Source organism: Amblyomma mixtum, chromosome 8, assembly GCF_055824585.1.
Source record: "Amblyomma mixtum isolate Tamu chromosome 8, ASM5582458v1, whole genome shotgun sequence".
In the NCBI taxonomy this organism is placed as follows: Eukaryota; Metazoa; Arthropoda; class Arachnida; order Ixodida; family Ixodidae; genus Amblyomma; species Amblyomma mixtum.
This window is the reverse complement of record NC_143019.1, coordinates 85,577,119-85,865,476: the sequence shown is the minus strand read 5'-3', so window position 1 is coordinate 85,865,476 and position 288,358 is coordinate 85,577,119. Positions and strand designations below refer to the sequence as shown.

The 288,358-nt window shown below is 47.3% G+C and overlaps 3 protein-coding genes and 1 pseudogene across 7 annotated transcripts; 1 reads left to right on the top strand and 3 right to left on the bottom strand.

The window, feature by feature from the left end:
• Positions 1–51,941: 51,941 nt before the first annotated feature.
• Positions 51,942–87,545, top strand: LOC149333283 (cytochrome P450 2A4-like). Its single transcript, XM_089556029.1, has 8 exons — positions 51,942–52,156; positions 58,610–58,734; positions 60,159–60,262; positions 65,473–65,777; positions 69,080–69,195; positions 72,505–72,763; positions 79,159–79,349; positions 87,364–87,545. The coding sequence occupies exons 1-8, from the start codon at positions 51,942–51,944 to the stop codon at positions 87,543–87,545; spliced, it is 1,497 nt and encodes a 498-aa protein (XP_089412155.1).
• A 2,319-nt stretch (positions 87,546–89,864) lies between these two features.
• On the bottom strand, positions 89,865–182,850 carry LOC149333281 (cytochrome P450 2U1-like). Of its 5 annotated transcripts, XM_089558630.1 has the most exons (11): positions 182,751–182,850; positions 182,634–182,675; positions 182,421–182,555; positions 179,214–179,488; positions 165,521–165,645; positions 162,776–162,879; positions 153,379–153,683; positions 150,919–151,034; positions 146,021–146,279; positions 142,025–142,215; positions 130,236–132,013 (listed from the first exon to the last, which is right to left on the bottom strand). In XM_089558630.1, the coding sequence occupies exons 4-11, from the start codon at positions 179,426–179,428 to the stop codon at positions 131,823–131,825; spliced, it is 1,506 nt and encodes a 501-aa protein (XP_089414756.1). In that variant the 5' UTR covers positions 179,429–179,488; positions 182,421–182,555; positions 182,634–182,675; positions 182,751–182,850; the 3' UTR covers positions 130,236–131,822. The 5 variants fall into 5 exon arrangements, with proteins under 5 accessions (XP_089414757.1, XP_089414759.1, XP_089414756.1 ...); XM_089558631.1 differs by lacking the exon at positions 130,236–132,013 and adding an exon at positions 89,865–91,346 and having other exon boundaries at positions 182,634–182,795; XM_089558629.1 differs by having other exon boundaries at positions 182,634–182,794.
• Positions 172,282–172,863, bottom strand: LOC149333282 (uncharacterized). Its single transcript, XM_089555798.1, has one exon. The coding sequence runs from the start codon at positions 172,861–172,863 to the stop codon at positions 172,282–172,284; it is 582 nt and encodes a 193-aa protein (XP_089411924.1).
• A 23,167-nt stretch (positions 182,851–206,017) lies between the features above and the next one.
• LOC149333280 (cytochrome P450 2A9-like) lies at positions 206,018–267,173 on the bottom strand (annotated as a pseudogene).
• Positions 267,174–288,358: the final 21,185 nt, after the last annotated feature.

The window sequence follows — 288,358 nt, the reverse complement described above, 5'->3', positions numbered from 1 at the left end:
ATTCTTGTTCTGAGAAAACTGAGTTTAAAGTAAACAAAACCTTCTATCCCTAGATTTCGACTTAGCCAATTCATTTTGACCAATTTATTCAGTAGGCACCGGCTGCATAGTCATCATCTAGGTCAGCTTGACGCCTCTTTTTCTGCCGTTTAGCTTCTCGTGCCTGTTTTGTCACTTGCTGCGTAGCTCGATCAGCAAAGTAAACTCAATGCCGATCGACTTGCTTCAGTAAGCGGACAGTGTTGCTGCCCGGACTTAAATCGCATGCCTCAAGAACTCTAGTTCTTGCGATGGCGCCATCATTGAAGGTCAGAACAGCATCTAATGTAGCAATCTTCAATGTCTGTAGGCCCGCGAAAACATTTTTTTAGCACACCATACGACATTGTTGAAGGACTCGTTTGGGTTCTGGATGGCTCCCAGAGAACTTGGATGGTTGCCAGAGAGCTTGGATGGTTGCCGGAGAGCTTTCTCTTGCAGCTAAATTCAGTAAAATTTCGAGTTTTTTTTTTAGTTTTCAGTAAAAACGGAGAAAACACACCGCTCGTAAAGGGGGTGTGTCGCTGAACGCTTTGCTTTCAGATAGCTTTTCCAGGTTGATATAAATTGCACAGAATGAAGTGTGATACATCAAACGATGCAGAAAAGAATGTACGTTCATATTTAGCAAAAACTAAAAATTGATATTTTTCAGATTTCTTGCTTACCCTGTCCCCTTAAAGGAAATGCGCAATTTAATTCAAGTGTTGTAACAAGAGTTGATGTTGTTTGGAGCGAAGCGGTGCGCACAAGTGACAAGCGGTCGGTCGTTGCCTCACACTGCGCTCTCAACACTACCTGGTGCAGTAATTCTTTATCGCTGTTCTTGGTGGAAACATGAAACCACGTAGGGGTCGCCCAAGTCACATGACCGTGTGACGTGTGATTACAACTTGCCCAGCGGATTGTGAGAAAGCTGTCGAGCGGGGCAGGGGAAGTTCAGTTAATGATCCTTCGCGTAAAGTTCCTCGGGGAGAGCAACCTGCTCTCATAAATCCCACCTATGGTAGCAGCTGCCATCTCAGGGTAGTGGCGCATCGCTTAACCGCTGCACCACTCAGCCAGAAGTAGTATGAGAATACCCCCCCCCCCCCTCCAGGGAACTATGTATGTGGATAGAGATCAGTTTTGCTGTAGTACACATATAAAATGATCACATATCACGCAAACTCACACATTATGATATATCCAAAAAGTTAGAGAGTTAAAATCAACCACAGTTATACGAAATCATGGTAAACCACGTAATACCATGTCTGACTGACCGCACTAGCGCACGATATGTCGTGATTATACCCAGGATAAACCACCCGTGATTCTCTTGTTGTCCATTTAAATTGACTCCATGTTAAATATTATTGCCTGTTGCTTGCAACCACGGCCCAATGCGCCGCCGTGGCGGCTACCGTGCGTTTTTTCACGCCGGCGCTACAAGTAAAAGAGGCGGCGAGCTTTGCTGCGGGCGCTGCTCCTGTTTCGATGTTGTCTTTTCTCAGCGGCTTCGGAAATCGGTTTCCTATTTTGTCCAGCGAGAGTTCTGGAAACTGTTTTCATTGGCTGCTACGATTCCTACACTCGTCTTTGAAACATTAATTCGTGATTGCTATCGCAAGGAAAAGCGTTAGGAGGGAGAATTACAAAAATTGTAGTGTGTCATGAAATTTTATTGAAGGAAGTTGATCAAAAATCACGAGCGGTTGGCACGTAGCTCTTCATAGTGCGGATGGCGCAGGCAGACAAAGAGACAACGGCCTCTCGGCAGCGTGGAAGCCCTTGTGGTACCGGACTAAACAATTTCATTTGCTGGCTTGAGAGTATCCATAGCGTCAAGAAAAATTGCCATAAACAGAGATGACTTGGTTTACTCCTCCTGGAATCGAGTGGTAGAGCACTGACACTAATTGCTGTCATCCGCGCAGGGCATCCCGTTCTTATTTGATGGCATGACACTGCTGATCCGCTGTAACACCGCAAATGCGCCCTGAGGCAGCTCCTTGTCCAAGACTCCGCAGGTGCTCTCGATGGGGCTAAGTTCAGACCTGTTAGGTGGCCGCGGCGGCCCCTGATGAATTGTGCAGCGCTCCAGAAGGGTACTCACAGTGTGCTTTGTGCACGGGGCTGCGGTCCTGCTGGAAGATGTGGCAGGTATTCGGAAATAGTCCGTCCTGGATGTGCAAAACGAAATGCTCGGTGAATATTTTGCAGTACTGCGACCGGGTGAGCTACCCCTTCCCCTACGAATCTTGAAGAAGGAGCTTTCCTCGTGGCACATCTGCGATGTTACAGCGGATCAGCTGTGACATTCCTGTCAAGAAAGAATGGGAAGCCTTGCGCGGATGGCAGGAATTAGTGGCTGTGCTCCACCACTCGATACCATGAGGAGTAAGTGAAGTCCTCGCAGGTCACTTTCAAGCCAGCGAAAGCAATTTTTCTATCGATTTCTGTGATTAAACGATCATGAAAGACTATAACTTTATGGTTGCGGCATAAGCTCACATCGGGATGTGCTCAACCACTGGCGATGCGTGCTGCCCTTTGTCACGACCGTCTGCAGCAGAGCAGCCGAACGCCACACTAGGAATTTATCAAGTGTGAAAACACGACCGCGGGGGCTACGATGAAGTTCGCAGTCACCGAGGGTGCCCTGGCAGCAAGCGAGCGGCTTGAGACAACAGCTCCGCGGCGCGGCTCCGCAGCCGCTTGGACGGTCTTAGCGGCAGCCCATTTATTTTTCCAGCCGATATAGCACAATCATTTTTTCCATCTGATACAGCACTTTCTGAAGGACTTAATATAGTGCATGAGCGCTAAGGCTTCCAATCTAGAAAAAATTCGTTTTCTGCACAAAGAAAAATACCCACACAAGTCCTACACAAATCAAAAGAATAAAGCCACGTCTAGGTATCAAATCCGCGCTAGCACGAACAGTTCAGCTTTGCTAGCCACTGCACGAGATCACTATGCTATAACCGTAATAGATCACTCCACGTGTTTACTCCACAGTCTCTCGCGATGTGCATTGCATGTCTTCGGCGCGCAGCGGATCCAGAACACACTTCAGTAACGTTAAGTGGTCCAAAAATTTCACAGCGCGCTACCATTGAACCGCCGAACCTTTGGGCACCTTTGCGGGGCGTCGGCGCCCGCGCTCAAACAAAGAACATCCTCTTTGGGTGAGCGGGGAAAGCTCCTAATTGATTTCTTCCGAAGACCAGAGCGCGAGCCTCCAAACACCCCCCCCCCCCCCCCCCGCCCCCCCCCCCCCTTCCCGGCGCTCTCCGTGGGAGGCATGGCCAGAAGGTCATCTGTCGGAAAGCGACAAGTGGAAGACATATTCATGGATGAGAAAAAAAACACACACTAATGGGCGGTAGGCTGCGCCCATCCTTGACCGTCGCGCTGGAAGGTCCCAACCGCATATTCATGTATGTGCGTCTAAGAAGTGCATGGAGGAAGGAAAGAAGTAAGGAGAGGCCCTGACGTCACTTTTTGTGAAGCCGCCCCGCAACCGGAAGTTGGAACCTCTCTCCTCCTCAGTTGTTTCTCTCTCCTCGCTTTCTTCCTTCTCCGCCAAACACCGGTAGCGCCGTGTCGCTCGAAAGAGAAACTTGTGAAAGTGCAATGCGTAGTTGCGTTCGCTGCGTCTTTAGAGTGTTCTTGAGACGGCCGTGACATGGCACTGGAGTGTCATAACCTAGCTTTTGTGTTTCATGCTGCAAATCGCGTACACGACGTTTGAGTTCCTGAAGGGAGCATTTAATCGAATCATCCGCTTGCGCCAAGCGAAACGACCTGCGCAGTGTTCACTTGCGCACTTTGTTAAAAAGTAAGCTCCGTCGAAGGAAATGGTCTGAGACCGCGCACCTAGTATGACTTACGAGCAGTGCAATGCTTACGCTCTTGGTGACAGACAAGCGTGACATCGAACTGAAGTGCGGCATGAGTGTACTGAGTCAGTCATTAAGCGCAGCATTAAGAAGGCTATTAGTACGAAATCTGTGTGCTTATAGTGCAATATATAACATCGCGATGCAAATACATGCATTATACTTCGTATAATGCCCTACTTTGCTAGCGCTAGATATTGATTGAGCAGTGGTTGATAGGGGCAGCTCCAGGAGTACATGCACCATAGTAAAAACTGGATTGCAAATTGTTTATGGAAGATTTTCATGAAGCTTACTCAGTTAAAGAATTGTATACTTGTGTTATGCATAAATCTCCAGGCTGTCTCTATAGTATGTTATTTTTTCAATTAAATTCATCTGTCTGCCTTCAAATTATTCAGGTTCTTCATTGAAACCTGCAGATGGGTATCATGAAATTTGCACATGTTGCTATTACATTACAGATATCTTGCTTTCTTCATATGTTTGCATGTGTGCTTTGTGTATTGTTCTGGGGATTGCTTGAAGAACATTCGTACATTCTTTTTAGCAAGCATGTCATGACTGATCATCACAAAGTGTACACAGGAGGAAAGAGCCTTATGGTTCGTCGGAATGCCAATGTTTCTTCACGAGCACCAACAAGCTACGCATCATTCCGGCCCATTGCCCTACTGAGCTGTGTAGGCAAGCTCATGGAGCGCATGATCTGCAAACGCATAACTTGGTTCCTAGAGAGCCGAAATGAGTTCCCCCAAGAAATGAACGGGTTCCGTCAAAACAGGTCTGCGACTGACAATATCATCGCCCTCGTCTCATCAATTGAGGAGTACCTTCATGCTGGGTACATCCCGACGGCCGTTTTCCTAGACATCAAGGCCGCCTTTGACTCTGTCTTTCACCATGCAATTCTCGCCGCCTTTGCCAGTCTTGGCCTTGGAGGAAAGCTATACAAATGGATTGGGCATTATTTGAAAGAACGGCAAATTTTTATGACCACTCCAAATGGTCCAACACGCTTTCACGCAGTGGAGAGGGGCGTACCACAGGGAGCGGTGCTCAGCCCGCTTCTGTTCAATATTGCCCTTATACACATAAGAAGAAACCTTCCGCGAGGGGTCCGCATAACAATTTACGCTGATGATATCTGCATCTGGACCGCATCACGCTCGCGCTATATCACGCAGCAACGTCTACAGAGAGCGCTATTGCACATATCGATGTACCTGGCTTCCAGAGGTCTTCGTCTCTCGCCAGAAAAGAGTGTTGCAATGGCGTTTACAAGAAAAACGATGACCCGATATCCGCTGCTCCTAGGAGGACGATCGCTACCATATGTACGATCTCGGCGATTCCTGGGTGTTGTAATCGACTATAATCTGTCATGGACACCTCAGATCAAAAAACTCCGCGAGAGGATCACTGCAGCATCGCAAGCGCTTAGGTTCATGGCGGGAACAAGGTGGGGTAGCAACTGCCGATCAATGCTTCTGCTTGAAAAAGCCTACGTTGAAGGAACCTTGCGCTACTGTCTACCAGTGTTTCAAAGATTGTCTACATCAAGCAATACGTCTCTCGGTGCCGCACGGAACAACTGCCTGCGAATATGCCTTGGCCTCCCAAAGGATTCCTCTGCATCAGGAACAGTAGCGGAGGCAGGATGTCTCCCACTAGAGGTGATTGCCGCCCAGGAAACTATGCGTACCCATCTCCGCCATGTTCTTCAAGGGAAGAAGCACTTCCTGCACCGTGTCCACCTAACTCACAGCAACTCTAGCTTTGGCCAGGCAGTGCAGCTCCTGCCCATCCCTACTATTAATCAGCCACAGAAACTACTACCTCTGGCCTTTCCTCCATGGACACTCTCTCCTCTAAAGGCGAAGAAGTTTGTTCCAGGTGTGAATGCAAAGAGCCGCACGCCACAGGCATCGCTTCTGCAAACTACTCTCGCCTACTTAACGGAGGAATATAGGCAGCACATCCATATCTTCACCGATGGTTCAACTACTAAAGAAACCTCTTCATGTGGCCTTTATGTGCCCTCAACAGGCCATGCCCTTTCTTACCGGCTGCAGCGGAGGACATCCTCTACGACAGCTGAGCTTCACGGCATTAAGGAAGCTGTTTCTTACATCCTGCGCCGAACCGCCGGCCGTTGGGTTATCTTCACCGATTCGAGAGCATCTCTGCAGATCCTGGCCAACCTGCTGAAGAAAACGAATCACCAGCCAGTTTCCCTGGACATCGGATATCTACATCATTTAGCCATTGCCGCAGGCCACTGCATAACATTTCAATGGGTACCTGCTCACTGTGGCATTCAGGCTAATCAAAAAGCAGATGAAGCGGCCCGTAAGGGCCATCAACATCGGAGATACATTAGAACTTTTTTCACGAAATCTGATGCGTCCCAGATGGCTAAAAGTTTTGCTTCCGAAGAAACGTATCGGCTTTGGAGTTTGCCGACACATCAGTACCAATTTCTTCACTCAATCGACCCACATCTTAGATCAAGACTCTCACCCAGAATTTCTCGACATCTGGAAAGACTTTATCATCGACTTCGTCTGAATGCTGCATATACAAACGGCCTACGATACCGTTTTAGACAAATGAACAGTCCGCACCGTGACAACTGTGGCGCGATAGAAACTGTGGATCATATCTTGCTTGAGTGCCCTGCGTATGCTAACGAGCGTGCGTACTATGAACATTGCATGCAGAAGCTCTGCTCAGTGCCCCTAACAATGGACAAAGTTTTAGGTCCCTTAGCCTGCCTTAGGCAACAGAGACTTGCAATGAACTTTCTATTCACATATTTAAGACATTGGACATCTCGATAAGCTTTAAATTCACTTGCACGTTACCTTCATGCATTCTTCATGCAGTGAACTTCGTCAGCCCATTTGACGGACTATGCACTCCATCATTCCCTAGCTTACATCATTACTCGCCATTCCATCCTTAGTACCCATTTCATGGCCGCATTTTATCTTCGTTTTTTTTTTTTACCTTTTCCACTCTGCTCTCCTTCTGTCTTTATCTCCCAAATTCCCCTCCCTACGCGGAGTAGCATGCCAGCGATTTTTAAACGCCGGCTAAATTCTCTGCCCTTCGTTAAAGAGTCTCTCTCTCTCTCTCAAGAGCACTTGCCTTCGTGTGGGTGAGGACAAGCCCTCTTCTCTAAATGCTGGCAAGAACCTTGAGGCTGCAGCCTCCCTTATTCACATGGTGTTTTCAAGAAATATATTTGATCTATGCGCAGTTGTGTAAGCTGATATAATTAATAAATAATGTTTTTTGTGGAGTTCATATCCTGAAGCTGTGTTGTAGCTATAATAGATGCCGCACTGAACACCTGTCGCCAATTGATGTTACCCATCTGGGGTCTTTAACACTGTCGCTCAGCACACGGACATTTTCGCTTTTTTGTCCCCAATGAAATGTGAATGCTGTAGCTGAGACAACACTTGCAACTGCTGCTAAGCAGCTGAATGCTGCAGCCTCTGCACCACCATACCCAGTGAGGAAGCATTGGGCTTTCTTTAACAGTCTTTTGCAGCATTTCCAGCAATTAAGATGAATATACCAGGCTCGTGCACTATATTGCTTTGCTCATGTCTGAGAACTTCCACATATTTTATCACAGTGCTAATTCTTTCCCTTTCTGTGTATACACGGGCTTCGTTTCTGTCTCGCATTAGTAGCAGGGAATCGTGTGTTTGCTGGTGGCAGCAAGATTTATTCTCTCAATGTCGAGGACATGCCCACACTCCCTATTTTCATGTAGAGTAATACGTTCATGTATACGCGTTTTGAGAGATTTTTTTCTATACATATTTTCACTCTGCACTATCATTTCGTTTAATATGATGACTGTACACTGCATATTTATCTTTAGTGCATATTATGGCCTCTCTGCATCAAACAAACATGGTCTAGATTTTGAACTGCGTTAGCAGCAGGGCATCCTGTGTTTGGAGATGGTAGCAAGTTTGTCCTTCAAATTATGAAATGTCTGCAGGCCACTCTTATGAATACTTTCCTGCCACAACAGAATATCTACAGATGACAACCAACAATTAACATTCATACTTGCACATTTTACCCGCAAAATGTGTTCTACTTTCAGTGTGGGGTGACAATATTTATAGCGACATACCGATATTGTAGCTATACATTCCGTATGTGTTCAGTCGCTCCTTATGATGGTCGCGGGAGCCTTAATGTTTTTGACCAATATGCATTTGTGCTCTTAATGCATTACTTTAACAATTGAAGATATAAAACAACCACTTTATTGAAAGGCAAAGAGTTTCCATATTATGGCGGCCACACTAGTTAGACTATAGCCAGCAGGAAATAGGGTATTATGCTTGCAACAAGGGGAAAAATAACCTACATTGGATGTGCGCTGCATATTATGAAGACGCATGAATCAAATAGCCCATATGTGCGCTCAGCAGCACTATCCCAAGACGTCCCTTGTTACACAAGGCTTCGAATATTGGTGTGTTCTGCAGTGGTTGCACGTGCGCACAATGCTCAAAGATTTTATGCAAACAAATTCACGTGATGAGCTGGAAAGTCCTCGAGTTAGATTTTCATTGCGGTCTTGTTTTAAATGTGCTACACAAGACGCACGTATCAAAAGAAATTCTGTTGCAGTGGAGCTGTACGACTCAGCGTTAATTTTAAAGGTGTATATATGGTTTAGCACATGCATGAGTTGCTTACTAATTGTTTTCGTACCTGCACTTGGAGCAAATCTGTCCTTGTCAACCAAAACTTCCGCATGAATAGCATACTGGAATTGCTAAACACGCAATTTGTTACTTTTTACATAATCAGATGTGACCCACATCAGTAGTGGAAAATGTCGACGCACAAATCGGCCGCAAAATATCAGCTAGGATGAAATGCGCCGTTGTGTTCCGATGCCAGCACCAGGAGCAAACAACGAACAGGGACCCCGGCGACGCTACGTTGTTCCAGCGCTTCGTAAAAGAAGGTATCTGAAAACCGCGCCGCTAGCTGCAACACTCCTACACCTCCCTTCCCGCAAACACGCGCCTAGACACAGACCGGCGCACAGGTGCGATGAACCTTTTTCGACGCCAGGCGAAGAAAGACGACATTGCTCGCCGCTTAGCGCAGCGCACCATCTCCCTCGGGGCTACTGTACGCACGTCGCGTGGCCTTCGAAACGCAGCTCAGCATCACCGAGAGCGGCTTGATGTTTCTGTGCTGTTAGGCGAGTTGCAGAAGTTCGCTGATCGAAGCAATAAACGCTTCTTCGCGTGTCGAAGCGTGGTTCCGGATTGCCACCTTTTCGCGAGATACATTTCAATGTATCGATCGCTACGCGTAACGACACCAAGTTTGAGGAAGAAAATATCAAATCAGCGGTTATTCGCCGCACTTAAAAATAGTCCTAGATGCACACGTAACGTTACGACGCGAGGCGAGTAGACTTAAGCCCGCAAGTCCGAACGCAGCATGCCGAAAGCCCGTCCTCCCCACCGAGAAACACTCGGGCACTCGGGCCCCTAGCAAAACCGACGCTGTACGCTGTTGCTAGTGGCCCGACTTTTTAAGCCTAAATTTTGACGTCACTTCCGCCACATTTTCGCCAATGCATTGGGAATACGAAGGCCCTCTCCTGAGTTTTCCTTCCTCTATGAAGAAGTGCTTTGCTTGATAAGTGTTATTGTTTGCTGTAGAAACTGCCCTTGTGCAGTGAAAGGGTACTTGCGAGAAGTGGTAAGTTCTTTGTCTGTTTCTCTTTAGTCGAAATTACTTAAGTAGCGGGAAAATAAACAGTACGGGACCTGGTTCATGTTATCACGTGGGTGCCTCTGTACAGGCTGACATACGGGGCAGGATCAGGTCAAAATGTTCTAAAATGGCCGCAGATAATGCCGTTCAAATCGTCCATAAAATCTCTTTTTTTATGCTTCACACAAAAACGTTCCCAGGAAAAACATGTCGTGCGACCGCCGCGGTGGCTCAGTGGTTATAGTGTCGGTGACCTGTATAGTTTTATCAGCGCTTAGAGTAAGCTATATAACGCTAAGAGGCGGCTAGGATATCTCGCTGTAAGGTTGCTAACGCCTCTTCATCTCTCAAACGCCGGGTGTACAAAATATCCCTGTTGCTTATAACATTCATTGGGAGAATTATGGAAGTTTTGCGAGCACTACTTAGCGCACTGACTGGAATGAGCTACAAATAGTTGCGCTCGAATATTTTTATTTTCAACTACAATACACGGGCAAGTATGATCGCCATGAAAGCTAGCGTTGCCCTGCCATGTTTGCATGTCCTCGTAGAACACTTCGAATTAGTTTTTTTTCATAAAGTTTTTTAGCACACGTGCCTCCATAAGCAATTGATTTCCCTTCACACTTCGGGCCATGTCGAATGAATGCCTAAATTAATTGCTTTCTATCGAAGACATTCTTTATCTCTTATCACCGTTGACTGATGTTCGCGTTTATTCTAGAATGAATTAGTACGTTACATAATCAGCGTTTTCTTACTTTTATAGTCTTTTTTATTATTTTATCGGTTTTGTATAACTTCTTCCTTGTCGAATGTTTTGAGACTATCAGGGTGTTGCCGTCAGCAACCACCTGAGAGTGTTGCTGACTACAATAGCAGATTGTTATGGAACGTGGCAGGACTCCATTCCTCTTTGTCCGCGTTCACAACAGACCCTCGGACGCCCCGCGTGAGAGGCATAAAAGTTAATGTTTAAGGAGAGATTTGTGACCTCCATCGTTCTGAATAAACAGCTCTTACAGCAACTCAATAGAGTGGATGAACACGCAGTCTTCGGCAGGGTTAGAACCTTATAATAGGAAGTATTTATATAGGTTTACCAAAGTTAAAGGAGTAACAATACCCAGTGAGGTTTTGTAAATTATGAGACCAGATATATTTGCAGCTCCAGTAAGATATTAAGATGGAAGATATATGCGGCTCAAGAGAAAACTTCACGCCTCTTTATGTAAACGTGAAAAGAGCCATATAAGCTAAAACGATAGCTTTAAGGTTCTTGTTCAATAGAAAAGACGGCGCGGGTGTGCCGGCCAGAAACCCGCGTAATACATGGGTATCTGGACTCAAAAAACAATTGAAAAATGTTGGTGGATATCTCAAACAACGCAGCTCGGCCAAGCAATTCGCTTTACGTAAAGGAAAAAAACTGATGCAGATTCGTCACAGTTGTGCTGAGCCTGAATGCAGAGCAAAAGCTGCTTTTCTGAAATTTTTTCTTCAGTTTACACATTTCTTTCTGGAACTCTTGTGCAATTCTTCACACATTTCTTTACTTTTAATGATGGTGTCTAAATTTCTTTATATTTCATTTAATTTTTTATTTTGTGTTTTCTCACTCAATTTATCTTTTATTTTTCTATTTTAACTCTCTTTTCTTTATTTTTATTTTTGGTTTATTTTACTTTATTATTTATTTTTACTATTATTTACATTTTTAAATTTGTAATTCTTTTCTCGGGCTCCTTTGCCTCCCAGTGTCGTTTTGCATGCACACATGACCTTGAAGAACTGGAGTAGTAGAGGTCTCGCTCTAAAGTTTGATAATTTCCCGTCCGGATTCAAACCCACGGCAGTTGGGTCGCCCGGCAGGCACGGTAACGAATAGGCCACGGTGCCCCTTTTTTCTTTATTGTCGACTTCGATGTTCCACAAATCAAACTATACGAATGATTAAACGTGCGAGGCACACATTGGCTAACAGAGTACTAAAAATTTGGCAACATCACCAACCCATCCAATGCAGGCATCCATTGTGGTGGATCAGGCAGTGTTCAGTTTGCGCTTTGACACGCACAACACTCTCAATGATGTGTTTCCGAGTGGAGCAAACAACAATGTCAGCGTGTTCAAATTCTATCCTTGTTTTCCAGGTAGCTTGTAGGCTCAGGACCATGACAAGATCGTACAATACGTCTTCCAAGGTGTCGACTGGCAGATAACGTATCCCATAAGGATCGAGGGGCAGCTGTTTCTAGTGTTCGCTGTAGAACTCCCAGTGGAAAATGGGATGCCATCAATCTAGGAATACATGTGCACTCGTTTCCGTTTTTTTACACAAATAACAGTTGGTATTCGAGAAAATAAAGCGGCCATTGGTAGTTTACCATGTCTTAACGGTAATTGTGTTTCTGTTCCGTTTAAATAAGGACTTTGTTGTGGTTAGTGTGGGCATTTCTTAACTCTTTTTAAAATGTCTTCTACGGGGCCTCCACGATATACGGAACCATAGAGAGGCACACGAAACACCACCACACCAATATCCTTGTACAGTTTTTCTTTGTGACATAAGAGAGATAATGCACAGAGAAACACACATTCAGCAACCTATACGGGAGCAGAGCCTTACCAGGTATCCAGTCACTGCACCGTCAATGTCTTTAACCGTCGAAGCCACAAATCCTGGCAGAGGTTTGCATAGCTTCACTGCACGACTGTGCGTAGAAAGGTATCGCTTTCGTCCCGCAGAAAAACAAAGCGACACACAACCTCTCGGAAAAACAAACGAGACAGGACAGGCGATGCTGGAACCCTTCTACAGTCGTGCGCAAAAGCGGAAGCAACATGCGAATGGCGGAGATTGCGATTTTTCTGCTTATAAGAGCAGGCCTGGCAGAATTAAGTGTGTGCGCAGACAGGCTAACATATTCGGCCAGGCACTCTATGGATATTTTGAAACCAGGCGCTGAACCTTGAGAAATCGCCCGCGCGCAGTTCTGGGAATTTGCGCACTCTTAACTTTTGTTGAAGTATGCATGTTTCAAGAAAAAGGAGGGCTTTTTATCCAAGCTCTGCCGTCTTTCAAGTAAAGTGGTATGCTGTGAGTGTATGTGAATAAGCATGCGTATGGTTTATGGTTTATGGTTGATGGCGGTTTAACGTCCCTAAGCGACTCTGGCTATGAGGTACGCCGTACTGAAGGGCTCCGAAAACTACGACGACCTGGGTTTCTGTAACGTGCAGTGACATCGCACAGTGCACGCGCCTCTAGAATTTCGCCACCGTCGAAATTCGGCCGTTGCGGCCGACATCGAACCCACGTCTTTCGGGTCAGTAACCTCGCGCAATATCCACTTAACCACCTCGGCGGCTTTAAGAGCGAAGAGAAAACACAGTACGTTGTGCTGATGAATGCCTCCAATGCCGAGGGAGGCAGAGCAGGTTGGAGACCAGGCAGTGGGTGACTATAGCATTGGTTAGGAATGCCAGGGGGAGTTATCACTAGCTTTCGCAGAGAGAAACAATGTGTGGATCATGACTACCTTCTTTCGTAAACGACAGAATAGGAAGTGGGTGTGGAAGAGCCCCAGTGGTGAGCCCAAAAATGTAATGTACATTATACTGTGTGCTAACTGTTTCATCGTGCAGACTGTTGAGGTACTCGGAAAGATGCGTCGCAGGGAACACACGATGGTAAGGTCTCTAATTAGCCCAGACTTGAAGAGGGAACGAAGAAACTAGTGAAGCGAAAGTTCAGAACAGATATTCGGCTTTATCTGAAGACGACGACCTTAATGTTAAAGCAATGAAGTATAGTCTCACAACTATCATTACGGCGTCCGCAGTACAAACTCCTGTTAAGAAGGTTAAACAGGATACCATCAAGCTTTTCCCCAATACGAAAGATACGATTTAGGAGCACGAAAGCGTGAAATCCTCTAACCCCACAGATAGAATAGAACTGGTAGAGCTGTAAAAGAGAATCAATAAGTGGGAGTTAGCTGACATAAAGAAGTTTAATACAAAAAGAATCAGGGTAGTGTTGTCATTGCGATCACTTTGTGTTCGTGTACGTTATCGAGGCTATTTTTCGGTTTGAGTAAGTTTTATGAGCACAAGTAATAAATACATTGCTGGCTGATGATACCCCGAGGACTTCCTAGGTTGACAAGCCAACCAATTAGGTTACAGTTACGCTGTATAACGTCCTTTACTTCACATATTAAGGAACACTGGTAAGGTTTTTAGGCTGTCTAAAGGTGTGCGCGGACCTCAAAAAGTCTGTCTTCATGGGGATCGATACACCGCACTGCCCCCAAAGCTGTTACGTGCTAAGCGCGCACGGGGGTTTATTTACAAAGGGGATTGATAGAAGCAGGACGGCGAGGAAGCCGACGATGATGATGATGATGATGTCCTCAGGCTGAATAAGCGTCCCCCAGCTCTTTCTCTTCCTTTTCCTCTACCGGTCAGTCCTACCGTTGATCTTCTGCATCTTCCTTCGATGTTCTGTGAAAGCGCGTGACAATATTATTTACATAGTTTTTTTTTTATTCGAGCTGTTTGCCATCAGGCATAATGAAAAAGGAAAGAAACTTATAAAAAGGAGTGCAAACAAGCCTCGCTTAAAAAGCGGCACAAGTTCGTGATATAGCGATTATCTAGAGTCCACTTGGTATAGTCGTCGGCAACGTCCCATCGCAGGCCAACCTTTCTTAGTAAACGTCGTCTCACGGAAGCTGTAGCCGGGCAAGTCCACAGCAAGTGTTTTTCATCACACTGGTCGGGCGCAGCACCACAATGGGGACACTTGTCTGTCACTTCGTAACGTTTGTCACGCCACCGATGACGCACACAAGGAGTCAGATTCATCTTAATACAGCGCGATACACAGGACGAGATAAAGAAACAAGAGACGACACGAGCGCTGTATTAAGATGAATCCGTTCCAACTTGCCCAGTTTTCTGTTCTAGTTAAGGAGTCAGAGCCGCTCCTGCCCGAATCCGGCGCACAGATACCTCCTCCTCCCGAGTGAGACTCCGGGGGAGAGGGTACGAACACGGAGGAATTAGAGCGCGTGTTTGCTGACGCAAAGACTGTTTCTCGGAAACATGGGACAGGAACGGATCTGCGGGAAGAGGGGAAGGTGGCGGGATATCGGATGTGTCAAGGTGTAAATTTTAGGCAAGGTTTATCAGTAGAAAAGAAACTTCACTCCACATCGGCAATTAAATTTCCAAGGACCTCCATAAGGACCTCAACTCTTCCTTTTAAATAATACTGTAAACTGCCATTGTCGTGCCGAACTCTGACGGGTTATTACAGCTTTGTCTAGCGGCGTGAGCGTCTTTACCGTGTCTGCTTTCTTAACAAAATTTGAGGTTTTATTGAATTGTGAAAAGCAATTTTCTTTCATATTTGCTTGGGAAAATTTCTCCTTTCATTTGACAGCCCTTTAATTTTTCATACGTGTGCAAAACTACGCCTGCGTAAACATTTCTGAAACTTGTTTAATTTCCTTTCCGCTGTCAGCAATTTTTATGCATCTATACATGTACTTTTTATGACTCATCAAGAGATTGATAGTGCCAAGGTTTTTGTGTTTCTTTCGTATGTCTTTTCAGGTCTAAACGCATCTTTTTTTAACTTTTTTTTGAAAGATCGCGGAAAAATCTTGAACATTATAAAACATTTAAACAGCTCGCAATAACATCTACTACTTAAAAAAAGTGTTTAAACAAAACTGGAACTGAATAACCTTAAGCAAAAAGTACCAAATGATCAAAATGGCTCGTTGTGTCGCGTATTCGGCCGAAAATTTCTATTTAGATGCTTGTCGAAGAAAACCATGTCCAGCTCAGCTTGTAGACCGTTTCGTTGTTATCTCGTGATTTTTATGGAGGTTCCTTTTGTTTCAGCAGGGAAAAAGTTTTTGATGTTTTGCGCTGCTGCCCTGGTTGTAGTCGGCGTTTATTTTCACTTCACTGCAGAATACAGCGACGGCGCTGTGCAGACTGCTGCCCTTCCGTGCACCCACCTGTTCAGGGGTTTAATTAATGTCGGAATCATCGTTTGTCGCGTGCTGTGTTTATAAGAGCAGTGACATTGAAAGGCCTCGGTCGTTCCTCGTCGGCTTAAAGCGGACGAGCGACGTCCTGAACACATGAGTGCGCGAGAGGAGAGCAGTTTGAACCGCCCCGTGTTTCCGTCAGCAGTGAAGTGACAGTACGGGGCAAACATGATCAGTGTTCCGGAGCACTTGTCAAATTTTTTTTCTCGATAAAAATGACTGAGTGAAATTACATTGAAGCATACTATCAGTTGAAATGTATTTTTGTATTTTTTCAGTGAGCACCTTAGTATAAATTTTGCGGCGCAATACACACCACCACGCAGTTTTTTTAAAACTGTTACTTTTTTATGAACATTATTCAGCGTTTTGGTTGAAAGATTTTTCGCATGTACTACGTGTTATAAAGAGCCGAATAAACGTTTTGTAGTGCTCCTGAATTTCGCCTGCAGCTTTCAGAAATATTGAAAAATGAAGCGTCCTAAGCTAAACAAACTAATTAAAAGCACAAAAACTCGGCTCCAACTGTTAAACTCCTGTACATCATTCACAAAAATAATTCTGTGCAAAAAAGTAATTATTTTTTGCCAGGAAACCTAGTTTTGCACTAGTCTGAAAATTCAGAGCTGTCACATGAAAGCAAAATTTACCCGCAAAAATAATGAGAGAAATTCCTTTTTACAGTTCGATGGAAAGCCGAAGAACTTTTACGAAGAAATCAGAGTGCAAACTCTCAAACTTTCAAAAGTTTGGAAACCCAAATTCTCGTGCGTTTACCATGGAGTTACCCTGATGATGATTTGATAGAATGTTATTTGGCTCAAGATATTCCATGTTTGGACATTACATGTTCCACCATTTTACATGAATATGTAATAACTTTTACATGAAACTTTTGAGGCGGGACCACAATGACCACCTTCTGCATTGAAGGCACTGTGCCGCAGCCAAGTTATTTGCAAAAAAAAAAGTAGGAGGGAGGTAATCTGACGAGTAAATCACGTTGTGGGGCTGATTGGTTAGCGCCCGTCCTGTCATGCCCTCTGTGTATTCGTCCTAAAAGTTAGCGCTTCCCAAAAGTGAACAAAAGAAAAGTAACCTGACGACTACAACGAATACCGGGCAGGGAACGATTTCGCAATGCTGTCAGGTTGGTCAAAACGTTTGGCAGTTTAAATTGTATCGCCAGGCCGCTTTCCCTTCTCCAATCTGCTGATTTATTGGTTTTTCGGGGTTTAATGTCCCAAAGCGTCTGAGGTTATGAGAGACGTCGTAGTGAAGGGCTCCGGAAATTTCGACCCCCTGGGGTTCTTTAACGTGCACTGACATCTCACAGTACACGGGCCTCTAGAATTTCGCCTTCATAGCAATTCAGCCACCGCAGCCTGGATCAAACCCTCGTCTTTCGGGCCAGTAGCCGAGCGCCGCAACCACTGAGCCACCGCTGTGGGGTATCTGCTGATTTATGTTCGACACCTCCTTCCACTGAAACTGCGGCTTAATCAGTGTGTGAAAAACAAAGATGACCAGCAAGACCGATCGTGTGGCTCAAACTCGGATGGATGTAATTTGGCTATATTACTGAAGCGGATGTAGATGGAAAAGAATTAATGAATGCCGCTAACCATTATTCAGGCAGCGACCCTAGGTCTTAGCTCAAGGATGATTTATCATTTATATCAGCAAATGATGTATAACTAGGAGCGTTCAGAGTGATGATTTGTGCAGCATTATTTTATGAGACGACAGTCAGCCCTCGTTGTCTACCCCAGAAAGTCGGCGAAAGCAACCATAAAAGTAACTGACTTTGCTTTTAATTTTAGTTGCCATCTTTGATGCTCCCACACGTTCTTGGCGGTCCCCAAGTGGTATTAAAAACTTTTAGTAAGTTTTTAGGAATTCCTTCGCATATTTGTTATCACCAGCAGAAAATCTGATGATTAGAACAAATGCATCTCCTGTTCGCGTTCATTTACCCATTCTTCATTCGCGCCGGCGGCCATTCATCCCCTCAAAAAACCAATGTCATCCACTCATCTGACTGGCTGCTTGCACCAGCTACTCCGCCATCTGTCGCTACTCTGCCGACTATCTGCTGTTCCTGGTAATCTTGTGACGCCTCCGACCCACCCTGGGAAGTATTAGTTTTTCTAATTCAGTGCCTTAATAGGTATCATCAGCGGCAGTCAAGCACTACTAGCCCTCGACGACTGATTCAAACAGTTCTTGAGACCTGTTTGTACTTCATGAGGAATGAGATAAAATTTAATTCAAATGTACCTTGCTGTTAACCACTAGTGGTGTTAAAACTCCAGAGGGATGGCGGGTCCAGAGGACGTGGTCGAGGTCATCACGCCGAGTGGTTTTGAAGCATTTCATTTTCTTGTGTTTCCCTGCGGTTACAAAAAAACTATACGCAAAAAGTCGTTTTCCTCAAGTCCATGACTTGTTAGCTCAATAGCGTGTGACCTCAAATCTGCTACATTTCCGCAGAATATATAGCGTTCACGAAAGGCCAGTACTCGCGCCCAGAGTGTCCATGATGTTCTTCAAACAGATATCATGAGCACCTACAAGCGACACTGACTGTAACCTGGACCAAAGGTTCTTTGGAAAACGTGGTGGCTAACACAAATCCAATTGAATTGTGACCAAGAGCCTCTCAGACGCCTACTGCTATCATCGGGCGACACTCAGTAGGCGCTCCAGCTTATCTCCTATTTGCAAACTCCCTGTGCTACGTTTACATAGGTGTTCTTTTCCTCTTCACTCGAGTAGCCAGCGTATTCAGATTGTTTTCTTCCACTTTTGTTCAGGGACATCCTCTTAGATGCGCTTTTTATATAACGGGACGTGGAACAGGCGTAAGAGGGCAGAGACTCCTACCTATGTAGACGTATAGCTGATTACCGGATGCCAGCTGCGTGCTCACAATGGTATTTCCGCGGCGCGTGTAGTAGACATTCGTTATACCGGTACACATAAACACCTTTGCTAAAACTGACCACGGAATCGGATTTGCTTCTCGACATTATGGTAGAGACCTTAAGGCACCCTAAAACAGATAAGTTGGAACGCTGAGGTCAAGTGTTCCTTTTACCTTACACACATTTAGAGCTCCAGGGGAGCCCCAAGTGCACCGCTGCACTGCTAAGAAGCAAATTCCGTTGCTTGGTTACCTTTTCCAAAGTGTCTACTTGATTAATTGCACGTTGGCAAACTATCAGTTATTTATTCTAGATTTATACTGCTGTAGTAAACACTACTTTAGTGCGTATGCCGCGTGCGAACTGCATCACATCATCCTCAGACTAGAATACGTGAGCTGAGGAAGTCTGTCATAGGGAGTACCTATGATTCTTGAGCCCGCGAAGCGCTTTCGTCTCAAAACAAGTACATATTAATTTCCGAGGAAGCTTAATACTGTTTGAAGTAGCAGGCCTAATGCGAATAGAAAATTAAATGAGGAGATGCAAACAGAAAGGTTTTCTAGAAAGAAAAAAATGCAGGGGGCACTTTGGCTCTCTAAAGTGCTGCAAGGCAAAAGCGTTTCCTGGCGCACTGTTTGTTTTTATGTCCTGTTTCTATTTTTTTCATATTTTGTGTTTCTATTTTTGCTCGTTTTCTGATTTTTATTGTTTTTTTATTTTTATTTCCATGTTAATTTCATTTTGTTTCTATTTTTGTTTATTTCCTTATTCTTATTTTTTATTTTTGCTTGTCCTGACTTTATTCTTTTATTTTATTTATGAAACCCATGCATTCACTAGATGCGCCTTTCTTCACACTCAGACCCTGAGCCTTCGTGGCGGAGTGGTAGCGTGTCCGCTTCAAATGCCAAAGGCCCTGGTTCGATTCCCACCTTCGGCGCAGTTTAATTTTAAGTAGTGACGCCGAAAGGCGGACAAATCTGCCGACACGGCTGTCGACACGGCTGCCGACACGTCTGCTAACGACAGTATGAGGCATTAAAGGCTTTCGCCTTAAAAACTTTATTGAGAAATGATCCATGATTGTTGCTGCATAAATGACGTGATCCGTATTCGTTTGTTGTGTGTGAGAGAGAAATAGAATTTCTTTAATTGAAAAGCAGATAATTCAGTCGGCGTTTAATTTCTCTGATTTGCTACTCTGCGTGGGGAAGTGATTCGGTAAGAGAAATATGAAATAAGATAGGTGTAGGAAATGGGATGAGCAATTTCTGTGGATTGGTATTGCGCAATGAGATTGCAGAAAAAGATTCGAACTTATCTACAAGTCCAATATCATTTAAGCAATCAAACAAAAAGTTCGTATCGTCTCTTTGCTGCCTAAGGTAGGCGGAGGGTCTTAACACACAGTGGAGCGTTGGAGTGAGTGATTTCATGAGATGTTCATAATGCGCCCGCTTATCAGCATACGCTGGGCATTCTAACAAAATATGTTCCACTGTCTCTACTAAGCCTTAGTTGTCGCAACTTGGATTGTTCTCTTAGCATGAACGGAACTGTAAGGCGTTTGCTAATGCAGTGTTTAGACATTGCTGATGATAAAGAGCTTCCAGGTGGTTGGGAAGTCTGGGTGACAACCTTGAGTTATGAGTCGATAGAGTGCAGAAATTGATGTGTCGGGAATCTCCCCACTCGGTTGTTTTCCTTGTAAACACTTTTTCAGCTAGTCGGGCGCGTCATACGTGAAGTAAATGAACTTGTAATTCCAGTGTTGATGATTTCTTCAGGCTGCTTCACCTATGTTCTCTTTACCTGCGATTCCACAGTGAGCTGAAATCCACTGAAATGTAATAAGTGGCCTCTGGCAGTAGTTTGGTGGTTTAGGTAACTATTGCCGAAAAAAACTAGTTGGTAATAATTTTTCTTCAGTAGGTGGAAGGAAGATTGTCGCGCCGTGTTGGAGTACGTGAAAAAAACCCAATCGCCAGGGCTCCAGCGCGATACATAAGAGACGGCTTTTTTGATCGCCCTGAGCCTCTTCCGCCGTGGACGATGTATTCCACTGCAGGGGACGGCAAAAGGTTTCGCCTGTCGAGAGCACCTAGATACCACAAGAAAAACACTCCTGTGAAGTCGAGTCATCTGTGAAGATGTGTATGTGCCCAGAGTATTGCTCAGCGAAGGAAGTGAGAGCAGCTTGCAGTAGTGCAGCTTGTGGCAAGTGTTTCTTCGTATTTACTGCTACTATAATAAGGAAGTAATTACTCATTGCATCCACCCAAGCGCAGCCATACGGCTACAAAGGAAAGCTATACAGCTTTCTCAGAAACTTCGTAGTTAAAAAAAAATTCGTCCTGGTCCAGGTACCCCGGACCAGGACAAATTTTTTTTTAACTACGAAGTTTCTGAGAAAGCTGTATAGCTTTCCTTTGTAGCCGTATGGCTGCGCTTGGGTGGATGCCAATGAGTAATTACTTCCTTATTACTTCCTTAAAGACTCGAACGAATTACGGTCGCCAAATGCTTTGCTATACTCTTCCGTACTCATTAAATAAGGCATCTAAATTGCTGTAACCCTAGGTACCGTCAGCACTTCGTGTCACGGAGATTTTTTCTCATGATTTGTATTTTATTATTTTTTTTTTCCTGTGTGCTCACTTGCCGAGGACTGTACATCATTCTGGTGCTGCTGTCAAGTTATTGTAGGGTGCGTCGACCTCTGTCAAGCCTTCTCTCTGGCTTTTTGTCGGCGCACCCAACATCCTCAAGATGTTGAATAAAATTGAATTGAATTGAATTGAATTGAATTATTACAAATCTACTCCACCTTGGGGGATTCCCCTAAACATTTGACCTTGCTACTATGTAGTTGTTTATCTTGACAGACGAGAATGTCCAAGGTGGGAAGGCTGGAGGCAGGAATTTCTTTGGCTCAACAAATTAGGGAGGTTGAGCAGGTTAACAGTTTGACCAAAGCCAGTGTTACTGTGAATCTTGGGATCACGGTGCAGGAAGTGTTTTCCTTTCCCTGAAACACACACCGGAGGCTTATTCGCATAGTTTCCTGAGAGGTAATAACGTCGAGCGCAAGGAATTCTACTTCCGCTACTGTTCCCGATGATGGTGAACCCTTTGAGAGGCCACGACAGATTCCCAGGCAGTTGTTCCGCACGGGCTCTAGTGACATTTTATTTGTTTGCGATATTCTTTGAAGAAATGGCAAGAACCAACAGAATATTCCTTCAACGCAGGCATTTTGAAGAAGACCTTTGGAGTGACAGTTGCAGCCCCATCGTGTTCCTGCCATGAAGCTCAAAATTTCAGATGCTGCGGCAACTCTCTCCTGGAGAGAGAGAGAAAAAAAAACTTTATTGAGGCAAGTGTGTTAGACCCCCTTGGGTCCCTGGACCACCGCACGGTCCCACTCTACGTCTAAACGTTCATTTGGTGTTTGTTCATGACGTCGGCACCCCGAATAAGCGCAGCAAGCTGCGATGTCGGGTCCAGAGACGAGAGGACGACTTGCCCGTCCTCGCAACTTGATAACGCGGGCTGTTCCTGCGGGGGAGGATCAGCAGGGGAGCCGGAAAGCATGTTGCAGAGTGCGGCGTGAGAGTCGCCGCATAGAGACCATGAAGGGGAGGTGCCATAGTAGTGAGATAGCAGCAGAGGGGATGAGAGAGAGGGGGTATGGAGGCGCCTCCAGAGGATCTGTTGTGAGTGGGTAAGGGAGGGGTGTGGAGGAGGGTAAGTCGAACGGTCCAAGCGGGTCATTTGCGTGAGCTCTGAAAAGGTGTGAAAAGGTGAGGCTGTACTGAGCCCGGTAAATCAAACCTCGGACCAATTTATGGCGGCCTCGTTTCCTGGATTCCCAGAGTAAGCCGGCACTGACTGGAGCTCTACCCTGTGTGGTAAGTTTATGGTGGGGGTGTTCAGCAACTCCCAAACAGGGGCGTGAATCCCGTTTCTCGCGAAGTTGAACAGAGCCGTTTTGGAGTCGCCAGAGATGTAGTTTGCATTGGAATGTACAAGGCCTGGGGCGATGGCGGTTTCCTCTGCCTCCTCAGACGCAGAGCCCGAGGGAAGTCGGTGTGTGAGGGGCTGTGCTAGGGCTCGGCTCGATGATAACCAACTGCTACAGCTTCATGCATTGTGCACGCGGTGTTTACCCAAATGGCGTCCTGCGCTTGTCCGCAATACTTGTGAAGGGCCTTAGCGCGAGCAGTGCGGCGAGAGATGTGGTACTGGTTATCAATATTCCGAGGAAGGGGTTTGACAAACGAGGGATGAATGTGTAGAGGAATGACTATAAGGGGTGACTGATTAGCGGGAATGTTGATGCGAAGGGAAGCGAGGATGTGCCGACCAATTGCGCTCGCGGCAAGTATTAGATACTGGCTCTGAAGGTGCGCGTCTACTAGTTCCTGAAAGATGTTATGCATACCTAGTTCAAGGCTGGCTGTGCTAGTGATGCGAGGTAGGTTTAAGGCTGCCTTGGTTGCAAGACGAATCATGGCGTTCACTCGCTTCTTCCCATGCGGTTCAGCTAGAAGATATGGAGTGGTGTATAAATTGCGGCTAAGTGTAAAAGCATCCACTCCTTTCATGCTGTCCGCTTCGTCTAAACCTTTGTGCAGGGAGGATACGCGGCGTAGAAGTTGCAACACGGATTGCGTGGAGGCCTTGAGTGTTTTAAGGGTATGATCGTTGCATCCGGAATCCTGCAAGTAAAGCCCAAGGATACGGAGGGTGGGGGTGACGGGGATAGCGGTTGCTTGTAAAGCGATTTGAATGGGCGAGTGAGCGGCAGATTTCGGTCTTATAAGGAGAAGCGAGGATTTAGAGGGGGAGCATTCGAGCCCGATAGATGGCCCGTGAGCGCAGGTGGTGTCAGCTGCTAACTGAAGAGTTTCCTCAATTTCTCCATCAGATCTATGAGTGGTCCATGCGGTAATATCATCAGCGTACAAGGTATGCCTTAGGTGTGGGATGAGAGCGAGTTTATGAGCTAGGCGGATGAAAGCAATGTTAAAGAGAAGGGGGGAGAGGACCCCGCCTTGAGGGGTTCCTAGCTCGCCGAGTGTATAAGGTGGTGTGCTCAGCTCAGCTATGTGCAGATAGGCAGTGCGGCCCGAGAGAAAGGCGCGAACGTAGTTGTAGGTATTAGAGCCTACCTGTAGAGCCTGCAGTTCTTGCAAAACGGCATCTTGTCCAATCCTGTCAAATGCCTTTGTGAGGTCAACTGCCAGAATAGCTTTAGTGAGGTGGGGGATCGTGTCACCAAGCACGTCATTTGTAATTAGTAGTAAGGCATCCTGATCAGATAGATGCGTAGGAAAGTCTACTATGCTGTGCGGGAAAAAGTGATTGTCTTCGATGTACGTGGTTAGTCGGGAAAAAATTACGTTTTCGAAGGCCTCGCCGAGGCAAGATGTGAGAGAAATTTTAAACTGCTCGTTTAAACGTGCGAATTGCCCATCAATAACTCCTTTAGATTTTTAGATATTAACTTCACCTTTCACGCTTATCACATATGCTGGGCCTACGAGCCGCGTAGCAACAAGCCGATGTTGCCATATCACTCCGCTCATTCAAAACTTGTGAACAGAGGTATTTTCAATATATGTTTTAAAAATGCTCTCCAGAAATCTTGTCCGCACATGATGAGCAATAGTTTTCAGGAGCAGTCCAAGAGGCTGACTAATGCCGGGTACCCCGCCCATGTTCAAGTTTCTGTTGCTGAAAAACTTGTTAAGAAAATTAAACAAGAAAAGCAATGTCACCCAAATCCGGCTCCTCGTGAGTGGAAAAACCTTGTTGTATTACCATATCTACACAAGATTTCCCACAATTTGAAAAGAATTGGTCAACGAGCGAATGCGACCGTCCGGTTCTCGGCGCCGAAAAAACTTGCAACGTTATGCAAACTGGGAAAGACCAACACCAACAAAGCGCGCGGATGCGCAACAAGGCACCAGAAGTCCTACATCACGTGCGATGAAGGTGTTGTGTATCAAATTCCCTTCTCATGTGGGAAACACTATATCGGCCAGACGGGGAGATGTCTGAACGAGCGCCTAATGGAACACGCTCGCAACGTCAGAAACGAGCAAGGCGGATCGCTGGTTGACCACATTCTCTCATGCAAGTCAAAAACCTGTAAGCCTTTCTTGATAAAAGTCTGGCAATCGGAAAAAGCAGAGAAAGGGCAACGCGCGAAATCATTGAAGCCGAAAAGCTAAATAGGTCAGGATGCTCGTGTGTAAGCACACCTTCCATTCTCCTCTCAGATAAAGAGCTCGTTTTTCTAAGGAATTGATACTGTTCGCACGTGTGATTACGGTTTTCTCGCGTATAAATGTGATGCTTCAGAAGAGTAAAATTTGTTGGAAGTTTGCGCTCGTGGTGTTCGTCTCTCGTCTCTTGTGTCCTCGTCTTTTGCAGCGCTACAGTGTATTGAGAGCAATTGGTCAGATATTGTCTATGTTTATGGGTTTGTGGGGTTTAGGAACAAAGATGATTTTTTCCATGCTTCCAGGTGGCAGGGAGGGTACCTGATTTCCAGCTCTCGTTAAAGTGGGTGACTAGATGAGATATGGAGGGATCACCAATATTTCGGATGGCAGTATTGGCAATTTGATCTTCCCCGGGTGCATTATTGCGTAATTTCGAAACGGCTGTCCGAAATTCCGACTCTGTAATAGGGGCGTCAAGCTGGGGTTCAGGTGGACCCGTGAACTCGGGGTACTTGAAAGGGTGATTTGGGGTGGTATATGAGGATTTCACCTGCGCGAGGAAAGCGTTCGTGTCCTGCCTGTGGTTATGAGCAAGGCGGCGAATGCTAAGGCGTGTCTGAGTTTTAGATTTCGTGGGGTCTAGCATGCGGCGTAAGAGGTACCAAGCACAGGGTGTGGAGAGATTGCCGCGGAGGCGGTCACAAATCTGATTCCACTTAGCTTTGCAAAGAGTGGCACTGTGGTGTTTTATTTTGGTCTGAAGCTGTGCGAGTTTCAGTTTTAGTTTCCGATTATGTTTCTGAGTTTTCCACCTTTCTGTTATGCGTTCTGGAGCTTGAAGGAGGTGCGCGAGCTTACTGTCAATTACGGGGATGTCTGGGGTAGTGTCAAGGCGAATGTTGGCGAATGTCCTCCTGTGACTGAGTAGTCCAGGTGTCAAGGTCGAAGGGCGCCTGTGTTGATTGTACACGTTATTGGCGAAATTATCGGAGCTGGTCCCCATTAGTTTCTGTAAAGGTAAATTTGCGCTTATGGCGGCGATAGTTTAATGTTATGCGAAATAGGTTGTGGTCGCTACCTAGTGTGGTTTGCGTTCTTTCCCACTGGAAGTGGGCCAGTATCGGTAGTAACACTGTTACCAACCCGCGTAGGCAGGCTAAAATGAATAAAGATGATCAAGTGGAGCACCACCATTTCATTGCATAGAGCTGTGCCTCTGTGGTTGGTGCGCCGATAGCCCCAGTCTACGTGGGCGCAGTTTGATTTCAAGTTGTGATTTCAAGTTCCGAGTTGATGACTGTTGCAAGTGCTTTTTGTCTGTCTACGCATACCACATCTTACTTGTTTTCCAGCTTTCTTTGCGATGCTTTCGCCCTGGCTTTTCTTCTTTCGGCGTGTGGTCGAGGGTCCATGTTTCTTTGCATTGGGGCTACACTTATCATTCACGTTGCGGTGCCTTAGTCTGTGGGTGAGAGTGGTTATTTCTCGGAGCTTCTGCTGAATGCTCCAATAGCTTTTATGTAGGTGGTGACCTCGCGTGCTTGCCACATGTCTTTTTTCCTGCTGCTGCACATATGTTTCCAGCTCTCTTGTCTCATTGCGTTGATGTATCTTGGTTAATGTCTGGCGTATTTGTGAAAACCACCTTAGGGTTAGCGGATGGTTTATACCACTTGGGCGATTTCTCTTGAACTTGCGCCATAGTGCGTGCAAGTTAGCAGTTTTCTGTTTTATGCGCCCTCCGTATGAACCAAGGTTTGGGCCATTGCAGTTCGAGCACTTAGTTTCCGACCTCGATGTGCATTCCTTTTGCGAATGGGGGCCAGCACAGAACTTCCAGCGCACAGAGCCTGTGCTATGTCTCGAGATACGGTGGTTCCTCTTACATTGGTAGCTTTATGTTGCTGGCCCAGCATATTCAGCTACAAGGTAACTGTAGAATCCAAGTATAGCGCTTTTAGGCACTGGCAGATCCTTGCCGAAATCCAAGATAACTGGTCTACAACGTACCGCTCTTACCTCGCCATCGTCTTCAGGAACATGAGCCGTGAGCCCCCTTGCTGACACGACGCCTTCGTCTAGAAGGTACGCTTGCAGTTCTTCGTTCGAGTACGTGGCAGCATCATCTCGAATTTTTCCATAAGTAGCAATGTATGAGTAACAAACGTGGGTCTCCACAGCAACTCCAGCCAGTTTACTAGGGCGAGCATGCGGTTCGCGGCATGTAGTGTTGAAACTTTAATGATGAGGCTTTCATCTTTGTTCAATCGATCCCTGAGAAACTTTTCTTGAGCCGACGTTACAACAGCCGACGCCACGACGTTGGGGTACACTTTCCAAAAGTTTCCTCCTTCCATGGTAGGCCTGGAGACTACACAAACACCAGCAGCTCTTTTTTCTTGTAGGATACAACTGTGAAGGATAATAACGTGAATTGGAGACGCCGACCAAAAGCAAAACCAAAAGACAAGACGTTTCAGATTGTGAACAAGGCACCCGGGGAGGAGCCAAAGCATGTTTTTTTTTTGTTTTTGGTCGGCGCCTACAATTTCACGTTTTTAAGGAACGAAACAGCGCAACTAAAACGAAGGACCAAGAAAAAGAGAGACACGAACACGCGCTGACTTACAACTGACTGTTTTAATTGGAAAACCACATGTTGACACAAGTAATTTCACGTTGTTATGATTTCCCCCGACCAGACGAGTTTTAGTTCAAGTCTAGACTTCAGCTGTAAAAGATATTGGTCCTTCTTTGTTTTATGGCCCAAGGGCTCGCAGGTAGCTTCTTCCAGTATTCTCTTGTTTCCTGGGCCTTCGTCTGTGGCCGGAGATACAGTGGACTCCGTAGCAGTAGTTCCCACTGCTTCCATGAGTGCCGCATGGAGCGCAGCCGGAAGGGGTGTTCTGCGTCGTGGCGGGTACGGCACTGAGTGTCCAGAGGAACGCTTGGAGTGCTTATCTCTGTGGGCGGGGACCCCCAGGTTGTTGCACGGCGAATACATAAACCAGAAAAGGCAGAACAATACTCAGGCTGAGAAGAAACATTGAAAATGAGTGACTTTGCTCTGACAGCCAGTCCGCTAATTCTCATTATAATCCCATGTGTCTGTTCAGTTTTATGGTGCCTAAATTATTAATGTCACCGTCGGCCAGAGGGTTGAGTGTTTGTTTTATTGCGAAAGCAATACTACTTGCACTTTCACGCCTTTGCCGTGCCGCGGCGGTGACCACCATTGACCTTCATTTGACCTTGATTGCATTAGATTGGATTAGATTGGATTGGACTAGATTGGACTGGACTGGATTAGATTAGATTACATTAGATTAGATTACATTGGATTGGATAGGAGTGGATTGGACTGGAATGGAACGGACTGGATTGGATTTGTTTGAATTGTATAACCGATGCATCACCACAAGTCTAACCACAAGCACCACCACCAGCTACACTACCGGCTGTACCATGGCGTAGGTACGGATATTGCTTTCGCAATTACCGGGCTTAACCAAGCTAAGCCACAGCGAATTTTTTAGATTGATAAACTAATATACTCTTTCGGAAAGTTATAGTTCATTTAAAGGTTTTCCTAGTTTCAAAAATAAAAAAAACAAATTCAACAAGGGAATTTTCTTTTAGCAGCAGGTTAGGGTAGAATGAGGTGTGTTCATAGTATATAAGGTCAAATTCTTTAGAAGCTTCTCTAATTTGTACATGACAGTCGGTTGTGGTTGATAGTAAACTCACCTTTTCATGCTTCTCAAGGACTTAAATTTGTCTTTTTTTCACAAGCATAAACTTTTGTGCAAAATGTTCGTGTCCAATGTGAAGGTGAAGTGAAATGACTTCCAAAAGAATTCTTGATGGGCACATAAACTGGCATACCTTATATGTCATTTGTTGTTTGCTTTGTTATCCAAGTCTGACATTCAGTCCTCAGGCTACTATACACACGGTCGTCCACATCCAGCCTGAACGCGCTACCGCGCCGCACGAGCTCAGCCGAACGCCTCTAATGGGCGGCTGTAAAACTATTGTCCAGACGTGTTGACAGCTATAGGTGAATGCTTCATCCTTGTAGTCTGCTGCAGCTTCTTCCTGTGCTTGCCTCGGCCTGTAGGAGATAGGCGAGAACACAAAACTGCTTCCAAAGATGAAATTGCGCCTCACGATTTCACTACGCCTGAGCAATAGATCCCCATGCGCCTGCGGCGCGGGATCCGCGGAGCGACGTCGGCGACAAGAAATCTCATTCGAACGGGAAGTAGATGACCTTGTAAAAACTTACGTGTATTGTTCGCCCTTATTTTGTCGATACAGATTGTACTGCGTTATGGCTTTTTTCATGCACAGAACGCAATGAAAAACAGCATAAGGGAACAATACAGGCAAAGTGAACGTATTGCGGTGACGGCTTCCAATTCTTGTCCATGCTCAAAGAAGCCAGCTCGTGGCTTTATCGCTGCGCTTGTGATGCAAGATGCGACCACATTCATCTCTAATGATGTTTGTCGAACTATTTTCTCTGCTTTAAACCAAGGGTGACGAAGAGCAGCGGCGATTTTGATCTCCGACGACCACCGAGTACACTTGGTGGTATCACGATGACCAGTGGCTCAGTTCCTTTTAGGCGCAAGTCGGCCCCAATACAAAATTCGGTGGAGAGTTGCATCACCCTCCCCGTCCCCTGTGCAGGCACTGTCTCCACTAGGTGACAGTGTCATACAAAGATATGTTCCTTGAAACAAAAATAGTTCCTTCCAGGGCACTTTGAGCATAGCGACTCCATGCAATACAGAAAAGCGGGTCACTGAGTGTTATCAGTAACGTCGCCCATCATATTATCAGACACTTTGCAAGAAAAAGAACGAAAAAGAGGCACAGGTGTGATGTGGGAATTAATTTCTGATATGTCACACGCTAATGAGTTCTTATGTTCAATTGTTATTTGAAAAAAAGTGAATGCTCAAACCTGTCTTCTCTTCCACGTGGAGAAGGAACTGCTGAGAGTGACCACCTTGTGCAGGACGTGAATATTGTCACTTTGTAGTAACGGCAGTCCAGCGGTCAGGAAGACACCAACAAGACTCGGAAACGAAGCTCTTTATTTGGGCTGACTTGCGCCCGCAAAAAAAGTGAATCACTCGGCGGCGGCTTAAGCAACAAACTTGATCGTCAGTCGTCGAACTACGAATGCCCGCCGCTCGCGGCATCACTCAAATTAAAGCCGGCAAGGAAACTTCGAGATAACAGGACAAGATCGTGTACAGCAATCTGGAAAAACGCAGATGCAGCTATTGATGGCTGCAATCAATCGAGATTAGTCCGGTCACTTCTCGCGTCATGAACAAAAATGTTAACAACACTTTCCTACGGCCTTGAGTGCGAACGAAAGGACACCACAATGATACGTGGCAATATCATTTTTGAAGACACTACTTTTTGTCGACGTTACATTCGTCTTGGTTAATCAATTTATTGAATTTTAGCCTAGGTATTTTCTGTTTCCATGAAAGTTGCAGCACATTTACTTACGCAAGAAACTGTGTTACCGAGTGAACCGGCATTTCTTGCGGTGAAATTAAGTTCTACACACATCAAATACTTACAAAGTCTTTACTAAAAGGTATGATGTGCCTTTGAAAACAAGACATACCGCGGAAATTAATTTCTGGGATTATGAGTAGCTTAACCATTCGCCAAGTTTTTAGGAAGCAATATCAAATCCATCTAAAGATCAGACATGCCAAGATAAAAATCCCTAATCTGGATGCAAGACTTTGCCCATCCCAAGTAAGGAGTACAACCTCGGTTTGAAGTGTGTGTGGGCATATACTCCCCTTTATGAAATCAATGAGCTGAATGTAGATTGAGAAACCCACCGATATGCCACTCCATCATCTGATTAAATGGCACAGCCAATTAAATGGCAGGGCACATAGAAACAGGGCACAGAGAATAAATTATGCCGGGTTGCAAAAAACGTAGGGCTGTGACCTAGTCTCGAACCAGTTCGGAGCGGTCCCTTTGAGTCGTTTCAGTTCTGGTTAAGTTCCAAGACAGCGAAAAAATTAGGGTTCTATTCGGTTCTGGTTGCGGCAAAAATAGGGGTTTACCTCCGGTTTCGGGCTCCGGTTCGGTTCTATAGTTCGGCACACTGGATAGCACAGACGCGCGCTGCAGCCGTTTCCCTTGCGTCCACCCCACAGAAACGCAGGGATGCCAGAATTGCGATGCATATTCCGCCGGTGCCGAACCCCAGACGTGTGGTGTTTTTTCAAAGCCAGGTCGGCATCAATTATAGACCACAGCTTAAAGTGTGGCTGCCCTCGTGCCGTTCGAACTCTTTCATCACCGTGCCACGTCAGCACACGGTCTTTTATGTGTGAAGCCCTACCGTTTTCTTTTTTTTTCTACAATGTTATGCTGACGTTCGTTTTTCCTTCTTTTTCGGAGTATTTATTTCCTACCCTCTAGAAATATCACAGTGCGGCGATACTGAAATCATTTTAATCACTTGGGTTAGGTATACTTTTGAAATCTATACACTTTATCAATTTGGTATTCTCTATTGAAGGAAGAAATGAGCAGTGACTCTTATTGATATGTGAATCTTATATTCTTTCGTATCTGCTTGCTGTGATCACTCGAATAATATAGATGAACTTACGGTAGTGATAAGGCAGGAAGATGAGATTTTCAACAGCGAAAAAGCGAAGAAGCAAGCGCCGAGAAGGAAGCCTCAGTCCACCAGCCAACGTTTCGGAAAGTTGGCATGTCTTTTCCAGGCACTTTTGCCAGGCACTGCCAGGGTTGTCTTCATCTGGCACTAAACTTCGTGGGGTACTCACATCGAACTCTTGTTCATTTGGTTTGCAAACACTTAGCCTTCGTCTCGGACTATCTTCGAATATATCTGGGACCATGGATCGCCGTGTGGTCGCTTCATCGTTTTGTTTTATGAATAGTGTGCGTTAGATGTGTTTATCAGAATGGGCAGTTATATCATCTCTAGATCAGGGGGTACGTAATATTCGCGCTCACTACTTAAAGATCTATGCAGCAAAAACTCTCATATATATTGTTACGTGACGGCAAGCGATGAAGAAAGGACTGCATGACCGATGGCGATGATATGATTTAATGTCTGCGAGCCTAGCACGAGCGCTCCTGCCCATGCCACTGCCCGCTTCGTCGTCTTCTAGTCCGTCACATGACTGGGGGCCACGAAGCGATCGTCCCGATCGCGCGAACTAGAAGAATGCCTCAGACGATGACAAGCAGGACGGGACGATGGGCGTGGCAGAGCACAGTAACAGAGAAGAGAAGATGAAGGGCTTGCCGTCACGATGAAAGAGATTATGAGCGGGTGAAGCCAGGTCTACGAAGACTGAGGAGCCACCGGTTTCTGGAAGTCAACGTCGAGGCCCGTGGACACACCCAACTGTAGGGGCTGGGGTACTTGTTTGTCGTGTGAGTGTCGGTGGTCAATGGGTTCTCTGGTCAGTGGCGGCGGTCTCGGTTCAGTGGGGTCGTAGGTCGTTGGGTCTTCTAGGTTCTCAGGTGGGCGGTGAGTGGGGTCACAGGGCAGTGGCGGCGGTCGTTGTGTGGTCGTTGTGTAGTCGTGTCTTCTGGTCGGGGCTTGGGGCGGGGCGGTGAAGAGCGGCGGCGTCGGGGCATACCTGGCAGGCTGGGGAAGCGCCGGGAGGTGCGAAGCCGTGAGCTCTCCACAGAAGACCTCGGTGTACAGCAGGCTCCTAAGCTCCGGGACCGGGATGAAGAAGGTACCCAGCACCTTGCACCAAATGTTACGTGACGGCAAGCGATGAAGAAAGGACTGCATGACCGATGGCGATGATATGATTTAATGTCTGCGAGCCTAGCACGAGCGCTCCTGCCCATGCCACTGCCCGCTTCGTCGTCTTCTAGTCCGTCACAATATTTTGCACCAAAACTACCACTACAGTGATATAATTAGCAACCTGCTTGACGGTTTGTTTGAAGATTCAGCTTGAATTCAATTGAAACTGAGTTTATTATCTTAGTGTCCCTTGAGGAGGGTCGAGGATGAAAGCTGCGGGAGCGGCTTAACGATGCTATCGACCTATACAGCGCGTGACAGCAGCCAGCATAGCAGGTAAATAAGTACTCTGATACAAAGCATACAAAGATCGAAACACGTCACTCACCCCTACAGTGTGGGGCAGCAGATGATAATGAAAAAAAGAACAAGAAATGTCGATACATATGTACACCCAAAAAACAATTGACTGATGGAGCTTTTTCAGTGTAGTTGGAGCAGTGAGATGAATTTTAAAAGTGGTTTGCGCGAAATTTCAGCAGTGTTCACATCAACAGCACTGAGTGCGTTCAAACTTCGTGACAATGTGTTTTAAATACTTTGTGTTCCATATGTAGTACGACATGTTTCAACTTACCAGTGTTCAGGGCGTTTGATGTGAAACTGACCAGTGTTAGAGCGAAGATCTGCTATGTGGCGGAGGTGGTTGGTATTTTGAAATATATCAGTTCTTTAGGCGTCAAGCGCTCTAAAGTGGTAAAGAGTCCATGGGTAGACTCTTCAAGCAGGTCATGCTCTTCTTTTCGTTGAGGCAAGTCAGCAGACAAGGCGGAATCACACGCCAATATTAGCCTTCAAAAAGTAGTACTTTGAAAAAGTACTGACAAACTATCGCTGAATGTTAAAACAACAAATTTCGTTGCTTTTTCCACGAGGCGAAAATCGACCCCCGTAACATGCTACCTCTATCTAGACTGAATACCTTTCAGGAAGGGTTCAAAGGCACAAATATTCAGGAATAACTCTCGATGAGAATCTACACTGGGTGCCTCACATAAACGACCTATGCAAAAACTTATCATATGGTTGCTATGAATTAATTAAAGCACAAAAAATTCATCGAGCACACATTATGATTGATATATTTCAGCATTTTTCGCAATCATTTCAGATACTGCACTGAATCTCGCGGTTTCAGCTTCGCGTTATAACTAAGGAATGTTAGCTTCCCCTAGAAAAGCACCATCAGAATAATATCATCTGCCCCGAGGGCCAAACCGTCCAAACCTCTTTTTAACGATTTAAGCAAAATGTATCTCAACACTCTGCACGGTTACTGAACGGCCATTTTATTATCGCGGACACTCCGCATCCCTATACCGTAATCATCTCTCCCAAACCTAACACTAGGCAGGCACAACATAATTGTAATTTACACATAGCTCATAACCTTTACGGGCAGCGCTCAATATCTTTCATCGTGTCTAAATTACGAAATAACGTACAGTGTAACCTGCAAAAAAAACGTCGAGCTTTCTGTGCACACTAAAACGATACCATGTTAACAAGCAATTAAGCTCACCAAACTAAACAAATGTGTTTGTAGCATTGGTCCATAAAGTGATTGTTTTATATTTTTAAAATATCTTTATTGGACACATCGCTAGCCTTAGCGGCTTAGCATCTCGATGACTGTAGAGTACTTCTGTAATATTTTTTCTCTAAATAAAGGTTCTGATTCTGATTCTCAATCCATGCCCATCTCTATTGTTCTATGAACATCTAACAAGCAGTTGCCTTATCCCCGACTTTCTTTGGGACGGAAGTAATCGTTTCTTTACACAGGTAGCATTGCGAGGACGATTCTTAGAAGCGACATCGTCACAACCGTTGCCTTCGTAACAGATCCTAAGCTAAAATTTCCGCATTAACCTGAAGCATATTTTAGATCTTTTCCGCGCTTGTACTGCAGTATATGTCCATATAAATGCGCTTATTAGGCCCAATGATCTGTGTGGACTTGCTCAATGTGGATGAAGGACTAGGTACTCTCGGTTTCATGGAGCACGTGAAGTGAAGACAAGAAAATTGGCTTCGCGCATACAATACTGTTACGTGACAGCGAGCCGATGAAGCCAGGACTACATGACCTGTGGGAATGGAGTGATTTCAATGTCGGTGAGCACAGCGCAAGCGCCCCGTGTTGCGCCACTACCCACTTTGCCGCCTTCGTGTCCGTGCCACTATCGGGGTCAACCCAGCGATCGTCCCGATTGTGCCAATTCAAAGAGAAGTGGAAATGAAACGTACGGCGATGCGATGGGCGTGACAGGAGGAATGAACAAAGGTTGGTTGGTTGGTTTATGGGGTGTAACGTCCCAAAGCGACTAAGGCTATGAGAGACGCCGTAGTGGAGGGCCCCGGAAATTTCGACCACCTGGGGTTCTTTAACGTGCACTGACATCGCACAGTACAGTGGTGAGCAGCCTTGTCTAGAGCGCTCGGGCGGTGCACTTCCTTGCAAACAAATCCAGATTTTGTGGCAGCCTCTAGGGTCCAGCTGCAACGCTTCCACGGAAGTAGCGCCAGATAGCCTCGTAAACAAAGCAGGCACGAAAACTTTGCCCTGTAATGAGGGGCTGCTCTCTAATTTCGGTTTTTGTTACCAAGTGCGCACTGCTCAAGCGCTCTAGACAAGGCTCCTCACCACTTTACACGGGCCTCTAGAATTTCTCCTCCAAAGTAATTCAACCGCTGCGCCGGGATCGAACCCGCGTCTTTCGGGTCAGCAGCCGAGCACCATAACCACTGAGCCACCGCGGTGGCTCAGTGGTTATGATGGCTCAGTGATGGAGTGATGGCTCAGTGATGGAGTTATGGCTCAATGATGAACAAAGGATGGAAGATCTATGGCTTGCCATCATGATGAAAAAGGTGACGAGATGATCGAATGAGCACTGGTCCCCAAAGCTTTCAGCACACAGGTTATCTTGAGCCAACGGCCGAGGTTTATGGGCGCACCAAACGGCATGGGCACGGGCTCTGTGTGCTCACGTGTCTCGGATCGGGCAGGTCGCTTAGGGGATGGTCATAAGAGCAATTAGTCGTGTCTTATGGTCGGAGCGGGGGACTGGGCAGGGGCGAACGGAGAGGTCGGTTCTGGTCAGACGGGTCGGGGCACAGCCGGGCGGCGCGAACCAGGAACACGAGGCCGACGACCACACCAGATGCAACACGCCAAAGCTCCAGGAACAGCATGGCGAGGATCACCCCGGTCCTCCCACAAAATGTTACGTGACGGCAAGCCGATGAACACAGGACTACATGGCCGATGGTGATGGAATGATTTTAATGGTGGCGAGCCTACCGCGGGCGCTCTGTTCGGCGTCACTGCCCAATTCATCGTCTCCTATACTCCGTTTCATACATAGCAGTCAACGCAGCGAAGGCTGCGGCGCCTGTTCGCGATCTTCGTCCGGCATCGTAACGTAGTGCGTCGAAAGTGAAAAGAGTAATGAACTTAAAATTAAAGTAAATGTTGTCGATATTGTATTGTAATAATAAAAGTGTTTTATTTTGCAAAAATATTGCTTTTCTTTTATCTTCTTCAAAACAGAGTGCCTTAGTTTCCTGGTTTTTTCCGGCTCCTCCTGTATCAGGTTTTCGCACCTAGGCCGGCCGGTGATGTTGTCTGCTTTCGTCTCTCGGTTTCTTAGTCTGCGCAAATGGCACCCCTACCTGCTACTCGCTTGTTTTCTTCGCCCACTGAGGCTTCAAAAACATCTCCTGCTCACCTATTCTCCAAGCTGAAGTCTCCGAAAATTTCGAAAGACTGCAATCAGGTGATTGTCAACGTTTACTCTAGCGTAAAGAAGCGCTTCCTGGAGAATACTGTGCGTGAAGTTCTCGAAACTGTGGGTGAGATGACCGGGGTGAGCCCTCGGACAGTTGCGAGGTTCAAGAAAGAAGGTCCCTCCACTGGAATAAGATCACCGCAAAAACGACCGAGCAAGGTCACAATATCTAGCTCTCGCCGTGTTAAATATGACAGCTTTGCACTCAACGCCATCCGATTGAAGTTACATCGTACGTATGCCGTACACTACACTACCTTTTTCCCTTGGAAACATGTAAACAGCGCTGTGTTTTTCAGAGTAGGTATTCGAGTTTGACAGTATCGAGTTTCCAGAATATTTTAAGAAAAATAAAAAAAATAAAAACTAGCCAAGCCGGAAGTCGAACATTGACTCCTTATAAACCGAATAGACAGGCGCGCGCTTCGTACCCCTCAGCCACGACGCGAGGCGAGCCACGACGCGAGGCGGACAGGATACACTTTGCTTGTTATTTTGCAGCGGACTACTTCCGTACCTTTGGCAGCGTTGACTGCTATGTATGAAACGGAGTATAGTCCGGAGCGCGACCTATGTCGCCTCATTCATGCCTTTGTCCTCAGCCGTGTACTGTACACTACCCCATACTTACAACTATCCAAACATGACATAAACGCTTTGGATGCTTTGATTCGCAAGGCATTCAAGGTAGCACTTCATCTTCCCCTCAACACACCCACAGACAGATTACTAGGCCTGGGCCTCCACAACACGATCGGCGAACTGGTGGAGGCCCACCGACAGGCCCAATACATCAGGCTCACAAAAACTTCCACAGGTCGGTATATCCTGGACTCCCTGGGAATCAAAATACCGGCCAACGACCCAACCCTTCTCGCCATCCCACGATCCCTTCACCGAGAGCTTCTCATCAGGCCGCTCCCGAGGAATATGCACCCGTCCCACCATGAGCAGCGCCGCAGAGCCCGTGCGAAGGCACTCCATCGAGCGTACGGCCCCCAGCCGGACGCCGTATGGGTGGACGCTGCCTGCACGGGTGATGAAGCGACAGCAGCTGCGGTGGACTCCTCTTCATCCACCCTCCTCACACTACCTCTCCCTCCAGATACGTCCCCAGAGGCTGCAGAGGAAGCCGCCATTGCACTTGCTATAACCCGCACGGAAGCCCGGTATATTTTAACTGACTCTAAAACTGCGATTCTAAATTTTGCTCGAGGCCGAGTTCATGTCCCTGCTTTTGGCATACTGGACTCGCCCGATGCACCCCCGCCCCGCCAAGTGGAGTTGATATGGGTGCCTGCGCACTCCGGGAATCCCGGAAACGAGGCCGCCAACCTTTTAGCCCGAGGTTCTTTAAACCGGGCTCAGGTGGCCTCGGATATGGGATTCACGAAGGATCGCATGCACTCATTCAGTGAGCTGACCCAGGCATACAGAGCCTCTCGCCAGCTCTACCCCCCCGCCCCACCCCTCCCTAGATAACAGACACGCAACACTCTGGCGCAGATTACAAACACATACTCTCCCCTCGCCCCTTACCCTAACCCACTATCATCCCTCCTTCCCCACTCCTGCTTGCGCCCTATGCCCAGAACCCTTCGCTTCTTCCCTCCACATCCTTTCCCTCTGCCCGGCGGACCCTCCCCCGCGGGACCTAGAGAACCTCAAGACCTGGGAGGACTGGGAGACCCTGCTGCATTCGGAGGACCCGGCCGTGCAGACCATCGCCACCGGCCGTGCTGCCAGTGTTATGGACCTCAGGAACATAAACACTTGAGTGCAGTGGGGTCGTGTGGGGACCCTGGGGCGTGCCCCGAATTCCTTTGTAAATAAAGTTTTCTCTCTCTCTCTCTCTCCGTGTCAATATCACTTTACGTACAGCGCGAAAAAAAGGACAGGGGACGAAACCCGCAAACAAACAAGCACTGACTATCAATTGAAATTTTATTCGGAAATACTCGTGCTTATAAAGGCTTCAACCCCGCACGCGCAGGCGCACAAAGCATGAAACACAAGAAAAACAATACAAACAGAAAACCAAACCACCCGTGCGCATTAGCCTTATTGCACGGCAGCAGTACTGTCAAGATAGCTCAGTTCTACCTAGTGTAACGACACCGAAGGTTTTGCAACGCACGGGACGCGCGATGTGGAGATCAGATGCGCCTCTAGTATTTCCCGGCACTACTGATTCCTGTGCCTGAAGACAACGTCCGCACTTCCCCAATCAGGAACACACCAGCTATCATTTTCTTTACTGCAGTCACGGCAATGTAGACCAAGATGTGATGAAGCGGCAGATGTCCCCAGCGACCTCTCGTGCTCTCTCAGTAGGACGTAGAGGCACCTTCCAGTCTATCCCTAATAAATTTTCCCACACGATACGGGTATTTTGAACACAACGCCCGTGTTGCACGGCGCGTATCTGTTGGCGTGTCTCACAGAGCACGCTCCTGCAATGAGCCTCAACTCATCCAATCTTTTCCTGACCGCGGCACAAACCTTGCTAACATTATTCTCAGCAGTAATAACCACCTGTATGCCGAACCTTTTTCCTCTGTCTTCGTTTCTCGCGCTGTACATAATGTTCAACGTTCACCAACTCGCCCAGTTTTCGGTTCAATATAACTGATGCATAAAATAATTTGTCGCGTGAACTATTCTTACCTCTCAAGGCCGCCTCCATAGCTTTCCATAAATTATTTTAAGTAACTCACTTTCCGGGAGGTGCAAGCGGAATATGCAGCCAGAGCTGCATTTGTGCACCTCGGATGTCTTTTGTTTGCGCTGTGTGCAGCGCATCAGGGTGTTGTCTCTACTCCCCACAATGCCCTTACAGCGCAGTACGCATGGTGCGGTAACGTTTGCTGTGCCTATAGCACAGCGATAACGCAGATTAACAAAGGCAGTGAATGGCTTTCAGGAGAACGCACAGTACATGGCAGGCTCCACGTGCAATCCCACGTCCTGAGGCAGAAGAGTCAGTGACCTCGGACACCGGATGCATCGTTAAGCTATGATCATTCCTTTCCGTTTTTGTCAACAAACGCGCAGGTACGGGCAGCAACTTAGAGGCTAGCAGCTGAGGGGCTGCAGCGCCGGCAGGATGTTGGACACTGCTTTATGACAAAAGCTCCGATCACGGAAACAAAGCTTCCTGCTTTCCAAAACGTATTGGTGGTCATAAAAGAACAATTTTCGCGCTGATAATAGCCTCTGTATCCTTTACTGGTTTACGAAGAATTGAAGTGCAGCAGGGTTTCGTAGCTGCAGCCAGCACTGCAGGAACTAGAGGAAAACGCTCTTCATGCTATTGAGGGTTCTTTGAGTTTTCATCGAACCATGTAAACCTTCTCCAGGATTGGGAAGAAGCTGTGCCTAACGCATGAGTAGTCGACTGGAAGTTAACCGCCGGCAAGTCGAAAATTTTGTACATATGCACCCTTTGCAAGCATGGCCGAATAGGTTTCGCAATTTGAGAGTGCCTGTCTCTTTTTTCAAAAATGGTTACCTGCTGTCCTAGCCAGGTAAACTACTTACTGCAGAAAAAACGGCGCCATAACTCTAGTGTAATTGGATTACCATTATTAACATATCGTAATAGGAGACGGCTGCACTGAACTCGCTGTCCGTCACTCGCTGTCCGTCACCCGCTGTGTACTCGAAGCGAAAACATAAAACAAGCAGAAGAGAGTTCAGTAGAACGAATGGAAAGTGTGCTTACCCATATATTCGCGAGGTTTGCGTTCAGAACTTCGCAATATTTGATTCTGGTTCGACTCATTTAAAAATTTGGCAGGATTTTCTCATCGTGATATCTTGCCGGATGCAAACCGGCATTGCTTCAAAAAATATATATTAGAATTAGCTTGTGAACTATTCATGATTGCAAGCAAATTTGTATTTCGTGTCGGACTGGCCAAACTGGTAAAGCATTTCCCGTGATGTCACAAGTTACCGTGCTAGAACAGTACCGCACATTTTTCGGGATTCATACCTCACAGGAAAAGAGCAATGCCGTGGAGCAGAATTTTTTTTTCTTTTATTATCTGAGTCTCTTTGCACACAATCTACGATACGCAGCCAATAAGCATTTTCGACTAGCGGAACTCCTAAGTTGGTACTTTTTATTGACCATACGTAAAGCACCGACCAATTTGTTTATAGATATGTGCAATTCACTTCTGTGATTGCTTATTAGGTATTCTGCCGAGCATAGGCCATTTTAGTGTCTCCATTGCAGTAATCCTGAATCATCCGCGCCCCTTTATGGCTGTAAAAGTATGGTGCATGATTTAAAAAATATTACCCGCCGATTCAAAATTAACGTGTTATGCTCGGTAGCCTTAAAGCTGCTGCGTCTTTGTCGAATGATAGATGCACATATCGATGATATGAGAAAAGCGCACCCTGTTATATGCTCGGTGTGGCATAGGTCAATATTAGTGGAATATGAGCGGTCTTTCGTCATTAAATTAAATTCGTGCATTAAATTAACATTCAGATGTCAGAAAGTATACATCAGAGAGACTGGACTGCGTTGGAATATCCACCTGAAAGAGCACGAATAAAGCATCGTCAGACGTGCCAAGACACTGCGCTGAGTGATAACAAAAAAATGTAAACCGAAATTCGAAGAAACCGGTCTACTATACCGCCATCGTGACCAATGCGCAAGAGAAATTGTGGAAGCTTTCTTCATCAGAAAGAAAAAAGGCACGTGTATCAATACACCACCTATCACATTAAATGGTACAGAAGCACGTTTTCTCGGTAGCCCCTGTTGTGTCATAGATCTTTTCAAAAAGCATCATGGTTGAATCCTTAGTTGATTTCCAATTGATTGCTCGACATGTGCCGTATTCCTAGGTGATATATGTTTACTCCTTCCGAATAAAATTTTAGTTGCAAGACAGCGCTCATGCTGTGCCCTTTTCTTTGTCTTGGGACCTTGTTCGCGCTGTATTTTTTCCTTCATAATGAGCGCCATCCAGCTCGCCCAACTTGCCTTGATACTGTAGCTGTGAAATGGCGAATCTGTATAATTGTGAGCAGACAGGAAACAAAGCTTCAACCAGCAGTCACGGAAACCAAGGAGCATAGGGGATGCTTTTTTTTTTTGGTGTTCATCTATCGGAGATTAATAAGTAATTATTTTTAAAGATTACTGATTAGAAAGCAGAAGAAAAAACAACCAGATTCCACCTGGGGGACTGTTGGCTTTCGTCACGTATGTCATAATGAGTCATTCGTTTCCCTTCCGTTCTCCGGTCACCCCGCCGTGGTGGCTCAGTTGTTACGGCGCTCGGCTGCTGGCCCGAAAGGCGCGCGTTCGATCCCGGCCGCGGCGGCTGAATTCGATGGAGGCGACATTCTAGACACCCGTGTACTTTGCAATGTCAGTGCACGTTAAAGAACCCCAGGTGGTCGAAATTTCCGGAGCCCTTCACTACGGCGTCCCTCATAGCCTGAGTCGATTTGGGACGTTAAACCCCAATAAACCAAACCAAACCTTCCCCGGTCAATAGCTAACATGGGCCTCGAGTCTAGATGTTCTGATGCCGTAGGTAGCATAAGAGGGTTCTTGCACAGCTTCCGCCTCCCCGTTCGAACGTGTTCCTACGTGGAACTCCGAGTAAATCGGGAGGTACTACTTCCGCCGCTATGGAAATGGCTGCGCGCTGGTTTCTTCTTAATAATATGTACAGTTAAACCTGGAAAGCGCAATAAAAACAACGGACAACAGAAAGAGACAGACACACGAGCGCTTTTAACATGTCTAACCAACTCGCCCAAACGCAGCCATTATTGAATATGTACAGGCTGGGCTGGTGTAATGTTCGAATATTTACTTTTATATTCAATAAGGCATGTTAAGAAGGCATTGTAAATAGCCATTTGTGTGCTGTATGCTTTGGTTGGGACAAAAATTAGTTTTCCGATGAAATCAAATGTTCCTGAACTACTTGAACGTGAAGGCGGTGACACAAAGTGATCAAAAGAGGTGAAACCCCCCGGGAGCTTGGGAACGTTTCGGCAGGAAGACTTGTCTTCGGCTGGGCAAAGCGTACATTACAGGCGGGGTTTAATGATTCCTTCATGGTGAAGACGAGGGCCCTGTTGGGGGAGGGGGCGGAGGGGGGGGGGGGGGGCAGGATGTGATGCCGAAATAGTGTTAGGGTTGGGAGCATGAACTTGAAAACCTTGCTCATGCAGAATGGCTGCTAGAGGGATTGACCCCTTGACCCCACAACTGCGACTAAGAACAGATGCCAGCTCAGAAAGAAAGGAACCTTGGGATGGACAGCATGGAGATATAACGAACGTGGACTTGAAAGGCTCTCTGTCTAGACGCGACGGGTGTCATGATATGACTTCCTTGCTTAGCCTGAGAAATTAGGATGCAGGAATCAAGCAGCTTGGCAGAATGAAATAGAGCGTGACAAAAAAAAAGAATTCCAAAAAAACAGAAAATGGGGGTGATTGCGGAGAAAGCGCGAATGGAAAAGGGGAAAAAGTGTTTAAGCGAAGGTCCTGGGAAATCATAGCAGGTGGTGTAGGGCAGTACATAGAAGTAGAACGCTAACTAAAGCAGAAAAAAAGAACTGAGAAAAAAAGGAAATTTGGGAAGGGGAAAGGATAGCTCAGGGCGGGATGGGATATAAAGTACGGAAAAAACCAGTCTAACGTTAATAAAGGCTCTTCATAACTATGATTGAGTACAAAAAATAAGAAATGGCGAACATTCTTCGTCAACAATACTAGCAAAAATAACCTCTATAACCGAGACTTTGTAGAATACGAATTGTGGCGCATTAAACAAATCGATTACTTACAAACAGTTTCTCTAGGTAGAGAAGGATTGCAAAGAATTGAACAGGACCAACGCACTGCAGCAAAATAGTGAAACGACTGTGCTCTGTTTGTGCAGTTATGTGAGGGTAAATCAGAACAATGCCTTGTGTGTACGTGGAGGTTCCACCTTTGCGTTTTGCACAGTAACAGTTTTTGTGGCGTTTTAGTGCGAAATCACTACTTAACGCAGTCCCAGCCAAGAATCTTGTGTGAAGCTCGGAGTAACTATGGTAACCTCGAGTTCTTTCGGAGTATCGTCGCGCAAGCTGCAGCGAATAGGAGGAAGGACCGTCGCGCCAGCTGTAGCCACTGGGAGGAGGGCGTTGCGCTCGCTGCAGCCAAGTGGAGAGAGGGTAGGAGATGAAGAGCGAGACATTTTGTTGCATGCACATGCAGATGCCAGAAAAAAAAAAACCAAGAATGAACACATGCTTTAGCATGTCTGCTCAATTCAGCTTCGTTAAGACTTTAGTAGCTCGTTCTTGCGGGCTTGTTGGTTCGTAGCTCTAGAAAGGTTAAAACTGCGCAAAATACGAGGACATGACAACGAGGAACACACAAAACACCACGTGCGCAGTTTTTCTCACAGGCCACTTTTTTCTCCCAGGCTAACACCGTCAGTGTTGAAATGTGCTCCCGCCTGTCATTCATATTTCAGTATGTGCATGTGACGGCACAATTCATCAGTGCTCTCACGTACGTAAGAAGGAATCCAGCAGACTCTGGAGCGAATGAAAGCATATAGGAATTTGTTCCCCATATTGACGAATGAAAAATTATAGTGCAATATTTATTCATTTATTCTACCCTCACGGACAATGAATTATTACTTGGCGGAGAATTAGAAAGAGAAAAAAAACAGTACCATGGCGTAGGTGGAATCCAACCCCGCGAACTTCGCATGTCGCCTACGGTGTTCTAACAACTCAGCTACTGCTACTCCTCCTCCTTCTCCTGCAGCTACTGCGGAGGCTTTTCAGTCTTATACCTTCGAGAGCAGTTTTCTTTCATGCGGCCTAAACTTGGGAGTTGTGCCCAAACTTGGTAAACTGTAAAAGCACAAGTTTCACGTGCAAAATGGTCGAATGATGAGGGTGGCACCTCAGCGAGAATCATATGTCACCTATGGCATCAAGGCTGGGCAAGCAGAGGTACTGGTTATGCTCGTCAGCCGACAAAGTTTGGGAAACGAAGGAGAAAACCTTTGTTTCAAAAACTATTGGCTTCCTCGATGTGTACAGTCTTGAAATGTTTTCTTCCGCCTTCGTCAAGATTAACCCTGCAGCGGGATTTACTTCTCAGCCCTACAGTGGCACCTTTACGGCGCCGCTAAAGACTAAAAGGTCTCTCCTATACGTTATCCAGCATTAGAACTTAAAGAGCGTCATAAACTCTTCAGTACAGGGCTAAGACCTTCTTATACTACTGTCAAATACAGAGGTCTCTATTATACTGGCCGAGGTCTGAGTTATACTGGCCAATACAGAGGTCTTAGAAGCCTCCTTTTCCCCACCCTTACCTGGTCGACACGATACGGCACTCTTTCTGCCGTATCTGTATCAGCGGAGAATTATATTTATAAAAAATGAGGACGCACAAACAGGAGGGTGCCTGCGCGTCGGGGTTATTAGAGAGGCAGCAAGTTATAACAAGCAGATATTTCATGCAGAGGCACTAGGACAGCACGTAAAGAAGGAGTGGGAGAAATGTATAGTGCAAGCGAAGTTGCGAGAGGGAGAAAGTAAGCTGGCCAATGTCATCACAGAAACACAGAACAGTGAACAAATTGGCGCTAGCCACAAAGAAATGTCGCCTATTCACGTGGGTGAGGAGAAAAAAATGGCTGAGGCTTAGCTTAGGTTAAGCCTAGTCAGATGCGAAGCATATTGTCGCCGAGTTGCATATCGAGCACGCCGCTTGGCTAGACGTTCTTCACGCTCTTCATCAGTCTCTGTAGCACGCCGCAACTTTTGCTTCTCATTCCAACGAGCAGCCCTGTCTCCAGGAGGCATCTCTATCCAGTGTACGCCTAGCAGAGGCAGGCGCACCGCCTCGTATACCGCCGCTCCAGCATCCCGTGTTCACTACAGCGCACCTAGCGGCAGAAGCAGGAAACACATTGGTCGCGACGCCTCACGCGACGGCGCGAGCTGGGGCTGGGCCCCCGTTTCTCATCTGCTGTGACGTCACGCACCACGTGGTCATCCTCGGTCACGACGCCTCGCGCGACGGCCCGAGTTGGGCCTCCGGTTTTCATCTGCTGTGACGTCACGCATCACGTGGTATGACGTGGAGGTCACGAAAGGTCAATGGTAACGACACCGCCGCGCTCGAGGAGCTGGGTTGGGCTATTTTAGTATGCTTCGCATAAAAAGCGCTAGCGCCGTCAACTCGCAGACAGGAAGAAAGAGCAGAGGCAGTGATTAAGGAATATAAAGCTTTCAAGACCAAATTAGTAACAGCTTGGGATTCAAGCTTAGGCAGATGCAGAGCGGCTCTCTTTGAGAGGGTGAAGCTTGAGAGAAGAGTAGAGGTGGGAACTTTACAGGGACCGGACACTGAATTATATACTTAGCAATGTGAAGCAGAAGCTGAAGGAGACGAACTTCGCGAACTGTTCATGCTATTTTACACGCCATTGACTTTAACGTTGCTGCTGAGATTACATATATTCCAGAGAGGTTGGTTTCGGGGCAGTGTGTGCGAGTAACACATTAACCAAAGCTGAGAGCAATTATAGCGTAGATGAAGTTGAAAAGTGGAACGCCTAGCCGTTGTTTTCTCTGTTCATAAGTTCGGAACGTACCTGCACAGGCATCAATTGAACGTCGTGACTCATCGTCCTCTCCTCTTCTGAATCATCAATCAGCGTAATTCGTCTGGTCGCCTGGCGTGTTTTTTCTTGAACTTGCAAGAATATGACTCTTTTGTCTGCTACAACAGCGGTCGTCACCATAGTGATGCAGTTTGCTTGTGGTGCCGTCCCTTGCGAACGACAGCTGTCTTTTAGGCCAACTTCGAAGAGTGTATTTTTCGCTCTTCACTGGGCTTTGAATATGGCGACGTTCAGAGAGGAGAAAAAACTATCCTCATTTTGAAGCATCGTATTCAACTGCTCACAAGGCCTTGAGTTTCACGCCATTTGCAATTAGAGAGGGGTTGCTTCCCAAAGAAGAAACTGCTCGGTTGATGGCGCTCGCCAGCACATCACATCGGGTCCGCTTGGCTTCTCACATACGCTGTATAAAGCCCGGCAGTGCATCAACTAGTCAAAGATGTACATAGAACGACAACATATCGTCGCTAGCTGCGACCAATATCAATGCGTGAAGCTGCAAACCACTTCTGTAGCAGGTCCTATGGAGTCTATTCAACCACCTTCGCCGCCTTCGGCAAAAGTCGGAACCAATCTTCTGAACATTTCTTGTCCTCGGATGGCGACCGCTGGATTATTGCGCTCTTCGGCTACCCGACGGTATACGTGAAAACGAACGCTGTCGTTTCCGCATGAGCAGGTGATGTCTCGTTCTTCAAGCTCAATTGCATTATTCTTCTACATGGCGCTTCACTGACTATAATTACTGACCGCGACCAGGAGTCTTGGAAGAATTAGTTCGCTTGCGCGGAGCAGACAACTAGCGTTCTAGGCGTACACCCAAAGACCATGGACTCACGGTGCGCAAACCACATCCTCACTAACCTGCTCTCGACGTATGTTGCATCGTACCACAGGAAATGGGACCCTGTGAAGCCTATCGTAACCTGCGCCTGTATGACTGCGAAGCATCAGGTTACCTTTTTACCCCTTTTTATTAAGGCAACATCCTTTAATGGCTCATTCTTCCGTCCATCCATCCGGTGTTGCATTCAGCGTCTGGGGTGACTCATCGACAAGCGCGGCTGCCAAAAGGTGACGTCATCTTCGGCGACAGGTGGAGCTGACGGCGCGGCGGCGTCGAGCGCTGCTCCGTCGTCAGTCAGGTGCGGCCGCTAGTGGAGGAGGATGGCTCCCAAGCGGTGCAGGTATTCCGCATCATGTGGTTCGACTCATCAGGGGAAGGGCGACTCTCCGAACAAGAAAAGGCGAAAGATCAATGAACGCATGCGTTAGCGGCGGCTGAATGCGTCGCCGGGCAGCAAAGCCAGGGAGGCTGAACGAAGACGTGAACAGCGTCAAGCCGAGGCTTTTGCCTAGCGCACTCTAGGCTGCGAAAGTGCCCCTATCATTTTTTTATACGCTCACATGCCCCGTGCTTACCTGGACCCAATTCTCCCATTATCGTTTCATAGAGACTCACGAATAGATTTGAATCGCGAGGCATTATGTCGCACTAAGGAAGTTCGTCGAGTGGCCCGCCTACGCACCTTGAGCTCTCAGCTTCGCTCTAAAGAACAAAACGACCAAGCTCAAGGTGACCTCTTTTGGCTTCGAAAGCTCTTGCGCAAGGGTGATTTTACCGCAAGTTGTTTGTTCGCATACTCAAGCACTATATTCGTCCTAGCCCACATAAGTGACGTGACTTACGTGCTTCCAAACTCGCTGGGCACAACCGTCTCACCTGCAAGGTGCACTTCGCCCATCTGGCTCACCTCTAGCGCTGTCATAGGCAGTCACCACGATTAACTAGAGCTTGAGCTTCGCCTGCGAGCGCAGAACTTGACAGGCCATGCAGGCGGCTGTGTCGAACGAAGAAGTGCAAGTCGCACGAGGAACATTCGGCTGGTCTCGTACGGCCGTGCTCCTAAGCCTAATCTGTTTTGCAGTTGTAAACAATCGTGTTAGATCCATAAACAGTATTTAAAGACCCATGAAGAATATCTCAATATGAAATGAAAGAGGAACACGGCTACTATGAAGCGTTCAGCCACATTGCTGACGGCAGATATGGAGTAATCCAAGCACTGTGGAAGGGAATAACGGTTCGGGTGCTGATATTTGCGAACACATTGTTGTGCACAGAATCCGATATGCTACAAAGAAAAGGTTTTAATCAAACAGCGGTGGGAAGATTAATTCTAGGGGCTCATGAAATGCAACAAGCGAAGCATTACAGACATATATGAACTGGTCACCCTTTGAGGCACGGGAAGCAGAGCATGAAATATCGTTGGAGGCGTGTCTAAGAACAATGAGTGAGATGAAGTGGCAAACCAAAATCTTCGGGTAGAATTTAGAACAATTTCAAGGTTATCACGTTCGTTCTGGCCATAAAGGACCCTGGAGTTTTTCCTTGCGTGCCGGGCATTTTGTCCGAAACAAACACGAAGGTGCAAGATAGAGGAAACCATCCGCAGCCCAAGTTTATGTATTCGCGGTAGCGTTCTTGCGGAAATCAACCGTGTTAGAGCATTTTAATCCGGCTCGGTTAAGCCTGAATTGATTATCTTCAAATGGCGTTAGTCTGTACCTGTACGGAATAAATTCGGACAAGCGACGGTGGAAACTCGGAAGGTAACCACAGGGTACTCAGTCAATAATAGGAGGGAAAAGAAAGTTGTCACGAACATCAAAAAGAAATTGTAATAAAAGGAGACCACTAACTGAACCAAAAATGAGAAGAAACTAATCATTGGGAAAAGCGGTGCTGGAAAGACCTAAATCCGGAAGGAAGCGCTATAATGCTACGTAACGGCTATATCACGTTGCCATATAACCAGGCAATGTATATGCAGGTATGAAAAGAAACATATATTTGTGTAGCATATGGGACCAGCACATAAAAAAATACCAAACTGTTCCAGGTACACAACAAAGCTATGCAGTCAGATATTAAACAGGACATTGTGAGCCGTCTGCTTTTCTATGTATTAGGGACAGCTAAATAAACACTTCGCCAGTTAAGATAAGGAAGTCAAGGCTACAGCATGAGTGGAGTAAAAAAAAGAATGAATGGATTTCTCGGATGGTCAGGGATATGAAAGTTATATTGCTTAGAAGTAAAAAGGTCTCGCTGAGAAGTAAAAAAAGGAAGAAAGTAAATGCCCAATAAAATAACAACCGCCATAATTTACTAAGCAAGATGGCACCGACCGCTGCCCTGATTGAAAGGGGATGGCAGTAATATCTATAAATGTCTGGCTATACGCAAGACCAAGAGCCTCGACAGTGCAAGATGGATGGCCAACACCAGGGGTCCTTTGGCAGAGCGCGGTACACAGCATACGAAGGTCCTTGGTTTGGGGCCCGACGGTGGTATCAGGATTTCTTTTTTTTTCGCTTTCTGAGCAATTGCCCTTCAAGCAATAATATTTATAGCCCTCATTTTTGCAATGGCAAATCCTGTAAAAGCAAAAATTCTGCCTATTCTTTCGCCCGTTCCAATGACTATTGTCTTCCGTCATGTGCACTATGGCATTCGATGTTAGTTGTACCGCATCGCAAACGAACGAAGTGATCTTTCCGCTTTATAGGAAATCAACGCAACTTCCTACTGAACACGAAAAATGCACAAAACATCGACTGTGATTAGAAGCTGCATCTACCATATCAGCTTGCAGCCCTACTAGACTCGCAATCCTTCGAGAACGGAGATGCTAGCACACCTTCCAAATTACAGCTAAGATTGAGCCAAATAGCGCGATATAACAAGCCGCTCATTTCATAACACTAGCCTGCTCAAACCTCACATGTAGAGTAAAGTCGAAATTCATTGCAGTAAAACTATTCTCACTCGCTTTAATTCCACAGAATTTATGGCAGGATATTGAAAGGCACTAGTTTGTTAGACCTTGCCGAAATTGAGTGAAGTATCCGTGTTCAGTTAGCGCATATCCTAGCCTGTGTTGCAGTGTGCACAGGGTGAGTGGGACATGGCTCGTTTTTTGCATCTTTCCGGTTTTCACATATAGTATGAAGGCCTCGTTGGGCGAGCTGAAGAATTCTTAAGGTCTGTAGTAAAATGGCAGTTTGGGCGAGTTGGTTAAGCATCTTGTAATAAAAACAGCGCAAGGACACAGGACGAGAACGGAGAGTAGACACACACGGCGCTGATGTGTGTGTCTACTCTCCGTTCTCGTCCTGTGTCCTTGCGCTGTTTTTATTACAAGATTCTTAAGGTCTTAAGCGCTCTTCTAAAAATATTTCTTGGTCTCTGTTGTTGCGCAAAACAATACTACTGGAGCCCAGCTCGGCTTGTCGCGTATGCTCGTGGCGGTGCGGCTACCAAACAACCTTGAGTCGCCGTCGCCTAGCAACCGCTTCAGATATGCCCCAACAGATGGCGCCGCGCCTAGCAAACCGACTTACACGAGCTTACCCGAGTTACTCGGGTGAGCTCGGGTAAGTTCGGAAGAGCGCCGCGCCAGCTGCGCGAGAGGTTTCTCCGGAAGAGCAACATGGGTCGCACAAAGCCCACGTGTGGCTGTGATAGAAACAGCGACCTGCCAATACAGTGGAACATACATTAACCGCTACGCCACTGCGCTGGTAGTGGTATATGAGGACTCGCGGCCAACTTGAATGTTAAATAGAGAATGAAAAATTCTACATACATGTGCATTAACCCTCTACTGGTATCGCGCCGTGCTCTTAAGGCAGAGCTTAATTGCCCCCTGCAATTGAAGAATGAACACCTGCTTGCGCACGTCTTCTCGGTTTAACTACGTTAAATCCCACCAAATTTTTACTCTTTGCACATTTCATAGCTTCTGCCTGAAGGTAAAAGAAGTAAAGGAAATATTAAAGGCATTAGTAAGGCAGATGAGAGCCATTGTTTCCCGATGGGATAGTACATACGCAAGTGAGGCCCTCACTCCAAAATCTACGGATGATATTTGCTACATTCGAATCAGTGTGAACGCACGGATTAGGGCTACTTAGAAAACGATGATAAACAGGCAGTGGCACGGGACAAAGCGCTCGCGCTAGCCAAGCACGAACACACATGGGTTGAGAAAACGGACGATTTTGATCGGGGTTGTTATCGATTAGTGCTTACGCACTGAAATTTCTGTTGAGGGCGTACCTAGAAATTCTGGACGAAAGCCTTTTTCATCCAAAAATAGTTTATGAATGCAGTTTTCTTTATTGTTGTATTTTTGTCGCTTAAGCAATCAATATTTCCGCAAGACCCCTTGTGCAGGTTTAATTTTGTTTGCTATTAACTTTTTGCTGTCAAGAAAAACGTGATTCATTGGATTTCTATTTCTGTCTTATAACTCAGTGCGAATGATAAAATAACTTTAAACAAACATTTTGCTACGAATCAGAAGAACAAACAATTACTTTCAATACTTCTATAGCTGTACCTTACAACATCACAATTTCCAAAATTTCAGTTCAACAATCCTGGACGCGTCTTACATGCTTTCATAGCTTTTTGGACACTAAGGTGCGCCTTTTGGATAAGATATCTCCCAGCGTAGAGTGCACCTCTATCTGCTTCTAACAAATATCTGTACAATGATACTTGCAGCACTTTTTTTCCAGGATTGACAACGCAACACTAAGTCGAGTGGAAGCCAAGAAATCTTCCAGTTCTTCGGGCCATGGAATTCAGTACACTTCTGGCAGTTTCTACCATTTATTTGCTAGTTTGGTTCTTGGTGCGGAAATGGCTGCGCCATCGAAAGCTCCCGCCGGGCGCTAAGCTCCCTCCTATGCCACCGAAAAGTTCTTTTCTTGGACATGTGGAGCTGCATCAGCACGATTTTCACCGCAAGAAAGCACTGGAATGGGCATCGCAGTATGGACCTGTTTTCAGGTAAGCCTTACAGGAAAAGCTGAAAGGTGGACATTTTCTTTTCTCCGGTAGAAGCAGGACCTACTTTCGTATTCATGACCGTTCTTGTGGAAAGCATAGTTTATGAAAGCGAAATGCTGGCTGGCTGCGAATTATTAGAGTTCTTGGCAGGCGGGTTGCTGGTGATAGCTCCTTGTCCTCAGACAGCTGGATAATAGCTTTTGAGCAGGCTTCAGAGCCAAGATAGAAGTAGCTGGATATGGCATTTCTTTTCAGAAGGAGCAGTGCAAGGCAGCTTGTCTGGCAACAGTGAGGACCACTGCCCAACGTATATTCACATGGCATGCTATATAGCCAGGCAGAGCGTTAAAACTGTGCGACGAAAATTGAGAACCTGTAACCCGACCACTTCCAAAACTAGAATTGTCTTCTGCATGACAGTGACGACACTGATGTTCTATATTAGCCCTCTCGTTTTACTAAAAGATAGGCATGAATTACCTGCGGGAACAGAAAAATAAATAAATATATTGTCACCTTACAAGCACTGCCCATGAAACAGTTCTCAAAAAAGCCTGCCTTCAGCGACATCACGTTCCTACCCGTATCAGAGTCGCCATGATTAACGCTTTCAGAAGCCATTTTTCGCCACTGAAAAGATATTTTGTCGAATGAATACGTATGTTCAGAGAAAAAGAAAAATAAGTTTTCCAGCGCAAATATCAGCGGGTAATATTTTGCGGGGACGTGTAAAGTTTCTTGAAAAGTGCAATAATTAATGTAAATGTTAATATATAAATGTGAAAACTCGTCAGGTGTAAACCCGAAGGATCGTAGAACCAGTTTATGTTTTACCTATGCAGATTACACATGTGATTGTGAAAACGTTTGATGTTTTGAGCGGTTGCAAAATTTGTCTGCAGGAGAATTCCGGATGAAAGGTTGCCCCATATAGTTCCCTCGAAATATCATTATTTGTACTCGCTATACGGCAATCCAACTGTCTTGTTTGCGGCATGAAGGATGCTAAATCACCTGGAAGAAAGAAATCATTCCTAGCTGCATTAAACGCTCACATAAAGCTTTGAGTTCGCTTTGTGCCGAATTGGGTAGAAACCGCTCAAAACAGTTAGTCGAAGCTCATAAACAACTCAAATATTCTCTGATTCGATTTCATTGCTTCGCTTCGGCTTATCTTCCTCACAATAGAAATATTTTGACATGCAAAACGCCTTGTAAATTAGAGCGAGTGGTTAGGAAGAAATGCTTGCGCATAGAAATTTCGCAGCTGCATATTATGGTAGCATATTATTAGGTGAACCACTGCAGTACGGACAGAGCAAACTTTCAGCTCTTAAGCTGGAAGTTTCATTTCTAGAGTGGAGTATACATCAGTGTATACGTAAAGTGTAAAGCTCAGAAAATAGCTGTTCTCTTGTTGTTGCCACAAGTTTGTTGTTAGCTACCTAGGCCGTCGGCAACGAGTCTGATCGCGTCTCCGGAATCGGCTGTGGTATGACAGGGAACTATCTTGACGTAAAGAGATTCACTGAGTGCGAAGTGCATCGGTAACTCTCCCTCACATTACCACTTCTGCAGTAAATGTTCTACTTTAAATGAAGCGCACATCTCAGCTGCCGTGTAGAGTAAGCACAATGACAGTCACTTCATCCGTTGAACAAACTCTTCAGAGCCGGTAATGTGGTCTTTGCAGTGCTACATTTTATCAGTGCCGCTACTGTTTCGCAAGTCCAAGTACGAATTAGCAAAATTGAGTCAGGAAAGTGCGCTTTAGAAATGCCGCGTGATGGAAATTTTATTCAGAACACAATTTTTTAGAGAAGTTTGTATCTTACTCGTCATATTTATAGGGGTATCGCAGAGCAAGTTGAAAAGAGCATTAACGCGGTTAAAAAGAAAGCGAATTGAGTTTTAGGCTTTAAACACGAATTGCCCATGACAACTAGCTATGCCTCCTGCCGGACAAAGTGACGGACATCGCTGACAGGGATTGCGCTTGAGTGTTTATTACTCTATCGTTTTCTTAAGTCGTAAATGTCTCGAGCGTCTGCGAAATTTTATGCTTGATGCACTGCTCCAGGATGACGCCTGTGTTAAAGTTTTGCCCAAACCAGATAAAGATAAATGCACGGCGAGATTTGTGGAAGGTCACCCTTTTTAAAAGTACGCGCTCTACTATGACGGAGCTTTAAGAAAAGCGCCTTTGCACATCGAGCTAATGGCAGCACAATAGAGTACTGTAGTTTGCAAGGAACGAGTTTGCAGTTTCAAAGATATAGTTTTACGAGTTATTGAATGCTTACTCTTTTAATGGCTAATATGTAAAGTATATTCTGTATGGTAGACTCACCATAATTCCTAACGATTCTCGCTTACCTGGTTTTCAATAAGAATTTTTGCCATGTACTGCTCCGAGGAAAGTGAGCACAGCAGTAAGGACAAAAAAGTTTTTTAGAGGTTTCATTCTTCTACACCAGCAAAAATATGCTGCATCTTTCATGCGCTGATTAGTATTCTTGCAATGCGCAATGTCTTTCTAGAGAAAAAAAAATTACTCGGCATCCAAAGTTGTTGCAGTTATGTGATTGCTTGGTATTTTCGTGCTGTAATTTTTCTGTCCGTAAAATATATGTATGTGATTTTATAGCGTTAGTATAAATGATAGCTTGAAATGCAACGTGAAATGTTTGCGGTTATGGCTTGCGCCTGCTTTTCAAAAACGACGTTGGAAATTAGTCATAAATCTTCTGAGGACGATTACGATCCTCCCTAATGCCAAATTTCTGCACATTTCAGCGAACATTTTCAGTGCGCATGTTTACGAATTTGGCTATATACTGAGGAAAATAATTTGAGATATACTTGAATGTATGTAGAGTCGCAAGCTGTTCTCTATTTTCCACACGCACTCCTTTTTTGAAGTAAAACCCGTGCTTTGTGCTCAGAGGAATAAATGTAGATATGTTCACTTTCAGCTTGAATGACTGGTTCTTGAAGACGAGATCGATACAAATGTTTCGCGAGGCCGTAAGAGTAGTGGGAGGAGTTATGAGGGAGAGGCCGGGATATTATCGCTCATTTAAGGAGGCGATTTACGCTACATAGGCAATGCTGTGTTTGGCGTGGTTGACGCTGAAAATGTATCGAGTGCAGCACATTTCACAGCACTCGACAACAGATAGAGGCGCAACTTGACGAGGCAGTGCGTGGGTGCGCGCCGACGCAGACTGACCTCCTCTGTTCTAGCCGCCCAACCTCCGCTCATGCAGTGATAGATGACGGCGCGCAACACACTGACGCCGTCTATGAGCAAGTGGCGCTACTCTCGTTCATTCGGTTACACCGACGGCAGCGACAGCGATGTGGCTCAACCCAAGAACGGGTGCTGAAGAGCTGCGCTCTAAAAACCTTTCTGTGCTTTTAGGCTACGGAAATTAAAAAAGTGTAGAGTTTTCGTTTTGTTAAACCGAGTAGACATGCGAAAATATCTGCTTCTCTTGGTTTCCTTATGGCTTTCTTCGCTGGGTCGTCGGCACATCTGGTGATGATATTAGTTATATAGTAATACTGGTTGATGAACGCAACTATGTGCAATGTACAGTGCGTGAGTGTGTTGCAGTTTAACACGAGGACTAATCTGTGCGGCAATAGCATAGTCCTCACGTGCAGTGGCCATCACAGCTGATCTGTAGTGCCGCCGCGACTTCGACACCCAGTCGCGGCACTATTTATTTTATTTCTGTATGGGCTGTTGCTATGCTAGGTTTGGTCAAGCTCATCCTCAAGGTGAAGCTACACACAAACTCGGTGAGCTGGGTAGACCTTCCTTGAAAGCGATTTAAATACGTCATCGTAATCTGTGGTAGCCAATGTGTTCCTCTCAGTTTTCATGGCATTTACTGGTTTTTTCGAGGCGGCATTTGTCTAGTTATTCGTAATTAAATTTGATGAAAACGGCAGTACACGCAAGCGGGGGAGATTACAAAGTCATGCACAGACAACTTTCGTTTTAAGTAATATTACACACCGAAGATTTTAGCCACTCACCCGTGCATGACCTTAGATGAAATATGTAACTGTGCAATTGCGATTGCGCAGATACTACAGACCGAGAATTCTCCATTAGATAGTGGACGTGAGACCAGAACTGTTTCAGCCTCTGTAAAGCATCGCGAAGGGTGGAGTATAGATGCTTTAAAAAAGTAAACTGATAAACATTCTATGAAGGTCCATCTTGGAGTCCTAGGATAATTTCTTTCAGACTTCATTAAAAAGCTCTTTTTGTTAGAACAGCTTGTTAGGCCATTGAGTGTTCTTATGTGGCCATTGAGCGTTATATATTTAGAGCTTCCGGTTCGCATATCCTTGTCCTTTGAGACGTATTCTTGATTTTTCCCGCGGCCACCGGTGCCGGCAACCCGCGGCAACCGCGGCAGCCTCGCCAACTGGCGTCGTCTCCACTTAAAGGCACTCCTTTCCTGCAGCCACGACGCATGCTGTGGCGGTTTAGTGAGATGCGAGCTTGGTTCCGAATAAAGGTTGTGAGTTCGAATCTTGCGGCTTGTGTGCTTACTTCTGTTTCGTTTATTTATCTTCCATCGCTCCTCGGCGGCCTCAGCCGATGGACGCTTTTGCTGAGATGACCAATCTAATGATCAAGCATCAAAAGAGAATTGAATGTGACGCTGTGGGGAAAGCGGCAACTATGTTCTCGGATGAAGTTCATGCTAGAAAGGCCTTGCGCCAGCGAAATGTTGGAAGCGTCAGTGCTAAGGAAGCGCCGCCACCACCGCCACCACCGCCATAGCGTCAGGTTAAGCTCTCGCCGGTTTTTTTTCCACTAATCAGTAGCCTAGTTTTCGAGTAATTTAATGTGAAAGCAGTACTTCACGATGCCGAACCGGCTTATCATCAGAATCTTGACCTTGAGGGTGACCTTGGCGCATGCAGAAATAAAACAGACATTGCGGTGACCGAGAGTCGAACCAGTGGTGGCGCGAAACGACCAGCTTTGCAAGGCAGTGAACTAGAGCACTATGCTAACGTCGGAGCCGATCATGCCTCGTGTCAACCTGCAACACACTAGCGCGCTGTGCACTGCAGAACGTCGTCTTCTTCATATTCCATCTGGGCCGCGAACACACATAATCAGCTCAACCTCGATCACGGCCTAACCTCAGTCTAATACCACGGTAGACGTGCCACAACCCAGCAAAGTAGGATATGATTGAAAGCCAGCTGCGTATGTGTAACGTATCGGAGGTGGAGTTGCGCCGACTACGCCGCATTGATGCACACTGGGAACGAAGGCGGCGTCAAAGTGAGTCTATAGATCCAGAGAACGTGGCTAAATGCAATGAATAAGCTAGCGAATAACTGACGGAAGCGTCGGGCTGCGTTAGAGGCCCAGAAACCCGAACAGCGAGCCGTTCGTTTTGAGGAGCAGCGAAATCGAAACTGGGCAACACAAGATGTACCGTGTGCATAGTACCACTAGCATCTTACCTCGGAACTAAACGAACTCAAGTTAAATCTGAAATTTGGTTCGGAAATGAGGCCTCTGCTACCTCCAGGTTTCAGCGAGAGTGTGTGCAAAATCCGTTCAGCTATCCGTGCCACGTATGCGATCGATTGTAGCATCTTAAAGCCCTGGACATGGTCTGCAAGGATATCCATCCGAAATGCATGCATGACATAAACTAGGATAAGCCGCTCTTTCGCCGTCTAACACGCTCAACCTTAGTTGAAGCCCATATTTTTTTTATTATCAAGGATTTATTAGTGGGCTTCGCGCTGGTGCGGTAAATGGTACATCATGAAATACTACACAGAGTTAGCAACGAAAATATAATACGTACCTGGGTGCGTTTCGTTAGGTGAATACCGGAGGGAGGAGATCATGGTCATACACCTAGTAACGCAAACAGGGAATATGAGAACAGATGACCGATGCCGACGAAAGAGTCATTTGACCATGAAAAGAGAACAACAAGGGAAGGTACGGACTGAAAACATAGATTTCGTATATGGTGATGAGGTGCACTCTGCCAACTAATCTACCACAGCTATTATTCTATCTTTGATTTCAGCAGAGAGAAAAATGAGATGCATTGCTTCTCGCACAACGTTGCAGGTGGTGTACGGGTTTAGTAAAGCTAATTTACGCAGACATGCCTTAGTTGCTCATTCGTACCTTCGCTGTGTTCAGCAATGCTATATATTCAGAGCATACTTGCCTATTTCTGTGTCATAATTTTTTTCATGTACACAGGCTTCGGCAATCGTTCAGGCCAATTACTTTCCGCTTCCAGTGGTGTATATTTTTTTTTTCAAATACACAGAACGGCAGCAATAAATACATCAGCTAAAAAACCTCGCCGGTAGCTAAGCTAAGCTCTGTAAGCAACTCCCAGACAATTCTTCAGCGCAGTAAAAGCCTTCCTTTCTTTGCAGACTAAGAGAGTTATTTACAGATGTGGTGGTGATTAACGACCTGGAAAGCATGAAAAAGTTTTGCTGTAAAAACCAGCTATTAGAACGGCCAAAAATAATGACCTTCGGCAGCGACCACTATGAAGGTAAGTGAGGAAGAGGATCAATGAATGTCACATTCGGTGTAGTTAGGTAATGTGCGTCGCGTGGAAAAAATTCAGGGCGGCACTTTGTTGAGCTAAAGCGCGGTGTAGGCGAAAGCCTTTAGCGCGGTGTTGCTGCTTGTGTCAATGATGTGTGGTCAAGATGTTACATAAGTAAAAAATTGTTTCTGAAGCTTAAATGGTGGGCGTTTGGGAGGCATCCGTCTGATTCGACGCCTTTCTGCAAACACTCTCCAGCGTCCTAGACAACGAGAACTACTTATGCGTTGGCAGGAAGTAGCGTAGCCTGGACGAAACAACAGGCCACGCTACTTCTTGCTAACGCACATGTAGTTCAGAATTCATTTTAGCCGAATGTTGCTGCAGGTAGCGTACAATTAAAAAGAATTCCACTTATTATCGGACTTACCTCCTCTCCTGATGCACTGTATATCCTTACCGGACTTTTAGTTCTAATATGTTTACTATCATGTTTGTGCCACGTAGCGCCTACCTAGGTGGTAGGCGCCTACCTAGTATATTACTTCAGGGGTAAATGTCCGACGAATTTGTTCTCAATACGTGAAGAATGTTTCTAGGGAATTCTTTTCACGCGCACCGGCGATGGTGTCGGTTGGAGTTTCATTTGGCGCGACTCTCTGGACGCACTGAATTAAGCCTATAGGCTTTCGCTGCCATTAGGCATCTGATTTTCCGACTCTGCACGCTGAATGCGAACTGTTGGTCAGTAAACTCAGGCGCTTGTAAAGCCGACAGAAAGCCTGTCGGATTTTCGCACCAATGCCCGCCGAATTCAACCGAGTCGTAAAAGCATCACAATTTAACTACGCTTGTAACAGCGTTCAAGTCTCTCCTATAGGTAAGGAGTAGTTGCAACTGCAAAAGTGATAGTGTAAAAAGTAAAACAATTGGTAGGGGTTTCATGTCGTTAAACCACGTGGGCATGCCAAAGCAGCTATTCAGTCTTGAAATGGATGGGGCACTTGAACTCTGGCTTAAGTGTATGACGTGATATCTACAGTTGCTTAATACCCATATATGCAGAATCAGTCGTTCTCTACTTAACTTTTCAAAATCGCGGCGAGTTTTCGTACCACTACCAACACAGAGGCGCTGTGGTGAAGAGATGCGCCATTGCACTGACAGGTATCTGTTTCTATCACAGCCACCGGTAGAGATTCTGCGACCATGTCACTCTTCCCGAGAGACCACTTCGCACCTGGTGCGGTGCTACTTGTAACTTACCCGAGCTTAGCCGAGCAACTGGCGTAAGCTAGTGCTGTAACTCGTCTTGTTAAGCAATGGCACAAGATCGAACCTACGTACGCACAGTGACTATATTCGAAGTTTGTGTTGGTATGAGTGCTTTCTCACTAATAAGCAATGACATGCGTCCAATTTTGCAGGGTTGGCCAGACAATCAGGTGATGTATGGATGGCAAACAAGAGATTTTTCTTGAGAATGCGACGTGACCTTGGATTTGGCACACCGATGGAGAAGCGCATTGAGGTGAGATATGCATACACTGTGTAAATTAAGACATTTTTAAACTGCGATCAAGGATATTTCGAGAGATTTGGGAAGGATGGTTCGCACCTGCAAGCTTGAACGCACTAAAAGAATGTCAAGCGTTTATACTCTGCTACGTAAAGCGCAGAGATATTTGGAGAGTGAGCGAAACCTTTCGCCTTGCTGCTTCTTGCCTTTCCGTAATGTGTGACATCTATAGTGCCGGCATTACCGTCACGTTGGCTAGCCGGTCGCAACGGATACGCAGTCAGGTGCTTAGCGCTGGTCGTGTGACGTCACTTGACCACACTCGACTGTCTGTTAACACTTGTAAACACCCCATCACGTGACCATAACATAACCGTATGTTCACGGTCTCTACTCTGATTCCGCCGCATGGGGCTTTGTACGATAACTTTCGCTGTAAAATTTGATGGATTGCGTTCTCTTGTGTGCCTTGCCGAAACAGTACAAATACAGTACAAATAAAATGGTACAGAATAAATGAAATGGTGGAGGGATGCGTGTGTACCTTAAAAGAACGTCATATTAATGAAGGGTGAAACGTGTTAAACTGGCTTAAATCCAGCTGCTGTAACATTTGCTTTCTACTCGGAGTTATCAAAGGCGAATAAGATAGCATTTCAGTTCCACTCAGCAACCTATTGCAATTCTATTCCTGTTGCGATTCTTTCTTTATTGCATTAATTTTAGTTGTGTCGTTCTTAGTATGCCTCTTCATCTTCTGCACGAGAAGTGGAGAGCAGGACTTCCTTTTTTCCACCTGACTCTGCTTGAGGGTGCAGAGAGAGAAGGCTACCTAAACGCCTACTGCCGTGGTTGGCAGGTGGAGGTTTTACACATACGCCTATGTCACATTTTCCGCCTACATGGCCCTCCGACTGCAGTCACATTGAAACAATCTTGTGTCGCGTGATGTCGGCGCATGTCAACGAAGCTAAGGTAGCCTTAATTAATCCGCAGCTCATAGGTCGCAGTTCGTAGACCATAGGTTGCTTGAGACGTTAATCCCATTTAAAAATACCCGTACACCATCCAGTATTTGCGCACTATTAATACCACCCTGTCGGTTATAATATAAACAAGGCGGCAAAACGGGCGCTTGAGGCCTAATTGCGGAGAACTTTGCCAGCTGCAGAAAGAGAAATAAAAGTGGTGACATTAAGAGAAGCAAAGATAATTCAGTGGCTTACAGAACAAATGCTGCCTAGTATAGATAGGTGCATGCGGGCAAGGGTTGGGCGTATAATGCGGAGGAAGATAACGCGCGGTTTCTTAGGGTAACGCAAATTATTCGAAGAGAGGGTAGACGTAGCTGGGAACGGCAGAGAATGTAGTGGCCAGGTGAGATCAGGATTTTTTCGAGGAGAAAGCGGGTTCAGCAGGCGGAGGACAAGATTAATAAGAATACAGCACGTAGTTAAGCTAATTATGTTGTTCATGATTATAATGAACTGCTTCCCGATGAATAGGCCGAAAATTAAGAGTAGTTTGCAATTAAATTCCTAAAAGGTGCTGCTTTGACTCCACCGTCGACCACAGGCCCTTTTACCCTTTTATTGGTCCTCTCAAAAAAGAGCTAAAAAACATAAAAGAAAGAAAGAGGATGCCTGGACCAGCAATGCTTTGCCACGCTTAACGCCAATTCAAAATAAATGAAAAATAATTAATGTTCTAAAGAAGAAAAAAATAAAGTTAAGCGAAAAACAGAGCATTAAAAAAAACTAAAAAGCAAAGAAAACAAAAGTCTCGTCACAATAAAAGTTAGACGCAGGCAGATAGCCAAAGCACAGCGTGCAGTTCGCGGAATAAATAATAGTAATAAAAAAAAGAGAAAACCCAAGTCACTGCAAAGTCATTGTCACCGTAACAGTCGAAGAAAGCACTGAGCGCCGGCCACAAAATAAAAATCAGAAAAATAAAAACATAATCAAGACAAAAGAAAAAAACCGAAGTCACACAGTCAAGGACACAGTCACAGTCACGCAGTCAAGACAGAGTCACAGTCACACAGTCAAGGACGCAGTCACAGTCACAGTCACGCCACGACAAAGCCACCTATGCTCAAGAAAGGAGCACGGGGCGCTCCTTAGCGTAACAAAACGCTATAGCCCTGGATGGTGTTTTGAGGGGCATAGGAAAGGTGCGAATACAGGAGTGCATTCAACGAGTGCGATTGAAGTAACGTAACACTCAGCAGCGTTGAATGCGTGCTTTTCAAAGAATTGAGAATTGCTACAAGTAACATGATTCTCGTTGCTCTGACCGGTTTCTGCGGCAGAACGTTGGACACCAAGAAGTGGAGAAACTGAAGGATAGATTACGAGGCCGTCGCAGTGGTCAATCCCTCGAGAAGTCATCATATTGAAGAACGAAATACATATTTAGAACTAAAATGCCATTCATGCTGGTCTTGCTGCTATGACGAGCATTTTGCCATAAAATCAACTGGAGTAGTTCTGCGACACGATTCGCGAGGACATCCCCTCAACAAATCTGCTTTTCTGTATCGTGAATGAGAGCCTAAAACTGCTTACTCTTCCATTCAACCTTCAGAAATAGTAAAGGGCAGAGCCTGGAGGCATAATGTTGACTGGTCTTTGGAATTCACGATAGCCTCTGCAGGACTGACCGTGTCGAAATTTGAGGGAGAAGTTGATTTTGCTTGTTATTCAACTGCATATACTCAGATCTGCACCAGCAGGTGCCTGTTGTGGCAATATACTGGTTCAGCCTACACATACGATGTGGAACTATAGCCCCGTTGGCATCGAAGGGGCAGGCGGTTGCCTGTTTTCCGAGTCATCATAGGGGTTTTACTCGTGTGTGACACTTGAAAAAACACTACTTAATTCATAATTTCTCTTCCAATTTCATCCGGTGTTCCCCAAGGAAGTGTTTTGGGTCCTCTGCTTTTCCTTTTGTATGTCAATGATATTGTTCAAGTTGTTAACCCACCAGTGCATATTCGATAGTTTGTTGACGATTGCATTCTATACCGAGAAGTTACAAATAAGGAGGATCAAAGTGACCTTGACAGTGCCTTGAACAATGTTTTTGAATGGTGCGACCGATGGGGCATGGTTCTGAATGCTGACAAAAGTGTATATATGCCGATAGCCCGAAAAACCATACTTCATAGCTACACATATAAATTAGGCTCTCTCCCTCTTCAACAAGTATCCAACTACAAATACCTAGGAGTAACAATAAGTAGCAATCTATCGTGGAACTTGCACATAAACAATATCTGCTCTGCTGCATTTAGGAAATTGTGCTGCTTAAGACATAAACTAAAAAATGCTCTTTCTAAGATTAAGCTACTTTGTTATTCTTCAATAATTAGACCTAAACTCGAAAATACATGCATAGTGTGGGACCCGTATACTAAATCTAAAGTAAAAAATCTGGAGAGACTACAGAGAAGAGCTGTCAGGTTTATCTTTAATAAATATGCAAGGTCTGACTCCCCCACCACTTTAATGGAGATTAATAAAATTGAACTACTTGAACATCGGCGAAGAAAGCTTAGGTTAGAATTTATTTCTCTCTTATTACATAACAAACTTGGTTTGGATCCCTCATCATACTTAACGCCGGCACCAACCAGACAAACTCGTCACACCATCCCAGTTCTCTAACCCCTATATTCGCTAGAATAGACACTTACAAGTTTTCGTTTTTTTCCACGCACAATAACAGATTGGAATCAGCTAGTTAAACCAGTATCCCAAGAGTTTTAAACAATTTTTTTTTCTATATTGTGTTGTTCTTTTTTGAAATGTTGCGTTTTTTTGTCTCTTGATTGACTTGTTCGCCCACCCTGCTTGGACTCAGTGTCCGCAGTATTTTGTAAATAAAATAAAAATAATCTGTCCGATGAAGACCAGCTCAACTACTAAGGCAGGTTGTACGGTTGCTAGCAGGGCTTTTATGTATTTTGGTTTCAACATTCACAGGGTTCCAAATCAGCAGTTAGAGGGCGTTGATTCGCACCTCACTGGTGAGGACAGAATTAGAACCATATTTCCATCCAGACATTTTTGCTTTGTATTACAGCTCAGCGAGCGCCCCTTTTATACTGAAGTTACTGTGCACTGCATGTCTCATTGTGCATCACCTCCTTTCTCATCATTCTGCAATTTCGTCGAGCTTTCTTGTAAACTCACTTTATTTCAACCACTTCCGGCAAAAAAACGCTTTAAACCATTACCGAGTGATACCCTCCCCAGCTACGTTTTATACTATGGCGCTCCAAATATAAAAGTCTAGTGGTTTTTAACCTTTGCCCATATTTATTTCAAGAACCCTGAGGGACATGTCGGAGCGGTATGTACATGTGAAGACTACCGGCTGTTTTACACTATACGGGGAAATGGGAGTGCGTGGTGGCCTTGGTTTGAGGTGGGCTGCCGCCGAGAGACGGAGAGAATGGGGAGCAATAGGCGCATGCACACAAAGAGCAACTGTTCGTGCTTATTTCACATGCTTCTTTGCAGCCAATTTTCCCCGGCTGTCGGCGCAAGTGCTTCATGAAGCGCGGCGGCTATGCGCTCCCAGTTGCCCTTTAAGTGTGAAGCAGTCTGTACTGCTAGGGGCTAGGGGGACATTGGGCACCTGATATGGACAAATAATTACACGACTAACTAGTAAAAGTTAACCAATAATCTTTTTATTTCTAATTTTATGAGCAGGGTGATATTGAGAAATTGAAGGACGTCAATACCTTCATAAAGCCGTGAAAGTAAGCCGTGTTTTTTTTTTAATTTCCGTGTTTGGCAATGTAGCTCGAAATATCTAACGTCAAACAAAAACAACGCACTTCCATACTAATGCCATATAGTAGCTGCGGGTGCTATAGTCGCCAAAATCAATTCAACTTCTACATCATCACATGATGTACAAACGGCGTTAGCATTTGATCCATAAAAAAGACGAACTACACCATTCTATAAATGTACAAATGAGGGAATGGCAACTCAACGAGGTTTGAAATACGTATTTGACCTCCTATATTTGGAGTCCCATTGGCGGTTAATTAAATTTAAAAACAGGGCTCACATTGCGTGTTGTTTATGTAGGAACACACGTTGTGAACACCACTGTCAGCCATCATCATCAAGTGAGGATTTGAGGATTCATGTCATGTCTCAGATTAACTGTTTTCTACCTGCTATCCTATTCGCCAGGACGTGTTCCATCACCTCTCAATGCGTATTGACGCAGCGAAGGAAGCACCGCTCTTGGTGCAAGATTACGTTTTGGACAGCTTGGTGAACATCACGGCCTCACTTGTTTATGGCGCACGAATGATGAGTGACACCAAATTGAGCTATCAGCTGAGCAGCCTATACAAGAGAGTGCGTCAAGTTCTCCAAAAAGGGCAGCCCTACCGGTTCTGGCCACGCCTGCTACTGAAACTGACCATGCACTTGCCGTTTACATGGATCCGTGAAATGAGAGCTGCTGTGGACGCGGTTGAAGACTTCACTGAGTAAGCAAACAATCTTTCTCTGTCTGGCTTTTGCTAATAGCTTGATATTTAAAAAAGCTTACGTATTGTGGATGCGAACATATACGAAGCCTGTAAATCCACAAAAATGTTTCTTGTTTTGCACGGGTCTATCCTATCCCGCGAGGTGCTGAACGCTCAAAATCATCCCGGGCATTTCAATTTTTGGTACTTCCCAGTGATTAAAGATGGCTGTCGGAAATAGTAGGTGTGATCATGGCAATCATTTTATAGGTCATAATTTCCATTTAGGAGGAAGAGATGCCCTTAACAACCACAGAGCTAGTGCAAAATCTCTCGGTCTCTTTAAATTTTAGTAAATTTACACGTTCAAAATATCCCCGTTGAGATAGGTGGCATTCGCTACCGCCGGCAAAACGTCAGCCCTAATTGCTAATATCACGAAAAGGTGGGACCTATACGCTGTATGGTTTTTAATAACTGAGTAGTGTCAAAAATTAAAAGAGCCGGGATGGTTGGTGCTGTGTCCACCCGAGGAACAGAGCTCCAACGATCCGTCACTGCGCTCCACTGGATTTGGTATTCGCATCTGATTCCGAGGTCTCGCATCCAGCCGCAGTGACTGCTCCTCCATGGAGGGGAAAAGTAAAAATATCCGTGTGTTGTGGGATGTGAGTGCGCAATAGAGAACCCAAGGCGAATTTAACTGTCCTTCACTGCGGCATCCATTATAACCCATGTTCACCCTCGGGGCATTAAACTCTATAAACCATACCAGTAAACCAGCCGAAATCAATTGATGGAGCAAGAAACATTAAGACAGCACTTAACTCCCCACTCAACTTATAGTTGCCCCAAGCAGCAACAATGCGTAGACAATTGCCACGTACACAAAAACGGAAAACCTCACCAAGGATGCTCGTGTCCACAGAGCCCACAGAGCTGCTTCAGTTAATCGAAACCTATATAAGGTGAAAAAAACATTCATTTCTAGGGCTCCCCCCATGTCGAAGGATATGAAAAACCTGAATATCTATATCAGGGACATGAAGATAGCATGGCAAATGAAGTGTGTTAGCAAAAAAAAAGCAGCTCGCTTAGCATGATCGGTAATACATTATTACAACGCAGCAGTGCAGGGTCATTTCTGTGATTGAAATAGAAAGTTTTCATCTTAATAATGGATCAGCTGCTTGATTTGAACTTTTAAAACGGCTTTCGCATATCGATTTTCTCAACGTCTGCGTTGCGCTTATGCGTCGGCAGCTTTCACATTTGTACATTGGAGAGATTCGTGTTCTCCTTTTGCCACGAGTCGCTAGTTTGGACTATTAAAGATAAAAAAGTATCACGGTCGTCTCGTGAGCTCTTCTACAGCTGCGTTGTATAAACGATTACTCAATATCTGAATAGTCACCCTTCCTTCCTTTCTTCGATTTCTATAGTACGGTACTATCCAGGTGTCAACCCCGCTTTATGGATGCTCCCATGCTATTAGGTTTTGCAGCGCTTTTGTTTACAAATACTCCCACACTGATGCCCATAGACCTTCCGAGATGCTTTTTGACATATCTTGAGAAGCCGTAAAACCGCGCACATGCTGATGAAAACGAAGTTGTGCTCGAGGTACGGCGCGGCAACGCTTCGGAGGTAACAACAACGTCCTCCTTGCACGGTGTGTACACCCGATCGTAAGGAAGAATTACGCTTGTTCACGTGATCATGGGTGAGCGCGCAGCCACGCAGAATACGATAATGGTAGCACCAGAGTCAAGAAGACGGTCCTCACGTGGTATGTTTCCTCTGAACAGGGACAAGCGGTATTCAACCAGCATACGGTGCATAATAACTATGCTGTGAGTCTTGGCGGTAACCGCATTTTAGATAATTTAATAGTTCGTTTAACCACTGCCCACATCGATCCTTTGTGTTCCCGAAGATGCTCCCCAGAACAACCTCGGCCAGACTGGCCGGTATTTTATTGTCCGGTGGCGTTTTGCGTTACAGCAATAGGTGTAATTCTGAGCTTCGCCACCTGATACCTTAACATGCCAGAAGGTTCGGACTGTAAACAACAATTTTTAGACCGTTTCAATACTGGTGCAGTTTTTCTTTTGTGCACCGGTAGTTTCAGCATGTAGGTGGTGCTTGGCGAAACTTTATGGTTGTGAGATTAGGACTCGTACCGCTTCTTTATTTAAACCTGCACCTTTTGGGGTCCGCATGTATCCAAATAAATAAACCCGCAGAAATAAAAATACGCGCGGACTATTTGCTTCTACGGACTACTACGCATTACTCCTCCGATGGCTGAGCGGCAAGCCGCCACGGGACTGGGTGAAAGGCACTCCACGCGTTGGTCGACTCCACCCACCTTACGGGGGCGAATTAAAAAAAAAAAAGGCGGGAGCCGGACGTTAATTCCATTTAGTTAGGGATATCCGCCACAAAGGGCAGTAAATCGAACTTTCTAAGAATGCTCGGAACGTGCAGATCGAGTTCCCGCGTCAAAATAAAGAGTTCATTTTCCTCTTCACTGCACCTTTAAGGCCACATCATTTACAAATTTTCTGAAGCCCCATTTTAGTGGGAGATATGTTGTGAGGTCGCGTGATCACCGCAAGGCTCAATAGAGTGACATTTCAAATGCTCATGTCCTTGAACATTACTGCCAAGGTCTATGCGCTCTACATTAGACAATGGGCAGTACCTGTTGGCTTCTAATAGGTAAGTCAGCTGCTTTTCATTCCATCTAGGCGCTGCAAGCTCAGAATGTGAGCCTGGAGGCTGACAGGCTATAATGATCAATAAGGCTATGACCACTTCAGTGTAGTCTGTCGGACAGAGCCAGGGAATCGCCGCAGCGCACCTCTGTCAGCCTTCTAGGCTTGATAAAGCCTTTAATAATTAGAAAGGTTGGATGTCCCGATTAAACTTCTTTGATGCACTCCTTTTATGATATTACGAAGAGGCTGTTCTGAACGCTCGAATAATTTATTAAATATGATCAAATATCACTTTGCAGATTTCAGGCGCACCTGCCAGAAGTAAAATTGTCTTATCAGGCGAATATATAAGCATTCCTGTATTTGGGTGGAAAGAGCAGTTCTGTCTACTGAATCATTTTTAATGGGCATGACTTTCCGCTCCACAACAAATACATTAGTTATAAAAATTACACTCATGGTACAGTGCCTTGTGGAAGGTTGCAACGTTTTTTTACTGTCCTAACTAATCGTATACCTCTGTGATTGTACCAAAACATCGGGCAGAGGGATCATCATGGCTCAATCGCTTTATATGTACAAATGTTTCATTTACAGAAAACAGATCAAGAAATACTTGGCGGCCACATCTGAAAAGCAGGACCGCGATTTTATCCGAACTTATTTGAAGAAGATTGAGGAATCGAAAGGCGATCCCAACACTGCGTTTGAATGTAAGATTTATGTTTGTTTGCGGCACAACTCAATTGAATTCCTACAAGTGGTGGTGGTGTAAACGTACAGGTAGGACTAGCCTTACAGAGGCATGTCGCAGTAGATCAGCCTGAGTCACTGATTTAAGATAATGCGTCTCTACCACTGTTCGTTAACGCCAGTGTGGTCTAAAATGTTTAATAACGATCTTGACAGTAACCGCTGTTCCCTTCTGGATTCCTAAGTGCACGATGTGCCAGATGTCATCCTTGGGAACGCCTAGGTTTTCCAGGAGTTTCTCACGCTCGGTACAAAAACGCGGGCACGCTAAAACGCAATGTAACACATCACCCACAGCATCACAGAGTACCCATGTAGATGAGGTGGAGCGGTGAGTCTTGTGTAGGCAACCTACGTTTAGGCAGAGTTCATGCTCGGTAGGTACATGAGAGTGTCTCTGTCGCACGACAAGGCTTGCGTAACTCAAGGTGGGCGCAAAGACGGGCGAAGTGAAGAAGTGTCGCACCAAAAGCTGCGCAACGGAGTTCTTGTCCTTTGGGAGAGCCACTGAATATGGATAAGACGGGGATTCTTGAGCAAGAAGCTCTGCCACCGTGTCACCCGCGGCTCCAACGTGAGATGATAGCCACTGGAAGCAATCTGTAAATCCTCTCAACTGTAGCTTCTTCAGCCAAGTGAGAGCTCAGAGGCTAAATCTATCACCTGCAGTTTGGTCATTGTAGGCGCTGCAGCGGAGACAACGAGTCAGAATGAAGGCTATCTAACGTATGCAGAAAGACAGATGTTTAAGCGACCTCAAAAGCACCAGCAATTCGGCCGAAGTATACGGCACTACTATTTTTGAGCGCCCAACCCAAGATACTTAAAGGTCAGGCAATAAAAATACAGCTGAGCTGGACTTCATGGCGGCACACAGAGCAGTCATTGCAAACTTGTACGTGGCCATCGTAGACGGTGTTCTGATGCTGAAGAACCAAGGACCTTACCTCCGCCAGAGGAAGCCATTGTTTTGTTATAACCCTGGGATGTCTAGGCGGCAGCGGGTGTCATCCAAAAACCATGAAGGGTTTTGTTGACACCTGCGCCTCGTGGGTGACAGGATAACTGTGGTTAGCGTCTGAAAGGCTGCAGAGGAATGACATTGGGTCCTAGCTTGTAGTCGACGAAGAAGCACCTGACTTGTCCGGATGTCTGCAAGGCGAACTAATTTTAGAAGCAGTTTCTTGGAGGCCTGCAGCCGTAACGGAAGGCAACTGGCTTCTTCTAAGACCTTGCTAGACGCCGGGCATCGAACTGCCAGTGCAACTTAGGCCTTTCCTGTCAGTGATCTGAAGGCGTTTTTACTGGCTGCCTAATGGCGACAGAAAAGACAGGGAGTAAAACTTCTGCTGATGCCATCGGGTGAGTGGAGTTTTAACAATGTTGAAGCACTGTTGCCGCAAGTAAATCACACCTGCGAAACTTTTGAGTACGTTTAGCCTTGGCAGTGAGCAGGAAACAGTACCATCAACAGCTTCCTCCCACGTCAAACGTGAGTTTAAGGTGACGCTCAGGAACCTGGCATGACAAACGTGACGTAACTCGGTTTTGTATTCATAGGTCTAATCACGTGCAGCTATGTCGTTAGCCCGGGAACAGGACGAAGCAGAACTTCTCTGCCGACAGGTAGATCCCTAACGCGGCGAGAGCAGAAAGAGCCCGCTGCGGCATCACCGCTGTACGCTTGTGCTGGTAGCCGGCGGATACCCACACGTAGATGTCGTCAGCGTAGAGGAATAATCGCAGCGGTGTACGGCCGCATGGTAGGGCGTCATGCAGAGCCGCCATAACATTGTTAAACAACATCGGCCATAGCACGCTTCCTTGCGGCACTCCTCGAGACGCATTTCAGGTAGTTTATTGAACAGTTTTCTAATTGGGATGTTCTCATTCCATCAGCTGCGGTGGTTCAGTGGCTTTAGCATTCGGCTGCTGTTTCCAAGGCAGTGGGTTTGATGCCCGCCGCTGCGGTGGCATTTGGATGGAAGTGACATGCTAGAGGCGCGTGTACTCTGCGGTGTCCGCGCAAGTTAAAGAGCCCGGAGTGGTTGAAATTATAAAGGGCACTGCACTACGGCGTTCAGAATTGCCTGAGTCATTTTGGGACGTTAAACCCATAATCTATACACCAAACATTTACACGGTTGTCGCCGGTTAGATCACAACCGTTACATGGTTACACGAAGGACCAACCTTGGATCCTTTACTGTGTTCCATAGATTTTAGGACGCACCTAAAGATGCACCCCCGGAGAGTTCTCTGGCCCCCTCCGGGTACGAAAACAGCCTCCTCCCGAGCACCCTCACCTAAAGGCACCAGAGGGCTAGTTCCGGTCATCCTACTGGTAGGGATGTTGCCCCTGCTCGCCGAAATCGCCCAGGCGCGCTAACGTGCTGCCGACCCATCCACTCACCGTGCTCTCTCCCAGAGGCGCCAGCCACCCATTTGTGACATCCTCGCCTTCACCGGCCTGCCCGCTTGGATCGTTGCCTAAATCGGCATGCATACACAGGCAGAACACAGATTCTTCACAGAAGGGCGCGAACCGGTACAGTTGTCGGTGTACAGGGCCTCTACCACAATTCACTCTCATTATGGCGTTTAACAAGATATGCTGTTCATGCTTTTCCGATGTGAACTTTTGCTAATTGCATTCAGATTAAGAGACTCTACCCACTCTTCTCCTGAGCGCGCTCTGAAGGCTCGTATTTGAAGCAGCGTATGAACGATCAACTACTTTCACGTGATGTCGCGTGAGATATTATGTGACGTTGATGTCTTGGCCAAACGATGTCACGTGACGCCGCGTGACCATGCACGCGACGATGATGTTAAGGTCAACTCATTTGACGTAAGCACAAGATCTGTTACGCCAACAGTGCCTCTAATGTTCTAGGTGAGCAGATAAGAGCTTAATTGCCAAAGCTCTAGATCCTGGGCTCGCTGAAAAAAACGAAAAAAAATATAAGGGACCGACATTTATGGTGTTTACAAAAGTATAGATCATTCTGTATCATTCTTTAGATCGATCTCACCAAACTAGGCTGTTGAATAATAGGCGATCACGGCCAGAGCGAGGCTAAATCTAGGCTACAAACACACAGCAGGAAAGAAGGCAAGGACTCGATTGATAGTACTGCGGAAAACGTTACCTTCCGACCAGCTTCGAGCATTCATAAAGTACGACAGCTGCTGCCACCGTAGCTGCAAAGATTTACGTGCTAAAGCAGTTATGGATAGTGAGAGTATGAATTCCCATTTCCTTGCAGATAGGTATTTGGTGGGCAACGCCAATAGCGTAATTCTTGGCGGCATATTCAACCCGACCCGGGCCATAGTAGCGCACATGGTGATGTGTGCGGCTCGCCGACACGACATTCAAGACCGAATGCAGCAAGAAATCGACCAAGTAATAGGTGCCACCAGAGCACCCACATGGGAAGACCGAAAGAAAATGCCGTTCACAATGGCCTGCATCTGGGAGATGGAGCGATGGAATGTAGAGTCCGGTTTTAACCTGCCACGAACGTGAGTATAGTGCGAAGTTTACCCTAGCATTTAGGAGTACTGCCCTTGCCATGAGCAGGAACGTAGAGAAAATACTAGAAATAAATTGTGGGGAGCGCGGCGAGCTATGGGAGTCAAATGCTTGGTGCGGCATTTAAAAGATCGACTTGTATTGCATCGTAGATTTCAGTGCAAAGCCTTAACTAAAGCACAACTATTGGCCAAGAAATCAAGAGAAACGCAGTGAGCGAGCGATATAAATAAATCCGGCTTTGGTAAGCAAAGTACCAAAGATGATAGCGAGATAAGGGAAACGTAGAAAGCAGCGGAAGAATGTCAGGTCGCGATATGTGAGCAAAATATTGTTTTAGAGCGCGTGGTTAGACCTGGCGCAAGACTATTCTATTTGTAGATTAGTAATTTACTCTTTCTTTCCAGCAGCCGGCCCTGTCAGGGACTTGTAGCAGTCAAGTAAAACCAGGCACAAACTGGGAAAATCGCCCCTGCGGCAACAGGGTATTGCTGCGTTGAAACCCTTTTTCAGCAGGCAGTGGCTGCATAATGTAGTTCTAGTGTTGCAAAAGCTATGTTGCTTATAGATGAGCGCTGAGTTTTTATTCCAAAAACGACTTTCACCTACCGGTTTTTTAGCCATTACCGTGGCTTGAATATTTCCTGCGAGAGAGCCTTCTGCTATGGTACTTTTGTTATGATGTGGTGATGATGGATTTTTATGTCCCAAAGGCATCTGTAGCCAAAGAGCGCCATGGGACAAGGTATTTTTGTCTTCTCAAGGTGGGGTCTGAGACCCATTGCCCAAGCATTTCACCCTACAGAAGACGGGCTCCAGGCAAGAGAGAGTTTGTATCTGTTGTATCACCGGTGGCTACCCGACGGCACTGGGGATCGAACCCGCACCTCCCTCATGCGAGGCGGGTGCTCAAACAGCTAGGCCACTGCTTCGGTCTTTTATTACAATGTACTTTACAGCGTACAGTCGACTGGCGCTCATTCAAGGAGTGCTTTTGTTCACTAGAAGCTATTAAAACTTACGTAAAAATTCCAAGGCACATAGAAAAATATTCTCTTAGACATATTGTTACGTAACGGCAAGCAGGATGGTAGAATGCTGCCATTGGAATGTTCGCGGCTTCCACATGGCTTAAATACGCAAAATGTATGTATAGTTGCGTGTGCAGGAATTACGTGGCGAAGTATTCGTTTTAATCACGTCGCTTTGCCTACCTTCCGTGGTGGCAAATGTAAAGGCGACTATTTGGTCTCCTTGAAATCATCACACATTTGAAATAATTTCGCACATTACACCAAGCGACGCGTGCCGCTGCTGCGGTGGCGTCGAAACTGACCACTTCTTTAATTTTACACTTTTTCCCACCAGCATTGGGACTAGTCCAGCACAGTGGGACGACATAGCCTTGGAGGCGGTGGGCTGCGCGCACTAACCACGGGGCATCGACGGTCAAGTAGAATTTCGCTTATCAATGAAGCGCAGTTTCACAGCTGCTCTTTGCATTGTGAGTCCATAGTGCAAACACAGATGGTACTCAAAAGACAAGCGGTTGTCCGGTTTCCGTCTAGGTCCAGTCTGTGTGCTTTTGACACAATATGCATATTTATCTACTCCCTCTAAATTCCAGCTCTGGCGTTTGCTACGCCAAGTTCGGCTTTCTTGGGCATCACTTTTAATTGTGAGGCAACGGTGGAATATTGTCAGATAACTCTATGAATGTATTAATGGGAACTGTCTAACAATCCAATGCGTTGCAAAGTGTCGCTTTGGAGGTTTGTACTCAGCTCAACCGGAGTTGTAAAAACTGCCGTATGAAACCAACGGGGTACAGTTTTGACAATAAATGGGAGAAAACTACAAGTGACCCGAATCTGCGGATAATGGCTGTTATGGTGCAATCTTGTAATATTTGAAAACCTGCGTTTACCAGCAACTTCCTGTTTAAAATATGCTCTTCTCCAGGTTTTCTGGATATCTAAGAAGCCGGCCACCACACCCAGACCGGTTCAGAACCTTGAACCACGTCGTGTTCATTCTAACCGCACACATCGCAGGCGTGTGGCTTGTGACATGGGTATAAGGGATATGACCGCAACAATCTCCCGCGCACAAGACATTACGAAGCTGTACAAGGACAAAGCGCGAGAGCTATTTTTTTAACGCGCTATAATTACTGGCCGCGGGGAGAGATTTCAGAGGTATGTGCGTGATTCTAGTGCGTCGTGCAAACTAAAAAACGTCCCAGAAAAAAGTTCCACGGGTCGGATTCGAACCCACAAATATCGGTGTGTAGCGAGTACGGAGCCCCATAGCAGTGACGAGTGGCGTGTAACTCAGCAGCAGTCGGGGTGGAACTTTCCATTACATCATCGTAGGTGGCATGACCGAAAAGAAGGTGCATTAGTGTATAAACTTTACCTTATTTTATGTCATCAAAAGCTACCGCACGCTCGCAGGACATGTACGGCGAGGTCAAGATAACCGCTGGACCCTATGGGTAACGGAGTGGATTCCAAGAAAAGGCAAGCGTAGCAGTGGGCGGCAGAAAGTTGGGCGGATGGGCGGATGAGATTAAGAAATTTGCGGGAATACGGTGGCCGCAACTGGCAAAGGACAGGGCTAATTGGAGAGACAAGGGAGAGACCTTTGCCGTGCAGTGGGCGTAGTCAGGCTGATGATGATTATGATGATGACGACGGCTGACAAGGTGCGCAGGAACCAGCCGTGTTCCATCTCCCTTTGGAAACGTCTTTTATATTCATTCCTTTTATTTTTCTCCATTTACTAAAACACTGCGAATGCCTAATTCTTCATATTAATTTCGAACCAGATATTTTTGGCGAGCAGTTCTCCGATGAGGACACTGACGAGAAAGGTACAAGTTCTCGTATAGCACATACCTAAATACAATCGGCGAATTTTACCCATGAGTCCAGTGCCTCGATAGAACCTCCATATTATTTACAAAAAAGCCTTTCAAAGCGAGTTCGCCCAGATTTTAGATCAGCTAAATGACTCCACCGCGGCCCCCACCACTGTCACAGTCAACACGAAGGAAAACAAACGTAATGAAAAAGGCAAAGTGTAAATCAAACCAAGTGAGAAGAAATGATTGCGTTTCTTTTCGTGAAGGTGCTGGAATATCTGAATAGTCGCCATAAATAAAATGATCAACCAGCAAATTTATGGAGGTCCGCCATTCAATGTATTTGGAAGTGGTGAACGCAGTTTTCACTATCGAGAAGCAATGAAATTACACGCCCGACAAATCAAATTAAAAGCCCCTGTTCAATGAAGTACGATTTCCTTCACCAGAAAATCGACCGCCCATGTTATATGTCTCGCAATAAAAACTTTTCCACATTAATAAATTAAGCCACTAATGAAGCCATGTTAATAGTAGATCACATCACATCACTTTATTTTCCTTAAAGACCCTTTGCGGGGTGTTACATAAGGGGTGGGCTTTTAAGAAGTACAGGTGTTCAATGCAGTCATGAATGTTCCAGGGCAGGTGATGGCAGCGATATCGTGGGGAAGGCCGTTCCAGTCAACTGCTACTCGGCAAAAAAAATGAATTAGAGAAAACAGTAGTACGGGCACGTGGGCGCAAAACTTGAAGAGGATGATTGATGCGATGGGATCTGCGCGGCGGAGGGGCGCAGATGTAGGGTTCTTGTCTGAGTGGCGAATAAAAAAACTTGTGGAATAAGACGAGACTGGCAGATAATACATTACGATTCATATTCTACGTGATTATAAGCATCGTGCATCAGTTTGACAGATGCTAGAAAGTACTGTTTATTTTTTGCCTTCAGGTAGAATTGTTTTATATTATTTGCAAGTAGTTCCGGCAAATTATATTTTGTCTAATTAAGCTTGCATGCGGCGCGAAATTATAAAATTACACAAAACAAAGGGCTCGTGACGAACTTACTTGCTTTCCGCTGCTCTAAATATAGAACATGTTTTATAAAATTTCAGGATTATGCGGGAAAAAGAACCAGGTTAACAAGAGATATTCGTGAGAGTGTGCTGTTCAGATTGTGACATATTTTTAAATCAAATTTGTTGTGGTTGCTTTGACATCAGTGCCTTACACATAGCCCCCTAATTCATTTTTGGTTTGGTTTGGTTCATGGGGTTTAGCGTCTAAAAGCGACTCAGGCTATGAGGGACACTGTAGTGAAGGGCTCCGGAAATTTCGACCACCTGGGGTTCTTAACATGCACTGACATCGCACAGTACATGGGCCTCTAGAATTTCGCCTTAATCGAAATTCGACCGCCGTGGCCGAGATCGAACCCGCGTCTTTCGGGTCAGCAGCCGAGCGCCGTAAGCACTGAGCCACCACGCCATTTTTGTATATTACGGTCGCCAGGAAACAAACCACACTGTCTAATCAAGCAAGAGCTCCATACCTCTGCCCAAAAATGAATTATACACATCATGTTAGCTGTACGCGACCTGGATACTATGCCAAGCAGGTTGTCCGACCCCTTCACCCCCCCTACCCGCCCCCTTGCGAAAAAAAGGGGAAAAATGTCACAGATGTGAGTTGAAATTTTTTGTCTCCTAAGAAATTAACGAAAACGAGGAATAGGTGTTAGCGTTTCGTCCTTTGTGTCCGTAAGTTACAACGCGTGTTGTTCTCCTTAAGATTTAGGGTGAAATGATTACTGTGGTCCCGAAATCAAGGTACCCACGCATTTTTGTTAAGTGTCAGTCAGCGGATAATACGCTCGTTTTTCCGAACAATAATATCCATGTCGCGTTTGAGCTCAAGTGCCGCCGGCTAACCACTGGTGATACAATGGTTGGAAGCTTTCCCCTGGCGTGGTGACCAGTTTTTCGGGGCGAAATGTTTGGAAAATTGGTCTATTACCCCGCCTTGTATACGCGATAAACACCTTCCACCATGGTGGCCTTTACCCAATGCTGTCTTTGCGCTAATAAAACTCAGCAAAGCCGTCATTATTATCAGTAAAACAGCGAGTTGAGCGAGGTGGTACATACCTGTAGAACAAAACAGCGCAGCAACAGGGACAAGAGAGAAGACGGGACAGCCGCTAACTAGCAAGTGAAAGTTTACTGAAAAGGAAGAAATAAAATGTCAGCTTTTGCAACCAAGACGGAGCTTGAGTTCCACCAGCCACACTGATAGGCTGTGAACTTCAGTAATGGTGGTCAAGATAAAATAGTTCACAGTCATTAATGGGGATTAATGGGGTGCTTAACCATGCGTCACGATTTTTGTAAAATGAAATGCTTCGCCGATTTCTCTAGTTAGTTTATCTTTGTGGTTGTACAAGATCTTAATATCGTTGAAAAGTGGAGTACAGGCGGTCAAATCTTCAGCTGGCGTGCGTGACGCCCGCGTTTTCCATGCTCCTGCAGCTTATGACGGAGCACATTTGCGAAAATATCAAATCTAAGCAAGGGCTTACTAAGGCCATGCTTAGTGTTGAGCTTTCCGCAAGTTTGTTTTGTAGTAAAGCGCAGGAGCGCAGCAAAAGCGGCCGTCACGCATGCCAGCTAAAGATTTCGCCGGCTGTACATGGTTCTGCAGTAGGCCTTGAGGTGTTACGACGGCATTCTATGTAGTGCGAGGCTAGGTTTGAGGAAGGGGCCCTTTCCGAAGGAAGGTGCCTGAAAACCCGCTTCCGTGCACACTATACTCCTTTGGAAGGGGCGCCTTTCTCAAAGCTCGCCTTGCACAACAAAGAATGTCGTCTTAACGCCTCAAGACCTACTGCAGAACCATGTACTCCACTTTTTAACGATACTAAGATCTTGTAGAATCAATTAGATGAACTAACTAGAGAAATCAGCGAAGCATTTCACATTAACAAAAACCGCGACACATAAGAACCCGATTCTTCCACGATTAAGATTGTGAACTCTTCTATCTTGACCACCATGACTGAAGTTGACAGCTTATAGGCGTTGTTGGTGCAGCTCAGGAGCGCTCAAGGTTGTAAAAGAGCATATTATACGTGTTCCTTTTCAATAAATTGTTAGTTTCTGGTTAGCGCCTGTCCCGTCTTCTCTCTTGTCCCTGTTGTTGCGCTGTGTTCTTCAAGTATCATCATTATCAGTATTCTTGTAACTATAGGACGTTCTTATCTTTCTTCCCATCAAAATTCTTCAGAGTAAATTCCGTAAATTAAATTTGTGGAAGCAAAGCAGTGGTGCTCCATTTTGTTCAGTTAATATACTTAAAGATATTAATGCGCCACATCTTCCGATTGCTAGCATTATACAAAATGCAAGGGTCTTACATAATCGTTTTCTGGATGTCTGAAATAGCGCCGAGTTCTTCAAAGCTCATTCTATCTCACGTGTATCTCATGTGTTTCTTGTGTTTTCATTTTTTCGGCTACAGGAGTGCCCATGATCTTATGGTGGACGACTTATTCATACCGAAAGGCACCGTGGCCTTTTTGAACCTTTGGGCCGTCAGCAACAATCCCTCAGTGTGGAAAAACCCTTATTTTTTTGACCCATCTCGATTCTTGATGGAAGACGGGACCCTCATGTCGAAAAAGCCAGAGGACCATGTGGCATTTTCCGTAGGTGAGTAAAGTATTGGAGCGAGAGTTCTGACACAACAATGCGCAGTGAGTTGCATTATAAGCAGAGATCAGCCAAGTCGAAAACGTGGGCAGAAGTATATGCTGGCAGATCTGCATATTATAAAAAAAAGCGAATGAAAGATGACCCCTCCAACAGCACAACTGAATTGTAGGAGGTGATATATTAATATAGTTTCTCAGGTGTAAGATGGGTACTGGGATGGTTAGAGTACTGTGCGCCGGCGGTAGACACAGAGACACAGGCCTCGTAGCCACAGAGGTCGAGCACCACGAGCACACACCCAAAGTGATGGCAATGCCGCTCAACACGACGGTCAGAAGTTCGTCGTCGTCTTCGCTTCAACAGGAACTTCTTCGTGTTTCCACACCTTGAGCCATGAGCCTCTCCTCGCTGCAGCGGATTTTCAACACCTGGCATTTCCTTGGAGTGTGCGGATGTGCAGTTCGAGGCAATGTGAGGTGTCCATGACCCTTTTGCGCTGCAGGATACCGCGGCTAAATCTTTATTTATGCCGATCGGGGCTTTCGATATCCAACCTTTGTGAGTCTTGTGGCGAAATTGAGTCTATAGAACAGTTTTTCCTCTCCTGCCGGCGGCTCGCTGCTCTCCGTAGAATTTTCTTGGAGATCCCCCTCGCTCGGCTTGGGCTTCCTCTATCTATTCCGATTCTCTTATCCTTCGGGGCAAGCGCCAAGGGATATGCCCTGAAACCAGTGTTCGATTCTATTCACAATTATATAATTTCATCTGGTAGATTCCTCTGCTAGAATGTGAATTCACAACTTTTCTTTCTCCGTATTTTTTGTATTGTACAAATTCTAGCTCTGTGTCCCAAATTTTAGATTTAATTATACTCCATTCCCTGTACATGAGTGCGTTTGTATCCGCTATGCACCCTGGCCAATCCCCCGCCGTGGGTATGTGCCATTCAGCCCGAGGACATCATCATCATCATCATCAAGAGGAGCCATCCTGGCGACTTACGGCGTAGGTGGGATGGCCGGGTCATAATACGGCTTTAGGCGCTGGACGTGAACAGTCTCGCGTCCGCGCCGGCGAAGATCAGGAGACGGCATCAGCGGTTCCACCTCGTAATTAACAGGCGAGGTGCGTTCCACAACTCGGTATGGGCCGTGAAACTTTGAAAGAAGTTTCGAGGAGAGGCCCGGAGTACTGGATTGAATCCAGAGCCACACGAGGCTACCAGAAGAAAAGTGCGGGGACGTGTGATGGCTGTCGTGGCGGGATTTCCGACGGTATTGGGCCTCAGTTGTGAGAGAACGGGCGATTTGGCGACACTCTTCTGCGTGTCGTGCAGCTTGCGAAATAGGAGTACACTCAGATGCGTCAGGCTGGTATGGGAGAATGGTATCGAGTGGAGCAGAAGGATGACGGCCGTAAAGAAGATAGAACGGTGAGAAGCCGGTAGTCGACCGCGTTGCGTTGTTGTAGGCGTACGTCACATACGGAAGGACGAGATCCCAATTGGAATGGTCTGATGAGACGTATATAGAGAGCATATCGCCGAGGGTACGGTTAAATCTTTCTGTAAGGCCGTTAGTTTGCGGGTGATAGGCAGAGCTTGTTCGGTGAATGATGTTGCACTGGCGGAGCAAGGCTTTGACAACTTCCGATAAGAAAACGCGGCCTCTGTCACTCAGCAGTTCGCGCGGTGCGCCGTGGCGAAGAATGAACCGTCGCAAAATGAAGGAGGCTACGTCAGACGCTGAGGCGGATGGAAGGGTGGCGGTTTCTGCATACCTCGTCAAGTGGTCAACGGCGACGATAGCCCAACGGTTACCGGCTGCAGTGTAGGGAAGAGGTCCATACAAATCAATGCCTACGCGGTCAAATGGGCGCGGTGGGCAAGGTAGCGGCTGCAACTCGCCTGCAGAACGGTGAGCAGGGGGCTTGCGACGTTGGCAGGGCAGGCATGAGGGAATGTGCTTAAGGATGAAGTTATACATTCCGCGCCAGTAGTAACGCAGCCGGATCCGATTGTATGTTTTGAAGACTCCTGCGTGTCCGTATTGTGGGTCAGCGTGGAAATAATCACAGACTGGCGAGCGGAGATGGCGAGCAACAACTAATAACCACTTGCGACCATCTGCGCTGTAGTTGCGGCGGTAAAGGAGATTGTCAAGGATGGCGAAGTGAGGAGGTTCGCGACGGAGAGCGCGTGATGGAGAAGCCGCCGTAGGGTTAGAGAGGAAATCAAGCAGAGACGCAATCCAAGGGTCCATGCGCTGCGGTGAAGGCATGTCGTCGATGTGAAGCAACGGAGGGGAGTCTTCGAGTGTTGAGAGGCCGGCGAGCTCAACCGGAAGGGGGCAGCGAGAAAGGGCGTCAGCATCTTGATGCTGGCGCCCGGTGCGATAAACTACGCGGGCGTCGTATTCCTGCATACGAAGAGCCCATCTTGCGAGGAGGCCGGAGGGGTCTTTCAGTGAGGATAACCAGCAAAGCCCATGGTTTCCGTCACGACGTCAAAGGGACGACCATAGAGATAAGGGCGGAATTTGGTAAGAGCCCAAACGATAGCCAAACACTCTTTTTCCGTTACTGAGTAATTGGACTCTGCCTTCGTCAGGGTGCGGCTTGCATAGGCGACAACGTACTCAGCAAAGCTAGGTTTGCGCTGCGCGAGTACAGCCCCGAGACCAACACCACTGGCGTCGGTGTGGTCCTCGGTAGGGGCCGTCGGGTCGAAATGGCGCAGGATAGGTGGTGCGGTCAGGATGCGGCGTAAGGTATAAAACGCGTTGTCGCATGCGGGTGACCACTGTGAAAAGTCGGAGCTCCTGGATACGAGTTGTGTTAAAGGGGCAGCAATCGATGCAAAGTTTCGAATAAACCTACGAAAGTAGGAACACAGGCCAAGGAAGCTGCGCAGTTCTTTGACAGATGTAGGCTTGGGAAAAGCAGCGACCGCACGAAGTTTGGCTTGGTCTGGAGAAACGCCTTCCTTGGAGACAACGTGCCCTAAGATAGTGAGTTTACGAGCGGCAAAACGGCATTTCTTCAACTTTAGCTGCAAACCGGCCTCAGAAAGGCAGTTCAAGACGTGCCTCAGGCGATGAAGGTGGGTGTCAGAATCCGCAGAAAAGACGACAATGTCGTCGAGGTAGCAGAGGCATACCTTCCATTTTAATCCCCGCAAAATGGTGCACATCATCCTCTCAAATGTTGCACGCGCATTGCAAAGGCCGAATGGCATAACAGTAAATTCGTATAAGCCGTCGGGGGTTACAAAAGCGGTTTTGGGGCGATCGGCCGCTTCCATGGGGACCTGCCAATATCCGGAACGAAGATCGAGGGAAGAAAATAGTTCGGCCCCTTGCAAACAGTCCAAAGCGTCATCGATGCGCGGAAGAGGGTAGACATCCTTCCGTGTAATCTTATTAAGGCGGTGGTAGTCGACAAAAAATCGGATGGAGCCGTCTTTCTTCTTGACCAGCACAACAGGCGAAGCCCAAGGGCTACTGGAGGGCTGGATCACGCCGTCTTGGAGCATTTTATCAACTTGCTTTTCGATAGCATGGCGCTCGGTGGCAGATACACGATAGGGGCGCTGCCGCACTGGTGCGTGGTTGCCGGTGTCGATACGATGGGTGACCGTTGAAGTTTGGCCCATGGAACTCCGATGACAGTCGAAGGAGGAGCGGAACTGGTGAAGGAGGTTAAGAAGCTGCGTCCGTTGCGGGGAAGGAAGATCGGTGGCGATAGAGCGAAGGAAGAGGTCTGTAGCGGAGGAATCAGGCGCAGAAGATGGAGGGCTGAGCGCAGTCATGGCTAGATGAGGCGAATCGGCGGGGTCCTAAAAGGGAGAATGGACGCAATAGATTGTACACTGCCGAGACATTCGCCATGGCGCAAAGCAGTAGGGAAGGAAAACGGGTTAGAGACCCATAGCACGGAGAGGCCAGCAGAAATAGTGAGCAAAGCTTAGGGCAGCGGGAGGGACTTGCGGCGCAGGAAAGTGCAGGCCGGCGTGAAGAGAACAACGTCATCACAAACAGAGTCACAAGAGAAGCTTACAAGCGCAGTGGAGCTGGGAGGAAGGACGATGTCTTCGGTGACGACGGCTTTAGCGCAGGGAACAGAAGGAGCAGCGTCTGGCGAGGCATTAGGCAAAGCGGAGAACCCAACTTCTGCGCGAGCGCAGTCGATGACAGCTTCGTGACGCGACAGGAAATCCCACCCTAAAATTAAATAATGTGAGCAAGAAGGCAGCACGACGAACTTGATGTAGTATAGCAAACAAGGTAAGGGGAATGAGGGGCTCGTTATAAATATGAGAGAAGCCAACAGCCACAGAAACCAAGGGGCACAGGGGATTTTTTTAATTAATTTATTTATTTCGCGGTGTTGATTAGTTTAGAATATTACTGAATATGTTATCGCTTAAAGCTAATTGATTAGAAAAGCAGAAGAAAAAACAACCACATGCCGCCAGTGGGATCCGAACCCACGACCTCCGAATTACGTGTCCGGTGCTCTACCTCTGAGCTACGGCGACGGCTGTCAATTCTTCTGCTTTCGGGGGTATTTATGTTTACAAATAACCTAACCTTGAGAGTGTTCATCAGCGCCACCCACGTACGTAAGCGGCGGACGTAAAACGTCCCGAGTTACCGCTGGTGTGACGTAGAACGTCATCGAACGGCGAGGGTGGAAGCTGTGTGAGAACCCTCTTATGCTTCCTATGGCATCAAGGCTGCCAGAACCGAGGCCCTCGCTAAGCAATTAAGCAAACAAGGTAAGGGGAATGAGGGGCTCGTTATAAATATGAGAGAAGCCAACAGCCACAGAAACCAAGGGGCTCAGGGGATTTTTTTAATTAGTTTATTTATTTCGCGGTGTTCATTAGTTTAGAATATTACTGAATATGTTATCGCTTAAAGCTAATTGATTAGAAAAGCAGAAGAAAAACAACCACATGCCGCCGGTGGGATCCGAACCCTCGACCTCCGAATTACGCGTCCGGTGCTCTACCTCTCAGATACGGCGACGGCTGTCAATTCTTCTGCTTTCGGGGGTATTTATGTTTACAAATAACCTAACCTTGAGAGTGTTCATCAGCGCCACCCATGCACGTAAGCGGCGGACGTAGAACGTCCTGAGTTACCGCTGGTGTGACGTAGAACGTCATCGAACGGCGAGGGTGGAAGCTGTGTGAGAACCCTCTTATGCTTCCTATGGCATCAAGGCTGCCAGAATCGAGGCCCTCGCTAAGCAATTAAGCAAACAAGGTAAGGGAAATGAGGGGCTCGTTATAAATATGAGAGAAGCCAACAGCCACAGAAACCAAGGGGCACAGGGGATTTTTTAAATTAATTTATTTATTTCGCGGTGTTGATTAGTTTAGAATATTACTGAATATGTTACCGCTTAAAGCCAATTGATTAGAAAAGCAGAAGAAAAAACAACCACATGCCGCCGGTGGGATCCGAACCCACGACCTCCGAATTACGCGTCCGGTGCTCTACCTCTGAGCTACGGCGACGGCTGTCAATTCTTCTGCTTTCGGGGGTATTTATGTTTACAAATAACCTAGCCTTGAGAGTGTTCATCAGCGCCACCCACGTACGTAAGCGGCGGACGTAGAACGTCCTGAGTTACCGCTGGTGTGACATAGAACGTCATCGAACGGCGAGGGTGGAAGCTGTGTGAGAACTTTCTTATGCTTCCTATGGCATCAAGGCTGCCAGAACCGAGGCCCTCGCTAAGCAATTAAGCAAACAAGGTAAGGGGAATGAGGGGCTCGTTATAAATATGAGAGAAGCCAACAGCCACAGAAACCAAGGGGCACAGGGTATTTTTTTAATTAATTTATTTATTTCGCGGTGTTGATTAGTTTAGAATATTACTTCATATGTTATCGCTTAAAGCTAATTGATTAGAAAAGGAGAAGAAAAAACAACCACATGCCGCCGGTGGGATCCGAACCCACGACCTCCGAATTACGCGTCCGGTGCTCTACCTCTGAGCTACGGCGACGGCTGTCAATTCTTCTGCTTTCGGGGGTATTTATGTTTGCAAATAACCTAACCTTGAGAGTGTTCATCAGCGCCACCCACGTACGTAAGCGGCGGACGTAGAACGTCCTGAGTTACCGCTGGTGTGACGTAGAACGTCATCGAACGGCGAGGGTGGAAGCTGTGTGAGAACCCTCTTATGCTTCCTATGGCATCAAGGCTGCCAGAACCGAGGCCCTCGCTAAGCAATTAAGCAAACAAGGTAAGGGGAATGAGGTGCTCGTTATAAATATGAGAGAAGCCAACAGCCACAGAAACCAAGGGGCACAGGGGATTTTTTTAATTAATTTATTAAATTGTAGTATAGTGTGTCCTGGATTCGAACTCGAGCGGTGCATGCTGCTAACGGCGTAATCGGCTGTGCGCTGGCCGTGCGCAGCGTTAGTCCCGAAACTGGCGTCTTAACTTTCTTTAAAGAAGTAGATAACTTTTCGTCCATTACCGAATTCGCTGCACCGGTGTCTATCAGAGGTGTTTAATCACAAACAGTTCTGTATCTAGGCAATAGTGATATTCATTGCACTTTTTTAGTATGAATTAAGCATTCTTTGTCGCTTGTTGCGTCATCGTGTTTCTTCTAAATTTCGCCCGTACCCTCTGGCGTGCACGCTTACAATTTTTGTTTGTTAATTTAGAGCTCTAGTGAGTTTGCATTACAGCAGCGCAGTGAGGCCTTCGTAGACCCGGTTAAAGTCCTAATCTTAAGAGGAGCAATGAGTTGAGTGTCTCACTTTGAACGGCCATGAATGTAAAAAAGAGGATGACCAATTCGGCACATTGTAATTAAGCCATTATCCTATCCAAGGAATCTCTCTCCGTGAACAATGAATCTCAACACTGCAACATCATCTGGGCTCCCGGCCATTAGGGACTCCATAGCAATGAGTTATCCGATCAGGCGGCCCCACCACTGCCTCTCCGGGCACTCACAATTGCTTTGCAAGCCTACACCAAGCCTACCCAATTTCTGATTACACTCAAAGGCATCACTACATTTTAGAAGGACCGTCACCGTCGCTTTCCTCAACCCTGTAAGGCTCTGCGGAGAGCAGACGAACGGCTCCTTCTCAAAGTTTTAATGCGAAAGCTTTTATGGCTTATACTCGCAGTGTCCGTCCGTGCGCTGGAATCGTGTCAACTGTGGCCTCTCCTCCGCTTAGCTGCCAACCTCCTCCCCTCCTTAGCAACCGGCAAGCCAGTGGGGGGCGCAGCTGTGCATACCAACCGTGACGTCGCACAGTAGCGGTAGAATGAACGCGCGCGTGTCGGCGGTCGCAGCTGCACCGCCGCTCCTTCGCTGCAATCGCCAGACGTCTCGTTAGTGAGTGAGACGCATGGCTCCGAAGCGGCCCAGTGATACCGTGCCAAGCTTTTCGGTAAAGTGGTAGCGGGCGCCGGATTCCCGCAACACCAAACGCCAGAAAAACAAGCAGCGAATGCGCATGCGCCGACTGAACGTCACCAGATGCGAAAGCAAGGGAGGCAGAACGCACGGGGCTTTTTCCAAGCACACTTTCGAATTTCCAAGGTGTCTTTGGTAATTTTTTAAAAATACAATGCTGTGCGCGGCAGTATTCAAATACTTAAATTCAGAAATTCTGGGACGTTTTCCACATGGTCTGGGCCTGCCCTTCCAATCTCCACCCTTCCCAGCCGTTCATCTGCCAACCTTCTCTGGAGGCTTGGGAGGGGGCGCTGCTCAGCTGCCATGACCTACAGTCCCAACGGATCTTGGTCGCCAGGGCACGAGCATTGGGGCTCCAGAATAGGAGTTCCGCCTCGATATTTGAGGATCTGGGCCATTAGAGCTTGGGTCCAAACACCTCCTTGCATACGGTCAATAAATGTTTGCCACCGCCACTACCAAAGTGTAAACCAATGATCTAGCGCACCTAATTCGCCTTTGGCCGTAGTACGCAAATGTACGTTCTATTTTTTTTTTTTGTATAACGCAGGGAAGAGGTCTTGCCCGGGAGAGCCGTTTGCCCTCATGGAGATCTTCTTGCTACTCACCTTGCTTCTGCAAAAATATCACGTCCTGCTTGGTCAGACGCTCGACTTCGACGTTGAAGACAATAATTTTATTCATAACAAGCTTGAGCGTGTGAAGCTCCGGTTTGTGCTCCGTCGTGCCTGAAAAATTGGATCTGGGCAACGCTGTGCCAGTGATTATAGCGTCCCTAATAGCTTCTACTTCGGAACGACTGACTGCTTTGGCCAAACTGTGAAAGCATGATAAGTGAATACATCGGGAAAACAGGATTATTTGGTTCCTTATTGAGCTAACTAACGTCCTTTTAAGGTTTTTGTAGCTCTCTAGTATTAGTATCTCTGCGCCGTCCCATCTCGTGTGTCAGAGACGCCACGTGTGATGTTTTGCTTTTGTATTTACGGTTTATAATTTGATTTTGGGATATATGGATTTTTTAAATAGGCTATATAAACAGTACAATCGAAGAATGTGGGAATGTAAGGTGTAAAAGATAAGTTTTCCTCATGAAGCTAGTTCTAGACAACCATATTTTGTTAGTGAGCTACGAGGAAATAAATATGAGCATCTAAGCTATTTCGCACTTTATTCTTGTTTATTTGTTCTTTTTTTCGTGTATCCCCGTGAGCTTAGGTATCTTCTCAGCTCCACTTGCATCTTTCCAAACCGTTGTTGCTCCAGTACTCATGCTGCTGCTTTTTTCAAGAGTCTGCTGGTAAGAGACTGGCTTGCAAGATTGGTTTAGAGGATTTCCGACAAATTAAAGATTCTACGGCAGGATGAAAAGTCAGTGATTGGATTATTCCTCGCTTTAAATCCGTTCATAAACGTAACATTCTTTGATCCTCTGAGGTATAAGGTTGGCTTGATACAGTTGATATTTTCATTATCGCATGTCGCAAAGCTGAGTGAACCGCGTGTCACTCGTGCGTAAAACGTTGCGGTCGAGAATAGAAAGTATAGGCAATGAGGAAAACGCAAGCGGTTGAAACATTCTTGTAAAGGTATGTGTGCAAATCCTCCTAGCCTCAAAGCTTATCTTCAGTTGAAAATATTTGAAAGTAAATGTGGGGCAGACGTGTTTCGAAACTATTTTTTTCGAAGGACGATCAATGAGTGGAGCAGCTTAATTGCAGGCGTTGGTTAATGCTCCACTTAGGACCGGTTGTGCGCATTCTTTTTGGACTTATCACACTATGAGATATTCATGTCACTGATTGAAATATTTTCTTCTGGTGCAGGAGAATTTTCAATAAAACAATATTGTGAATAAATGTACTGTGAAATATCTGATTTTCAGCATTTCTCGCCATCGAGGGCTATGGTAACCTTGAAGTTACTGAATTAGGTGTGTAGAGCATTCCAAGGTCGATGAAAATGGTGATAGTTAAACTATTTTAGTGGCTGTCAGCCAGATGATTACACAGTTGAAAGGGCATACTGTCTGCCGCGTTTGCTATTTGACCTCTTCCGAAAGCTTGGTATCCATGGCTGCTTTATCGACACGAGGAGCCGCCGCCTTAACCTGTTTCTTCTATAGCTTCGCAGCGCGCTGATCACCCCTCGGCTCACTTGGTTCATTAGACGTCGCACCATTTGGGCGACCATGTACAGTTTTCTCTGGCAAAAATTTTCAACATAGGAAAACTGTAAGACACTGCTGTGAAAATACTGAAAGGGTAAATGGTCCATATGCTGATATGTAGCGAAATTTTTTTTTTAAAGCGTTTCTATCGATCTCATCGAACAGTTAAGCCTACCGTTAAAAATCAATGCCCTGCGCTTTTGACGACAGCGAAAACGTGAATACAAAATGAAATGCAAGACTGCAGTCAGGTGATAGGTGATCTGCGGGGAAGGACGTGCACTGGGGTGCTGTTTGGGGCCCTGGGCGCTCGGAAGAGGCCTCCTTTCAGCGCGAGACATAAAACATTTTCGTAGCCAGAGGACCAAAGGTGTTTGCGTGTTACAAATTCTAAAACTATGGTTTATGGGCGTTAAACGACCCAAAGCAACTCAGGCTAGGAGGGACGCCGTAGTGAAGGGCTCCGGAAATTTGGACCCCCTGGGGCTCTGTAACGTGCACTGACATCGCACAGTACATGGGCTTCAAGAATTTTGCCTCCATCGAAATTCGACCACCGCGGCCGGGATCAAACCTGCGCCTTTGGGGTCAGCAGCTGAGCGCCGTAGCCACAGAGCCATCGCAGCAGCGCTGTAAATTCTAAAAGCTGGTATGCGTATTACTACCAGCCGTCTAAAAATGCAACCAGGCACCTAAGAGGAAAAGTTAAAACTTAATTATGATGAATTAGCCAGTTTTATTGTAACAGAATTCACCTGCTTTCTGATTTCGGCCAACACAACAATACTCTGCGTTATAAGCCGTCTTCATGGCTCGAAAAATGTATTTTTAAAAATTAGTGGCACGCTTCTCTGAAACATTTTTGTATGTGTGCCTTTGTGTATGTGTGTATGCGCGTGAAGTTTCAAAATAGAACAAATTTTGTTAGAAAGGATTGCAAATAAACTATTCCTTTGTGCCAGCTTCTATCCTAAGAAAAAATTGAGCTTGAGTGCAAAATGCGTGGCGTCATCCTCTGTACTCTGTGGGCAAAGATGACAATGTTGGTTGCTCTCATTCGAGCTCAGTTTACAGCTAACAGCGAACTTTCAAGTTGCAAAGCAAGATGCAGCTAAAACTTCCGCACGCAGCCGCAATTGTTTTAAAGTGCTCTGGTTGCCTCTTTCGTTGTAAACGTAAAGGTTAAGACAGCGTGGCAGGAGACTTAACTGAAAGACAGGAAGGTAAGAAAACTGCTTATAAATATAACTGTGGGCATATACATTTTTTCTAATTTCTTGCTTTCCTTCGCTTCTTTTCATCTGTTCTCAGGATGCTGGACGGAACACGAAACATCAAATTACCCAATTAGTTTGGGAAAACTTGTAGATGGGCTAGATGATGCATAAATTTTTGTAATAAAATATTAGCGCAGAAAGAGGCACTCACGAAAGAGCCTAGATAGACAACGACACTCGCCAGCCATACCATTGTCAAATGTTTCTTCTGGCCATGCTCTGCTTAACAGCTCTCGAGCGCAAAGCGCGGTTTATAGTCTGTGTCCACAGGGATTGCGTCAAGTTAGCCGCAAGGCGGTTACTGGCACGCAGCTTCTTAGCCAGCCATCCAGGATGCAACGCGTAACACTGAACACGCAAATGGTCCTGGCACCTTTTCACTTGTCGCCACAGCTCTGACCTTAAAATCTAGAAGTTTTGCAGAACTATCTTTCGAAGAAGAAGGGTTCTATTATATGTGTAATTCTCCGATTTCATGGTCTTAAGCCAACATGTATGCTTCCATCATTCTTGGCGTAACTTGCCGTGCAAGACACGAAATATCTGCCTTATAAAGGGTATAGTGACAGTGTATTTGAGGGCCCTTTGGGGAGTGTTGGGACCGCCTTCGGGTGTTTTTAAACGCTTTTTGAAGCTTTGGAGCTCAGAGCTGGGTCAACAAGTGCAAATGTGGCAAGACCAATTGGGTGTTCTGTGTCACGCATCGGATCCCGAATAGATGGCTGAGATCACGGTACCAGCGATTAACAGCCTTGAGGCTAACTTCATAAAATCCCTGTATGCAGAGACTAAAGATAGGCTTGCGCTCGACAGTGGTTAAGCAAAGCAGGATACAACAAGAGAAAGATTTGACATTCGTTGCCGATGTGGGGGTGCTAGTGCACGTGCTTGCCTTTTTCGGCCTGTTCCTGAGCGCCTCTTTGTGCGCTATTATTTTATTCTAAAGATGTTGCCAGACTAGATCAGAACCCAGCCTGGAATTGGAGGAATGCTATCTTTCAGGCACATCCCCACGTGAGGCAGTCTTGTATAACGGTGGCACCTGCATCCAGGTTCGCATTGTAGTCCAAACCCATGTACATTGCACTGTAAAAAAAAAGAAAGGAAGAAATCCTTCACGCGAGCTCAGCAGACAATTATTACAGAAATGGGCATCACTGAGCAAACAGTTATACTCCGCGTCTTTAAGGTTCCCATACGGCGAAAGTGACCTTAGATTACAAAAACAATATATAATCAGCAATAATGAAAGATGAGTATCCTAGTCCTAAAGGGTACCAGAGGATAAAGTTTATTTGTGTTGAATATAATGGCGACGTGACGAGCGTTGTTCAGCAAAGATATTAGAATCGCTCTGGTTTCCTCAGCGAGCACTCGAAATAATTGTAACCAAATTGAAAAAGATGCACGTGAGGGGAGAACATTTTAAAACTATGTATTGTCAAGTACTTAACAGTCAGCATTTGGGATTATATATAAATGTAAGAAAAGAAGGTTGAATAGTCCGTGCCTCTCGTGCTGGTTGCAGCAACGCATACTTGGCAACGCGCGTTCTCAGAGCTTACTTGTTCAGCAAATTAGGTTTACATCATGAAAGAATAAATCAGCGCAAATTAAACGGAGGATCAGGGCAAGCAAGGACTCGTGCAATCTTTTACCTTAGAACTAGTTTTTTAATCGAAAAAAGGCAGTTAAAGATCTATCAGCGTTGGAACAAACCGACGTCATCATAAAAAAATGGCAAAACTGCCAATGCACTCTGTATTCCGAAAAGTGTGTTGTGCGGTATAGCCACAACGACCAATTTTTGCGGGCTTATTATATAGTCGAGGCTCATGACACCTTCTAAGAAGCAGACTTCTGTGTGAGCAGCACTTCCCTGGCCATGATTAAGCGAGAGATGGACTTATTGGAACGAGATGGGCGCCTGTAGGTGTTTTCTAATCAGCAAATAAGTTAATTTATTGATTTTATTTTTTAAATATGACAGAACCTTGTTCCGCGGCAGTTAGGTATTTAACTGCGCTTTTTCCGACTAAACAGCCAGCGCTTTTACGTGTGTCCTCTTTCCCTGGTCCTTCGTTTTAGTTTCGATGTTCTCTGCTTACAAGATACAATACGAACTCGCCCACTATGCTATGTTGCTACAATCATGGGTTGGCATTTTATAAAGTCCGTGAAATGTCCTGTCATGTACTAAGAAGCAGCTATCTAGAAAAGGAGAGGTTTCGTTTCGCGGTAATTTAATATGTGGTGACATAGGCGAAGGACAGACCACCTCCCTGAACCCAGAAGAAAATACCCTTTCACGCCAAGAGAACTTAAACCCCTCTACACAGTGTGTGAGGGAGGGGGGGGGGGGTGAGAAGGGTGAACTGGAGCAATCTCATTATCAGAGTGCTGATTGAGATGTAGGAGCTTCAAGTATTTGTCGGGTGCAACGTGTTGTATGTTGTTCCGTTAAACACGAAAACCAGTGGAAGTATGACTACCTTGTGCTAGAGAGTACAGTTGGGCGCGTCGGAATTCTTTTTTTTATTTTCCACTCTAGTAATCACGAATAAAGCGACAGTTGCGCGCCTTCATTACGCTAGACGCGGACCATTTCCTGCATTTCGACAATTGCGGGGCTCGGCACCCCGGCTTTTCCATCTCATACAAGGTGTCGCTCCCGTCGCCCTCGCAATATATCTTTTATACTAAGGGAGATAAAACCGCAATGTCATAAGGATTAACTTGACTGATACGTAAAGGACACCAATGCCAAACCATGGTCATGACATCGCCTTATATCAATAACAACTTACAAAATTCACGTGATGACAGCGTTTCTTTCATTTTGTAATTGACATCCGGGAGCATTGTCACTTCATTGATACTATCTGCAGACAGAGCACCTTTTGAGGTTCTTTGGGAATTTCCATAGCTCTTGTTTGTCACGTAATCAGGCGGGATGAGTGCGTTTAGTAGGCTTGGTGCCGCTGGAAGTAGTAAGGGAATGCATCTACTCAGGGCAGGTAGCGACCGCAAATCCGGATCACGAGTGTGAAATAACTAGAAGAATAACAATGAGGTGAAGCGCGTTTGGCATGTTTTCTCAGATCAATAATCGCAGTTTGCCAATATCCCTAACCTAAGAGGTAGAAACATGGATGCTAACGAACAGAGATAAGCTTAAATTAAGGACAACTAAGCGAACTTTAAAGAAAAAAATAATAGGCGTAACATTAAGAAACAGGAAGAGGGCAGAGCGGGTAAGGAAATGACAGCGGGTTAATGACATCCTAATCTAAATCAAGGGGAGGGTATGGACTTGGGTGGGGCATGTAATGCGTGGGCAAAAAAAATGGTACTAAGAGTAGCGGACTGGATTTCCAGAAAAGGCAAGCTTAGCAGGGGGCGGCCGAAATTTAGTTGGCGAATGAGGTTAAGTTTGTGGGAATACGATGGCCGCTACTGGCCCAGGACAAAGTTAATTGGACAGACATGGGAGACACGTTTGCCCCACAGAGGGCGTAATCAGGCTACTGATGATGATGGTGGGCTACATTTCCGTATCAAATCACCGACAACCACAAGAAGGCAGGACGTTACTGCCACACAATTTCAGTAAGTCGACTACCAATTCTTCTTGACCAAAAGCGAGGGTATAGGGCGCAGTGCTCAGAACACCGTCATGAAATAGATTCAAGGATGGGTACCGAGAGGTTAGCGGTTTAGTTGCTTGATATTGCGAACACAGGCATGCAGTTGATTTTGCTAAGTTACGGAAACAGACACATGGCATACAGTAAAAATTAATATCTGGATCAATTAAAGCAAGCTCTTTATACTGATATAGACCAGCGCTAGCTGTTTTTGCAACATAGAGCTGAACTCACTTAAAGTCTCTTGAGTAAAAAAGTTGCCAGGCATAATTTCAGGCGCAAAAATTGGAGAGCATTGCAGTCTGCAGCATTTGCGTTTGAATGTCAATTTTTTTTGCAATTCATTGGTGCCACGTGGCACTTATCTTCTGACTCTGCAAGCCATTGCTGTCAGGTGACACTTATCACGTGTGCCTTGGATGACGTCAGCAACTTTTTGTGGAAGTCAGTGTCTGGCATCAGTACACACCACCAGCACACTTTACTGTCGTACCCACCACAACGAGTTCACTTCGTTCCCCTCTAAAACGCTTGAACCAACGAATATTCGAGGCGTATGCGTTGCGCACGCGCCTCGCATAGTGTGCTTCTGGGTTTGAACCGCAATGCAGGCGAATTTCTTTTTCGAATGGTCATTTTCATGCGCATATGCTTTGCCGAGAGGTCCTGTACACGCCACTTATGAGACAAGGATTGCTTTCGCATTAATAATGCATATTTGCCTCTCTTATGCACTGATTGTGCGTTTTGATCTTGTAGATTGGATTCCGAGCCATTGATGCGAAATGCTTTGTTGGGTGCCGAGTCGTCGCTCTGAAAGGAAACATGTCCACAGGGGCATTATAACTCCTCCTCGAAAGCGGACGATTCGGGCTTACACGATAGGTAAACAAACGCATATTTCACGCCCAGGCAGTAGAGCAAAGCATTCGGTAAACAGTATACTTTCCGATGAAATAACGACATTGCGTTTATTGCGGGAGAAAGCACCTTCGATTGCTGCGCAACCGTTGTCAAATTCATCGATGCTCTAACTAAACAGTATTCAAGAATGACAGCTGGGCTTCCTTTCGTCAGCGAGTGTGTCATGTACGAGATTTCTTTAACTGAACGATGATTTCCCGTCATGTAAATGAAGAACACCCCATTGCACGTGTTTGTGCTCACCTGATCATCATCAGCAGCAACCTTATTACGCCCACTGCAGGACAGAGCAGTCTCGCATTTCCCTCTAATCAGTCCTTACCTGCACCGGATGTGGTTATAGCTAATTTCCAGAGACTTCAAATCTTATCGGCCATCTGAATTTCTTCTGACCTCCCAGCTACAACAATTGCCATCTCTTGGAATCCACCCCATAACCCCCAAATACTCTCGGTTATCTTGCTTTGGCAACACATGCCTCGGCCCTGCCGATAACTGTTTCTTTATTTCGACTAGACTATTACTAACCAACGTTTGTTCTCTGAAGCACGATGCTCTCTGCCTTTCAGTTAAAACCCCATCATTTTCCTCTTCATAGCTCCCTGCGTTCTCTCTAGTTTAGGCTTAGACATTGTAACAAGAGAGCATTAGAGGTCCTGTTCAAGATAAAAGGCGCCGTGTGTCCGCCCGTGTTACAAAAAAGCAGGTGGCAACATGCCCACAGGGCTGTTGGGAACCATGGCAGGGAGCCAAAAAATTACTTTTAAATAAAATCAATGAAATTGCCAGCTGGCCACCCTGGCACTGTGCAACAGGTCATTGGTGCAGAGATAGACAACTTCTCGTAGAAAATTCTCTAAAAAATGGGCCGTACAGGAGCTCGGTACAAGCAACCTGGGTCTCACAGTTTCCCGGTGGCTCTGTTTAAAACAGGTAATTGCCGCTGCAGTGATCCATCGCTTAACCGCTGCAAGTTGTTTTAGTATTCGTGTAAGGGATACTTTCCCGCGACCTATGAATTTGCGCCGAAGGGATCTCTTATGCAATCGCCTTGTTCTCTCGAGAGAAGGTAAAGCGTTGTCCTTATTTTTTAGCAATCACGCTCCTTTCCCGTACCTGAGCATCGATGCAATATAGTTATTACATATTATACCACTAAGTTATACTGGCAAACTGCCACTAATCATCTGAGATTACATGAAAATTGCACTCCATGCCGTTCTCATTCTTCTAGTTATTTCAATGTCGTGTTCTGTATCTACGGTTACTACTTGAACTAGGTAGATGCAGTCTCATAAGATTTAAAACCTTCTGCGGCTTGTAATAGCCTGCTGCTCCTTTCCAATATTTTGAATAGTTCAGTAAGTGTAGCTTTCACGTCAACTTCGTAGTTGAAAAAGTGTGTCAAGCTATGCGGGTCAAAACTGAGACACACAACAGGCAACGACATATAGCTTTCCTTCGTAGCTGTATTGCTACACGTGGATGACTGCTAATCAGTGATTACTTCTTTATTATAAATGTATTCCATCTTGGAAGATTCCTCATAAACATTACACTAACACCGTTGGCACATCGAGTTACTGATCAATTCGCTTCCGATCTACCATCTGGTAGTCGTCGTGGTCAACTTAGTAGATCAACTTCCGCCAACAGGTGGTGATCCAGGTTTCAAATCCCAAACTCAAATGAATTTTTCTTTAACTATCGTGGTGTGCTTCAGTGTCATAGCGAAATTTAAAAACTTTCCCGCCTCAACTGCTGGTGCGTTTGAAATGAAACTAGGGACGCAGTTTGCACATTGCTGTAACGTACGTGTGCCACCTGGCATGTTTCCAAATGGTACTTGCCTGGTTGGGCTGTGCACTGTGGAAGCCCTGAATCGCATGCTCTGAGGTACAGGGATCGAAAATCGCCAGCGCTGCGTTTGAGCCTTAAGGAGGCGGCAGCGCCATTCGTCTTCTGCAGAGGCACAAATGATTACAGACTTGCATCATGCACGGACGATTCAGGCAAGTTCTCGTGTCAAACTTTCTACGAAGCATAGTAAAACATCATGGAAGACGAGGAAAAACAAAAAAGCAGGCAACACGAGCGAGGTATTGGTTTGTCCTCGTTTTCCGGGCTGTTATAATATGGATGGCAACCAATTTGGCCATCTTTCTGTACTTCTACGCATCATTCTTGCGAGACATACTTTACAGCAATATGCAAGCTCCGTACACAATTTCACCACAGACTACCTCAGTTTACGCGCGGAAGTTCTTAAATGTCGCTAAAGTAAAAATGCACGCCGCGCTAGTTAGAGTAGCGCTCCTCTGAAGCCTCATGGCTGAAATTGGGTGCATGCTAATGAATAATAAATACTTCATTATAAATCAATTCCATACTGGAGTATTCTCAATAAACATTTGACTAACATCAAGAATAGCTTCCTCTGCAAACGGGGGAACCAGAAGTGCTTTCCTTAGAGCCCAGACCGCAGGATTGAAGTCAAAGAGGCGTCATATCGTGCCCGCATTCTGGCATCGCGAATTAAGTGGGGGGTTTCATGGTGATATGTTGTTAACAAAAGAAGGTGAGGTCTCAAATTAGTCCACTTTAAAAAAAAAAACCAGGAAACAATTAGGGAGAAACACATTTGTGGGTTACCAGCGAAAGGTTGTAGCCGTGCCGCTTTTTCGCCATGGACATGGCGTCAGTGGCGAAGGGGAGAGTTAAGGGGCGCAAGCCGCGCGACTTGGAACTCGGGCTCTAGGATTCCAAAGGGGATTAGAGTTAGCCTTGCTGTTCAATTTTTGAAGACTGCTCGTTACCAGTCCTCTTTCTGCCTAGGCTCCACATCGAGTGATTCTGACGCAACCAACCAGACCAGGGCTCTCGGCGACGAGCGGTGCAGGCCTGGAACCCTGTTACGTTTTATACATCACCGACAAGACGACCGGCACCAAGTTCCTCATCGGCACTGCTGCCAGGATCGCATTTCCATGATCGTGCTTCCATGAGGAGCCATGATCGCACTTCCAGTCCGCTTACCTACCTGCTCGCCGTAAGCAGTACGTGCACTGTCGTCTACCGGAATCGGTTTGAGCCACTTAACTTGGTATTGAGTCAAGTTTTTGACTAGCTTTCCACAGTTGTCGGCATTTGTGCATCTAGTATTGGCACCGACGTCCTCACCAAACACGCTCTCGTCGACATCACGCATTGCAGTCATCTGGAATATCCGCGCATCTATCATAGGTCTTGTGAGTAAGCAGTCACGGATATGGCTCTGTGTGGCTCCTTGCTGTGCCAAAGTTACCCAGTTGACCGTTTGGCTTCCTTATTTATTAATTTATACAACACCGCAGGCCTTGGTGCGGCCTAAGCAGGCGGGGCATAGAAATATTATTGCATCATATCGGAGTAACACAAGTACTTGTTCATCACGCCGACGACAGTGGTTTACGACCATTCATTTGCACGGTGAAATCGATTGTTCATTTTCCGCCACATCTGTTACCATGCTACGCCAGTTTCTCTGCGTAGTTAAATTCTATCTGCTTTTTCGCGAATTGAGCTTATGTGCATAAAACACCAGCTCGCGTACTATCAGCGAAACCCATGACGCATTCATTCGAATGGGGTGAAGGGGTTCATAATGCGCCTATCCCTCTCAAATAATCTGTACCCTACACCACCTTGTTTGCGCTGCCTAAGCCAGACAGTTCTCTCTATCTCATGAGAGATGCTTGCAGTGATGCCACCGAGCCCTCCTTCAACAGTACACTGATGGTGCACGGCAACCTCTCCCATTTCTAGGCGCCTTAATCACGGGTTTGATCTGCGGCCAGAGTCGAATCCGCGTCTTTCGGGTCTCCAGCCAAGCACCGTAATCACTGAGACACCGCTGTGGGAGATGTGTACTACGTTGATGTTGAAGGCAATTGCGATTCGATGCCCCGTTTTCGTTGTTAGCAATTTTCCTTTATATAATCCTTATATTTATTCCAGGATTATATAAAAAAAGTGCTCACAACGGAAACGGGGCATCGAATCGCAATTGCCTTCAACATTGACGTAGTGTAATTTTCTTTTATATAATCCCTATACTTATTCCTAGCCGCCGCGGTGGGTCAGTGGTTATGGCACTCGGCTGCTGACCCGAAAGGCGCGGTTTCGATCCCAGCCCCGGCGATCGAACTTCGATTGAGGCGAAATTTTAGAGGCCCGTATACTGTGCGATGTCAGTGCACGTTAAATAACCCCAGGTGGTGGAAATTTCCGGAGCCCTTCACTACGGCGCCTCCCATAACCTGAGTCGCTTTAACCATAAACCAAACCAAACCTATATTTATTCTATTGAATGGAACACAAGACTTCTCTACGTAACTGCTTTTTGGAGCACGATTAATCTCTACACAAGATCACGCTGAATTTGAGTCAAAATATATCGCCATGTTTGATGCCTACTAGGAGAGTTCTACTCACTGGACTGCGCCGATAAATAGTCACCCAAGAAGCACATAAAAACAGGCAACTTTCATTTTTGATAGCGGTGAAGATTAGCTACAAAAAAAAGTCAGCCTGCAGAGATGCCTTACAATACAGCAAGGGCACGGTGATAATTCAAGATGACACGACGCAGTATAAAAATATTTAGTATATACGCTGACTCTATTTCTTGACATTTCCTACTCGAAATGTCAAGTCGTTGTTTAGTGAATCCAATTATCTGTACTCATCAATTCATCATAAATAACATGCACGTGTTTCGGCGAAGAATATATGCGGAGACCCCAATGCCATGAACAGAAGAGGCAGTTGGTCTAAAGGCCGCCCGCGAAGTATATCATAAAATGATTTCAAGCTGCTCTCGATGTGCATATACATTTAAAAATAAATGCTTCAGAATAGGGCCATAAGCGACATTCCAGTTTTGCAAAGTATAGAGGGGCTTTAAAAAAGCAGACGCCTCGTGCATTGAAAGCTTCATGCTAATAATGGGATCCTGCCTTCCGGGCGCGAGTGCACTGACTGCAGCTGCGCGCTTGCTGGCCATGACGTCACTTAAACCGCTCTGCGAAAAATATGTGTCACTGATTAAGCAGAGTAATTGGACGGCCGGAGAGAGGACCGTGCCTTGCGGCCTCAGGTACTTAAATCAATGTGGTCGAATTCTGTGTTGTCAAGGGTTAGTCGCACTTGTCTATGTGACACGATTTGTGGAATGTAGTTGTAAATCTGCTTCCAAATTTTGTTCAGCTACGAGTTTTGTTCAGCTACGAGTTTTGTTTAGCACCGCTTCATGTGGGGCGTTGTCAAAAAGCGTCACTGGGATCAATTGCAAGGAAGACTGGTTTGACACCATCTCGGGCGAGCTTTGTCTTCCTAAATTTGGATGAGGACGCCTTGAAGACAGAGGTTGGGTACAAAGTCGAACGTGGTGTCCGGCAACCGCCGTTTCTAAACAGCAGCGATGTCTCAGTGGCTACGGCGCTGCATAACCATTTAAAAGCAGATAAAAGAACACAGAAAATGCAGCTAAATGACAAAACCAAGAAAACAAAAAAGCAGTAAAGTCATCTACAAAATAACAGAAAGGAACAGCAAACATCGACGAAGTAGACATCTACCACCGCGGTGTCTAAGTGGTTACGCGCTCGGCTCCTGACCAGAAAGACGCTGGTTGGATCACTGCTGTGGAAGTCGAATGTTGATGGAGACGAAATTCTAGAAGCTCGTGTACTGTGCACTGTCAGTTCACGCTGAAGAACCCCCGGTGGTAGAAATTTCCGGAGCCGTTCACTACAACGTCCCTCATAGCCTGAGTCGCTTTGGGACGTTAGCTCCGGTAACCTTAACCAGTGGGCCACTTTTGTTAAGGTATTTGTGGAGTCTCTTGTGAATTAATATCATCGTTAATTTCGCGCTGCACAAAGTGAGTGGGATTGGATACAGGTTTGTGATGTTGGTTTCTTTGCCAGGTTTGGGGATGAGTGGCAATTCTGCCATTTTCCAGTGTGCTTGTAGCCACCCTTCTTACAACACTGGTTGAAAAATCTTCTAATGTGTCGAAGCGGAGCCCCGTTAAGGTTTTTTTTTAGCATTGTGGCGTTGAGTTCCACCCCGCCTGGGCACGCATCTATTTTTATGTCGGACAGAGTTGTCTGCAATTCCAAGATGGTAATTTCTTTGTTGCAATCTGCCTTTGCTTCCGCAGATTATGTTGGTAGCTCAAAGAGGTAATTGAGTGTCATTTCCTGTTAGTACCTCTTACTGAGCATCTCGATCAGTTCAGCTTCATAATTTTGTACGGTGTAGATAGCTCCGCCGAGGTTCAATAGTTGCTGCAACTTAATTTTCTTGCTGTCAGTGAGTCTGTATAGACTCACCCAATTTATGTTCAAGTGCTGTTGGTATTGAAGGAGTATCATGGTTCGGGCCAAGCTACATAAGTATTGTTCAGCCTGCTGTGGAAAGCCCCTGATTTTCTGCATTAGATTCTTGTTTAGTTTTTGCAGCATCTAGCATTTGGTGAACCTCTGTCTCGCTTCCCATAGGCGGAATAGGTGTGGGTCTTCCCTTGAATAGCCTTGTGAAGTTTGTAAGCATTTAGAGCGGTTATGTACAATGGCAGATAAGTCTTCTTTAGCTCTAACTTGTGTTGATTTCTTCCATTTTCTGTCTGCCTCTTAGGTCATGTAATTTCTTACAGTGAGAAATGCAACTTGCGGATTCCTACCGCCCATTTCAGACACCTCCGGTTGTATTATAGCGTGGTCTGGCTGATGAAGTGAACCTCTCCTAAGTTTTCGCACAAGCTTTTCCAGAAGGCTTGTCTTAGGTTACGCTGTTGCCTGTTTTAGTCAGACTGGTGTGGCTCGCTAAAGTCGCGAGGAAATCTTTTGAGATAGATTTGCCCAGAAGTATCCCTATGCGCAACTCCCTATGGGGCTACGCACATAGGGCTACGAAAGTACCCCGCTGTAGGAAATGGGTCCGCTGAGTACCGGAAGCAAGAGGAGTAGCGGGAGACATGGCTCACTTTCACGGGCAGTGCTACATCGCAGTCAGTTAATGTAAGACTGATGATGCAAAAAATGTCCTTCTTTTGTTAGCGGTGTTACGACTCGCCTTCGTCCTGGGGAAGACGACGACATGGCAGCAGCGAAACGCCGACAAACCCCGAGACGCGCGTTGGGTGAACGCCTGGATGGCCACGGAAGCCGCGTCCGTCTGCCCGGTTGAGCGAGCGTTTCCCGTACACCGAGTGGGAACGCGCGTTCGAAATGCGCGCGAACGCCGCTCATGGACATTTCGGCGTCTGCGCTACGTGGTTGGCATCGTTCCCCTCTCCCAGCGCGTGACGACGGCGTGATCTCTCGGGAGTGAGTGAGTGCGTGCGTGTCGGTGATTGGTGCCAGTGAAACCCGGCCCCCATCTAGGGACCCTAGGGAAGAGAACTCTTAAAAAGCCGGCAGCGGCACGGCCGAAGAGCTCTTTGTCATCATGCTCTCCTGTTGAGCTGTCGTGATGCAGCGTTCCTGCAGCTCACTTGTAAATATTGTATAAATTCCTCTTCTTTGTCTTTTCCCAGCAGCCTCGTCTCAGGCGTCCCTCATTCGCTCTCCGGGGCACGTCCATGCTACCTCGACCGTAACAAACTGGTGGCAGCGGTGGGGTGCTGCTACCTCGTCCCTAACAAACTGGTTGGCAGCGGTGGGACGCGAATCGTCGGACGCCGGCGGAGAGTTGCGGACAACGGGACGCTGAGCAGCAGAACGGCGAGTCGGGGGCAGTGCAACGAGCCCTGTGTGTTGACTGGTTGCCTGCAGCGGACCGACTGCGCTGGATTCTTGGCTGCGAGGTTTGGTGAGTGCGGAACTTTCTTCTGCTGAGTTTTGCCAGGCTTTTGTTAGTGTCGGGAACAGAGCTGGTGATTGGGTTGTCGTTGCTGCTGGGTTAGTTGCAGCAAGACAATAGCGGGCAGTAGAGAAGCAGCACTCGGAGCAGCCATGGATTTGAAGACGCTGCGCAAACCAAAGTTACTGGAGCTTGCGAAAGAGTTGGGTCTGGAGGTATCAGACAAACTCAGAAAACCAGAACTGCTGAAGGCTATTCTTGCGTTGGAGGCTGAAGATGACGAGCTTGCGGAATGCCTTGAGACCATTGAGGAGAGGGAATTGGCAAAAAGAGAAAAAGAGGAACGCGAACGTAAAGAAAAGCAAGAGGAACGCGAACAGGAACGCGAAAGAGAGCTGCGCGAACAGGAACGCGAAAGAGAGCAGCGGCAACAGGAATACGAAAGAGAGATGCGGGAACTCACGCGTGAACTTAACACGCTCAGAAGTATTAGAACGCGATCTCGCTTAAGTGTTTTCAGAAAAGGCGAAAATTTCAGAACTTTTCTGGAAAATTTTGAAAGAATTTGCATGGAGGAGCAGCTAGACGAGGATTATTGGCCACTTGTGTTGATGGGATTCCTCCCATGTGAACCTTGTAATGTCTGGGCGAGGTTGTCTGACGAGGATGCCCACAACTATGCGATAACCAAAAGTGCGCTCCTCCGATACTTTCGAATTCCCGCGGAGGCAGATTTGGAAGGCCACATTGACGGTGGTAAGTTACACCGCAATAGTGTCAGGGACAGAGTTAGAAGCTCTGCTCAGTCGCCGGATGACACGAGTGCTGTGCAGAAGTGGCGGCATAGGACAGGTTTGGTCCAGGAAAGAAAGGCCACTTCGGCAGCGAGGACCGATGAGTTCGGTCGAAAAGCTAGCGAAGAGTGCAGATCTGCCAGCCATGAGGGCTCGGGGGATAATGTAGGCACTAAGGCTAGCAACGAGGAAGAGTGCAGATCCGCCAGCTGTGAGGGCTCGGGCGATAATGTAGGCACTGCTAAAAATAAGGAAAGGGGCGATGCGTTGGTTTTGAGCCCAGAGAAGCATGCACTTTCCGGGACGGAGGCGGATTCCTGCGGTTGGGAGGATAATACCCAGGAGAAAGACGCCGAAGGTCTCCGTGACCAGGGAAAAGTAGTCCTTGGGTTATTTGAGGAAAATCATGATGAAAGTTCTGTGAAGGCCGAGTTTAATGGGAATGCAGAGCGAACTGTGAGTTGCAGGATTCCCACCGAAAACAAAGCCGAGCGATCTGCTTCGTTAGTGAGCACAGACAACGCTAATAAGGGAGAAGCGACCGTCTCTAGCCCTGAGGCAAAACCTGCTTTGACAAGCGAGATTGATGCTTCTGCTCAGGAAGAGACTAGTGAGCTTGCGGGCCAGAGCAGTCAAGGAATCAAGGGAGACCCTCCTTCGATGCGACTGGCGAACCTTAGTAGCCAAGATTTGGACACAGCGCTTTGCTGTAAGGAGAGCGGCTGCGAGTCACCCGAGTGCACCGCTGAAACCCAAGGGCAGATCGCAACGTTAGCCATCGAGTGTGGTTTAGATCAAGTTGCAGGCCAGGTAGTTAGGGTCGCAGGGTCGATTAGCAAGCCTCAGGAGAGCAAGTTATGCTCAGCAGGAGATAAAGTGCTGTCGGAACAGCTGGCTATTGCGACCTGCGGTGACTCACCGAAAGCACGAGCCGATAATTCGAACTTAAGGGGGAAATACGGCTCGGTGCTGCGTCAGCGAGAAGATGCGGAGGGTGAGGACACAGCGAGAAAGGGAGGCGCGCAGGGCCGTTCTGCGAAGGCAGTTTTTGGAAGGCGACCACGCGCAAGGAGAGCCAAGACGAGGGGTGCTCTCGAGAGAACGGACGAAGTACGGGCCGAGGACATTGTAAAGTTAAAGGCCGGCCAGCAGCGTAATCGTCCGAGGCTATCATCACGGCACTCCATATGCGTCAGGCACCGCGCTAAGGCCAGACTAGCTCGGCGTTTACAGACAGCGCGAAAGCCACCTTACCCATTGGGGGGACGCTACGGTAGCAGGACGCGTAAAACTCGCAGCGGGCCGAAGAGGACGCCCAGCTACCGCATGGAAGAACGCCGCAGAACGCGTTCCAGTCGAAGGACACTGTTGAATCGAGAAAGGAGTTCTCGTAGGCGTTTCTTTCATGCGCGTCCGTCAACCCCTCGCATTCAAATGTTCAGACGCTACTTGGGTGTTGGAGACACGCGGCCGGTGTGCGAAACAAATCAATGTCGCGTGGCGTCTAAGGCTCGCAGGTGTCGAAGCGCAGTTAAGCCCTTCGAATTTTGTGAATTGTCGGCTGCTAAAGCCACTGTTGGTGTGCGTCCACGCAGGGCGCGGTTGAAGAATAGGCGACCCCTTTGAGCCGCCGCGCGGCTCGTTAGCAGCAGATTCCGAGGAGGTCTCTGCTGTTTTAAACCATTCCTGCAGAAAAAGCGTTTTGCAGAAAAAGCGTTTTGCAGAATAAAAAAGTGAAAAAAAAAGAAGTTTTGAGCAGGAATAGGTTTCGGACGCGTTGTTTGCATTGAAAGCGTTTCTTTTGACAAAGATTTTGAAAAATGCACTAGTGGTGCCCATGTGTAGCAGCGTCCGCTAAAACGCGAAGTGCAAGCCAGACGGGCCATTTAGGCAACTAGCATAAGCGCCTGGAGTCGCTTGATTTTATGGCATTAGGAAAATTACTGTGACTTTGGCTTGGATGTTGAGCTAAGCTTGGCATGGTTATGCAACGTCACGGCAGTATCCTCCCATGCAGAATGGAGTGGAAACAAGTGCGTTCGTAATTGTTGTGGTCATTACTAATCGGAATACATCACAAAAAGGGGAGTCTCAAAGGTAATGCCGATAGCTTAAATTGAGGTCCCTAGCGCAAGAGTCAGCATCATAGTTGCAGTTTACTGGTGGTTTTTCTTCCTGATGTAGGATTTTGAACCGATTGATTTTGTTTGTTTTAAAATTGAGATGCGCTTTGTGGTGTAATGTGCCGATCTGTGGGAGTTTTGTGAGTGCTGCTGGACTACTCCCAGTGATTAATTAATTGACTTTGTTTGAGGGAAAGAGCCTGGCATAGCTTAGTGGGGATTGTGTCGTGCTTGCGGACTGAGCGGTTGGGTTTTCGGCGTGGTTCTAACGCTAGCGGAGCACGAGTCACTTTGCAGTGCCCTTTGGGAACCTGCACCTGCAAAGGAAGACTTCGGGGTGCGCTGAGCTCCAGAACCGCCGAGAGAGAACCGACTGCAGTTGAGACCAGCCTCAAGCGACATCCCTCCGGACAGCGGATGCTGTCCCCTGTCCATCGGGATCTCCTTCCCCCGGCGGGGCAGTCTGTTACGACTCGCCTTCGTCCTGGGGAAGACGACGACATGGCAGCAGCGAAACGCCGACAAACCCCGAGACGCGCGTTGGGTGAACGCCTGGATGGCCACGGAAGCCGCGTCCGTCTGCCCGGTTGAGCGAGCGTTTCCCGTACACCGAGTGGGAACGCGCGTTCGAAATGCGCGCGAACGCCGCTCATGGACATTTCGGCGTCTGCGCTACGTGGTTGGCATCGTTCCCCTCTCCCAGCGCGTGACGACGGCGTGATCTCTCGGGAGTGAGTGAGTGCGTGCGTGTCGGTGATTGGTGCCAGTGAAACCCGGCCCCCATCTAGGGACCCTAGGGAAGAGAACTCTTAAAAAGCCGGCAGCGGCACGGCCGAAGAGCTCTTTGTCATCATGCTCTCCTGTTGAGCTGTCGTGATGCAGCGTTCCTGCAGCTCACTTGTATATATTGTATAAATTCCTCTTCTTTGTCTTTTCCCAGCAGCCTCGTCTCAGGCGTCCCTCATTCGCTCTCCGGGGCACGTCCATGCTACCTCGACCGTAACAAACTGGTGGCAGCGGTGGGGTGCTGCTACCTCGTCCCTAACAGCGGTGACGTTCGATACGCAGCTTCTGATATTGCGCAGGAAGAGCACTGAGGGCTTATTATTAAAGCAAGAAGCGGCCGAGGAGCTGACGAGAGTAGGTAACGACATTATTTGCTTGTTGTTGCACTTGCATCTAGGTCATGTAGTAGATATCGTCTCTGAGAGCGCCAGCTGATTTCTGCCACGACAAGGCAGCCATCCGCGAAGTTGTTAGTGCCAGTCATACCGTACCGTGCTCGCGCTAATTCGCTCAGCAGGCACGAGGCAATTCTTACATCGACAATATTTCGTGCTAAGCGTACACAAACTAGGGCGGGCAGGTTCAAAAAAAAATGAAAGCAATGTTGCCCAGACGGCATCCCCTAGGGCACAACAGGAATTGGGTTGGGCGAGTAAAATAAATATTAATAATGTTGCCCGGCCCGAACCGCTTAAAGCACAACGGGCTTAAGAGGGTTGCGAAAGTTACATTTTTTACCTTTGGAGAAGAATAGATGTTACGCATATGTAAGAGTGCCTTTTTTTCTTAAACGAAAGAAGAGGGACCATCACATAGGAATATGCAGTATTGAGGTCCAAATCAACCAAGTTAGCAATTAGCCTGATTAACCTTTCTAGTCAGAGCAACGAATAACACCATCTGCCAGGCTAGTTGGTTGCGATCCCTATGTATCAGCAGCGCGAACAGAAAACAGGAAGGAGGAGAAGATAGTACATAGCGCTGAACTACGTAGCAGGTATCAGCTTGAGCTTGAGAAGAAAAGAAAGGGCCCGTAGAACAAGATATGTACTTGAATAACCCCACCTGTCGGGCTAGTTGGTTGTGATCCGTATGTATCACAACCAACCTCTTTTTCTCAAGACCAACGAGAAGGAGATTGGTCGAGTTGGGGAATCGAACGAAGGTCTGCGGTGTGCGAGACGAGCACGGATAACCACTCCGCCATGCCAGCTCGATGGCTTAGAATGAACAAAGGTGCGTCTATTGAATACGGTGTCTTAGTTCACTCTCATCTTCCTCCCTTCCCGTTAAAGGGAAAGTAGCGACTACAACGAAGGAAGCACACAGCAAACGTATGAGAGCACACATGAGCAATAGGCCCATCCATTCCGACGAACAGGAAGCAAGAACACAAAACGTCTAACGGCAAGCACACAAGGCTAATCAAGAAAGGAAGCTTGAAAATTTCGGAATTGGAACTGTAGAGGAATAAAGGAAAAACAAACTCAGTTCATCCATCTCAAAAAGAACCAAGAAAATCAGCTGGACATCATTGCCATTCAATAATACGGGGCCAGGGCTAAAACAAGCATACCAGGATATGAGATGTATGGCGGAGACGGTACTGGCCAGGCGGTCACCTTAGTACATAAGTCAATTACGACAATCTGCAACACCAACATAACGGATACCCCAAAAACCAGCGCATGACAGCGCTTTCATCATAAACGTGTACAGCCCCCCAAAACAAAAGAACCCAAAAATACACGAACTGTTCAAAAAAAGCCAGCGATATGGCAGGCCAGAACCCACTGTTGATCCTAGGAGACTTTAATGCGGCAAACCCCAGTTGAAGGTACAAAGGACTAACTGCCAAAGGTAAAAGCATAGCAAAAAGCGCAGAGAAATACTGCATGGAGATAGCAAACGAACCCACAATTACGACGAGGATAGGAAACAGCGTCTGCAAAGAAGGCATCAGAGCACGCAAACAACATCGCCACGCAAAACTGGCCACAGTTCAGGGAAACACTGAGAGGAACACTAGGCATGCCCCGAACTTAGAATACACTAAGAGCTTTGATAGACCCAACAAAAACCGAAACGGAAAGCGGCAAGACCATGAAAAGACTAATCCACACCTTCCCTGGAATGGAAGACCAACTAACACAGGCACTGCAACCAACTAACACAGGGTTGTTGCGGTTTCCCTCAGTTAGATAAAAAAGCGTTGAATCTAATTTCAAGGCAGCTCATGATAACAACTAAGGTAATGATGAGAAGGTTTCTCCTATGCGCTACCAACACCAACTAACATCTTAAAGGAAGGGGCCCACCGTTATGGGGTTAAAGTTCTGTTTTCTGCACCTTTGAATTGGCCATATTTTTTCCCTGCGCACCGCGAGAAATTGATTTGTCACCTAGTATTAGCTCGCACAAACGTCATACTAATCACAAGTCATGATATGTGCCCAGTACATGTTCTCTTCCCTTATCTGGGAAGATTTACGTTCGAAAGATTGGCTGGTCTATGAATGTCCGTCTGAAGGAGCATTCAGTGCCCCTATCGTCCGTCCCATATTCATATGTGGCGGCATACTGCAGGAAGTTCCGAGAAGAGAAAAAGAAAGACAAATAACAAGCGTGTCGTACGCTGTTTTCGGTTGCAGACATACTTTTCCACCATAAGTTTCTCGTAACACTAAACTCAAAGAAGCTTTATTTAACCAAAAAACAGAGGTAATGCGTGTATCCTACGCCTTGCGTTTCGCTTGGAGACTGTGAATTTTAAATTGATGACAAGTGATTTGTCATGGCAGTATAACAGTTTTGGTTGCTCTTCGTGCAGCTGTTTTTTTTTCTGAGTGGTTATCAATGTTTTTTGTATATATTTATCATGTAAAGGCCAATAAAATGCCTGCGCATGTCTGGCCTTTTGCGTGGTTTTCTATGTCTTTCTGACTGAATTTTTGAATTTCTTTCCTCCAAGACTCATCATCTAGTGACACGAAGTTTGGAGTTCATGAATTGCTTGAGAACATTTGCATTTACCGCGAGATTGAAGCCTACCAGAAGAAAAAACAACCTGGTCGAAAAGTCAGGCCAGCGTCTCTAGCCCGAACTTTGCGAGCTCGGCCCGACCGTTTCTGCAAAGATCGATCCAAACTTCAACATCAAAATGATTTACGTGGGCCAACACAGGCAGTTCGACAAACTTGTGTCTTTTGTTGTCCATGATAGAGCGAGGTGGGTCTGATGGTTATTGATAAAAACAAAATGAACTAGTGATGGAAACCCTAAGGGTGCTTGCCAATGCTATTATTTGTTTTATTTTTATGGCGCTTCTGTTGGGATTTTGTTGCATGTGCATTTGCAGTCTCCTAATTCTTCTATTTCCTTTGAGAAAATTTTCATTCCTTGAGTTAAATTTTACGTCCCTGATTGATTCTGATGCGTTCGGTGGCGTTTGGTCATTGTAGTTAGGACTCAATACGAAAGAGCCCAGCTCCCGTATTGACGATGAAAAGTGAGGGTCTTTCCCGGGAGGTTTGTCCTGTGCGCCTGCTATTGCTTTTGTTCTCGGTGTTGGATAAACATTCGAAATTTCAGTAGTTTCAAGAACTGCTTACTATGACTGCGACGATGAGAGGGACTGTCTTAGTCGGGCACATTACGGGCAAATTTTCTTAACTCGGCCGCGTTCATCGTAAACCCGGTAGTATTTACCGCCTTTAGACGTGCTTCATGAAATGCCTCTTTTTTTTACATTATTTATTTTATTTCTGATTATTATCTCAACTGCCGAAGCCGGAAACTTCCTTCGGCGATTCGGCGAAAACCTTTCAGTGCGTGCTCTATTGCAGTAGCTCAAGTGCTTGCATAGCGCGACGTTCTATTGAAATCGATTCTGGGCCTCCTATCTTTCGGCCCGATAAGGAATGTTGACAGTGTGTTGGAGGCGCTCAATATTTTCGAAATAGCGGTTGCCCCCAATAGAAGGCATCTTTTTATTTTATGTTTCTGCAATAACTTTTGTTGTTTTTATTGGCGAGTATTAGTACTTATCTTCTCGGAGATGCCGGCCGAATGTTTTGCTATACACCTTCTTCTTCCAGCGTGCATGTAGTTCTTTCGAAAATGAGGTAAACACAACTTGCGGCCTGCTTTATCTTGGAAAAACTTTTTGAAATAACAGGCCCCTGCAATGCCACTGGGAAAGGCCGATATATCTTGGGGTCTAAAGCAAGCGCAGCTCAAAGGTCTTTTAGGTGAATGTATATTTTTAATTGAAGTGATCCATTTCGCATGCAAAAGGATGTTGCTCTTCAGCATAACGTTCTTTTTGAAACGAAGCTTTTTTTTCTAGATTACTGCAAAAAATCATGTGCCATGCGTCATTTCTTTCGTTGTTTTTTAGACTTTATACTTTAAGACTAATTTAAGAAGCGATCAAAGCATAAAAGGACCGCTATTTAGAATAATGCTTATGAACACATCCCTGGACACTTTAACCATAGAAAATAAGCCCTTGCGAGCATTTTCTTTCACACGATATGGTGACAGTGTGTGATGTGATGGGATTTTAAAAGATGGATTTATAGGCTGAAGGATAGGTTGACCGAGAATATGTTAATAAATTGATGGATAAGCCACAGACCTTGTCATCGCATTTCACTTCGCATGCGTTTGAAATACTTCGTCGCTTACGAGCTTCCAGCACAATCTTCAACACCATTTATGTTCTCAGAGGTTGTCTCGCTTAGTCAATCAAGAATTTCGGACGAATTATTACGTTTTGTTTTGTTCGCTGCGGCAGCATTTCGATGCAACCAAAATGTCCTCCGCGACAGCTCTATGGGGTGTAAACCAAAGAGCTGTCAATGCCACCTTATTCAAAGGACAAAGGCGACACTGGTCCTTGCTTGTGGCTAGTGTGCGAAATATAGTCTAGCAATGTAGTGTATTTGCAGAGGTCATTGGACGACCTATACTTTATCTGGTAGGGCTGAAACCTAACCTACAAGCTTCCACTGTTCAACAACAAACTTGAAGGCGCATGTCAACCCCACCTGAATCACCCAGAACCCATTGCGTCACTGCACGTAAAACTGCAATTAAATATGCCTGGATCTTTGAGTCGGATCGCTGAGGCAATTCCCGTTCGATATTTGCGTGCATAGACAAAGTGCTTGGCAAACTCATTTGTTCCCACTTTCTGCTCTCCAACCTGCTTTGTTTGCCTGGAAAAGAACCGCTGCTTTCTTTCCGTGACTCAGCTCGGTTTCGTATTTTTTTTTGTACTTCTCTCTTTCGTGCTTCGTCTTTCCTACACGAAAACACAAGAGAGGTCGTTTCAATGCGTATCATTGCTAAGGCTTCTGAACGACAGCTCGCTGGCTCTCCGTGAATGAGGCCCGCTTCTCACGCTAGTGGCTTTTCTATATAGCCTTATATAGTCGCTAAAAAGTCTTTAGTGTAGCGTATTTATTTTCAACTGAAATCAGCATCATTAAAATCCATTACCAGAACTGTCAGCCGGATTAAGTACCTCTATTAAGTGAGCTCCCATTCTCCAAAATTCGCCAGAAGCATTATCAGTGCACATCGAGCGCCATCTGCTAACTAAGCCAGTTAACTTTCTGCGATGTACCAAGGCCGCATTCTTTGTCATTCACGACTTTCCTTTTAAGAATTGGAAAAACAGCGCAATCATAGACGAGACACAAGAGAAGGACAAAACACTAGCGCTGTCTCGTCTTTGATTGCGCTGTTTTTTCAATTCGTAAAACATGTACCAACCAGTCCGTATTTGCCCTCTTCTGGAACGACTTTCCTTCCTCCTATCACTTTTCAGCTCTTTCCTACTTCCTACGTCCGGTTCGCCTTACATCTCCATGCTTCGAGTCCTTGAAGCTACAAAATGCGTCCCTGCCCGTCCAGTAGTTGTTTTTCCTCTCAGTGAGAGTGAAGCTCTTGGAAAACTTCTCGAAAAAATACCACTTCCCATCAAGCTGTTGCCCGAAACCACCGACCATTTTATATGTATGCGAACTGAGAATTATCTTGAAACAAGATCCTTCATATTGCGGTGTAAGCAGAGAGAATGCAATGAGGTTCTTGTTTCAGCGCAGGTATTTATTTGTTGAGTGGCATGCAAGCTCACCTTACACAGCACGTACCAGCACTGGTTAGTCATCTCTCAATGCTCTAGCACCCATATTTGTGGTACCATCCGACGACCATAAAAAACTGTTCAACACTTCCAAGACGTGCTTTGTAATCTGATCATCGCTACTCCTAATCATGTCAGTGTTCCCTAAGATTAGAACAAAAATTGCAAAATTCCAGTCCAAATTTCCCCTAGTCAGATGTGTTTCCGTCACAACGATAATAGTTTTCCTCGAAGAGGCGAATACTTCTCTCTGGTGGGCTGGTATGGCGAATCCGTGGCTGATATTACCACTATGACAGACGCAGTGGCACTGCTAGACGCCTACAGGTCCCTGAACAACACAGTACATTTAATCGAAGGCAAGTCTGGGGAAGCTTTCCTCAGAAGGGAAGTTGACTGTGTTTTTCCCCATGCTCGCTGTTTTCATAGAGGCCGACTTCTTTTTTCGAGAAGCTCAGTACCCACCAGCCCCTCTTTGTTTCTTCAGTCGCCGTGTTCCTTCAGCTGAAATTTCCTTCATTGATTCGTGGTTTTCGTTTCTGTGGCTCCTGTTGTCTCTGACATCTTTGGGAGGATTAGTCATTCTTGTTTCATGGTTACGTCTCAGGTTTTTGGATTTACAACGGTGCACTTCAGTATCAGCCACGCTACCTTTTCTTTTCTGTGTGTTTCTGGGCAGGAGCCCGCATGAAACATCGGGTTCTCGTAGTCTCGTCACGGTTTGTTGGGCGCTGGGCATGTTTTTCCTGGGAAACTACATACAGAGTACAACAACAGCCATTCGCAGCTTACCACGTGCCTCAAGAAGTATAACTAATGCAGAAGAATTGATTTTCCAGCTTGATAATGGTTTTCTCCTTCCATGCATGAGCAGCCATTGGCCTCCTAGGAATACAGGGAAGTTATCTGATGCTAAAGCTAGAGTTTCCTGCGCTTGCCAGCATCATGAGGTCCAGCAAAAGATGCGGACTCGACTGCCTCCTTCACCATAGAGCATCGGAATGCTATAAGAAGGCAGAGGATGGCACTCACGTTGCGCTATCTGTATGTACCAACGAAGAAGTGCCCAACGCGTCACAGTATAACCTATTGCCAGGAGACCATGTGTTGCTGCTGCCGCAAGATTCAGCCACTCATGAACAGAACCCATTCAGGTACGCAAAGTACTTATTTTTCTCCTGCATTAGTATTTTGCTACTTGAAAATTGATATGTCCAGGACCAGCAATAAACACCTGCAATGTTTCTTGCACAATTGCATTTCAACCCACGAAGTGTGCATCCCGGAGAGCCACATAAAAGAAGCGTGGTTTTTGGCATTTTCCTCCTTCGTCTTAACATTCCTAGCTTCCTGGAGAACATTTCATTCCTTCACTTTGCCGTAAATGAAAGTATTAACAAGTCCCACTCCTAACTGCTCTCAGTCTTCATTAGAGATACAAGCACAGCCGCGTTTCAGTTTTACTTGTCAGAAGAAAAATGCTCAACATTTTGCTTCAGCGGTAGAATAGGAAAGAAAGGTGGCTATGCGATCTGCATTGCTGTTTAAACGAAACTTTAAATGTCGAGATTTTAAAAACACTCCCTAACAAAAGTGTTATTTAGAAGACAAATGCAGAGCAGAGATAGACTGGCTGTTTCTTTTATACTATCTGTCGATAAATTTTGTATATTGGTGTTCTGTATCACTTGCCAAAAATTGAAGTACCTGAGTATGAAAATACCAGATGTTTAAAACAGATGTGTGCCGCAGATTTCGGGGCTGCTGTGAGTGTGACTTTGGCGCAGCGGCGTTCGTCAGGCGATAACGCTCTGAAAAAAAGGGAAGAATTATCAAAACAGAGCGCCAGTGCCGTTGGCCTTGTCGGCCATCTTTCTTCTTACTTCGTTGTTCGGCAGACAAATGGCAGATACATTGCTCTTCTGCTCACACGACACAAAAGGAGCAAAGAGAAGGTTCATCGTTGGGATAGAAACAATACCTTTCATGGCTGTTTCAAATAGCGGTTGTTGCTCGCAGAAATGGAACACTTTGAAATGGAATGGCTCAGGAGGTTGCTGAACACTGATGTTTATTCTGACATCACAATCAAGGTCACGCTCTCTTCCACACAGGTCAATGTGGTCATCAGTGCCGACAACGTTAAATGCATCAGCTGAAGCATTTCTTTCGTTTCCAGGAGGAACATTACCAGACACCGTAGTTCTCAAGATGTCTTTGTGAAACTTGAATTTCTTAACGATACCTTGAGGATCCTCTAGTCTACGTGGCTATGCTTCCCTCTTATCCGTTTATAAAAAATCTGATCTTCCGCCTTAACGGTATCACGAGGTATCGTCAGCGAGTCGCTTCAGTTTCTTCGGGTCCTCTGTGCAAATCGCTTCGTAGAAACGGGCACTGTTCTTTCTTTCATTTTTATTTTATTAAGGCAAAGGCCTTTCTTGGATTTGTCGACAATTTCGCGTCCGAAAAGCATGTTGACAGCAGCTGCGGGGAACTGCAAAGACATATGGTTAAAAAAGCGGTTATACTCGAATGGGTGATGTGAGGATGCCAGGCAAAAAGCTTGGTGCCAATAGGATATTTAGTTGATTAATTAGAGCCATAAATGCGAGAAAAAGTGGGCATGGTCTGGGCGCGAGTCGCACGAAATTTGAATCACCGGAAGTGCCGTACCCCGTGTCGCCCTCACGTGACCTACCATGTGATTGGCCCACGTGACCGGAAAAGTGGGCAGAGCCAACGCGCCCCGCGAAATTTCAATGTGCGAAGTGAATAACGACGCGAAAGGATGCGGGCGTTGGAGTTAATCGAAATCTAATCAATAATAGCAAATTATACAAACGCCAGTAGTAAATGAAGCCGTATTTAGCCGCATTACAGTTAATTGAGGTGAATTAATTATACATTAAGGTAGATTAATGTAGGTATAATGCTACTTAATGATACACTGGATTGATTTGAATGTGAGTTAGGGTGAATCAATAGAGAATTAATTGTGAATTAAATGATTGAATTCCGAAATAAGAAAATTACGCGTGAATTAGATGGGTTGATTGTGGAATAATTGTGCCAAAATTGTGAATTGAGTGAACTAAGTGTGAATGAAATGAATAAATTGTGAATGAGATGCGAAATAATTATACAGTAAGGTGCAATAACTGTAGTTTCAAGTGATTAAAACAGTTTTGATTGTCAGACGGAAGAATGGGTAATTACCTTCAGTGTTTACACAAAAGGTCCTTATAATATTCAAATACTAAAAATTTTTGTCCAAGAATGCTGGACACGATTTCCTTCTAAGTCAGTTTCATTTTTGGTCAATAAATCTTCTTCTGGCATCTTTCTCTTCCTCATTGCAAGCAGTAAGAAAGAGAAAAAGGGAAAGGGGAAGGTTGACAGGTGGCAGGGGCAGACAGGCAAATCTCCCAAAGACCACCCTGCATGTGGCGGTTTCGGACACACAGCGATATCTGTCGAACTCTTTACAGCTTCATAGCCCTGCTTATGCTGTCGCATTTAAAAAATTGGCAGAGGCTTAGCTTGGTTAAGCCTAGTGGATTGCGAAAGCAAGGACGCTGAACTTTTAGATGCACCCCGATCAAGAGACGTTGAACGCATTCGTCTGGCTGCATAATATGCACGCCGTTATGCTAAACGTTGTTCCTGCTCTTCATCCGTTTCTTCCGCACGCCGCCGCTTCTCAGCTGCAGCACATCGCTGCAGCTTAACCTTATACACATCATCCGACATATCGTGTAGGATTCGCTGGGACGACTGCGACGAGCCGAGTTGGGGGGCCGCTTTTCAACAGCTGGCATGACGTCACGTAGACCAAGCGCCTCCCCCACGGCAGCGGCGCGTGGAGGATTCGCTGGGACGGTTCGCAGGCCCGAGTTGGGGCCCCGCTTTTTCACAACTGGCGTGAAGTCACACATAGGTCACGCTAAAGGGCAATGGTGGATTCTCCGGGACGACGGCCAAGAGCGGAAACCTCGAGCAGTATTGCTTTCGCAATAAAAATTTTCTGTCGTCAACGGTTACCGCACCCTGTTCACGCATCAAGGGGCATTGGTTCGAGTCCCGGTTCGACCGTTTCTAACATGATAGCGTTAGGGAGCTCGCGTCACCAAAATCTGGTGTCGTCGTCGGAGTTGTCGGCGTCTTCGGCCTCTTCCTCGTTAACTGTGTGCGAAAACTGACCTAAAAATCTCGAGTGAAGCAACCTAGGAGGTAGGTGGACCACCTTGGTCAAGTGACCTTGTAGATTCGTCACAAACTGCGCAACAGACTGTGATCAAACTGCCCACTGTGGCAGGTGGCAGTTAAAATAGTGATTTGTCGTGAGAGGTTGCTGGATCGCAGAAGTTCCACTGGTTGCGACGCCTGCCATCGTACGACAGAGGCTCATCGCTTAATCGCTGCACCACTGCACCACTAATGGTATGAAGACTGCTAGAGATATTTGAATATTAAATACAGGTTTCCCAATTCGGCTTCGATGGGCATTAGCCCGTCAGCTATCGCTCAATAACCTTAAGGCACAGATTACTGACCCCTCCAATTTTTATTTTCAGCGTAATTCCTTTATCTCTTCTCAGACACTCCGTAATGGTGGTGGATGACGTCACGGTCCTGCAGACCAATGATAAATTATGCACTGATGCTATGGTTCTTGCACTGTGTGATCGTTGTGGGGTGTTTTGATTACTTCTGTTGCTTCAATACTAGTACATTCAAGAAAAATGACAGCCTTTCTGCTCCTATGTTACAGGTACAAGCACCGCCGGATTCTTCGCGCTGTCTTGGAAGGTGGACTGGCCGTTCCACACCGAAAACACACATCGCCGCCGACAGAATAGCGGCGGTCATCAGAGCCTTTCCACCTTTACGTTGTTGTGTGGGCTCTGGGCTGTGCCACCTCGACCTTAGCACTAATGACAGAGTGCACATTTCATGCTTGTGGGAAAACATTTTTGCGTGCAATTATTTTACCAGCACGCAGAAGATGGCGTTCAGTTGTCAACGGGCGCCCCTAGGCTTTGCCACACACACCTTTGTACTCGAATAGTAGCACTGCACTGCATGAATAGAACAGTTTAGTCACCTACATAGCATGGAAACAGTGCCGCACAGTGAAGTGTAGTACGTAGCACATAACAAGTGTTTTATTGCATGCTGCTACTATGAACGCATGCGTTAAACCACTTCTTCGCTCGATAAAATGAGTTTTCAAGATATTGGTACTGGGAAACCTCCTTTTCCTAGGGCAACTGTTTCATTATTTTTCAATTAATCTCATGAGTTGGTGCAAAACAACTGAATGCCACATAACAGTTATGTTAATATTCTAGGCAGAGGTAATGTTTTCTACAATTTGCTGTTGTACGAGCGGGCGCAAGTTTGCGTTTCTTTCGTCGATTCCGGTAGTGCTAACGGTGTGTTGCATTTCGTGGCGTAAGCACATCGTAAATTGGGCGCCGTTCTACGGCCGTGGATAGAACACGTGTCCTGGGTGATTTTGGAGAAATAAAAAATATTCTGGAGCACAATACATATTGTTACGTGGCGGCCAGCCGAAGAATGAGACGTGGTGAACCATGACCGAGAGATGATTTAAAGGCCGCTAGCCTAGCGCGAGCGCTCCGTCCCGCGCCACTGCCAGCTTCGTCTTCGTCACACTACCCGGGGCCTCCGAGCGATCGTGCCGATCGGTGACAAACAGACGGCGAAATGGCGATGGTCTTGAGTGGGGGGTTGAACAGGATGTAGAAGATGGTGCAGTGCTGGCCGCCACGATGAGAAAGATGAGTCCCGGTCCACGAAGCATCCGGGCCGTTGGGTGCCAGGAGCTGACGGCCGAGGCCCTTGGACGCACCGAACGGCGGGGGCAGGGGGACGGTGTCCTCAAGTGTGGGCAGAGTCTTGGGTCGGTCGGATCCTGGGTCGGTCGGGTCTTGGGTCGGTCGGGTCTCGGGTCGGTCGGGTCTCGGGTCGGTCGGGTCTCGGGTCGGTCGGGTCTCGGGTCGGTCGGGTCTCGGGTTGTCGTGTCTTGTGGTCCGGGCGGGGGACGGGGCTGGGGTGAGCGGCGAGGTCGGTTCAGGTCGGGCGGGCTGGGGCATGGCCGGTCGGCGCGGACCAGGCACTCACGGCAGACTTCCACGGTAGGCGCAGGACACCGAAGCTCCGGGACCAGGATGGCGATGAAGGGACCCCAGCACCTCACACCAAATGTTACGTGGCGGCCAGCCGAAGAATGAGACGTGGTGAACCATGACCGAGAGATGATTTAAAGGCCGCTGGCCTAGCGAGAGCGCTCCGTCCCGCGCCACTGCCAGCTTCGTCTTCGTCGCAATATAGACAACATCGAACATGCTAGCCCCTGTAGGTTGTCAGTGAGATTAGTTTTTATTTGGTGACGTGATTAAGTAAACAAAAAAATTATTTCAAGCAATAAGAATTCCGGTGAATGAAATTGCAGAGTGTGCAAAAAAATGTGTCATTTTTAACATTTGTTCGTGCTCACTTTAGATTAGTTTTGTCAAGCTGCAAAAATGCGAAATGACGGGTTCAGTGATCATCAGCTTCTTCAGTTATCGATTAATGCCCCTTATTACTCACGCCGCACCCAACCAAAACAGATACTAAATTACAGGAAGGCTGACTTTGACGAATTTTTTGTTCATGATTTTTCATCCCGGTCTGTTAACGAAAACTGGACTTTGTTCAAAGAGAAAATAGCGAAACTGGTGCACAAACACATTTCGAAAATAACATTACGGGTCAACATATCTAAACCTTGGTATAACAATTCCTTACGAGCATTGATAAACAAGAAAAAACGTTTTTTCAGAGCCGCGAAACGATTGCGCACTGATTCTGCGCATGCTGAGCACAGACTGTATGAAGTATTATACTGGCATGCCATTCGGAAGGCCAAACATAAATTTTTATCAAAGGACCTTCAATCGCTCATAAAAAATAACGCCGCAAAGTTTTGGAAAACAATTTCCCTGCCACGCACATCGGACACCATTTCATTGCTTGATGAAAACAAATGTCCAATACACCAAGAGAACTGTCCAGCCACGTTTAATGACTACTTCACATCAGTATTCACTACCAAAGACTATTCCAACCTACGTCAACCCCAAGAACTCAATTACCCATTCATGACTACAATAGATATAACAGCAGAAGGCGTAGCATCTTTAAAAGTCTTAAGGTATCAACTTCCTCAGGGGTAGACGGAATAAATACAAAAATTCTCAAACACACCATACATACCTCTAGTATCAATCTCTGTCATATTTTCAAGCAATCTTTAGCAACTGGCGAAATTCCTTATGACTGGAAGATTGGCAAAATAATCCCTGTTTACAAATCTGGCGACAAAAATACAGTAACTACCGCCCCACATCACTAAAGAGTATTCCATGTAAGTTACTTGAACACATCGTTGCATCTAACATAGCGAGCCATCTTGAGAACAACGATTTCTTTTTCCCACGCCAGCACGGATTCAGAAAAGGGTTTTCCTGTGATACACAACTAATTGATCTTACTAGTGGTTTATTCAAGAACATGAATGAAAACTATCAGACTGACTGCATATTCATTGACTTTTCCAGAGCGTTTGACCGTGTTGCCCATTGTCGCTTTATAGCTAAAATATCGTCGCTTAATTTAGACTCGCTAACTGTGTCCTGGATCCGGAACTTCATACCTTTTCGAAAGCAGTTCACGGTAACAAACAACTTTTAATCACCCCTTAGTGACGTCACTTCTGGCGTCCCTTAGGGAAGTGTTCTCGGTCCCTTATTATTTTCAATTTTCATAAATGACCTGCCATCGCATCTTACATCATCAGTCCGACTGTTCGCCGATGACTGCATAATTTATCGCCAAATCCGCTCAACCACTGACCATGCAATTCTTCAGCAGGGCCTTCAATGCGTAACTAACTGGTGCAAATCATTAAAATGACACTTAATACTGACAAATGTAAAATCATAACAGTGAGCCGGTAGCATTCAAACTCGCTATTCACTTATTCCCTTAAAAGTGTCACGCTATCCCGCACGTCTTCCGATAAATACCTTGGCGTTTATCTGACTTCTAATCTTTCTTGGGCGGAACATATTCAATACATAACTGCCAAAGCATCGCGCACGCTTGGCTACCTGAAAAGAAATCTTCATAGCGCACTTGTTTCTACCCGCAAGCTATAGCATACTAAACATTTGTCCATCCCCAACTAGAATATGCATCAGCTATCTGGTCACCACACCAGGCTTAATTCATTCCCTCAAAGGAATTCAGAACCGTGCAACGCGTTTTAGTTCTCACGACTACAGCCGTCATTACAGCGTACCAAGCATCAAGTTATCTTTATCCCTAACAGGTTTACAGACACGTAGGGATATCGCACTTCTTTGCTTACTACAGAAACTAATATACAGTCGTCACGCGTCCACATTGCCACTTACACGCCCAATGCGCACTTCACGTCGCCTACATAATAATCTTAGCTTCCAACGCCTATTCGGCCGAACACTCGCGTTTAATTCTTCTGCTTTGCCACGTGCTATCAAGTGTTCGAATGGCCTTCCGGATTGCATTGCTACCATACGTGACCCATTAATGTTCAAAAACGAATTGACCATCTTCATGCATCCATAATATTGTACATAAATTGTTTGGTTTCGATTGGTTTATGGGGTTTAACGTCCCAAAGCGACTGAGGCTATGAGAGACGCCGTAGTGAAGGGCTCCGGAAATTTCGACCACCTGAGGTTCTTTAACGTGCACTGACATCGTACAGTACACGGGCCTCTAGAATTTCTCCTCCAAAGAAATTCCAGCCGCCGCGGCCGGGATCGAACCCGCGTCTTTCGGGTCACCAGCCGAGCACCATAACCGCTGAGCCACCGCGGCGGCGTACATAAATTGTGTTGGTATGTGTAGTCAAATCCATGCAGTGCCGCTATTTGTTTTGCTCTTTTTTCCTCTGTGTCAATATATTACGGTTTTCAAGTACGGTGTAATAATTGTTTGCAGTCGAATGTATTTAATATTGTTTACTTTTGTTCTTTCCACTTTGTACCATCTTTTGACTGCTAAATATTGTAACATCTTGAAAACGTAGCAGCACGAAAAAACGAGGACAAAATAGACAGAGGTACGACAGGGGATATGCTACACTTCCAACTGAATTTTATTGCGGAAACCAAAGCTTAAGTACAGCGCTACTATGGTCCCCGTGGAAATCAATCAAGAAGAGACAAGGAAGCGGTGCTAACACACTGACCGCCTGCTTTTCTAATCTGATACGCCTCAATAATCTCTCTTTCCATCCGATACTTTTCATGCCCAAGAAACTTAGTTTTCCGAAAAATGGGTTTACACTCGCAGTCCCGGCAGTGGATAGCAAGATGACCGCTCTTCCCTTCTTTTACCAGATTGTAATGCTCCCTAGCTCTCTCATTAAAACAACATCCAGTCTGACCTGTGTACACTCTGTTGCAAGTGAGCGGAATGCTGTACACTACCTTAGTGGTGCAAAGGGTGAAACCTAGTTGGTGGTTGATAGTACAAATCGGCTTTTTCTTTTTAACTATCATAGGACAAACTTTTGATAGCTTGCTTGGGGCGGAGAAGAGCACGTTTACATCGTATCATCTTGATATTTTCTTAAGTTTATGAGACACTCTGTGAAGGTATGGAATTACTTGAGTTGCCATCCGGTCATCATGCTTATCTGTCTCTTTGGTGCGCTTTTTCTTTTCTAGCAACGTCTCTGCAACAGCTGACAATTAATCTGGAGGAAAGCCTGACATGCGCAGTCGGTCAGTTTGCAATTGAACACTTTCTAACATTTTATGTGGGCATGACTTTTCCAAAGCGGAAATGAGGCCGTTCATGGCTATTGCTCTTTTGATTCTCTTAAAATGAGCACTACTGTAAGGGAGGAGTGCCTTTTGTGACCTAGGATTGTACAATCAACATATATGCCCATCCAAGAAAAGAATTCTTAGGTCAAGAAACTGTATACAATTTTCACTAGGGAGCTGAAAGGTGAAATTTAAGCCTTTTGCTACCGTTTTTGAACCATGCGAGAACATCAGCAACAGCTTCTTCAATAGATAAAACATGCGGCTTGTCAATTATCACTGAATAATCGTCAACATATCTAAAAATGCGAAGATTAGGGAGTAAGCTGCGCAAGCTTCTGTCAATGCAGGAAAGGAAAATGTCAGAAAGAACAGGCGGCACACACGACCCAATGCAGATTCCTGCTTTTTGCGTGCAAAACCGGTGGTTAAAATTAATGGCAGTTGACTCTAGACAAAATTCTAAAAGGGCTAAAAAACGGTCACTGTTCACACTCGCCCTATTCTGAAACGGCACTTCTCCAGAATCCTCAATTACCTACCTAACAGCCTTAAGCAGTTCATTGTGGGGTATGGAGTAGTAAAGATCTTCTATGTCAATGGAGAACCCGATGGTGGCTGGTAAAGTCATGTTGAGCCCTTGCTCCAGTTCTTCTGCTATCTTGTGAGAGCTTCTGATAAGAAAGGGTTCTTCAATCGTCAAAGTCGTCAGCTTATTCTGGAGGTACTTTCCTACAGCTGACTGCCAGCTACCCTTTTCGGACACTATAGCTCTCAACGGGAAATTAGGCTTGTGCGTTCTGCATGAGAAAAATGCTTCCAGGGTGCACATATCCGATTTCTTGACACTACTCGCAAGTGAATCCAGGTGAAGATCCTGCAACAACTTGATCGCTGCAGCCTTCTGTAATATCTTCTTAAAGTTAGTTTTCTTGAAATTTTTCTCGATGGCTTGTATAGCTTTCTGTTCGTACGTTCCTTTGGGAAGCACCACAAAACCACCCTCTTTGTCGGACTGTACTATCATTAATCCGTGCTGTTTTAAGTAGCCGACCACCTTTTTCTGCTGAGGCCCGCGCTTCGAAGTTCGATTCACGTTGTTTGCCACGGATTCAGCTCCATCAGATATGGCTTTCCCTCTGTCTCGCTCCTTTGCTCTTGCGGCTATATGCCGCACCATGGTCAGTAGTTCCGGCTTCCTGGCAACGGGATCAAAGCAGAATTTTGGACCTTTCTCAAGGATTCCGCGAACTTCATCCGAGAGCTCCACATCACAAACGACGTCGACCTTCCTAGGTACCGTCTGGTTTCTTCTCCTTGCCAGAAGGGAAAGACGAACCCGATGCCACAAGAACTCCGTACAAGCTGCATGTTTTATCTATTGACGAAGCTGTTGCTGATGTTCTCGCATAGCTCAAAACGGTAGCAAAAGGCTTAAATTTTACCTTTGAACTCCCTAGTGAAATTTGTATACAGTTTCTTGACCTAAAATTCTTTTCTTGCATGGGCATATATGCTGGATGTACAATCCTAGGTCACAAAAGGTACTCCTCCCTTACAGTAGCGCTCATTCGAAGATAATCAAAAGAGCAATAGCCATGAACTGCCTCAATTCCGCATTGGAAAGGCCAGGTCCACATAAAATGTTAGAAAGTGTTCAATTGGAAACCGACCGACTGCGCATGTCAGGCTTTCCTCCAGATTAATTGCCAGCTGTTGCAGAGACGTTGCTACAAAAGAAAAAGCGCACCTAAGAGACAGATAAGCATGATGACCGGATGGCAACTCAAGTAATTCCATACCTTCACAGAGTGTCTCATAATCTTAAGAAAATATCAAGATGATACGATGTAAACGTGCTCTTCTCCGCCGCAAGCAAGCTATCAAAAGTCTGTCCTATGATAGTTAAAAAGAAAAAGCTGATTTGTACTATCAACCACCAACTAGGTTTCACCCGTTGCACCACTAAGGTACTGTACAGCATTCTGCTCACTTGCAGCAGAGTGTGCATAGGTCAGACTGGACGTTGTTTTAATGAGAGAGCTAGGGAGCATTACAATCTGATAAATGAAGAGAAGAGTGGTCATCTTGCTATCCACTGCCGGGACTGTAAGTGTAAACCCATTTTTCGGAAAACTAAGTTTCTTGGGCATGGAAAGGATCGGATGGAAAGAGAGATTATTGAGGCATATCACATTAGTAAAGCAGGTGGTCAGTGGTTTAGCACCGCTTCCTTGTCTCTTCTTGATAATGAACTGGCGTTCTTGGACCTTTGCGATTGATTTCCACGGGGACGATAGTAGCGCTGTACTTAAGCTTTGGTTTGCGCAATAAAATTCAGTTGGAAGTGCAGCATATGTCCTGTCGTACCTGTGTCTATTTTGTCCTCGTTTTTTCGTGGTGCTACGTTTTCAAGATGGATCAACACCAACTGGCCCAAACTTCGGTGCTTTTAAATATTGTAACCCCTCCCCTCGCACAATGTTCCAAGTGTGGAACCTGTGAGGTATTTGTATAAATATAAAAGAAAGGCGGCGAAATTTGAAGAGATCAATCACACATGAGCAAATGCTCAGGCATCGCAAGAGCAGAGCTCTCAAACATAACTCGTGAGCATAGCCACGCTTGATGGTGTCGCGAATGTGATATTGTAAAATAAATTAAGTTGGACTGGCGGCCGAGTTTAAGGTATGACCTGCGAACTGGCTACGTTCAGTGCCGACAACAACGGGCAGGCTGGTTCCCGGTAGCGATACGCACGTCCAAACACTAAGCCTCGTTCCTAGTCGCACGACCGCGTTGCGTGCATTGCGCCTCGCGTGTGTTGTTTTCCATTTCCCAACTCATTTCTTTCTTTCTGATACCGGTAATTTTTCTCTGGTCGTACAGACAAAACGTCCGATTGAAAACTGGGAGTGCTGTTTAGTGTTTCTGTGCAGCTAACTAGCAAGCCCACTGTTTTCCAGATCGAAGAAAGCCAGCTCACAGGTGTTCTAATTTTTCAGCCAGCGCACGCTTCATTATTTTTGCCTCGTCGCCACTGAGCTCGGCCTCTTTTCGGAATTCTACGGTTGACACACCGCTGCCGCAATGCGAGAGTCCGCGGTAACGAGAGATTTTTTTCAAGCGAAAGCTTCAGTGCGGGACCTCGTGCTTCGATCATCGAGTGCCTAGTTTTAACCTTCAAGTGACCTTGAGCTTCGAAAGCAAAGGAAAGGCGCAGAACTGGCCCGCTGCGGCAGCGTACACTTTAGTTGCGCTTTAAGCTACGTGGCGATAGTGACAGATGTGCGCTGCATGAGAGTGAGAGACAGAGAAACAACTTATTAAGGCGGAAGCCTTTAATGCCTCATCGTTGTAAGCAGAAGTTGTCGACAGAAAATGTCACGCTTTTCAATTGGTCGAAATGCTCGTGACCTCACAGTGCGCGAATTTCAAATGGGGCCAATTGTACTTTGGCTAGTAACCATGCAACCAATCAAAGGGATCGTATAGTGATGCTCCAACTAAGTGGGACTGCGTTTAGTTAATTGCTTAATTAATCAATTAGCCTAATTAAGATAGAGGAGAATGAAGTGGTCAGAAGAAAGAGAAAAAGAAAAGAAAGACGCGCGCCGCAGCGTCCGCGGAAGGAGACGCTGCGGAAAAAACAGATAAGTACGAAGCCGGGTTCGCTCCACCACCACGTACTTCCCCACTCAGTTGTTGTTGTTGTTGTTGTGACTGAGAGAAGGATGAAGAGGAAATTGCACGGGCCTGCTACTGGCTCGAGCCAAGTCACCACCGCTGCCACGTGCAGATAGAGGAGAGTTAAAAGATCAGAGGAAAGAGAAAAAGGAAAGAAAAGACGCGCGTCGCAGCAACAACTGCGTCCGCCGGAGCGGACGCTGCTCAAAAAGAAGCGGCCGAAGCCGCGCTCGCCGCCGCGAGAACAGATACTCCAGTTTTCCACTCTACTCAGTTCGACGTTGCTCGTTTCATATACGTTCTGTCGAACATCCTAGACAGTTCCAACATTTGACAGGTGAACGACAGAACACGATGGATAGAAATTCAATAATATAAATATGAAATAGCCTAATTAAATTCCTAGTTAGACCGCATAAATCAATAAAACCGAGAACGAAATTGGTCGAGTTGGGGAATCGAACCAGGGTCTCCGGAGTGCGATACGAGCACGCTAGCCACTCCGTAATGCAAGCTGAATGATCGCGCTCGCCAAAGCGAGAACAGATACTCCAATTTTCCACTCCGCTCAGTTCGACGTTGCTCGTTTCATATACGTTGTGTCGAACATCCTAGACAGTTCCAACATTTGACAGGTGAACGACAGAACACGATGGATAGAAATTCAATAATATAAATATGAAATAGCCTAATTAACCTTTCTAGTTAGACCGCATAAATCAATAAAACCGAGAACGAAATTGGTCGAGTTGGGGAATCGAACCAGGGTCTCCGGAGTGCGATACGAGCACGCTAGCCACTCCGTAATGCCAGCTGAATGATTTTGGAATGAACAAAGGCGCATCTAGCTAATACGGCGTCTTCGTTCACTCCTATCTTCCCCCTTTCCCTTACGGCGAGGTGCAGGTGTCCACCCAGATATGCGAGAGAGATACATTTCCTTTCCTCAAAAAATAAATTTACCGTCCAGCAAGGCGTACAGCCGAACTGGCGATGGCGTTCTGTGGACTCAATGGCAGCGTTGCAAGACGCTGTCGCGTTCCACTCTTACAGGCGAAGCTTAACATGTTAACCACACATCAGTAACACACGCAGATAGCCAATAGACGCGTCATTCGCTGGAAGCACTTGAATCATCATTCACAACCACATTCGTGGCAGAATGCTGTACTCAGGCTTTCGCCTAGCACCACTTTAGTCGCCAAAGTGACTCCTAATTTTTTGCTGTAGAATGGTGGGTCTTAGGGCAGATGGGCTTGATGTGGCCCCCAGGTGGGTTCGACTTCATGGGCCCACGAAACGAGTGCCTGTTGGATCCTCTTGTGTGGCCTCCTGAGGAGTTGGTTGCATCCCTCCTCGGACGGAGCTGGCAGTAAGAATCAGGGGGGCGGATTTCCAGCGCAACCCCAGACACTGCATGCGTTGGCATTGACAATGTTGTGCCAGAAACGCGGTACTGAAGCCATAAGCCGTCAGCGTTCATTATGTTCATTGGCGTTGGCGTTGTCAATGTTTTACACTCCGATGATTTGAAGGAAAGGAAGTGCGCATAACTGGCTGCCTGGGTCAGTGGACGCCTGAATCGCGCATATAGGTGTGTGGGGTGATGAGAGATAGATGTGGGCTGCATGCGTTAGCGCTAACAGCTCTGTGGCAGACCATGGCACTGCTGCAATAGGCCACAGCGTTCATTGGAAGAGCAAACTCTCGAGATCAACCATTAACTGCCACCTGCCAGGGTGGCAGGGTACGTGGGCTGTATAACCAGTGTCCGGAGCGCACTGAACGCCACAGACGCCAAGCCGCTTATAGTTGCCCGATCCCCCATAGCTTTCGCTCTCTAACCAGGTTCAGCAGTAGTTGAACTGCAGCTAACTTCTAATATTTTATGGGCTTTTTTTCATACGGCAGCCTGTAGCGATATCAAAGTAGGCAACTTATTATTTAAAACCTTCGTTAGTAGTGCAGAAATATAACAATTATTGCGCTACTGATCTTTAACCTCGACGGCGGCGCGAACTTATAAGCTTCGCTAGGTACTGCACGTGAGCCCTACGCTATTAGGGACCTTTAGCATACCGTGTACCGTGTTAGCGTTACCGGTACATTTACCCGGTTAACCGCGTTGGAATTCTAAGATATTTTTGGATTTTCTAAAATGTGGAACCGATACTTTCGCAAAATTTGTCAAATTTATTAGACTAAACAAAACAAAAAAAAATTATCTGACACTACATATCGTGGTACATCATATGGTTAAACGTGTCTATTTTCTGAGCTCTGGTATACTTTAATCTTTTGTTAAAATTAATTGGGCATCGGGTAGAGACTTCCAAAGACCAAGCTTCATTTCTGCGCACGGCTCAGCAACGCTGTCTGCGGTAAATGTTAAACGTTACACGCGTGAAATAAAGTTTTTTTAAGTGTGTGAAAACCTTTGTCCCTACTTCTAGCTCACGAAAATATTACTACTAATAAAACTAACCACACCGGATGCCTCTCTTTGGCTACTTCAGCAGGTCGTAATTCGTGCACGGCCCAGTTTAACTGGCACCTGCCACGGTGGGCAGTTTACTTACAATCCGTTGGGCAGGTTATCGTGACATCACATGGCCACATGACATAGGTGGCCCATCTGCTTGCTAGATTGCTTCTCTAGGGATTTTGCCTAGATTTTTCGCCCACGGTCAACGGCGCCAGATTTTCCGCGACACGAGCTCTTCATCTCTCTCACGTTAAAACGGGGCCTCGTTCATTCACACTGCAGTGGTGTGAAGCCCTGCGGTCATCCCCTTGCTCCGCTACTGTTCGGCAGCGTCATCTGCCGGCTACCGGTGATGCACGCTCTCCTCCATCGCGGTCGTCGATAGCACAGGAGCCGAACACAACACTGGAATTCTATCAAGCGTGAAAAGCAGCTGCTTGAGAGCGAGGGCAAAATTAGTCGTCACTCGGGGCGCTCTGGCCGCATGCGAGCGCAGCTTAACGGTATTGTGACTTTTGCCTCATTGCTTATCCAACACTTTTATATCACCTTCCCGTTGTTTAGCGACCATGGCTTAAGCTTGATGAATATCTCTTCGTGATTTTGAGTTTTATGATCTTATTTTGCTAATTTGACAGCTAAACAACAGTTTCCGGTGAAATCTATACCATATTCAATATTCCCTTGTAAATCCACACTGCAGAATACCTCAACTCTTGAGAAATTCTAGAGGCCCGTGTACTGTGCGATGTCCGTGCACGTTAAAGAACCCCAGGTGGTCGAAATGTCCGGAGCCCTCCACTACGGCGTCTTTCATAGCCTTAGTCGCTTTGGGACGTTAAAACCCCATAAACCAAACTATCTTTTGATAACCCACAGTAAAGCACTTTTCACTTAATGAGGTTCCTGTTGTAACCATTGCAGCTTCCGCTTTTTATTGCCGGCTGTGAATTTCAAGTGATACTTAGCCCCATCTGGCGCTTCACAGGACTCACCTACACATTTACACTTGCTTCGCATGTGGAGTTTTAAGTTCACGGTTTTAAGATTCTGATGTCTAGGAGTTTACGTTTAAGAGCTTAGGATTCAAGTTTAGTGTTTAAGAAGTTTGAAGCTAAGAAATTAGGCTAAAAATTTGTTTATATTTTACATGACGTTTGAGAGGTGCGTACTATTCGGAAGGACAATTCGCAATGTTTAAAAAGGGTCAGATTCGTGCTCAGCTTCCTGCTCGCCGCGATACAAAGTTTATCTTATCTTCGCCTTGGTTTACTGAGAAGGAAAATTCCACACATTACAAAAAAGTTCTCCAAGCGACCGTGCCCGACTACAATTAAAATAACGCCAGTTCGCAGCTTCTTTCCTGGCACTTCAGGCAGCTTGGTCATCACCTCAATGTCCTACGCTGCGCTGTAAGGGGCACCGATAATTTAAACAGAGTGCCGTCCTAGTCATATCTGATCAGTTCATTCACCGCTTTAAAATGCTTGGCATATATACTGAAACAGCCGTGGGAGTGAACTGTAGCCGAATGCAGTAAGGTATACTAATACCAATATAAGGCATACCAATGGCAGTATACCAATATCCCTCAAGAGAAAAGTATACAACAGCCTTATCTCACCGGTACCTAACACAGTTAATTGGAGAGACATGGGAGAGGCCTTCGCCCTGCACTGGGAGTAGTCAGGCTGATGATGATGACTGGTACTCACCTATAGGGTAGAAACATAGAGTCTAACGAAGAGGGTTCAGCTTAAGTTGAGGACAACGCAGCTAGATATGGAAAGAAAAATGATAGATGTAACGTTGAACCGGGCGTTGTCGGTGAGGGAACAGGCGCCGGTTACTGACATCGTACTTGAAATCTAGAGGAAAAAATGGGCTTAGGGCAGGGCATTTAATGCGTAGGCAAGATAACCGCTGGTCCTTAAGGGTAACGGAGTGCATTCCACGAAAAGGCAAGCGTAGCAGGGGGCGGCAGAAAGTTGGTTGAGCGAATGTGATGAAGAAGTATGCTGACATACGGAGGCCGCAGCTGGCAAAACACTGGGTTAGTTGCATAGACACGGGAGGGGCCTTTGTCCTGCAGTGGGCGTAGTTAGGGTGATGATGATGTTAATGATGATGATGACGATGATGATGAAATAAAAGCGCGGCTAAGCAAACATGACCAACTTTATCTCTGTAGACGAAGCTATGAAAGCGTACAAGAAGAGCCCAAGGTTTCAGTAAGGCCGAAGAAGAACTCACGGGGACTGCGGCGCGTCATGGAGCGAAAACAGAGAAGTCCACTAAACCCACTGCCCCGCACATAAAAGAGAACCGACGGAATGAGGCGACGCGCTGTGAACCCGAGGTTACTGACGGACAGCGCGCTGTCATGCTGGGAAAGAAGCGGTTGAAAGTGGTGGGTCCGGGTGTCTCGAAAGCAGCAAGGGATACTGAGCTTGCTGCCGATTGAAATCACAATCGAAAGAACGAGATGCCGTTCGAGCAGTCTAACTGCCTGACTGATACCCACTGGAAGACTTCAGCTATCATCGAGTAGAGGTTATCTTAGCATATCCTGTATACTTAGCTAATTACGTTTCAAGAGTGTAACAATCGATCGCGAGAAAACTGTATGTCTTTTCGTTTGCTCTACATGCATTTATTTTGTTTATTCAATACACAGACCTGCAACGCCCGAAGGCTTTATTGCAAAGGAAATGACATTACGTTTCATACGCTGCTCTGGTCGCAAAAAAGGATAAGCACAATACGAAGAAATTCGTAGAAAGAAAAAACACTCACCCAAAACAGGACAACAGCGCGCAATTTCAAAAATAAGATATAAATGCGCGGAACCAATTCTCAATGAAGCATTAAGCGACATAATAAAGTAACCTCTTCTAGTCAATAATAGTCAGTACAAAAAAAATGTCTTCTAAAACGCGGCTGCTCGGCATTTACCTTCGCTGATTCTCCGCGGCAACAAAGCTGTTTCCGTAATACGAAGAAGTGCCCATACAAATTTGGGGGAACATTTTAAGTTCCTTGCGTGTTCTAGACAGCCAGTACCACATAATTTCGAGCATAATTCTTGAACGAATGACCCATGGTTCACTTAACACTGCTACATGCAAGACTAAATAAAAAAGGCTGCGGCGTGCCGACCTCACATCACAGGAATAGAAGCAAATGGAGAAGCTATAATCAGAAACATGGCGTTGCCTAGTTCAATTCTTGATGGCACAGCGTGGCATGAACCTGAGCTTCACATCCTGAAGTCTGCTAAAAGCAGCTATATTGTCGCCCACGTCGAAATCCAGTGGCTGACCAAGGATAACATCATATCTCTGAAGAAGGAAGGTTATCATCAAGAAGATCTCCATGAGGGCGAATGGTTCTCCGGGGCAAGACCTCTTCCCTGCGTAAAACAAAATTTATCATGAGCCTGGCGTGTTCGTGTCCCTAGATAATAAAGCAATCGGTTTCGTCTGGTCTAAAAACAGCATTTCCACAAAGCGCCATTCTAACGTACTAGAACATACACTACGTTACTTTTGTTTCCAATTGACAGGGCCGCTGTTTTGATAGTGCGCGGCCCTTGCAAGAGGGCCCAATAACGTTGACTGTCCTCAAAGACAATACGTTCTCGAGAGTAGTCGTCATTAGGAGTCTTGCGCCACAACGCGTAATGAAATTCGATCACTTTTTACACGTCATCTTCAGAAACTAGGGTCAGCCCGTTTGGCAGGATACAATTTAATAGTAAAAGAGCTTGGAAAAACGACCAGAACACTACGAAGAGAAAGAGCTTTGATCATTGGAGGTGAAACGTTATGTTTAGGTCGTTTTGTCTCTCTTTCGCCATGTAGGCGTTGTTACTGCGTTGCGTTGCTGTTAAAGTCATCTGCTAGTCAATTAAAACAGTAAACAGGAGTTTGTTAATTTTACTCGCTGGGGAAACATTAGTTCTTGCCCCCCACACGAATTCCTAAAAGCCCAGAGGCCCTCTGGCTTCTGCTTTTCGCCTCGCCCGGGTGCCAAGTCTTCGCTATTTCTTTAGGCTGGTGGAGAACAAGGACTCTCAATACAAAGATCGAGATGCATGGCTTCAGGATGACGTCTACAGTGGAATATGCAGGATAACTTGAGGGTGAAAGTTAAAACATTAAATTGATAAATTGAGCCCAAAAAGTGCATTCTTGCTAGCGGTCAGTCATTGTGCACACAAACTGTGATCTTGCCAGTGTGATGGCGTCAAGTGCATGACGCGTCACTTTGCCATGACGCGCACTGATAGCAGCAGCGGATAAGCAACCGCTGCCTATAAAAGAAGCGTCAGACAAATAAACGCTGATTCCTTGTCCTGCACCGGATTTCGCTGGTTCTCTGCTGCGGCCGCTCGGCTGCCGCACGCTACTACATTACACTGGCGACGAGGATGGGATCGAGGCGGCTGGCTGCTTCCTTCGGTTGCTGCTGAAGACTACTGCCTGGCGGATGCTGCAATGGCGAAGGTGGGAAAAATTGATACTTTTGACGAAAGGAGCGACAGCTTCGAGTCCTACTTGGAAAGATTTGAGCTTTACGTCTTGGCAAATGATGTGGCTGAAGGCAAGAAGCTAGCCGTATTCCTGACTGTAGTAGGACCTCGAGTGTATGAAGTATTGAAGAACCTGCTAGTTCCGAATTCCCGTGCCAGCAAAACGTATGACGAGGTCACGGCGCTACTGAAAACACACTACAGTCCCCGAAAGTCGTGATTGCGGAAAGGTGCCGATTTAACCGAAGATTGCAACTTGAGCAAGAGACTGTAGCCGAATTCATTGTGCAGCTGAAGCACCTGGCCAGAACTTGCGAGTTTGGCAAGTTTCTCGACGAAGCGCTTAGAGACAGGCTAGTCGCCGGGCTACGCTGCGTCGACACTCAGCGTGAGCTGTATGCCGCTGAAAAGTTGACGTTCGAAGAGGCGTGCAAAATTGCGTTAAATCGTGAACTAGCCACCACCCAGACTCAACAAGTAAAGCTAGAAGAGCTGAGAAGTATACCACAAAGGCGCTCAGGACTAGAAGTTGATGTTCTGTGTCAAGGCTACCGTGCTAAGGACCACTATCGAAGCAAGACTGAGCCCGTAGAGTGCTTCCGTTGCGGTAAACGCCATGCGGCCAATAATTGCCGATATCGCAAGTACAAGTGTCATAACTGCGGAGAGCAAGGTCACTTGAAATCAAAGTGCAGGCAGCGCACAGGCAACCCGAACGCGCTGAACGCGATCGGTAGCTCGGCCGATGAGTCTGACGAAGCGCAAGAAATGTACAGTATGACAACAAATAAGTCTGCATATTATGTCACAGTTCTGGTGGAAGGACAGGCCTTAAGGATGCAAATAGCCACAGGGGCGTCCGTCACCGTCATGCCGAAGTCAGTTTTTCTTCGTGTCCGGCTGAACTGTTTCTGAAACGAACTCCACGCACTAAACTGTCATTACTAAGGCCATCATTTCGGGATGGCATGCAGAGTAGGCAAGAAGGGCTAAAACAGCAGCATGACCAACGGAGATCAACTTTCCGTTCGTGTAAGGAAGGAGACTGGGTGTACGTCAAGACTGTCCGGCAAGAGAAGGTGTCATGGACGGAAGGGCGTATAGTGCGGCTAGTCAGCCCTGTGTCCTATCTCGTAGAGACTCAGAACACAGTTCGGCACATTCATGTTGATTATTTGCAATCGCGCAGCTCTTTCCAGTATGCAGGACTGGACACCGGGGCGGAAGCCCCGAGACGACCCGACACCGACGACTTTGAGCGTCATCAGGAGACGCTCCCCTCCCCACCACCAGAGGCGCAGCATGACGCGGACGCGGCAGTACCCCCTCTTCGCGATGCTGCACCAACCCCGACCCCGCCACCACAAGACGGGCTAGAATTGCAGCTGCCAGCTGCTCACAACGCACATCCTGAGGCGCAAGCTGAAGCGCCTTCCGACTCTCCACCAACACTGCGCAGAAGCCAGCGCGCCCGGAAACCACCAGACCGATATACCTCCCACGATTTCCGCCACTGCAGCTAATGAGTGGAGGCGAAGATCTTGGAGGGAAGAAATGTGATAGCGTCAAGTGCATGACGCGTCACTTTGCCAAGACGCGCACTGATAGCAGCAGCGGATAAGCAACCGCTGCGTATAAAAGAAGCGTCAGACAAATAAACGCTGATTCCTTGTCCTGCACCGGTTTTCGCTGGTTCTCTGCTGCGGCCGCTCGGCTGCCGCACGCTACTACATTACAGCCAGGCCAGGCAGTCAAAGCGAGGAATTACTATCGACCCTACTACAATCAATCAATCAATTTTATTTCCTTAAAGACCCCTTTCAGAGGCATTACATAAGGGGTGGGTACAACGTTTGGTCAGACAAAGTAATCATGCGTTATGATGATGACAAAAAGCTGTTAGCTCTGCGTGCGAAGTTCGCGGGACAGGTTATTGTTGCAATGTCAGCGGGAAGGCCATTCCAGTCCGCGGCGGTGCGTGAAAAAAAGTAAGCTGCGAAGGTGGCTGCCTGCACGTGGACGGCTGATCTGGAGTTGATAGAGAGTGAGGTGAGATATGCGTGCCAGAGGGACCATGTAGGGTGCAGTTCGTAGATGGCTGTAAAATAAGTTCTGAAATAATAAAAGACTGGCTGTGCGGCGGCGCAGCTCGAGTGGCTGTATGCCTGAAAGCGATTTCAGATACGTAACACTCGTGCTGTAATGATATGAAGAATGAATAAATCTGACGGCGCGGTGTTGCAAAACTTCTAATGCGTTGGTTAGATAAGCTTGATGTGGATGCCAAATGGGTTGATGTGGATGCCAAGTGCAATCACACTGATGCTGCCTACACTTAATGCAGGCCTGTCTGTCTTATTGCTCCATTGTGGAATTGCGTATTTGCACTATGGATATCTGGACACTTTTCTAGTTACGCGTCCCTACAGGGACTGTTATGCTATGCCAGATTCCACAGGAGTTCCAGGTGAAAGTCTCTCTTCACAGCGCTCCGCCTGACCTTAGGACTTGCACCGGGGCGGCGAGAGCCTCGCTGTATGAATTTGGAGCAAACCCCTAGAGCTAAAGATTTTTGAAAAAGAATGAACGCGCACATGGCGAAGGGGGTGGGGAAAACTTACAACAAATATGATTACACTAGAACGGACAAGCAATTGCTTCATTCATACTAAAAAATTCCAATGAAAAATAATGAATTTGGAACTCAGAAACCAAAACTTAAGTATAGCATAGAGAACACAGTAGCGTGTTAGTCGTCACACTTTTAAAATCGAGTGGGCATTCTGTGCATGTGCGTGGTGAAGGCAGGTTATACTAGATTTTACTGGCATGACTGAAAAAGGAGCACGAAAGTGTTGTTTTTCAAGCACAGGGCAGATTCATGCAAGGTGTTTAGTAACGTACTATATATTAAAACCTGGGCCGGGTTAAGGCTTAAACTGCTTGCATAGAACGTTTTTTTTTCAGAAAGGGGTTTATGACGGAAGATCTCAATCATGACATCACAGAAGTTCAAAACAAACCAATATACAGAGCCTCATTTTGCCTCATTGGAATAATAAAGCAGCCATTCTTTCTGGCATAAATAGTAGTGACGTGGCCATACAAGTAACGCGACGTGATGGCTATGAGGGACCACTCGTAAGCCTGATGGGAACATCTAACACCATTTAGCTGGCTGATAAGCCCATGGGAACAACGGCGATGTGTTCTCTCTTCTGCAGGGTAGCGGCGCTAAAGACCCAAACACTCAATCCCATCTTTCTCTGTAAACTTGGCACTCGTTTGAGAGACGGGTTTAGCATGCCCCGTTAAGTTTTCACTCAGCTGAAATTAAGATCTAAAAATTGTAGTGACCAGCGCAAGGGGTGTGTTCATTGTCCACCGCATCTCTTAAAATTAAAACGATAAATATGAAACATGGCGTAAAGAAATCTCAAGTAGTATATTATTTTTACACCACAATACTTTGGGGATGTGCTCGTACAGATTCTGAATTATGCTTAGGCGTAAGCATTAGATAGCAATATCTCAATGACTTCCAAATCGCTGCGAATGTTGATCCGTGAACAATACAGTAAATAATTAATTACTTTTTATTGGCGTAGAAAATTGCGATATAGATTGATTTAGCCATTTATGGCGCTTTATACACAACTGTGTAAAGAGCGAATGCAGAACTGTCCCTTAAAGTACGCTGCGCCTAGAAGTGATTTCTTGGTTTTGGTTTTGATTTTTTGGTTTTGGTTTTGGTTTTGGTTTTGGAGAGGAGGAGATATCAAAATCGCTGTAGCGGCGGTGGTCGATTCGTCTTTACGCGAAATGACCAGCGCGTCTCTCCGAGGCTGCACAGCTGCCGAGTCCGAGGAAGTAGCCGTTGCTCTAGCGGTGGCGCAGGGCTATAGAACTGGGCGGTCACTAACAATACTCACGGACTCTCAAACAGCCTGCCGAAATTATATGAATGGCAGGATAGGTCGTCACGCGCTCCGTATACTCCTCGCAGCGAGCGACAGAATTAAAAACCAGGAAGAACAAAACGACAAGATCCGACACAAAATTGTGTGGGTACCGGGGCACACGGGGGTGGCAGGGAACCGAGAGGCCGACAGGATAGCTCGAGGATACATTACTTTCCGAGCATCCGACGAGACCGCGGAACTCGCGCCAGCACCCAGGGAATACTCGGCCATACTACAAAACTGTAGAGGCACAAGAATGCGATATCCCCCACCGCACAAATCTCTCAGCAGAGAGGAAGCTGTCACTTGGAGACAATTACAAACAGGCTCTTTCCCAAACCTAGATATACTAAACAAAATGCACCCTACGATATACACGAACAAATGTCCCTGGTGCGACGAAAAACCTACTCTATACCACATAACATGGGTCTGCCAAAACATAGACGTGGTCCCCGAAATACAAAACCCGAGTGCGGAGCAGTGGGAGACTGCTGTTCAGCGACCGCTGTGAAGACCAACAAGGTCTGGTACAGCGAGCTCAACGGGCAGCAGTGGCCAGCGGAGCCCTGGACTGAGGGCAACCGACCACTGATTAGAGGCGGACGACTTCGACAGAGAAGGCTCCTGGGGGTAGAACCAAGACGTCTCTGAAGATGCCCCCAAACCGCAGAAAAAACCATTGGTGTAAATCAAGTTTTCCCTTCCTTCCTTGGTCGATAAAAAGCAGTAGATAATCATAACTGAATCAACGAGCGGCGCAGCACGTCGCATGTCGTTTTTAAGAACACAGCTTTCGGCACAGTTGGAACATTACTTTTTCTGCAGTTTCAAGCGTAATGTGCATTTTCCAAATAAAAACCAATTCCATGATACTTCGGAAGTTCAGGTGACAAGTCCTTGCATTTCGATCTTGCTATTTAGAACAGATAAGAACCCCTCCTTGATTTCTTTCACATTCCTGTACATGATTACTCAACGGTATCTTGAGTTCGAAAACTAATATATTGTTTTCCTTGAGCTATGATTGTGCAATATCTTCAGTGATTCTGCAAGCACAGCAGTGATTGTGCAAGCACAAGAATATCTTCTTCGACGGTAACGAAAAATCGCACATGAAAGGGTTTAGCAAAGCAGAAACATTTCGAGCATTTTACTTAGATACCAATATAATAGGTAATACACCTCGGGCCATACGAGTTGACAGGAAAACGTAAGCTGCTGCTGTCGTGCGTATGTTTCGCGACAACAAATACTACGGAACGCAAAAATACAGCTTTGCCAGCGAAAAAGTAACTCCCGTTTTCGGATGGCTAGAGTTCGAATATTGCACATAGACGTTAAAAAAGCTGTGATTCCTTTCTACGCAAACTTTCTCTGGCATATCTGAACCATAAAGCAGGCACGAATAACTTTGATCTTTCAGTCAAGGTTCCGAGACGTAATTCGATGTTACCTGCTGTTCAGCTGAATTTCAACGATAACGAGGGCTACAATAAAGGCAGTATTTCTGTAATCCAAAGTTATAAGACCCAAAAACTACAAGGGAAGAAAGTATATCATATAGCACCAGTTTCGATATAAAGACTAGTTTTGACTGCACATCGTCCAATATTATCTACATGCTCCAGTGCACCTTCTGCCAGAAACAATATATCGGGGAAACCGGGCAAACAATGAGTGCCAGATTAAACGGGCACCGGGCTGACACAACACGGAATGAACAGAAGGCAGTGTCGACCCATTTTAATCAACGCCATCACAAATTCGACGAACTCAAATTGTTCATTCTTCAGTCAGGCTTCAAATCTATTAGGGACAGAAAATACAGAGAAGCATTCCTAATCCACAAATTTAAAACTCTGCAACCAACAGGCATTAACATGTCTAGAGGAAACCTGGAATCTCTCAGGTACATTCCAGGGTTAGCATAATTTTAACTTAACAAATGTCTTGCACGTGCTCAGACCATTTCCTAGAACCTCGCATAAGTATATTATCTTTTCAGAAGGACACAGGGGCGGGATGGGGGGCACGGGCGTGGAAGTAGACAGGGACAAGGGCTTGCCCCTGACTGCTTCTATGTCCGTGTCTTTTGTTGCGCCCCTGTGTCCTCCGGAAGAGTTATGAACCAACACGCCCAAATACAAGTACTTCTGAGTACACTATCGCTCTTTGCACCCTTCCCAGGTCATATCTTCCACCATATTTCCGGCCTTCTCACCCGCTCCCTTTGTTCACCCCCTCCTTTTTTTTCTTTTTCTTTTTTTTTCCTTTCTCCTAATCCTCTACTACCAGTTCTCGGAATTCATGACATTCCTGTTACTCCCTCCGCCCCCACCTTTTGGCTTTCTCTGAACTCGGGCCATTCCCCCCGCCACCCCCCCCCCCCCGCCTTCTCCTTCCTTGGAAATACCCCTCCCCCCCCTTTTTCTTTCTCCTTCCTGCGTCAGCCTATTTTGTTTTCCTTGTTCTCATTTCCCTGTACCACGCTGACTGATCCTCTTATCTGAGTTTTTCAGGTCCATCCACGCCAACCCCCCGTCGCAGCCCCTTCAAAGCCTTTGTTCATTACACAACCCCTGGATATAAGTTTTTCCACTATTGCAGCTTAAAGAATCAAGATTCACCTCCCTCCCCTTCCTGACACATATCCCCTGTCACACCACTTTCCTTCCCCACCCCCGGGGCCTTCCTCCTCGGAGCGAAGGCCCTATTTAATCCCTGCCAATGATGAACGCTTTGCCCAGACGAAGACAAGTCCCCTTGTCGAAACGTTGGCTCACGCAACCTGAGGTTTTCCCCTCCCTTGTTCATTTTTGTGATCATAGAGCACCAGGTAAGATGTTGAGGGACGTCAATTAATTGTGAAAACTGTGTGTTACACGGGTTCCACAGGCATAGTATTTTGAAGCGAAAGATCTAGACCGCCGCTGCCAATGCCAATAGTAAAGACCTTGACCTCAAAACTTCTTCCTCAAAAACAGTTTAGGGAAAAAACACAGTCAAAGACCGCGTTCTTTGCATTCCTGAGAAACCTTTACAAAATTCGATGAAATCCGGGCTATTCTTTGACCTACAGATGGTGACTGAAGGAAAGCAAACAATTAATGGTGTCCATGAGTCAGTAGAATGATAGTAGTGCAGCGCCTCTAACGAACTACAACGAACAGCTTCTGTTAAATTACCGCATGTTAAGGCCACATGTCTCCCATTAGCAAAGGGGCGGTGACTGTAGAAGTGCATATTCCCCAACTCATACTGTTGCTATTTTACAAGATACCGGATAACATCCGATAATTTCGAAACCTTTATTGCCACGAATTGAGCGGCACGCCAGTGGAAAGACCACGGAGAAAGTAAAGGTACTCGCCCTTTCCTTTGGGCAGTGCTGGTGTTTGAGGAGCCACATAGTTGTAGTACCACGGTCTCCCTGCGCGCGTTCGCTTGTAATTATATGCGTACGCTTCAAGTGCGATTTGGTCGACTTTTGCTGCGGCGTATAAACGGGAATTTTTAGAGAAATGCGGAAAACCAGTAAGACGCGCACGTTCTACTTGTGCACGTCAAAGTACCGGAGTGATGACGGGGTGTGACGACCCTACTTTCTTCACCATGGCCGTCCATGTAAGGTGCATACGAGTAGGTTTGCTGGGAAACCGAAAATAAACTGACTGGCTACACCGGCTTAGCATTGCTATGGACGAAATATTATGGGAAATTACTTTTTTTTGTAGGTGGACACACCACCGCCGCATACCTAAAAGCGTGATTAAGGCGTCCACTGACCCAGCGGGCCAGTTATGCGCAGTTATATTCTTGAAAATTAATGGTCTAAACCTTCCACTCGCCTTGAAAAAAGGAAAGGCGTATATCTGCCTAAAATTGCAGGTGGACGCTCTCGCCGTCTCACGGCGTGAGTGAAGTGCTCACTAGCCCCGTGAGCCGTTTACACTTACTATTCAAAGGGGACTCACAGACACACACCACTCAGACCCCGGGAGTACGGATACACCATACAAGTGCCCTCAAAACAAATAAGCCTGCAGGCGCCCCGCCAAGCCACTGGGCTGAAGCAATGCAGGATAACGTTCAGTGCGCCGCAGTGCGCGTCCAAAATGCGTACGATGCACATGTCAGGCACGCCCAGCTCACTCGAGACAAAAGATTAGCTTCGATTTGGGATTCTTCAGCGACTGTGGCTTGTAAAGACAGCCACAAGTGTTTCCAAATACTTCCTTTGCCACAAGTATGCTATTCCTATTAATGTTTTAGCGTCAATGTGTAGAGTCACGAACAGCAAATGTTGTTGTCCTTTGTTCTTAGATGGGCTCACCATTGTTACCCGATTGTCGCATGTGTAAGTTGAATAGCTTGCTATTTCTTTCCGAAATGTTGTCTGCAAAGAGCCTTCTCTTCAACTTTTCCCATTGTCCGGCCTGAATCACGACCAGCCACTACATTTGCGTCAGCTTAAGAACAGATATGATTTCATACCGAAAGCTCAGGATTGGTCTTAAAAATATTACAACATACTAGTCCGTAAATTAGCCCTGCTTAACTCAAGAAGTTTCATTTTCTCACCGCAGTTTCTGCGGAGATTAAATATTTCTGACAATGCCTTAATGTGCACGATCTTTTTATAAGTACCTAACTGTTTGGGTCATATTTGACTACTTACGCGTATATGATCATCCTAGGTTCTGATCTTTTCGCTATTGACTGGGGTTGTTTATCCATGCTTCAACTACAATACAAGAGGTGCTGCAGCGGTCATCTTTTCTGCTTATTTTTCCTTTTGTATATGGTATATATCTGCGAACACAACCTTCAAGCTCGCCGCGATTTCTTCATGGCTGCTCTAAGCTTATGATGAAGGACTCTACACAGTGCTGTGCCTTAACTGTCGCACCAATACTTTACTCACCTACGGAAAATGCGACATGGTCCTCTGGCTTCTTGCGGATGAGAGTCCCGTCCTCCGTCAGATATCGAGTTGGGTCAAAAAGGTGGGGGTTTTTCCACACTGAAGGATTGTTGTTCACGGCCCAAAGGTTGAAAAACACCACAGTGCCTTTCGGTATGAAGAAGTTGTCCACTGACAGATCATGGCTACTTCTGCCACCGAAGAAATGGAATTCCGAAAAACTTGTAAGATACGTAGAAGAATGAGCACTGAAGAACTCTGCGCTATTTTAGACATCCAAAAAATGGTTTAGGAAGCCCCACGCTATTTATACATTGCCACCAAACTCAAGACGTAAAGCAATGGTTACTTTATTTACGCATTTAAAACAGAGAATGCCATTACAATGTTTTTACGAATATAATTTGTATTTTACTGTAAGCGACTTTGTTCAAATCAAATGAAAATTCAAATGCACCCTAGAATGACTACTCCGAGAATGAGTAACCTGTCCACGTGACAGGTTACTCATAATGATGATGATTATGCGGGGTTAAATGGCGAAAGAAGAGCACTGTGTAAAGAACGCCAAGGGACAAGGTGTTTTTTTACACGCGCCTATATTTCAAGCAGTTCGCCCCGAATGACCACGCACCAGGCCAGGGGAAAGCTTACAACCACCTCAACGCCGGTGGTTACCCGGCGGCACCGGGGCTCCAACGCAACTTGCATATTGCACCGTGGAATAAAAATTATATCCGCCGGTCACTGAAGCTTCAAAGACAAAATAAGCAGGTGCCACAATTTCGGGACAGCAGTGGTTACTTCCCTCCGATATTAGTGGGAACAATACATGTTTTAACGAAATATTCGGATGACGAAACGTTTTCACGTGCTCCTCGTTTGAAGTTCATTACGAGACTCATTTGCATATCAACTTACTTTTGTAACGTTTTTCTTGGGGGATGGCATGCCTCACATAGTATTCAAGGTGTGCAGCGCTACTATGACATCTTTTTAGGTATGCTGCGCTCAATACTTGTGCGCAGCATACCGAAAAAGTCTGTTTTGATTCCTAGCGTCCGTAATACAAAAAAAAATAAATTACCGTATGTATTGAACGCTGGTGCTACAGCAATCACAACAATTACAGTTTGAAAATAGGGGGTAATTCAAACTGCACATTACCCCTTGTTAAACTGGCACTCCTTTGTGCCTCATACTCTATAGCCGAAACTCTCTTATCATAGCAAAGAAAAGCAAGTTAGTTCGTCAGGAGCCATTCGTTATGTTTATTTCAAAATTTCCGCTCCAAGTACAAGCTTGAATTAAGGAATACAGTTCGCCGACACTAGTCAATAAATATGATAAAACAACTCTGCCTGATGCAGAGAATTGCACACTATTTTCTAGCGTGTTCTGAACTGATGCAGGGTGCTCGTAGGTGTAGAATGTGCATCGTGATGCGTTATGGGCTATTACCTTGGCTTGGTTCTTCAAATGTATTGAGATAGTTGGGTATTATATTGCGCGATTATTTGGTCCAATTGGGAAATTTTGAGTTCTAGAGATTTAACTTTGTTGGTAGAGTTTCGGATGGATAGTGAACATGTGCAGTAAACACGTGCCGCAAACATCTATAGTGAGCATGTGCAGCGAACCGGTGGTTTCATTATTATCTGTTAAGCGTGTAATTTTTACACTTTCTGAGTATTGAAAACTGTGTTGCCCACTTTCATGTACATTTTGCTGCGGACCTTCATAAATTTCTGAGCGATTATTTTATTTCTGGGGAGTATTCAGAGTTTACCGGTACCTACAAAGAAAATGAAATCGTATGATCTCAGTTGTTATCATTTGCTGAAAGGCATCACTTTGCCTTTTACCTCAACTATGTTTTTCTTCGTAATCACAGCGGCGCTGGAGCGGAGACTGGAGAGAGAAATAGTTATATCTTCATGCGCCTATTTTCAAAGGATTTTTGGGGATGATTATAGAGTGCCTATTGAGGTATTGAAGTCACCTGTAAGCTGCCATGATTGGTTTTCACTTCTTCAGTAACGTATGTTGCCGTGCTGGTTGCTTCTGAATTTTTGAAGAAGACCTGGCGCTACAAGTAGACGCACAAAAAGACGAGGAGACGAAGGACTGGCGACAATGTGATGTAGTGTCTACTATTTAGTATGTACACATGAACTTATGCCTATCTCGTCCTCGTACTCGTGCGAGAACTATATTTTAAATATTATCTAGTTAGCAAAGCCAATCTCCAATTGAAAGTAGAATGTACACCATAAAGCGTCCTTTGCTAGAAGTATACTTATTACTTAGTCGCGAGGAATAATCAAGCCACGGTAATAGCTAAGAACCCGTTTTTTTTTAGATTATTTCGTGACAAAGTCTCACCTCGCCCATAAGTAATGGGCTTCCGCTCCACTCCTTCAAACTTATGCAGCCACATCGCGCTGAGAGGTGTTTAAAAATAGTTATATTCTTATCCTGAATCGGTAATTGCGCCTTCAAGTACCGCCCTACAGTTTTAACGAAGAGCACAACAGAACTAGGACACATCACAGAGCGCTAACAGAGAAATGATTTTTAACAGAGAAAGATCCATTTTTCTGACACAGGCTGCACATGTGTCACCGGCAGGTCCCAAAAATGATCAAGGAAAGATAAAACAGAACCAAAAAATTGAGTTACAAAGCCAGAAGGTCTACACAACGAAACTCATCTCGATAGCCTAAACAATTCCATTCCTTTGGCTTACGGCGACAACGGCACAATGCTGGTGCACTTGTCAGCCCCTGCTGATTTTATTTCAAGGCCTTCGACTATTTTCATTCTAGTTTTAGTGTTTGAATACGATAAGAGAGAGGTTCTTTCCGACAGTCGCATGCATTTGTCTCAGCGATTGCCGTAAACCTCTACCGTAAAAAATGCAGAGCAAGAATGCTGAATGTGACACAGCTGTTGTATCCTGCATAGCGCTGTCTTGAGAAATTAAGTACGTTGAACAATACTACCGCTCCATAAACAAAAGGCTTCGTTAGCATGCCAATAACTATCCATCCGTCACTCATCCAGGAGAGTTGGCCTCTTCTTGTCACGTTCTAACCGATGCGAAAAATGCATGCCACTGTTTGAAAGAACAGTTTTTCCTTCCATTCAAGCAAGAAAACAGAAATGGAAATAGCCGAAGCCTTCGAAATCAAATCACTAGGCGCAGCCACGTGCATCAGCGACGTCTCGTCGTGGCTGACAGCAAAAGAAGTGGAATTGCTTAGGCTACCGAGATATTTGTTCCGCTTTGTAGACCTGCCTGCATTGTTTCTCGTTTCCATTTCTTCTGCTGTTTTTTTCCTTTGATCTTTTGTGTCCGACAAGAGGCACATAGGTGCCACCTGCAAAAAAAAAAGAATCCTGCTTCATTAAAAATCAATTGCCAGTTCGCGCTGTACTTTGCGCACTCATTCGGTTTTGGTGTTCCTCAAAAGTGCACCACTGTTCTTCAGGATGTATAACCAATGAAACCTAATTCTCGCGCTTCTGGCAATTACCCGTGTTTATGCCGTGCTTGATTTTTTCATTACAACCATCGTATGGAGCTGGCTGCAGGAGTAAAAAGCTAAATCACTGATCTTCAAATGAACCAGCCTTGCGCCAGGTCTGACCGCTTTCTACGAGTATTTCACTAACATGTCGCGAGTTTAAAACCTTCTGCCATCTACTCTCATGCAGACTTAATTATTACTATGTCTGCTCAATTCTTCATGCAATTACATCACTTGCTTGATCTTTGTTTTTCTCTTGATTTGTTGGCAAATCGTTATCCTGTTCCTAAGGCTTTGCACTCCAATCTACGCTGCAATATATGCAGATATTCGAAATGTCACACCAAGCATATCATTGCTCGCAATGCTTCACACAATTTCTTTCGTGGTCTTTTCTCTAGGTTCCTACTCGTGCACAGCGAGGTACTCCTAAGAGTCAGGATAGAACTTGGGCTATACTCACGTGCGTGGCATGCCAACACCGGCGATCTTATTCCATCGTTCCATCTCCCATATGCAGGCCATTGTGAACGGCATTCTTTTCTGGTCTTCCCACCTCGGTGTTCTGCTGGGACCTATTACTTCGTCAATTTCTCGATGCACTCTGTCTTGAATTCCATATCGGTGGGCCGCGCACATAACCATGTGCGCCACCATAGAGCGGGTCGTGCCGAAAATGCCGCCAAGAATTAAGCCATCGATAATCCCCACCAGATACCGGTCTGCAAAGAGGTGAGACACCACATTATACCAACCAAAACTAGTTTAGCGGAGTCGTCTAGTGAACCATCTGCAAACGCGACCTCGGAGTTGAAGGTGTCTTGCATTCAAAAGCAATCTCGACTCATTCTGGAAAATTCAAAGGAGAAAAAGTGATTTTTTTCGGAAGCTGGGTAAAACCTTAATAACAGGTACCAACGATTAGGTTTGGCATTACTTTACAGAGTTTAACGTTCAAAAGCGACTCGGGCTATGAAAGACTGTGTAGTGAATGGCTCCGGAAATTAGGACTTCCTGGATTATTTGACAAGCACTGAATCGCACAGTACATGGGCCTCTAGCATTTCGCCTCCATCGAAATGCTACCGCCGAGCCGGAATCGAACCGGCGTCTTTCGGGCCAGCAGGCGAACACGATAACCACGGGGCCACGGCGGCGGCTAACAACGATTAGGCCTTTGTTTTATTAACTCTCGCCGTGAACATGTAGGTGCAGAAACGTTAAGCATCAGTCGTACATGTTGATAATAAAATTTATTACTCTTGTTTGGCACGCCAAAAATTCTTACACATTGTTTAGTTTGCCCCCGTTGCGCTGAACTGCTATTTCTGACGAATCATCTACTTTAGCAATGAAGCTTTGGCTGAAGAGTGTAATATTCGAGCGTAGAAGGACGTAGTTCTAGACCAGTTGGTGGTACACCGTAAGGAGCAAAACTTAAAAACAGGACGGTGCAGAGGCAGGCGTCAACCCTAGGCGGTACTTCAACCAAGTGGTTAGGTCCGACAATTTTGAAAGGGTCTTCTGGCTTTATGTTTTTCACATGGGTTCGCAGAAACCTGCTGACTTGGCCCTGCCAACTTCCCCTCTCTGTTAAAATCGCCCTCAACGGACAGGCAATACTATGGCTCCTTGGCGCAAAGACGATGTTGAGTGCATCACATTTGCTTCCTTACTCCTGTTTTTTCAGCGTCTGCAAGCTTAGTTCCTTTTAAAGAGCAATTGCCTTGCTCTTAAACTTAGAAGGCGCCTGAGTGACGGCCTGGAAGTTCTTTCCCACCACGTTTGTTGTATTTTCCTCGGAAAGGTCGTACTGGACAAGAGCAAGATCGTGTTCCCGAAAATGACTGGCCTATTCATCTAGGTCTTTGGAGCTGCCAGACTTCTTAGTGATATTCTTTTGCAGGCTTCCAGCATTCTCAAGAAGGCAGCAATATCTCCAACTAGTGCCTTGCCAATCATCGTGTGTACAGGCGCTAGAAGGTCGCACTTGTCTAGCATAGGGTCAAAGCTGCACTTGGGACCATATTGAAAAACACTTTACACTCTTTCATGGACGGAGGCGCGCCGACGTAGGTAACCGGAACAATGTCCCTTTTTTTTTCTTTCTGTTTGGGAGTTGACGCCAAAAACCTTCCCAAAGAAATTGAGTAGACTGCTGAGTATTGCGTTGGAGTTCGAGCCATCACCTCTATCGTGCTGATCCAAGACCACACTGCTGTAAACAGAAGTTTTGAAGCCAAGCATTGAAGAATCCAACTTGTCTCCAGCACTCAGCTTCGAGGATCTTGGCAACCCTTTTGTAATGGCCGTCGTAGGGCTCAAGCGTGCCAAACATGGATGTAACATCATGGGAACAAGTGTCATTACGCAGGCAGAAGGCATAAGCCCTGGCTTTGCCCGTCGAGGATGCAATAATGGCAGAACACAAACCCCACTGATCCTCAAGCGCTAGAGAAAGCAAAACATAGTAGTCGAGGTTTTGCAGAGTAGCTTTCGGGCTGGGGTCGTTTTCCCCGTCTTCATGTTGAAGAAAAGCAACATCCTCCTAAAGGGGCATCATAGAATAAAGAGTACAATACTACTACTACTAATAATAATAATAATAATAATAATAATGGTTTATTTGCGCCTAATGAATACATGGCGCGGGAGCCCCGCAGTAAAAGCTGTCACAAGCGACAGCTTGACAAAGCCGGAGGCCCCCCTATACACTTGACAGCATCATAGGCGCAATGAAACGGCATGTCTCATCCAAAAACAAATAGAACAAAACATGAAAACATTTCCAATTACAATCAACCATAAGAACTACATAAAATAATACAGAAAATGTGTTAGAATGAAGCTAAAAAGCACTTACAAAAGCAATGGAACATTCATGTGCGATGGTGTGTATCTCATAAGGCTTGCAAGATAAGCTGATCAATAGCAGCGCTGCTATTTTAATAACATTTTATCGATGCTCAATAGCAGCGCTATGATAACAAGATGAATAGCGGTTACTATTGCAAAATAATTGGCAGTGGTCTAGCTATGGTTAAACCTGGAGGATTGCGAGAGCAACGAGGAAAGAGACAGAGGCGATGGAGATCGCCCGGCAGCGGGGGCGGCCCCGGCACGCTAGCCTTGCGCCTCTACTGCGCATGCGCAACTGGCTAGTGCGTCGACGGCACTTCTGAGTCACCCGCGAAGCGACGGCGGCGGCGCGCCAAGCGATGATGATGACGACATCAACTTGATTTTCAGCCAGAAAAGGAGGCCCGCTGCTCCCTGTCGCTGGCACGCAGGCCTTGGTGACGGGGGCCTGGACCTCCGCGATTCGATGCACGCAAAGAGGTCTTGACTGCTCGCAGCTTCTTCCGCCAGGGTCTCCTGGTTTGCGCCGTGTGATGACACTGCTCATCGCGCGTGCAAAATATGGCTATGCCTCAGCTCCGCCAAATGTCTCAGCGACTCACGTAGTGTTGCTTTCGCAAGAAAATAACCTCACGAATGGTTTAGTGCTATGGAGGCCAGCAATAACTGCTATGTTTCATGAATCACACCAGTCTCCAATAACATGATGCGCTACGACGAGGCAGTCATAAATGTGGTAGAAATTTCGGTGCTATTACGTGGAGACCATAAACCTGCAACGGTCTCCTTTCCCACATTGGCTGCGAGGTTATAGTATCTTCCCAAACATTAACAGAGCTCGAGATGCGCTCTTCCAGCTATCTCGCTGACAGAGTAATCAACCACCGCAGTGGCTCACTGGTTATGACCTGAAAGAGGTGGGTTCGATCCCGGCCGCGTCGGCCGCATTTCCATGGTGGCGAAATGCTAGAGGCCCGTGCATAGTCTGCGATGTTAGTGAACATTAAAGAACCACAGTTGGTCAAATTCACCGGAGCCCTTCACTACGGCGTTCCTCATAGCCTGAGTCACTATGGGACGTTAAACTGCCTTAAACAAAAAAAAAAACAAACAAGAATTTTGTAATCGTACATGGTCTCTCCGCAGAACGCTGTAACTCTCCAGTAAAAATATTCATGAGTATATACTTGGAATATGATCGAAATAGATACAACAAAGTGTACGGCAAGAACAAAATCTAAAAAAAATCATAAATCAAGAATATGTATGCCCGCCAGGAAGAGGGAATATCATTTCGCTCGGGTGAAACCTGATTTCAAAAAGCTGTCTTCCATTCCGCCAAGAAATCGTCAAGTGGAAATAAGTGAACACTAACTATGAGTGAAAACAAATTAAGTATGACCCGAAAATAAATGAGAACATCAGCCCTATTTCGTAGTGCCCTTTTGTTGCAGCTTAAGCTGTGTATTTTGCTAGTGGGCAAATATAGAATGCTAAATAAAAAGCACACCACACATTGCGGACACGAACGCGTGTACCCTGTCGTTATGCTGCTTGACGTAATGCTGGCAATGTGTTTGTGGACGATATGTGACGCCTCCCTAAGAATCCCACGTCTCTCAAGCGAAGAGATGCATGCTCTCTCGTCCACACCTGCCTAGGCTGCCCAGCGTCAGCTATTGCAAACTGGCAGCACTCAGGTTATGGTGCAACGGCTACCCTAGCGAATAAGCAACATAAAATTATCCTACCGTTATATCAAAGCCTTCGGCGATCGTAGCCATTAATTGCAACCCACACCCAGAGGCGGCATTTCCATAGCGCTGATTCTTTCCACACTCTGACTACTGCACCGAATGCTTAGCGCGGACCTCGTCTGCGATGGCAGTTCCAGGTACCCACCTTCTGCGAAGAAGCTGGGGTGTGCGCCTGCATGAGTGTAGAATCGCGGTAGATAGCAGCGGATCAGCAGACTTGCGGGCCTGGAGGGTAGCCGGTACAGGTCCGGGAGTACAGTTACGTGGGGGTGCTCCGAAAGGGTACACATTCCGGACCTGGAGGATGCCAGAGTGCTCTCCGGAGGGTGCACCTTTGGGCACCTGGCAATTTTCACGCACCACGGTTACACGACGCCGGGGTAGGACTTTGTGTGACGGCTATAGGTTAACTGCAGTTTAACGTCCCAAAGTGACTCAGACCATGTAATATGCCGTAATGGAGAGCTCGGGAAAATTTCCACCACCTCAGGTTCTTTAACCTACACTGAAATCGCACAGTACACGGGCCTATAGCATTTCCCTTTCACTGAAATGCGACCAGTGCGGGGACACCAGCCTGCTCGGGGACAGCAGGCGGACGACAAAGCCACTGACCCACCGCAGCTGGCAGAATAAGAACACTTCAACTGCAGAAATTCTCATTATTTTGTCTCGAAAGCGTATCGCTCCTGTAGGAATTGAATTAAGTTGTGGGCCACAAACAAACACGAATAAGAAAGCTTACATTGAAACGCCGTGTTCGGATCACCTTTTTCTTCCTCTGCCTTGTTCAAGTAAGTTTCAATAAATTCACGATCCGGCTTTTCAGATGTGGATTTCAGGTGATCTTTGATCTGCTTCCTGCGAACACAACATTCATACGTATGGAAATCGATCGAGCCAAACCAGTAATTTGTCCCACTACCCGAATTGTTTGGAAATTAAAACTACTAATAAAATTAGTCGTAGGATTCAAAACACAGAAAGCGCTATGGCATCGACAGAACGTTTCTGTTACTAATTCATGCATAAGTGACAAATCCACGCGATTTAAAAGCATGCAGTGAAGAAAAAACGGTTGCTTCGAGCAAATTAAAAGGAATGCTTAGATGCTCGCCCTTTAAAGAATGGAACTTTAGGAAGATGCATCAGAATTCTGCAGGGTTCCATGGAACGTATTTATGGAATTATGTTAGTATTCAAGCCGCTCTATTTGATACATTATAAAGGCAGTGTCTATACAAACATAATCATCTCGACATTTAGCTATTTTAATTAATAAACAACTTCTCAAGCGCATAAGGCCCACAAAGGTCCGCTAGTGCAATTCACTGGCACTACCTGGTGAATATCACTGTTCATCAGCCTTGCAGATTGTTTCATTGTGTTAGCCTTGAAGTTATCACTCGCAGTTTGGTGCGATGGATTGAATAAAAAACTGCTATCCTGCTTATTCAAATTATTTATTTATTTAAATACCTTCAGGAACAGGAGGGCATTACAAAGGGGATGCGAATGGTTAAAGTACAAAAATATAACGAAAGAAATAGGCAAATCTAGAGGACCAGCAGACTAATCCGTACGCAGTAGATTCCGCATTACTAAGCCTAAACGTATACTTTAATGAGAAATTTGAACAACAGGAGGATGGTAATTGTGGAAATTGATGTTGGCGGGAGGTAAACAGGTAATGCACTTGCATAGTATAGTGCATGGTGCCGCAGCCGCTAGTATGCAAGCGTATACGGCTGTTTAGAAATGTTGCTCCAAAGTCGGGAAACTGTACAGGTATTGGTAAGCGCTTCGAAGGCTAATAACCCGTGCTGCCGCTGCATATCATACGAGTTTTTTTAGACACAGCGGCACATCTCTTCTTTATTACCGTATTAGAGTTGCCTTTCCTGCTGCTTATTGAGCCTTACGATGAAAAAGTGATCTCTCAAAAAATTGTCCATGAAATCCATGAATGGAGAACCTTTTGTACTATTTTTTTTTCTAGGATGACACAATACCAACTATCCCATCTCTCTTAATTATTAACGCTAGTCAAGCATTATAAACTCTACATTTCACAGATTCTAAGCTTTTCTGCAAATCAGCAAATGGCATTATCTTTGGACGTTATGAGCTAGGGCCACCTAATTATATGGGCATATTTTATACTTGTAATTTGTAAAGTATCTGCGCCAGAGGGGCGATTATCATGGCGGGCTCTTCCTCCTAGCTCCGGTTACCACGGTAGCACTGTCGTCATGGTGCTCGGCTGCTGATCCAGAAGAGGCCAGTTCTATCCCAGCTGCGGCACTCCCATTTTTATGGAGTAGAAATTCTGGAAGCTCGTGCACTTTGCGATTGCAGTTCATGTTAAAGACTCCTAGCGGAAGAAAAAACCTAGAGCACCTCACTACTTCTTTCCCCATAACCTTTTTCGTTTCGGGACGTTAAAGTCTGTTACCTATACGCCATTCTTCCCTCCAGGTGAAAGCTTCTATCTATGACATGCTTCTTTACTTCAGACCATACACGACGACCCTATTTAATCAGTAGTATGTATCGAAAATGCTGGATTCGAGCAGTTTTTTTTTTGTTTCCAGCGCTACGCAGCACGGGGTAGAAGTAGTGATGCAAAACTATCGAAAAATTGACTATCGATAGTATCGATAGCATTTTTGAAACTATCGATAGTGTAAAAAAACTGTTGATATTGCTACTATCGATAGACTATCGATAGTCAAACTGTCGATGGTAAGGCTATTGCGTTGGGCGCGAAAAGGGGCGAGTCCTGTCGTTGCTCAGACCATCACCTCCATACCACACACACAGGAAGCCAAGTTTAGGATGCAGTGAGTGCGCGTGGTTGATTTTATAGACACGATAGTACTATAAATAAGTAGCAGTATTGACACGGCTATCCATAGTACTATCAACAGAATTATCAATAGTACTATCGATAGCAATAACTATCGATAGTACTATCGATAGTAATATCGATGGTAAAAAAGACTATCGATATTTCGATAGTGACTCAACTATCGATAGTATCGATAGTACTATCGATAGCTTTGCATCACTAGGTAGAAGCCGTGCAAAACTGCAGACGCTTCTCTAGGTTTTCCGGGGTACTTATATATTTGCGTCCACAGCGTCTAGATTTTCCTAAACTTCAAACTCTTACTAGAGCGAACAGAAAAATTCGTTTGCTTACACTGTGAAGTCTTCTAGCTCCTTCATCGCCACTCTCATTTTACCGTTCCATGTAAACGGCAAGATCGTGCACAGTTTCACCAACAGGCGCGGCCAGAACTGGTATTGCAGCCCATTTTGAATAACTTGGTGTACTCTCCTGATAACGCTTCTCAGCTGCCAGCTCTCGGTGCTGTCTCTGGTCATATGTGCACCGTACAAGAGCGCGGCCGTGGTGTTCACGAAGCTGTCCAAGAAGTATTGATCCATCAAGAGCGGCGCTTCCTTGCTTGCTGCGATTCGCTGTGACAGATGACGCAACTCATCCTGGGGTATGGGCAGCAAATATAATAGAATCCATGTCATAAATAATATAAAGTGCACCCCCGCGTGATGACTCTTCTACGGCCTCATTGGCAGTGGTTTTCCCAACGTCTATCCCCACACAATTTCAATGAGACACTATTCAATGTGGTCGCAATCTAGTTGCGGCGAATTAGTGGCGCGCGTACTTTGCCATCAACCTCGCTTTAGCTCTTTATGCTCAGTGCGACGTGGGACAAATTGCAAGACTCCGTGCGAAGTACCACGTGATAATCGCTTCACTGCCCACATCATGCAGCCAAGTGGTTAATAGAGGGGAGCAAAGCAGCACCGTCTGGAGAGAGGTTTAGCGCGGTTTTCTATCGGCGCGTGCAACGACTCAAATTTCCTGAGCCGCTGCGGTGAAGGCAATCGCGATTTCGAAGTTCTAAAAACAGATATGGCTGGTACTAACTGCCCGCTACCAATCTCTAATTTCATACACAGTTCTATCACTAACACTTCGATGAAACAATATTATAATTTAGTCAATGACACTATTAGTAACATGATGTTAACATGACGTCTCGCAATCCTAATACTACAATGCCGCAAAAAAGCTTTTGATCTGAAAAATGCAATGATCAAAAATCGTTTAGGTGTGCGTGCGCGCGCGTGCGTGCGTGCGTGCGTGTGTGTGTGTGTGTGTGTGTGTGTGTGTGTGTGTGTGTGTGTGTGTGTGTGTGTGTGTGTGTGTGCGCGCGTGCGTGCGTGCGTGCGTGCGTGCGTGTGTGTGTGTGTCACGTATGTTTCCGCCCTTTTTGCGGCTGTGTGCGTTCGTGTGCATTTGCAATCCACATAAAATTTAGAATGGCGCAAAAGAACAAACACAGGAAGACACGTAGACAGAGAGAGTGCCTACTACTACCAATTGAGGTTACTGCGGAAAACACCACCTTTATACGCGAGTACATTATCACCATCAGTGCGTTATCATAGCAAGTACTAGCTAAGAAGAAATAAAAAATATATGTACAGAGCAAGATTATATTTATGCATAAAAGAAAGTGAATTGCTACTCACATGACAACGCATGAAAAATTTTATGAAGACGATAACAAGATGAAATGGCATGATCTACACATGCCCATCTAAAAAATCCAGTGCCCGGTCGCAAAGTTGAACTGACAAAGTGCTTATCCACCTGAGCCCACCTTTCTGTATGTAAAATGTTTCGATAACTTCCCTTTCAAATCGCTCTCCGCCTTTGCCGAAAAACTTTGCCTCCTCTAGCACCGGTCCGCAGACTTTCCAATCTCTGCATTGATAAGGGAGGTTCAGTCTTTCGTTGCTTTTATTGTCCGTTTGTGCTCGCTCACTCTCTCATTAAAACAACGGCAAATCTTCCCAATGTTGACACGCCCACACCGGAGCTTTATCTTGAAGATAATCTGAAACCTACATTTCGTATAACGCTGCATATGCTTGATAGCGCACCTTGAAGGGTCGTTTGCTCATGGTGAAGCAAATCTTTCCAAGATTACATGGCGCTGCAAACACCACATTCAATCCATAACGGCCCCTTATTTTCTTTATGTTGTGCGCTATTTTGTGCATGTACGGAATTACCGCCAGGGGCTTTTTATCTCACTGCCTGCTTGGTAGATCGCCGCGCGAAGCCAGTTTAATCTTCTGCAGCAAAGCTTCACAAGCAGCGGTCATCACGAGGCAGGAATAGCCAGCGTTCAATCACTGAAGCTACTTGTCAAAGCCAACCTGCACACAGTGATCGCATTATTTTGAGAGAGCGGTGTGTAAGCACGTCATGGCAATACTTCGTTTCACCCATTTAGCAGCTGTTGTGCGCATTTAAACCGGACACCTGTTAAACGGGATTTCCACTTTTTGATGAATATTTTGTCATTTTTAACCCACTACCTCTTTTAACTTTGACGAAGCTGTTGTTGATGCTATTACCGTTTTAGAGACAATTCGCAAGGTCATACCTTCACATGCGTTCTGCTACAAGGGGGCAAGATCCAGGTTCTCGACGTTGTTTGATTTCACTGGTGTAGATCATGTGTGTTGGGTGTATAACCCCCGCCCCTATGAGCTTCATGCCATTCAGCAATGCCCAAACTAAACTGGTGAATCGAAGTATTCCCATGACGCGCCTACACGCCGCTCTCTCAAAATCATGTGATCACCACCGCACGCTTAGCGGACACGCGTAGGGGGCTCCGACAGTCCTAGAACGTACAACTTCCCTGTGCATGTGTCGCGTTTAAAGAAGGGACTCATCGGGGACAACCGACAACGTGCTGTGTGGCGCTGCTTGTGTTTTTTAAGGTCCGCAGTCATGGTCGAGTGTAAAACGGTAGCGACGATGAGGAGGAAGTGAGTAATGCAGCTGGTGAAGACGACGATGAAGACTGAAAAAGCCTAGGCGTTCGAATGAAGGGCTACATTTGAGCCTCAGTCCTTTACATGACACTGTATATAACGAAAGCTGTTCAGTCGGATGTTTTTCGGAGCGTTCTATAACCTCCTCATAGTAATTCTTCGATTATCTTCGCTGCTTGTGTATTTGATTCATTAATCTTGACTAATAATACAATTAACCACAATAAAAAATGAGAATTACTCCATACAAATACAAAAAACTCCATACAAGCGGGCCACATGAACGACTTTTATCTTGCGGGAACGGCGTTCATCCTTCGTCGCCTTGGCGATGACGCAATTTGCGTCATTGAGTCGGTTTAACACAACGAAGGGGTTATCGTAGTTACACAGAAAGTTCTGATATAATCCTCTCCTGCGGGACTGTGTCGAAAGCCAGACAATGTTTCCTGGAGAATAAGTTACTCCTGGAAAGTTACTGGAGAATAAGCACCGCCGACGGAGTACCTCTTCTTGAACAGAGTACTGTCTTGGATAATAAATGACATTGAATCTAATTGTCCTACTGACTCTTTTATAATGGGCTGCAATGAGAGGCCGCTATGTTTCTCTCGCTTAAAGGTCGCCATGCTGGGGAATGACGGCTGGGACGAGGCTAAACACCCTTCGAAAGCGTTTCATCTTTCACCAAGGCCGGCAATAGGTGGCGCGCCAAGCAGTCTGCATCACTATGACGGCGCCCACTTTCCTAGGAAATGGCAAAGTTCTATTCTTGTAGGCGCAGTGCCCAGCGCGCCAGACGACCAGATGGATCGAGAAGTCCGATTAGCCAGCATAGAGATTGACGGTCTGTGAAAATAGTGAAGTGGCATCCATGCAGGTATGGTCGGAACATGTGCACAGCGAACACAACGGTGATGCACTTCAAATCGCTGACAGTGCAGTTGCGCTCACATTTTGGCAAGGTGCGGCTGACATAGGCAGCAACGTACTCAGCCCCACTGTGCAGCTGGACAAGCGCTGCCCTAAGACCAACGCCACTGGCGTCAGTGTGAATCTGCGTCTGAGCAGAAGGGTTGAAGTACCACAAGAGCGGTGCTGAAGTGTGAGAAGATTTTAGCAGATCGAATAAGGATTCACACTCGGTTGCCCACGCAGATTGCGAATCCTTATGCAAAATCTGCGCAGAGCCAGCAATGAAGCGACGAAAATAAAAGAGTCCGAGGAAGCTCCGAAGGCTTTTCAGGGTGCGTGGAGTTTCGAAATTCCTTGCTGCGGCGATCCCCTGCGGGCCCGCCGTGATACTATCCTCGTTGACGAGGAAGCCAAGACTAGAGTTTCGCGGTCCTCAAAATGGCTGATCATTGAGTTAAAATGCAGTCCCGCTGTGCTGATGCATTTGAGAACAATAAAGATTCTTTCTTTGTGCTCTTGAAAGGTCTTTCCGAAAATGATGACATCATGCATGTAACCCATGCAGATTTCCCAATTTAACCCATGAAGGACAGGGTCCATAAATCTCTTGAACTTTGTGGGAGCATCGCATAATCCAAATGGCATCACATTAAATCGTACAAACCACCTGAGATACAAAGACTCTCTTCTCACTGTGGGAACGATGCAGAGGAATTTGCCAATAACCATATCGAAAATCAGCACAGGAGAAATATGATATGGTCACTCCGGACTTAGCATTTTCTTTCTCTGCTTCCGCCCTGCGCTTGCATCAGGCGCTTCACTAAGCCTACCACCGCTCAGAGCTCGAGACCCCGCCTACCTTCCATCGTGAAAGCCATGGCGATGGATCCCTCCGCTCATGTTCTGTCTAAGTCGCCTCTCACGCCGCCACCTCATCAGTCCACGGTCTCCGCCCTGAAGCTCCCTGACTTCTGGTCATCGGTCTCGGAACGTTCCTCACCGCCGAGGCCTTGTTCCGCCGTCACCACGTAACTTCGCAGGCGACCATGTTCTTCTACGTCATTGATGCTCTCATGCCCACTACTGCTGCGGTTGTTCGCAACCTCCTCCGCTCTCCGCCAGCCGATCGTCCTTACGATCATCACAAAGCGACGCTCATCCGGCGAACTTCTGAAACGGAGCCACGTCATCTTCAGCAGCTCCTTACTTCAGAAAAGCTCGCAGATCGCAAGCCTACCGAGCTATTGCGTCGAATGACCGCCCTGGCTGGAGACTTGGCTAATTCGCACGACAGCACTCGCCTGCGGGAACTCTTCCTGCAGCGCTTCCCCCGCATGTGCGCATGATCCTGAGCGTGTCTTCGTCTATGACCCTGGAATCCCTGGCTACGCTGGCAGATAAGATCATGGACGTCGGTCTTCTCTCCGTTGCAACAATTCATCACCCTCTTGCTCCTCAGCTACCCAGCGCTGCTACTGAAGATTGCTATGCCCGCCTAACTGCGGCTAATGAGAGGCTAACCCAGCAGGTGCCGCGGCTTACAGCTGAGATTGCAGCCTTTCGTACTCGCCGGCCAAATTCCTCTTCTCCACCCCGTAGTATCAGCCCCAGTACTCCTTAGAAGCGTTCCCCGCCCTCCTTTACTATTCGCTGGTTCCACCGCCGCTACGGCTCTCGCACACGCCACTGCCGCTAGCCCTGTTCCTTCGCGGGGAACGGTCCGGCCAGACACTGAAGACGACCGGTGTTCTCGGCCCGCGATCCCGCCACCTCTTCCATGTCACTGGCCGTGTAACGAAAGTTCGCTACCTCATCGACACTGGTGCCGAGATCTGCGTTCTTCAGCCGCCGTTGGCTGAGCGACGCCGTCCGTCAGACTCTGCTCCCCTGACCGCACTCAACAGATCCACACATACGGACATACGGCCTGAAGTCGGTGACCCTTTACCTCGGGCTCCACCGTACCTTTCGCTTGGTATATGTCATCGCGGACTTGCGCTCGCCAATCATCGGTGCCGACTTTCTATGCCACTACAATCTCCTAGTTGACATGTGGCAAAACCGCATCCTAGATTCTGAAACGAGCCTAGTCGTCCAAGGCGTCTCTTGCCGCGATCCACCACTCTTGTTCCTCCTGGCTCACAGCTCCGTTCCTGACCCTTGGTCCAGCGTACTTGCCGAGTATCCGTCAAGCACCGGGCGCTCACAGTGTGACTCATCATACTATGACCACTGGACCTCCCGTGTTTGCTCGCACTCATCGTTTCACACCAGATCGCCTCGTTGTTGCCAAACAAGAATTTGAGCATATGCTCGAGCTTGGCTTCACACGTCCCTCCTCGAATCCTTGGGCCTCGCCCTTCCACATGGGGCCCAAAAAGTCCGGCCAGTCCACAACAAGGCCGTTCAACGGTCAACAAGGTCGCTCAACAAGGCTCGGAGCAAGGCCACAGTCCCCGACCCCTACCCGATTCGCCCCATCCAGGATTTTACATCGGCCCTTCATGCCTGCACGATCTTCAGCAAGGTCGATATTGTGAAAGCTTATGAGCACATTCCTGTCGAGCCCTCGGATAACCCGAAGGCCGTTATTATTACGCCTTTTGGCATGTTTTAATATCTCAGGATGCCTTCATGTCTTCGCAATGCGGCCAAGACTTTTCAGCGCTTTGTTGACCAAGTCCTACGCGGTTTGACGTGCTGCTTTGCCTATCTTGACGACATTCTTGTCTTCAGCCCTACGTCAGAGGCCCACAAGCTCCGCCTGTGTCAAATGCTCACAAGACTCTGCCGCTATAGTCCTGTGGTCAACGGACCGAAAATCGAGTTCGGCATTGCAGAGTTGGACTTTCTCGGCCATGAAGTCAACACCTTTGGCATTCGCCCGTTACCGGCGCGTGTCACCGCTATCAGTCAGTTTCCTCGGCCCACGACCACCAGGCAACTGCGCGAATTTCTTGGCCTCGCTACCTATTACAGGCGCCTCAGTCCTCGCTGTGCCGCAATACTGCAGCCTCTCCATGACCTTCTCTCGAGTGACAACAAGCCGACGGCTCTTGTTGCTTGGACCGATACCGCTGACCGCGCGTTCAGCTGCATCAAATCAGCCATTGCCGGCGCGACGCGCCTGGTTCATCCCAAATGTGACGCGCACACGTCCGTCATTGTCGACGCATCAGACACTGCTGTGCGCACGGTCTTGCGACAGTTCGTCGCCAGTGTTTGCCAGCCAATCGCCTTCTTGTCCAAGAAGCTTGCGCCCTCTGAGCACCGCTACAGCACCTTCGGTCGAGAGCTGCTAGGAATATATTGAGCAGTGAAGCACTTCCGTCATTTTCTCTGGGGATGCACCTTTCATATCCTTACTGACCACTAACTTCTGGCGTCCGCCCTGGTATCAAGCAGTATCTCCTATGCTCCTCGCGAAATCAGGAAGTTCGCCTACATCTCCGATTTTAGCTGCTACATTGGTCACGTCAGCGGCAAGTCCAAGATAGTGGCGGACGCTCTTTCTAATGTTGAATTAAATGCGACGGACAATGGACGGCCACTCATCGACTTCACGGCGTATGATCTGTGCCAGCAGTATCCGCTTTTCCTCATTCACAATTCGCTGATGGCTTCAACGCTAGAGAGGGGGGGGGGGGGGGGGGCTATAACGTGCCATCATGGTCCGGCCGCAGAAGACGACGACGGCCCCAGCACGCCTGCCAAGCACGCGCAGACTCGATTTCCTGGCAGCTCAACGGAAGGCGGGCGGCGCGCTGTCCCATTCCCGCCTGGCTAAGCGGGTCCTGCCAAACCCATTTTTGACGACACAACAACGACTATAGTGTCTGCGAATCATCTATACAAGTGTATGCTCACGAAATTTTCGGTTGAGTTCCCAGGCACAAGTGCTGCCGTCATTGCAGGCAGCAACACCTCTTCCTTCAAGGAGAAGAGAACTCCTTCCTAATACTGGGACATATTATCCACTAGCGCGGGGATAATGTTTGGCCTCAAACCAATTTCACCGGCACTTATGTCTAGTGTTCCACCGCACAGCGCAAATACCGTCATGCGCGGCATTCTGTACTGTGCCACTCGTCACCAAGAACAACTGAATCTGAGCACAGGCCAACGGGAACTAAAGTTTCAGTCCCAATTCCACAAATCGTACCAATTCTGTCCCACAAAAACATAATTTTCGGTCGAATGCTGTCTTTTTTAGAACATTTGTACGTGGCATCTGAGCAGCCAACTCGTCGCGTAAATCCTCCTGACTATAGAAGGGATCTCTTCTGTATCGGGGGTGTTTTTGCTGGCGACGGACGTCACATTGGAAACGCGGCCCAATATGGGCGCTATCCGGCGTGCTTTAAGCGCCTCAAATGCAAGGCATTGCTTGCTGACATCTGCAACCGTAGCAAGGGTGTCTCGTTAAATAAGGAAGTCATACACGTCCTCAGCAATCCCTTTGAGAAGGTACTCTACCTCGTCTTCTTCTAGCATCAGCCGGTTGCCAATGCCGCAAAGTTTCAATACTTCCTCGGTGTATCGCGCGCGCGTTTCAGCGGCTACTTGGGCTCTTTGGATAAGTTGCTCCGGTTTTTGCCCTCACTGAACTCCTAGCGGCGCTTCCTGGGAGGCGTGGTCAAGATATGAAGCCTTGAAAGAGCGTTACTGAGTCGTTTCATGACTATAGAAACATTGAAAAATTATGACCGGATCTAGGTGGCCTGCCTAGGTTGCCAGAGCGGCTGGTTGCTCCGGCCGCTCCCGCTGTGACGCTTCAAACGGTCGACGCTGCAGCTGATGCTGGATAATTTTAGTGCGAGAGCACTGTATCACGACGTCCAACCGGTTCACCGAGTTTGTGGGAAGGTTGACTTTGTGGGTGACCTTGGCAAACCCTAGGTTAGTAACAGCCCATGCAGAAATAAATATCAATTTTGCCGTGACTGGTGTCGAACCCAGGACGGCGCGAACAGATCAGCTTCGCTGGCCACTGCACGAGAGCACTGTGTTATCGCCGCAGCCGATCATGCCTCGTGTTAAACTGCAAAGCACAGACGCGCTGTGCAGTGCACATCTTCTTCAAATCATCCTACTATCGAGCTAATATTGTTGTCAGACGTGCCGACGACCCACGAATGCAAAACCATGAGCCGACCAGGCTAAACAAAGCGTTTTGAACCTTACCACTCTTTCCCGACATAGGGGTACTAACGCGCTCACATTAAAAGGGGTGCCTCAAGAACTTGTACCAGGAATGCGGCATTCAGGGACGAAAAAGTTAATCAAAAACAGCATAATCACCATCGCTACGTGCAACTCCAGATCAAATGCACACGTGCTGAACTCTAGTAATTTTTGGCCTATACCAACTGCGTCCATCTTTCACTCGCAGTCTTTCTCATTCAACAAGGCCAAAATATTTTCTGCCGTTCCGTCCAACGTTTGCCTCCTCTTGGAATCTACTTCGTTACCCTAAGGAGCCATGATTACCGTCAATTATCCCGTACACACATGTATAATTCAGATTGCATACAACTCGCTTTCATTTCTTCCATATGCTGTCCACTCGTTATTGTCTCTTGACGTTACCTGTTATTTTTTCTCCGCAGTTGTCTGTGATCTCGACATCAATTCTCAAACCCTCCCTTTCTGGCCTGTACATCTAACCCACAGGTTTGGACTGACAATATACCACTACTGATTAGTATCTGGGTATTGATCGCATTGGCCTCATTTATATAACATTGAACGCATTTTAAAACTGTTTCAGTCTCCACAGTATATACACAACTTACCGCAATACGTGTCTCCATCAGTGTGCTGAACCCAATGCTATGTTGCATTCTCAAGAAAAATCTTCTATTCGTCGTCCATACATCGACGGATTGTGACGACAACCCTGAAATATTTCATGCATGTCACTGCTTATTTTACACTCCAAGTTTTGCAACTGCACAGTACCTCTAGGCCATATTTTAACGCACTTACAAAAATTCCTAAACTGTGGAGTCTTTAGCACTTGGTGGGATTCGGCGCTCATCGGCGCAAAAATATTCCACAATTTTTATCGACTGCGATGAACAACATTCACTGCCAACCCATGACCAGCGCAATAACCAACAGCTTGCATGGTGCGCGCATGGCTCGAAGATCAATCACTTCAAAAGCGGCGAAATTCTTCAAGCTTAACTTGGCAACCACCTTCAGTTACGCCGAATGAACCTCAACCGAAACCATCACCGACGGTCATGAAAACAATGATTCACCATTTATTGCCAACAAATGAACCGAACTTTTTTCCCAGTGGTAACGTTATTTGCTGGTACAGTTGCCAGTGAAATCATCACACTAAAGTTAAGGCGGGTGATACCAGTCCCAGTTTATGTCATGGTGAACAACGCCGATACGCTGAACGCGAGTGTTCTGGCCGCAGTTTCATATACACACCCGATAAAGTACAGCGCAAAGCGCTTCTGCCTTTCGGCTCCCAGGTCTCTCTCTCGCCCATGCCAATCGGCGCAGGTGCCGCCAGATCCGGTCTACCTCCTTCTGGTCCCTCCTACGCTCTGCCTTGCTGCCACTACACTCCTCTTTTCTGATCGCCCATTATCCATACTCCTGTTGAATCCTGTCATCATCGTTGTTGCTTTCTAACTACTTTTAATATTTGCGTATAGTATCAAAAAGGTCATTTTAAACTTGAATAGGGACCCAATCAAAGAATCACTCATTGTGTGCGAACTGCTTCTTTTCTTTAATAATGTGGAAGGAGGTGGGGGGGGGAGGGGGGGGGCTCGGCGTTGGCACGGCCGCCTCATCTGTTAACCATCCATATCATATCATCCGAAAATGGAAACTTCAAGCCTTTCACAGCCCTTCTGTCCTGCCCTTTGCCGCTTAACAGCTTTTCTCGCATCGCAACTTAGGCTTGGCATGGAGAAAGTGGGCACCGTCGTGCTGCGCCGCTGCACTGAGGCTGTGAAGAACGCCGCGTGGCGTCTCAATTCGGGTGGCCTAAAATTGGGCTCCCTTGAGTGTGCCACAGCGTATTTGCATGAGGTGTACGAGGTGTCCACACTTCTATCAGTGGCAAGTGAATGATATGCCAAGCAGCTACCATGCTGCACTGTGGCTGCGCAATTCCTGCGATAGAAAGTAAAGTTAAGCAACCTTAAGCCGGCAAAAAACATTAACTTGATCGTGCAGCCCCAGCTGCGCTGATGCAGGAGTACTTATCTAGACGCTTCGATTCGTCAAGCTGCGTTTTTTTGCCGGTTCTGGAGCGCGAAAATAACCCTAATGTGGCACGTACCTATACTGGAGCCGAGCTGAGTCTAACTAACCGACAAACCGACAACAGTCGCCGTGTGCCTTCTGGCAAAATGTTGTAATCAAACCGCGGTCCCAGATTATTGTTATCGTTGCTACTCTAGTTTCGTAGGCTGATAAAAAATGCATTCCAATGACAGGACATTAATTTCTATGCCGCAAGTGCATCTAAAATTTTGCCAAATACCGCCATGGCAAACGTTTGCCTCTACTTCAGGTGAGGTGAGAAACCCTCTTCTCATGCATTTCACCCAAGATGAGCCGAGCGCCAGGCGTGGGGACTGTAATCGAACCTCACCACGCTGGCACGGGGGATCGAACCAGCCGCCCCTATCACTCTAGCTGCATGCGAGGCGGATGAAATAGATGTTAATCAAATTTAGCTACCCTATCATATTTTGCTTTAAATACACTCAAAGGGGGCCATACGAACCCTGGATAGGAGTCGACTGATGGAAATAGGTAAAAATTAATATAGGTCGCCCAACACTAGCCGCTCTCTTCCACTCAAAGCCGAAGCACAAAAAAACAGCAAGTCTCAAGATAGATTCATTTGCAGGCGTTGCAGGCATGCAGAACATTCGGATGGCAGACAGGTGGCACGCGGCCAGTTTCACCATTCTGCTAGTCAGGGTGGGGGGCGCTGAGCAGCACAACGCACAGGACTTACGTGCCCGTTCAAACCTGTTGACACTTGTAGACTGCAGGAGAGTATAGCTATTTTGTTGCAGCATTCATTTCCACATTTAGCAGCTCCAAGCCGACTGATGTGAAAGAGGCGGACACGTGGATACATGAATACCGCAGCCTTATTACAATGAACTTGCAGTTCGAGTGGAGAGTAGGAGTGTAAATTAGCCCCATTCATACTATGGGGACCCCAAGCTATAAGGTGAACTTGAGGCGATAGCACCTCTTGACACTGCTGTATAAGCAGTGCAATTAGCTCTCAATACGCTCGGTTCTGAAACCACTTTTGGTAACCATGATTTGGCAACACTCGCGACATTTAATTGGAAAATGTAAAAACGGTGAATAAATGCCCGCATTATCCCTCTTGACGACAAACTCGCACACATGTTTTAAAACGCCCATGCACTCGCAATGGTACATTTGTTGATTTTATAGTGTTTTTCGAACTCTACATTTTCGCTTAACATTCATACAACTGCGCGAAATGGCGCCTAATTTTGATCCTTGGCCAGACTTGCCCAGAGAGTAGTCGCTGCCCGAGGGCAGTATATTTGGACGCTCTGTGAACTGCTTTCCGCGGCAAAACTTTTTCATGCTTTCCAGGTCGTTAACGAGCACCACGTCTGTAAAGTACTGCCTTAGTCTGCAAAAACATGAAAAAGAAAAGAAAACGTTAATCCAAACTTTTTCACCGCGCTAAAGCATTGTGTTGTAATTGTCGGCGTCCACTGTCAGAACAGAATCTTACAGCGGTTTCATATTTACCTACTAGTTAGATTCATTAACGGCTATACTTATCAATGCCGTGTCCATTTTGGAAAAATAATTACCAGTAGGAGCCGAAACTAAACCGCTTGGAGAAGTGGAAAAAACTGTATACATGATAGGAATGACAACAATGTCTAGGTGAGAAACATCTACTGCCTTAATCCGGACGTACATGTGGTGGGACGGGGATTACAGCCCTCACTCCACGACACCAAGGGCGCCAAGATGCCGCGAAGCTGGTTCAGCCCGGCGAACCCGAGGCGCTACCTCTCCAGGCCGGGAACGGAAAAGGTGCTCTCCCAGAACGGTTCAGTTGCCACGGGTGTACGAGGTGCCGCTTGAATAGCACGGCAGCCCCGATAGTGCGATACAGTGCTGCTAGAGCCTCAGAGAGCGAACATTCAGGGCTGGGTGGATTGTCTGGAGGTGAGCGAGGCAGGGGAAAGTCCAAGCCTGGTTCATTCGAAGACAGACCGCATCGGCATTTGAGAGGCGGATTTGAGGAGAAAGAAGGGGACAGGCAGTCGCGTGGCGAAAATCCATCGTATCCCGGATCAGAGAAGGAACGGAGATCGCGGTCGTCGGAGGCGGTCTCTGTGAACCCCGGTGTCGAATTAGCTGAGTTGAAAGAAGAATAGCGGTCGTCTAGGCAAAACTGGGTCGCAGTAACCGAGCTCGCGCGCGTGCGTGCGTGTGTGTGCGCGCGCGCGCTCAGTCACTCGCGTGGGCCCTTAGCGGAGCACATTCCTGTTCCCCTCCGCGCAAATTTCATCTTAAAAGTAGATCCTTCATTCATGAGCCTGCACCAGCAACCTAAAGCCACATTCCACTCGCATCATCAATGCGAATGCCCAGGTTAGTCTCCATATCACGTGCCACGGCGTTAAGGCCCGTATAATTTCACTGCATTGTGTTAAAGTGCTCAGGCCCCATCTCGCATTCAGAAACGTCCGATGTGGTATCTGTTATGTATTATAACTTTTGCAACAGAGTTACCTTAGGTCTCTTGCAAAAGGAGAGTTTCAACCCTGGGCTTCATTGAGTAGGTACTGCTGTCTATTCGCAGATTTACAGTGAGCTGCAGCAGCCGTGAGGACATGGCGTGGCTGGTAGCTGTGAGAATTGAAGAAAGATACGCAAGAGTGCCCTGGCCGAGTGTGAGCACTCGGTCGTGACAGATATCACTGCAGGAAACACTGAGGGACCACCTGAGTGCCCAAGCCAGTACGTTCCCTCCGACGAGTAAGTGCCGCTGCCACCTAATTAGTGCTCTCGAATGCTACTGCAAGTTTTGAGAACATAGGCACTCAATTTTCTAATCACAAAAAAGATTTCGATGCTGCGAAGCAAACTCGTTTGACGTTACCGTTCTCTAACCTCGCTTACGAGCAGGAATATAACAATACTTTTCAAAGGAGATTAATACAAAAACCGAACGCTTTTTTCTCTCTAGACGCGCAAACAAGATAAAAGGATGCAAACCGTTCAATATTTGGAATATTCTTCGTCACCACATATGCATTTCGCCACTATAAGGGCACTCAACGGACTAACCAGAAGCACCATTTAAAAACTGAATGAATATTTTCTGAGGCTGCAGGTTAGAGTTATATACAATGTTTTCCCGGTGTATTGTCGGGAGGGCCATTACCGTACGCTTTGCAGAAATTTTAAAGACGCTAAGTCAGTGTGCGTCTTTTGCCCACTGTGGATTGAAGAATGGCCGAATTTACCTGCCGCTATATAATTACGTGTTACTAAACTGAAATGGTCGCCTCAAACACAAGTGATATCACATGGTCTTAAGGCACCTAAGCAATGCTCACATGAATGCCTCATTGGAGCGAAATTCCAGTATTTAAGCTAGAGAGATTTCAGATGGGACCACGCATGTGTGGCAGGTCTACATCTTTGATTTGTATAAGGTGTCACTTTCTGACCAGAGGAACGAAAAAGTGTGGAGTTATCTTTGTGCAAAAAAAAAACTTCTCGCAAAGAGCAGGACACCTGTGCTTGCCCTGATTACTGCATTTGAGAAATTTAGTGTCAAATAACGACAAATAAGTTCCCAATAAATACTTCAAAATTTAAACAGGATGATTAAGGATACCGTACATCACTGGTACGCGCAAGGAATTTTGCGCAATAGACCAGTTTAATCATTTTTCGATTTTGGGCCAACTCATCAGCCTGAAAGCTTTTTACTAATGTTGAAGATCATTCTTTAAAACAAAAAAAATGTTATAAGGGCCAAGATTTCGCCCTGCATAGCGCAGACCTTTCAACTAACACTTTAAAATTCTGTTCCTAGGAAAAGCGCTAAAGGCTGACATAAAATACCCTGCGTGTCTTTTGGAGACAGCAAAACAACAGTGTGGAAACACTAAAAAATCCCCTGATTAAAATACGGTCGGTGGCAAATTTTTGTATTTTGTCGAGGTGTTGAACACTATATGAACATTCATAAGCACGTAAAGCATGCTACATATTTTCGCTGGTGTTCCAGATTAAACACCCCAAAAAAGTCTTTTTTTTTTCAACATTGCGCTGCAATCTTTCCTTGGAACAGAACGCGGCGAATTTTCTTTCTGAAGATGAGGTGAGGCCATGGTTGTTACGAAATATGCTGAGTGTTTCATGGATGATATATTCATGATAACTATTCCCTCAAGTTTGTGCTTGCAAAATCCGTCAAGAATTTTGTTTAACACTCCATTGTTCGTAAATTCTTTGCTGGTAAATGACTCTGCCATAGTTTGCAGCCATTCGATCGATGCGCAAAGCCGGGTGTTTTGAAGCTCACCAAAGAAGTTCGCACATCTTTCAAAACAGCTGTCGTCACTGATTTTGCCGTGCATTGCTGCTAATGTGGTTTTGACAATGTAGGAGAAAACTTAGAGAATTCTAACTAGTAAAACAAATTGTACTAACGACTTTAGCGAAATGCTTGAGAAGGATGTCCGTCACATCGTACATTGCCAGAGGCATAATTGGTTGCCACGGACACTTGTTTAGAGCTTCAAACGATCATCGCTTATTTTGAAATGTGATAAAACAATCTATGCAACAAAACTCAGTAGGAACACAGGCCAAGGATGCTGCGCAGTTCTGTGACGAATGTAGGCTTGGGAAAAGCAGCGACCGTACGAAGTTTGGCTGGCTCTGGAGAAACGCCTGCCTTGGAGACAACATGCCCTAAGATGGTGAGTTTACGAGCGAAAGAACGAAATTTCTTTGTGTTTAGCTGCAAACCGGCATCAGAAAGGCAGTTCAAGACGTGCCTCAGGTGGTGGAGGTGGGTGTCAAAATCCGCAGAAAAGACGACGATGTCGCCGAGGTAGCAGAGGCATACCTTCCATTTTAATCACCGCAAAATGGTGTCCATCATCCTCTCAAATGTTGCCGGTGCATTACAAAGGCCGAATGGTATTACTGTAAATTCGTATAAGCCGTCCGGATATACAAAAGTGGTTTTGTGGCGATCGGCCACTTCAGTGGGGATCTGCTAATATCCGGAAAGAAGATCGAGGGAAGAAAATAGTTCGGCTCCTTGCAAACAGTCCAAAGCGTCATCGTTGTGCGGAAGAGGGTAGACATCCTTCCGTGTAATCTTATTAAGGCGGTGGTAGTCGACAAAAAATCGGATGGAGCCGTCTTTCTTCTTGACCAGCACAACAGGCGAAGCCCAAGGGCTACTGGAGGGCTGGATCACGCCGTCTTGGAGCATTTTAGCAACTTGCTCTTTGATAGCATGGCGCTCGGTGGCAGATACACGATAGTAGCGCTGCCGCGCTGGTGCGTGGTTGCCGGTGTCGACACGACGGGGGACCGTGGAAGTTTGGCCCAAGGAAGTCCGATGGCAGTCGAAGGAAGAGCGGAACTGGAGAAGGAGGTTAAGAAGCTGCGTCCGTTGCGGGGAAGGAAGATCGGTGTCGGTAGAGCGAAGGAAGAGCTCTGTAGAGGAGGAATCAGGCGCAGAAGATGAAGGGCTGAGCGCAGTCACGGCTAGATGAGGCGAATCGGCGGGGTCTTCGCAGGTGAGAATAGACGCAACAGGTCCCTACTGAAAAATCCGGTATGAATTTTAAACCGGAACCGCATACCGGGTTATTGTACAGGATTTGCGATACCGGATTACCGGAATATCCTGTATAAAACAGGACAGTCCTGTATAACACAGGACTCTCCTGTTTTGTACAGGATACTCCGGTAATCCGGTATCGCAAATCCTGTACAATAACCCGGTACGCGGTTCCGGTTTAAAATTTGTACCGGATTGCAGGACAGTCCTGTATTCTACAGGCTAGGCCCGTATTATACAGGAGGGCCCTGTATCACAGGACAAAGGCAGGAATAAAATGCTTCAAATATATTCCACTTGGACTAAATCTGCCCAAAAACTGGGGTCATAAGTGTACATGCCAAATGCTGCAATATACAGAGCCTCAGAAACTGGTAATCTGCGATTATCAGCGACTCGTATTGCAGTCGATGTGCAATTGTGTTATTTGCTCCCAGCTTTTACCTAGTATTCTTAGCTTGGTGAGTGTTATAATGCATCAAAAACACCAAAAGATGTTTATTTTTTTCGCATGTCTTGAACCAGCTCACTGAGGTAATAATTTAACTCTTTGCGACGATCTACCGGCGCTGGGGTCTCTACAGGGTGCTGGCCAATGAAGTAGTGAAAAGCACCTGCAGAAAAGAAAATATGATTGGTAGTACATAATGCCCCCACCTTATCATTTAATTGGGCACTGACACACAACATAATGCATTGAGCACTGTGACATGCAACTTACGACCAATGACTTGTAGCTTTTCAGGGGTCATTGGCTTCCTGCCCACTGTCGAGGCTTCTGACTTCAGGTTCCGATGGCAAGCTTGCCCTGTAACGCTCCTTTCCAGGTGTTGTGGAGTCGTCCAAAGGCTGCATCCTTGCAGAAACGCGAATCTTTGGGTGCCACCATAACTGCTGCCCACGTTGCCGAAGGAATAAAGATTCCATTCCCGAGGTGGACCTGTATGCAATAATTACAAATGCATACCACAGTAGCACAAGCGGGGCTCTGAATTGCGGGCCCTCGTGGGCCCAGACCAGCCACAGACAAGCAAGGTGTCTCAAGACGCCAGGCCCTGAGCATTAGCAATGCTCAGTATCGTGAATGCACCTTACGCCTTCCATATTTGAATCAATAATGTATTGAAAATCTGCGTCGTAACATTGTTGGTGTGTAAACAGGTTGCTCGGACGATTCCGATGCTTGCGTGGTCATCCTCCATTATTTACGGCACATACCGCAGCATCGATGCGATGCTTGATGTTTGTTCAAGGGCTTGAGCCGCTCCCCCTCAGGACGCTTATCGATGATTGCTCTCGCACGTGTACACCACATGCCTCTGTAAAGAAAGAATACAAACTATAAAACTAATTTTAGTCGTGTTATCATGAAGGACAAGCAATTTCGGTATGTAACCGAAAGAAAATTTTGCGCTATTTCGTCCCTCTACGCTGTGCAATCTACAAAGTTTTAGTTAAAAAGACACTGGACAGTTAGAACGTTTCTGTTGACGCCGAGCATATACCCGAGACGGAGGCAGTACTTAAAGAACAGAGTGATTTAAAATGCGTACTTACGTCCTAGCAGCACGACGTCGCCGTCATGAAATCCGCCTTCACCGCCGTGGCCTCCACCGGTCAAATGTTCACCACTCACGTCTTTCGGAGCGAAGTCATTCATCACTGAGACAAGGATGATAGGGTTCCATCATATTTGCACTGGACGTACGCATGAAAGGCGATGTCATCTTTGATCATGGATTGATCAAGGCAACACGAAGAAAGGCGCAAAAAATTGTATAACACAAATTCAACGCCAACGAGCGAGTGCCAGCGTGTTTTCGCAGCTACCTTCATCGCTTGACACTCGATTTCCCAGCCGCAGGAGAGAAAAACCTGTTCCAAACAAACGCAGGAAAGGCGGGGGAGGACTTCTGCATAAAGTCACCGCGCTGCGACCGGGCACAGTGAAAAAGTAGAATCGGAACCTCCTCGCCACTTCATGGAAGCCTCGCGGGTAGCGTGGTCGGGAGGGCGGCTTAAAATGCTCGGTCGTGGGTTGTAGAGTGAGCGCCTCCGCGCCGCTTCGGGGAACGGCACTGGAAGGGACAGGACAGACACATAGGAGCCCAAGGGGAAGGAACAAAGGCCGATAGAAAAGCCAGGAATGCGCAGGTTTTTTGGTGCGACCGGACCAAAAGCCTCCTAGAATACTTTCAGGCCTGCGCACTCGCTCCGTGACGTCACGCACCTTGACCGAGCAGTGCGGGAAAGTATCTGCCGGCGTCGCGCGCAGTGCATGCGGCACGCATGAGCTCCAAACATCGGACAATTAAAATTTAGCTCCTTCGCGAGTGAGTAAGAAAAAAGAAAATGGAGGCAAAAAAATCACCATATTACATTCTTGATGCCTTTATTTCAGTCATATAACTAATATGTCCCGGTCACGGTTCATTTGCACTTTTTTAATTTTCTCTCTTGAGCTGCGGCCTTCTTAGCCGTTAGCAGGTCCGTCTTCATCTGGACGTAATTTTTCATGTAGGTGTTCGTGGCAGCCCACAAAATGTTGGAAATCACTTTGTCCGGGTGATGTTCGTTGCAGCAAACATCCAACTCTTCGTCATCGCTCAACAAGTGCTTCAGCAAGCAAAGGAGCAGCTCTCTCTGATGGCGTGTGGAATGGAACTGCGCGGCGTTTTCTTTTGTCGTCAATTTTTCAAGCACAATTTCTGTGTGCAGAACAGCGTTCACAACGACAGGCTGTGGAAATTTGAGCGCTCCTCTAGTGAGCCCTTGAATTAGACAGTTCTCGTCCGGTGGAATGTCCCTGTCCTCTCTTGTAAGGTTTCTTGCATAAGCTTCGCAAGGAAGCTTGTTCAAGGCGGCGTGGGCGCAGAAACCAGCTATGTAAATTACTGCGGGCAAACTTTGTTTCTTTGAATTGATGTCATCCCATGTAACCGTGATGTTGTATTGGTCTTGCAATTTCCTGCCGTCAAATGTGATGGTGCTGGACTCTGAGAGTTCTTTCATATCTGGAAATACCAATGAGTCTTGAAGACGCAGTTTGGTTTCCGACTCAAATATTTGCTGAACAGAAATATGATAATTGGATCCAGCAAGCCGGCGGTAACGTCCAAACCTGCTCTCCAAACTATCTTAAGGGAACATCCCAAGCTGCCGGCTCCGTTGAATTAACCTTTTCTTGTTCGTCGATAGAAATGTTCTGGGCGATTTGTGACTAGTATGTGTTCCTGATAGAGTGAAGGGTGGGGCCGCTCGCGATGACGCTTGGACAAGTTGCGTTATCAATGGGCGATCACTTGAAAAAGAAGTGGAAAGAATTCCTGCACGAAAACCAAGAATTTTCTTTCTTCATCGATGCGTCGCTAGAGGCTGCCGCTAGCGAACATTTAAGAAAGCTGCTGCAATGAACGCGACAGTAACAAACCTTTTTGAGCCTCTGGCGCAGTCACCGGAGGCTCGCCATGTTTATCAGCCAGTCTTGAAGTTGTGCACTGTGAAATCCAGAGTAATCTTCGAAGGACTTACGAAGGCTGCTAGCGGATATATACTAGCCGTTTGCCCGCACACAGCCGCCCTGGCTTTGTCAGGGTGCTGCACGGGAAGGCAATATGGCGGTTGCCCGCAATTCACCTTCATGCAGCCCCCGCCTTTCATGCACAAACTGCATGTTTTGCCACTGCGAAGCTCACGCTAGCCCTTTTCTTTTCCTAGCCCTTTCAACAAAACCGTGTATGTGTTGATTATCGCACTTATGCGCACGCTGCCCCCCCCCCCCTTCCCCTAAAATATATCTGCTGGCGTACAACAGTCAATCTGCAGACCAAGCACCAAAACCGCAGCACATATCGCTCTGAATACAGGCTGTATGTCCGGTTTGAGCTCCGTACCGGACATATCGCTCTGAATACAGGCTGGTATGTCCGGTTTGAGCTCCGTACCGGACTAGTCTGTCCGGTTTGAGCTCCGTACCGGACTGGTCTGTCCGATTTGAGCTTCGAACCGGGAATGGACTGCCCGGTATGAGCTCCGTACCGGAGCGGTCTGTCCGATTTGGGATCGATACCGGACCGGTATGAACCGGTATAGCCAACAAACCGGACGGGTCTCGCCGGTATGAGAGTGATACCGGACCGGTATGAAACCGATATGTTCCGGTAAAATCCGGTTTGCCGCGATACCGGATTTTTCAATAGGGGTTGTATACTGACGAGCCATTCGCCATGGCGCAAAGGAGTAGGGAAGGAAAACGGGTTAGAGACCCATAGCACGGAAAGGCCAGTGAGCAGGCATTCGAGCAGAACCGGAGTAAATCAAGGGTGCGGTGACAGGTGGCGCAGGATGGAAGTACTGAAGCGCCTCAGTGACCTGCTCTTGTATAGCCTGTCGAAGAGCCGGGGCGAAATAAGGCGGCGCCTGTTGAGGGCTAGGCAGAAGTGAGAGTTGCCAAGCTACCTCTTCACGGACGAAATCTTTGATTTGCTGCAGCATAGAGGTGCTTTCAGCGTCAGGCGCCAGACCAGAAAGTGATTAAACGTGGGCTTGGTGTTGCCGAGTCAATAACCGCTGTTTGCGCAGCTGCTCGAAGCTCTGGCAGAGCGTGAACACCTCCCTAACGATGCGCAAGTTGTGGGCTAATAGCATCTGAAAGGCATCATCGTCGATACCTTTCAAGATGTGTTTTATCTTGTCGGCTTCGGACATGTTCGCATTGACACGTTTGCATAAGTAAATGACTTCTTTTATATAGCTGGTGAAGCTCTCGCCGACGCGCTGCGAGCGTTCACGCAAACGTTCAGCACGAAGTTCCCGGACAGAGGGGCGACCAAAGACTTCGGCGAGCTTCGTTTTAAAGGCTGCCCAAGTTCCGATGTCTCCCTCATGGTTCCGATACCAGAGGTTAGAGACCCCCGTTAGATAAAAAACTGCGTGGTTCAGCTTCGTATCGCCGCCCCATCTATTGTACAGGCTCACCCGTTCGTATGACGCGAGCTAATCTTTCACGTCATCCTCATCGGCTCCGCTGAAGATAGCCGGACAGCGCTGGCGAAGGGAGCCGCCACAGATGAGAGATGGACCCGCTTGCAGAGATTGATGTTGGACGTCTTCTGGCATTCCAAGCGTAGGAAGAGTGCGGCTACGCAGCTCCGCGATGGATATTTTTACCCGGCGACTCCACCAAATGCAAGATGGGTACTGAGATGGTTAGAGGCACTGAGCGCCGGCGGTCCGTAGACAGTGAGGTCGAGCACCGAGAGCACACACACAAAGCGATGGCAATGCCGCTGATGATGATTATGATGATGATGATGATGTACTCAGGCTCAATACAACGGTCAGAAGTTCGTCGTCGTCTTCGTCTGAAGAGGAACTTCTTCGTCGTTACAATATATTCGTTGTCCTTATATTTGTAATTCCCGATAGTGGGGCAAAATGACTAAATTGCTCTCGTGAACCGCATTTACAGGAGCTAACTCCTAATATCCTGCTCGGAACCAAGCTCCAAATTATGCCGCCGAATTTAAGTGCGTTGGCTCTTAGCTCGCTGCTTAGTTTTGGGCTGGCGGCTCCTGTGGCCTTCCAACCGCACGCTGTACTGAAGAGGTGAATTCGCTGGCTGTTCCTCTCTGATCTCCCTTAGCTGGTCCGTGAGCTCGTGGTCTTGTCAGCGCCAGTACATCTCCTCTTCAAATAGAATAAGCTTTTCGGTGTCATAGCTCTTCTTATCTCATTCCTGAATTGCAGCAGCTTCGGCGTCAGAACCATCCAAAACACAGACCTTGTAATCTTAACAAATGCTGCGCGCGATTAACTTCTCGGAGTGTTATTCGTGTTATGACGGGAACATCGACGGCAATGGCTCACTCCAGGAACTTAACATCCTTCCGACTGTTGTACCGTGTGTTAAGAAAAATAGCGAGCTTCTGCAGAAGGCGCGCGGTGCGCAAGGCGGCGCTAGTTTTTCTATATGCACTCGAGCATGGATAGTGATCTTAGACGTTTCATCCACACTACTATAACAGTTTTTTCACTCAAAACCATCACTAACGCTAAACATTCTCGTACATGAAATACATGTCATGTGAATTTTCTCGAAGTGCTTAGGATATAAAATCTGTTTCATAAAACATGTGTATACTATGTTTCTTTGTATTTAAATCTGGGCTCTGTGGGAAAAAATATTCAAAGCAGAAAAAATATGAAATTTCCAAGCTCAAAGTCAAGTTACACATTTCGTCTATAAAATAAAATCCTATTTGTGTGACTTGCATTGATATGTGTTGCATTCGGCACCTAAAATTGATTTGTCGCCTTTTTAGATGCTCGCAAATGCGGCCGCTCTTTCAGACCGCCACATAAAAATGACACTCATAGTTATGAGAGCTCTTGAGGAAAAGAAAAGATCAATTACCTTGAACGTATCCACTACGTCTATATGAGAAATTTACAAAACCGGGAGAGGAATAACTTTATACTACAGTAACCTTTGTTTTCAATAGATTCGCCGCTCGTGATTTCGTTTTCAAGGTGGACAAACTTTCTATTGCCAGTGTCTCAAGAGGATATTGCGCGCACTTCATTCAATACTCGCGTGCAAATCCTACCGATTACGTTGACATGGGCAACAGTACTTCACTCTTGGAGACGTCGACTCAAACACAAAACGATTATACTGATGCATAAAAGTAAGACCAAAGGAGAGACGTTAGCAACAAGTTTCGTCTTTGTACTAAGTCAACCACCGAAACGCCTCGACCGGAAGAATCCGTTATGGAGGTTTTCAACCAATACAAGCATGAATCTAAGTGCGCAATTGACAGCTTCAAAAATATATGATTACATGTATTTAAAAAAGAGAAGGGCTGAATAATTTCGTCGGTCAGATGGGGTAGTTCTATTGAACTGGTGGTGTCTCACTCAAATCTACAACAAAGCAAAGTCGAAAATAAAAACCACTCTCTTCCTTGAGCAATAGGTAAGAGTGTTAACATGATCTTCTCTGGAAGAGCCTTTTCTGTGTGTTCGTGTGGCTGTGTCGACGCCTATAATGGACGATAAGAAGCAACATCGAAAATAATTCGAGTGGGATGCAGTTAGCATTACTTTCGCCACAAAAGCTACTCGTAGATAAAAACAATGTGGGCGTAAAGTCGCATGCGTTGCCGCCAAATTGCGGTGAGCTAAACCGTGGTGTTACAAGTTTTCAGTGAGCTCTATGCAGCGCTGAACACATAAGTCTAATAGGATGTTGTCTTCAACTAGATGTAATGGCCGAAACGACGCACCCTTGTATTTTAAAAAATTCATTATACATATGTCGGCACATTTTTGTACATGTGCAACACTGTATGTATGCTGAGGATGATACTAACTAGGCCGCATAAAAACTAGTCTTTGAATGAAATTTTAGCCCACGGCATTTCGGCAAGCAGCAGGCAATGCGCTTACCACACTTCGTTTCGCTAATTAGTACTGGTACTTGCTAAATATTAGCAGCATTATTAAAATGCAGTACTACAAGCGCCAAATTACTGGTTCTTTACAGTATGTTTCCCATAATGACAGGACTATGTGTTTCTCTTTGCTGTACACGGCAGCAGAACTGTGCGCTTGATTTATTGTAGCAGTGTTAATAGCAGAAGTTGCTATGTAAGGGCGAGGCAGCAATACAGTTCTAACTCAGTGTGTCTTAAACATGATTACTGTTCACAGTAATACCACAGCGCGGATTCGACTGGCTCCGCTGCCCAAGGGAGAGTTGCCAGACAATAGTCTTACAGAGCACTCAGCAACGTGGGTCTTCGCAATCACCGAGCGAGAGTGCCAGCCGAGGAAGGGCAGCGAGAACAGAAACGCTTCCGCAAGGAGGAAAGGGAAGTAGAAGCACAGCCAAATGGCAGAATAAAGGTGCGTGTCGGTGACTGTCATTGCGTATATATGTATGAAAGTACACATCGCAGCATGGACTCATTAGTGCAGAAAGAAAGCACTGGCGCAGCATTGATTAGCCTGCCAAGTATTCTCTAAGCGTCCCATTCTTATTTAAGTATACTCCGCACAGGAATGATAATTTTGAGCTTTTAGTGCCCGCTTACGGAATTGCTGTGTCCATCGTCTTTATTCTTTGGTTCATCTTGAAAATCGCGCCCAACTGGCCGCTCTAGCATTTCCATGCGCTAGTGTTCCTCTCTCAGCATTCGCTGAAACGACAAGATGCTGCACGTGTCAGAGAGATAGAATTGTGAGCATGATAAACAAAAAGAAAGCACCGAAGTCGGATCCGAAAGTATTTCTGGTGTTTATAAGGCATGGCTAAGGTAAGGTGCCTGGTATACAGTTGTGCGAAAAGTGAACTCGAAGCTTTCTCATAGAGTTGTCAGCATCTTGCTTTCTTTCAAGTGAATTAGCACCCTTTATTTCACAAATAGATTGGCTGTGTGTGTACGGTAGCACGTCGTCCGCCATGTTTTTTGCTGGCAAATTTTATTACCTCCAGGAATACCAAAATTTTTCCCAAGCTTGAACTGCTCTGTGATCCTTTGGGCGTTTACATGGAATGTCCTCAGATGTCACTTTTGCGATGTGCGTCAGTTATGACACTTCGCGCGAACCTATGAATATCCCAGTAAAGAATCCATCTGCTTTTCCTGGTGGAGAACTTATTTTCCTTTTGTCCTAAAGCCTCATACTAGAGCGAAAAAATTTGTTTTTGGTGGCAAAATATGTCCCCGAAAGGGCTCATGATTGCGATTATGACTACGGGGCGGACAGTGACGGCGCTGAGTGCATCGATTTTTTGAGCACTGTTTCTTAGGCGGAGCTTGCAGGGTTACAATATGTTTATTTGCTTTTCCTTCGCCCAACCTAATTCGTGCCGGCCTTTCAATTAAAAGAAACGATTAACATAGAGCGTAAATGTCGTGTCTCACATGCTCCAAAAAACACTAGTTTCGGAAGCACCTGGATTGCAGCTTCATACTTAGTTTTCGTCGCACATTCGCAACTTTGTGCCCATTCAGATAACATGCGAGGTAACCATGTCTTTTGAAGTAGTCCTTACTGTTGGCAGACCAGTACTCTTCAGTTGTTCGTTGTCAGAAGAAATGGGACGTCAAGCAATTTCATTCGTGCCTCCCAAGCCTCCTCAGAAGCTATTATCAATCTCTCCAGGACAAGGAACGGTCGACAACACTCCGCCAGCCACGAACTCCAATAATTCGTAGCCAGCCAACATTTCCCTTTTTAAACTACGTTTTCCATTTGGTTGGCGGTGAATGGACACGGAGGCTTTGTTTCCACGGAATAAAACAAATTGACAGAGATTATGACTAGTTCCCAGCTTTCCCTGGAAAACTTGCCTGTAAATAGGTCCATAGAGCGACGCCCATTCCAGTGCCTTCTTGCGGCAAAAATCCGGATGGTTTATCTCCACATGTCCCACGAATGATGTTGTCGGTGGCATAGGAGGGAGCTTAGCGCCCGGAGGAAGCCTTCGATGGCGCGGCCATTTTCGCACCAAGAGCCAAACTAGCAGATAAGTAGTTGCAGCTACCAGAAGTGTACCGAAATCCATGGTCTGAAGAACTAAAGGATTTCTTGCCTTCCGTTGAACTTAGGTGCTGCGTTGTAATCTCTGAAAAGCACATCCTGCAGTCATTGTGGAGATACTTGGCAGGAGATACAGTTGCACACTAGGTACGCCTAGACGGTATGGAGGAAAATGCATATATTTTCATTCAAATGCTGTAAGGTGCATACTAGATGCCTACAACTGGAGATTTGCGAATCAACGCATCACACGTGTAGACAATAAGCTAAGAAGGAACACTGACTTTCAACAACCTTAGTGATGCCTTTACCCTTTCACTTCCCCCTTTTACCGGCCGAACGAGCTAATCCAACGTGCAAAGAAGAAAAAGTGTCCAACGGCTATGTCGAGCACTGCTTTAAGGACATTAAAATTTCTTTAGGACCCCCACAGGTCCCATAAATGCGACAAGCGTAAAGAGGGACAAAAGAATCTATATCAAACTCACTCTGAGCTTTCTGCATTGCTGGGTGGCATGTACGCTAATTTCACTCTAATATTTTATTCTCTGCCTCAGTCCATGACCTAACAAGAGTTTATGAGCTCAACTTCGGTCTCCTTACTCGCGGGAATACGAAAGCTGTGCGCGGCTCGTCACCTGCGCCATCTACTGGACCAGCACCGTACATTGGGAGGGAGCTTTTAAGCCGGTGCTGCATGATGGCGCTACATCTGCACGCCAAGCACGGAGAATATTTACCGGAAATAGAGGAGGTTGGGAAATTGTTTGCCAAATAACCAATGAAAGACTTTATTTCGCTCCTTAGGCTATAATTCTGAATACGGTAAAGAGAAATCTTATGCTCAATTTTAGACACCTTTTGGTCTCAATGTGAGCCCTAAGGGACAAACTAACCGCTGAGAAGTAAATACTGCTGCTTGTTAGCTTTGAGAACCAGCCGTCTTTGAAAAAAGGGTAGCAGCTACACGCAGCATTCTTTGAAATGCAGGAAAGGATTATTAAATGTGTTTTTGGCTGATTGTTTTGCTTTTCTCTGCTGAAGGGCTCTGTTCTGGCAGCATTAATGCCACAGAAAGCATAAAACAGTTCTCGCATTGCTGCCCCCAACCGTCGATAATGTTTAACGGGGCACCAGAGGTACAACCGGTCGCTCAACATCTATTCCCGTCCTCAAGGATTGCGTTGTTCGCGTTTGCTCTCTTCCTGTGTATTCGCTTTTTTGTGCGTTTGGCTTCGTGGATCCTTATATCAAAAGTGCGATCTTTTCAAGGAATATTTTGCTCATGCCTTTCGCCTGACCGGGCTCAGCTGGAGTTCGTGACATTCCCGGAATTTCGGGCCAAGCACAAGTTGGCATCATTCATGATGTAAGACAAAAAAGAGATTAACCGAATGGCTGCACAACAGAAAGTGATAGGCCGCAATGTCTATCGGCACTGGCTGGGAGCGGTCGCGAAATTCTGTAGCGCACGTGCGAAAATTCTATTATTTCAGGAATCGAACGGAAGAGCTATGTGGGCCTTATGCTAGAAGAAACAAGTACCACTATTTCAAGTACCGTCTCTATTGAAAGCGCTCCTTTCGGGGGCTCCCGAGTTTCTACACGGCTGCCCTGGATGGTTGTACCGAACAGGATACAGCCCGCTCTATCGCAGCACGCGGCAGCGAGACGATACGCACAGGACAGCAGGCCTTAGTGGTTCCACTGGAAATGTAAGATTTCCGACACACCCTCCACATGCCTTTAACTTACGTCATGGGGAGGAGCGGCGTCCGCAAGGGCCTCGTGGCGCAATGCGTAACTCGCTAGTAAGACGTGCCGGGCGTCTGTCCAAATGCGAAGTTCGAGTGAACAAAGCTCTCTTTTGAGTTGAACGTATTGCTCATTTCATATGAGGTTACAAAATAGGTGGGTATCAACTTTCCCCCCTCTTAACACAATGGTCCGGTGGTCGAGTCTCCTCTGTTGTGGTGCAGGTGAATCAGAAAAGCTTTATATCTTAATAGCGCGCTGACAACACTCATGAAAAAAACAAGAGCCAGAAACCAGTTACGAGCGCGCAGCCGCGAGGAGACATCAGCGCTGTAATGTCGTCCGACTGCGCTCATTGCATGAAGCAGCTTCTGAGCGGTCGGCGCCCACTGTATCGGACGGTGTCTGAGCGCCCGGTGCAGAACAGCAATAGCAGCCAGTTCGTTGCGCCGCCCACCAGGCCACCCGGCTCCCGCAGCCGCGACTCCGAGAATCGGAACAAAGGGTAAATAAAAATATGCATAGAACACTCCGACCACCCACGTGGTTTCCGTATTCATTCGTTTCGGGCTCGGCAACTACGCGGGCGCTAGGCCTCACGCTCCCTGGATGCGGACCAAGTGTGTCTCTCAAGAAGATACTCCAGAGAAAACTTGACGAAAAATCTGCTGAGCACGTAGAAAAGTTGGAACATGCTGCAGCGCAATATACTTCGCTCGCAAGAAAGCATGCCGCAGTTCTTAGCGATCAAAATTCAAGCTAGACCCAGCACTTGCCTTCTGCGGTCAAAGAGCGTTCCTCTAACCGAATAGACAGTCGTCCAATGTTCCATGAGCAAGCATCACGCTGGGGGCCAGGGGAGATAAATTCTTTCTCCCCGTTTAACCACGGCTGACAAAATTCAATACCACCGGACCCCACACAGTGATCGGGTACGCTGTCGAGAGCGCCCCTTTCATCTAGGGCGAGAATGGCACGCTGAGCACTGCCAGGACTGAATGTTCTGTTTTTTTAGTCGCCGCTTCTGTCACTCCTGAACATTTTCCAAGGTAAAAAATGAGGAAGGACTTGTCGAGCACTGCATAAAGCAACCTTGAGAATACATGAGCATGCTGCATACATATTGTTAGAGCCATTCAAAGCGAGATAAAAGAATACCTCGAAAATGGCGTACAGCGACAGGTACACTGAGGGCTGCACGCTCGGGAGCGGCAGGAGGAGAATAGAATCGAACGCTCGCTGAACGAAAAAGCAATACTTACCTGCAATAGACGATAGAACAGACTTGAGCAGAAACCTCTCTGCGTTCCCGCCGCTGCCGATATAAGGTGGGCGTGTCGGCCACAATACGGTAACTTGCAGTTCTCACAGCACCAGCTGTCAACAGGGAGGTTCAACTGAAACAAAGGTTTATTTTATTCCTGATACAGTATCATGAGCTAAGAATAACTGTTTAGAATGGTTCGGCTGCTTACCTAGACCAAGTCAGACGTGGCTGCGCACAAGCATTTGAATAACTGTAACGCAACGAAACAAAGATGAAAGGCTGGAAAATTAAACAGTAAATAAAACATAACCAAAGCATATCTCACGCAAGGGAACGCTCACGGCCAGAGCGTGTCTCTAGTCATAGTAAAAAGCGCTCGTGCATTCCAGCTGACGAGGAGGAGAGTGCAACCCCCCCCCCCCCCCCCCCCCAGGACTTTCTCACTTTCTCACGCAACCATACACACTCTATATTGGGACTAAAATTAAAACAATCAAGAAAGTGTGTCTCAGCCCGCACCACGTGATCATACAGTACATGCGTTGCGCGGCTTGTGCAAACTTTAGCAATCCAAACACAGCGGGAGTTTCACGTGAAAGGAATGTTCATAGCAATTTGCCGCCAGCGCAGCCAAGAGTAGCGGCGGAAGAGGGACAGCCGATAGGGACGCCGAACGCTAGTCAGGCGCTGGTGCGCAGCTTTCGCCTCTAAATCATTGTCGCTTGACACTACGCGCTCATATGAGGTATTATCAGTTTCCTTGTTTTCGCTTACATGTCCCTATGACACGCTTATCGGATGTTTATTCGTGGGGTTCCAACACGAGAGTTTCCGTCCGCAACCGTATTGTCGTTAAAATAAAGAATATAAAACGGGCTCCATTCCAACATCCTATGCAGCTGCAGGTTTCCATCTGCTCCAGTATTGGCGAACGGCCTGAATCCCGCTCCGATATTTTTACCTTTTTATCAAAACACGGCGCACATGCTTGCTGTCACATTACATACCCGACTAAGCAGCGCGCCTTTCCCCCTGCAGCTGTGCATTTTTTCGGTTCAATTATTTATTATTATCGTTTGTTCAGCACAATAGTTAACATCACCGTCTGGATCCTTAGCCAAAAGTTGGTTATCGATCCATGCAATAAAAGCAAGGAGATTATTGAGGACAAATGCTTTTTCTACTGCATGCCAAAATAATACACATATGAATGGCGGAAAAATGCGAAGTATTTGGTGGTTCAAATTACAGAAATACATAAGAGCTAATGACAAAAAAAATGGAACAGGGCAAAAAATCAAAGATATGAGAGCAGGAGAAGCATTCTTTATACAAAATAAACGCCGTTGCTTTAGAAGTGATTATTCGCTGATAAATATGGATAGCAAACCCAACATCGACAATACAGCGAATAATAAGAGACAAGCACTAAGCGATTTGAATTGTAAATCAGGCAATTATTTGAGACAGAAAAAAGGTCTTCAGTGAAATATAAGGATCAAACGTTTCCTGGGCTTTTTTCAGGCACACAACATTTTCTTTTCATTGCATTTGAAAATCTTGCCTTCTGCGGCGGTTTCCACGAAGCACATCGCCACACTTTCCAACGCCGCCCATTCCAGTCCTGTTCACAAGGTGTGGCTTGTAAGCGAGCGCCCCAAAAAGAAGTTGCCACAAGCAAGCCAATGTTGGATTTGTACAGGGTGACACGACGCGGTACTGCCGCGCAAGCTACCAGCCGACGAGATTGCCAGGAGGGTACCACCATAATAGCACAGTGAATGTCGTTAGAAAGCAGGGAGTTGTTCACTTGAATTTTTACTATACCCATTACTCGGTACTGGAGTTTTGCCAGCCATACGGGATTTACTAAAGAGTAAAAGGATTGATTGATTGATTGATTGATTGATTGATTGATTGATTGATTGATTGATTGATTGATTGATTGATTGATTGCGTATAAGGCACAGAACTAGCGAGTCTAATACGAGGCAAAGTCCGCCTCGGGGATAACAAGAATACCAGGAACAGCAGACCATCAGCATAGCAATAACAGATCGTATAGCAGCCGGGGGTTTCCGGCAGTGAGGTGGCGGATGACATCAGGAAGTTTGTGGGGATGACTGGCCGCAGCCGCTAATAGAGAGGGGGTAATTGAACTAAATTGGGAAGAGCATCTGTTTCGAACGATGACGCAATTTTCATGCCGTTGACAATTATACGAACAAATTACTAAATAATTGTTAAAAGCTTTCACTAACACGTGTGTACCGAGAGGCAGTAAACGTTGCGGACACACGCAGAAAAAACACATGACATGTGGGAACAATCACGAAGGCGACCAAAAGTAAACTGAGGAAGTTTTCTTCGACTCTATAGCGTACAGCGCGAAAAATGACTCCCTTTCCATCAAACAATGGGCTCTCAGTGGTCATTTTGGCTATTCGTAGGGTTAAGTTATTTTTTAACCTAAGTAATGAATCGCACTGGAAATAACAACTACAGCCGTTGCCTAAATCAGTGCCGGCTTAATCCAAAATTGTGTGCTCCTGTTGCGTGCACTCAATGACAACCAAATTACTTTCGTGAGAGTTCGAGCCACAAGGTAGATCTTGTGTCTAAGGCTTGTTTTTACACACATCCGTCTTTTTTTAATAAGCCCCACTATAGTAAAACAAAAAAAAACACACTGACCGAGCCACAGTTCCCAAAGAAACCTGCGACTAGTATAAATCCGGTGATCTGAGAGGAAAAAAAATGTCGCTGAGACGTTCAGAAGATGCCTTCTTCATAGAGTGGGACAGGATTCGAAATCTGTAGGGAGGACAGTTCTTTTCCTTCATGATAAAACGTGTCGTTCAGCGCTGCGCTAGTTAACAGCCCGTCTGAGGAATTTTACCTGACCTTTACTTTCTATTGGTGAAAAAATAGCGCCAAACCATACAAACCACAAGAAAGAACGGAGACGAGACACAGGCGCTAACTCACAACTGAACTCCACCATTCCTTCCCCTTGAACCTTCACCTCATATAAGGTGCCTAATGGGTTCAATAAATTTTAGTTCTTAGCGCTAATGTCTTGTCTTCATTCTTTCTAGCGGTTCACATGGTTTGGCGCTATTTTTTCTCGAATTCAAGTATCACCAATTAGCCCAAAAGGAGGTGTTAATGCAGTATTTGCGTTGTCTAATATGCAACGTCTATTGACTTACTGCACGGCCTCTAGTTATAGGGGACCCGTAATCGGGTTCGGAGAAGCATTGTGTGTTCAATGCAGCCCATTTTATGCTCCAAATTTCTCTTGTAGAGTAAGCCTGTCGTAAGATAGGGTTTATTTAGAAAAGCTTCGCAACATTATCAGGGCCAGCAGCACTCCAACATCAGCCAGTCGAGCCAGGAAAGCACACCAGGCGATGGCTATGCGGCTAACGCGTATGTCCGTCTTCTTCTTTACATCAACTCCCGTGCAGACGGGGAGCCATCGTGGTGACTTAACGGGCGGGTAAGACAGTTGGGTCATAGTAGGGCTTGAGGTGCTGGATATTTACAGTCCCGCGGCCGCTGCATGGGAGATCGGGAAGCGGCATAAATGGCTCCGGAATCAGTAGCACCTTGATTGTCTCCTTTGTCTTTTGCGTTTTTGCATGTGGGGCATATTCATATTTGCTAAGCTTATTCCGATTTACATTTGTACTGTTTTACGGTCAGCCCAACACAGGTTCCGGCATGGTACAATTGGTTGCATTCAGCACACGTGACAGAAATCATATCGGGCGTAAATTATTCATTGCATGAGGAACAAAAATATGTGCACATCGTTCGCTGCAGGAAAAAAAGAACGAAAAAGCGAAAGCAGGATATCAGGGTGGTGGCAGCGGCATCAAGCAGTCCTTATTTATAAACGCCAGCACAAGAAACGACACCAACCTGCTAAAAAGCAGCGCAGCATTCAAATGGTGGTATTCTGTGCTGCCGCTACCGCCGAGTGCCGGGCGGACCGTGGAGTCCGTCCTTTATCTTCACAGCTAGCCGCTTGCCGCGCCAGCTGTGACTTCAGGCAGTTCGCTGGTTTTGGCAGATCTACCGCACTTGCGTAGTCGGGTTCCTTCCCCACTTTCAGCGTGGGCAACGAAACCGCGATGGAGGCTAACTGCGAGAAAGCAGAGCAGCGTTCAAAAAGGATTCTTTCGTTCTGCCGCTGCCCCCGAGAGCCCAAATCGATATATGCACTTGTATACGGCGAAGTAAGCATGGGTTAGCAGAGTAAGAAATTGGTTGCCTCTCGATCGCGCACTCGGACAACATTGCGACCACCACAGCTCTTTTGGAAATGTTTCGGTACTGTACGTTACAATCGTGGAGATACTGGTTACGCTTCTCAACCTGCGCAAGTTTTCCACCGTCAATACGGAAGTTACAGCTGTTCACTAGTGACCTAGCCGCCGTCTACGCACAAAGTAGCCTAAGATCGGATCCCTTCCCACCCCCCCAAAGAAGACGCAACGCAGACCGTCGAGTGCAGCTGACACGGCCATCGACACCAATCCTCCGGCGCCTATACAACCGATACCGTCGAGTAGCATTGTCATAGTAACTGACACTAGGCCACCGCCACTGATGATTTGCCACCCGCTGCAACACGACCACCTTTTTAAAATGACGTGATTTAACGCTAAATATTGGCTGTAGACCCTCGAGCCTGTCGCCCTCTGTAATGGCTGGAGCAACGTGCGTAAGCTAAGTAACGTGTACTTTGCCCTTGAAGAGTCTGCCCAGACGCGTTTCGCAAAGCACGAGGGTATCCTTCCCAGCTGAGAGACGTTTTGCCGCAACTTCCTGGCCACCTTCCTCAACGCCGACAGCCGACAGAAAGCTGGAGCTGCGCTGCACCCCACAAACCGGCGCACGAACGAAAGCGTGGGCTTGTAATTTGAAGGCTTGGCCCGTCTTTTCATGGACGCCTACTCTAACATGGCATAGGAGAAGAAGCTTCGCCACCTCATGCGTGGGATAAGCAAGTGTTGTTCCCGGGTATAGTAGCAGCTCATCCCAAAGTTGAATTTCTCCTCGAGGAGACCACCATGGAGACGATTCTAACAATGGGCCCGGGAACACAATCGAGACATCAACGGAATGGCGCCCGAAGCATTTTCGTCACACCTCGGTGGAAGTCCAGACGATTTGCGCGAACTCATTCGGTCTGTTTTCCGGAAGGAACTCCAAAGGTCCAGTCTGCCCCAGGTTCGCCGCTGGAAGCGCTGAGCGTCATCAGGGTCGAGAATTCCCAACGCGCCACATTTTTCGATGATAGACCCAAGTACGCATCCGTTGTACGCTGCACGCCTGGCCACGGTTCCATTACTGCGACACCTGCCGCGAGCAACATCGGCCCATATCATAACTGCACGTGCTCCGTGTGTGTCACGCCTTCGAAAGTCAGATTAAGGGCGTACGCGGGACTGCGGGCCTTTCTGCTACCACTGCAAGGAGCATGGTGGCCCCTACTGAGCATGTCCGTACCGTCAACTGGGTTTTCGCGGTTTCCGAACCTACGTGGCGTGTCCTCGAAACAGCGAAAGACCATGTGAGATTGAACACCACCTCAGGACGCGCCATAAGCATATCTACTCCGGAAGGTGCGTGTGCCGTTTTCATTCACCTCTGCGCTACTGCACTCCGCTACCGCCTAGTGGTTGAGCATCCGCCTCGCATGCGGCAGGTGCGGGGTTCCATCCCCAGTGCCGGCGGGTACCCGGTTCAATGCAGCTCGAGATAACAACTCAGGTAATGATAAGAAGGTTTTTTTATCACCTATCAACTCCAATTAACGACTTAAAGACGTGGTTCACAGTTATGAAGTTAAAGTTGTGTTTTCTGCACCTTTGAACCCGCTATATTTTGTCCCTGCGCACAACGAGAAATTGATTTCTCACCCAGTATTAGCGACCACAAATGTCATGCATCACGAGTCACGGTATGCGCCCTGTACTTATTCAGTTACCTTATGTGGGAAGGTTTCTGTTCGAAAGACTGGCTGGTCTATGAATGTCCGTCTGAAGAAGCATTCAGTGCCCTCATCATCCGACCCATATGTGGCGGCCTATTGTAGGAAGTTCCGAGAAGGGAAAAAGAAAGACAAAAATAAGGGTGTCGTCCGCTGTTTTCGCAACACTAAGGACGAAGGATCCTGATTTAATCAAGAAACACAGGTAATACGTGTACCACGCAGCCTTCTTGTTCCCTTGCAGACTGTTAATGTGAATGTGATGGCAACACGTGATTTATCACGGCAGCGTCCCAGTTTTGGTTGCTCGTCGCGTAGCTGCTGTAGTTTTTTAGTGGTGATCGATATATATTTCTCATGTAGATGCCAATAAAATCAGTTGAGATCCTTCGCATATCCGGCCTTTTACGCGGTTCTCTGTCTTTTTAGCGCGCTGAATTTCTTTCCGCCATGACACATCTCTTGGTTACACGAAGTTTGAACGCATTAATGACCTAAGAACATTTGCATTTACCACGAGATGTAAGCCTACCAGGAGACAGAACAATAAACCCAAACTTCGTCCTCAAAATGCTGTTTAGGTGGGCCAACGTATGCAGTTCGATAGAACATGTGCCTTTTGTAGTGCCTGCTAGAGCGAGGTTCATCACATGGTTCTTGATAACCACAAAGTGAACAAGGGATGGAAACCCTAAGAGTGCTTTCCAATGCTATTGTTTATTTTATAGTTTTAGCGCTTATGTTTGAATTTTGTTGTGTCTGCAACTGCAGCCTTGTATTTCTTCCATTTCCTTTGAGAAAACTTTTATTCCATAAGCTAAATAAGAGGTCCTTGATTGATTGTCATACGTTAGGTGGCGTTTGGTCCACGCAGTTTTAAATATTAACAAAATATCCCAGCTTCCCGTCTTGTTTATGGAAAGTGAGGGAAATTCCGGCTTCTTCTCTTAATCTGCCATCACTCTGGTACTGGGCGGTGGATAAACACTCGAAACTTCTGTCATTTCAAGAACTACTTTCTATGACTAGGACGATAAAAGGGACCGGCCGAGTCGGTCACTGATGTACAGTCTTTGTCAAAAGTAACCAGGCTACATGGTTTGCTTCTAGCCCGTACAGTGGAGCCCTTACAGCTTCCAAGAGTCTGAAATGGTCGTTAAAGGTAAGGACTGGAGGTCTTCTTACCTTCCAAGAACTTTCGGTCTTTAGGAAAGTCGCAAGGGCTCCGCTATGCAAGCTAGAAGCAAACCGTGCAGCCTGGTTACTTTTGACAAAGACTGTACCTGCACATTTCCGGCACGTTTTCTTAACTCTGCCGCGTTCATCGTAAAACCAAGCAGTATTTGCCGCCTGTAGCCGCGCTTCATCAAATGCCTCTTTTCTCGTCATTATTTCTTTTATTTTTGATCATTATCTCTACTTCCAAAGCCGGAAACTTCTTTCGGCAAAAACATTGCGGTGCGTGCTCTATTGCTGTCGCTCATGTCCTGCTGTAACGTGGCGTTGTATTCAAATCGATGTTGCGCCTCCTGCCTTCGGGCCCGATAAGCAATGTTGACAGTGTGTTGGGGGCACTCAATATTTTCTAAACAACGGTTGCCTCAGATGGAAGACATCTTTTTATTTTATAACACTGGAACATATTTTTTTTCTTTTTATTTAAGAATATTAGAAATTATATTCCCGGAGGTGCCTGCTGCACGTTTTGTTATGCACCTTCCTCTCCTGCGCGCATGTAGCTCTTTCGAAAATGAGGTAAACACAACTTGCGGCCTGCTTTATCTTGGAATAAGTTTTTTTCAAATAACGGGCGCCTACAATGCCACTCGGAAGCGCCGATATATCTTGGGGACCAAAGCGAGCGCCCCTAAAAGGTCATTAGGAAGAATATTTCTTTTTAATTTAAGCGATCAAGTTCGCATGCAATAAGATGCTGGGCTTAACAATGATCGTCATGTTGAAACGAAGCATTTTTTTCTAGATTGCTGCAAAAAATCACCTGTCATTCGTCATTTCTTTCGTTGTTTTTGTACTTTGTATTTTGCAACTAATTTAAGATGAGCGAAAAGCTTAAAAAAACGCGGTTTCAATGAGGCTGACGAATACATTCCTGGTAACCATGAAAATAAACTCTTCCGTATATCTTCTTTCACACGATATGGTCACAATGTGTGATGTGGTGAAATTTGAAAGGATGAACTTTTAGGATGAATGATAGGTTGATTGAGAATAAGATAATAAGTTAAAGGATAAGCCAAAAAACTTCACATCGCATTTTACTTCGCATACGTTTGAAATACTTCGACGCCTACGAGCTTCATGTAAACTCTGCAACGTCATTTATGCTCTCAGAGCTTGTCTCGCTTAGGCAATCAAGGGTTTGGGACAAATTATTACGGTTAGTTCCGGTCGCTGCGACAGCACTTCGTTGAAACCGAAATGTCGTCCGCGACAGTTCTAAGGGGGGGTACACCAAAGAGCTGTCAATGCCATCTCATTCGCAGGACAAAAGGCGACACGGGTCCTGGCTTGTGGCCAGTGTGCCAAATATACTCCAGCAGTCTAGTGCCCATGCAGAGGTCAATGGACGGCGCATACGTTCTCTGGTATGCCTCAAACCTAACCTACAAGTTTCCACTATTCAACAACTAACTTGAAAGTGCATGTCAACCGCACCTGAATCAGCGAGAACCCATGACGTCACTGCGCGTAAAACTGCAATGAAATATGCCTTAATCCTTGTGCCGGATCGCTCAGACAATTCCCGTTCGATGTTTGCGTGCATCGACAAAGTGCTTGGTAAACTCATTTGTTCCCACTTTGAGCTATCCAGCCTGCTTTGTTTGCCTGCAAAAGAACTGCTGTCTTCTTTCCCTGACTCAGCGTGGTTTGGTATTTTTTTGTACTTCTCTCTTTCATGCTTCGTCTTTCCTACACGAAAACACAAGTGAGGTACTTTCAGTGCGTACCATTGCTAAGGCCTTGGGACGACAGCTCGCTGGCTCTCCATGAATCAGACCCGCTTCCGACGTTAGCAGCCTTTCTATACAGCTTTATATTGTCGCTAAAAAAGACTCTAGTATCGTGTTTTTGTTTTCAACCGAAATAAGCACCGTTAGAATCCATTGCCGGAACTGTCAGCCGGATAAAGTACCTCCATTAAGTGAGCTCCCAATCCCCAAAATTCGCCACAAGCATTCTCAGCGCACATCGAGCGCCATTTCGTAACTAAGCCGGACGATCCGTTTCACTTTCTGCGATGTACCAATGCAGCACGTTTTGTCATTCACGACTTTCCTTCCTTTTATCACTTTTCAGCTCTTTCCTACTTCCTACGTCCGTTTCGCCTCACATCTCTATGCTTCGAGTCCTTGAAGCTACAAAATGCGGCCCTGCTCGTCCAGTAGTTATTTTTCCTCTCAGTGAGAGTGAAGCTCTTGGAAACCTTTTCTAAAAAATACCCCTTCCCATCAAGTTTTTGCCCGAAACCAGCGGCCATTTTATATGCGAACTGATAATTATCTTTAAACAAGATCCTTCATATTGCGGTGTAAGCAAAGATGATCTGTTCAGGTTCTACTTTCAGCACAGGTATTTATTTGTTGAGTGGCTTGCAAGCTCACCTTATACAGCACATATCAACAATACTTTTTCATTGCTCGACGCTTTACCATCCACATTTGTGGTACCAACGAACGATCATAAAAAAACTGTTCAACACTTCCGTGACGTGATTTGTATTCTTATCATCGCTACTCCTAATCATGTCAGTGTCCCCAAGGACTATAACAAAAATTGCGAAAATCGCGTGCACATTTCCCCTAGTCAGCTCTGTTTCCCTTACAACGATAACAGTTTTCCCCGAGGAGGCGAATACTTCGCTTAAGTGGGTTGGTATGGAGAATCCGCTGCTGCTATTACCACTATGATAGATGTAGTGGCTGTGCTAGACGCCTACAGGGCCCTGAACAACACAATACATTTAATCGAAGGCAAGATCGGGGCAGATTTCTTCACAAGAGATCCTGACTTCGTGCTCTTGCCCATGCTCATTACTTTCGCACAGGTAATTTTTTTCTTTCGCGACGCTCAGTTCCCACCAGCCCCTCTGTGTTTCTTTAGCCGCCGAGTTCTTTCAGCTGAAATTTCCTTCATTGACTCTTGGTTTTCGTTCCTTTGGCTCCTGTTGTCTCTGACATCTTTGGGAGGATTAGTTGTTCTTGTTTCATGGTTACGTCTCCGGTTTTTGGATTTGCAACGGCCCACTTCAGTGTCAGCCACTCTCCTTTTTCTTTTCTGCGTGTTCTGGGGTAGAAGCTCCCATGAAACTTCCAGTTCCCGTAGTTTCGTCATTGCTTGCTGGGCGCTGGGCATGTTTTTCCTGGGCAACTACATACAGAGTGCAACAACAGCCATTCTCAGCTTACCGCGTGCTTCAAGAAGTGCACATAATATAGAAGAATTGATTTTCCAGCTTGATAATGGTTTTCTGCTTCCATGCATGAGCAACCATTGGCCAGGAACACAGGGAAGTTATCTGATGCAAAATCCAAATTGGCGTGAGCTTTCCAGCATCATGAGGTCGGTAAAAAGATGCGGAAACGACTGCTACCGTCACCAGAAAGTATCGGAATGCAATAAGAAGGCGCAAAAGGGCACTCACATTGCGTTATCTGTATGTACCGACGAAGAAGTGTTCATCGCCTCACCGCATAACCTATTGCCCGGAGACCATGTCTTGCTGCTGCCGCGAACTTCAGCCCTTCATGAACGGAACACACTCAGGTACGCAAAGTAGTTGCTTTTCCCTGGCATAATTGATATTTTGCTTCTTTAAAATTGATATGTCCTGGACCAGCAATAAATAACAGCAATTTTTCTTGCATACATCCATTTCAGCACAGAATGTGTGCATCTCCAAGAGCCACATGAAAGAAGCATGGTTTCGCATTTGAAACTTCGTCTTAACATTCCTGCTTTCGTGGAGAACATTTCATTTCTTCAGTTTGCCATAAATGACAGTCTTAAAAAGTCCCACACCTATGCTCTCCGTCTTCATTAGAGATATAGGCGCAGCCGCGTTTTTTTTTGTACATGTCAGGAGAAAAATGGTTACCATTTTACTTCAGTGGTAGAATAGGAAAGAATGGTGGCAATGCGATCTGCATCGCTATTGAAAATAAACTTTAGATATCAAGAATTTAAAAACACTCGCCCTCGCCCTCGCGTGACCGACGACATGATTGGCCCACGTGACCGCATAAGTGGGCGGAGTCAAAGTGTGGCGCAAAATTCGAATGTCCGAAATGAATACCTAGGTGAAACGATGGGGGCATTGGAGTTAATCGGAATCTAATCAATAATAATAAATTATATAAACTACAGCAGTATATGAAGATAACTTAAGGTGCACTAGAGGGAATTAAGGTGAGTCACTAGTAAATTAAGGTGGAATAATGTGGGTATAATGCCGTTTAATGATATATTAGAATGAATTAAATACGGATTAGAGTAGATCAGTTGTGAATTAATTGTCAAAGAAATGCATCATTTCTCAAATAAATGGATTAAGCGAGAATTTAGTCGATTGATTGTGAGTTAATTGTGTCAAAATTGTGAAGTAGGTTAATTAAGTGTGAATTAAATGCCAAATAAATTTGGAGTAAGGTGCATTAATTGTGGCTTAAGGTGAAATATGTGATTAATATTATGATTTATGTAATGAATCATGTGCATTACTCCACTGCAGTTTCCGCAGTGCCTTCTAACGTTTTTGGTTTTATTATAATTTCTCAAAAGGCGACCTTTTAGTCAAGTTTAAAGAACATTCGAGCAAGAAGGCGGCGACCCGACTCCATTAGCGACAAGCGCGTGTACTGGTTTGTAAGGTGCGCCCCCCGGAGCTCCTGTAAAGTATTCACCTCCCCAAGAGCCATAAAAGCAGGCTGTTTGAAGTAGTGATGGGGAGGTCAAGGGCACGCTTAATAATTTTGCGAAGGATGACCTCAAGCGCATCCTCCTCTTGTTTCCGTAGGAGGAGATAAGGAGTCGAATAGAGAATTCAACTGGTTACAAAGGTGTTTGCCAGCCGTAAGGCATCTTTACTTCGTAACCACCCGCGTTTGCTGGAAACCCGCCGGACCATGCGGCCCACCTGGTCCCCCACCTTCCGGAGTTTGGCCAGTGTAGTGTCTCGCCGTCTGTGTGGATGTAGAGTCCTAGTACCCATATCTCGTCACTTTCGCGTATGGGACCACTCTCAAGAGAAAGAGCGATTTTAGTTGTGCACTTCTGTGAGGGGCGGAGGTGCACAAATTCTGATTTTTGAGGGGAACATTGAAGACCGCAGCAGCGGGCGTAGCGGTCTACTATCGTCGCCGCTGTTTGCAGGCTGGTTTCAATGTCCCCTGTGCTACCCTGCGTGGCCCACAGGGGGATGTCATCGTCGTACAGGGCGTGCTGCACGCCGGCAACACCATCCAGCTTTGCCAGCAGGTGCATCATAGCCAGATTGAAGAGCAGTGGGGTAAGTACCGCCCCTTTGGGGCGTTCCCCGCGTGCCGAGTAGGTAAGGACCATGCTCTCTATCTTGGATATGGATGTAGGATTGACGATCCATTAAAAATTTGCATATGTATCGGAATGTGTTGAGGCCACAGTTGGTCTGGCTTAGGTTAGTGAGTAGTGAACAATACCCTAAACTCTACGGGGTTAAAAAACGGCCATTTAATTTGGGATGGCGTGACTCAGCGAGTAATAGTAGGAGGTATTAGATGGTAATGTGTTAAGAATTCCAAAGGTGCTAACAAAGTTCGCTGCATGAAGAGTTCGAGCGGTGAGCTAGAAGGAGGCTTCAGGGATGGCTTCATTCAATCTACGGATGGAAGCACAAGTGCGCAAGCACCTGTTCAAGCATGAACCCCGAGTGCCAAGAAGGAAACTGTCGAACCTTCTAGTCGACCTCACGAATTCCATAAAGACAACGCCTGGTGTGTTCAGCATGCTTGTGACATCTTCCATTCCTTCCTTTTTTCAGTGCTTCTTCTTTCTGCATCACCCCTTTTTTTTCGTTTAGCATGTGGATACAGGGCACCAAGCAGGAACGGGTGGGAGTGTACGGATGCTAAAGCTGGCATGGGAACTAGAAGCACCTTGGAGTAGATTTTTCCCGCAAGCAATGACAGTATTGGATTCCTCACTGTAGATGCACTCTGCAGGCTCCGTATTCTTGAATGTGGAGGTGGAGCTGTCGTTAGATACAATTATTGCCGTACGCAATGACATACGTGCTTTCGCGACATGCCTTTAACGCGATATCGTTAAAGGCCCCATAAAGCAGAAAAGCAGGTGTCGGCGTTGGAAGTTATGAGCGTGAGCGAAAAACCCCAGATGCATTAATAAATAAAACTGAGTAGGAAATTGGTCGAGTTGGGGAATCGAACCAGGGCCTCCGGAGTGCGAGACGAGCACGCTAACCACTCCGCGACGCCAACTCAGTGGTTTGGAAAGAACAAAGACGTGTCTAGTAGATACGGTGTTGTCTCAGAAGGGTGCTTTAGAGACATGTACTTTGGTGTACATTAGCAATTATGAGCATGGAAATTACAGAAGTCGCAGTCAAGCGAGTAGCAAAATACGTTTCCCCTACTTTTCCTTTTCGGTTGGCGCGCACGTAGCGCCATCAGGCGGCGCCACTAAAACCACCGCACTTTAGGTCAACAAAGTGCCCCCCTGAATTTTTAACCTCTACTCATTTACTTGCACCCATACAGTCATCTTCTTTCAAAAATTCCTCAGGCGTCCGGCCTCTACCACAAATCCTACTGGCATCTGAAATACGCAGCCACCGGTGCGTTCAAGACGTCCCTGTTCCCGGCCCCTTCTAAGGATTGAGTGGCAACTGACACTAAAGCCTCGAAGAACATAATGAGGAAAAGGAAAGCAATTCTGAGAAAGAGAGAGGAGGAACCTTCTAACGCTCTGAGCAGCGGCTTGGAATGGACTGATGGGGCACTCAAAGTGGTTCTAGCGGGTCCTTACATGAGACATTTTCGCAGTATGCATTGTGCTAGCAATCCGTGAACAAAGACATCATACCGCACATGTCGACGAGCAATATTACCACTTATCTGTGCTGTCCGCTGCACTGTTGAGATTAATAATTATTATCAATTTTTTTTTTTTCAGTTTTTAACTCTTACACGATTCCTCCTGTCTATATTTCATCTTTTTTGTCTCCACTATATCGTTCCTATGCTTTTGCTGGCTACCTTACCATTCTGATCGCTTTTTTTCCGTCATGGAGATTATGGACAATCATAAGCTTAGAAGCTGCATTTTTGCAGCGCTTGAGTGGTCATGATCACACATCTAATGCTAACTCTGGTCCGGCGGCCCATCTCCTCTGCTGTACAAGGAAACATAATGCATAACACCGCAAAACGCCAAGTCGTAGTCGTTCCTCATTGGCGGCAGCACTTAACCTATGTGTAGGACAGCGCTTTTCGACTGTATCTTGTAACGATTCCGTTTTTTGTTTCATTTCATTTCTTCTCCTTCTATTGGTCGCTTCTCCCGATCACGCAGGACGCTACTATAGACGTCGCGGGCGGGCCGCTATTCTATTTCCGGCTTTTATTGCTCGCCGCAACAACTGACGAATGCCATGGGCGATGCCAACAAGCTGGCTGCCAACAAGAATTCTGTAAACGTGTCATATGCATCTGCTTAACTAGCTTACCGGTAACCAAAGCGATTACTGACTGAGCACGAAGACCTGTTTGTCACGCCTCACCAGCTTTACCAGCGCTAATCTCCTCCTGAGAAACACACTGCGGTCATTTGGCGGCGAATCTGTGCAGCATGGTCTCTGCTACTATGCAGGACTGGATGTGGAAATAGTAGCGTGACTAGCGACGGTGCCGCTACTATTGCAGACTCTCCATTTGCTACCTCACATTACGCTTGTTCCTTCTATGACGAGTAACTTCATGGCCAAACGGAAAGAAAACAAAATGAAGTATTAATACTTACCGGTCCTAATCAACCACAAGACCAGTCCGTTACGTACAACTGTCTGGGACCCTTCCGTGCACTTCTGGTATCTTCGTATCTTGTGACTATGAGCTTAAATCAAACATTCAAACAATCTGCACTGTCAGATAAAATGCATACAAGGCCACAATGGACTGATGTACTGATCAGGCAGGAGCACATTTATAGCATTGTCTTCGTGAATTACTTAAGTGCGGGACGTGCAGATGTGAACAAAAGTAAAGTAAAGGCATTAAAGAATGGAGTTGTACAAATTCAAAAGAATAATAAAAAACTACCATAAAAGTAAGAAATTTTGCTGATTATGTAAACAGCTAATGCATTCTAGAATAAACTGGCTCCCATAAATCAATCCCAACAAAGGAAGTTCGCTCAGCTCTTCGCATGTCCTGGATAAAAAGGAATGGTGATATGAATGGCCGCGCAGCAAGAACACTAAAGAGAAAGGGACACCACATGAGCACATTACCAACTGTTTATTACACGGAAAGGTGGCATATTTAAACATTCAGCACAAGGATGAGACTCATCCTTAGGCTCTGCCGGACCCAACACGTTGAATAAAAAGCAGCAGAATCAGGATAACACAGAAGAATCCTTTAACCCCTGCAGATAAACTAACACATTCTGATCAAAGAAATCAGAAAAGAAATGGAGGGCGCCACCTCTTATCAAAAGCAGAGTCAGACAATTGTAGCAACAGCAGTCTTACATGAAAAGCAAAAGCAGTCAGAAAACCAAAAATAAAAATAAAAAGTAAAAAGTAAAATCAATGTCAATCGTAGCAAAAGCAGAGTCAAACATATGAAGCAAAAGCAGTCAGGAACCGAAAAACAACGCAGAGGAAAAGATAAAACCAATGAAAAAATTGACCACCCGCCTAAACAAACAACAAACGGCCGCTAAAAAGGCAGGGCTGAAAAGTCTCACACTACAGGACGTCAAAAAAAAACTATCAAGAAAGGAAACTTCATTCCTAGGGAGGGATATCAATAAGTCGCTAGCACAACTGCTTCCCTTCTTTTTGATCATAAAAGCCTCAAGAATTTCACATGTAACCGGATCGCAACACCTGGCCAGAATCCTTATTCCGCTAAGCATTGGCTCACACTCGCAATCTGCACAATGAGGAGGCAAATTCGACCCGCCTCTATTTTCTAACAATTTCTGATGCTCCCGTGCCCTGTCGTTAATGCAGCGACCTGTCTGGCCTATATAGACTCCTCTACACTTCAGAGGGATGTCGTACACCACTCCGGCGGCACAGGATACGAAATGCTTGCCGTGCCTGTTTTTGCACAGTGCTTTGTTGTTCTAGACAATCCGCGAGCATAACCAGCTCAGCTTTTTGGGCGCAGAGAAAACGACAGGTACGTCGAACCGACCAGCAACGTTCTATAAACTTCTATAATAATTCTCTGTACATAAGATTTAAGCAACAGAGATGTTTTGTACAGCAGGCCTTTGAGAGATGAAGAGCTGCTAGAAACCTTACAGCGAGATATCCAAGCCTCTTCTTGGCGTTATATAGCTTTCTCTAAGCGCTGATAAAACGATACAGGTAACTATCATCCTAACCACTGAGCCGCCCCGACGGTTGCACGCCATGGTTTTCCTGGGAACATATTTCTGTGGAGCCTAAACCAAAAATATTTGACGCACGATTTGAACGGCATTATTTGCGGCCGTTTTAGAACATATTGGCCTAATCCTGCCCCGTATGTCAACCTCTACAGAGGCACCCATGCGAGAATATGCACCAAGTCACGTAAAAACTTTTTTTTCCACCTTCTTTAATAAATTAGACTCAAGAAAACCGACAAATAACTTGTGAATTTTTGCAGACCTGTACCCTTCGATGCACGAGGGCAAAGGCTGTGCAGGAAACAGCACAAATCAAGCAAAGCACTTCTCAGACGCATGTTCATGAATAATCCGCCGAGGTGGCTCAGTGGTTCTGGCGCTCGGCTGCTGGCACGTAAAACGCAGGTTCAATCACGGCCGAGGCAGTCCCATTTCCATGGAGGCGAAATGCTAGAAACCCGTGTACAGTCTTTGTCAAAAGTAACCAGGCTGCATGGTTTGCTTCTCATTTGTATAGTAGAGCCTTTACGGCTTTCCTTAAGGTCTAAAAGTTCTTTGAAGGTGAGGACAGGGGTTCTGTTTACCATACAGAGATTTAGAGCTTGAGGGCTGGCATAATAGTTTAAATATACGACTGAGAAGCGAAACCTTGCAGCCTGGTTACTTTTGACAAAGACTGTACTATCGATTTCAGTGCACGTTGAAGAACCCCAGGTCGACATTATACGCAGACCTCCACAATGGAGTCCCTCATAGCCTGAGTTCCTTTGGGATATCCCCGTGAGTCATAAATTGCACATTCATCACTATGCCCCAAAAAATTGCAGCCGATTTAGCATATTTGGAGAAATGATAAATATGGGCACTAGGATGTCGTGTTCACTTTGCTTTCGGTTCGTGGTTAGGCTTTCAAGCTCAGGCTTCAGGCAAATATCGACGAATTCGGCGTTTGGAGACGTTAGTGGTAGCGAGCTGTAAAATTTTTGGACCCTTTAACGCTCCGTCAGGGTTCTGGATCGACGGCGTGCGGAAGAAAATCGATGAACACGAGGACATGGAATGCACAGCGCGAGATAGTGGCGGTTAAACACGAGGAGTGATTCATTGCGGTGATAGCTTTGTTCTCTCATGCAGTGGCCACCAAAGTTGAACTGTTCGCGCAACCGCGGATTCGAAACCTAGACACGGCTTTAATTATTTTATTTGTGTAAGTCAAGCTGGCTTCAGACAAATTGACAACGAGTTTTTTCGAGATTGGAAGCCTTGTGTGCTCAGGCACAAAATTAAGTCCTTCTGAATGTGTTCTATCAGCTGAAAAAAAAAATGGACCACCGCTCAGGCCTTCCGAGCTGCTGGGAAGCAGCGCCGCGGCGCTCTTATCTCAAGCCGCTCGCTTGCTGCCAGGGTACGCTCATGACGACAAACCTTGCCCTCGCTCTCGCGCTGGTATTTTCCCACTTGATAAATTTCTAGCGTGGCGTTCGGCTGCTGTACTACGGACGGTCGCTACGAAGTGCAGCACGCCTCGTGAGTGGTTGAGCACATCCCTCTGTGGGGTTATCCCGCTACCACAAAAAACATAGTCTGTCATTAAAGTTTATTCGCAGAAGCTGATAAAAAATGGCTGAGGCTTAACTTGGTTAAGCCTGGAGAATGCGAAGCATCATCGTGTCGCGTAATTTGGAGGCGCACAACCACAGCGACGGCGCGAGGTGGGCCCCCGTTTCTCCACTGTCGTGACGTCATCGTGTCACGTGGTGTGGCATCATCGTGTCACGTGATTTGGAGGCGCACAACCACAGCGACGGCGCGAGGTGGGCCCCCGTTTCTCCACTGTCGTGACGTCATCGTGTCACGTGGTGTGACGTCATGTATCACGTGATTTGGAAGCGCACAACCACAGCGACGGCGCGAGGTGGGCCCCCGTTTCTCTACTGTCGTGACGTCATCGTGTCACGTGGTCTTACGTCATGTATCACGTGATTTGGAGGCGCATAACCACGGTGAAGGGCTGAAGTGGTAGTTAAAGTAGTATGCTTCGCATAAAAATTGCATTCGCTGGTTTGAAAAGGACCTGCTATGACATGACTTACTTGCCATGGTATCAATTGGTAGAGCACTGTCCCTAATTCCTGTCATCCGAGCAGAACCCCCCTTCTTCCTTGGCAGGAATGTCACAGCTGATCCGCTGTAATACCGCTAGCGTGCCATCAGGAGAGCTTCGAGAGCTTCGAAGATTCGTAGGGGAAGGAGTAGCTCACCGGGCCGAGGTACTGCAAAATAGTCACTGAGTATTTGATTCTGTACGTGGTGGACGGGCCATTCCAGGAAGGACGCGACATCTTCCAGCACAACCGTAACCCCGTGCACAAAGCACGCTGTAAGCGCCCTTCTGAAGCTCTGCGCCATTCGTCAGCTGCCGCCGCCGCGTAACGGAGCTCAGCTTAACCCCATCGAGGGCACCTGGCGAATCTTGAAGAAGCAGGTTGACGCACTGCTTTTGCGGTGTTACAGCGGATCAGAAGTGCCATGCCGTCAAGGGAGTATGGGAAGACCTGCACGTATGACAGGAATTAGTAGCAGTGCTCTACCACTCAATACCATGAGAGTAAGCGTTGTCCTCTCTGTTTATGACAACTTTTCTTCACACTAAGGAGATTTTCACGTCAGCGAACGCATTTTTTTTAGTCCGGTAGCACAAGGTCTTCTACCCTGTTTCTATGCCTGGGCCATCGTCACTATGAAAGAGCTACGTGCCAATCGCCTGTTATCTTTTAACTGTTTCCTTGAATAAAATCTTTTGACACACGACAAGTTTTGTAATTCTCCCCCTAACGCCTCTCTCGGTGACGGTAATAAGAAATTTAATTTTCAAACAGTATACATATGTAGCCGCCAATTAAATAGTCTCCAGAGAACTTGGTGCTGAAATATGAAACCCATTCCAGAAGCCGTTGAGAAAAGACAATATCGAAAGAGGAGCAGCGCCAAGCAGCAAAGCTCGCCTCCTTTTTTAAATATAGCGCCGGCATGAAAAAGTGCACGGCACGATAGCAGCCAATGCGGCTTATTGGGCCGTGGATTCAGGAAACAGGGAATAATACTTAACATGAGAAAAATTTAAATAGACAACAAGAAATTCATAAGCTGTTTATCCTGGGCCTGAATACGGTATATAATGCGCTAGTACGGTCATACGTGCTATTACATGGTTTATCTTAACTTCGTATAGTTTTGGCAGGTTTGAACTGTCTTGCCTTTTGGATACATCAGATTATATAAGTTTTCTTGAGATCTCTTTATTTTAGACATGCACTACAACAGAAGTGATCACTCTCTACATACATAGACCCCTCGTGGGGTCTATGTATGTAGAGTACTTCTGGCTTAGTGGTGCAACGGCTAAGCGACGCGCCACTGCCCTGAGATAGCAGGTTCTGCCATCGGCGGAGTTTGTGAGACCCGGTTGATCTCCCCGAGGATCTTCTCGCGAGTGACCATCAATTCAACCTCACCTGCCACGCTGGGCAGTTTTGTCACAATCCGGTGAGCAGGTTGTGATAACGTCACATGGTCACGTGACTTAGGTGGCCCATCTGCCATCCAAGCGATTGGCCCCCTGCTCTTCCTAACGGGTCGTGGAGGCACCAGACAAACAGACAACAGCTCTTCGGTGGAGTGGAAGCCCTTTGCTAGCGTGCTAAAACAAAAATTGGAGGGGACGCCTATACTCCGCCTTAAGGCTATGACGGTATACCGTAATTGGTAATTAGTAAAATATGCAGATTTCGTCATTGTCTACTTTACATAGATCAATGGGACCCTCATACCGCTCCGCGCTGCGCCATCACCCCGCAATGGCACGTGCTGCTACCGGTGGGCCTTGTGTGACCAAGGTTGGTCTTACCGCACGACCAATCATTAATTTAACTGGCGCCTGCCACGGTGAGCTGTTTGCTCACAATCCGTTGGGCAGGTTGTGATGACATCACATGGCCACATGACACAGGTGGCCCATCTACTTCCTAGATTGCTTCTGTATGGATTTTACCTGGATTTTTCGCTCACGCTCAACGACGCCAGATTTTCCGCGACACTAGATCTTCATCTCTCTCACATTAAAACGGGCCCTCGTGCCTTCACACTGCAGTGGTTTGAAGCCCTGCGGTCATCCGCTTGCTCTGCTACTGTTCGACAGTGCCATCTGTCGGCTACCAGTGATGCCCGCTCTCCTCCATCGCGGTCGTCGATAGCACAGCAGTCGAACACCACACTGGAATTCTCTCAAACGTGACGAGCACCTGCGTGAGAGCGAGGGCGAAGTTTCTCGCCACTCGGGACGCTCTGGCCGCATGCGAGCGTACCGTAACGGTATTTGGGTTTTCTTTCATTGCTCATCCGACATTTTAGTATCAGCTTAACGTTGTGTAGCGACCATGGCTTCTGCTTGGCGAATATCTCTCCATGATCTCTAGTTTAATGATCTTATTTTGCTAAATTTGACAGCTAAACAACAGTTTCCTTTGAAATCTGTACCATACTCCCTATTCCCTTTTAAATCCACGCTGCAGAATACCGCAATTCTTTTCAAAACCCACAGTGAAGCACTCTTCACTTAATAACGTTCTTGAGCTAAACATTGCAGCTTCTGCTTTTTATTGCGGGCTGTGAGTTTCACGTGATACTTAGCCCCACCTGGCGCTTCACAGGACTGACCTGCACATTAACAGTTGCTCCGCGTTTGAAGCATGAAGTTTAGGATTTTAGGATTCGGAAGTTTAGGAGTTTACGTTTAGGAGCTTAGAATTGAAGTTTTGGGTTTGAGAGCTTTGAAGCTTAGCAATTAGGTTGATAATTTATATTTATTTTATATGACATTTGACAGGTGTGTACCGTTTGGAATGATAACTCGCAATGTTTCAAAAAGGGCAGATTCGTGCTCAGCTTCCAGCTCTCAGCGACACAAAGTTTATCTTATCTTCGCCTTGATTTACCGAGAAAGGAAATCTCACAGACTTCAAAAAAGTTCTTGAAGCGACCATGCCCAATCGGGATTAAAATAACGCCAGCTCAGATCTTCTTTCCTGGCACTTCAGATAGCTTGGTCATCACCTCAATGTCCTACGCTGCGCTGTAAGGGGCACTGAGCAATTAGACAAAAAGCTGCACTTGTCATCTCTGGTCAGCTCATTCTGCGCTTTAAAATGCTTGACATATATACTGCAACAGCCGTGGGAGTGAAGGCTAGCCGAATGCCGTAAGGTATACTAATACCAATATAAGATGTACCAATTGCAGTATACCAATATACCTCAAGAGAGAAGTATGCATCAGCCTTATCGTACCGGTACCTGACAGGGTTGATTGCAGAGGCAGGGGAGAGGCCTTTGTCCTATAGTGAGAGCAGTCAAGCTGATGATCATGATGCCCGGTACTCACCTGTAGGGTAGAAACGTAGAGGCTAACGAATAGGGTTAAAGGTTAAGTTGGGGACAACGCAGCTAGATATGGAAAGAAATATGATAGGTGTAACGTCCAGAGATCGGAGGCGGGCGGAGACGGTGAAGGAGACGCGGGTTACTGACATCGTACTTGAAATGAAGAGGAAAAAATGCGCTTAGGGCAAGGTATTTAATGCGAAGCCAAGATAACCGCTGGTCCTTAAAGGTAACGGAGTGGATTCCACGACGAGGCAAGCGTAGCAAGGGGCGGCAGAAAGTTGGGTGAGTGAATGTGATCAAGAAGTTTGCGGGGATACGGAGGCAGCAGCAGGCAAAAGACCAGGTTTGTTTCAGAGACATGGGATGGGCCTTTGTCCTGCAGTGCGCGTAGTTAGGGTGAAGATGATGTTAATGATGATGATGACGATGATGATGCATTAAAAGTGCGGCTAAGCAAATATTTCCAACTTTATCTCTATAGACAATGCTACGATAGCGTACAAGAAGGGCCCAAGCTTTCTGTAAGGCCAAAGAAGAAGTCAAGGGGACTACTGCGCGTCATGAAGCGAAAACAGCGAAGTGCACTGATCCCACTGCCCCGCACACAAAAGAGAACCGACGGAATGAGGCGACGCGCTGGAACTCAGAGTGACTGGCGGACCGCGCGCTGTCAAGCTGGGAAATAAGCGGTTGTAGGTGGTTGGTCCGCGTCTCTCGAAAGCAGCAAGCGATACTAAGCTTGCTGCCTATCGAAAGCGCCACCGGAAGAACGAAGACGCCGTTCCAGCAGTCTAATTACCTGACTGATACCCACTACAAGACTTCGGTTATCATCGAGTAGAGGTCATCGTGGCACATCGTGTAAACTTAGTGCAGTGCATTTCAAGAGTATGACAACACTCTATAGCGAGAAAACGGTATGTCATTTTCGTTTGCTGTACACGCATTTATTTTGTTTACTCAATACTTAATCCTGCACCGCCCGAAGGCTTTATTCACAGGAAATTACAAATCTTTATACGCTGCTGTGGTCAAAACGGAATAAGTACAATCGCCCCAAAGTAATAGGAGGAAAAAACACACGCCCAAAGCAGGACAACTGCACGCCATGTCGCAAATAAGATATGAATGCGCGGAACCAATTCTTGGTGAAGTATTAAGCAACTTAAGAAAGTAACCTCTTCCAGTAGTTAGTAGTCAGTTCCTAAAAAAATTTCTTCTGAAAGCGACTGCACGACATTTACTTTCGCGGATTCTGCGCGGAAAAAAGCTGTTCCCGCAATACCGCCAAGTGGCCAGACAAGTTTGGGAGAACATTCTAAGTTCTTTGCCTGTTCTGATCTGCTAATGCCACATAATTTCGAGCATGATTCTTGAATGAATGACGGATGGCTCACTTAACATTGCTGCATGCCCGAATAAAGAAAAAATGGTGTGACGCGCCGACCTCACACCACAGGAATAGAAGCAAATGGAGAAGCGATAGTAAGAAACACGGCGTTGCCCATTTCAATTCTTCATGGCACAGCGTGGCATGAACCTGAGCTTCACATGCTCAAGTCTGCTAACACCAGCATTTTTGTCGCCCACGTCGAAATCCAGCGGCTGACCGAGGATAACATCATATCTCTGAAGAAGGAAGGTGATCATCAAGAAGATCTCCATAAGGGCGAACGGTTCTTCAGGGCAAGACCTCTTGCCTGCGTTATACAAAATGCAACATCAGACTGGCGCGTTCGTGCTCCTAGATAAGTAAGTAATCGGTTTTATCTGGACTATAAACAGTTATTGCACAAAGCGCCATTCTAACGTACTAGAACATACACTACGTTGCTTTTGTTGCTAACTGACAGGCCCTTTGTTTTGATAGAGCGCGGTTATGAAAATAAATGCGTTATGCATCTGTTATAGCATCTGTTATGAAAATAAATACGATAAATATGAAACACGGCGTAAAGAAACCCCAAGTTGTATAATCATTTTAGACCATAATAATTTGAAGATGTGCTTCTACAGATTCTATAATACTTAGACGTAAGCATGGGGTAGCAATAACTCAATGACTTTCGAATCGCTGCGAATGTGGATCTGTGAACCATACAGTAAATAAGTAATTCTTGGTATCGAAAATTACGATATAAATTGATTTACCTAGTTACGGCGCTTTATACACAACTTTGTAAAGAGCCAATGCATAACGGTCTCTGAAAGTATGCTGCACCTAGAAGGGGTTTATTTGTTTGTTTTGGGTCGATAGAAAGCAGTAGATAATCATAATCGAAGCAGCGAGCGGCTCAGCACGTCGCAGGTCATTTTTAAAAAGACAACTTTTGGCACAGTTGCAACATTGCAGTTGCACAGTTGCACAGTTGCAACAGTTTTTTTTTTCTCGCAGTTTCAAGCGTAATGCATTTTTCAAACAAAAACAGATTCCATGATACTTCCGGAGTTCAGGTGACAAGACCTGCCATTTCGATCTTGCTATTTAGAATAGATAAGAACCCCTCCTTGATTTCTTTCACATTCCTGTACATGATTACTCGCAGTTATTTTGCTCTGGAAAACTAATCTATTGTTTTCCTTCGGCACTAAGTTTGCTGTTTAGGCATGAAAATATTTCTTTAGACGGTAACGAACAATTGCACCTAAAAGGGTTCAGCAAAGCAGAGAGATTTCGCGCCTTTTACTGAGATACCGATTAATAGGTAAAACGCCTCGTGCAGTACGAGTTGACAGGAAAACGTAAACTGCTGCTGTCGTACGTGTGTGGCACGACAGCAACAAATATTCCGCAACGCAAAAAAAAAACAGCTTTGGGAGCGGAAAAGTAACTCCCGTATTAGGATGACTATAGTTCAAAGAATGCACATAGAGCTTAAAAATGCTGTGGTTTCTTCTACGCAACCTTTCTCTGGCATATCTCAGTGCTCCAGTGTTTTTGCAAATCTGAAACATACAGCTTACTTTTGAAGAGCGAACTGCATTTGGGTCACAATGAATTGTGCGCTAATAAAAGGATAAACCTTTTAATACTGCACTATGCGTTCATTTTTGCGCTGAAGCCATAAACTAGGCCCGTATGACTTTGATCTTCAATTAAGCTTCAGCGACGTAATTCGATGTTACTTGCAGTTCAGCTGAATTTCAACGAAAACGAGGGCTGCAATAAAGGCAGTATATCTGTAATCCAAAGTTACAAGACCCGAAAACAAGTAGTGTGGAAAGTATAGCATATAGCACCCGATAAGATGTTGAGCCACCTAAATAAATTGGGTAAAACTGTGTGTTACACGTGTTCCACAGCCATAGCATTTTGAAGGCGAAGATCTAGACTGTCGCTCCCAAAGCCTATAGTAAAGACCATGACCTCAAATCTCCTTCATAAAAAACATTTTAAGGAACAAGCATTGTCAGAGACCACGTTCTTTGCATTCCTGGGAAATCTTCGCAAAGTTCGATGAAATCCGGGCTATTCATTCACCTATAGATGGGGACTGAAGGAAAGCAAATAATTAATGGCGGTCAAGAGTCAGAAGAACAATAGGAATGCCGCGCTTCTAACGAACTACAACGAACAGCTTCTGTTAACTTAGCGCATGCTGAGGCCAGATGCCTCGCATGAGCAAATAGCGGTGACTGTATAAAGTGCACATTTCTTAACTCACACTGCTCCTCTTTTACAGGATACCGGATAACATCCGAGAATCTAAAATCCTTTATTGCCACGAAGTGAGCGACTCGGCAAAGGAAAGACCAAGGAAAAAAAAGAGGTACTCGCCCTTTCCTCTGAGCAGTGCTGGTGTTTGAGGTGCCACATAGTTATAGTACCCCGGTTTCCCTGCGCGTGTTCGCGTGTAATTATATACGCATGCTTGAAATGCGATTTGGTCGGCTTTGGCCGCGGCGTATAAACGGGAATTTTTACAAGAATGCGGCAAAACCCTCTCCTTCAGTAAGACGCCTACGTTCTGCTTACGCACGTCAAAGCACCGGGGTGATGACGGGGTGTAATGACCCTACTCTCTTCACCATGGCTTTCCAGTTAAGGTGCATACGCGTAGTTTTCCTGGGAAACCGAAAAAAATATTGCTGGCTACAGCAGCTTAGCATTGCTACAGACGAAATACTATGCGAAATGACTTTTTTGAAGGTGGACGCTCCACCGCGAAATATCTGAAAGCGTGATTGAGGCGTCCTCTGATTCAACGGGCCAGTTATGCGCAGTCCTATTCTTCAAAATCAATGGTTTCCACTCGTACTAAGAAAAAGGGAGGCACCCAACTGCCTAAAACTGCAGGTGTTCGCTTTCGCCTGCTCACTGCGTGAGTGAATTGTCCACAAGCCCCTTGAGCCGGTTACACTTACTATTCAAAGGGTTCTCACAGACACAGACCGCTCAGACCCGGGGAGTGCGGATACAAGTGCCCTCAAAACAAATAAGCCTGCAGGCTCCCCGCCAAGCCATTGGGCTGAAGCAATGCAGCATAACGTGCAGTGCGCCGCAGTGCGCGTCCAATATCCATACATACAATGCACTTGTCAGACACGCCCAGCTCACTCGAGACAAAACATTAGCTTCGATTTTGTGTTCTTCAGCGACAGTGGCAAGACAGTAACAAGTATTTCCAAATATTTCTTCTGCGACAAGCATGCTTTTTCTATTATTGTTTAACTTCAGTGTGTATACTAACGAAGAGCAAATGCAGTTGTCCTCTGGTCTTAAGTGGGCTCACCATTGTCAGCCGATTGTCAGATGTGTAAATTGAATGGTTAGCTATTTCTTTTCGAAGTGTTGTCTGCAAAGAGCCTTCTTTTCCACTTTTCCCACTGTCCGGCCTTAATCACGACGAGCCACTACATTTGTGGCAGCTTAAGGACAGATATGATTTCAGCGCATGTTCAGGATTGCTCTTAGAAATATTACGACAGACTAGTCCGTGAATTAGCCCTGCTTGACTGGAGAAGTTTCATTTTTCCCGCAGTTTCTTACAATGCCTTAATGTCTGCGATCTTTTTATAAGTACATTATTGTTTGGTTCACATCTGACTACTTAAGCGTATATCATCATTCCTAGGTACTGATCTGTTTGCTTCTGAATGAGGCTGTTTATCCATGCTTCAACTACAATACAAGAGTGGTGCGCAAGCGGTCATCTTTGCTCCTTATTTTTTCTTTTGTGCATTGTATATATCTGCGAACACAACCTTCAAGCTCGCCGCGATTTCTACATGGCTGGTCTAAGCTTATGCACACAGTGTTCTGCCTAAACTCTGACACCAATACTTTACTCGCCTACGGAAAATGCGACATGGTCCTCTGGCTTTTTGCGGATCAGCGTCCCGTCCTCCGTCAAATATCGAGTTGGGTCAAAAAGGTGGGGGTATTTCCACACTGAAGGATTGTTGTTCACGGCCCAAAGGTTGAAAAACACCACAGTGCCTTTCGGTATGAAGAAGTTGTCCACTGACAGATCATGGCTACTCCTGCCACCGAAGAAATGAAATTACAAAAACCGCGTCACATACTTAGTGAAGAACTCTGCGCTATTTCAGACATCCAGAAAATGCTTTAGTGAGGCCCACGCATTTTATACATTGCCACCAATCTCAAGACGTGGAGCAATGGTTCATTATTTACGCAGTTAAAACACAGAGTGCCATAACTTTGTTTTCACGAATTTAATTTGTGTTTTACTTAAACTGTTTTGTACAAAAGGACAAAAAATTCCAGTCTGCCCTAGAATGACATCTATTATCCCAAAAAATATCCAAGTGACAAGGTTACTCATAATAATGATGATTATGCTGAGGTTTAATTCCGCAAGGACAGCACTGTGTAAAAAACGCCAAGGCGCAAGGTGCTTTTTGCACAGGGTGAGGTCATAGACCTATTATTCAAGCATTTCGTCCCGAATAACCTAGCATCTGGCCAGGGGAAAGCTGAAAACCATCTGATCGCCGGTGGCGACCCGGCGGCTCCAGGGCTCAACTCAACATGCATATTGCACTGAGGGAAAAAGCAAGTCTATCAGCAACTGATTAAAGTTTCAAGACAAAATAAGCAGGTGCCACAATTTCACGACCACATTACTTATTTCCCCCTGATTTCAGTGAAAACAATACATGTTTTAAGTTAAATACTCGGATGACGAAAGGTTAACACATGCTCCTCGTTTTCTGAAGTTCATTACGAGACTCATTCGGATATGAACTTACTTTTGAAACGTTTTTCTTTGGGGATAACGTGCTTCACATAGTATTGAAGTCGTACAACGCTACCATGACGTCTATAATTAAGATATTGCACACAAATATTGAGCTCTCTCTTACTTAAAAAGTATGTTTTCGTTCCTAGCGTCCGTAATGCAACACAAAGTTACGCTATGTATCGAACGTTCGTGCTAAAGCAAACACAACAAATATACTCTGTATTTACGGGGTAATTCAAACTGCACATTACCCTTGTTAAACTAGATCGCCTTTTGTGCCACATAATCTCTCTCCGAAACTCTCTTATAAAAGCAAAGAAAAGCAGCTAGTTCTTCAGGAGCCATTCGTTATGCTTAATACCAAATTTCCAAATACAAGCTTGAATTAACAAATACAATTCGCCGACACAAGTTAATAAATATGATAAAACAACTCTGCCTGAAGCAGGGAATTAAACAATATTTTCTAGCGTCTTTCGAACTGATGCACGGTGCTCATATCTGTACAATATGCATCGTGATGAGTTATGTGTTATTAACTTGTCTTGATTCTTCAAATGTATTGAGATCGTTAGTTAATAATGTGAGCAATAATTTGGTCTAATTCGGCAGTACTGAGTCCAAGAGATTTAACTTTGACGGTAGAGTTTCGGATGAATAGTCAACATATGCAGTAAACATGTGCAATAAACATAAACAGTGAACATGTCCAGTGAACCGGTGTTTTCATTATCATCTATTGGGCATGTAATTATTACTCTTTCTCAGTATTCAAAACTGTGTTGTCCACTTTCATGCACATTTTGCTGCGTGCCTCCATAAATTTACTGAGTGATGATTGTATTTCAGGGCAGTATTCAGAGTTTCCAGTACCTACAAAAAAAAATGAGATCTTAAGATCTCAGTGGTTTTGATTTACTGAAGGGCGTCACTTTGCCTTTTTTTTCTCGCCTATATTTTTCTTCGTGTTTACTGCGGCAATGGAGCGGGCGCTGCGAAGAGAAATATTTTTATCTGGATGCGCCTATTTTCAAAGGCTTTTTTTGGATGATTATAGAGTGAGTATTGAGCTATTGAAGTCACCTGCAAAAGCGACGATTGGTTTTCACTACTTCAGTAACGTATGTTGCCGTGCTGGTTGCTTTTGCATTTTTGAAAAAGACCTTGCGCTACATGTACACGCACAAAAAGACGAGGAGACGAAGGACAGGCGCCATTGTGATGTAGTGGCTAGTATATAGTGTCTACTCATGAACTTATGCCTATCTCGTCATCGTACATGTGAGAGAACTATATTTTATATATTGACTAGTGAACAAAGGCAATCTCTGATTGAAAGTAGAATGTGCACCATAAAGTGTCCTTTAATAGATGTTTCCTTATTACTTGGTCGCGAGAAATAATCAAGCAACGGCAATAGCTAAGAACCCGGAATGTTGAAATTCTTTGTGACAGAAACTCTCCGTTCGAATTTAAGCAATGCCGCTTTCGCTCTACTCCATCAAACTTATGCAGCCACTTCGTGCTGAGAAGTGTTTAAAAAGCAGTGATATTCATTTCCTGCATCGGCAATTATCCCTTGAAGTACCGCCCTACAGTTTTAACGAACAGCAAAACAGAACTAGGGCACAACAGAGAGTGATTTTAAATAAAGCAAGATCCATGTTTTTTACACGGGTACCACATGTGCCACCGGTGGGAGACAAAAAAGATCCAAGGAAAAAGGAAAACTGAATAAAAAATTGAAACAACAAAGCCAGGAGGTCTACACAAAGGAACTCACCTGGATAGCCTAACCAATTCGGTTTCTTTTGCTGACACCGACAACACAAATCTGATGCACTTTTCAGCACCTGGTGATTTTATTGAAGGCCTGCGACTACTTTCATTTTATTTTCGGGTTTGAATAGGATAAGAGAGCGGTTCTTTCCAACAGTTCCATGCATTCGTCTCAGCGATTGCAATGAGAGGCCAACTTTACTGGGTGAGCGAAGGACCGATAGCCTTTGGAATGCTTACCAAGTGTTTTGCTTATTTATTTTGTTTTTCTTTTGCTCATTTCAAAGATGTATCGAGTTTTGTGCAAGAATGAAGAATCGTGGTGGTGTCCCCAGAGCCCAGTCCAGTATCAACAAGCATGAGAGCCAGCACGTTGAATGTGACACATAGTGTTGTATACTGCACAGCGCTGTCTTGTGGTATTAAGTACGATGGACAATACTACCGCTCCATAAACAAAAGACTTGGTGAGCATACCAATAACTCTCGATCCGTTACTCACCGAGGAAAGTTGGCCTCTTCTTGTCACATTCTAACCGACGCGAAAAATGCATGCGACTATTTCAAGAAACAGTTTTCTTATTCCATTGGAGCAACAAAATAGAAAAGGAAATAACCGAAGCCTTGGAAACCAAATCGGTAGGCCCAGCCAAGTGCATCAGCGACGTGTCGTCGTGGCTGTCAGCAAAAGAAGTGGAATTCCTTAGGCTACCGAGATATTTGTTCCATTGTGTAGGCCTGCCTGCATTGTTTCTCGTTTTCATTGTTTCTGCTGTTGTTTTTTTCTTTCCACCTTTTGTGTCCGACAGGAGTCACATGTGTACCCCCTGTAAAAAAAACAATCCAGCTCCAATCAAAATCGGTCGCCAGTTCGCGCTGTATTTTGCGCACTCGTTCGGTTTGGTGTACCTCAAAAGTGCACCACTGTTCCTGAAGATGTACAACTAATGAAACCTGATTCTCGCACTTTTGGCAACTACCCTTGTTTATGCCGTGTTTGATTTTATTGTTACAACCATCTCATGGAGACGGCTGCAGGAAAAAAAAGGGCAAATTACTGATCTTCAAATGAACGAGCCTTGCGCAAGGTCCAACCGTCTTCTGCTAGTATTTCCCTCACATGTCCCGAGTTTACAATGTTCCGTTATGTACTCTCACGATCGCTTTTATATTACTACGTCTGCCCAATTCCTCATGACATTACATCACTCGCTTGATGTTTGTTTTTCTCTTAATTTATTAGCGAATCGTTTTCCTGATTTTAAGCCTTTATACTGCAATCTAGGCTGCAATATATGCCGATGTCTGAAAAGCATTTCATTGCTCGCAACGCTTCACCCAATTTATTCCGTAGTCTTTTCACTAGATTCATGCTCGTGTAGGGCGAGGTACTCGTATTTTTAGGGTAGACATTGGGCGATACTCACGTGCGTGGCAGGTCAAAAGCCCTGCTCTCATTCCATCGCTCCATCTCGCAGATGCAGGCCATTGTGAACGGCTTCTTTTTCGGTCTTCCCACCTGGGTGTTCTGCTGCCACCTATTACTGCGTCGATTTCTTGCCGCACTCTGTTTTGAATGTCATGTCGGCGGGCCGCACACATAACCATGTGCGCTACTATAGAGCGGGTCGGGCCAAATATGCCTCCAAGAATTAAGCCAACAATATTCCCCACAAGATACCGGCCTGCAAGGAGATACATCACATTACACCAACCAAAACTACTTTAGCGCAGGCATCGAGTGAACCATCTGCAAACGAGCACTCGGACTTGAAGGTGTGTTACATTGAAAAGCAGTCTCTACACAGTCTGGAAAATTCTAAGGAGAAAATGTGATTTTTTTTTCTGGAAGCTGGATAAAACCGTTATAAGATTTAACAACGATTAACAAGAGGTAGTGAATCGACAAGTGGTTGGTGAAGAAGAAGGAACGAGCTTTATTTACGGTTAGCAGGTTTTATAGCCTCTTGGCTACTGACGTCACCGGGACCACTGCCGATAACAGATGGTTTGGTCGGTGGACCTCATATAAGATAAGCACTACACGTGTCAGTAGCGCATGCGGTTCACAACAATTCTTCCCCCTTAAGTAGTGAAGCGGTCGGGTGGCCGACGCTTTCATTTTGACCTACGCGGTGCGTCAGCGGCGTCTGTTCCCTGTGCTTCGTTTGTGCAGCCTTCGGCTTGAGCGTCTGGCGCCGTTTGACTCTCCGGTCCTGCTCGAGACCGACTCTCCCTACTGCCGTGACCTTGAGGCTGCATTTCACCGATGCGCTTGCGCTGTCCTGAGCCATTGATGCTTCCGTGGGTGCCTGGGGCTTAACGTCAGCTCCTTCCACACTGGTAATCCTGGTCTTTAGTTGGTCGAGGTGGCGGCGATGTTGCTCCCCATCTGCTGTCCTTACGTTGTCATGCGTGAGCCCTCGGTGGACTCTACCACGCCTGGTTTCCATTTGTCGCCCACTCCGTAGTTCTTGAACCAGAATTCCTTGTGCAGCGGATTTCCGGTGTAGTATTCATCTGCAGAAGGAAAGGGTCGTGATACCACATTGTGTAAAAAACAGCGTGGCTGATATCCGAGAACCATGGAAGCCGGAGATCTTCCCGTTGGGAAAGGGACTGCGCTGATACAGAGAAGGAATATGGCCCAGGCGAGCTTGCAAACTACCTCGCGTGTTTTAAGCATGAAATGCTTTTAGCTCCCGTTGTCGGCAGTGTGGTGACGTCACGCCGAGACCGAGAGCCATCACCCGGGCACTGAAATCCACTCATCCGGGCACTGAATTCCAGTCATCCGGGCTCTAAAACGAGAACATCCGGGCACCGTACGAGACTTAACGAGATTTAACGAGACTCTCTAAGCCCTCCTACGCGACCGGCATGCAAGCGCCGGTTGGTCTCCAAACGAGACAAAAAATAACTGCTGCCAGTGCCTTCTCAATGTTTATCAAGATATCAGTGGAGCTGTGGGTTTGATAATGCACGGAATTATAATTTCCGATTTCTAATAACGCGTGCAAAAAGCACATAAATGCCATGTTACACTTCGTTGTCATACGTGATCCGGGGGAGAAGGGCTGCGTTCAAAGGGCAAGGCATCGCGCCGAACGGGTGGTGGCGTTCCTCCCTTCCTTTACGGTGCGGTTCGGGTGTCCACCGAGATGGCAGAGAATTACTGCACCATTTCCTTTCCTCAAAAAACCTTGCGTTCAAATGGCAAGGCATCGCGCTGAACGGGTGGTGGCGTTCCTCCCTTCCTGTACGGTGCGGTTCGGGTGTCCACCGAGATGACATTAGGCCCGTAAACATTTCATGCTTACTCTACTCTCGTTTACGGGAGAGGCAGAGATTTTTTTGTTTAACCCGTGCTTCACAGTTCGTACCGCGCTTTCCGCCAGACCATTACACTGTGGTTTTTTGGGAGCTGTCCGCATATCACTGATGCCATTGCGCTTCATATATGTCCTGAACTCCTCGCTAGCAAACTGCGGCCCATTGTTCGTCACAAGGGTCCTCGGCAAGCCGAAGAGGCTGAACATAGTCTGCAGTGCTTCAATTGTTTTTCCCGAACTGGCAGTCTTCATTAGAGTGACCTCGATCCATTTGGTATGAGAATCTACCACAATCATCAGCATGTGACCTTCCACAGGACCCGCAAAATTAACATGGATTCTAGACCACGGCTCCGCTGTTTCTGGCCAAGGTATGGGTTGTCGTGCAGGGGGCATGCTGCCTCATTCCGTGCAGGTTGGACATGCCCTAGCCAGCTTCTCAATGTCTTGATCGAGTCCTGGGTACCAGAATACAGAACGGGCCAATCTCTTCGGAATTACCGCTCGATGCCCCTAGTACACAATTTCATGGCTGGACGTCAGTTCGTCCTTCCTGTGCATATATGCGCGCCAAGGCTCCTGAGCAGGTTGCAAGCCATTCTGAATATAATCGCGGACTTGTGCAAGTTGGCTATCGTCCACAGTCATCGTATCCAGATCGCTCGCCGACAGCGGACCGGAGTCCAAGTGATCGGTTAGAAGGACGTACTCACTAGCGTCGTCTTCAGCAGCTTTAGCGTCATGCTTCTGCCGTACAGGCAAGCGGCTGAGGGTGTCTGCCGGAATTAACGCTTTCCCTGGCTTAAACTCTATCATGGAGTTGTAGGCGCTAAGTAGGAGGGACCAACGCTGAATCCGTGCAGCGGACATAGCTGGAACGGGCTAACAGGGCTGAAAAGGTCGAGGAGGGGCCTGTGATCTGTGATGAGCGTGAACCGATTCTCGCGTATATATTCCCGGAACTTTCTTACACCGAAGACCACAGCCTATGCCTCTCTTTCGATTTGCGCGTAATTCCGCTCAGCCGGTGACAGAGTTCGTGATCGGAACCCGATTGGTAGATCTTGCCCATTTACTCTGTGATATAGCACTGCGCCAACGCCGCATGCGAATGCATCGGTTTCCAAGATAAGGGGCTTATTTGGATCTTAATGCACCCAAAATTTGGCTCCTGTAGCAGCGACTGGGTTAATCGGAAAGCTTTATCTTTACTCACTCCCCATTGCCAGCGTGCATTCTTTCTTAGCAGTTCATACAGTTCATGCTCGCTGAACTCCAGCTCCACGCAGGCCGCAAACTAGTCTGTCCCGTAGCATCTTGTCTCTTGACTCGCCGAAGTTGCAACCGCAGGCCATCTTCCGCATTGCGCCAATGAAGTCCTACGTTGTTTCGTCAGGACAGAGATACCTGGTAAAGAACTTGTAAGACTCCGCTATTTCATTGGCCTGCGGCGCAAAATGCTCAGTCAGTAGCTGGACCCGCTTCTCGTAGGTAAGCTCTTGAATCTTGGCCGGCGCGCAACGCCCCGTTATTATGCCGACTGTTGCTGTACTTAAACCTGCCGTTAGAAGCGCCCGTCGTATCTTGAAATCCTCGATTCCGTAGGCTACAAAATAAAACTCCAGACGTACTTTGTATGCTTCCCAACTCTCTTCCACTTCATCATAGCCCGGCGGTCCAACTTGGGCTGCCATGGAGCAGCCAATGCCCGGGGGTAAGCCGCTCGTTGCCACTGTAGTGAATCGACAAGTGGTTGGCGAAAAAGAAGGAACAAGCTTTATTAACGGTTAGTAGTTTTTATAGCCCCTTGGCTAGTGACGTCACCGGGACCACTGCTGGTAGCACATGGCTCGGTCGGTGGACCTCATATAAGATAAGCACGACACGTGTACGTGGCGCATGCGGTTCACAACAGGTTTGGTCTTTCTTTATGGAGTTTAACGTTCCAAAGCGACTCGGGCTATGAGAGACTTCGTAGCGAAGGGCACCGGAAATTTCGACTTCCTCCACTGTTTAACGTGCACTGATTTCACACAGTTCATAGGCCTCTTGCATTTAGCCTCCATCGAAAGGCAACCGACGCAGCCGGAATCCAACCCGCGTCTTTCGGGCCAGCAGCCGAACAACGTAACCACAGGGCCACCACGGCGGCTAACAACGATTAGGCCCTTCTTTTATTAACTGTCACCGTGAGCACGTAGGTTCACAAACGTTAAGCATCAGTCGTGCATGTTGATCATGGAATTTATTACTCTTGTTTGGCATGCCAAATATTCTTAAAATTGTTTACTTTGAACTCAATATGAATGCTGATCTGACGAAGCGTCTACGTTAACAGTGAAGCTTTGGATGCATAGTGTAATATTCCAGCCTAGAAAGACGTGGTTCTGGGCCAGTTCGTGGTACACCATGAGGAGCGAAACTGCTAAACAGGACGGGACAGAGGCAGGCGACAACACCGGGCGGTACTTCAACCAAGTGGTTAGATCCGTCAATTTTGAAAGGGTCTTCGGACTTTAGGTTTTGCACGTGGGTTTGCAGAAACCTGCTGACTTGGCCCTGCCAATTTCCCTTCTCTGTTAAAATCCCCCTGAACGGACAGGCAACATGACGGTCCTTTGCCGTAAAGAAGATGTTCATTACATCACACTTGCTTCCTGGCGCCTGGTATTTAAACGTCTGCAGGTTTAGCTCCTCTAATAGTGCAGTTGCCTTGCTCTTAAACTAGGACGTCTGACTGACAGCCTGGAAGTTCTTGCTCACCGTGCTTGTTGCTTTTTCCGCGAAAAGGGTCTGTGGCAGAACAGTAAATCCCCTTTCTTGTCCGAATAGGCAAGACCAGGATCGTGCTCCCGAAACGACTGGCCATTTCATCTAGTACTTTGGAGCTGCCATGCTTCTTAGTTAAACTCTTTTGCAGGCTTCCAATACTCTCAGGAAGGCAGCATTCTCTCTCTTCAACTAGTTCCTTGTCAACCATCCTGTGTACGGACGCTAGAAGGTCGCACCTATCCAGCATAGGTTCAAAGCTGTACTTGGGACCATATTGAAGAACTATTTCCACTTTTTCAGGTAACCGGAACAATGCCCCTTTGCGTTTTTTCCTTTTGTTTGGGAGTTGACGCTGCAAACCTTCCTAGAAAATGAGTAGACTGCTGAGTAGTGCGTTTGAATTCGAGCCATCGCCTCCAACCGGGTGATCCAAGACCACACTGCTGTAAACAAATTTTATAGCCAAGCATTGAAGGATCCAACTTTTCTCCAGCACACAGCTTCGAGGATCTTCGCGTCCCTTTTCCAATGGCCGTCGTAAAGCTTAAGCGTGCCAAACATGAATGAAGCATCATGGGTACAGGGGTTATTACGCAGGCAGAAGGCATAAGCCCTGGCTTTGCCCGTCCAGGATCCGATAATGGCAGAACACAAAGCTCACTGATCCTCAAGCGGTAAAGAAAGCAAAAAATAGTAATCGAGCTTTTGCAGAGAAGCTTGCGGGCTGGGATCGTTTTCCACGTCTTCATGTTGAAGAAAGCAACATCCTCTTAACGGGGCATCATGGAGTAAAGAGTATCTCAATAAGGCTTGCAAGATTAGCTCATCAATAGCAGCGGTGCTTTTTTAATAACTTTTTATCGATGCTCAATAGCAGCGCTATGATAATAAGGTCAATAGCGCTTCTTGTTGCAAAAATAACCTCGAAAATGGCTTAGTGCAATGGAAGCCACCATTAGCTGCTACGCTTCATGAAGTCACACCAGTCTCGAATAACACGATTCGCTGCGACGCGGCAGTCAAAAATGTGGAAGAAATTTCGCCGCTTTCACGTTGAGGCCATAACGCTGCAACGGTCTCCCTTCACACATTGGCTGCGAAGTTATAGTATCTTCCCAAAAATTAACAGAAGTCGTGATGCGCTCTTTCAACTATCACATTGGCATATATCAGAAAATAAACCGCCTCAGTGGCTCAGTGGTTATGAACCGAAAGACGCGGGTTCGATCCAGGCCTGGCCAGGCTGCCAAGCGTCTGCTATTGGAAACTGACAGCGCTTAGATTGTGATACAAGGATGACTATGGCGATACTTCTTTCTAAAAAAGAAGTATCGGAAAAATTACGCGACGGTCGAGTCAAACACTCAGGCGACTGTAGCCATTAATGGCAACCCTCACCCGGAGGCAGCATTTCCATAGCGCTGATTCTTTCCATACACTGACTACTGCTCCGCTTAATTAGGACGGACCTCGTCGGATATGGTAGTTCTAGGCACCCCACTTTCTGCGTAGAAGCGGTGGTCTGCGTCTGCATGCGTGTAGAATCGCAGGAGATCGAAGCGGATCGGCAGACTCCCTGGCCTGGAGGGAGACCGGTACAGGTCCGGGCGTACAGTTACGAGAGGGTGCTCCAAATTGGGCACATTCCGGACCTGGAGAATGCCAGAGTGCTCTCCGAAGGGTGCAGCTGTGTGCTCCTAGCAATTTTTACGCACCACGGTTACACGATGCCGGGTTAGGACTTTGTGTGCCGGCTGCGTGTTCGCCAAATGCAGCCGGTACAGCCAGCGATGACAGCTCCGCCATCCGGCAGGTAGCAGCCACATTAAGGCTGGTTATAAATATTCGTTCAGAACAACGGCTTGACATCGCCGCTATGGCGCAGTGGATTAGAGGCACGTGTTGCGTACGGAAGGTCGGCCGTTCGACTCCGCTCTCTGTATTGTAATTTTGTTGTTTTTTAATTTCATTTTTTTTAATTTTTTCCCTTTTAGGTCGCAAATCGTGATGCTTAGTGGCATATAACGCCGTTAAAGAGGATTTATAATCCCTTTTAGGTAAGCCGTTGTGACAATCTTCAGTCACCGTGATCAATTCAGCGTGGTTTCAAGCCTTGTGGCTGTACAGGCTGCAGTTGGCGAATACGCGTTCCGGCTATAGATTAACTGCAGTTACACGTACCGAAGTGACTCAGACCATGCGGTACGTCGCAGTGGAAAGCTCGGGATAACTTCAAGCACCTCAGGTTCTTTAACTTACTCTGACATCACAAGTACACAGGCCTATAGCATTTCCCTTTCATTGAAATGCGACCAGCGCGCCTGTGATCGAGCCCGCGACCTTGCGAACAGCAGGCGGATACAAAAGCCACTGAGCAGCCGCTGCGGGTAGAATAAAAACATCCCCATTGCAAGAATGCTCACTATATTGCCTTGAAAGCGTGTCGCACCGGTAGGAATTGAATAAAGTTGTCGGCCGCAAAAAACCCGAATTCGAACGCTCACATTGAAACGCTGGGTTCGGACCACCTTTTGCTTCCTCTACCTCCTTCAAGTAAGTTAGAATAAAGTCACGATCCGGCTTTTCAGATGTGGCCATCAGGTGACCTTTGACCTGCTTGCTGTAAACAAAACAATCGTACGTAAAAAGCGATTGAGCCACAACAGTAACTCAGCCCTCTACCCTAATTTTTTGGACATTCATGCAAGGAATGAAATTACTCGTGGCATTCAAAGAGGACAAAACACTAGCATTGACAGAGCGTTTCCGTTACTCATTTAGTCGTAGGGACCAAATTCACACCATTAAAAAGCATTAGGTGAGGAAAGAACTGTCTTTTAGACCGAAAAGAAGGGAATGTTTAGATATTCGCATATGAAAGAATTGAACTTTGGGAACTTCCATCAGAGTCCGTCAAGGTACCCTTGTAGCGTATTTATTCAATTATTGGACTGTTCGAGAGGCCCTTTTCCACATATTATCAAGGGAGTGTCTGAATAGAGCTAAATTATCCGGACATTCGAATATTTCAGGCAAAAACAGACTTCTCAAGTGTGTAAGGCCAACAGAGGTGCACTTGTTCAGTTCACTGGCACTGCCTGACGAATATCACTGGTCGTCAGCCTTCGAGAATCTTTCATCCTGTTAGCCTTGAAGTTATCGCCCTCAGTTTGGTGCGATGAACGGAATAAAAATCTTCTTCGTTGCTTTAGACTTATTTAGCATTTATTTATTTACTTACGCCGTGGCACATTTCTTCTTTATTGCTGTATTAGAGTAGCCTTCCCTGCTGTTTTATTGAGCCTTACGATGAACAAGCGATCTCCCAAGAAATCGTCCAGGAAATCAATACTTCGGATAGCAGCCGAAGGCAATTAAACCCACTGCATTATTTCTGCTTTCCGCTTTCTGCTTTAAATAAAAGCGGTGTCTAGAGCGGCCGGTATTCTTAATATGAGACCCGACGAGCACACTTGATACAAATCGCCTCATGGTCTTTAGTAGTTTGTGGGCTTGTGCTAGTCTGCTAACTCGTTTGCTTTCATCATCACCCCATTCGTGATCGTATTCGGAGCACAGTATGAATTAACCATGAGTTGTTTTTTTAAGAAATAACAAGCAACAAAACCTCTATCTTAAGCGACAGGTTTTGACACGTTGAGGTATGGAAAGAGAAACTTTGACATGGAGAGAAACTTGATTTATATAGATCTTCCGGTAAAATGAACACTATCCTCTGATCTTTTTAGATTTTTAGATTGGCCCTACATAAGCACAGGCACGATGGGCAAATTAACACTCTCTTTTTAAAATTACTCCCTTCCAGGTCACATAATATCTACAGCCCAGACGAATATGCAACAGGTTAATTTCAAATAAGCACACTACGAAAAGCGCCGGTGAAAAAAAAAAAGAATCAAGACCAGCGCTTGGCTCACATCTTTTATCATCCATACAGCACCAAATTTTTGCCGAGACAACTCATGCATAAAAGTAAAAGTACACCAGTATTTAAGACAGTCTCGATATCGTCCTTTATATAACGAACCTCAAGACATGTTACGGTAGCTGACTGCGGCCCTTTCAGTTTTGTACCAAATGCGATAGCGCCAAAACATCACCGAGCAATACGAGAGAGGCTTGTGCAGGCCGTGTGCGTATTAACGGTCATCTTCTGGAACTCAGTTACTCCTTAGCAAAATAGCAGTAGAATAGACGACTGGGCAACCTGGTGCGGTGTCATTACAATTTTACTAGCAATCAGTAACTTAACGGACCTCCCACCTGAAGTGCACCAAACCTGACAGCGTGTTGGCTCATTCTCCATTTGCTGATTGAGCGTCTGTGGTCCGTGAGCTAGTGTAACGTACCACGTGACAATCGCCTTGTCCAGCCTCCTGCCATCTTCATCGTCTTCTGTGTCCGTGCGTGTTCATCTATGACCACATGATCAAGCGTAGCGCTTGCATCTCGAGCGCTATGGCACTTCCGTGCAGGAGTTACTAGCATTTATAAAGGAATGGGCTATGGAATGAAGTAAAATCGATTGCATTTATGGAGCGAGTGGGCACCTAGACAGCACCGTTAACGAAGGATTTAAGGTAAGGCGATAGGGGTCCCACCTAGCTATCTGCCGCCCCCTGCTACGCTTGCCTTCTCTTAGAATCCACTTCGTTACCCTTAAGGACCAGCAGTTATCTTGCCTTCGCATTACATGCCCTCCCAAGCCTACGTCTTCATCTTGATTTCGACTAGGATGTCATTAACCCGCGTTTATTCTCTCAACCCCTCCGCCCGCTTTAGATTTCTTAATGTTACACCAAGAAATTTGGGGGAATACGGTGGCCGCAACTGGCGAAGGACAGGGTTCATTGGAGAGACATGGGAGAGGCATTTGCCCTGCAGTGGGCGTAGTCAGGCTAATGATGATGATGATGATGATGATGATGATGAAAGGGGTCTTATTGTGATTTTCTGTAATGAATTAACGCAATGCAGTTGTAAAAAACGTAACAACTCGTCTACCAAACCGCTCGCGCAAGAAAACAAGACACCCATCATGCCAGTGACAGCAGCTGACGCACAAGCATAGCGCTGACATTGAGAACATGTGAAATCTGCCGAACGAGTGCAATTGGCGAAATTCATACCTCAAATGCAAAAAAACTACGTCATTAAACCGCAGATATACTTAAATACCTTACTACGCTCTAACAAACTTCTTCTTATAATAATAATTATGATGTGTGTAGAGAGGAAGATGCTTAGCAGTCGGAGCAACAGGCACAATTTCAACGTCTCACCCGCAGACAGTGGGACTCCCTTCAGGCTATCAATCGTGAGGCTATGCGCGCCATAACATTTTTGCCTCGTTTGACACCCATACCCGTGCTTCAGGAGTTCGCCAAAATTAAAACTCTCAGTGAACTCATCGACCAGCGGGTGGCAAACAGAGCTCGCAAACAGTCTCTACAACTTCATCGTTTAAAGACGCTCCCTCCGTGGTCGTATTGTCAGCTCACAGACAATCGCCCCACTGTTTCCCCGTCGGTATCAGCCGCGCATCTGCCTGAAGGGTGCATATTTTACACCGATGCATCACATACTGCAGAGCGGGGAGTTACTGCTGTATATAGTCCCTCCCATCCGCATCTCAACTCTCGTGCGACGTACACCGCAGATACATGTACCCCCCTGGCATTGGAACTTCAAGCCATTTACAATGCCATTGCTTCCCTTCCGCTCGTTCCCACATTCAATGCAGTTCATATTTATACAGACTCCCTCGCCGCCCTTAAACAATTTAAGGCTGTTCGACGCACATTCCAGATTACACAATCAATTCACCTACTCTGCGCAAAATACCAATGTCCTGTACGCATACACTGGATTCGCGGTCATGCTCACGATCCACATAACATTCAAGCAGATGCTATGACTCACATTGACACATCAGACGATCCGCCCCCTTCCCCTCTTCCCCCAGATCCGTTCCTGTCCCATGTCTCCGATTCACAAGCTCTGCGCCAGCGAACACGCGCTCTAATTCCTCCGTGTTCGCACCCTCTCCCCCGTCGTCTTACTCGGCAGGAGGAGGTATCAGTGCGCCGGATTCGGGCAGGGGCGGCCCTGACCCCTTCTGTCTGTTATCGGTGGGGTGATAAATATCTGCCAGCAACTGACAGGTGCCCTCACTGCGGCGCTGCACCGGACATTTGTGATGTGCGGCACCTGTTGTGGACTTGCCCAGCGACGGCCCCTATTAGAAAACGGCTCCTCAGGGAGGTCGGCCTGTGGTGGAACCGCGACGGGGACTATGTGAAGTGGACTATGGACAATCACTTCACAAGCAGCCTATGCGAGTACCTCGCCGAAACTGGTCTACACTCCTTCTTTTAACTTTCTGTAACCTACATTCCACTCCCCCTTTTCTCAACTTATGCCTCATGGCAGACTATTCGAATAAAAAAAAGAACCGATGAGTGGCGAGAGGCGAGAAGAAGACGATCGGCAGCTGAAGCAGCAGAGCAGCATCAACTGTTCGGGGACCAGATCTGCCCTTGCCCGCTCTAACCGGCCTTCGCAGCCAGTCATCTCTTGCCAATAAAGGCTGTTACACCTTGGTGGAGGCTGCGGGATTCCGTCCTGGACCTACGTAACCGTACCATCACTGCCCCCATGCCGGCCAACGTCAACCAGCCAGCCGGCTCTTCGCCGGCACCCGCAGCTTGCCATGGTGCGCTCCGCCAGCGCGACCCTGCCGTCTTCAGCGGCACGGACGATCACGACGTGGAGTATTGGTTGTCCTCTTACGACAGGGTGAGCGCTCATAACCGATGGGACGACACTATTAAACTCACCAGCGTCATCTTCTACCTAACCGGCGTCGCCCACCTTTAGTAACAAAACCACGAATCGGACTTCACCACCTGGGCCGAGTTTAAAACCAGCTTCTCCGACATCTTCGGCCGCCCGGCAGTACGCAAACTTCGCGCCGAGCAGCGTCTTCGGGTTCGCGAACAGTACAGTGGTGAATCATACACCAGCTACATAGAAGATGTCGTCAATCTCTGCAAGCGCGTCAATGCGTCCATGGCGGAGGCCGATAAAGTTAAACACGTCCTGAAAGGAACCGAAGACGACGCTTTCAATATGCTTGTGGGCAAGAACGTCACATATGTCGCATATGTCGCCGATATATTCGACCACTGCCGAAGCTACGACGAGCTCCGCCGACAGCGCGTTTTCACTCGGCAGCCCTCTGCACAGACAGACACAGTAACTAGCCTCAGCATGACGACACAGGACAGCTCACTACTGCTCCAGATCAAGCAGTTCGTGCGTGAGGAGGTTGCGCGGCAGCTTTCGCTTCTTACTATTTCGGGTCCATCTACCCTTACTCCCATACTTCAGCACGTGGCCTGGGAGCAAGTGTCCGAGGCCCTGCCACCGGTTTCCTCCCAGCCTCCCGTCTTTGCGCCACTAACCTATGCCGAAGCAGTCAGGCGTCCCCACCCATAAACGTTAGTTTCGTACCAACATCGACCGCAGTCGACCCCATTTCGTCCTGCCCGGCCACCATCGCAACGTTTCCGTCCATGGCGGACGCCGGAAAACCTACCCATTTGTTATGCCTGCGGCATTCCTGGCAACGTGATGCGTCACTGCCACCGCCAAGTTTTGTACCCTGCTACCTCGAGGTTACACCTACGCCGCTCCCCAGCCTTTTCACCGCACTTCGCCTTTTGAGACCAGTGGTTCCTCCGATTCATCATCATCATCATCAGCCTGACTACACCCACTGATGGGCAAAGGCCTCTCCCATGTCTCTCCAATTAACCCTGATCTTTGTCAGTTGCCGCCACTGTATCCCCCCAAACTTCTTAATCTCATCCGCCCACCTAACTTTCTGCCGTCCCCTGCTACGTTTGCTTTCTCTTGGAATCCACTCCGTTACCCTTAAGGACCAGCGGTTATCTTGCCTTCGCATTACATGCCCTGCCCAAGCCCATTTCTTCCTCTTGATTTCAACTAAGATGTCATTAACCCGCGTTTGTTCCCTCACCCACTCCGCCCTCTTCCGATCTCTTAACGTTACACCTATCATTTTCCTTTCCATAGCTCGCTGCGTTGTTCTTAACTTAAGCTGAACCCTCTTTGTTAGCCTCCACGTTTCTGCCCCATAGGTGAGTACCGGTAGGATACAGCTGTTGTATACTTTTCTCTTCCTCCGATTACAGCCCCTCTATTCGCCGCCGTTCTCCATCTCCGCGTTGCCGCTCGGTTTCTCCGATGCGCCGTCGTCCCTCTTCCCCTTCAGAAAACTAGTGCCCGCAGTTCCGGAGGCAAGAACTGCGTGCTCGTCGCCAAGCTCAAGACCTCAACTTTCTCCGGCCAATCTGATCACCGTTTCTGTGGAGGGCACCGGTGCTTCCGCGCTTGTTGACACCGGTGCTGCTGTATCTGTACTGACTGCAAAATTGTGCCGCCAGTTACGAAAAGTGATGACTTCGCTATCTGGTTTTATGCTTCGCGCCGCTAATTCGCAAATTATCGCGCCTTTGGGGGCCTGTACAGCTCGAATTACTATTCAGGACGTTCTGTATGTTGTTGAATTCATCGTCTTCGCATCGCCGTTTCACGACGTCATCTTAGGCTGGGACTTTCTCTCCCAACATGAAGCTGTCATCGACTGCACTCGTTCCGAAGTCGCCCTTCTTCCCTCCGGCGACGCCTCGGTGAAAGCTTCCACTAACCCGTGCTCCAAGTTGACTGTGGCTGATGACGTCGTGATCCCGCCGTGCTCTGCTGTCCTCGTCTCTGTTCATTGCGACTCTGCATCCAACGGCCCTGTCATCTTCATCCCGTCCGACTCCGCTTCTCGCCACTGTCTACCCCTGCCATTCGCCGTGCTTACCGTCTCAGCCGACTGCAGCGCCTTACCCCTGACGAATCCATTCCTGTGCCTATCTACTGTTCTTCGCGGTGAATGCCTGGGGCGTGTCCAGCCTTTCGCCTCCGTCGTCGCCTGGGACCCTTATGAGAATGACCCCTGCCGCATGCAACTGTCTGCTTACTTCTTCCCCACCGTCTCCTGATACCGGCTCCCGAAGCCGTCTTCGCGCGCTCAACCGACGCGAATCTTTCGCTACCGGAGAAGACCCAGCTTGCGGCCCTGCTAGGTAGGTTTCGGTCATCGTTTGACTTTTCTCACCACCGTTTGGCCCGCATCTCAGCTGTTACCCATCGGATCGACACTGACGCCCATTAGTCGTTGCGCCAACGCCCATATCGCGTCTCAGCCACCGAACGCCAGGTTATCGAAGCCCAGGTAAATGACATGCTACAGAGGGGCGTCATACAACCATCGCACAGTCCTTGGGCTTCCCCCGTCGTCCTTGTCACCAAGAAAGATGGCTCTATCCGTTTTTGCGTTGACTACCGGCGCCTGAACAAAATCACCCGCAAAGGCGTCTCTCAGCTCCCCCGCATTGATGACGCAATTGACTGCTTGCAGGGAGCTGAATTCTTTTCTTCTTTAGATCTACGTTCAGGTTATTGGCAAGTCCCGATGGCCGACGCTGACCGCTCTAAGACAGCCTTTGTGACGCCTGACGGGCTGTATGAATTCAACGTCATGCCCTTCGGACTATGCAATGCCCCTGCCACTTTTGAGCGGATGATGGACACGATACTGTGCGGCCTGAAATGGAAAACATGCCTATGTTACTTGGATGATATTGTTTTCTCCCCAGATTTCCAGACGCACCTCGTTCACCTGGAGAAAGTTCTGGGATGCCTCGCGGCAGCCGGGCTTCAACTCAATTTCAAGAAATGTCGCTTCGCGGCTCGCCAGTTGACAATTTTGGGCCACGTCGTGTCGAAACAGGGTGTCCTTCCTGACCCAGCAAAGCTTCGTGCTGTCTCTGAGTTCCCGAAGCCCTCTACGATGAAGGAACTTCGCAGTTTCATCGGCTTATGTTCTTACTCCCGATGCTTTATCAGAAATTTCGCTTCTATCATCGCACCTCTGACTGCCCTTCTTCGTGGCAGCAGCGACCTGTCAGAATGGAGTCCTGCCTGTGACGAAGCGTTCATCACGTTGCGCCGTATACATACCTCTCCGCCCGTACTGCGCCACTTTGACCCTGCTTCTCCAACTGAAATCCACACAGATGCCAGTGGCGTTGGTATCGGTGCTGTTCTTGCTCAACGCAAATCGGGGTATCCGAAGTATGTTGTTGCATACGCGAGCCGCACCCTGACGAAGCCAGAGCAAAATTACTCAGTCACTGAAAAAGAGTGCTTGGCGATCGTTTGGGCGATCGGGTAATTTCGGCCTTACGTGTACGGCCGTCCTTTCGCGGTCGTCACGGACCACTATTCCCTATGTTGGCTGTCTTCCCTAAAAGACCCAAATGGCCGCTTCGCCCGATGGGCCTTACGCCTTTAAGAGTACGATATTGGTGTAATCTATCGCTCTGGCAGGAAGCATAACAACGCCGACGCTTTGTCTCGTTCACCGCTAGCCAATGAAAGTGCCTCTCCTCCCGCCATCGACTGCGCCTCCTTGTCATTGGACGATATGCCCAACGAGCAGTCCAAGGACCCTTGGATCACTTCTCTTGTACGCTATCTTTCAGACCGTTCTGTCGTGCCGGTACCGCGCGCAATCCGCCGTCAGGCTGCCCACTTCACTATTCTTGATGGGGTCTTGCACCGCCGAAATTATCTCTCTGAAGGCCGCAAATGGCTCCTAGTGATTCCTGGACATTTCCGCTCAGAAATATGCGCAGCCTTTCATAGCGACCCGCAAGCTGGTCACGGCGGTGCTTTTACAACCGGCTTCGCCTCCGCTATTACTGGCGCGGCATGTATAACTACGTACGAAAATTCGTCCGTTCCTGCCCCGATTGCCAGCGCCGCAAGCCCGGTCATCACCATTCGACCGGCCCTATGCACCTTTGCCTTGCCCATCCAGGCCATTTGACCGAGTTGGCATTGACCTGTATGGACCACTTCCCTGCACTGCGGCAGGAAACCGCTGGGTCATCGTCGCTGTAGACCACCTGACACGGTACGCCGAAACAGCCGCCCTCCCAGCTGCTACGGCGCGGGATGTTGCAGCCTTCCTCTTGCACCATTTCATACTTCGGCGCGGAGCCCCGCGGCGCGGAGCCCCGCGGCGCGGAGCCCCGCGGGCGGGTGTTTCTGTCAGACGTAGTTTCATCTCTTCTGCAGCAATGCAACATTACTCGCCGCACCACTACTGCCTATCATCCCCAGACGAACGGCTTGACAGAACGTTTCAATGGAACATTAAGTTACCTCTTGTCAATGCACGTGGCGGCTGACCGTTCTAACTGGGACGTCGCCCTCCCCTTCGTCACATATGCCTACAACACCGCGACGCAGAGCACTGCTGGTTTCTCACCATTCTTCCTTCTATACGGCCGTGAACCATCCTCGCCGCTCGACACTATTCTTCCGTACCATCCTTATTCATCGGAATCCACAACCGTATCTGAAGCCTCCAGACACGCTGCCGCGAAGAGTGCCGCCAGCTCGCCCGGTCATTCACGTCTGACGACCAAGGGCGCGAGAAATACCGCTTCGACCACTCCCATGGCACAGACACTTTTCAGCCGCAATCCCTTAATTGTCTCCGTGTGCCTTCTGCTGCACCAGGTCTCTCTGCCAAGTTGCTGCCAAACTACCACGGACCCTACCGTGTCTTTGAGCGCACTTCTCCCGTCACATCGTTGAGCCCGTGACACCGTCACCCGATCTCCGACGCCGTGGGCGCGAGACCGTTCACGTTTCGCGTTTGAAGCCATATTACGACCCCTGCGTCCTGTTGATTGCCTAAATCGCCAGGATGGCTTTTTCCCCCGGGGCCAAATGTAGAGAGGAACATGCTTAGCAGTCGGAGCAACAGAACCGATGAGCGGCGCGAGGCGAGAAGACGACGATCGGCAGCTGAAGCAGCAGAGCAGCATCGACTGTTCGGTGACCGGATCTGCCCTTGCCCGTTCTAACTGGCCTTCGCAGCCAGTCATCTCTTGCCAATAAAAGCCGTTATGTGTGTTTTTTTTTTCTGTCTTGCCGTCTTCACCAGCCTAATGGCCAAGCTCTTTACGATTTTGACATCCGTCACCATGACGAGAACTGTTCAATCGTCTTTTATTGCGAAAGCAATACTGCTTGCCCTTTTCTACCATCGATGGTCGTGGCGCCTCCTTAGACAGCGGCGCGTCACGTGACCGTGTGACGTCGCGACAGACCGAGAGACGGGGCCCCAGCTCGCGCCATCGATGGCGGAGGTACAACCTTACACGCCGGCTGCGCCGCTGCCGAGACACGGCGCTCGCTAGAGCGGGATAAAACGGGGGGGGGGGGGGGGGGGGGGGCTGCAGCTGCGCTCCTCTCACTGCGCTATGTCGGATGATGCGTACAAGGCGAGGCTGGAACGATCTGCTGCGCACAAGCGACGGCGCCGCGCCGAAGAAACAGACGAAGAACGCGAAGAACGGCTACCTAGACAACGTGCGAATGCAGCAGCCTGGCGAGCACACCGGTCAACATCTCTTGATTCGGATGCATCTACAAGTGCAGGGCCAAGTTTAATGAGTGGTGTTTATCTTTCCTCATACCTTTCAACTCTCTTCTATCTGCACGTGGCAGCGGTGGTGGCTCGGCTGGAGCCACTAGGCAGGCCCGTGCACTTTCCTTTTCATTCTTCTCTCAGTCGCAACCAACCAACCGTCGGCGCAGATCGGCGGTAGACACGGCGGATGCGAGCTGAAGAAACGGATGAAGTTGCTTTCGCAATTTCCTGGCTTAACCAAGTTGAGCCTCTCCCAGTTTTTTGTGGCGTTCACTAATTGAAAAGTTGGTTAACTGAAGCGGCACTGTGGGCTTCTTTTTTCACACAGGATCATTAATTGTGAGGATTTTGATTTTCTTTGTTTGGTTTATTGTTTGTGGGGGGTTTACCGTCCCAAAGCGACTCAGACTATTAGGGACGCCTTAGTGAAGGGCTCCGGAAGTTCCGACCACTTGGGGTTCTTTGTATTCTCTACGTAGTGTACGTTTTTTAGGAAAACTGAATGGTTAGCGGAGAATTAGGCGCTGTCTGGCTGCTTTTTATCGCGTCGCTGCCTTTTCACTGTTTTCCTAGTATGTTTTGAAGAGTTTTAATTCCCGAGGGTGAACGTCGGCTATGAAGTATGAAGTAGTGCAGCGCTGTAAATAATTTTGACTACGTAAGGTTCTTTATTTTGGCGCCCACACCACACAGCACACAGGTGTTTTTTCCTTTTGCCTTCATGAAGTTGCGGCCTCTGAGGGCGTCTCGTGACCTTAAAATCAGCACCGAATGGCTAAGCCAGTAAAACACAGCGGAGGACCTTTTTTACTATTTATTTCTCGGATGACCCAATACATAAAACCCCAGCTCGCAAAATTATTAACGCTGCTCAAGCCTCAAAAACCCTACATTTTATAGATGCTCAGTTTCCCTCAGCCAATGGCGCTGCCTTTGGCCGCAACGAGGAAAGGCTGCCTAAATCAATGGGCATATTCTATAATTGTAATCTGTAGAGTATCTGCCCCAGAGGGCTGGCTATTATGGCCGATTCTTCCTCCTAAATTCAGTCACCGCGTTGGCTCTGTCGTCGTGGTGCTCGGCTGGTGATCCAGAACAAAGGAGTTCTAACCCAGGCCCGGCACTCCCATTTTTGTGGAGTAGAAATGGTGCAGACTCGTAAATTGGTAAATTGGTATATTGGTTTTTTGAGGAAAGAAAATGGCGCAGTATCTGTCTCACATAAGTCGGCGGCACACGGTCGCCTCTTGCGCTTTGCGATCTCAGTGCATGATGAAGACCCCTGGTGGAAGAAATAATCTAGAGCACCTCGCTACTTCGTCCCTCATAATCTTATTCGTTTCAGTACGTGAAAGTCTACTAGCTATAAAAAAATCTTCCTTCCAGATGAAAACTGATCTATAAAATGCTTTCTGGCTTCAGAGCGCTTCCGACGACCGTAGTTAATCAGTAGCATATACCAGACGCTGCTCAGTTCTAGCGGTTATTTTTAGTTTACAGTGCCCCGCAGCACGGAGCATAGAAGCCGTGAAAAACTGCAACGTTCCTCTAGGTTTTCTGGACATCATATACGTTTGCGTCCACATATAGATTTTCTGAAACTTCAAACTCTCATCTAGAATACTCACACAAAAAAATATTTTTGCTTACGCTGTGAAGTCTTCCAGCTCCTTCATCGCCACTCTCATTTTACCTTTCCATGTAAACGGCAAGATTGTGTATAGTTTCACCAAGAGGCGCGGCCAAAACAAGTAAAGTGGCCCTTTTTGGAGAGCCTGGCGTACTCTCGTGACTGCGTTTCTCAGCTGATAGCTCTCGGTGGTGTCTCTGGTCATATGTGCACCGTACAAGAGCGCGGCCGTGATGTTCGCGAGGCTGTCCAAGAAGCGTTGTTCCACCAAGAGCGGCGCTTCGTTGCTTGCTGCGATTCGCCGTGACAGGTGACGCAACTCATCCTGGTGTATAGGGAAGCAAGCAGAATGAAATAAAGTGAATCCCTGCGTGATCACTTTATTACGGCGTCGTTGGCAGTCCTCTTCACAACGCCTATCCCCACACAATTACAGTGACACACTATTGAACATGGTCGCACTCTAGGTGCGAAGAATGAGTTGCGCACGTACTTTGCCATCAACCTCCATTTAACGCTTTAAGCTCAATGCGACGCGGATCAAATCGCAACAATGCGCTGAAGTACCACTTGACAATCGGTTCCCCGCCCCCGCTCATGCAGCTAATAAGTGGCGAATAACGGAGAGCAAAACAGCACTGGCCAGACAGAGGTTGCGCGTCCTACGTGCACTAAAAAGTGTTGCGATTTGATAGGCACCTCTTTGGACTCCCCGCAAGCGCGCGGTTTTCTAACGGCGTGTGAAATGACTCGCATTTATTGAGCCAGAGTGGCGAATGCAATCGCGTTTTCGTACTTCTGAAAACTGATGTAGCGGATACTTAGACCCCGCTACAAATCTCTAAAATTTTGAAGAATAACTATTCGAATTGACTCAATGACATTATTGCTTACATTATTCGCCTGTATATTTAAATCGGCCTAAGCGAGTAGTACTATGCCGCAAAAATATTTTATCTAAAAAATGCAGTGTTTAAAAATCGTGCAGATGTTTGTGTGTGTGATTGTGTGTGTGTGTTTGAATGTGTGTGGGTGTTTGTTTCTGTGCGCTCGTGTGTGTGCGTGTGTGTGTTTGTGCGTCCGTGAGCGCATGTGTGTTTCTGCGCGCGCGTGCCAGGTGTTTCAGGAAGCCGGCCACAGATATTTAAAACAGGCTTTTTGACTACAGAAGACGCCTTCAGCGGCGAAATAATAACACCGTCGGTGAACATCAGGAAACAAATCAATAACGTGAATGAGCTGGTTAACTAATTTCTGGCAATTACCTTTTTACTAATACAGTTAGACAACTGTTCGCAATTAGAGATTTGTAGCCGGTCGTTATTATTATACTGAAATAAATTATTATAATTTTCAATACGCTATTCCCCTCGGCGCTGTGGCGCATGAAATTTTGGCTGCTTCGTTTAAAAATATATGCGCTTTCGAAAAGTATGCACGCAAAGCCACTCACCTTAAAGAAATGACTTTTGAGCTTCAGTTGACGCCTTGTTGAGCTCTTGCCGAATCAGCTGAAAGCCAACATGAACTTAATGTGTGTTGAGGCTACTCAACACCGTCAAAACAGAATTTTTTTGAGCATAGTAAACACATTTATTGTTGAGAAATTTCTGCTGATTTTAATTGAATCGTCTCAAGGCAGCCGTTTCTAAGCCTAACTAAATGAAATCAGTTCGACATCCATCGTGTAAACAGATCATAGCGAGATGATAGAACAGACCAACAAGCCCAAAAAGTTATGCTTTTGTAAACAGAACCTTATCACATTATACATATTAAGAACTCATGCAGCGCTCGTTAAAACTCTCGTAAACCGCTAAAAATCATATTCTTGCATAGAAAAAAGTGCTAGTATTGCAATACGCTCTTTCAGGCATACCTACTTCGGAGGATTCGTATGTGCGCTCATATAAAGAGCGCTTGATTAGTACTTAATTTATGTTGCTCTGTGAGGGACCCGGGACATGAAACTCTTCAGTTAGAGTCAGTACAGAATCGTAGCGCCCAATTTATATTGTCTAACTTTTCCCGCACTGCTAGTGTAACTGCCATGAAAAATACTTTGAACCTTCCTAGCCTGTCCCTTCGTAGAAAACTCGCGTGAATGCTAACTTTTCACAAGACTTACTACCACAATCATAAGCGAAAACGGGATCGTCTATCAGAACCATCATTCATATCACCTCGCATGGATCATCGCCACCAGGTACGCGTTCCATACTGCCGAAGCAATGTGTACTTTAACTCGTTTATACCCAAGACGGCGAGCGATTGGAACCACCTGCCTACCTTGTTTGCCGATATTTGTGACACCCGTTTATTTAAAAAAGCCGCGGAAAACTATGTGTTTGACTAGGCTGTTTTGTTACCTAATCTGATATTTATTTTGTTCAAGCTTACGTTTTTTCTTTCTTTGTCGTATTGCATTACATTTTGCATTTACTTTTTGTTTTCATTTTGCTGCATTGTCTACTTTTTATCCACTCCCTTCAGTAACGCCCCACTGGGGCCCTGAAGGTATTGCAATAAATAAATAAATAAATATTTATCAATGAATCAAGATCTTCAACTATTAGAGCGTTGCATGTGAACTTCATTAATTCTACTACACATAAAATAAATAAATATTAATAGTAATAACTGACATAACTTTGCTGATCGGCAGGCCACTACCTGCGCAGGTCTGGACACCCCTGAATAGGACTACATAAGGGTGAAGCCAAGATTGCGCTTAAGATGAACTCTTAGTCACTTCATGAGTGGTGGTACTCAGGCATCACGCTGCCCGACGATCGCTTGTAGTCAGCCCGTCTGCCAGCTCGTCCTGGGCCCGCGCCGTCCACCGTCGCGTCCCAGGCCCGCCCTGCGATGGGCACTCGAGCCCCCCACCCGCCCCCTTCGCATCCCAAGGCACATTGCTTCTCTATCGTAGCGCCTGAGGGCGCTCCTAGTCACTACGATGTCGTCATTGACGCCGTCGAGGATGTCATGGGTGCCGACGGCGTGCTGTACCTACAGCACCTCGGCGGTAGCAAGTACTTGGCGTGCGTGCGGTCCCAGGCACACGCCAGCAAGTTATCTACGTCCGTGACCGTCAACCTGGGAAACCAACGTGTCCCCGTCGATCCAGTGGGCCCGCCAGTCGTGTTCGTGGCCATCTAACCGACTGCCACCATACGTGTCCGAGGACATCCTGGTCGCGACTCTGGCCCCCTGCGGCAAGGTGCGCGGCGTTCAACATGTGACATTCCGGGACAACCCGCGCAAGTTTACTGTCACGCCGGTGGTGCGACTGGGGATGCGAAACCCGGTACCCAACTTTTTTACCATCCAAGGCCACAAGGTGATGTTGGAGCACCGGGGTATGCAGCGGGTCTGCGCCCAGTGCAGCCAGGCGGGCCACATGGCGGCGGGGTGCAAGACTCCGAGGTGCGAGCGGTGCGCTGTCTTCGGGCACGCGACGGAGGGCTGCGCAGCGGCTGCCAACGGTGCGGTGGAAACCACGCCACCGCGGACTGCACCCAGCATCGGTCCTACGCGGCTGCAGCTCAAGCTAAGGTCCATGGCGAGACGGCGGGTAACGCGAACTCCATGGACGCCACTCAGGAAGCGGGGCCTATGCCCAGCGGTCCTGGCCCGACTTCCATCCTCGTCGCCTTTTCCCCAGAGGGCCCTAATTCAAAGTGCATGACACCAGACGACGGCTCTGTTGTCACGTCGGCCAATGAGCCAGCACAGGCGCAGGCAGCTGAAGAGCCGGTGATGTTATCTGCGGAATCATCGGCTGGGCCGCCGGAGCGGCTGGCCGATAAGGAACCCGCTTCTTGCCCAGATAACACTTCGCAGCAGCCTGCTTCACAGCCCTGCACCGCGGCACTTGGCGCTGGGCTGCCGGCGATTGCGGCTGCAACGGCAACCGGAGGAAACGGGCAGCCGGCCGTGGACGAGACAACACCCCGAGCAACCTGGACAGAGAGAGTCAAGTCGCCGTCCAAAGGCGACCCTTTGTTCGCGGACATCAATGCCTGGTACCCGGACCCCCAAATCTTAGATGACCTCCTCGCAAGCCAGGCGACGCGAGCTCAGCGTATCCCACGGAACCATTCTTTACCCGGCGACACGGATGCTTCGTCACCGTAGCCAACCTCCAAGAAGCCTCGAGTCGGGCCCCACGAACCGCGCATGTTACCGCGGCTCCTTCGACGATGAAATGCAAGATGGCAGGCAAGATGGCTATCACCAAGTTTTTTCTTTTAATTCCTATTTTGTTAACCCTTCTTACGCTTAATGTTCAGAGCTTTCGTAACCCTGGCAAGCAGCGTGAGGTAGTGCATCTCGCCAGAGCTCAGAAGGTTGATTTATTGTTTATGCAAGAATGTAACCTTCGTACTTGCAGCGATGTGAGTGCTTTTAACGACCGATTTTCTGCGAAAGGTTTTTTTTCTTTTAGCTCGTCTTGCTGCCGTGTTGTGGGAGTGGTGGTGTTTTGGCGCAGCCTGCTTCATGGCCTGCTTCACCCTGCTTCATTTTTATCATGGACAGCGCAAAATCCGCGTCGTCAATGTATATGCGCCGCCCGACCACTCCCAGACCAACGACTTCTTCCGTTATTTAGCACCGTTTCTTTTGGATAGCCACCCGTTCTTTCTTGTTGGGGATTTTAACTGCGTGCTTGACCTCGACCGAGATATACAGTTGGTGAGGTGCGGCAGTCTTTACTGCACACTGTTGAATGGCGGGGCATCCTATGCCAAATCAGTTTGAGTGACACATGGATCCATTTACATGGCGCTGCGTTTTCGGGCACTTAGCACGGTAGATTGAGTAGCAGCAGGCTTGACCGCATGTGCGTGCCATTAGAATTTTTGCAGGCGGTCGCACAGTGCCGTGTCCTAAACTTTCAGAGAGACGCAGGTCACGTGTCGGACCATCGCCCGCTCTCCCTTGTCCTTAACCCACCCGGTCAGCCCGGAGACCGTAGCGATATCTGGCGATTGGATGTATCAGTGCTGCAAGATACAAGTGCTCTGAGAGAAGTGCAGGATGCAGTCATACAGTCGCTGGCGCGATCTAAGTTCCAGGCACGCGGCTGGGACTGCCTCAAAGAGGAGTGGTGGGGCGCGTGCGTCCGTGCTGGGCGGCGGAAGCGAGAGTGGGAGGCAGCTGACATAAAAGAATGTCTACGACGCATCCGTATTGTGAGGCTCGGAGGACCATAGACTCCGGAGGCGCGAGCGTACCTCCAATTTCAGCACGAACTGTACTCGCGACTTTTATGTCAGCAGTCGCGCGCCGCGGTTGCTTCGGTGGCGCACCACCGCCCCATTTCGAACCCAAATGCCTTGCGCCTTGCACGTGATGCAGGGGCGACGGAGAAAGTGTCGTCACACGTCTCGTCAGTGTTCGGCGAGGACGGATGGAAGAGCTCTGAACGGCGCGATATAGAGCGCATGTTTTGGAATTTCTTCTCGGAACTGTTTTCCCGCTAGCATTCTGGTGCTGGCCGCGAATTTGCAAAGCGTGGCTCGTTTCGCCTTCGATCTACCGCGGCTTGACGACGAGGAAGCGCAATCAATCATGCGCCCACTCACAAGCAGCGAAGTGTGGGAAGTCGTGCGTAGGATGAACTCTGTCGCATCCCCGGGAACCGACGGCGTCCCAGTAGAATTCTACATAGTGGGTTGGCCTCTCATCTAACAGGCTCTTGTAGCGAATCTGAACACTATTTTCAAATGAGAGTTTATCCCGCGCTTTTTTGGCCGCGGTCGTATAACGCTGCCCCCAAAATCCGGTGCGGACAGGCGCAATCCGTCAGGCTGGCGACCTATTACGCTGCTTAACGTAGATTATAAGATCCTCGCAGTCCTGCTTGTCGCCCGAGTCAACCGCTTTCTTCTGAAGCTAATTAGCTCCATTAATTTTGCTTGGTTCCGGGCCGCAGTATATTCGCTTCGTTGAGCCTTATTCGTGGCCTGATTGCTTACACCAACAACCGCGAGGGTAGCGGTGTTATAGTCAGCCTGGACCAGGAGAAGACTTTTGACCGCCTAGAACACGCCTATCTGTTCGAAGTGCTCACGGGCTATTACTTCCCCGCTGGCGTGATCACAATGTTACGACAGTTATACGCGACAACAATGGCGAACATCTTGCTCAACGGCGTGGAACTTACCCGTCACGCGGGATGACAGGCAGGTCTGCCCGCTGTCGCCTGTTCTGTTCGCTCTCGCGATAGACCCACTGCTGCGACGCGTGCAGGGCTCTGTTGTGATCGCGGACTGCCGCTACCGGGCGCCACGCATGTCAAAGTCATTGCCTACGCAGATGACGTCACCCTGCTGCTACGCGATACAGACAGCCTCGTGGGGTACTCGCGCAAGTATGCTGAGTACGCCGTGCTCTCTGGTGGCAAGTTGAACTGTAGTAAAAGTCAGCCGCTCTGTTTCGGACGCCCCTGTTGACTCGTTGCCGGAGGTCCTTGCCCCCACCGAGCACGTCACCAATCTTGGCGTGACTTTCTGGGCGGGCGGCGTTTCTCCGCGCACTTCGCAGCGGATTGTGAACACCGTGCATCAGCAAGTGGCCGCGGTATCAGCGTCTCCCTTGCCGTTGGCGGAGAGGGCGTACTTTGTGAAGAATGTCCTGTGCTCTAAACTCTGGTTTGTGGCACATGTGGCACTCCACTCCTGTCGTTCGTGAGCTTAATACCTAGCTTTTCAGCTGGTTTCGGGAAGGCAGGACAGAGCTCGTCGCACGTACCCACCTTCGCCTCGCCCGCGAGAACGGAGGCTGAAGTACGCCGAGTCTAGTTACCTTTTGCCGGGTGCTGTGCGTCAAATGGACAGCACAACTTGTGGACCAGTTGGACTATGTGGGGCGGCCTTTACTGCTATGCTAGCTCGGAAGTAGGCGGCGGGTCCTGGTTCCACCCTGTCTATGGAACAACGCCCCAACACCGCTAACTCGTCTGGTCTTCCACGCCGCCTCGGCACGCATGTATGCGCAGTATACGCTCACCAGACGTGCGCGCCTTACCCGAAGTGGGTGGACGTCCATTCTAGCAACCTACCGCACGTGGTGAGGGTTTTCAGGTGGCGCGTGGAGTGGGGCGTGCTCCCCACCCCACAGGCTCCACTCCTGGGGTGTGGTTCCAGACTCGCGCTGCGTGCACTGTGGCGAGGTTCAGTCACAAACGCATGTTCTTGAAGAGTGTGTTGTGGCTAGGACAATCTGTCGTTTGGCTTCACGCGCTTTTTCCATCCCTGTGTCGCGCGAAAGGAAACTACGCGGGGCGTTCGAGCGACACTTGATGCGCTCCATCAGCCTGATCCTTTAGCAGAACAGGAACGCATCCGTACACTCGCGGCAACCCCGTCGGTTCATGTTGCCGATGCTAGCACGTCTCCCGGTGCTTTTGTGGGGCTACCTAGATAGCCAACTCTTTACCCTTGGTGAGCAAAGCTTCCTCCGCAGGTGCTCGACCCGACACATCCAACTCAGAAAGGGCACCGTGGCACTAGTGACAGCATACCAAGCTATGCATTTGCCACACTTCAGGCGACTTTTCCCTCAGCTGCCCACCCACAATGTGTGTTGGAAATTTAGGTAAGTACTGGTAATTTTGTTTTGCTTGCGAAGTCGCAGGCCCACGTCTCTGCTTCTACATGGGAACCCAAAGGACCACTGACTGCACAGTTAAACATGCTGTGTGGCCGGGGCTCCCGCCGGTGTTTATTTCATTTCGTTTCCCTTAATTTCAGTTTGTATGAATGACGTTCATAGAGTGTGATTGCATATATTTGTAAATTCTATTTTCGATTTCCTCTTGTGCCACACTGCCTCAGCACGGCCCTTGTCCTCTCTTCCCTCGCCTCTTATATGAACTTTTGTAACCTACGTATTTTGTTTTTTCAATAAACTTTCTTCGAAGCCTCGTGTACAATTCTGTTCCACGCTCTTTTTCTGATGTGTGTATATCTGTTTGTATCTGTGTGTACACACACGTGTGTTTGTGCATATATAGGGAGCAGTACACCACTGGGGATGTCAGCGTTACGTTAAAGAGAAATTCCAGCAATAAATATGAACATACGGCCGAAAATTGCATTGGCAGTTGGTTCATCTGGCGCAATACGAATGCATTCCTAGGATATTTTGTGTTTTTAAAACAGCCAAGATTCAGAACGATGTGTTGATACACCCCAGTAATTTCATCATGAAATCAACATGAAAGCAATGCAGAAATTTTGAGAATCCTCAACTCTAGCACGGCGGTCACTTTTCCAATGAGTTCCAATTCGGCCTCAATAATTCACCAACACTGAGCCATCCTGGTCACAAGAAAAATTCAACACGGTATGTTGAGTCTGCTCATGAGAACTTCAACACTGTCTCAAGAAGCTTTTTTTTCAAGGGGAATCCAGTGCACGTAAACAGTAGCAATAGCGAAATAATGAAAGCCAAAGTTTCTCGTGCTCTCGAAATCTTGGAAATTGACAGGGCTATTACTAACGACCGGCCGCAAACATCTAATAGCAACCAGGTGTCTAAATAAATAGTGAAATATTTAATGATGAGAATTTAGTTAATCCTCTAAAGTGTTCAGTGCATTCACATTTTTTGGTGTGTGCCAACACTGGTGTTATTGTGCCATAAGATCAGTCCTTATACTCAAAATGCATATTTTTTAAAATTAAGGGCTGGCTTCTCTGAAGCTCATAGTGTGCATAATTGATCTTTTAGCCATTAACGTTCCAAAGCGACTGACACTATCAGAGACGCAGTAGTGAAGGGCTCCAGAAATTTCGACCACCTGGGGTTCTTTAACGTGCACTGGCATCGCACAGGACATGGGACTCTAGAATTCCGCCTCCATCGCAATGCAGCTGCCGCGGCCGGGATCGATCCCGCGTCTTTCGGCCCAGCAGCCGACATAGCGCGCGTGTGTGTGTGTGTGTGTGTGTGTGTGTGTGTGTGTGTGTGTGTGTGTGTGTGTGTGTGTGTGTGTGTGTGTGTGTGTGTGTGTGTGTGTGTGTGTGTGTGTGTGTGTGTGTGTGTGTGTGTGTGTGTGTGTGTGTGTGTGTGTGTGTGTGTGTGTGTGTGTGTGTGTGTGTGTGTGTGTGTGTGTGTGTGTGTGTGTGTGTGTGTGTGTGTGTGTGTGTGTGTGTGTGTGTGTACATATATACACAACAAGCACAAATTCTTCAGACGGATGTTTCGCGGATCTTTCTACAAATCTCTCATTCGAATTTTTCGCCTATCTTGCTTTTGAAGTTCGTTAATTAATCACGACTAATTATGCATCTTTCCACAATGCAAAAAGTGCCACTTCTTCCATATAAGAAAGAGTAATTTGCACGTAGTCGCGTCGTCTTAGAGTGATATAATATATATTGCAGCCGATGAAATGGGTTTTATACAGGTGAAGGCTGGACGAAACACAGCTGGCCGCAAGCAGCTCAGAGCCGAGATCAGTCTGCGCGCGCCTCCTTCTTCTTCCTCTAAGTCCTAAGTAAGCCGCTACACGGCGTAACAATGTCCCCGGGGGCAGACGACTCTCGTCCTCGGGAAAGTGAGGCAGATCGGCGCTGGCAGCGCTTCAAGCGGGCCACATGAGCTACTTGTGGCTTGCGGGAACGATGTTTATCCGTCGTCACCTTGGTTATGACGTAATTCACGTCATTCAATCAGTCCAGCACGACGAAGGAGCCATCGTACTTATACAGAAACTTCTGATATAATCCTCGCTTGCGAGTTGGCGTCCAAAGCCAGACAAAGTCTCCTGGAGAGAAAGTGACTGCACGATGATGTAGGTCGTAGTATTCTTTTGAGCGGCGTTGAAAGGCCAGGGTAAGTATGCGGGCTATACGACGGGCTTCTTCGGCACGGCATAGTACCTGGGCAACGGACGCGTTGGCGTTGAGGGAAAACGGGATGATGGTATCGAGGAAAACGCGGGGAGTTCGGGCATAGAGCAAATACTTGCAGCCAATCTTATATACTTGCAGCCAATAAAAACGCTGTCGGATTCGATGGAGGGTACGAGAGAAGCCTAGATGACCAGATGTGATGTCATCGTGCATAGCGTGCAAGACTTGCGACCGGAGACTTTTCGGGACGACCAAAAGCAGGGCAGCCCCATCGACAGAGTAATTCTTCTTGAACAAAATACCATCTTTGATAATAAATGGGGTTGAATCTACTGCTCCTTCTGCCGCTTCTTTAAGGGGCTGCAGTGAAAGATCCCTACGTTGCTCTCTGCTAAAGGTCGCCATACTAGGGAACGTCGGCTCGCACGAGGCTAAACACTCTTTGAAACCGTCTTCATCATTTGCTGAGGTTGGCAACGGGTGGCGTGACAAGCAGTCTGCATCACTATGACGGCGCCCACTTTTGTAGCAAAAAGCAAAGTTATATTCTTGCAGGCGCAATGCCCAGCGCGCCAGACGACCAGATGGATCGCGAAGTCCGATGAGCCAGCAGAGGGTGATGGTCCGTAACAATGGTGAAATGGCGTCCATATATATACGGCCGGAACTTGTGCACAGCGAACACAACGGCAAGGCACCATAATTCGGTGACAGTGTAGTTGCGCTCACATTTCGTTAACGTGCGGCTGGCATAGGCAATAACGTACTCAGCCCCACTGTGCAGCTGGACAAGCACCGCCCCAAGACCGACGCCACTGGCGTCAGTGTGGATCTCCGTCCGAGCAGAAGGGTCGAAGTGTCGTACGAGGGGGGCTTACGTGAGAGAAGATTTCAGCTGATGAAAGGAGGAGTCGCACTCGGGGGTCCACACAAACTGCGAATTCTTATGCAGAAGAGAACTGAGGGAGTGGGCAATCTGCGCAAAGCCAGCAATGAAGCGACGAAAATATGAAGAGTCCGAGGAATCTCCGAAGGCTTTTCTGGGTGCGTGGAGGCTCGAAATCTCGTACTGCAGCGATCTTCAGCGGATCCGGCCTGATACCATCCTGGTGGACGAGGGAGCCCAGAACTAGAGTTTGCTGGTCGCCTAAATGACACTTCTTTGAGTTCAAAATGAGTCCCGCCGATCCGATGCATTCGAGAGCAATATGGAGTATTTCATTGTGCTCTTGGAAGGTCTTGCCGAAAATGATGACGTCATCCAGGTAACACATGCAGATTTCCCATTTTAAGCTACGAAGGATCGTGTCCATAAATCGCTCAAACGTTGCGGGGGCGTTGCATAATCCAAATGGCATTACACTAAAATCGTACAAACCATCTGTGGTTACGAAGGCTGTCTTCTCACGGTCGGATGGATGCAGAGGAATTTGCCAATAACCAGATCGCAAATCAACAGAGCAGAAATATGACGCCGAATACAGATAATCGACTGCGTCGTCAATGCGAGGTGACGGGTATACGTCTTTCTTTGTTAGCGCATTTAAACGACCGTAGGTGGTCAACGCAGAATCGCCAAGAGTTGTCTTTTTTTCGCACTAGGATCACAGGGGTGGCTCACGGACTGGAAGATTCTCGGATGACTCCTTTCTGCAGCATTTCGTCCACCTGTTCTTGAGTGATCTTGCGCTCTGCCGGGGAGACTCTGTAAGGTTTCTGGCGAATAGGGAGTGCGTTTTCTGTGTTAACTTTATGCTGTATTCGAGAGGCTGGGAAATGACTACGCGATCCCTTGGAGGCAAATTCGAACACTTGAGCATGACGCGCAAAGATTTCTTGCTGCGCATGGCGTCACTAGACGGGAGTAATTTGTTGACCATGCGCTGAAGCTCAGCCGAAAATTCAGTCTTCCCGGGCGCTGCTCCGCTGACATCAGAAATACTTTCAATGGCGTGGTTCACATGGTTCTGATATCTTGTGAGTACTAAAGCAGAAGGAAGACGAACTGGCTCCTCTGACACGTTCACAGTCCATACGAGTGCTCCACCATCCAGTGCTTCGACGACGGAACGTGGCACCAAAATATTTTTTTTCGCCCCGTTCGAGACATTTGGCTCGACGACTAATGAGTAGCTCACAGCAGAATTCCTTAAAGGCCGAGGAGAGGCGACGGAGGCGTGACGAGACGCACCACGAGGTACTTCATCAGGACGGGATGGAAGCTGCTGGAAGTATGAGTGCGACTTGATTGTTCGCTCTGCTCATTACCGGAGTAGTTATTTGGTGCAGTCCATGGCGTAGGCTGCTCCCATGACGGCATGGGCCTCGAAGCCTGTTGGGAAAGTTCATAAAAATTCGTATGTCGCCGCTGAGCAGCCAACTCTTCGCGTGCAATCCTCCTGACTATAGAAGCGATGTCTTCTGGCTCGGGAATGCCGATGCTGGCGACGGTTGTCACATTGGAGAGGCGGCCGAATTTGAGTGCTATCCGGCGTGCTTTGAGCGCCTCAAATGCAAGGCATTGATTCATGACATCCGCAACCGTAGCACGGGTGTGTCGGGATATCAGGAAGTTGTACACGTCCTCAGCAATCCCCTTGAGAAAGTGCCCTACCTTGTCTTCTTCTAGCATTTGCCGGTTGACCATGCGACAAAGTTTCAATACTTCTTCGATGCATTTCGTGCATGTTTCACCGGGTAGTTGAGCTCTTTGGGAAAGTTGATGCTCAGCGCGTTCCTTCCTCGCAAGAGTATCCCCGAAGGTCTTCGTGATTTCTTCGACAAACCGGCTTCAGGTCGTAAGATTTTCCTCGTGATTGTCGAGCAAGTCAGAGCCGTGCCAGCAAGGAAGAAGACAACGTTGACGTTTGACTCCGATATTTTGTCATAATCCGATGGAAATTTCCTTATTTATACCACTATACCTTGGACAATCCACCCACGTGGGTATGTGCCATTATAAAGAGGTGAAGAAGAAGAAGAAGAAGAAGGGCGGTAGCGTCCCAACGGTTGTATTTGCTGCGCCTTTCGTAATGTCGGAGCCATTCTACAACGTCATATTCGGTCTCGCAGTGGAATGTGCGCGGATCTCGCTGATGGGTCCAGGTCATCTCCTCTTCAGCTCGCAGTCCTTGGGTCTGCGTTGCTTGCGTGGTAGCCATTGAAACGAAATCCTCAGGTGATAAGGGTAGCAAACCTGCTACACGGCGGCTGCGACGGGGTACTGGCGAATGCAGGACGTGTTTACCCAGCACCTAGCACCAAATGTAGCGGATGAAATGGGTTTTATGCAGGTGAAGGCTGGACGGAACACAGCTGGCCGCAAGTAGCTCAGAGCCCAGATCAGTCTGCGCGCGCCTCTCTCTTCTTCCTCCAAGTCCTCAGTAAGCCGCTACGCGGCGTAACAATATGTATAAAAGAAGACGCAACCATTTTAAAGCTGCTAGGAGTCGCTCAGCAGACACAACAGCTATACGTTTTCCTGTGTACAGCTGTGGCTGGAGCAAGTACCCGTCATGATGCAAGTCTTCGTCATCGCATGTTAGCGCCACACGTGCGCTGTACTTTCTTGCGAACACAAGTAAAACCAGGAGCGAAAATATCTTCTGCCCCCCCCCCCCCCCCCCCCCCCTTTTAGCGTTGCCTATAGTCTCGCGGCTGCACAGGCGCCAGCTTGATACTGTTGCCCTCACTGGACTCCTAGCGCCGCCTCCTGAAGGGCGCAATTAACATTGAAGCTTTCCCATAGCGCTACAGAGTCGTATCATGACTATAAAAACAATGAAGGACTATGGCGTGATCTAGGTGGCTGTCACCACTTCGCGCACTTATGCTTACGTTCTGAGACACCCTTAGGGTGTGTGAGAGTAGCGGTCTCGGTCTCAAAGGAGACGCCCTCGACTCAGCGTGACAAGCTCAGCCAGAGACCAGCTACCAAGTGACAAGAGGTTTGGTCATTTGGTGCCCAGCTTTCCCAGGTCGCAAGCCAGAGATTGGGTCTTAGCCAAAGGTTAACAAACAAAAGGAACTTTACACAGCAAAGAGATGATACAGAGGATTTCCCAATCGCTCGTACGAGCATATACAAAATTATTTAGAATACAATGTCACTCGTTCAAAGTGGCACTCGAGAGATATTACAATAGAAAAGATTTACTGCAGCTAAATTGCACTAATACAACAGAAAGGCAAACAAACAAACACAGTTTAATCACTGGGTACTGCTACAGACCGATGAGCACAGGTTCACGACGAAGCCTCCTCGCTTGTCGGCGCACGCTGCTTCATTGGTCCGTAATTGGGCGAGTGGTGTTGTCCCGGGAGTCAAGTGGGCGCGCTTCTGTGACGTTTGAACTGCTACTCGGGCTGACAGATAGCACGGTCAACGCCCTTTATACCGGGTTTCCCAGCTAAATGTTACCAAGCTTTTAAAAAACACGGGTTGTCCTAGCCGTCTGAAACCAAATGACGGTTTTGTAGAGTCGCGTGACCTAGTCTGCAGCATTTCTTTCGTTCTTCAAGGTTGACTAATTCGTTAAGCTTAATTAACTCACTTTTTAATTATTAACTTGAGGAACCAAGCGTCAATAGAAAAGTTGTAGATCGCTTTGAGAAACAGCTTACTGAGACATTTGCAGCAAAGTAATAATTACGTAAAGTAGTTTTTTTATCTGCCTTTAACCATAACCCGCACACTAAGAAAAAGCTTCCACATGACAACTGTGCCACTTCAACGCCCCAAGACGCGCCTTAAAAAATAAAATCCGTTTTTTCTGAAGTCCTCTCCTCTATGAGAATTCGGGTGTATATTGGGGCAGAGAAGTGAGCGAGCAGCTGGTCACGTGATAACTTTCTTTTAAGGCCAATAAATGAAGCTGCGTAAATCGTAACTTGACGGAAAGAGCACTGCTAGCGGGTTTTCGAGGCGATCTAAAACTTTTTCTTTCACACTTTTTTCCTCAAGTCAATAATCAAAAAGTTAGCTTTTAAAATTAACTAATTAGTTTACTTTGAACAGCGAATAAAATACCCAAGACTAGGCCACGCGACTATGAGCAACCCTCAGTTGGTTTCAGTGGCCCAGGACACTTCGCCTTTTTTAAAAGTTTGGTTACCTTTAGCTGGGACACCCGGTATATAGGCAAGCTCCGCGTCTGTTCGTTCTTCGCGCCAAGGCAGGCCCGCACATACACAGTACCAGCTGTGGAACCTCCTTCTGCTCTCGCCGGGCGCGCGTCCCCATTGGTCAGGCTCCAAGATTGGCTTTGAGATGCTTCGAGATCTTTCTTGTGTGGTGCTGCCGCCTACGCGCGAGTGAAGAGGGAGAGGGCATCACTTAGCTCACTCAAGGCTACGCCCTCTCCGTAGGCATCCAGTGGAAACTACTCCGACATCCTCTAATACTCGACGACAGGGGCTGACGTAATTTCCTTGGCGCCGCGCCAGCGAGCGAAGTTAAAGAGGGCAACAATGCACACAAAGCAAGCCGCTGTCTGGGGTTTCCTTCTTCCCTGTTTTAACGGCGCGCGCTGGCGAGATAGCTTCCGCGCGGCGCTGTGTTTTTAAAAAATATGGTTGTGTTGTTCAAAAATGCGCTTAATTTTGCCCCTTCCTTTAAGAATATTGTGCAACAATATTCATATCACACGAAATTCGCACTCACATGCACGCGCTCACAGACTTAAGGGCGAATACCAATATACATACATCACTACAATGATGTTTTTCTAATAAATAACGCAATGCAATGGTCACTAAGCACTTTAAAACATGCCGCCATTATCCAGTGCATACACACAACATTACAACATGGAGCACAAAAGTACAAGGAATACTTTCGCGTATACTTCCACGTTCGGCCTACACTGTGGGTTCGGAACAGGGCTGTCTCCCTGAAGCTTTCAGTAAGCTTTCAGTAACTTCAGCAAGCTTCGTCAGAAGGATTGATTTCTCTCTTTACAAACCCCTTTCGGCCGCTTCGTCTCTCCTTTTCCGTAATCTTTCTTCTTAACGTTTCCTTTAACTCTCTTTCTCAGTGGTTTCTCTAGCGCGCTGTCTTTCTTCTTGTTTCCTCTGCCATTCTCTCTCTCGCCCCAAAGAGAGCTCCTCTGCCTCTTCTTGTATTCTCTGGCATTCTCTCTCTCTCCCTTTCTTCTCCAGCCTTCTCAGCCTTTCACGACCCTCTTTTTTCTCTCTTGTTCACCCACTTGCGCAGTTTTGCTCAGGATGTCCCCATCTCGATGCCGACCTCTACTATAGTTCCTTCAAGTTCATTTTCGGAGACCCAGCACCGCAAGGCAAAGGATACCTCTACATGGTGAACCTCACTAACCGCTTCAGTGCAGCGACTCACAATATCGCTCTGCTGCTAAAACAATCAGGGGGGGGGGGGGGGGCACTTTGATGACCTAATGTGCGGTGAGGCGAAAGCCTTTAGCCCGATGTTGCTGCTTTTGTCACTGATGTGTGGTTAAGATGTTAATTGAGTACACAATTGTTTGTGAATTTTATATGCTGGAGACAATGGAGTGCGTTTGGGAAGCATCCATCTGATTCGACACCTTTCTGCAAACACTTTCAGCGCCCTGGACAAGGAGACCTACTTATGCGTAGACAGGAAGTAGCGTAGCTATTAGCACGCTTGGTTGCCGAATGCAAGGAAGGTAGTTCGAATCCCATCATGAACAAACATTTTTTTCCTGGTCTCACTAGAGAAAGCGTGACACCTCTGCTGACAACTTTCTGCTGACAACCTTCTGTCGACAACGATGAGGAATTAAAGGCTTTCGCATTAATACTTGTTCACGACCTCGTCGTAAACACGTTTCGACTCTTTCTCTGTTCTCCGCGCTTACAAGCATCACATATCCTGTCCGCAGACGCCAGACGATTGTCACCACTTCGTGCACTTATGCATGCGTTCCTGACACGCTTAAAGAGTCGTGGTGTAGTGGTCTCGGCCTCAAAGAAGATGCCCTCGACTCAGCGCGGCAAGCTCAATGACATCAGCTACCAAGTGGCAAGGGGTTTGGTCGTTTGGTGCCCAGCTTTCGCCATCGCAATCTAGAGAATAGGTCGCAGCCATAGGTTCACAAACAAAACAAACTTTATAAAGCAAATTGACGATAAAGACGGTTTCACAATCACTGGAACGAGGATATACATAATGATTTACAATACAAGGCAACTCGTGCAAAGTTGCACTCGAGGGAGATTACAATACAAAAGAATTATTGCACCCAAAGTGCACTAACACAAGAGAGAGCCAAACAAATAAAACACAGTTTGCTCACCAGATACTCCGACAGTCCCGCGACCAGAGGTTCACGACGAAGCCGCCTTGCATGTTGCCGCACGCTGCTTCATTGGTCCGTAATGGGGCGAGTTGTGTTGTCCCGGGAGTCGAGTGGGTGCGCTCCTGTGAAGCTTGAAAGGCGGGTCGGGCTGACAGACAGCGGTCAACGCCGTTCATATATAGGCAAGCTGCGCGTCTGTCCGTTCTTCGCGCCAAGGCAGGCGCAAGCATACACACACTACCAGATGTACAATCTACTTCTCTCGCTGGACGCGCGTCCAAATTGGTCAGGCGCGAAGATTGGCTTTGAGATGCTTCAAGATCTTTCTTGTGTGGTGCCGCCGCCGACGCGCGAGTGAAGAGGGAGAGGGCATCATATTGCTCACTCAAGGCTACGCCCTCTCAGTCAGCATCCAGTAGAAACTACTTCGACATCCTCGAATAATCGACGACTAGGGCTGACGTAATTCTCGTGGCGCCGCGCCAGCGAGTGATGGTGGAGAGGGCAACAACACACACAAGGCTAGGCGCTCTCGGGGGTTTCCTTCTCCCTTGTTTTAACGACGGGAGCTGGCGAGATCGCTTCCGCGCGGCGCTGTTTTTTTTTTCAGAATTGTGGTCTGGTTTTTTTCAAAATGCACCGAATTTCGTGACAGTGGCCCACCTAGGTTGCCAGAGCGGCTGGTTGCTCTGTCCGCTCCTGCTTCAAGGCTTCGAACGGTCGACGCTGCCACTGACGCCGGACAGTTTTAGCGTGAACGCAAAAAATCACGACGTCTAACCGGTTCAAGAGTTTTTGGTAAGCTTGACACTGAGGGTGACCTTGGCAAAGCTTCGGTTAGCAACAGCCCATGCAGAATTAAAATAAATATTGCAGCCAATGGGTCTTGAACCCGGGGCGGCTGGAACACGTCAACTTCAATGACCAATGCATGAAAACACTGTGTTATCGCCGCAGCCGATCCCGCCTACTGTGAAACTGCAACAGAAACACGCTCTATGCACTGCACATCTTCATCAACCAATACTACGATCCAGGTAATATGGGTCAACAAGGCTAAACATTTTTCACACGTCTAGTAAGTTTAAAGCCTTAATACCCTACCACTTTTTCCCGACCTGGAGGTTGCAACGCGGTCGTCTCAAAAAGGGTGCCTCAACAGCTTGTACCAGGAAAACGGCATTGAGGGACTGAAACCTTATGGCTGATCCTGCCTTCAATTTCCTACTCTCCTATTAGCCAGTGCTCGGCGGCAGTGTTATACACTTTTGAGGGTGGAAGAAGGAGGGAAGCGCTTGGTTGTGAGCTCAGTAGTTTTGTGGAAGTAACTGAACAGCATTGCGACGCTTCCACCATAAAAAAAAGTAAATATTCTGAGCCCGTTTATTTGTTCCTTGTGAACGGGAAGAGGTTCTAAACGCATCATATTTACCACCGCCAGCAACATAAAAAGCCACACTGCATGCAAATCCAAACAAATTGCACTAGTGGTGAACTGTAGTAATTCTCGGCCTACATCAGCTGTGTCCATCTTTCCCTCGCAATCTTCGTCACATAAGCCCAACATATTTTCTGCCTTAGACTCCTACGTTTACCCCCCCCCCTCCCCTGGAATCCACTCCGTTATCGTAAGGGGCCATCGATAACATTGCCTGTTACTTATTACTATAGTTGGCGGTCATCTCAGCGTTATTTCTCATAACCTGCCTTTCTGGCCCGTACTTCTAGCCCCCAGGTGTGGACCGACAATTTACCCTTACTGATTATTATCTCGATATTGTTGAGGTGGAGCTTGCAAAAGACCTTGACAGGAGAACAAAAATGTCGACAAGTGAAATGCTATGCTAAATACAGGGATGCTCATTGTGGGTGGTACAGCGCGAAACAGACGAAAGAAGAAACGAAAGATGCACCACATGCGAGCGCTGTGGTGTCTGCTTCTTTCTCTCTTTAGTCTCTTTTGCGCTGTACCACCCACAATGAACTATAACCAACTCGCTCAGCTATCCATCCTTCTAGAAAAATGTGTTTTTTTTTTCAGAATGCGCGCAAGCGGACATGCGTAGTGGGAGACAGGAACAAAGAGTCATCCAAATTTTTTTCGTTTCCTCAACACAGTTTATTTGCTCTTCTTCAGGTCTTCGAACCAACTACTCCTCTGTCCTGTTTTACGAATGATTGTTTATTCCGTAAGCAGATGAGCGAGTGACTGACTTATCCTGCACGTCGAACCGCCAAATTTCGCTTTTAACAGCTTCAAAACTGGAACCAAATGACTCAGCGGCTGAATTTCAGCCAGTCTCATGCGGTTTACCCCTCATTTATTTGACATGGTTTCAAGATACACCATTTTTATTTGCTCTCTTTCGTCAAGGCCTAAAAGACACCGCAAATCTTGAAAACTTGCAGCGAAAGCTATCGTACGAATCCCCACACAGCCGGCTCAGAGTGGAGACTGCAAACATAGGTTTATGTAATGGTGCCGCAACAGCAGGTAAACAACAGCTTCGCAACAGCAGGTAAACATTCACGTGCGGTCACGTGTCGTCACGGCAACAACGCTACAGACGCGACCGTGCATCCGTTGGTATCGCTGTGGTAGCTCACGTGGCCGCAAAGACTGCACAGGCTGCAGAACAGAGACAGGTTTCGCTGATCTTTGGGCGCTACGCAGCAGAGTATGATAAATGCTTCGCATTTTTCTGTTGGTTTCAACTTGCAGGTACACAGTGTTGTTCCCCAGACTTTCGCAATAACTTTGATCGCAATTTAAAACGGTGTTAATCTCCACAATATATATACACCTTACCTCAATTTGTGTCTCCATCAGTGTGCTGAACCCAATGCTATGTTTGATTCTCAAGAAAAATCTTCTGTTCGTCGCCCATAGATCACCGGCTTGTAACGACAACCCTGAAATTTACATGCATGTCACTGCTTATTCTACACACAAAGTTTGTCAACTGCATGTTACCTCTAGGGCCTATTTGAACGCACTTACTAGGATTTCTAAACTTTGGAGTCTTTAGCACTTCGTCGTATTCGGCGGTCATCAGAGCGCGAATAATAGAGAATTGTTATCGACTGCGATGACCAACAATAACTAACAACGCCTGACCAGCGCAATAACGAACAGCTTGCATGGTGCACGCAGGGCTCGAAGATTAGTTACCTAATATCGGCGAATGCCTCTAGGTTTAACTTGGCCTGCACCCTTAACCGAAACCATCACCGGCGGTCATATATAAACAATATTCTAGAAAAATTCACCATTATTCCCAACAAATTAATCGAAGATTTTTCTGTGTAGTAACGATATTTCTTGGGACACCTGTCTATGAAATGATCACACTAAAGTTTACCAGAGTGATGCTGCTTCCAGTTTATGCCATGGGGAACAACTCCGCCACGTTGAATGCGAGTGCTTCGGACCCCGTTTCATATACACTCACGAGAAAGTACGGCGCGAAGCGCTTCTCGCTTTCGGCTCCCAAGGTCTCTCTCTCCCCCATGCCAGTCGGCGCAGGTGATACAAGCGCCGGTCCCCTACACTCTGCCTTGCTGCCACTACACTCCTCTTTTCTGTTCCCCCTCTACACTTGCTCCTGTTCGCGCCTGTCATGGATGTTGCTTGATAACTAGTTTTAATATTTGCCTATAATATCGAAAAGTCATTTTCAACTTGAATAGGGACCCAATCAAATAATCACTGTTTTTGTCCGAACTGCTTCTTTTCTCTATTATTGTCAAAAGAATTGGGAGAAGTTTTGCAGTTCAATGCTGTAGCGCCAAGCACAAAAAAAACTGAGTGGTTAGCGGCAAATAAAGTTCTCTTGCAAGGTTGAATGTGTACAAAAATAGTAGCAAGTAGCAACTCGCATTGTATATTGGCAGTGAATACTGCCAAGTAGAAATGGGTCGAGACTCTATTTGCCGCACTTGTGATTCTCGACTCAACTTCTACGACAGCATTTCTACAAGTATGAACCACAGAAGCATCCACGGGTTTGATGTTAGCGCCTGATAAAAAACGCTAATTAGGAGAACCTAATGCGGAGTGCCCACACAGGTTCCAAGTGCATTAAGTAGGATTGCAAGACATCTGAGAAGCAGACTGCGGCGCCATGTTTTCGCTCAAAACTACGTTCTATGCGATTCCACGTTATGTCGTGATCACATCGTATCATGCGGCTTTCGAGCTAACAGTGTATTACTTCAACATACTAGCTGCGAAGAAGTAGCGGCATCATAAATCTTCGGCAAGAGGTTAGCCTGCCTTGGGGTGCTACAGACAGCAACAAGAATTCACCGCTATGCATACGGCGGCAGCACTGCCCAACAATTGTCGTGGACTCTTCAAGAAGCGCAAGATCGACCTAGGGAGCAGGCTAGGCATTCGTAGCGCTTAGAGGGGCTCGACAATGGGCGCCCAAACAGCGCTTTTCAGTTTTCTCCTTCCGCAGGTATGTGGCACCGAGTACCACTTCGGATAGCGGTTTCATGGTCGATTACTTATTTCTATACCTGTACACTGTTTCAGACTATGGCTGTTTTAATATGGGATTCTGTTTCCATAATTAGCAGCTGTGAGCCGACTGAGGTCAAAGAGGCGTAACGTGATAACATGAACAGCGTAGCCTTTTAGAACATTAACTATGAATTCAAGTGGCAGGAGACGCGTGTTTATTGCACCTATTCATTCAACTGTGACTCCAACCTACCAGCCGACCTTGACGCTACAGCGCTTCAGTACATTGTTGCAGCAGTTCTGTACTCAGCTCTCAGTAGCCATGGTATTTTTAAAGTCGTTATTCTAGTCTGAGAACACATCGCGCTGCCACCATCGCCTATAAAGGCGTCAGCTCTGACCATCTGTATCTGCAGGGTCGTTCATACTTAACCGGAACGCACGAGATCGCACCAGCGTAACGCGCAGCGCCGATGCACCCAACCATAAGGCGCATGCAAACAACGCGGGAGGCGATGCCAAGATAATATCCAAGAACCTCTGCCCCACCTCCGCTACTCTACTTTGATGCTAGGCTGGACTGATTCGATAGGTCTCCGCCTTTTCCCTCAACGCGCTCGCTTCTTCATGTCAAAAGTGGGCACTTGAACATGACCGTTGAGAAACAGTAGCTGCGCCGAACATCCTCGGCAAAAAGTATCCCTTACTTGTGGCACTAGTGACCGTGACAAGAACTTGCCGCTGTGCATTTGTCGGTGGCACAGCCCAGCCCTTCTCGTTCTCGCTTTAAGAAGAGCAAAATCCAGACTGGGGTCACGCAAGGCATGCGGAGCACGCGGGAGATGGGCATTTGCTCGTGACACATTTCAGCTTTCTCCTCGCCTGGCTGCGTGGCGCTGTGCAGACAACGCATATACCTTACGTGCCCGTTCACTTATGTCCACACTTGCATACTGCGGCAGAGTATGCTTGCTTTATTATAGCATTGATTTCCATATTTAGCAGCTCTAAGCCGGCTGATGTGAAAGAGGCGGACACGTGGAAACATGAATAGCGCACCCTAACAAAAATTAATTTGCAATTCGAGTGGGAGATAAGGAGTGTGAATTAGCCCCAATCCTACAATTGGGGCCCCAAGATATAAGGCGAGCTTGAGGGGATAGCGCTTCTTGACACGTTTGAATAAGCAGTGTAATGAGCTTCCAAAACGTTTGGTTGTGAAACCACTGATGATAACTATGTTTCGGCACTACTCGCGACATTTAATGTGAAAGTGTAAAAATGGTTAATAAATTAGGGCGTGTTATCTCTCCTGACGACAAACTGCCACACGTGGTTTAGAACGCCCATGCATTGGCAGTGGTACATTGATGATTTTATACTGTTTTGCGAACTCTACTTTTTTCGCTTAGCATTCATATAATTGCTTGATTGACGCGTTATTGGATCCTCGGCCACACTTACCCAGATAGTAGTCGCTGCCGAAGGTCATTATATTTGGACGGTCTGTGTACCGGCTTCCACGGCAAAACTTTTTCATGCTTTCCAGGTCGTTAACGAGAACCACGTCTGTAAAGTACTCCCTGAGTCTGCAAAAACAGAAAAAAAGAAAAGAAAACGTTAATGCAAACTTTTTCACTGCACTAAAGCATTGTGCTATAATTGTCGACGTCCACTGTGAGAACAGCATCCTAAAGCGGTTTAGTCAAGTTTCGGAGCCGCTTTCCGGCTCTCACCCGCCGTGCTCGTCTCAAGCGGCGATGGTCTTTTGAGCTTCAGGCCTTCGAAGAGGTCGTACCCTCACCCGCCGTGCTCGAACTCGCTGACCGCCGGTCTGGTGGGGTGTGCCAGCCGGGCACCTTGGAGGACTGCCAGGAAGCTCGACCAACAGTTTTCGCTAGTTTATTGTATCTCAATCTCTCCCAGAACACCACGACCTGTCATTAAATAGCCTCGCGAGACAAAGAACATCCAGCCTCGCCAATCAGGCGGGAGGTTCATGCATCTGGGCGGAACCAAATGTTTCGTAACGGTTTCTCCCCGCATTCGCACTCACTGCACCAATCACGACTCTCTTCGTACTCTCCCGTGGTCGTCACGCACTACGCAGTGTTCGAAGTCCGTGGCTCCATGCACCACTGCCGAAGACAAGCGATTCTTGCATCCCAAGGAACAGGGTTCTCGTTACCCACAGCTCATCTCACGCGCGAAGTCCCGCCGCCGGAAGCTGTTGTTCATTGCACTGGCCGCAGCGTGGAGAACGCGGCGTCACCTTAAGTCCGGACGGCATAGGGTTGCGTCGAAGAGCGTAAACGGCCGCAGAGAGATGCGCTTCAGCGTTCGGAGTCCGCGGCTTCCATCCCGTGCGCCAGGCCCAGAGACGCGCGAGGCTCGCATTCCGGGGAACGAGAACCTTACCCGCCGCTCATCTTACGTGGGAGGTCGCGCCGCCGGGAGCTATTGTTGATCTTACTCGCCGCCGCGTGGAGAGCGCTGCTTCGCCTAACGCCCGGGCAGCACACGTTGCGTCAAAGAGCGTAAACGGCTGTAGCAAGATGCACTTGAACCACTTGAGCCATGCGTGCCGACGCTGCCGACGAACCAAAGTTCGCGGGAAGCGCTGCCGACCCAGACCAACTGCAAGGCGCGCACCGCTACAACCGCTCTCGAGTAAACCGAGTGGCAGCGACGTTCGCCGGAATGTGCGGCCGGCCCAGCTGTTTTGTCCACCCTTGACCGCCGCCGGCGCATTCGCAGGGGAACTTGCAGTCTTCTCAGGTTCCAATGACGCACGTCGCGTTGAGGAGCGCAACACCTTCCCGCCAAGTGGGCTGCATAGCCTTCAGAATGCTGCCACACCATCAGTAAGTAAAACAACGCGACGGAGAGGCGTCAGGCATAATTCCCCCCGGCCTCTGTAAACACACGCAATGACAAAGCCCCCTCAGCGTTTCCTAGACCCCGTACTTCTGCCCCTGGTGAAGCCCCGTCAGTTGGCAGCCACCAGCCTTGACAGAGCATCGCCGTTAGCATTTGGGTGCCTCTTTTGTGTTCAATTGTCCACAACCTTTGCAGAGCGGGAGCCGAGCAGACCACTCGGTTTGGTTGTTAGCCGCGACACTTGGAGTTGTGTCGGTGCGGCTCCACAGTTGAAATGTCTTGACATGGACCCTACAAAGAGGGTCCAGCTTGACGCTGGGAGGCTACGTTCTCCCTTTACCCCGGGTGGAGGAGAGAGCTTGTCCCATGCACGTGGGAGTCCGTTTCCTTCCATGGCATGGCTGCGGGCCATGAGCCCGTAGGTTGAGGGTGCGGATACCCGCCAGGTACAAAGTACCAGCAGCCTAGGCAGACTCGGCGACCCAAGACAGAACCCATCCTGGCCCTAAAGCGGAGAGCAGAAATCCCTTGGATGCACGCTGGGCTCCGGTGTCCTACGTGGTGTCCCCGGTGGTGGTCCTGCAGCTTAGGGAGTTGTTCCTGCGTCCCTTTGGTACTGCTGCTATGTCCACAGTAGGAAGACGGCCCCTCAAAGAATGGAACCAAACGATGAATAAAGCTAATTTTGCGGCGCAGCGGGACACTTAATTTCCCACCGGCGGGAAGTGGGGAGAACCGCAAAACAAAATGTTCAATTGTCACATTGAACCTTTGCAGAGCGAGAGCCCAGAGAGTTAGTTTGGCACTATGGGGGCTGGTAAGGTCGAGATACTTAAGTGGATTATGGTCCGTCACCACCCGTACCTGTTTACCAAACAACCAAGCCTCAAGCTTAGTCAGCGCCCAGATAATTTCGCAGGTCTCCTTCTCAATTGTGGCCCACCGAATCTGGGTAGGACTGAGTTTTCTGCTTTGGAAGGCGATCGGGCATTCCCTCCCTCCATCGTCGTGTCAGCAGTCTAGGTGGCCGGATTCGTTAGAAACGAACTGGATTATTACAACTTAGCCGGATACGCGAATAAAGCAAACGTAATCATTAAAACTTAGGTAGATTCAGAGGATCTGCAGAACGTCGGAGGACCGTGCTGACGCTGCTCGTTCCGTCGGCGTCTCTGTCGTCTCTCTTGGCCTCGCTCGAAGCTTGGTCCATAGGTGTTCCCTCCCAGTGCCCCTGTCGGCGGATCACGTTCTTCTCCGAAGTGGCGCTCATTGCCCGCCTGATGCCGAGGCTTGGGGAGTTTAGGTCGAGAGTCCGAATGCGGGTGCGGGTACGTCTCGTGAAAGCATACTTTATGTGCCGGAGTGTCGAATGTCCTGAGCAGCGAGATCTGTGTTTTCGCAGGCATCAAAATGAATGGGCAGACGATGCCCAGTCAGCGTGGCTCGAAGGCAGCCCGCCATGCGTTGTTCCGCTTGGTGCTCACGGCAGAGTGCGTGGATGCGGGGCGCCTCGTGGTTGCTGAGCAGGAGCGTCAAGTGTCCAGTGCTGCCGCGTTGGCTCCGCGTGTCGTGTTAGCAATGGGAATGCTGTCAGTTGCACTGTGCGAGACATGCTCCTACGGCGTAATCAGAGGCATCGGTGATTAGGAAAAATTCCTTGTTAGGGTCTGGCGCATAGAGTGTAGTTGCGCGCCCCAAACACTATTTAATGCTTTGGAAGGCCTTCTGCCCGTCGTCATCCCAGGGAAGTCGTTAAGGGGTGCGTCTTTTAGTCAGATTAGTCAGGGGGACACGACCCGCGAATGCTCTTTAACATACTGTCTGTAGTAGTTCGCCATCCCTAGAAAGCTTCTTAGCTTAGCCCCGCTTCGTTTGGGGCGATGGAATCTCCTCAATAGCTCACACGTTTGTCGGATTGACGCTATGCTTACCCGAACCACAATGTGACCGAGGAACTCCACCTCAGTTCTCGCGAACCGGCACTTAGCTGCATTTATGGTGAATCCCGCAGCCGCTACGGATTTGAGGACGTTGTCGATGTGCCTCAGATGCTCCTCTCATGTCTCTGAGAAAATGACCAAATAATCGATGTAAGCGCAAGAATACTCTCTGTGTGGTGTTAACACCTCATTAAATTTCGCTGCAATGTGGAGCTGGATTCCGGAGCCCAAAACGCATAACTTTCCACGCCTATAGCCCGACCGGCGTTAGGAACGCCGTGAGCGCTTGGGACTCGTCATCTAATGGTATCTGCCAATATCCCGTCAGCCTGTAAACAAGGGTGACGTAACGCCCTTTGCAAGCTGAAATAAAAGCTCCGATGGTATGTTCATGAGGAATGCGTCAGGTTCCGTAATACTGTTGAGTCTACGGTAGTCGCAGTCTTCTGGCGGGCTAGTTGGTGCTTTTCGTTCATGGTTAAACTGCGGGAATAAAACACGGACGGAGACAGAAAAACACGTACACACACTGAGCGCTCAGTGTGTGTACATGTTTTTCTGTCTCTGTCCGTGTTTTCTTCGCACAGTTTAACCATGGTAGTCGCAGCGCAGCCTTATGCCACCATCCTTCTTAGACACGGATACCACGGGATGTGCGTGGGCGCTCTCTACCGGGAATATCAGTCCCCACTCTCGCAGTTCGTCGACCTGCCTTTCTCCCTCTTTCCGAAACACCATTAGCACCTTGTAAGTGTGTCCGGCCACCACCTCAGCTCCTGCTTTCAGCCATATCCCGTGTGTGCTAACGGTGCACTTGCCTGGCTTACTACCAAACACTTGCCCGTTTTTAGCGAGCACTACGGTCAGCTCTCTCCGTTGCGAACAGCTGAGATGGTCTAAAGCCTCGGCCGATACGGTGTTACCCTGACCAGACGGCGTTGGGAATGTAGAAACGTCATCTAAGTCACTGTCCCCCTCGAAACCTGTCCCTACGTGGCTAGCGCACTCGTGATGCGCTCTTAGTTTATTGGCGCGCACAGATCGACGTGTGCCGCCTTCCAACTCGGTCAGATAACTGTATGGCCGCAGCTTTTGTACAATTCTCACCGGTCCTATCCACTTTCCCATCAATTTACGTTGACCCTCCTTCTCGAGCCACAACACTTCGTCTCCTTCAGCGAAGTGTTTACTTGTGGCAGGGAGATTGCAGCGACTGGCGTACTTTGCGCCTCAGCACAGGGGCCTTTGGCTCTCGCATTTACCTCAGCTAACTTATTCCGTAGCTTCAAAAGTTATTCATCGGCTGGAATTGTCAAAGAGTCGGAAACGGACTAGTCTCCATTCCATCTCTTTTGCAAGATGGAGAGTCGGCCCGCTGGCACACTCCATACACTTGCTAGAACGGAGAGTGACCTCTCGTTTCGTTAGGCACCTCTCTGTACGCCCATCGCAGGAAAGGGACAAATTGATCCCAATCGCTGCCATGCTCCTCAACAATATGGAATACCATAGACTTGAAAGTCCCGTTCCACCGCTCGACCAGTCCGTTGCTGTGTGGGTGGTCGGGCGTGGAGAATCTCGGGCATGCTCTTAGCCTGCACAACAGCTCCCTAGTCAACTGATCCATGAAATTTGTGCCTAGATCACAGCACACCGTTTCCGGCACACCCATTCGTGCAAAGATCTGTAACAACGCCTCGCAGGTTGCCTTCGCCGTCAGCGCGCAAGCAAACTACCTCGGGCCACCGGGTGTTTTCATCGACCACGCACAGCGCATAACGGTGCCCGCGCATGGATGGTGGTTGAATGAACCCTATGCAATCGATGTTGACAACTTGAAACGGACTGTCTTGTCTACATCGAGGCGTGATTGGCACTCGGTTTAGAGTGCACGCAGGGGGCTTCATCTGGCACGAGCAGCACATACGACAGTATAGCATCACATCTCTCGCTATGCTTGGCCAGTAGCACGACTCTTTTGTTCGCTGCAGTGTTTTTCTTTCTCCCAGGTGACCTGCCCACACCGAATAATGCGCCAACCTTAAGACGTCTGAGGGCCGTTCTGATGGTAGCACCAACTGGCAACACTGGCGTCCCGCAACTGGCTCTCGGCGGAAAAGCAGCTCGTCCTTTATAAGCATGCCGTGTGAGCCCTCTTTGGACTGCGCCCAAGACTCGCTTAGCTATTCGTCAGCAAGCTCTGCGGTGCGGAACTGCTGCCTCGCTGTGTGGTTCGTTTCGGTTTGGCTGATAGTGGGCTCAGCTTCTACGGCGAACGCTATTGTATCATCGCCACTAAGGCTCGTATCCGGCCTCTATTCTTCGTCGGTGTTTAATTCCTCAGCTCTTATTCCCTCTGAATGACTTGTTACTCTCCCCGCAGAAGCTCCTCATAGTCACATGGCGTAGTCAGGACGTCTACGCCTGCGACTAACTGGTCAGAAGAGCACACAGCACTCCACGGGCGGAGGACTTAAACGACACTAGGCGTGCACCTTCAATTGCCTTCAGTGGCATGTACGCTACTTCGGCGACTACCTGACTCCTAGACGCCCTGTCAGCTTCAGTGTTGACCGCGCGCTTTCATACTACCGGCACAGCGACTTGCGAACGATCGTCATGGCGGCGCGTGTGTCAACCAACGGTTTGAGGTCCTGACCCGTGCTCTCTATCGTGACAGTCCTTTCGTCACGTGTTTCTTTGTGTCGCCTGCTAGCCCCCGCCTCGAGCTGCTCAATGGAACGCCTGTTCGAGCATTGCCTCGCTATGTCCACATGTTTTTGTGCATGTGCAACACTATAAATATGCCGAGGAAGATACTAACTAGTGCGGATAAAAAGTACGTTCTGAATAAAATTTTAACACACGGAATTTCGCGAGCAGCAGGAAGTGCGCTTACCTGACTCCGTTTCGCTAATTCTTACTTGCGCTGCTAAACATAAACACCATTAATAAAAAGAAGTACTACAACTGCCACATTACTCGATCTTTAGAGTATGTTCCACATATGGCACAACTATGCGAATATGGTTGCTCGACACGGCAGCAGAGCTGTGCGCTTCATTTCTTATAGCAGAATTCATCCATGGCTAACCGTCTAGGGCGCCTTGCATACAATTGTGCGCTTAGTTAACTCAAAGCTTTTTTCGAGAGTGGTCAGCACCTAGCTTTGTTTCAGGCGATTCAGCACCCTTTATTTCGCAAATAGATTGGTTGTGCGTGTGGTGTAACACGTGATCCCCCATTTTTGTGCTGGCCAATTTCTACACCTCCAGGAACATCTTTTGTTTTCTTAATTTCAAGTACAAATCAAAAACAGGAATTGGCTCTTTGATCCTTCGGACGTTTACTTGGCATGTCCTCACGTGTTAGTTTTACTTTGTCCATCACATACGACACTTTGTATGAACCTAGGAACATCTCAGTAAAGAATCGCTGGAAGGCACATTTTCCTTTTTTTCCTAAACACACACATTAGAGCGGAAAAGTATGTTTTTGGTGGAAAAATAGCTCCCTGAATAGGGTATTGTTTGCGATTCTGAATAAGGGGCAGACAGTGATGGCGCTGGGGGCATCGCTTTTGTGAGCGCTGTTTCTTAGTCAGTGGGTGCAGGAAGGCAGTATATTTATTTCCTTATCAAAAATGACTTTTTAGCTTCAGTTGACGCCTCATTGAGCTCTTGTTGAATTAACTGGAAACCAACATGAACTCAATATAGGCTGAACCTACTAAACATCTGCTAAACAAAATATTGGTTGATTGTACTCAACATAGTTTATATTAGAGAATTTAAGTTTATTTTCAGCTTGGAACGCTTTTGCAGAGCGTATAAATTAAAGATTTACATCCCTAGGTGCATTATTAAAACGTGGAAATTAACTCCTTTTAGAAAGTATTCGATAGGGTAAGTAGTCCGCTGCATTGCATATTTCGACACCTTAGGGGTACGTTTTCATATAAATGACAAGTTACGCCAAAATTTCATAAGTTCTGATAGTTATAAGCACTGTAGCACATGACAATGTTCTGTGCTAACAAGCGATCTCATCTAACTTCATATTCACCGAGTTTCTTCAACAAATATTTTTTTTTCTCTTCTTGGATATGAAGTTCTCGGTTATCGAAATTGTGTGGAAGCCCACACATTAACGGTTTGCTTGCTAACTGCTATTCACATGTTGTAATTGCAAGCCTTAAATACTTTAATTTTAGCAAACCTAAGAGTGTGCGAATACGACGAGGACCGGAGGGAACAAACGATTACAACCTCACCCGCCGCAGGTGGCTCAGTGGTTAGCGCGCTCGCCCACCGAGCCGGAGTATCCGGGTTCGAACCTACCGCGGCGGCAGCGTTTCGTTGGAGGCGAAACGCACAAGGCGCCCTTGTGCTTTGTTGTTGTTGTGACTGGGAGAAGGATGAAAAGAAAATTGCACGGGCCTGCGTACTGGCTCGAGCCGAGCCACCACCGCTGCCGCGTGCAGATAGAGGAGAATTAAAAGGTCGGAGGAAAGAGTAAAAGAAAAGACGCGCGTCGCAGCAACAACCGTGTCGGCCGAAGCGGACGCTGCTGAAAAAACAGATAAGCGGCCGAAGCCGCGATCGCTCCACCACCTCATCAGCGCCCTTCCCTTGTGCTTTGCCATGTTAGTGCGTATTAAAGATTCCCAGGTGGTCGAGATTATTCCGAAGCCCTCCACTACGGCGCCACTTTCTTTTTCTCTTTCAGTCGCTTCTTTATCCCTTCCCTTAGGGCACGGATCAGGTGTCCACCGAGATATGTGAGGCAGATACTGCGACATTTCCTTTCCCCAAAAAAAAACAGTTTTCATTTTCACACGTGTGCGCAGCCTTAGTGTTCGTTTACTTGCCTCTTCTCTATGTACTGCTCGCCCAGTCTTAGTTTTCCTCAAAATGAATCAAATAGGTCGCAAGGACGTTCTACTGTTGCTTTAATTCTGTTTTCGGCTGGCCAGGGAAATCAAGCAGAGCATGCATGCTCTGCTTGCACAATTTCTCTTAGCATCTTCTGCATCATCTGCTTTCGCAATAGCAAGTGAACATAGTCAGCAGGCTGTTGAATATGATCATGGCGATTTGAACAAAATATTTGTTGAACATAATCAAAAGATTAATTGTCAAGTAATCTATGTTCAATTTATGTTGAATCGTCTCGTTGTATTCGTGTCTAAGCCTAACTAAATGAAAACAGTCTGATAGGCGTCGTGTAAACTATGAATATTAAGAACGCATGCAGCACCTGTTAAGGCTCTAGTAAATCGCTCTACCTCTTTTCTTGCACAGAAAAAAGTGCCAGTGGTGCAATATGCCTTTTCACGCATCCCTGTTTCGAATGATTTGCATGTGTGCTCTTAAAAGGGTGCTTAATTTGTGCTTTATTTCTGCTGTTCATGGATGAGTGAAGGTCTTCATCTAACAGAACGTCGCAGGCGGGCTTCATTACTTCTATTCCACACTAAAAAAGAATAGTAATAGTAATAACTGACATAACTTTGCTGATCGGCAGGCAACTGCCGGCACTGTTTCGGCCACCCCAGTGTTGGACAATATAGAGAATGAAGTAGAGATTGCGCTTGTATTGGAAAAGTTACGAACTCCTTGTCAGTTCATGTTATGGCCACACTTTGCGGCAGTTTTTCATGGGCGGGAAAGACGCAGACCGTGCTGGCATGGTCCTCCGTCTTCCCACGCGCATGTGCGGGTTTGGCCTGCTCAACCTGCGCACAATGCGCAGCGTTCTCGCTGTCCGAGGCGTCCACGACCTGGTCATCGCCACCGACTACCCGGGAAGAGCACTCCTCGCTCACCTTCTCGGGAAGTCGCGCCGCCTCTGTTTTTGGTCATGTAGTAGGTCCTTCAGCCGAAGAGCAGCTGGGGTTCTTTCGGTATGCTTGTCGGACGGCGGAGCCTCTCACCGCTACTCTACCCGAGGTCGACGTCTCTCAGACGCAGGCCTCCCGCATTTGCGAGCTAGAGCGGGGCAGGAAGGTGCGGTGGCGAGATTTGACGTCTCACCACCTTCCACCAGACGTCCACGACTTCGGCTGGCTTCGAGGCTGGGTGGTCTTGCAGACGAGAGTCCGGTTCGCAGCGTGGGCATCGCAATTTCCTCGCGGTGTCCGCAGTGAGGTGAGACTGAGACCTTAGAGCATGCAATGTTCGCGTACGTGGTGGCGAGGACATTTTGGCGACTGATGTCGCGTGTGTTTTGATTCCCGGGATTCACGCACCAGGCCGCGCGAGACATTTGTGCGCCTGTTATTATGTGTAAGTGCTTTTGTGTTGTGGCGCCAGAGAGTCTTTGCAGGGCCGTCCACAACGGGCCATGTACCCCCTGCTGCAACGCGTGCGAGCGCGCCTATTTGAGCAGGCATGCTTAGACTGTGTCTCGCTACCGGAAGACGAGTCCCTGAGACGGTAGAGCATCCGCTTCATCGTCGCCAGCGGGGGCCGTGTGACGGTGCGGCTCTTTTGTTGTGCGCAGAGTGGCAGCTAGAGTTTATCCACGTTCTTCCCCCACGTCTTTTGGACTCTTATGAGCTTTCGCGGGACACTTGTCTTCGCTTTTTTTTGGTGGCGGGCGGTAATAGTCACCGCTCTGTAACATTTTTGCGTGTCGGGCGACAATAGTCGCGGTTCTGTTTGTGTGTCGGGCGACAATAGTCGACCTTCTGTATCTTTGAGTCCAATGAGATTCTCTTAAAAGCTTCATATGTAATACTGTTCCATACTCTTTATCTCTTGGCTGTTTAGGCTAGAGTACTTTTTTTCTATACATACGCACATGGATGATCGTGCGTATGTGCATATGGAGCACTAGACGATTGTGGACGTCAGCGTCACGGTAATGAGAAATTGCAGCAATAGATGTAAATATGCCGACAAAATATGCATTCCTTAAATTTGTTACCACAGCCGAGGTTCAGAAAAATCTCTTGAATGACCCTAAAATTTCGAAATGAATTCAACATGAAACCAGTGCAGAAATTTTATTGACAATACTGAAATCTAGCATGGTGGCCACTTTTCGTTGACATTCTACGCTTTATCAAGATTCGACCAAAGAAACCCCTTCCTGGTCTGAACATGAATTCATGTCAGCCTGTTGAGTGCACTCTGAACTCCAACACGACCTCAACGACCATTTTTGTAAGGATATTTTTTCCTTCACCCCACCTAATTTATGTCCACTCTTTAATTAAAAGCAACGGTTACCATATAGCGTAAATCACATGCATGCCATGCTGCAAACAACGCTAGTTTGGGAAATTTTGTTTTCGTCGCACATTTGTAACTTTCTTCCTGTTTAGATAACATGCGAGATAAATATGTCTTTATGAGTGATCTTCACTGTAGCCAGACTGGTTTCCTTGCGTTACTTGCGGTGAGAAGTGCCCCATAAAGCAATTTTATTCCTGCCTCTGAATACAACCCGCAAGCTATTATCCAGCTCTCTGATGACATGGAATGGTCTGCAACATCACGCCTGCCACGAACTCAAATAATTCGTAGCGAGCCACTATTTCATTTTTGCAAACTACGCTTTCCACTTGGATGGCAGTGAATGTGCAAGGTGGCCTTGTTTCCACATTGGAGAAATTAATTGTAAGATATTATCACTTGTTCCCAGCTTTCCCTGGAAAACATACCTGAATATAGGTCCATAGAGCGATGCCCATTCCAGTGCCTTCTTGCGGTGAAAATCAGGCTGGTTCATCTCCACATGTCCGATGAATGATCTTGTGGCTGCCATAGGAGGGAGCTTAGCGCCCGGAGGGAGCCTTCGACGGCGCAGCCATTTCCGCACCAGAAGCCAAACTAGAAGATAAGTAGTTGAAGCTACCAGAAGTGTACCGAAATTCATGGCCTGAAGAAGTGAAGGACTTCTTTCCTTCCGCTGAACGGAAGTGATGTGTTGAAATTCCCGAAAAGGAGCTCCTGCAAGCAAGCAGCATTGTCCAGATGCTTAGCAGGATGTACAGCTGCACGCAAGGCACGCCTAAAGGTTTTAGAGGAAAATGCACACATTTCCATTCAAAATCTTTGAGGTGCACATTAGATACCTACCACTTTAAATTTAGGAATCAAGAATTCACACGCATAAAAAGTAAGTTACGAAGAAACACAAACTTTCACCAACCTTAGTGATGCCTTTACACCTTTGACCAGGAGAACGAGTTCATCCAACACGCAAAAAACAAAAAGAGAAAAACGTTTATTTCGAGCACAGCTTTAAGAACAATAAAATGTCTTGAGCTCCCTCCATAGGTCCTATGTATGGACAAGCGTAAAGATGCATAAAAGAATCTACATCAAGCTCAACCCGAGCGCTCTGCATCGGAGGCTAGCCTGTACGTTAATTGAACTCGCATACTTCCTTCCCTGCCTAAGGCCTCGACCTAAAGAAAATTTATGACCTCCACTTAAGTTTTCTTAGGTGCGGAAAGGCGAAAGCTGTGCATGGTTCGTCACCTACGCCATCTACTGAGCCAGCGCCGTACATCAAGGGGGGTTTTCAGTGTGTGCCGCACGATGACGCTATGAGTACACGCCAAGTAACGCCAAGCGCCGAGGAAATTTACCGGAAACGGAGGAAATTTGGTACTCGCTGCATTACGAGATCTGGGACTAACATGCTCACAATTTCTCTGCTTAGGCGTAAGTACATTTGTCGAAGATACGTTTTCGAGAACTGCGCGTTAACTAGACGCGTCTTTATTCCACTTTAAATGGCGATAAGCAAAAAAAGTGTCATGGCGGAGTGGGAGGGTCTCCGTCTAGCACGCCGGCGGCCCTGGTTTAATTCCTACCTAGACCTGAATATTCTGTTCGTATAATTGACAGTTGGAGCGTGCACTTTCGCGGACAGGCTGTCTACAGCTTCCGTCCACGCCACTCATGAAGCAAGAAAGGCTTTCGCTTCACCACCCAGCCATAAATGCACTGAAATCGAAGTGATTGCGAAGAAGTTTACTGTGTAAGGCTAAAAAAGAAGATGCGTCTGATGGTTTGCCAAGACGAAGACGATGCATGAGGTGAACAACAACAACAACAACGACAGTGCTCTCGAGAGTTTTTGCCAGCTCGACGCTTGTGTGTCTTTTGCCGACCTGATCCCAGACTGCTGCCGTTGCCGTTCCCGTCGCCCCAGCACCTCGTAACAAACCCCCCGTTACATTTGGTGGAAGTGCCGGGGTAAAAACATCGGCCCTGCAGCTCCGTAGTCGTGCTCTCCCGTCGCGCAAGATGCCTGAGGACGTCCAACACCAGGCCGTACAAGTGGGCCAGGCTGTCATCTGTGCCGGCTCCCTTCGTCAACGGGACTCGACCATTTTCAGCGGGACTGACGAGAACGATGTTGAAGATTGGCTCACATCGTACGAGCGGGTGAGCGTATACAACAAATGGGACGATGTGACGAAGCTAAACAACGTCATCTTTTATCTCGCCGGTGTGGCTAACCTCTGGTATCGCAACCATGACGCAGATATTCAAACCTGGTCCAGCTTTAAGACTAAATTTGCAGACGTATTTGGTCGACCGGCTGTCAGGCAACTCCGAGCCGAACAGCGATTGCCGGAACGATCTCAGCAGGCTAGTGAAAGCTTCACTAGCTACATTGAAGATGTCGTCGACTTGTGCAAGCGGGTCAAGCTCGTATGTCGGAAGCCGACAAGATCCAACACATCTTGAAAGGCATCGATGACGACGCTTTTCAGATGCTTCAAGTCACTGTGGAACCCAAATCGGCACCCGCGGACCCGATCCGCAATGAATCTCTCCTCCGTCTACTTGAGCGTCGCTCCAGACGAGAGGCCAAAATAGCGGCGGACGCCTCGGCAACCGCCGAAAATGCTACCCACCAAGCTCCCGCCTCGCAAGCGGCGAAGGACTCCGGCCGTAAGGGCCGCAACCCAGTAACCAAGTGGAGGCCCAAGCCTTTACCAAAGTTTCAAAAGAACGACTTTGTCATCGTGATCAAGCCCCGGAAATCGTTGGCCATCCGGGACGCCTTTCAACACGGCGAGCTCGGTGCCGCGTTCGGCGCTTTCCTCGGGGCGCCTCAGGCAGCCGAGTTGAGCCTCCTTTTAAGCAAGGAACAAAATTTGATTCTCGCCAGCACCCGGAACGCTCACGTCGCAGACTGTCTGCTAGGCGACTTTTCTATCAAATCGACCGTAGGAGATGTGCCTCTCGCCGGCCATCTCAAAGAACACGAAGCGGACGTCTGCTATGGGGTCATTACGGTGGCCAACCAAGAGACGTCTGAGTCTCTCCATCCTTGCGTGCAGTGAAGGAGCGGCACTTTACTCGATATCCGCAAATTCGGCTCCTCAAACAAGGCTCGGCTCACTTTTGCCGGCACGGTGAGGCCTCGATACGTACACTACAACTCCGAGATTGTCACAGTGCACCAATATTTGCGCACTATTCCGGCCTGCAGTTTGTGTGGAACTGTCAGCCATCGGGCGGACTCTTGTCCCAACCCAACACAAGACAAGTGTGGCCTGTGTGGACAGCAGGCACCCATAAAAGAGGGGGTGCGGGCCCCTCACCAGTGTATGCCAAAATGTGTGGTTTGTGGTGGTGGCCATGCCACGAACTCGCGGGACTGCAGTGCTAAATATCGGCATACCAAGCCAGCCGCCCCTAAGGGCGGGAAATCCAGCGGGACGGGCAGGCAGCACGTCACCCAAGAAGCGATGCTTCAAAACGAGAGACGCCTACTAGCGGGAAGGACGTCAAGAGCTGTCCAGTGCAACCACCGCCTCCACACGGCGGCCAGGAGAAGCAAGCCCGCTCTCAGGACAAGAATGGCGCGGCAGGTTCCTGGGCCAGCGTCGTCAAAAATGGCAAACAGGTGAGCGGTTCAGGCAGGGTTGCCTCCTCCTCCCACCCCCTCTCCCCTCCCCCTCGCTCGGCGGCTGACGCTGAGCTCCGCAACCTTGTAGCTTCTCTCCGGGCACAATACGAGATGCTACTTGCCAAAATTGAAGCCTTAGAAGCTAAAACAACTCCCCCTCCCCCTAGTACCCCCGACGCGGACGCTATGGAGAGCGAGACGGCGGTGGCGCCGGCTCTGGAACCTTCCCTTGCCGAACTCGAAGCCCGTCTTAATGCGAAATTTGACACCCTGTTGGAAACTGCAATGGAACGCCTCATCGCTAGAGTCATGGAGGCCATCCCCTCTATGATCGCTCAACACGTCGCGACTAATACCCGCCTTTCTCGCAGAACCGGTCCTCTTCAGGACGTATCTGGTCGGCCCTCCAGATTGTCCCGCCGAGTAAATGACCTTGACGATGACGAAGACAGCTGCCCCCTTCCAGTTGCTGAGCTTCAGCCCCTGGTATCTGGCTCGGGGGCAACCTCACTTCCACCTCTCACCTCTAAATCTGATCATGGCGGGACACCACAGGTGTAGGCGCTCCCGTCTTTCCAAATCGGCTTCCCCCATTACGATTACTCAATGGAACTGTCGGGGGCTCCGGTCCCATTCCAAGCGGGCCGACCTCCGACTTTTCCTTTAAACCTTTCAGCATTTGCCTGCCGTAGTTGCCCTCCAAGAGCCAGGGAAAGGCGCCGTACTAACAAATTATACGACGTTCCAGCAGGATCCCTCGTCTTGTCTATTAGTCCATAGAAATTATACAGCCAACCAGGTCGACTTAGACATGCAACTTGAATACTCCTATGTAATGGTGACCCTCCTCCCACTCCGCAAACAGGACCCACCGCTACACATACTCAATGTATACTGCAATCCGAAATTGCCGAATGTATCATTCGCGGACCTCTTTAGCCGCGCACTGAGAGTTGCGGGTCGGGACCCCTCCTGATTGTGGGCGATTTCAACGCTCCCGCTCGGATGTGGGGTTACTACCGTGAAGAGAAGCGGGGACGCAAGTTGGCGGAGCTTGCGTCAACGCTGGGCCTCACTCTTCACACTGACCCAGTCCACCCAACTCGTATCGGCAACTCCGTGACTAGGGATACCTGTCCGGACTTGACCTTCACCCGCAACATTCAGTAAGCAGACAGGGTCAATACCGAGGAAACCCTCGGCAGCGACCACTGCCTCTTGAACACGATGATTAGGACCCATCCTTTCGCGCGACCAACAACGCAAGCCCGACTCCCAGATTGGACAGAGTTCAGGCAAAATTATAACACTACCACACCCATACACGAGCAAGGCTACCAGTCTTGGTCACAACATTTGGTCTCTGGCCTTCGCTCCTACGAAACTCAAATTCAACTCTCAGAGGCGGTCTCGGATGTAGACAACCAGCTGCTCCACCTCTGGGAGGCCCGGCATTGCCTCGTCCGTCGGTGGCGCCGGCAAAAGAACAACCGAAAACTCGCCGACTCCACTCGCCGACTCCAACTCGCCGACCCCAACTGGGTGGCCCGATGCAATACGGCCGCGCGGCAATTGTCAAGCCGGAACACGTGGCGGCTCTTTCGTGCCCTAATTGACACAACGCAAACACGCCTGGAAACTCAAAAACACCTCCAAAAAGCAATACACAGCTTTCAGGGCAACACAAATCAATTGGCGCACAAGCTCCGGGACCAGTACTTGTGCACCACCCAGGACTCCCGCGGGCCGGCGTACTCTTATGCAGGTTCTGAGAACGTTGAGCTGGATCAACCGTTCCAGCTCCATGACCTGAGGGCGGCCCTGGCAAAAATGAAACGTGGCACCGCTCCGGGTCGGGACAAAATTACAGTCAAATTGTTAGCTAACCTCCCCGACCCAGCATACCTGTCTTTATTGAATTACATTAACTCAATCTAGCTTGGGGAAGTGCCACTACCCATCGAGTGGAAGACCGCCCTGGTCACCTTTATTCCTAAACCTGGCAAGGCCATCAACACGAACAACCTCCGCCCCATCTCTCTGACTTCCTGTGTAGGCAAACTCATGGAGACGATGGTACGTGACAGTTTGTCCGTGTTAATGGAATCCAAACACCTTTTCGCAGACACCATGTTCGGGTTTCGCCCACACAGATCTGCACAAGATGTCCTGCTACAACTCAATCCGGCTGTCCTCGACCCTGTGGAATACCCTCACAATGACAAGGTCGTGCTCGCCTTGGATTTGAAGGGTGCATTCGACAACGTTACCCACCAGATCATTCTCACCCACCTCTCTCAAACTAACTGCGGCAGAAATGCCTTTCAATACATACGGCAATTTTAACCGACAGACAATCTTACATTCGGATCCAGGATAAAGAACATGGCCCTTTTCATTTAGGAACTCGGGGTACACCCCAGGGCGCGGTGCTCTCTCCCCTCTTATTCAATTCGGCTATGATGCGCCTACCGGCCCAGCTGGACGCTGTCGCCGGTGTGCAGCATGCGCTGTATGCTGATGACATCACCCTGTGGGCCACGCAGGGTTCCCTTGCAGACACTGACGCTAACCTGCAGGAGGCGGCGACCAGAGTGGACCGTTATGCTCGCCGCTGCGGCCTCCAATGCTCCACCCAAAAGTCTGAATTTGTGCACATACGCCCCTCACCAAAGTGCACAGCCAAAATTTCATTGTCTCTCGAAACAGGTCCAATCCCTGAGAATATCGAAGTCCAGGTACTGGGGCTCTTTATACATCAAGACAGACGGTCAGAAACAACATTGGCCAAACTCCGTCAGGTGGGGGACCAGGTGGGCCGCTTGGTCCGCCGGGTTTCTAACAAGCGCGGGGGGTTACGATGTAAGGACGCCTTGCGGCTGGCGCATGCACTTGTAACCAGTCGAATTCTATATTCGACTCCATACCTCCACCTGCGGAAGCAAGACGAGGATTTACTCGAAATCATCCTCCGCAAAATTATTAAGCGGGCTCTAGGCCTCCCCGTGACCACCTCCAACAAGCGCCTCCTGGGGCTAGGCATGGTGAACACATTTCGGGAGCTCCGGGAAGCCCACTTGACGAACCAATACACACGTCCCTCGAAGACATCGTCGGGTCGCCGCCTCCTTGCCCGACTACACATCCAACATACCACTCTCATGGAAGAGCGCGTACGTATTCCATCCCAGTGGAGATGCGCTCTCCACGTGCGCTCTCTTCCCGCGAACTTGAACCGTGAGGACCATAATGGCCGGCGCCTGGCGCGGGCGGAAGCGCTGGCCCGCCACTATGGATCGAAACCCGGCGTATTCTACGTGGATGCCTCAGGTCCCCACCATGGGGGATGGTACACAGCCGCAGTCATCCACCAATCCAAAACAGTGAACGGCCTTACTTTCCGAGCCCGTGACATAACACACGCGGAGGAGGTCGCCATTGCGTTGGCTGCATCTGATTCCAATTCAAAAACAATTATTTTCGACTCGCGAGGGGCATGTCGGAACGTCGAGCAGGGCTGGGTACCGTATCTAGCCTACCGCATTCTTCAAAACAGCGTCTACACCGGTGACCCCGCGCACCGGCGTACCGTTTGGGCTCCCGCTCATATGGGCCTTGAGGGAAATGAGGCAGCTGACGCCGCTGCCCGCGCGCTCTCTCACCGGACATTCCCCTCCGACCCTGACGATCAGGCACTCGAATTTATTCCAGCTTACACCTTCAAAGACATCCTTTTACTCTATCAATCTGGCCATGGTCTTTATCCCCGCCCGTGTAAAGGTCTGTCAAAGGCGGAGGAGCGGCTTCTGCTCCGCGTGTATACTAATACTTTGCTGTGCCCGGCAGCTCTGAAACACTTCGACCCTTCTTTCTCGGGCAGCTGTCCGCACTGTGCGGAGAAGTCTTCGGACATCTACCACATGGTGTGGGCCTGCCCCTCCTACCCTGCTATCCCCCCTCACCCCAACCCAACCCGGGAGGACTGGGAGGCGACCCTGCTCGGCTGCTCTGACCTGCAGGCCCAACGGGCCTTGGTCGGGCGAGCCTGGGCGGCGGCCGATGCCACTGGGGTCCCGAACTGGGGACCTCCACCTAGTATTTGTAAGGGCTGGCCCCCTCTGGGTCAGCTCATGCATAACCTCCTGTATTATACCTGTACATAAATGTTTTCCACCACCATCTAGCGCGCGACTTGCGTACCGTTGCTGAAGTCGTCACGCTGTGTCAAAGCTTTGAGCAGTTGCGCAAGCAGAGGATTCTGACACGCCAGCGGCCACAGCGGGTTGAGTCGCTCGCTGGACTCACGCCTGCTCCTGACCCCTCGCTGCTACAGCAGATTAGACTTCGTGCGGGAAGAAGCGGCACGTCAACTTTCCTTTCTGCCGAGCGCTCACGACCGACCATCATATCTGGCTCCAGCGCTCCGACATACAATTCAAGAGCAAGTTGCTGAGGCTCTTCCACCGGCCCATCCGTCACCACCTGTCTCGATTCCGCTGACATACGCTGACGTTGTCGCCAGACCACAACCTGTGTCGGCTCCGCTCACATATGCCGAAGCCGTCGCGAGACCGCCTCCTGTCTCGGCTCCAGTGACGTATGCCGATGTCGTCGCAAGACCGCAGCCGCCGCCAATCTATACTGCGCCTCCGGCTCATTTGCGAGGGTCATTGGCTTACCGTCGACCTACTCCAAGGGTCAGCGATTACTGGCGCACAACGGACAATCGGCCGATTTGCTTCTTTTGTGGTCTCCCAGGTCATGTAGCTCGGCATTGCCGCCGTCGTCTCCCGGACGCGGAAATTCCTCCCCAAGCTCCTGGATACTGGCCTCCACCGAGTCAGTACTCTGTTCCAGCTGCGCCGCCGCAAAGTCGTACTTTCTCGCCGGACCGTTCTACCCTCTCCAGCCGCCGGCCCTCTTCTCCACGACGCCGGTCTATCTCGCCTATGCGACGTCGCCCCACCGCTAACCAGGAGGAAAACTACGCGCCGCAGTTCCTGAGGCGAGAACTGCGTCCACAACGAACTTCGAAAGGCCTCATCCGTCAGCCGCTAACCTCATTGAAATTTCCGTCGACGGCGTTTCTGTCATGGCGCTTGTCGACACTGGTGCTGCGGTTTCCGTCATGGACGCAAAGCTGTGTAGTTCTTTAAGAAAAGTAAGGACGCCAATTGCTGGACTCTCACTGCGCACTGCCAGCGCTCAGAACATCCAGCCGTCAGCAGCATGTACCGCTCGCGTTGTCATCCAGGGGACCATCTATGCCGTCGAATTCGTCGTACTGCCCTGCTGTTCTAATGCTGTTATCCTGGGCTGGGATTTCATATCGCGCCATGCTGCTATCATCGATTGTGCTCGAGCTGAAGTCGAGTTGTCTCACCTGCCCGAAGCTGTCTTGGACGCTGCCCCTCCTGCTGCCTGTGTTAAGGCCCTCGTTGCCGAAGACATTGACCTGCCTCCCTGCTCTTCAGTCCTCGTACCCCTCTCTTGCGGCCCTCTTCGCGACGACACTGTCCTCTTCACTCCGTCCCCTATCTTTCTGCACCGCAAGTGTCTTCCTCTGCCATACGCCGTACTGACTATATCCGCTGGCCTCTCCGCACTGTTCGTGTCTAACCCATTCTCGTCCCCCACCGTCTTGCTCCTAGGTGAATGTCTCGGCACGGTGCAACCATTCGCGTCTCTGCTCATCCGCGAAGAGACGGACGACGCGCCGCACCTCTCCATAGCCGCACTCAGCCCACCTACTGCTGCGCCCGATCCCTCCTCAACCGAAGCATTCCTTCGCTTCATCGACGACAACCTTCCAGCGCCGCAAAGGGCGCAGCTTCTCACTTTGCTTAACCAGTTTCGCTCGTCATTTGACTCACATCAAAGTTCCTTGGGCCAAACTTCCACTGTCACCCATGCCATCGACAAAGGTGACCACGCACCGCTGCGACAACGTCCCTATCGTGTGTCTGTCGCCGAGCGCCAAGTTATTGAAGACCAAGTCGACAAGATGCTCCAGAGCGGCGTCATTCAGCCCTCACGCAGCCCATGGGCGTCGCCTGTCGTGCTCGTCAAAAAGAAGGATGGCTCCATACGCTTCTGTGTAGATTACCGCCGCCTTAATAAGATTACGCGCAAAGATGTCTATCCCTTCCCGCGCATAGACGACGCTCTGGACTCTTTGCAAGAGGCCGAACTCTTTTCCTCCCTCGATTTGCGTTCCGGGTACTGGCAAGTTCCTATGAAAGAAGCCGATCGCCCCAAAACCGCCTTTGTGACACCGGATGCCTTGTATGAATTTACGGTGATGCCCTTCGGGCTTTGTATCGCCCCCGCGTCTTTGGAGAGAATGATGGACACCATTTTGCGCAGACTTAAGTGGAAGATATGCCTTTGCTACCTCGACGACGTTGTGGTCTTTTCCCCGGACTTTGACACCCACCTCTTCCGTTTAAAGCACGTCTTGACCTGCCTCTGTGACGGCGGCCTGCAGCTGAACTTAAAAAAATGCCGTTTTGCCGCCCGTCAATTAACCATCTTAGGTCATGTTGTCTCTAAGCAGGGCGTCAGTCCCGACCCAGCGAAACTTCGTGCTGTGGTTGACTTTCCCAAACCTACCTCCATCAAAGACCTGCGCAGCTTCCTGGGTTTGTGCTCGTATTTCCGCCGGTTTATTCGTAACTTTGCGTCCATTGCTGCGCCTTTGACTCAACTGCTGTCTGGAAGTGCGGATTTATCACTGTGGTCTCCAGCGTGCGACGACGCATACAACACCTTGCGCCGTCTCCTCACGGCGCCACCCATTCTGCGCCCTTTCGACTCGGCCGCTCCTACCGAAGCTCACACGGACGCCAGCGGTGTTGGCCTCGGCGCTGTCCTCGTCCAACGAAAACCTGGCTTTGACGAATACGTCGTTGCTTATGCTAGCCGCACACTCACACCAGCAGAACGCAATTACTCCGTAACTGAAAAAGAGTGTTTGGCGATTGTATGGGCCCTCGCGAAGTTTCGACCGTACATCTATGGGCGCGCTTTTGAAGTGGTGACCGACCACCATGCGCTCTGTTGGCTTTGCAACCTGAAAGACCCCCTCCGGCCGCCTCGCTAGGTGGGCCCTTCGCTTGCAAGAATATGATGTCCGCGTCGTGTATCGCACCGGCCGCAAGCATCAAGACGCCGATGCACTGTCACGCTGCCCCCTTCCAGCCGAGATTGCCAGACTTTCCACCACCGGCGCTTCTCTTCCCTTGCTTCGCCTCAGCGACATGCCTTCAGCGCAACGCATGGATCCATGGATCGCTTCCCTTCTCGACTTTCTCGCCAACCCGACGGCTGCTTCACCGTCACGTGCGCTGCGCCGCCAAGCTGCCCATTTTGCGATTCGTGACAACCTACTTTATCGCCGTAACTACAACTCCGAAGGTCGCAAGTGGCTGCTCTTTATTCCACGTCACTTCCGCTCGGAGATATGCGCATATTTCCATGCTGCCCCCCACAGCGGTCACGCGGACGTTTTCAAGACCTGTACCCGCATACGGCTGCGCTACTACTGGCGCGGAATGTACACCTTTATCATGAAGTACGTGCGCTCATGCATTCCCTGCCAACGTCGCAAGACACCTCTCCATCGTTCTGCTGCTGAGCTGCAGCCGTTACCATGCCCTCCACGCCCATTCGACCGCGTTGGCATTGATTTATACGGTCCGCTTCCATACACTGCAGCCGGTAACCGTAGGGCTATAGTAGCGGTGGATCACCTTACACGATTTGCCGAAACTGCTGCCCTTTCGGCTGCCACAGCGACGGACGTCGCCTCCTTCAGTTTGCACCGATTCATCCTTCGCCACGGTGCACCTCGTGAACTGCTCAGTGACCGAGGCCGCGTGTTCTTATCTGAGGTGGTGAAGGCGCTTCTCAGAGAGTGCAACACGATTCACCGAACTACCACCGCCTATCGTCCGCAGACCAATGGCCTCACTGAAAGATTTAACCGCACCCTCGGAGACATGCTCTCCAAGTACGTCGCTTCTGACCACACGAATTGGGATCTCGTCCTTCCGTACGTTACTTATGCGTACAATACCGCTACGCAGTCTACCACCGCATTCTCTCCTTTCTTCCTACTTTATGGCCGCCAACCCTCTGCTACTATCGACACAATTGTCCCTTACCGCCCTGATGAATCCGAATATCGGCCTGTTTCCGAAGCCGCGCAACACGCCGAAGCCTGCCGCCAAATTGCCCGGTCACTCACGACTGACACCCAGCATCGCCAGCGTTCCCGCCTCGACCAAGACCAAACCTCACCGAACTACACTTCTGGCGCACTTGTGTGGCTCTGGATCCCTTCAGGAACTCCCGGCCTCTCCTCAAAATTTCTTGCGAAGTACCATGGTCCCTACCATGTGCTGGAGCGCACCTCTCCGGTTAATTATATCGTGGAACCCCTCACGCCGTCTCCTGATCTCCGCCGCCGAGGACGGGAGACCGTTCATGTCCAGCGCCTCAAGTCCTACTACGACCCCGCCGTCCTGCCATCTTCCTAAGTCGCCAGGATGGCTCCTCTTGTCCCCGGGGCGATTGTAAGGCTAAAGAAGAAGATGCGTCTGATGGTTTGCCAAGACGAAGACGAGGCGACAGTGTTCTCGAGAGTTTTTGCCAGCTCGACGCTTGTGTGTCTTTTGCCGACCTGATCCCAGACTGCTGCCGTTGCCGTTCCCGTCGCCCCAGTACCTCGTAACAAACCCCCCGTTACAACTGTAATAAAATTGGCATTCACTCTGCTTGAGAGCATTGAGCAGACAAGCATTGGCAAATGAGCGGCTTGTTGTATCGCACTATCTGGCTCAGTCTGAGCTGCAACATGGAAGATGGTATAAGATCCAAGTTCTCGAAGTACTGCGAGCCTAGCGTGGTTGCAAATTGAACATCATTGGTCGATGCCAGTGACGACTGACACTGAATGTTTGTGCAGCGCAGGCGGAGCAGGGGGTCACGTGGCGAGTTGGCCACGGAGTGACGCATCCTGATTGACGCAATTTCTTTGACGCGGTTTCACTAACTGGTACTGTAATATCTAGTATTTAAGGGCTTGACATCGTCAGTATCGAACAACATCAAGGCCAGTATCATCTATGTGGAAAAAACAGAAAATGTTTAAAACGTTTTTAAATGAGCAAAATGAATTTAAGCATTAACAGAGCAATTTTTCCTGAACAACTTTCCTCGCTTTCATCAAGAATCTCACGCTAATGTGCCCGTCTGAAAGTGGAATAAACATCGCGCCAACATAGTAATTATTCCATTTTTTCCCCACACAAATGCGATGTATCTGTACCTCTTAGTATTCCGTAATTCTATCCGCTTTTCTTTTTTCGTATCTTGTATCACATTCTTGTAGTAGTGCTTAGTGTACAAAACCGAGTCACTCAACCACTCTATTAAACCGCTCCATTGAATAAAATGTTTCATATTTCACCTGTTTCCTTTTTAATTAACAATGTAGATGTATGCACCATTTCCCAAGTTTCGCGCGCATTTATGAAGCACATCCATTGTTTTTAATTAGCATGGTGGAACCGAATGAAATAATGTTCTACCGCACTATATGGGAGATTCGCCAAGAGCACTGAGCATCATGTTCGCAGCATAACATGAATACCACTTCCGGCGGGGAAGATCTGTAGCGCTATACGTTTTAGCTTCTTGCAGACATAATGAACATGAGAATTGCGCGGCATTTCATAATACAGTTTCATGCCCGCATACGTGGTGTGGATGCTATATTCCATATGCTCACATTAGCAAACACTAGAGCACTGAAAGAATTAAACCTGGAAAAATAAACATCTTTGCATGGATTTTTGAAACTCATGAGTTGTGTTTTCGGTCTTGTATCAATTATTAGCCAAAAAGGAGTTCACGCGACTGAGGATTACGAGAACAAGACACTAAATAGATTTCTGCTCAAAAGAGTAGCTTAAATACGACCATAGGAGTGAGCTGCATATATCAATATATGAGGTAACGGCTTTCTAGCGTAAAGATAAATCAAAGGTGGCAACTCAGCACTTTTGCCAGTTGCGGAAGTGTATTGGCAACATATTGTACATTTTATCTGACCGATAGCGTATATAATAAAAATAAAACAACTAATACTGCTGCTTCAAGGCATTTGTTTTTTTTTTTTTTGGATTGACGCATGAAACCCCAAATATTCCGTTTAGCTGCTGGAACGGCAACCTGTGACACCAGTAGAAATGGCTACCAGTTCGGCCACCCTCGTACGAAATTCAAACTTGCTTGCAATTATTTGAATGCAAAATATGATTCTTAGGTAGACCAGAGAAAAAGATGTTTTTTTAGCATTGCCGATTTCCATCGGATCAAATATAAATCACAAAACTCTTGCCTCCTTCTCTATTAACCGAAACACAAATATGTCTAAAAAAATGTCAAAACAGGCGTACTGATTTTAATTCGCTTTGAACTGTTTGTTTAAGTTTGTTCGCGTCACGCAGAGACCGGGTAATGTATACGAGATCAGTGCAGTAGCGGCCTATCAGGATATATCGAGAACAGCAATCCAGAGACAAATACCATTACGACGCGGTTATTGCCGTTACTAAACACTTCAAAATAGAACATGTAGTTCTAAGAAGTTTAGGTAGATAATACTGCAGTTAAAACCTCGGGTGATACGAGGCGGGCACTCTCGATTTACCCTGCCTAACCGGCCGTGCTAGTAAAAGGTGCATGCATAGAAAATGTTCTACTTGCCGGTGGTTGGCTTCCAGTCGGCTACTCAAGCTACAAGCAGAGCTTCTTTCCGATCCCGGAGATTGTCTACAGTGCTACACGAAAAATCTAACAAGCTGCCAGAGCCAATAGTCCTCTCTAGTACTGCAATAGTAACTAGTACTCACAGTGCGGACTGATGCTACAAAACCCTGCGGTAGTGCTACGCTTTGCAGGCGAAAAGTCGATAGGGAGACTATTAACAGCGCAAGTGCGCGATATTTATGAACAGATATATGTTTTTGAAAGCAGCAAGCTTTGTTCCTCTCATTGTAGCGTTTCCAGTAAAGCGCTACGCAGCGCTACAACATCCTGTCGGCGCTGCAGTCCCTTTAGTGTTAACCTAAAAAATTGGACCCACACCTGCGCATTGGATAAAAAAAAATGAAAAGAAATAAATACGCTTCAACTACGCAAAATCGTGGAACGCGTGTCCGGGACCACTGACTCTGTCGTCTAGAAGGACGCGACGGCAGCTGGCTCCTCTCGTGTGTTGTGAATTCTCCTGGAGGCCATTTTGTGCCCCCATTACCGCGGTGCTGACGGCACAAGAAAAATTACTGCAGCATGCGTATACTGCGCTCTACAAACATTACGGGGTGCAGAACAATACTCCGTTGTGCTGTACACGTTTAAAAACCAACGGCGTTCGGGATGCATGAGTGCAGCTCTGGCTGCATGCCCCGCTTGCGCCTCCTAATAAGTTAGTTACGCAGAGTTTGGAGAGCTATGGAGGCGGTCTTGAGGGGCAAAAAGAATTATCACGCGAGATATACATGCGGTAATCATATTACATGTGCCAAGGCAAATCTCTTCGGTTGACTGGAAGTACTGTGAGAAGGCGAAAACACTTAGTCCGACACCCATATCGACCAAGTTCACACAGATCACGGGATCACATAAAGGGCGTTGCTATGGCCGCGTACTGCTGTCGCAGATTGAAATAAATCTGAAATCAGGATCAGGTTAATGCGGAAATTTTAGCTTAGAACATGTTGCGAAGGGGACGTTCGTGACGGTGCTGTGAATAGTGCTTGCACAACTAATTGTCTAAAGAAGAAATTATTTGCGCTCCCAAAGAAAGTGAGCGGTAGGGTAACTGCTGCTTAAGACCTTAGGAGAACAGAAAAAATATGATATATATCGACGAAAGGTGCAGGACGCGATACTTGAGCACCGACCCGGGGATGCTCAACATGCGAACCACCAGACAAGCCGTTTTGATGATTAGAACACTCCAGTGGTAGTTTTAGTAAACAATACAGCTCACAGCTTTCGGCTACACAGCTCTTAACATAAAGAATCTCGAATATCGCGCAGGCGGCGTTGTAAAGTTGATGCATCGCTGAATGTTGTAAAGTTGATGCTTCTGTGTAACTATATAAAACATCATGTGTAACTTGATAAAGACATCAAAGGCAAAATAGTCACGTAGCACAGCTGTTGGAACCAGCGAAACTGAAGCAGGATAACAAACAGGCGCACACACAGCACCGCTGGATTTACATCTAATTTATTCCGATGAATTAGGTCACACTTATACATTATTGCTGCTCAAGCGTGCGCACTGAACGAGATGAAGTAGCGGCAGGAAGCGTTTTAGTCAGGAAAAATAAGCAGGCATGTGTAAGCGATCCTCCAGACATACTGACAGAAGAGGGAGATCAGTTCTTATCTCCATAAAGTTTCCTTCACTTTGTTCAGTGTGCGCTTGCCCAGGAATGATGTATAAATGTGGCTTTATTCATCGTGTAATGTGGAGACTCTCACAGATAGTATGGACGGCCACAGTCCTTATTCCAGCAGTGTTGCTCAGCAGGCCGGCGTTCGCAAGCGCGCACCCGAGCTTCGTCACTTCGTCTTCTTTGTTCTTTCTCTCCTTCGTCGGCAAACCCAACTAAAACCCCAACTCACTTTTTTACAATACCCCCGGGGTGAAAAGGCGCCATCCTGGCGGCATAAGGGCACGAAACGATAGCTGGGTCGTAGTAGGACTTCAGGCGGTCTGAGTGCACAATTTCACGGCCCCGACGGCGATGATTAGACGAAGGCATGATGGGCTCCACGACATAATTAACTAGAGATGTCTGCTGAACAACGCGATAAGGGCCCTGGTATTTGCTCATCAGTTTTGTAGACTGTCCTGGGCTAGAGGAGGGCACCCAAAGCCAAACCAAGGGTTCAGGAAGATAGGACGGCGGGAGACCGGGAGAAGCGGCGCGGGAGCTTTTCTGGCGGTGCTGGTCGTAAGAAGTAAAGCAACGGGCCAGTTGACGGCATTCTTCGGCATGCGCAGCGGCCTGAGAGACGGTGCTAAATTCGGACGAATCCGGGCGGTAAAGAAGTACGGTGTACATGATGGAGGAAGGCTCGCGTCTGTACAGACGAAAATACGGGGAAAACCAGTAGTGGCTTCCGTTGCCGAGTTGTAAGCGTATGTAACGATAGGTAGAACGCGGTGCTAGTCTGAGTGATCGGCAGAAATGTACTTGGCCATCAGTCGCCGAGGGTCCGGTTAAAGCGCTCGGTCATGCCGTTCGTCTGCGGATAGTACGAAGACGTCGTGTGGTGAACGATATGACACTCCCGAAGGAGGGCTTCCACGACGCCGGACAAGAAGACGCGACCCCGGTCGCTGAGCAATTCCTGAGGCGCACCGTGACGAAGTATGATGCTCTGAAATATGAAACCGGCTACGTCAGAGGCCGTCGCAGCTGGCAACGGGGCAGTTTCCGCATAGCGCGTGAGATGATCAATGGCGACGATGATCCAGCGGTGCCCTGTGGCAGTGATGGGAAGAGGGCCATAAAGGTCAATTCCAACACGGTTGAATGAACGGGCGTGAAACGGTAAAGGTTGCAGAGGAGCTGAGTATGGTGGTGGGTTCTTGCGACGCTGACATTCCAGGCAAGAGCGTGCGTACTGGCGGACAAAACGGTACATGCCCCGCCAATACTACCGAAGGCGCAGGCGGGTAAAAGTTTGAAACAGACCGGTATGAACGCATTGCGGGTCGTCGTGATAACTGGCACAAATGGCGGAGCGGAGATGCTTTGGAATCACGAGCAGCCATTTGCGACCATCGGGTAGGTAGTTCCGACGGTATAGCAGCTGGTCACGCACGACAAAATGATGAGCTTGACGATGGAGCGCTCTAGAAGGGAGGCGCGCTGAGCGGTTGGCTAAGAAATCCAGAAGAGAAGTAATCCAAGGATCCTTGTGCTGCTCAGAAGCCATATCAATGTTGTCAAGAGAAGGTGTGATGCCGGAAATAGATGGTGGGTCAGCATCAGAGGTATGAGGGGAGCGCGACAGAGCGTCGGCATCGGAGTGTTTACGACCGGAACGATAAATGACGCCAAATGTCGTGATTTTGTAAACGGAGAGCCCAACGGGCCAGATGGCCAGATGGATCTTTGAGTGAAGACAGCCAGCAAAGGGCATGGTGATCGGTAACGACATCGAACGGGTGCCCATCTAAGTAAGGAAGAAATTTTGTGATCGCGGAAATAATCGCCAAAGATTCTTTTTCTGTGACGGAATAATTAGTCTCCGCTTTTGTGAGTGTACTGCTGGCATAAGCAACGGCGTACTCATTGAAACCAGGTTTTCGCTGAGCTAGAACAGCGCCGAGACCAATGCCGCTGGCGTCCGTGTGGAGTTCTGTAGGCGCGGAAGGGTCGAAATGGCGCAAGATCGGAGGAGAGGTGAGAAGCTGGCGCAGCGTTGCAAAAGCTTCGTCGCATGCAGGGAACCAAGCCGACAAGTCGTGGCTACCAGCGAGAAGTTGCGTCAGCGGGGCGATAACGGCAGCAAAATTCTTGATGAACCGGCGAAAGTAGGAACACAGTCCAAGAAAGCTTCTGAGTGCTTTCAGGGATGTGGGCTTCGGGAAATCAGCAACTGCGCGGAGCTTGGCAGGGTCCGGGAGTACACCATCCTAGGACACGAAGTGGCCTAGAATAGCCAGCTGTCGGGCGCCAAAGCGACACTTTTTCAAGTTCAGCTGCAGGCCAGCGCCACTGAGACAGCGAAGCACACTCTCAAGGCGGAGAAGATGACACGGAAAATTCTGGGAGAATATGACAACATCGTCCAAGTAGCAGAGGCATGTCTGCTATTTCAGCCCCCGGAGGATGTTGTCCATCACACGCTCAAAAGTGGCAGTTGCGTTGCACAGACCGAAGGGCATCACTTAAATTCATACAGCCCATCAGGCGTGATGAAAGCTGTTTTCGGGCGATCGACATCGGCCATCGGCACCTCCCAGTACCCAGAGCGCAGATCCAACGAAGAGAAGTACTCCGCTCCCTGCAGGCAATCCAGCGCGTCATCTATACGAGGCAGGGGGTAGACGTCCTTCCGAGTGATTTTGTTTAGCCGGCGGTAGTTTACGCAGAATCGAATGGAGCCGTCCTTTTTCTTGACGAGCACGACCGGAGAATCCCACAGGCTGTGGGAGGGCTGGATCACGCCGCGGTGTAGCATGTCGTTCACCTGGTCATCAATGATGCAGCGCTCGGCGGAGGAGACGCCCAAATAGAATAGGCTCTGGCCCAAATAGATCTACATTCTGATGCATAAAATTATCGTAGATGATATCGCACGTAAAAGGCGACAACAAAGGACACGACAGCGCAGAAATCTGCTTAGAAGTGCCGGTTTCCAGTTCGTACACTACCTGGTCGACTACCCTCGGATGTCACATTAACGAGTAACTGCGCACAAGATAACCACAGTACTGTCTGGAAGAGGGAAAATTTGAGTAGTGACGCACAGCACACACCCTCACACGTTAGCTGATGTAGCACAACATAAGAAGCGAACACGTAAACATGCGTTCTACGCGCGGCGCCGGCGCGACCCGCAGTCCCTCGGGCCGCGCGCACCGACAGATGACGACTGGTGTCGAGAGTAGGAGCGCGCCCACAGCCTGCGTGCGAGGATAAAAAAATCTGGTCTATACACTGAGTAAATTGAACAAGAGGTCGAAGCGACAAGGATAGGTAGGCAGCCCAGAACTCCCAAATGAATACCACTCCTCGTAATGCCAGAAGCAGACACGCCAGCTTTCCGACACGTTCGCTAGCGAACTGCGGCTTCTTTTTCGGCCCTTGTTTCTTGTGTTGTGTGCCGTCGAGCATCGCATCTTCCTGCCTTCTCTCTAGCTCAGGTTCATACATTTTATTCGAGTAAACAATTCAGGAGAGTATAAAGAGTACATGCTGCACGCATCAATAACAGTTATTTTGTATCTCATGTTTCAAAAGAAACCAGCTAATTGAAAAATAAAGTGTATATATTGTATATACTGCATAAATTTTATATGTACATCGTATCCCAATTTGAATGTTTCTTACCTTTTCAAGATCGCCCCATTGTATAATTCGAGCAGGAGATGAAATAAGGTGAGATGAAGCAGTACACGGTGCAGGAAATGAATGCGGTGCCGCTGCGAACATAAAAGAATAAGTGCTGATGTGGCGATGAAGTGAGAGTGTTAAAACTGCGCGAGGACAGCCACACTCCAGGCTGTGCTCTAGACTGTGCTCTGTGGCGTTGAACCATTACCACTCAAGGCTTAGATGGGGCACCGCTAGCACTAGCACTGGTTTCGCTGCCTCCTTGAGCTCCTGCTGGGTGCACATAAGAATAATTGGCTTTTCTGCATCCGCCGTCATTGCCGTTACAGCGCAAGGGGCTCTGGCGCACTTGTGCTCTATTGACCTTTCTCATCCTGTCACAGTTTCACTTCTATTTCCACGCGGAATTGATAGTGAATCGATGGGAGCCAGTAGAGAGGCCCGCGCACTTTCGTTTTTCTTCGAATACCTGCTGAGACAAATACACACACGCATACCCCCAAATCCTCCTTCGGCAGTCAAGCCTAGGCTAGAGCGGAGATTGCGACCCTACCTACGTCTACAGGCTCAACATCGATGGCTCTGACACCTTGGCTCCCACGAAGCACCGACAGCCGGCCGGGCCAGTTGACCAGTCTGACAGTATACTATGAGCAAGGGACAAATACCTTTTCTCAAATTGATGTTTGTATTCATCACGTTGTTTCCTATGTCATTTTGTGTTTTAAACTACAGTTTGTTTCTTGCTGCCATAGCTTAAATTTTATTTCCTGTTCGCAACAACTAATCAAGTATCCGGTTTCCATCCGTGACTTTGGGACCTTCCTGGGACCTTCCTGTGTAATAATATTGCTGGTTGTGTAGTGTCACTACTTCTCTTATTTATAAAGCTATCAGTAGCAATCAGTAGCAGCACCGGTAATGGAATTTGATTTAAATGCCTTATGACAAATTTATATGTTTGGAGAATTTTGAACATTGAATGAAACGTTGATGCTTTCTTTGACATCTGCACATGGCCCCGTCCGCTTGCATTGTGTTGTCCGCGTTTGCTGTCTTCCTTTTGTATCCTCTTTTTTTTGTGTGTGATTTGCTTCCTGGTTTCATTCATCAAAAGTGCGATCTTTTCAAGAAACTCTTTGCTCATTCATTTCCCGTGACCAGGCTCAGCTGTAATTTGTGACTTTACCAGAACTTCAGGCCAAGCGCTTAGAGTTTTCTTGGATTCGCCTTCTAGCTTTGTAATTAAAAATAACAAGTTGGCGTCACGTATGATGTAAAAAAAGAGAATAACCGAATGGCTGCATAACAGAAAGTTTAGGCCGCAATGTTTATCAGCACTGCCTAGATACGGTCGCGAATTTCTGTAGCGCACGTGCGAAAATTCCATTAATTCAGGAATCAGCCGGAAGAGCTAAGTGGGCACTAGGCTACCAGAAACAAGCATACCACTATTTCAGGTACCGTCTCCATCGAAAGCATTGCTTCCGGGGGCTCTCGATTTGCCGTAATCACCGAAGCGAATGCGGCAGCTCGGATGTAGTGGAAAGCGCTGATGAAAGCTGGTCATGCCGTCGTACATGACGTCATGACGTAATTTTTTTATCTGTAATAAGGGAGTAATTACTCATTGATATCAACCCGAGCGCAGACACACGTCTACCGAACAAAGCTATGCAGTTTTCTCAGAAGCTTCGTGGTTGTAGAAAACTGGTCCTAGTCTAGGGTTCGAACACGGGACTATCGCTTCACCGGAGCAGTACCTGTGCCAACTGAACTAACCGGGACGGCGAGCTTACGGTAGGGCGAGGGGGAATTGATCAATAACTCGAGATGAGAACTGTGTTTGTCAAATGTTTAGGGGAATCCCCCAGTGTGGAGTAGAAGGCGGCTCGAAGATAAGATGCCTCTCGCTCAGGAGTGAGGTCACCGGTATTGCTATCAGTTTCGGCACGTGAAATCCATAGTAAATGTGCACATGCCTTTCGCTTCGCCTCTTCTTGCCCACAAAAAATGTATAGGCGATGATTC

Bases quoted from the DNA above. Each gene is read 5' to 3' on its own strand.
- LOC149333283 (XM_089556029.1), top strand. From the start codon at position 51,942: ATGGAATTCAGTACACTTCTGGCAGTTTCTACCATTTATTTGCTAGTT. The intron at 58,735-60,158 runs GTAAGTGAGGAA...CCAATTTTGCAG, and splicing joins CGGCAGCGACCACTATGAAG to GGTTGGCCAGACAATCAGGT. The intron at 72,764-79,158 runs GTGAGTATAGTG...TTTCGGCTACAG, and splicing joins GGTTTTAACCTGCCACGAAC to GAGTGCCCATGATCTTATGG.
- LOC149333282 (XM_089555798.1), bottom strand. From the start codon at position 172,863: ATGAAAGAACTCTCAGAGTCCAGCACCATCACATTTGACGGCAGGAAA.
- LOC149333281 (XM_089558630.1), bottom strand. From the start codon at position 179,428: ATGGATTTCGGTACACTTCTGGTAGCTGCAACTACTTATCTGCTAGTT. The intron at 162,880-165,520 runs GCAAGTCTGGCC...GAAATATTTCAG, and splicing joins GGGCAGCGACTACTCTCTGG to GGTTGTCGTCACAATCCGTC. The intron at 146,280-150,918 runs GTAAGCTTTCTT...ACCTCTTTGCAG, and splicing joins TCCGAACACGGCGTTTCAAT to ACCGGTATCTGGTGGGGATT.